The sequence below is a fragment of the Lygodium microphyllum genome, chromosome 10, assembly GCF_053477565.2.
Source record: "Lygodium microphyllum isolate KBCC chromosome 10, Lygodium_microphyllum_v1.1.10, whole genome shotgun sequence".
In the NCBI taxonomy this organism is placed as follows: domain Eukaryota; kingdom Viridiplantae; phylum Streptophyta; class Polypodiopsida; order Schizaeales; family Lygodiaceae; genus Lygodium; species Lygodium microphyllum.
This window is the reverse complement of record NC_141144.1, coordinates 79,775,302-80,063,659: the sequence shown is the minus strand read 5'-3', so window position 1 is coordinate 80,063,659 and position 288,358 is coordinate 79,775,302. Positions and strand designations below refer to the sequence as shown.

General features: G+C 42.9%; 1 protein-coding gene across 2 annotated transcripts; it reads right to left on the bottom strand.

Moving 5' to 3' along the window:
- Positions 1–50,949: 50,949 nt before the first annotated feature.
- SRFR1 (Tetratricopeptide repeat (TPR)-like superfamily protein) lies at positions 50,950–205,946 on the bottom strand. 2 transcript variants are annotated; one of them, XM_087686474.1, is made up of 24 exons: positions 205,660–205,946; positions 164,253–164,362; positions 115,804–116,156; positions 115,679–115,723; positions 114,792–114,893; positions 114,614–114,694; positions 114,252–114,318; positions 114,063–114,163; positions 113,493–113,600; positions 112,934–113,004; positions 112,782–112,838; positions 99,978–100,086; positions 99,740–99,820; positions 99,547–99,633; positions 99,063–99,269; positions 98,200–98,537; positions 95,684–95,773; positions 95,484–95,583; positions 84,130–84,221; positions 83,965–84,003; positions 83,796–83,886; positions 51,745–51,842; positions 51,455–51,569; positions 50,950–51,379 (listed from the first exon to the last, which is right to left on the bottom strand). In XM_087686474.1, exons 1-24 carry the CDS (start codon positions 205,800–205,802, stop codon positions 51,209–51,211), a joined length of 2,856 nt encoding a protein of 951 aa, XP_087542600.1. In that variant the 5' UTR covers positions 205,803–205,946; the 3' UTR covers positions 50,950–51,208. The 2 variants fall into 2 exon arrangements, with proteins under 2 accessions (XP_087542600.1, XP_087542601.1); XM_087686475.1 differs by lacking the exon at positions 205,660–205,946 and adding an exon at positions 142,896–143,107 and having other exon boundaries at positions 164,253–164,337.
- Positions 205,947–288,358: the final 82,412 nt, after the last annotated feature.

The window sequence follows — 288,358 nt, the reverse complement described above, 5'->3', positions numbered from 1 at the left end:
ACAAAGTATCACAAGGGGATTAAGTAGAGAGTGCCAAAACATTGCATGTAATGAATTCATGATTGTAAGTAACATAGCTCAATCAATGAAGACCACCCATTGGGAAGAGAAAGATCTAGAACCCCACCCTGTGGAGCTACCTCTAAATTCTATAGGTTGTACCGAAAGCCCACATTAAGCAACCTCACATCAAGGCACTACTCTTAGATAGGCTTGTGTGCATACATGAAGGAATCCAAATGGGCCCATTTTTGTGCATCCTAGTCAAGATAAATCAAGGGATAAAATGGAGGGTATAAAGTTCTTCAAGGATGGAAAAACAATAGCAAAAAAAAAGAGGATAAATTTTTTTGAACACAACGAAGGAATGGAGCTTTTCTAATTGTCAAGTGAGTCATTTGACTATGCAATCATCTCATCAAGTTGCCAACAACAACATGTATCCTTAATTATACCTAATTTCTATGATGGAGAATCAACTTCATATTAAGCTTTGGCTATGCTGACCTTGTAGCAACAGTTTCCCATATGACTGCCAATAGTACAATAGGTAGCCATTGTTCATGCCATCATTTGCATGTAATTAAGAGATCTACGTCACAATGGTCAATTTGTTCAATAGTTTGTGATCTTACAATTATGCTTCTAGCACCAAAATGTTCTTACCTATTGCTGCATGTATCTACTTTGTATTGGCTAGATGGATGAGGCTTCATAATGTATCCTTGCATATAAAGTGGTCCAGTAGTAGCATGCTCTTGTCCAGTAGCAACACATAAAAAACTATTGCCAACTCATAAAACATCCATACTAGAATCAACTTGATTGGTTTCGATGAAGAAGCAAGTGGCCAACTTCTCTTATCATATGTAAATTGACTTTGAAAACCAACTCCATTGCTCTTCGAAGTAAAGCTTATCCACTTGTAGGTGTCATTCCTACCTTTCCACTAATTGATTTGTTGGCTTGATATGCCATTAGTGTGATTTATCTTCTTATTGTGGGCAACATGCCTATAGCTAGACAATGGTGTAAGCGCTTTGCCCCAAATGCAATTTGATCTAAATTTGTCCAATAATAATAAAATAACAAGGTAGAGGTGATAAATATAACATGCATGCGATCCCGTCTAGAATTATGTATTGCCCTTCTTCTTATGTATGATACATAGGTAAGATTTTTATTCTTACGAATAATAATAAAATCGCAAGATAGAGCGATAAAAATACAATGTCTATGATTTAGTCTAGAGCCTTGTATTTCCCTTCTTCTTACCTATAACACATAGGCTAGATATTTCGTTCATGCTACACATGTAATACTTTCTCAAAACATGGCCACTTTCACACACACACACACACACACACACACACACACACACACACACACACACACACACACACACACACACACACACACACACACACACACACACACACACACACACACACACACACACACACACACACACACACACACACACACACACACACACACACACACACACACACACACACACACACACACACACACACACACACACACACACACACACACACACACACACACACACACACACACATGTGAATCACATCTCATGGAGACAAAGCAAGAGCACCCACAAAATGAAGAAATGGAGAGAGCATCACATATCTATTCTATATATTATTTAGAGATTTGCCCTGGGGATCTTGAAGAACCAACTAGAAGACTCCCAATCCTATGTGACACAAGAAGGAGTTTGGTATTCAAGATATAAAGAGGGCATTTTCTGCAAGGGTTAGGGGGGGTTGTATTTATATCCTCTCTCTCTCTCTCTCTCTCTCTCTCTCTCTCTCTCTCTCTCTCTTCATAGATATGTACTAGGTGCTCAGTGCCTATATTCTCTTGGTGCTCTATGCCTAGATTCTATTGGCACTTCACGCTAGTATTCTCCCTATGCTTTGCATTAGGGTTTGAAAGCAAGTTTCATATATCAAGCAGGTTTGTGGGAGATTGGCATAAGAAACATAATCCGAACTTTGAAAGCTTTGGCAACTTAGACTAATACAATGTTGACTACATGAAAATGCAATATATGGGGATGTGGCACTCACTAATATATATACGAAGTGAAAGACCAACATTGATAGGATCAAGCCTAAACTATATCTCTGAAGAACCCTTATGACCATTTCTCAAAGTTTCTTAAAATACATTTAATGATGATTTCTATTTACATTGAGTCCATCATGGCATGCATATTATCCTCACACATAGAGCTTACAACATCACATAATTCTCATAACCCATAAACTATATTGAGAAGTACTACTATTTGCTACACACACAAAAATAAAATAAAATTTAATAACTAATAATATATGTATATAATTATATATAATATATCAATCAAAGCATAATTATAAACTTAATTAATATATTAATAATTAATAATTCATATCTAATCAATTACATTAAAGTATTAATCATTGTAATATGCATGTTATAATTATCATTAATATAGATATTAGATGAATGATAATTATATGTAATGATAATAACAATAATAATAATATGTTTATCAATATTATAGATTATAGCTGCATATGAATATATATACATAATACATATACACAATCATCTATTTAATAATCTATTATATTAACGTGTGTGTATGTATAATTTATATAATAAATTAATGATATATGCGTCTGCTTATATAAATATGTATGTGTGTGTACATCACACACACACACACACACACACACACACACACACACACACACACACACACACACACACACACACACACACACACACACACACACACACACACACACACACACACACACACACACACACACACACACACACACACACACACACACACACACACACACACACACACACACACACACACACACACACACATGTTGATTACATTTTAATCATTAACTATTTATATTACATAAACACACACAGATAAAATACTTAATGATTAATACATAATATAAATATTAACTATACATATACATATTGATTATATGTTAAGTATAATTTACATAATAACATTAAATAGTTAATGATTAAAATGTAATCAACGTGTGTGTGTGTGTGTGTGTATGATGTACACACACATACATATTTTTTCCTTTTTTTTTTCTATACTTTGTGCATATGTGTGCATATGTGTATACGTATAACGTGTATGTGTAGTCACATAAATGTGTCCTCTCTCTCTTCTCCCTCTCATCATTTTTATTTTCTCTCCTTTCTTTTCTTCCTCTCCTATCTCTCACCTTTCTTCAACTCATATGTGTATGTGTACACTTGTATATATGTGTGCACATACATGTATACATTGCATGTATATATACATGTATATGTTTGTGTGTGGATGTCTATGTTTGTATGTGTGTGCACGTGTGCATCGTTGTAAGTGCATGGCTTTTTAGTGTATATTTATTCTCTATTCTCTCTCTCTCTCTCTCTCTCTCTCCATTTTTTATCACATTCATATGTGTCTACATGTGAAAGAGCATGTGTGCATATATGTGTGTATACATGCACACATGTATGTATGTATGTATATGCACATGTACATGTATATATGTGCATATATTGTTCATGTGTTTTTATAATTTATGTGCATTTATATGTGGTTTTAGAGTATGTATATATTACATGAACATGTTCAACCATTAAAATTATTATCCCATCGCATATGTTCAATAAAAAACAAATACAACTCTTTTTTATACTATATGCATATTCGTAGATATTTTTAGAGTATGTACACATTGCATGCACATGTTCAATCATAGAATATTATTTATATGTCTAATTTTAAGTAAGTAAATAAATAAATGAAATTTTAAAGACTCACATTTTTTCTTTCCATGATTATATCCTATGTTCAATTGAGAGAGAGAGAGAGAGAGAGAGAGAGAGAGAGAGAGAGAGAGAGAGAGAGAGAGAGAGAGAGAGAGAGAGAGAGAGAGAGAGAGAGAGAGAGAGAGAGAGAGAGAGAGAGAGAGAGAGAGAGAGAGAGAGAGAGAGAGAGAGAGAGAGAGAGGATATACACAAACATTCACACATGTACATATATAGACACACATATCCACACACAAATATATACATATACATATACATATTAAAGCAATATAGGCACACTTGTGCATGCACACATATACATGTGTACACATGCATACATATGAGCTAAAGACGGATGAGCGACAATTTAAAAAAAGGAAAGAGAGAAAATAAAAATGATAAGAGGGAGAGAGATGACACACATTTATGAGAACATAGACATACGCACACATGTATTACACACACACACACGCACACGCACACGCACACGCACACGCACACGCACACGCACACACACACACACGAATGCATGCACATGCCCATGCACATGAAGCATAGGAAAAACAAGAAGAGGCAAAAATGAATATATGTATAGCTTGAAAAGGGACACCTTCGAGCAAGTAAAGCTTGGTCTAACACATATTGACTCATTCAAGAACATTATCAATCAGTTTGTTGTTGCATGGTGATGCCATTCCACAAAAGCAATTGGTAACATAGCTTCTTGACACTGTAAAGGATCTTGCTTATGATAATATTATTACCATATTATTTAACAAAGATGGGATCAATTTTGATCAAGCTTGTATATCTTTGACTGGATATTCACAACGACATGAACGATGACACACAAATCAAGAATATATTAATGCATGCACATGCATTGGTTACATATTAATAATTAACTATTGAATGTTACTATGTAAATTATACTTAACCTATAATCAATTTGTATATGTATAATTACTCTTTATATTATGTATTAACATTTAATTGTTATATATAATTAGTATTAATTTATTAATAAAATTAGTTACAATTATAATATATGTATTATAAATAGTAATATGTATATAAAAATAACACACACACACACACACACACACACACACACACAAAATTAACACATATACATATACATATACTTAAATGTTATTATATTTAATATGTATAATTAGAAAAATGATACATATGATATAATTATAAATAAATTAAATAATATATGTATTGATTAATACATTAACATAATTGATTATGCATTAACTATTACCTATTAATAGGGTGATTAATTTTAAATTAAAAATACATATATTATATATCATTAGTACATATTATTATAATTATTATCTACATCTAAATATATAATATTTAACACACACACACACACACATCATTATATCTACATGTATTATAATATTTAATATGTATGATAATAAATAATAAGTATAAGAAAATAATAGCAGATTCATGAAAGACATGAGATGGAATCATGGGTTGCAATGAGCTATGGCTCACTTGATGTCTCACAAGTATGAGAGAGAGAGAGAGAGAGAGAGAGAGAGAGAGAGAGAGAGAGAGAGAGAGAGAGAGAGAGAGAGAGAGAGAGAGAGAGAGAGAGAGAGAGAGAGAGAGAGAGAGAGAGAGTGTGTGTGTGTGTGTTGTGTACACACACACACACACGCGTGCGCGTGCAAAAAGCTTAGTGTGAAGCAAGAACACAAATAACTCAGAACAAAAAGCAAAGATGAAAGGCAAGAGAGAGAGCTAGAGAGTGGAGAATATCAAGTAAACTGTATTGCTAGAATGCCACTTCAATATTCTCTGCTTCTTCTCAAATGAGGAAGCATATTTATAATGTTACAAAGAGTTCCACAAGTGCGTTATGAGCTAACTTCCACTTCTTAGTGGGCATACAACTTTTTATACAATGGCAGGTGCATGCACATTGAATAATGTACATTACAAGATAGTGGCTACAATGGTAGTGGCCACAGTACAAAAGTGTCAAGGTGGTGGATGGGATCCAGATAGTAGGTCCACAAGGACATTGTCTTTTCCAGGCACATGTTCAAAGATGATGTCTAGCTCATCAAAAAAGAGGGACCATTAGAGGAGCCTTTTATTGCCAATCCCCATAGGAGCTTTCTTGGTGAGATAACCACACACATGCTGCAAATCATTGTGTACAGTAAAAGTTTCAAATTCCACAAATAGTCGAAACACTTTGATAGCTTTGATGATAGCCAAGATCTCCTACCAATAGGATGGATAATTTTTTTGGGTGGACGAAAAGATTCCTGATGCATAACGGTAGATTTGGAGATTCTTTGTTGGCCCTTATAATGCTGTTGTTTTGGTGGAGAAGTAGTTTCAAAAAGAATGACTCCCCAACCATTGTCAGATGCATATGTATAGATTACAAGTGGGTTTCCAATAGGTAAATGTAAAGGTGGAAGCTTTTGGATGATAGCCTTGATTTGATGTGTAAAGGTGGGTTTCCAATGAAAAATGGTTTCCATTGGAAACCATTTTTCTACAGTAGAGGATAGAGATCTTGGGTATATAAGGCTAGATTAGGTGTTGAGGAGTTGATCCAATTGAGGCACCCTAAGAGTCGTTGTAACATCTTTACATTTGGAAGCTCATTAAGAAAATTTAATATATTTTTTAATATATGTTCCTAGAGCTCCACCATACCATGATGAATTTTGAGGCCTAGGAAATCAACCTGAGTAACAAACATTACAGATTTGGTAGGGGATAGGACAATGCTAGCCTCTTCTATGGCAAGCATAAATTGTGTGAGATTATCTAAGTGTTCCTAAATGGTTTTAGAAAACACTAAAATATCATCATTATTTGCAAGACAAAAAGGAAAATTGGAAAATATAGAATCAATCTAGCCCTGAAAGTAAGTGGGAGCAGTTTTAATCCCAAAAGGAAGAACCATCCATTGATAATGTCCTTGAGGGACACATAATGTTGTCTTGTGTCGATCGTTTGGCAGCTTGATGGGTAGTTTCTAGAACCTTGATTTAAGATCAAACTTACTGAAATTTTTTACCTTTTTAGTCTATTTTATCAAAATATCCTTAAGAGAGGAATGGGGTGACCATGGTCTAACATATATTTATTTAAGGGTTTGTAGTTGATCACTAGATGTATTTTACCCTTTTTTTTGTTCAGAATGTTTGTTCACATAAAATGCTTGGCATGCCCACTCAGATGTGGTAGGTTCAATTAATTGCTTATGAGGAAGTTCAACAATCTCCATTTTACATAGAGCAAGATCTTCTTCCTTCATACATGTATGCACTGTCTTTGTTGGTACAACATTTTCCTTAAGGAATAATCCAATAGCAAATCCTTGCCTTTTTTCTTTAGACATCAAAGGATCATCGTGCATGAATCTGCACATTTTGCTGGCCAGCTTTTGAATTTATAGTTGATATTTTTTCATCTCTTGTTGAAGCTAGTATTCTGTTTACTGGATCTTGTGTGAAGGAGGAGAAGGAGTTATAGAGTACACACTCCTACCAAATTATTCCAATAGTGCTACTCGGGTCTTTATCCCTTGATAGGAGTTCATTTGGCACATCAACTGAATCTCAATGGGCAATTTAATTTCACCCAAATAATCAAAGCCTTTGATTATTTTGGTTAAAGTTAGTCTCTTGTTGTTAGACAACTCCACTATGATAGGACTACTTTCTTGTATGAGGTCTGGAGCAAAGAGATCATAAGGAGCAATAATCGGACTCAAACCTGTGTCAATTAAGGCATCGAGGAAAAAAATTGAAACTTCTCGGTAGAGCAAAGCTTGATATAGAATGTAGGGATCAGTCCACAACCGTCAAGAAGATTAAGAACGCGAGCTTGAATAGTGTGTCTAGAGTGAGTATCCCGAATGGGGTTAATAGGATTAATAGGTTTGGAAGAGGAATCCAAACTTGGGGAAGAAGGAATTGAAGTAACCAACTCCTTAAACTTATCAGTAGTGGCTTGAGCAATATGTTTTTGTGCTTTGACTATGCGCTTAAGACTTTTGCACAAAGAATGCAATTGCACTTGTATAGCTTGGAAAGCACTTATCATTTCTGCCATCTTACTTGTATTTGAAGTAGTTGATTGAGTAAGTTCATTCATGAATTATTGAACAGTCCTGGGATTGTGGATTTTCTCATGCTTGTGAGGGACAAAAATATTGGCCTTCTTTAGAGTTCTGTACTTAAAGTACCATTGTGAGGGAAATTGTGTGGATTACAGAAAAGCTTTGCTTTGAGTTTATCCTTTCATTTCTTTTTATGCCTTGAAGAAAAAGTTTCAATGTTGTCAGAGGAGGAGGATTGTCTTGGGGTTTTATCTTCTTTAGAGGAAGAAGATTTGTGATGATGCTTACCCTTTCCTTTATGGGACACATGTTTGGATGTTGAGGGTCCCGATTTTTTTTTCTTTGCCTTTTAAAGAAAAGAAAGAGAGAATAGAATGAGTATTCATCGTCTGCACACCTGTGAGATAGAATCCTCAGAGGGAGCAGATTTTGCATGGATTCCGTTGTCATTATCAGAATATGTAGAATAATCTTAAAAGGATGTAGACTGTTTCTAGTCACTTAAAGAAGAGTTAGCTGTTAATAAGGACTCAAAGTTAGTAGAACAAAATCTTTTTTACTACCTAGAGTATAGACTTCTGTAGAGGTATGAGAGTCAGAATCATAGTTAAAATCATATGAATGGTCAATAGAAGTGTCAGATAAATACTGATGCAAATTGGAAACCTTTGGCTTGTCATCTTTTTTGGATTGGTATTTCTCCTTATCTTTTTGTGGATATTTGTTAGCCAAATGATTTGTGATACCATAAATATAGCATTTTAATTCCTTCTTATGTGCAGAAGTTTTGTGTGTAGACCTTCTAGAATGATGAAACTTGTAGGATTTGTAGTTATCTTTGGAGTCATGGCAATATCCATTAGATCTTCTAGAGTGTCTTTTGGAGTGTTGGTGAGAGCTATGGTACCTATGTTTGGAAGAAGAGGTTTAACACCAAGTAGGCTTTGAACTAGTCCAAGGAGAACAACTACATTTGTCATAGCCAAAATCTTTAGCATATTTCCTGTTGTCCCTATATACCTCAAAATGGAATTTCTGTTTAAGACAGATGAGCTTTTGTCGATGATAGACTTCCTTCATCGTTTGTTCAATGGTTTGAATGATTTGTCCCACACTATTGTTGAAATCACACTTTTCTTACTGCATTTTTTGCTTGCAAAAGAAAGGGATAGGTTCAGGGAAAGAACACACCAGATGTTCTTTCATGGAGGCATCATGTGCATCCATGCATTGATATAACAAATCCCTCATATATATCAAATAGCTTTATACTGTTTGGGATCACATAGTTTCGCTTTGAAGAAGGATTCTCGGGCTTCCATCCAAATTATTTCTCACAAGTTCACCAAGCAACAATTCAAAAAATAGAGTAACATGATCATGTTGTTGAGCAATTGCTAATTGTATGTGTGGATGGATTGAGATTCACCATTACCTCAGTCCTCCAACAAAACCATGTACCATAGCATTCAAAACATCAACACGGTTAGCATTTGGTTTATCCACTGACTTTTGGCCCACATATGCATACATCATGTAGATCAAAAGCTTTATTTCTTCAGGTGTTTTGCCATCAATAGACCAGATAAGAAAAATTTTCACCTTTTCAGGTACACCCAATCTCTTAGGTTTTTTATCATTATCCTTGAAGAAGGAATGAACATTGAGGAATTCATGAGTAAGATGCTCACAATGTGGGTTTATAGGTCTAAAGGAATCATCAACTACATCATCATTAATCACATGATAGTGTAAATCCTTTGATTGTAGGCATTGGCATCAATGTAATACTAGGCATGTAGGCTTTCAGTAGCAATGAACTCCAAATATTCATCCATAGTTTTGGAGTCAAGTTTGTTGTTAACATACATGCCTACATCATCCCTGTCAAGATGCTCCCGCCATGCCCCATCTCCTCTATCACTTCCTCTATCACTCCTTGTTCTCTCCCCTTATCCCCTCTTTTTCCACCATTCATGCCCCCATTATCATCCTTCTCCGCACTCTTTTCAAACCCTCCTCCACCCTCTTTGCCATTTAGCACCTTGCACTACAAGAAGAGGAGCTCCATGACACACCAAGCAAGAAGGATAAGAAGCCACTGAGAAGGACAAGGGAGCTACCACAAGCGAATAGAGGTCTTTTGTCTCAAGTAGTCTTGATATAGGTGTGTGATTCCAATTTCAAGGCACCATTGGTCAACTTCACTTTCTTTTGGCTGTTCTTGCCTTTGTGGAGAGCACAAGAACATGTGTCTTGGTTGTTTGTCGTTTTGATAAGATGTTGTTTCCCTAGGCTAGATCATTCCTTGTCCTCTTCATTGTCCTAACATCATAATAGGCACTTGTCTATAATCTAGTAGAATAGGGTAAACCTCTGTCATAACAAACAATGGGGTTAGTGTACTCCTTGTCCTATGCCAATTCCTCGATATAATGGATGGCTACATCACTTGGGGAATGAGTAATTATTAGGCCTGGTGGTCTAGGAATTTTGGAAGGGTTGATTTAAGGTCTTTAACTTGTTTCTCTTTGCTCTTGGGGAGTCGGTAGGGCTAGAGGTTGCAGTTGTCTTGGATAGTTGAAACCTCAGTTATAATGGGGATAATCAAAGTTGGGATTAGGTCTTCAAAGTCTTCATGGAGTTGTACAATATGTGGCTTCATGCCCAAAGTGTCCATAATTAGTGCATGTGTATGTTGGCCTTGAGCACTTCGAGAAGGAAGGTGGTCTTTGCCATAATGAATGTACCGCACCTTCTGATGGGGTAAGGTTGGGACAACTTCAGTAGTTCCTCTACCTTTTTTAAGAGCTTTGGCTACTATTTGTTCACATTTTCCATAAGGTCTTAGGTGCAATTCACCTCAACCTTGTCAAGATATAGCTAAGGGTCATACACTATCAACTAATAGGCAATCTTTACAAAATTCCTTGAGAACATTCTTCATAAGTAGTGAAGACTCTTGTATAATGTTTTCGTTTCGATTCCAACGATCTTTATCAATGTGTCTTAACTTGTTGCAATTTTTGCACCTTGGGTCTCCTTTTCTCTAGCAATCTTGTTCTTTGTGTGCATTCCCCCCACATACCTTGAAAATAACTTTTGAAGAAGGACCTTTCTTATAGAGTGTAATTGCTACTATGAGGCTGAGTCTAGACTCTTTGGTCATTGTGTTGATCTTGCTCTATTGCTTGTACAAAGTAGCTTCCATTGCATTGAGCTTTCTATTGGGTACATTCTTTAGTGTAGCCACAACTTATTCATAACTTTGTCTGGTTATATCAACATTGTTTAATAGTACAACTATTGATTCATCTTCTTCAGTATTTCCCAATGGATGAGAGTTACATCTTTAGGCGTTTGAACTTTTTGATAAGGAATGTTGAGGAATGAAAGCTATTTAAGGCCAGTTTGAAAAGTTCATCAAAGTGTTAATTTTTGGATTTTTCTTCTTGTAGCCCCCTTTTATACCCAAGATGTGGTATATATCATCTAAAAGGTCCATGCAATGATTCCTAGTGCCTTATTATTTTTGGTTCTCCTTGCGGATTGTTAGGATCTTTAACTTCTTCAAATAACTCGCATAAGTTCTTATATATGAGGTGATATGTAGATTTCATCCTCCATATATGAAAACCATGACCATTAAAATTTTCCACTATTTCTATTTTAAATATTATTGCAATGGAGAGATCTTATTGGTGACTAACACAGTGGTATCTAACTCTGGCTACAAGAATAAGAGATTTTAAGGATCTTACATACAAACCACCCCTTCATGCTTGGATTGGGTGTTAGAAGGATACGAGTAGCCCTTTGTAAATAGGTTGGTTTAATATAACTATAGTGTGAATGGAACTTACAAAGTATTTAGTTCAAACCAGTTCAACATAACAAGCAATGTGAAGGGCTGAGGATGATCCAATTTGATACACTTAAGGTGAAAAAAGAATAAGGAAAAACCAATTTTGAAGATGAGGATATATGAAAAGGATTTCATTTCACCTTAGAAATAAGGTTATGAAACTCAAGAAAGAAGAATAAGGAGACAATAGGCTACCATTGACCTGGTGGCAAGAATTTATATAGGCCTACTATGTGCATTTGCTAATGTTGATTAGATCTGAAACATCCTTAAATACAAGGTGATGTAGTTTATAAAGCTTCAAGCTCTATGAATTACTCATCAATCTCCTTTTTATCTTCTCTTCTCCTTCTCTGTCTTTCACATAGAAGTTGCCCCATAACTTGTTGGAAGCAAGCAAGCAATGGGTAAGAAGCTCTCCCATTCTTCCACTCTTTCTCTTGGATAGTGCATGTGGAGGCATTAGTATGTAGGGTAGAGTAAAAATCTCAAATTGCTATGAGATTTGGTGTATGAGTAGAGCATTGTATATTCTATAGATTGAGTCTTTAGGGCTTTTTCATAGATTTTTTTGGCCATCTGATGATGTTTTGGGTCCCATTTTACAGCCATAAGGTTACGAATAATAGTTTTAGAAAATACTACAATTACAATTGTGTTGACCAAAAGTGAATGCATAGGTTACAGATTTCAAATCTGTAAGTTTTGAGGTGTTTGCTAGGATGCAAACATAAGTTTTATCCACAAACAGGTTGCAAATTACATGTATTATTTAGTAAAAAAGGTTGCTTGGTGTATTGCTGTGCAATTGTTGTAAAAGGCTGCAAAAGACTTGCTCGTTGCTTTGTATCCTTTTTGTGATAATGGCAGAGAATAGTGGAAATACCATCATTGAGAAGCTGGATAAAAAAAATTACCCATCATGAAAGTTCTATGTGATGAATTTTCTTATTGGAAAAGGCTTTTATGAGTTCGTTTCAGGTGAAGAAAAGGAGCTAGAGTTGAGTAGCCCTGCAATTGGGGATGAATTAAAGGTGTGGAAAGAATGGAACGCAATGGACAAATAGGTGATGTATTGCTATATGCAGTCATTGATAATACTATGCTGGGACATATTAGAATACAAAAACTTTACGTACAGCTTGGACAATTTTTGAGAACATATTTTCAATGAATACAAAGGCACAAAAGATTTAACTCAAGCAAGAGTTGAATACTTTGTAGAAAGGAAAAACGTCTGTCAATGAGTATGTTTTGAAGGTGAGGAGCATTGCAAATGCTTTGGCAGCAATTGATGCAATGCCTAATAATAATGATTTAGTTTCATCTACTTTGGGTGGCCTCAATAATGAGAAGGCTTGGAAATCATTTGCCACTTTTGTATATATACGAAAGTGATTTCTAGATTTTGATGAGTTGGTCTCTCTCATGATTACCGAAGAGATCAATATACAAGGTGACTCATCTGAAAGAAATGGTGAACATATCTAAGCATTTTACTTAAGTTCAAAAAGAGGAGGTGGTAGATCCTCTTCAAGAGGCCGTGATATAGGACACGCTGATGATAACTAACAAAATAGGTGAAATTAGCAATTCGATGAAATGTAGGTTTCAAGAGGTTGTGGAAACTTTAGAGATAGGGGGAGCTCTAGAGGAAGAGGTGAATGGTAGAGTAGAGACCCTAAAAATTTTGCTATTGTTTGCCATTATTATGGTAAAACATATCATATTACAACCGTTTGTTATGCTAAGAAGGATGACATGCACAATGGTAAATTGCAACAAGGAAACTATGCATAGTCTTCATGACAGAATGAAGACAAAAATGAATGTCTATTTGTTATGCAACATATGATAAATGCTATTAAAAGAAAGAGGATACATGATTGTGGGAGCTTTCGCTCAACCGCCAAGACCCTCGGACCGCTTATTCTTTCAAGCGTTTCAAGGGAGCTCTAATGGCTATCTCTCACCTAGCCGACGCGATGTCGATCCTACGAGTGTAGTGAGCTTACCTTGATGCTCGATTGAGTACCCTCCTCTTTCTTGCACTCCGGTAGCTCCACGATCCTAGATGCTAGCTCAAGTATCCTCAAGCCTCCTCCATCTCCAAGCTCCATCCTCCATAGCCGCGCACGCAAGAGAAGAGAAGGGGAGAAAAGATCTATGCCAATGGCAGTTCTACCTTGACCTGGTTCGATCATGGTGGCCATCAACAGGCAAATGGCTGGATGCCGGCACGTGTGGGTCATTAAAGGGTGCCGTGGTGATTGTCTTCTGCGGGTAGTCATCTCTTGAGAGTCGAACATAGCCTGCAAGAAAAGTTGTGCACTCCCTAAGGGGCGTGCCTACTTGCCATGTAATGTGTGGTGGTTGTGGCAGTGGAACTGGGAGATGGGTCTAACCTTGGGCAGGCCCTTGGTAATGTCCCACACTTGAGGACCCAGTTCGTGCTTCGTTGAAGGTGCGGTGCACTCTTAGGGTGACAGGTCTGGAAGTCCTGCCCTTGAGTGCCGTAAGCGTGAAGTGGGGGAGGGGGCTAAGGAGATCCCTAGGTGCAGTTTTTTTTTTGGGAGATGAGACATAGGCATAAGTATCTTAGTTGGAATGAGGAGGAGAAGGGGGGTGGAGAGACTTGCTCAAAAATTGGCGACTCTGCATGTAATTCTTTAGATTCATGCGGACATGTAGGGAGGTAGTGGAGAGAAAGGGGTGGTTGCATCTAGTGAACTGGATGTCGTTCATGTCCTCTAGGAGGGCTAGGCAAAAAGAGGGAAGGAGAGTGGCCCTCATCATGAGACGAGCCATGGCACAATTATCTATAGCATTAGGGTCGAAGAATAGGGGAGGCATGCCACGCTCTTGTGCAGTCGAGTCTTGCTTAAGAAGTAGCCTAAGTAGCCTAAGATAGTTACAAGTGGTTATAAAAGCGGGGTCAGGACATGAGGAAAAGTCCGCAAGGAAGCGCATCATAGACTCGTCTAGGCTTTCTGCGGTAAAAAGAAGGGCGTTGTCAAAGGATGCTACAGTGGAGTTATAAATTACGAGAAAGTCATATCGCCCGTGGAGGGTGGCATCAAAATCTACGCCTACCCTTCGAGGGTATGCCATATAAGTAGGGTCGTTCCGCTCGAATGGCAGGGTATTACAAAAAGCCATCCAGGCGAGCATGCTTATGTCGCATACTCGCCTCCTCCACAGGGGTTGGTCCCTATAGTTTTGTACAGTGTGGGGGATTTCAAAAATTTTATCTTGCCAGTAGTCGGCCGCTTCGGTGCCCCAAGTGATTGGGGTCTTTTCCCGCTCTTCCAGCCATTTTTTCCCCAGCCGGCCACCGACCGCGATCACCTCGTCCATCACTTTGAGAGGCAGGACCCTCCGCAGACTGTTGGGTAGGAGGAAACTGAAGGAGAATGGCTCCTTTCCTAGTTCTTGCACCTCCCACACCACCATTCTGCGTGGAATCCCGCTGGGAGATCATCTGGGCATGGAAGGAGAGGCGCGGACGGTAGCACAGCTGGTTTGTCTGGCCTCCTCCACCAGCTTTTTTTGCATTTCTTTAGAGATGGCTTTTCTTTCTGCAGCTGGATCTTCTTGTGGCAGGTCTTGGGCCTGTGGCGAGGGGGTTGCGGGACCACATCTTTCCTGAAGCGATTCACATCGATTTCCAGCTTTGCTTCTTCCCCCTGCCATTTTGCGTGTACTGCTTCTTCCTCGAACCCGAGGGCATCTATTTCCTGGGGGGTTAGGCCAGCCCGCGTCAGGTATTTTCGCTGTTCCTCCAGACCCAGCCTAGCCTCCACCGGTAGTGGTGGCATCTGTAGTCCAGCGTGTAGGGCTCTTCTTGCCATGCCGAGCTTCCTCTGCACTGCTTCCAGCGGCTCTCCTTATGCTGTGTGGGTGGCGTCCAAGATGGTATCGAGGAAGGTCTTCTATTGAGATCTGAAGGCCGCTTGGGCTGCCTCCGCCTTGCTCTACGCGATGATTTTCTCTTTTTCTGTTAAAGCAAGGCGGCGCGCCAGTGTCTTCACCCTCCTCTTGTTGTGCGCGGCCCACTCCTCTGCCCTTTTGTTCATCACTTCCAGGCCCTCCCCTTGTCTTAAGGTCATCATCATGATTTTTTGTCCATAATCCTCTAGTTCCCTGACTAGCCTCTCTTGTTCTTGTCGTTCAGAGGTCAACTGATCTATTAGGCGCTTGAGCTCCTCCTCCTACTCCTCCATGCCTTGTTGCCTTTCTTCGTCCCTAGCATTCAGCTCCACCTTGAGTGCATCCACCTTAGCAGCTTTTGCAGCAAGCTCCTGGTACTGCACTATTAGGAGCTTGTGCCCTCTTTGCATGTTTACTGACTCTTGCATCTCATTTTCGAGTAGCTGCCTCCAATGTTCCTCCCTCTCATCCCTAGCCTTCAGTTCCTGTTTCAGATCTGCAATTTCGCACTGCTGCAAGGCTACCATTCTTGTCTTGTCCAACTAGAAGGCGGCCATGGTTTCCTTCTCGACTGTCAACTCAGCCACGGCTATTTTGCGTTCCTCCTTCGCTCTCTCCAACTGGGAGAGAAGCTCGGTGATGTATTCGTCGTAATTAGCCGGTGGCATCATCGTTGCGTAAATAGGCGAGGTGGAGGCTTCGACTTTTTGCTTTTTGGGCTCTTGCCTGGACTCTGCATCCGTGGCTAGCCTTTTCTGTCCTGTGGCCATAGTCTCTGTGCTCTGCCCCTGGCCCATTTCTTTGTTGAAAAAATACAGCATCCACACCACGAAATTTGACACATCTGCGCTAGTGGGGATGCTGGGGGTGAGTAAGTTCCGCGGGAGGTACCAGGAGGGTAGGGATCGGATGGAGCGGGGCCTTGCCTTTGCCTTCGGAGACTGGAGGTGGCATGAACTCTGGCACCTGTGTGCTGGATCCAGGCCCCTCTTCTCTGCATGGGCTCAGGTTCCTTAGTTCGTCTGCTCGGCACTGCTGTTCGATGGACTGTCGTGTGGCCTCCGCCAGGTCCTCCTCCTACTTCCTTCGCAGCTCCTCCTCTTCTTCCTCCGCTTTTCTCTTCCTTTCCTCTTGCCTTTTCTTCTGCTCCTCCTGTTTTTTCCCTTTCTGTTCTTTTTCCCTCCTTTTCTCCGCTTCAGCTTCTTGTTTTGACGCCTCCTTGGCTTTCTGTAACTCATCTCTTTCCCTATGCTCCTCCTACTTTTTCATTCTCTCTCTCTCTCTTTTGCTTCTTTCAGGGATTCCTTCTTCGCCCTTTTCAAGTCTTCCCTTTCTTTCTTCCTGCCTTCATCACCCTTTTTCTTTCCCTGCGCCACCTTCTTCTTCATTGTCCTGATTGCCTTCTTACTAGTTTGTCCCTCCCCTTCTTCTTCTGTTTCTGTTCTGTCGGTGGACCTGTCTTTGTCCTGTCGAGGGGGCGACTTCTCCGGCGTTTCTCCTTCTCCCTCCTCCGGCTCCTGTGCTGCCTTTATTGCCTCCTAAATGAGTACAGTCAAGACTTCTCTGTAGCCGATGAAAGAGGCCTTGGAGGAGGCTTTCTTCCTTTCCGTCACCTTAGAAGCCGGAGATTCTCCTCCTGTTGGTGCACTTCCTAGGGCTAGTGCTTTGGTTGCTTGATCGATAGTCTTGCGCACGTAGCCATTCCAATCCACCTCATCTAGAGTGTGGGCTGCTACATTCTCCAGCATTGGCACACTAATTTGATGCATTAAGGAATTGTAACGTTGGCTGGAGAAGAGCACGTGCACCAACTTGGCCTGCAGCCTGGCGTCAGTGTCAGGGATGTCCTGGATGCTTATGCCGTCGTTCGTGAGTACCTCTTCCTTCTTCATTTTCAGCAAGGCATAAACATCCCTTTTTTGTCACCTTTCTGTCCTAGGTACCAATCCCAGAGCTTTTTCCACCAAGGATGGGTCCAATCGGACGTGTACTTGCTTTGCACCCTCTCCTTGGCCTACTGTTACAATGCCCCCTTCCTGGTCCGAATTGTATGTTCTGAGGAATTCTACGCATTTAAAGTGATCCGGCTCCTGCGAGAATTTTTCAATGTACTTTGTAAGGTTGCACTTTTCCACTACCCTCTTGGCTGCCTCCTCCTTCGCCACCACGACTCCGATGTTGTGGATGGTTCAGAACTTGAGCTTGCCGAAGGCGCGGTTCTCCAATTGGATGCAATATAGCTCCCTTTCCTCATCAGTGAACGGGAGTCGATGGGCGCGGTCTTGTTGCGACATTTTCTGCTCCTGCCATAATTCGTAACTTCCATTAGTATTTTCCAGAGCACTTTGGTGTTTTTAAACTCTTGACTGAATTTTTGGAAGCCATTTTTCTCATACTAATGCTTATGCCTTTCACTACTTTTACTTTACCATACCCCCTTTTTATTCATTTTCTATCTAATTCTTTTCACCACATACTCCACATACATACCCACCCCTCTTCCGGCTAAGAGAAGAATCCTTCCTAGGATTGGGAATTAAAGGGTGGCGTTGGTCCTGTTGGGGTAGGCTTTACGTGTGAAGAAGCCACCTGTAGAATCTTGGGTTGTATTCCAGCTGAGCATGACAATCAAGAGCAGCCGGTTGGATAGAGACCTGGGAGATGTAGGTCAAGACATCATGAAAGAGATCTCTAGTATTAAGGCGGCTGGCGACATGTAATTCCTCTTTGGTGAGGAAGTGGTCAATATAGGGGTGGACGAGCACATGGTCGTCCAATTGCTGATTGCGGGTGATGGCCAAAACCCTAAACGAGATGGGTGCCACATAAGTGGGGTCATATTCAATGGTTTTAACTGCCCTGCGTTGCTCAGCATCATTATTCGGCAACCTTTTTTCTCCCATTGGATTCTCAGAGCAAACCACTGCTGTAAGAACGTGGAGGGCGAGCTTGCCATCTGCATGAGCTCGTGCATCTCATGTTCAGGAATAGAATGGGGAGGCTTTTGATATGAAGTGACTAGGCGTCTGAGGGTCGCTTGCTCCTTTGAGATTTCATTGTTTGCTATTAGTTCGGCAGTGATTTTGGGGGATTTAGTAGTCATAAGTTTGTATTCCTCCCAAGTGCATGGTAATGCACGAACCTCCGAAGCAAGGGTTCTGTCAAGAAGGCCTAGGTCTAGCCTCTCATAGCTTCTAGTGAATGTGGTGAAAGTATCGTCCAACATCCTGATGCAGGTTATTAAGTCATCCCTAGAGGTCGCGGCAAGGTCCTTAGCCAAGGAGAGGAAAGGTCGTATCGCGTATGAAGGTTTAAGACCTGCTGGTGGGGATGGTGCAACTGGACTGGATAGTGGTGACTCCCTCATCGGTGTCACAGGTTGGGCTTTGCACTCCGAAGCACATTGAGGTGCTGCAAGAAGCTCTGGGGGCCTAGGGGTTGTGCTGGGTTCTGAGTGAGCAGTCATAGGGCTTTTTAAGCCCTCTGGATTAAGCAGGTTTAAGACTTGTGGCGTTTGCTTTGGTCGATAGATGAGCTGAGGCTTACTAGCCACAGCTAGCAATGGTGTGCTGATTATGTGCTGGGCACCACGTGTGCAAGCCTTCCGCTCTAGGGTGAGATCACTTGTAGATGAGCTTTTTAGCTGGCCATTTTTAGGCACCCAAATCCAGGGGTTGCCCTCGTAGTATCCTTGTGTCCGCAAGAGATCCTTAGGAATCCATCGCGGCGTGGTTGTTTGTCTATGGCAATAGCATCTATACTGCCTCCTAGGCCGGAACGGCTGATGTTTCTGGCAGTTAGGATCCCGTTTGGGTGGTGTACCCGAATGTGGTTTTTGCCGTTTTGGCACCCACATAAGTCTGGACTCCTTGGCCTTGTGAGCATTCTTGGTGGATTTGGGCGTGGGATCGAGAGCTTGGCACAAAGCCACAGGTTTCTCCAGTTTAGACTGGGGCTAGAGCGTGGTCCTAGGGATTTCTATCGGTGGCATCATGATGGTGGAGGAAGCATGACAGCCCTTGCTGAAGGTCGTCACTATATGGGTGTTGCCGGTAGCAAGATGAATGCAGTTTAGGTTGTAATCCACATTACAGTGCATTAGCTTCTTGAAGGTATGACCCAATAGTGACACATTACCGGCTGCATTAGTGTTAGGCAACACATGGAGGAAGGCTGGTAAACTTTCAGTCTCGATGGAAACGAGTACCTTGCACTTTCCCAGGAGTGAATAGGCAGTACCCCCAAACGGGGTGAGGTTGGCATTAGTGGGCTGTAGCATTGGTTGACCAATGCGTGTCCAATGGTCATGCGTCAAGATGTTGTAGTCGGCCCCTTCATCAATCAAGGCGTCGAAAGAATACACCGCGCCTGCTGTGACTGTGATTCGTAGATACGCCGGTGCCACTGCTTCCTCGTCCTAATCTGTAAGGTTGGTTATAGTTGCCATGCGAACGTTCAGTGGGGCTTCTAGCATGGGTGGCTTATGTAATGGATGGGAAGGAGGATAGTACTTCTTTACGTGGTGCCGTTAAAAAAGCCTACTCCTTCACCATCAAGTGTCTCCAACTCAACATTCTCGGTTCTACCAATCATGCGTACTCTAAAAGGCCCTAGCCCTTGGAACTTCATCTTCTGTTTGTGTCCTTTTACTGAGTATAGCAGAACAAGATCCCCTTGTTCGAAGTCTCGCTGCTTGACATGCTTGTCAAACCACATCTTTTGTCGAGCCTTCTCGCAGATGAGCGCGTGGGTGGCTAGAAGACATAGGCGTTCCAGCTCGGTCAAGCATTGCGTCCATGCTTCATTCCCTTCCCATCGTTCTTGGAGTGCTATTCTCAGGCTAGGGACGAAGAATTCTATTGGTAGAATTGCTTCAGTCCCATAGGTCAGCCTAAAGGGGGTTTGACCGACGGCCGTTTTATAAGCTGTGCGGTAGGCACACAAGGCTGCCATCAACTTGTTGTCCTAGTCGCTTCTTGAGGCTGAGACTACTTTAGTCAGGATGTTAATAATAATTTATGAATGTCTATTTGTTATGCAACATATGATAAATGCTATTAAAAGAAAGAGGATACATGATTGTGGGAGCTTTCGCTCAACCGCCAAGACCCTCGGACCGCTTATTCTTTCAAGCGTTTCAAGCGAGCTCTAATGGCTATCTCTCACCTAGCCGACGCGCCGTCGATCCTACGAGTGTAGTGAGCTTGCGTTGATGCTCGATCGAGTACCCTCCTCTCTCTTGCACTCTGGTAGCTCCACGATCCTAGATGCTAGCTCAAGCATCCTCAAGCCTCCTCCATCTCCAAGCTTCATCCTCCATAGCCGCGCACGCAAGAGAAGAGAAGGGGAGAGAAGAGAAGAAGAGGAGAGAAGATGGTGAAGAGCTTCACCCTCTTGATCCCTCACTCTCGCACACACTCACTCCCTCACACTCTCACACTCCCTCTCTCAAGAGCACACACAAGCAAGAAGGAGAGAAGAAGAGAGGAAGAAGAGGACTCCTTTTGCCACACACCAAAGAATGAGCTTTCCATTCACTTTTCAACTTTATATACAAAGCCCTAAATCCTTTTTGGGCGGTCATCCCCTTTTTTCTCTTTTACATGGCCGGCCATGGCCTGGGCCCTTTTTCCCATTTCCCACCATTTTAATTTATCCTATTCCCAACTAATGCATACACTTTGGACAGGAGCAAGCCTGGCGCTCTTTTACACAGATTCGGGGGCGCTTTCACATTTTAATGGTGCGCCTTTTTTCTCTTTCGTTGCCTTGGCCCGACACCGAAGCTTTCTGAGGGTCGTGCCCGAACATTTGAATTTTTCAGGGATTGGTTGCCGGTCAAGGCGCCTTCTTCTGCTTTTATCCTGCGCCTTATTTGCTATTTCCATTTTTTCCATTTTCTGCTCCTTTGTGCTGCGGAAACACGATAACAATGATGATATATAGTATGTTGATTCATGCGCATCTAACCATATAACTAGTCATGTTGAATGGTTTGGAAAGATGCAGGATTTACAAAATCTAGATTATGTACAAATGGGTGATGATACATGCCACCCAATTTCACATATTGAAAAGGTTCCCTTATCCTTGCATGATGGCCAAACAAAGAGTTTATTAGATGTATTACATGTGCCATTCATCACAAAGAATTTAGTGTATGTTGCCCAAATTGTAGAGCAAGGGTTACAGGTTCGATTTAATACAAAAGATTGTTTTGTAGAAGACTTTAATAATAAGTGCAGATTGGTCACAAAAGGAACTAAAGTTGGCCACATTTTCACTTTAGATGCTAGAATTCTTGCTATGATTACTGCTATGTATCCTAAAGGAAAAGGAGCGGTTGCAAATATTGAAATACGACATAAACATATTGGACATACAAATGTACAATGACTGAAATTAATGCAGTCCAAAGCATTAGTTGCAAGGTTGCGTGCTTTAGAGTTGCAAAATTTTTGTGAAGCATGTTAGTTTGGTAAGTATGCAAAATAACCTTTTTCGTATGATGGAAATGTGAGCAAAAATATACTTGATATTATGCATACAGATGTTTGGGGGCCTACACAGAATGTATCTCTTAGTGGCAGAAAAAACTTTGTCATGTTTATTGATGATTGCTTAAGGAAGTTTTGGGTATATTTCATGAAGGAAAAGAGTGATATATTTGAGTACTTCAAAACTTTCAAGACTGCTGTTGAAATATAAACGGGCTTGAAAGTTAAGTGCTTGAGATCAGGTGGAGGGGAAGAGTACCTCTCTATTGATTTTAGTGGCTTGTTGAGGTCTCATGGGATAAAGAGACAATTTACTTGTAGATATACCCCACAACAAAAAGAAAAAATAGGCATATTGCAGAAGTTGCACATGCATTGATGGCTAAAAAGAAAATGCCAAAATATTTTGGTCTAAAGCTATTCATACTATTATTTATATTATGAACAGAACTTCCATAACTACAGTTTATGAGATGATCCCCGAAGAATGCTTTATAGGCAAGAGGCTCAATGTGTCATACTTGAAAGTGTTTGGCTATATCACATATGTTCATGTGCCAGATGAGTTATGAAAGAAGCTTGATCCAAAGGCTAATATATATATATATATATTTATTGGATACTCTTTGGACCAGAAAGGGTATCATTGTTATATTCCTATCACACAGATGAGTTTAGAGTGAGTAGGGATGTTATTTTGATGAGATAAGTAGTTGGTATGCATCTAGTGGTGATGCATTATATGATGATGATAGTTATATGAAGAAAGAAAAACAATAATCATGGAGCCTTAATGAACCACGAATATCATTTGGTACTACATCTATAGTTAGCCCTTGGTCTAGGAGACATAGTAGCCCTACATCTTTAGGTGGATCTACAAGTATTCTAGGTAAAGACAAAAAAAATAAGAAAGTATTGGATGATAATGATGCATTTAGTAGTCATTTGGGATTTGATGGAGATTCTAGTGGTTCAAAGAATTTTGATGATGAGCTTGGTATTCCTTAAGTCAAGACACCAGTATAAAAAGCACATGGTAATGTAAAGACTCCATTAATTGATACAGTGGTACACAGGTTTAGGAAGGTTAGATACCCTATTAAAAAATTTGGTTTTGAAGGTTATGCAACTCACCATTATGCTTATATGGTAAATGTAGTTAAGGATGGTTAAACCCACTTGTTTTGAGGGTCATGCTCATTGGGATGTAGCAATAAATGAGAAGATAGTTGTATTAGAAGCCAATAAGACTTGGGATTTGGTACCCTTACCTAAGGGCAAGAAAGCTATTTGTTGTAAGTAGATTTACAAAATCAAGCATAATATAGATGGTTCAGCTAGTAGGTATAAGGATAGGTTGGTTGCAAAAGGCTATGCTCAAACATATGGCATAGATAATGAAGAGACATTCAACCTAGTTGCTAGGATGGCAAGTGGGTGATGTGTGATTGTTTTGGTAGCAACCAAAGGTTGGAAATTGTAGCAAATGGATGTCAAGAATGCCTTCTTATATGGTGAATTGAAAGAAGAGTTGTATATGGAGTAGCTAGTAAGTTATGAGGATTTAGAGCATCCCACATATGTATGCAGATTAAAGAAAGTGCTCTATGGGCTAAAGCAAGTATCTAGAGTATGGTTTGAGAAGGTCAGAGAGTATCTTGTCAACATTGGCTTTTATGTTTTTGACACTGGCCACTCACTTTATGTCGCTTCAATGGACCCTCATTACTTAACAATCTCACGTCTTACTCGTGCGTCCTTATGGTTCAATTGGCTGACTTGGATGCACTCATTGAGCTTGCATATAACCCAAATTTTTACAACTGGTGGATGCATAAAACTCTTGTTGTAAATAAATAAAACCATTTTTGATGTACACAATAATTATAGTGAGACCATTGGCTTAAAAAACAACTCAAAAAATCCCCACACACTAGAATGAGTTCATTATCTTGGAAGCTTTCTTATTTTCTATAAGGGGGTAGAGCTTCAAGCTATTCTTCTATGGCCAACTCCTCTTGACAAGGGAATTGACCATCAAGAAACCAAGCTACAGTGAATTTTTGTGGTAAAAAGGTTAATCAAGTTAAAAATCAGTAAGTGAATCATACTTAAATTTTTCGTTTTGAATAATGATAATGAATGTTACTTCTATTTTGTAGATGGTAGCCATTTGCATCCCTGTCCCTCCTATGCTATCCATTCCTTGCCTAATACTAGTCAAAGATCCCCTCAACGAAGACAAATTGGTGTTCACTAATACATAGCAAAGGTTGGATTTTGATATATAAGTAAGCACGTGGGGAGTGGGACCAATATGGTTTCAACTCTTGACCAATATGGAAAGATTGATAAACAAACTTGGTCATTATGTTTGAGGATAAAACTTTAGCTCCACTCATTGTTGTATTGTCCTATAGTACATGAGCTTCTACCCATTTTGCATGGTAGTTCATACAAACAAGATATACCCATTTTAGGTATACTTTGCTATTGGTTTGATTGGCCTTACAAAATTTATATCCCACTTTTGGAATGGTTCCAATTGTAGCACTACTTACTAGCTCCATCTCTAACCCCCTAGCCCACTCTTTTCCCACTACAAAAAATTAGGATACCTCAAGGGAAAGACATTCTCAAGCTAGAGATAGTCAACAGCTTGACTAGCTAGCTCCATCTCTAAACTCTTAGCCCAAATTTTCCCCATTACAAAAATTTAGGGCATCTCAAGGGAAAGACATCTTGGGCTTGTGTAGTAAAACTACCACCCTAGATCTCATGACATCACCCATCCTTCCACAGACTCAAGCCTCAAGTGTGGGAAATATTCTAAACAGCTTTAGTAACTTGGTGTTGGACCCATTTCCTAGTTACAGTTCCACATTTATCACCCCACTTTATGGATTAGACACACCCCTCCTTATAAATTTTTGAACATACTAAAGAAGTTACCAATTTCAAATTAACTTCTTTGGAGATGACCATTGCTTATTTTATTAAAGGGCTAAATAGGAGAATTACTAGTTTTGTTGCCAATATAGAAATTGATTCCTAGATTGTTGATTTTGATGATCTTTTAAAAACTACAACAAGAATGAAAGAGAGGCTTAGATTAAGAAAGAAAAATAAGAAGATAGTTGTAAATATGAGTTTCAAATTCTAAGAATGATTCAAATTTAGAAATAAAGGACAAATATGAGGATTAGAGCTCCAAATCAAAATTGGAGGAGGAATTAAACGACTCAAAAGATGAAGATAACATGAAGAAAAAGCAAGTTAAGAAGAAGAAAAGTATGAGAGATATAGAGTCATCTATAAGGACAAAAAGAGGAGAAAAAGCTTTATTAAAGAAATCTAAAAGCAATCTAGAAAAGAAAATTAAAGAGAAATTAAGATATATGGGAGTAATTGTACAAACTAAAAAGGAGAAGTTTTGCCACATAAGTCAAAAAAATAAACATGAGGCTACAATGTATTGGTACAATCCAAATATTAGTAGTTAGCTAGTACCTATTATATATCCCAGAACCAAGAGAGACAATACAAGAAAATTAGGTGGCACATGATATCCACGAACAACATGATGCACAAAGAGGACCACATCATTATTGTGGGACTCAAGGCCATTACATTTGACCAAGATTTGAATTGTGGGTGAAGCACAAGGTTGAGAGAGGAATGCTATAGTATGTGGTTAGAATAACACAAGGAAGAGTCGAGCACATAACAAAAAAATAAACCAACCCTAGTTTTAGCAGTCTTGGTGGAATTAGCTCCATAGGAGAATAGAAATGGAGATAAGATTATTGTAGTAATCATGGTGGAATTACTTTAAGTAGTGCTAGTGGAATAAACCAATCCTACTTGTAGTAGTCTTAGTGGAATTACCTTCAAAAGAAAATATAAATGGAGGTTAGATGGTTGTAGCTTGTTTGGGAGAGTGGACTACAAATATTGAATGGTTTGCAAGCACTATAATATATTAGTGGACAAAGGATGCCATGCACGAGAGGTGTGATTGCTCTAATTGTATGGTAGCCGAAGATTGCTAGAATAAGGTGGATGCTCTAGCAGTCACAAGATCCAAAGCAGAAGAAAACATGAATTGGAAATATCAAGAATGAGTAATGAATGAGGCCCTTAAGTAGGCCACTAAAATGAAAAAGGAGCAGACCCATGAATTAAGGTTTAATGGGTTGAAGTACAAGGAGTCTGAATATGATGAGATGGGAAGATATGAAAAAGGAGACATATGAGAATCAATCATTTAGGAGAACAATGTATCTTAGGAGTTCTTTCAAGCTTTGGCCACATCCTTATTATAATTAATGTTGGATAAATTGGACTTAATTCAAGGATTTAAGAAGAAGCTGTTGAGAAATATTTGGGCACAATAGTAGAAAATGTTTAATAAAGTAATCAAGTAATGGAGAGCATTAGATTGTCAAACAATCGTAGCAGCTTAGCATGAGGTGGTGGGTTGATTACCAAGTTTCTACTATTCAAGTCAAATATGCTAGGAAAGTATTAAATGATATCACTTTGGATGGAGGATTGGGAGTTAATATTATTCTAGAAAAACTATGCTTGGCCAATGCCATAAATGAGTTATCATTAGATCCATTTTAAGTAAAAATGATAGGCCAAAAAAGTTTATAACATTTAGGAATCTTGAGGAATTAAAAAAACTAAGTAGCAGGTGTGATCTTCAAAGTGAGCTTGTGCGTCTTTTTAGATGACTACTGTGTCTTTGGGAGAAGATAATTTATAGCATCTAAGGTTGTGGTTTGAGAGATGCTCAAGGAGTCCATCTTATAGAACATGTAAGATACCGCGTGAATTCAAAGGAAAGGGTATTTTATTTAGTAAAATTTACAAGATTATATTTACAAAATGGATTTTAATTATAATTTAAAAAACCTGTAAATTTAGTAAAGTAAAAGGGGTCATTTTATAGCCTTATAGCATGTAAAGAAAATGTATTTCTTAATACCCTTTGAATGCACGTTATATAGATGACTTCTTAGAGGTGCACCCCTCGGGGAGAGATGCAAGAAGTTCAGTATATCCTTGAATTCTTTCAAGTTAGTGTTTGCTAGCAAAAGAGGAGTATTTTTGGGGCATATATTATTTGAAGAAAGAATGTCCATAGAAGCAAGAAATATTTAGTAGTTCAAAAGGTTAAAGTGCCAAGAAATATACATGAAGTGGTGACATTTGTGGGAAACAAATTAAATGGCATACATGGTAGAACACAGAGAAGATAGGGGATTAAGGAGGGAAGAACAAGAATAAAACTGAGATCATAATGAAATGGAGAACTTGATGATTCATAGTTGAGAAAGTACATCTATTTATAGCCTTGTAGCTTGGACACACACCTTCTACTTATGGGATTCAGTTACATGTGCCTCTAGCACATGTGCATCTAGCACCATACATACATTTTAATACCCACCCCCTTGGTGCTAGCTCATCCTATAAATGAGTGCATCTAAGGGTAAAGGTCCCTCCCTGAGTGCTTGAAACAAAAGTATAAGCAAATTTTCACTTATTTTAGGACATTTTTCAAAGTTTATTTCTTTTACAAAATTTACTTTATGGCCTTTAACATTCTTTCTCAGTGTGCTTGAAATTGTTTAGTTCTTGCACTTGGGCTTCCATTTGTTCTAGAAATTTTGATCCTTGTGCCCCTCACTTTTTTGCACGTTCTTTACCAATGGAAGATAGTTGTACTTTCAAGCTTTTAAATTTATTTATGAATGAGATCAATGAGCCATAATTGTTTAGATCTAGCTTGAAAAATTCCATTAGAAGAGTTATATTTGAGTTCTTTTCTTATGATCCAAATGTTTTATCGAATTCATCCTAGGCTTCCTTTGCTTTTGTAATCCATGATATGGATGAAGAACATTGTTTGACAAGCCCCATGCTATTATCCCGAGTGATTTATTATTTTTTCTTTTCCAATTTGAATCATCAGGCTCCTCAAATATTTCCCAAAGGTCCTTTCGCATTAGGTGATACATGGTTTTCATTTTCTAGTGTGAAAACCATTGTAAGGAAGTTTTCCACTACTTTGATCTTGGACATTTTGTGAAAGGAGAGTCTAGATGTCTTCAAAGATGGTTTGCAAATGGGTTAAGCATCTCTTCACAACACCCCCTCCCTTGGGACTAAATTGAAAATTTAATTCACCCCATGTGCATGCATGTGCACACCTGCACACAAAAACACATTTTTTGTTATGAAAACAATGTTCTAACTTAGTTGATTTATGAGGGGGGATGCTACCAAGGACACCATCACATGCAAGTGCACATGCACATGCACATGCCAACATTTCATGAACATCAAAGATTATGTTTTTATGTCATCCCACCTTGCAATAACTTAGGTTGTCAAGGTAAGAAGCCATTATCACAATGCAAGATTGTAGTTGTTTTACTATTTCCACAAAAAGAAAACAAGTAAATACATGACTTCATCAAAGACTCTTGTATCTAGAAATACTTTTACAACAAGATATTTTGTGGAAGTTACAAGGATTTTTGGTAGATTTTAATGATTACTTGCATACAATAACACTTTTATGAACTTTCAGGTGCTTATAATTATGAATTGCCTTTAAGAGAAGTTGATTTTTGAAAAGGACTCAAGTGTGAATGTAAGTTGTAATGTGAATGGGTTGCAAATAAACCAGTTTGGTAGAAGTAGTGTGAATGGCTTGTAGATGAACTAGTTTAATAGAAGCAGTGTGTGAGTGTAGCTTATTTTAACTAATTTGAAGGTAGTAAGTGTGAAGAGGCTTTAATGAAAACTAGTTTGAAAGAAGGGAAAGTGTGAAAGGGGATTTTAGCCTTCATGCTTAATCCAAAGGTTTAAGGTAAGAAGGATAAGGAAGAAATAAGTCATGGAGCAGGACGACAGCTCAACAGCCAGTGTGAATATAGTGAGGATTTTAGGATGTTGTGAACTGATTCAATCTTGGCAAGAACATCCTTGGGTAGCAAGTGGCTTGATTTTGAGCTCCAAGCTCAACTAGCCACCACTTCTTCTTTCTCTTCTCTACCTCTTTCTTTGTTGAATGGAGAGCAGGACCCCTGCTTGATAAGTAGGTCCTTTGCTTGTGGCACAAGTAGCTTCTTAGCTTGACCTGGGCCCATGCCTAAGCTGCCCATTACCCCTTGGTTGGAAATTATAGTTAATGGACACCCAAAAATTGACCTTGAACAACCTTCTTATTGTTGTGATCTTTAATGGTAGCCACTTAAAAGAATGAGAATGAATAAATAAGGATGACCTTGCTTGGGCAAACCTCTTCCACACCTCCAATGTACTTGATATACTTGAGAGTCTTGAACCTCAAGCTTTGAGCAACTTTGGGCAGTGGCACCTTCTTCCTTGTCTTAAGCTTCTCCAAGCATGTGCAACTATGCACGCTTCTCTATCTCACAAGCCTCAAGGATGTCACTCTGATACCATGTTAAACATGGGAGAAAATAGAGAAGATAGGGGATTAGGGAGGGAAGAAGAAGAACAAAAATGAGACCATAGTGAAATGGAGAAGAACTTAATGACTCATGGTTGAGCAAGTACATCTATTTACAGCCTTGTAGCTTGGACACACACCTCACACTTTGCTCATGAGATTTAGTTACATGTGCCTCTAGCACTATATGTACATTTTAACAACCATTAATTAAGAGCCAAGCTTGTTCCTGTGTAGATTATAAAATATCCTAGGATTTGCTAGAAAGAATCACAGTCCTAACCAGTTGCAGGCACTACCTTTTATTCACTCGATGGATGGCTTCAAATAACTCAAGGAGTACACATAAACTAGAGAAGCCTAGTTAGGAGCTAAAAAGAGGGAGGGGTGCCCATTATTTATGGGTGGAACCATAAATCCCAAGCCCATGTATAAAAGCCAAAAAGTGAATAGAAGTGCACATTCAAGTGTGTGCAAATTGGAGAGTGAGGGAGAAAGAGTGCGAGAAACAAAATTAGGAGGGTGAAGCTTGCATCCCCTCTTACATTTCTTCTTTTCTCCCTGTTAATGGTGAGAGGGTTAAGAGTGAGGAATTGAGAGAGAGAGAGGAGGAGGAGAAGCTCCTCTCTATCTTCTTCTCCTTCTTTAGCTTCTCCTCTTCATGGAGCATCCAGGGGTGGAGCCATAAAAAAGGAGCAAAGGGAGAGGATCATGGATGTGCTTTCCGAATCATGTAGCTTTTGTTGAGCATTGGCTAGTATATGGAGGTGACAAGATGAGCCTACTACAAGCTTTTCATTGTTGCTTTCTTGCTTACTTGGGAGAGTGAGGAGAGAGTGGATAGCAATGAGATCATTGATTGTGTGAGAGGTGGTTGAGTCCATGGGCATTGAAGCTCCTACAACAATAGGAGTTCTATCCAAGTCAAGCATGTCTTGCATGTAGCTTGGCATTACAGTGCATATATATAGTATAGTAACAAGAACTCTTGAGTTGGTGATATTCAACTTGGTTATCAAATTTTGACGCCAACATTGTAAGCCTTAACATCTAAAACTTTGTGGCATAAGTGCATGATAAACATGTGCTTACACTAACCTTTTTCCTACATTTGGTTTAGATAATCATTTTCAAAGCCTAAAAGTAGAGCACTTAATGTTTTGCCTTTTGTAGCATAAAGGTAAGTGTCATCTCTCATTTGTATACTTACTTTTTACCAAAATGCTTATGCATCACATGGTATTTGTATGATGCTTTTAATTCAACATGCATATATATATATATAGACATATGTTTAAATTGTCTAAACAAATAGGAAACCTCAAAATAACTATATTTTTAGTTGGCCTATAATTTGTATATACACAAATAGACATAAGGATATATATTAGGTATTTTCCCAATGGATTATTTTTCCATAAGCTTGATGTGTGTGTGTGTGTGTGTGTGTGTTGGGGGGGGGGGGGAAGGCATGCTACCACTTTGTGGCACTTGGATAAAATTTGAGAAAATTTTAAAATAACCAGTTTCCTTTGAAATACATACTTTTCTTTTGGAGATGCATCATTGGAGTGTTCCTTATGGGACAAAAAGTGGAGGTGTGGTATTGACTCTTATTGTTATCATTACTTACATGCAAATGAGTCCATTTCATATCTAATTGGATTTGCTCAGGAACTTGAACATTTTTTGTTGGTGTTTCTTGAAATTGCATGCTCAATTTCTAGCTCAAAGATAAAAAAGAAAGAATTGGTTGTTTGGAAGGTTTTCTAGAGGGATCTCAATATTCCCTCTTCTTTCTTCTAGCGAGATCTTGGACCCATGGGAACCATGGTTTTATAGGCAATCAATCATTACAATGTTACACATTTAGACTTTCACTGTGGCAATCCTTGTATAATCATTGCCATGCTAGTGCTCTATATGTTTTTTTAATGGACCATTGTTGGTAATGTTTGTAATAGACTTTATGATGAAATTTATTCTTTTTGGAGATTTTTAGCTTTATGAGTGAATGGACAATGGTTTCATGAGAGAGTTGTTAATATGTAGTGAAAAGAAAGTAGATTATCCCTTATCATTATCCAATAACACTAGAAATGTTGCATCAATTAATTGATGCTTTTAAATCTTTATTGAGTTGTTTACCATTACACACTCCAATTAAAGATTCCTACAATAATAACAATATTTTTATTGTATACAATGGGTGGTTCTTCAATCCAAACGTCATGCACATTTAAAGGGCTTAAATGCTTGGCCTATTTTCAAGACAATGCTCAAAAGTTGGCCAGTGAGTAATGAGATGCAACATGCTTCAATGAATACAACTCATTGCCAACAATTGCAAGATTTGTTTATAGCATCAATATCAATAATATGAGAAACATAAATTGCTTGCTCACATGGATGTTTTGAGATATACCAATAGTTAATCACATGATTTCTTTGTGAGATTTGCTTAAAAAATATGTGCAAGAGAATATTGTACACCTAATACTTTCACTAGTCTTATATGAGATTATGCAACCACAAACAATTCTCAATATATGCATGGATTATTATTCATCTCTTTTGAACTTGATAAAGATTATTTTAGATTCTATCAATACAACTAAGATGTGATATATTTGGCCCATGATTAAGTCACACATAAGTGAGAAATAACTTTGGATGTAGACATTTCAAAGTAGAAAGTGGAGTATATTTAAACCTCCCTCATGGGATGAGTCCACATTGGAAGGCTTGTCAAACTAAACTATTTGGGGGTTACATGCATGATCTTAATGTTCACCTCACTCTTCATTAAGAGATATAAAGGTATGGAGTGATGCCTTTTGATAGGAATTAGCCTTATCATTTGTTGCACCAATGGAGTTAAAGAAATGTATGCCATTTTTGAGATAGAATCATTGCATGAATTCTATATTGAGATAGAATCATTACACATATTCTATATTGAGTTTTTGATAAATAAATTATATACAAACATTTTCACTGATCCACCCTAAAATAGTATAGATCTATTAAGAGTTTAAATTATCATTTGTTGCACCAATGGAGTTAAAGAAATGTATGACATTCTTTGAGATAGAATCATTGCATGAATTCTATATTGAGTTTTTGATAAATAAATTATATAAAATCATTTTCATTGATCCATCCTAAAATAGTATAGATCTATTAAGAGTTTAGATACTTTTGCATAATATTCATAATGTTCAACTAAATATTAGACGTACATAAGCATTTGAAAAAGAAGTGATTATGATTCACCTTTATATAGAAAAAGTTTCAAATCATATCCCTCAATATTTTTACAAGAATTGATGGTTGTTATGGCTATTGGCCTTTAGATGATTAACGTCGTAGATGTTACTAGCCATAGTGGAATTGTATGAATTACACCCAATAAAATGATCTTTAAAGAGATTTTTTTTTTAATTTTTAAAGGCAAGGATACCCTCTCAACCCTTATTGTTTTCTTTGGTTACTCATCCCATGTTTCTTATATAGGCCTATTTTAGATTGTTGACACTATTTGGTGAAAGGTTAAGGTTCAAGAAGGTCAAAGCAAAGTCAAAGTGCAAGTGCTGGCTACTATTTTTTGGAAGGATTATAATTTTGTGAAGCTTCATTGTATTATTTTGAGCACTTGTGTATTGTGCTCATGGACACCAGATTATCATGGATGTATTATTTTGTGAGAGCCGAGCTCACTCATGGATACCAGATTATCATGGATGCATTATTTTGTGAGAGCCATACACATTGTATTTATCACCCACACATCAGTTGTATTTGTCGCACTTGCAACTGTTTCATGAATTGTGCACATGTATTTGTGATTGGATTAGCATAGGCTTGGTCTATTTAGACTAAAGTACAAGGATGCTATGAGGATTGACTGGTCTAGATCCCACAAAGGAGGTAAGATGCCCCAAAGAGGATGTAAGCCCTAATTCATAGTGGTGTAAACACTAAAATGCAAAGTGGGGTGTAAATCCTAACCCTAAAACAGTGCACCGCCCTAGATAAGTGACTTGACCCTAACCCTAATTTATATAAGGGTGGGGGTCTCAGTTGTATTTACCCTTTTGGTGTATCTATGCTGCGGAAGCTCTATGAGTGCAGCTATTGAAGCTTTCTATTCTCTTTTTCTATTCTATTATCTTGCCTCCATTATTGAGAGTGAATGAGAGAGAAAAGAAAGAAAGAAAGAAAGTTATATTAACGTCTTCTAAAGACCAAAACTGGCCTATGAGACAAACTGTGATACAACTGATGAGGTCCAGCTATCTAAAATAAAAGTGCTGAATGAAAAGCTAAAAACTGGAAACTGAAAATACGGTGCTGTGAGTGTGATAGGTGTCGTGTATGTGTATGTGCGTATGTAGCTCTGGTACTCCAGATAATGGCTACAAAAGGGGAACAAATGTCGGCTGTCGGCTGTGATAGGGGAACAACTGTCGGCTGTGATAAAGTGGTGCGATGTGTATATGTAACAGATGCAGGGAGATATACTATCCTGGGATGTAGTAGCAGTCGTCGAAGTCGCTAATAGCAGGTGATCCCTCCTTGATGCAGGATGTGGTACATCGGCGGTGGAGAAAGAGCAAACTGGAGGTCTGAGATCCAATGTGTCGAGTGTCGTCGGATCTCAGTCTGCTGTCGATGTAGATCAAGAATTCTCCAGATCTCCTGTCGGTGTGGTTGTGGGGTCCGAAACCCACGGATCCTCGTGCGGCACCGGGTACGCTGGTCCTCAGCCTGCTGTAGTGTGAGCCCGGAGGTCTGGCTGGAGGCTCGTACAGTAGTTCTCACTCTGTCTGTCTGAAAGAACTGTGTAATAGTCGTCTGGGTGGGCCCCTCTCTGACTGAGACCCGCTGTGTGCTCTGCTCTCTGATGTGCCATGCCTCTCCTAGAAAACGGCCAAATAATCTCTGATCCATATCAGTCATACATCCCTGAAGTGAGCTGCTCAATGTGTATCTAGATCTCAACTCTGAGTATGCCGGGCATCTGAGAACAAAATGCTCCTCATTCTCCACCTCTGATCTGCAAAGGGGGCATATCCTCTCCTCCCGTGGGATGCCACTGGCTCTGCCACTCTCAATCATAAGATGATGTGATGATACCCTGAGCTGTCCAATAAGAACTCTCAATCGATGTGGCATATAGATCTGCATATATCTCGGAATCTCTATGAATCCCTGCTCTGATATGCTCAAGAACTGTGTATAATAATGTGCCATCTTCGATGGCAGTGGCTGTGCAGGGCTGACCCATGTCCTCTGTATATAAATATGCCATATCTCCTGTCTGATGACTCTGTTCCTCTCAGAGAGAGAGAGGGTGTAAGTGGGAGCCTGAGTATCATATAGAAGAGGTGGGAGTCTATCAATGTCCAGCCCATGTCTGTCAAACCAAGCTCTAGTCTGTGCATACCATGATGTGGTATCCCCCGCTCGAGCCATCTCCTGAGATGCCATATATGCTCTGTATGCAATGCGATCTCTGTCCATGTCCTGAAATCTGTGTAGGAAGCAAACTGTCTGAAATAATGCCTCGACTAGCATGGGCGGTGTGGCAAGCTTTGCTCGCACAATGTCATGTGGGACTGAGGCCTTGCTGCGAATCAATCTAGATATCATGATCACCTGAGGTCTCTCCATCAATATCCATACATAATTGGCAAGGCCTGGCCCCCATATAGCTGCTCCATACATCAGTGCTGGAGTGACAAGAGTATCAAAGAGCCACCCCTTGGTGCGGGGCTCCTGGAAATGTGCCTGATGACATTGTCGCTCCATAAGAGCCAATGCTGAGCATCCTCTAGTGAGGCGGTCACGAGCTGCCTGTGTCATCGAGAAAATCCCTGAAGCTGCTGTAAAGGTGACTCCCAAATATACATATGATCCAGTGACCTCAATACTCCCTCTTGCTGCCATGAAAATACTCTGTCTGCGTATCTGAGCTGATGTATGGAATATAAGAACCTTGGTTTTACCAAGGTTCACTGTCATGCCTCTCTGTATGCAAAAATCATCCAATGCTAATAAATGCTGCTGTAATCCCTGAGCTGAATCTGAGACCAACACAATGTCATCTGCATATAATAAGATATGAACTGTGGGTGAGAGGTGTGTTGAGTGAGGGACTAAGGAAAGGTAAGCTCTTCGTTGTCTTCTTGCTTTTCTCTTCTTCTCTACTAGCTTATTGACTTGCATGAAGTGAGTCACAACTTTTGAAAGAATAGAAGTCCGTACAATGTCCCGATTGTTGTGTGTTTGGCTCAACATTTCCATTGCCGAGACCATGGATGGTGTTAGAGGGGTTTTAGTTGAAAAGTCATATCCGCCGCGAGGATCAAAGAGAGAAGAACGTAGAGAATAGGAGATAGAAGGGAACAAGAAGAATAGACAAGAGGTACACAAGATAAAGACAAAGCTCAATGATTCAAAGCACTATGTATTGATAGAATCTGAGAAGATAAATAAAGTCCTTGTCTGGGACTACTTGGAAGCAATCTCCAAGCATTAGATCTCTTGGAGCTCTGTGATACACCAAAAATGCGCACCAAATATTAGCTTCTTCTCTACTGCTCAGACCGCAAATCTAATGGATCAATTGGCTCCAAAACAACCCCAGGACGCCTAGTTAGAATTCTCCCAGATTGCTCCTTCTTCTTCTCCCAGTTCTTCAGAGAGCTGTTTGCTGCCTATAAACTGAGATTGCAGGCTGTCCGATTTCAAAAGCTATTTTTTTTGCATGAGATCTCCAAAACTAGTTGAAAAAGCAACTTGCTTTTTTCATGTCACTCTATTCTAGAAGTTTTCTACAGTTTTTTAGGATATTTACAAGAAATAATATCCAAAAGATAAAAAATAGGCTAAACTTATCCGAAAATCTTGTATTTTTGAACCATCCATACTGTGGACACCAACACTAATGACTAATATGGCATTGACTCCCTAGATTAATAAGAAAGCTGGATGATGATGCACTCTAGAGTTTTTCACACAGTGTCCGTGTAGCGGCACGACATCCACCCCCTCTGAATCTACACATTCTCTAGTATGTGTCAAAGTCCTAGTTGTCACTAGATTTTGAGTCCTCCTCATCCTCTGCATAACCATATCCTTTGCTTCTTCATCTTCTATATCTTCTTGGCTAGCCCTTGTATCATGGCCACTATTTTCTTCCAGTTCTGGCAACTCATAGGTAGTAGATTCCCACCTCTTGAATAATTAGATTCTTTTTCTTGCTACCAGAAGCTTTATGGCTGTCTCACCCAGCTCACTTAATGTATAAGTAGCATTATCAAACACTTGTCTTACCACATAGGGTCCGAACCAACTTTTGGAGACTTTACATATAGCACTATGTTGCTTGCCTAAATTGCTATCATAAACTAGTACCCAATCCCCATCTTGTATAGTTCTTGGTCTCAATCTATGTCTTTTTCCAAACCATTTCTTGTTTTGTATCCTTACTGCCCTTAACTTTGCAACTGTTACCTCTAATACGTAAGGCCAACATCTCCTCTTGATTCAACTTCTCTTTCTAAGGTAGCACACTTTATGTGACTGTCATCTCTTCTATCGGCATAATAGGTTTTTGACCATATATCAATTCAACAGGCATATATCCTATAACAGTACTATGAGTTGTTCTATCAATCCACAAAGTATAAGGGAGCAATCATGGCCAGTCTTTTACCTTCTCTTCACATGCTTTTGCCAATGCCTTCATAATAGGTGGATAACCTCTTTCACTTTTGCCATTTCCTTTAGGGTAATAAGCTAAAGTTAAAGCAAGATTTATCCCCAGGTGTGCAAAGAAATGACGGGCTTCATTTGCATCCAGTTCACCCCTATTTGATGTAATTTTTTCCACATAGGCCTACCGATAAAAGATCTCTTCTAAGAGAAAAGTAAACAGTGCATTTGTTGTCTTAGTACGCAGAGCTCTCCCTTCCACTTGATTAGTCAAGTCTTCACGGGAAAGTATGAAATATCTCATTTTCCAAAGGCATTGTGACTAAATCTGCCACCCACTTAAAATGAAGAGACAAGGGATATGTGGGCTGCAATCCATCCTGATGTCTCACAAATGAATACATTTGACATGTCGTACATGTTTCCATAAAGTGAGCAACATCCTTATACATGCCTTGCCACCAATATCTTTCTTTGATCTTTGCAAAAGTATCCCAAACACCTCTATGGCCAACCCATAAGCTTTCATGAAATTCTTGCATAATGTTTCTTCTTAGCATGTTTCCACAAGTATCCATCTTTTAAGAAAAACCTATAGGCTTTCCTCTTGATCTTCTTAAACTCCTCATCTGATCACTCATCTCTCTTTGTTAATGTATTCAGGTATTGACCAATTCTCAGCCACTCTCCTACATATTTGTCTTCCAAAAACACTTCTACATAAGATACATAACATCTAAAGTGTCTTCTCTTTGCTGTCCAGGTTTCTATTACTGTTGTAGTAACTCCTTGCATTGCTAAATTTACTCTTACAATATCATTTTCAGCTGTAAGAAAGTCATCTTCTTCCTCCTCATCTAGCATCCCATCTTCATTCTCATAGCGTGCCCGAGATAACATGTCTACCACTGGGTTATCTCTTCCTGCAATATGCTGAAATTTAGGGTTTAAAGATTTGATGTATGCAATCCATCAGAGCATAGCAATGTCTGGGGCAACACAACTAGTAATCATACTCGATACTAGCAAACAATCAGTCTCAATGACTACACGAGCATTGATAAAGTACTTCTTATCACATTTAAGGGCTGTCACAATTTCCCATAGTTCTCTTTTTACGTGTTGATACCTTCTCTGTCATTCAGTCAATACATTAGTACCAAATCGAATTGCATATCTTTGCCCTTCCTCATCATCTTGCCCAATTGCCCATCCAATCCCAATTGGGCTCATATCAACATTAATAATGATAGGTTTTCCATGTGAATAATCAGCCTTTCTCAATGTAGGAGTAGATTTCAAGAGCCACTTCAATTTCTTCATTGCTTTCTGATGCTTCCTTTCCCAATGGAGCTTATGATATTTCCTCAAGAGATGATATAGAGCATTAGCTACATGTGCAACATACGGAATCCATATTAAATAGGATACACATGCGCCCAACAATCAAGACTTCTTCAACTCCAAAGAATTTTGTCCAGAAAGAGTTAAATGCACCTCTTCTAGATGCATCAAAACCCTTTCACAATCAACAATATGGTTTGCAACAAACTATCTGTACCCATGAGCATCCATCTCCTCATTCTTCTCATCCACTACACACCCTTTGATTGAAACATCATCCAAGAAGGGCATTATCAATTGTGGTATAAAATCCATGAATACCCTATTCATAGCATTTGTCATGTGTGGCACTGAGTTTGTTGCACCCTGCGAGAGAGTACACATTCGTACTAACCCCAAGGGAGTCTTCATGGTTGTGATATCCTTGCTTTCAACTACAAGCTTAAACTGATCATACCCCGAGTAAAGATCACCCAAAGAATAGATCGCTTTGCCTGCAAAAGCATCTACAAATTCATCAACCACAAGACCTACACCCACATTTCTTATGTCTTGAATAAATCTCAAAGCCCCATTCTTTTTGGGCACAATAAACCAACGATTTGAGTACGGGGCTAAAGAGGGCTTCAAGATTCGCATGAAAAGTCAAAATAACTTTTGTATACCTCCCTTTCCAAAATTCAAAGCAAGAGGCAATCCCATTTCTTGTGCATGGATCTTGCCATCTTTCCAAAGATGAGCTGTTGTGCCAAGGCCTCTTGATAAGCAGTACAATCCTTCCTTTCATGCTACAAACTATCACATCACATACATCTTTTCCCTGGTTTAGGGGTTGTTGCACGTGCCCTTTCCTCTTGTCCTTTCTCATCCAATTTTGTGACCTTCAACTGAAGATCCTGCATGCCTTTGACCAATTCATCTAATACATCTTCCTAATAGTGGGAATAACATGTACATTCATAAGGTTAGCCAGAGAAGTGGGTGGCTTATTGGATACATCAATTGTTTTGCCCATAACAGTGGGCAAGCTAGATACATGCAATCTCTCTCTTCTTCTATGCTTTTTCACCAATGCAGTAATAGCTTCCTTAACATGCCTCCACTTTGTTTTAAGCCCTGTTTCTGTGGTCTGATTCTCTAACAAATCATCAAGCTTCTCTTGAAGCTCAGGATTTGCCACACTTGTAGAAACAATTCAATTATCTGACTTGCAAGAGCTTATTGTTCTGCAAGATCTAACTGTTCAAATCGACTTTGCAATTCTCTTAATAACTTTGTAGCCACAAGATTCTTATTGGCTTGTAGAACCCACTCCTAGAAAGTCTTGTGAGTAATCAAACTGGTGTCTTCAATGTAAAATTCTTCCCCGAGTGTCTCCTTGAAAGCTACCCAGTTAGCATCCTGCATGTACAATTTAGTAACTTGGGCTTTCAATTCATGTACAGTGACCTGTACAAAATACTGGCTCCATACAAGTTGAGCCACCCCCCCAAAGAACTCCATCTTTTGAGTATACGTATGCAAATATGCAGATACATTTTTGCCATTAATCAACTTTATCTCATACTTTACTCTTATAGAGCATTCATCATGATAGTTTCTGTTTGAGCAAAAGCTTGCATTACCTATTGTTGTTGTTGTACTTGCATAAGCATATTCATATTCTATACTAATTGCTGCAAAACATCACTAGAAATTGTGCTTGAAGGTTCTCCCATCTTGTCTTTCCTTTTGATGACCTTTCACGTGGGGTTCACCAATGTCGAAGGGATTTTAATTAAAACGTTGTATTCGCCAAGATTTAAAGAGAGAAGGAAGTAGAGAATATGAGATAGAAGAGAAGAAGAAGAATAGACAAGAGGTACACAAGATAAAGACAAAGCTGAATGATTCAAAGCACTGTGTATTGATAGAACTTAAGAAGATAAATAAAGTCCTTATTTGGGACTACTTAGAAGCAATCTCCAAGCATTAGATCTCTTGGAGCTCCATGGCAGACAAAAAATGAGCACCAAATATTAGCTTCTTCTATGCTACTCAGACCGCAAATTTGATGGTTCGGATGGCTCCGAAAGGGGGTAAAGCCTCAGGACTCCTCCTTAGAATTCTTCGCGATCGCTCCTTCTTTTTCTCCCAGTTCGGAGTGCTGTTTATTGCTTGTAAACTGTGATTGCGCATGGTGTGATTTCGGAAGCTCTTCTTTTTGCAAGAGGTCTCCAAAATTGGTTGAAAAAGCAACTTACTTTTTGCATGTCACCCTATTCTAGAAGTTTTCTATAGCTTTTTAGGATATTTACAAGAAATAGTATTCAAAATATCAAAAATAGGCTAAACTTATCCAAAAATCTCATATTTTTGAACCATTCATACTATTGACACTGACATTAATAACTAATGTGGCATTGACTCTCTAGATTAATAAGAAAGCTAGATGACAATGCAGTCTAGAATTTTTCACACAGTGTCTGCGTAGCGGCATGACAATGGTACAATCACCGAGGTTTTTACACTCCTACCAATGTGGCAGAATAAAAAGCTTGTGCATAGGCATGGATGGGATTGACAGGGTCCAGATTGTCTGCGTTTGTGGCTAGTATTATGAAATACATTCAGTTAGATTAGGAAGGCCGAATTGAAAGGAACCAATTCGGTGGATTAGAATTGAAGCAATAGGAATTATTAGGATAGAAAAAAATACAAAATTCAAAGTAAAAAACACAACAAAACTAAAAAAAAACACAAAAATATAAAACACAAAACTCAAAATGCAAGACTCAAACCTCAAACTTTTCTTGCTTAAATATATAATGTGACATTTTTGTGGATTGAAGATACATCATGTTGATTATGTCTGTTGAGTTGTGTATGTATTGAAGTGAAAGCAATACAAAAACGCAAAATGCAAAATTCAAAGCTCAAAACTCAAACTTTTCTTGCTTAAGCAAACCATGTGATATTTTTGTGGATTGAAGATACGCCATGATTGTTGATTTGTGTGTGTATTGAAGTGAAAGCTACACAAAAGTGCAAAATGCAAAACACAAAACTCAAAACTAAAAAAATTGTTGCTTAAACAAACCATGTGACATTTTTGTGGATTGAGGATACATCATGCTTGTCATGCTTGTTGAGTTGTGTGTGTATTGAAGCAAAAACAACACAAAAAATGTAGAATGCAAAGCTCAAAAATTAAAACTCAATTTATCAACGTTGTAGATGCAACTTTCATATTATGGATGATTAAAAGTGTGAGAATTGAAGGAAGAAGAGTGAGCAAAACTAAAAAAACTCCAAACTCAAAAAACACAAGACATAAAACACAAGGCAAAAAATCAAAACTCAAGCTGCTCTTACATGAATAATTTGTGTCATACTATTGTGGATTGAACGTGCATCGTGCTTATCATCGTTCTTTGGGTATGTGCATTGAAGGAAGAGAAGTGATCAAAACTCAAAAAACTCAAAACACATAATACAAGAATTAAATACATGGCCATTGTTTCATTGTTTGGTTGGTTGTTGCCATTTGATAGTTAAGATCCTTCACACCTAGATTTAGAGTTTCTTTGCACTAAAAGAACATCACCATCATAGTTCATAATCACAGTAAAAGTTTAATCACATTCATAATTCACTCACACTTTTATCACCTAGCACCATCTAGGCTTACACCGCTTACCTACACTTGCCACTTGCACCACTTGCACTACCCTTCCAACTTGCATCACCTAGGATTCACATCATCTCACGACTTGCACTAGCTTACCAAGCACTTGCATCACCTAGCACTTACACTTGCACCAGCTAGGCTTACACTTGCACCACCTGCCCACACTTGTCACTTACACCACCTAGGATTGCACTACCTACCTACACTTGCCACTTGCACTACTAGGTTTGCACCACTTACACTACCCTCATGGCCAGCACCACTCACCTAGGACTTGCACCACCTAGGGTTTGCATCATCTCATGTCTTGCACCACCTCACCTAGCACTTGTATCACCGAGCACTTGCACTTGCACCGCATGTCTACACTTTGTACTTGCACTACCTACCTAGGACTTGCACCATTTGCCACTCCCACATATCAAACCCTACTCCCATACCTCAAACTCACTTGCACACATAATTCCACTCCACATATACATACCTCCACTCCTCTAAGGTCAGCTTAACATGATTGTGATGCTTCAAGGAATTGCTGCACACATCCATATTGTTTGAAAAAAAGAAAGGTTGATTTTACACATCTCACTCTTATATGTTCAAAGTGTCTCAAGTGTCTTGAAGACTATATGTTTTGAAATGAATTTGTTGGAAGAAGTATCTAAATGCCTTATTAATTCACTAAGAAACTTGTACAAACCAAGATTAAGCAACCTAGAGACACTTTGTCACATCATAAGGACTTGGCACACCTAGCACCTAGGCAACATTCATTAAGCTAACATCACCTAGGGACATTTAGGATCATAGTGCAAAACCACAACAATCATTTCACACCTAGGCATAGAATACACAACAAGTCGAGGGGGAAAATCATCCAAGCTACCACCAAGAGCTAAAGTCTAATCATTACAAGAAGGGCCCAATGAGAGAAGTTATTGGCTAAGCTATCAAGAGTACCAAGATGAATTCACATCATTCTAGAGATTTAGAAGAACACAGACACACACAAGAGCTTTAATTTGCAAGAAGAGCATCATCTGGCTTTTTTGAGCGCCTAAGACTTAATTGACATGCCTCATAGTGGACTAGGCCATAAATCTACAAGTCCTAAAATCTTCAGAGTCAACAATAAAGAGAAACCTTTCCATCCATCTATCCATTGACAATATGACTGTGTTAGCAACTCAAGAGCCTAGGCCACAGCTAGCAACTGGATGGGGATAGACACATTCACAAAGATTGACCTTAGATGCATTGAGTGTGGCATCACTTATATGTATCACGACTGTCCAATACACAAGGCATCTAGTATTACCCTTGCGCACAGTCCTAGAGAGCCTGATACTCAAAAGGTCAAAGCTACCAACACTAACCCAGAAGATGAAGAGCTAATACCTCTTGTATATCTTAGGGTCAAACTAACTGCTAAGTGAGAGGTGAGCATTGAAGCTCTCATTGACGAAGGTTCTGATTACAACATCATGACTTATGCTGTATGGATTGTGATTGGTCAACTTGAACTAGTCCCAACAAATGCAATCACCAAACCTTATGGAGGATCATCTTATTCCCTCCTAGGATGATATAAGATTCTTCAAACTATAGAGACCAAGAGCCTACCCATTGTTTTCTATGTGCTTCCAAATCAAGAAGATATGGGCAAGGAAGTTCTACTTGGAAGACCTTTCAAGCATGGAACCAAGTGCAATGTGGACTATGCATCACACTCCATATAGTTGAGCTTACTAAATGTCCAAATTGTCATTGCTTTCAGCAAAGGAAACCTTGTTTCTTCTTCAGAGACATGCAAACAACCTTTCTTAGAGTCAAACCACACACTTAAGGCAAAAGGCCAAAGAGTTCTAAAGAAACTCCTTAAGGCACAAGCGAACTAGAGAGAACCACTTAGTAGGAATCCTCTTGGAATCAAAGGAAAGACCAAAGCTACTGGGAATACTACCACAACTTCTCAAGTTGATGGAAATAGACATGCATCTAAAAGGAACAGAAGACCTAGGGCATATAATCAGAAGTGTCAATGGAGAGCTAGTACAAAGTTGTGATGGGTTCCCAAAATGTTGCTGTGTGCCAAATCCACCCGCAAGGCCACCTCCACTGACCACTGCCCAAGCTCTAGGTTAAGGACCAAGATACTCGCAGAGATATAAATTTTCAAGCTAGTGACCAAGCAGCTAGTTCTTGAGATGCCCATATCCACAATTCTAGAAGTGCAATAGCCTGAAGCAGTTGCTAATCCACAAGAGGAACTAGCAATGAATGACTAGTCACACTGAGTCAAAAAGAGGATACAAAGCAGTCACTACATATATAGTGATGCTACGCATGTTGCTGAAATAGAAAGTTCAAGGAAGGTGAATATAGATCCCTCTAGTATTGACAAGCACCAATCCACGGAAGCTGCTAGCTATTGTCTCCCAACAACCAAGAACCTTTGTCACCCAGGCCAAAACAAAACATCCAATAGTAGCAGCCTAGAGTAGTTACTCACTACACTAAAATAGATTTGCAAGGGATAGCTAAGAAAACATTATTGGATCAACAACCTCACTTTGAGAGTGACCAAATCTAATAACTTGAAAACCAAGACTACCTCCCATGAGTCCAAGGATCCTAGTGTTTCATCATCTTTGACTGACACTATTGACCAATCTACTATCACAAAAGTTACTACTTCCAATTCTAAGGTGGAACCCACGTAGTCCCAACCCTTGGCTATAACCAACAAACCTGTCATTTTAGCCAAGGAACAAGCCCCTATTACTTCAGTCTCACAACAAAATACTAACTCTAGCCTAAAGAGCACAACGAATCCCATGATCCACAAAAGTTACTACTTCAAATTCTAAGGTGGAATCCATGTAGTCCCAACCCTTGGCTATAACCAACAAACCTGTCATTTTAGCCAAGGAACAAGCCCCTAGTACTTCAGTCTCACAACAAAATACTAACTCTAGCCTAAAGAGCACAATGAATCCCATGATCCACAAATCTCATTCTTCTTGGCCAGAAGCTCCAGTGCATTTAAAGCCAATTAAGAGATCTCTCATGGAGGCTTTAGAAAATACGAGGCAATAAAAGGATCAGGCCTTGCTGATGATGATACAATACAAGTTGCTTCCAAATGGTATTCCACTTGGGAAGAGAGTGAACACCTCTACCACAAAAGCCTCTTGGTTGAAGATGAATATGCTAAAACCCTTCCTCAGAAGTGATTGCAACAATGTCAACTTATTCTCTCTAATACTTCTATGACCAAAATCCAAAACCAGTCAGTACTTCATGGACTTGAGTAGAATTGAAAATTCTCAAGTCCATTCGTACACAAATGGTTTTCTCACCAACTTTAGATTACTTGCGATGGCAATCGTCTTATGACAACCACTGAGAAGCATCATATAGTCAGTAAAATTCAATATGATCTAACCTACTATGAGACTGCTTGCTCGGTATCTGGACTTGCCACAAAAGTTGAACTACCACCCATTGCTTGATAAGATTTTGAGTGAAGAGGAGTTGCACATTGCTAGTTGCTTTACAGAACCATCCTTGTTTGACGATGTGATTACTTACATTATTTGTATATATTTTTCTTTTGTTGCACTAACAAGAGGCAAAGACCCTCTGACTTCTAAAACAACACTACATATTCTGTGAGAGCAAGATCAATGTACGATATCATAACTTTTGCTCATGATACACTGGTGAGATGTTAAAAAAAAGTTTTTGATAAATTTTTATGTATTATGACTTTGCATCCACTACATAGTATTCTTAAGGTTTCACAAAGTGAATGTGGACCTAGCAATGCAATGCACTTCATGTTTCAAGCCCACATTATCAATAGTAGACTCTTTCTTTGAAGATTTCAAGATATAACAACATCATGGCAATTGGATCATCTAAGAGACTATCACAAAGACAAACACATATGAGTGCCATCAATGCCAACATCCCAATTTCTTCATCCATCATGTCCCTTGACTACAACATACAATATTCATCAATACTACAAGTCTTCATCATCTACTACTACAAGTCACACTCGCTTCATCAATACTACAAGTCTTCATCATCTACTACTAGTTATTCTTTACTAAGTCTATATTACCAATGAGACAAGGTGCTTTCAAGGCTCGTTCTGCCATTTCCATATGTACACTTTGTGCACAACTCCATTCTTTGAGCCAAGTCTACTATTCTCAATCAGCCTTTTGATTTCTCATACTTTCACTTTAATTTTGTAAGGCTACTAGCCCACTTATCTAACATTGTTTTATCCAAGGAGTATAGATGAAAAACACACAAAAAGAGAGAGATACAAAACGAAAAAAAAGGAAGGAAAAAAAGACAAGCAAGAAAAAAAAGAAAAGGAAAATGATACATGCACTACATTGCACCTAGGGGCCCTCAAGTTGAATGTGCTCAATGGTTTCAATTGGCTAGCTCCATCATTAACCCCTTAACCCCTTCTCAATTTTCTCCCACATTTATTTAGGGCACATAAAGGTTAAGACATATTTAAGAAGTCTCGACTCTCACCTTGGTTAGACTTATCTCCTTGAGTCATTTGCACATTTTCCATTCCATTTTATTCATCCTAGTACTACTCACTCAACTTCCAAGTAAGAAGGAAAAGTTACTTCGTGTAAAAAGGGACTGGTTTCATCCACTCCCCCTTGTGTTGATTCCATGGAAAACCATATATTTTAAGAGCTTATTGGATTGGACACCACCTTTTGTCCATCTCGCTAACGATGTCTTTCCAATAACTTTATTCTCTCATTAACAATGACATTTTCTCCCATCTTTACCAATGTAAGATTCCTTTGTTAGCCCTCATTAAGAGAAGAATCCATGGGGCAGTCTTCTAACTATGTATTAGATTATATATATACATATACTTACATAATATTTATACCAGAACCTATTCACGGTTTTGGATCCTCAAGTGTAAGACAACACTTCAGGCTTACTTGAAGTTACAACCCATCTCCCAATTTCACCTACAAGTGCATAAGTCACCATCCATGTAAGTAGACATACCCCTTAGGTAGAGCACAAGTTGGCTCTTACAAAACTTTTATAGACAAAGGACTAAAGCTTCATCAACATCAATGGCCTCTGTATCCTTATCCTTCCATGTTTCATTCCTCTTCTCCCACTATACCATTAGTGATTCTTCATACAGACATTAGCTTGCAGCAATAACCACATCTTTTAGACATAATCTACAACATTAGTAGAAACATCATTTTCTTCCATACTAGGTCTTTATCATGAAGCACATCATTCTTCATCACCAAAAGTTCATCGACAACCTTTATTTCTCTCCATCCAGAATACTTCATTAAGATTGTTCACAGCATTCCACGTCTACCTTTGACGTGAGTGCCATGGGATTGACACTTGTCTTAGAGAGGACTAATATTAACAATATTTTATGAAAGCTAAGGTCAAAGCAAAGTCAAAGTATAAGTGTCAACTATTATTTTTTAGAAAGATTATAATTTTGTGAACCTTTATTGTATTATTATGAAAACTTCTATATTATTGTTATATTCATGGGCACCAAATTATCATGAATATATTCTTTTGTGAGAGTCAGACTTACTCCCATATTGCACATCGTATTTATCATTCGCAGTTGTATTTGTTGCACCTACAACTGTTGTATGGGTTGCACACATGTATTTGTGATTAGATTAGTGTAGGCTTAGTCTTTTTAGATTAAGGTACAATCATGCTATGAGGATTGACAAGCCTATATCCCATAAAGAAGATAGGACGCCCAAAAGAGAATGCAAATCCTAATTCATAGTGGCACAAATCCTAAAATGCAAAGTAAAATGCAAATCCTAACCTTAAAACGATGCGCCGTCCTATAAATATGATCTAACCCTAATCCTAATTTATGTCTATATAAGGATAGAAGGTCTCAATTATATTTACCCTTTTAGTGTATTCATATTACGAAAGCTTTATCAGTATAACTATTAAAGCTTTTTATTCTCTTTTATTCTATTATTTTTTCTCCATCATTGAGAGAATAAGAGGGAGTGAGTGAGAGATGTGTTGAGTGAGACAATAAGAAAATGTGAAGCTCTTTGTCGTCTTCTTGCTTTGCTCTTCTTCTTTATTAGCTTCTCAACTTGGCGGTGGTGGATGCGAAGGAGCAATAGCATTGGATTGTATTGATTGTGGTTGTGGAACCATCTTTGAGTCTTTAAGCTTTCAGACTACAACACGAGAAGGTAAGTTGGTGAGTTCACTACACCTCAAAGCTGGTCTTGTATATTTGCTTTCTTGATTTGAAGAGGAGGATGCTTGGTTAGTTAGAGGGGAGTGTTGAGAGACAAGGTAAAAGATTGCCACTAAAGTATGTTATAACTTTTGAAAGAATAGAAGTCGATCTAATGTCTCGATTGATGTGTAGTGGCTCAATATAGATTGAGATATCATGAGTCTCTCTTGCTAATAGTATATAAATTGAGATATTGTGGATCTCACTCTTGCTAATAGCATGAAGCTTGTTGACCAATCATTCGTTGATGACTTGTTTTTACTTCCGAGGATCGAGAAAAATAATTTGACATGAGCTATGATTGCTTAGGCTTTTCTACGATTAGCATTGGAATTACAACTTAATATGTAAAAATCAAATTTCATTAGCTATATGAAAAGGAATGGCAAAGATGGATGCTTCTCAAAGGGATGATTACTACACACATGGACTATTCCCTTGGGATGAATGTGACATAAGAATTTACTCAATTGGGTATCTAATCTTTTAAGGAATATATTTGTATAATTTATTCAATTAAACACCTATTCATATAAGGGATACATTTGTATACAAGAAAATTTAATGCCAACCATTGCATATTTATCTCAAATTAATGGTTAATTTTATGTTATGATTATTATATTTTTCATCTTCCTTTGTTATTCTTAAGACTTAAGACTTAGATATTCTAAGATGATTTGATGTAACCAATTCAATTAAAGTGATGAAAAAAATAAATAAATCATTTGGATCAAACGTAAATGCCTTCAAAATCATGTTGTCATTGTCAAGCATAGAGATAGGTCTCCTTTTTTGAATATCAAATTATATATAACTTTGATTAACATTCTTGTAGAGTATTTGTTTAGAGCAACACCCTTGGACTAGATATAAGCAAGCTTTTATTGAGGTGAGTTCTCATAGCAATATAAAGGTATGCAACCCTCTTGGTGGCATGTTTTGAATATTCTACTCAAAGAATTAAAATCCTACACCAATTTTATTATTGCACTTGGTTTTTCCTTAACAAACCTTTGTTGCTTTTTCACAAACAAAAGTCTAAACAAAAGTATATTTTTCTTACAAGTTGAAATGCTACCTTGTATCTAGGATGAGGCATTAACCAAATAAACCATTTTTTAGAGAGCAACTAAATAGAATGGTACAATTGGAAGATTCTATCATTCCTCATAATCTAGACTATTATGTTCGATGTCAATGACAATATTTTTGAAAACCTAGAAATCATAGGCTAGTATGGTCTACATGAAAAGTAGGCAACAAATTCCTCTTTCTTATTTTGAGGACTTTGATCCTTCGTGAGTTTGATATTTCACCTATCCTAATATTTTCTATATCATTAAACAAATGCAATGCACCATAAGATGATAAAGGATAAAATATGGGTTATTGGAAAGCTAAGATGATGTGGTTAGATGGTCATATAAAACAATAGGATAGATTACTATAATTACAAAAGTCAAAGACATTATATTAAGGCAAGGTTTTTGTTTGGAGAGTTCTTATTGGAGGCCTTCCTCCTAATGATATGCTGTAGTGATGTAGGGTTTACTAATGGCATTACATATTTCTTTGAAATTGTCTTATCTTTTTGTAACTAGCCAAGTTCCTACATAAATTTGGGACTTTATTTTGAAGGTTTGGACTTCAATTACATCTCAAAGACTTACTAACCATGCATAACTCATAGGGAGAGTGCCCTAGATTGACCCATTACAACCAAAATATCCTCATTTGTTTCACATTTGATGTGTTAAAAATGCTTTATCTTCAACCCTACCTCTGAAATTCATGGTCATATCAGTCACATTAGAGGCTTATTGTTGTGGCAAGTGACTGTCTAATATTAGCACAAGTGGTCATTCGCGATGTGGCTACTTCATGGTTAGAGTTGATTCACAATACTTTGATCATTGCTCATACATGACCATACCACATATTCTTTGTATTCAAGGGCTTCAACAAGTTCTCTCTTTCTTGCTATCATACCTTTATGAGTTGTATCTTTTTTCCAATGGTAAATATCGCTTTTGCATGCTAGCTTGATGACCCTTGTGCAGACCAACTTTATGGAAAAAAAGAATGAAATTGAATAATTCATTATTTAAAGAAATTAATAACAAAGTTGGCGATTGTCAAAAGAGTTGGTTTTGTAATTGTCATCAATGCATACAATCTTAGAAAAGTTCACAAGAAGATTGCAAGCAAGTATTCTGCACTCTAAACCTAGTCATTCATTAACATTGCAAACTTTTAAGGTGGGGTGCTTTAAGTAGAGCTTGTGATTTATTGGAACGATGCTGAGATGAAAAGAGGACACTGAGCTTGCTGCTTTGTCCTCAGAATTTGATCTCATTCAAGCATAATACAAAAACTTAGATTAACGAACAGTCAATCAAATGTGCTTAATGCAGCTACAACCGAACCTGTTGTGGGAAAAGTAGTGGCTACATCTGGAAGGTTTTGCCAGGTTACATTTAACTTTACAGAAGGGTACAACCACGGTCTAACCGCTTGCATGAAATTATTAAGTTCTGGAGACAGTATAGCTTCCCAGTCCACCTGTGACACTTCCTTTGTTACAAACTTCAAGCAGAAAAAAAGGGTAAGCATACACTGCATGCATGGATGACATACCTGTACACCATTAGGAATATTTCCAGTTACTTCCATTCCAGCTGCAAGAAACAAACCAAGCAGTGTCACATAGCCAACAGCCGCTGTACCACGTGCCAGAGGCATGAAGTTGTACCTGCATAAGTAACATCACAAGTACAAATCATGGAAAGAGAAGTGCTGACATATACAGCCTATTGTCAATATCTAAGAGCAAACAGCCATCTGCTATAAGCAATTAAACTCTAGTATCTAGAGCCACAGGAACCTGTTAGAGGTTTCCTGAAAAAAATGGACATATTAGAGCTCACCAGTAGAAGGTCAATCTCAATATGCAGTCTTGAACTTTTTCTAGCAAGTTCACATCCGTGGAACCAAAAGCCTCCCAGCAAAAGGTGTTGCAAAGAGCCTGCAATCAGTAATAGATAAAAAACCTTGGCTTCATAATAATGTTAATGTTGTAACAACTTGGTTTGTTCCGAATTTGTAGAAAAGGTAACTCAATACATAGAACCTTCTTCTGTGTTTTAAGAAAATCTCCAATTTTTGTTTCATGTGGCATTGACACTTAGCTCTACCTTCTTTCTCCAACTTGCATACTTTCTCCTCTTTATGTACTATAGGCTTTTTCACATGTGGCATAACAGACTTCGTTCTCAGGTCAATCTTACAAATTACAGCCTTCTATCCTGCTTCCTTGGCATGTTACAACAGTCAACCAGTCTACTGCTTACAGCCTATATTGGGTTCTTCCCATGCATTGGTTAAACAATCTATGATTAAAAGAAGAGATTATAATTCCTTGTTTACAGCATGCCCTGCCATTCTGCTTTGTATTTGGACCTCATTCTCAGGTCAACCTTCTTTCCCATTTTTACAAATACCAGCCTTCTCTCTGGTTCTTCATGTTATGATAGTCAACCAGACTCATGCTCACTGCCTATCTATGGGCCCGTGATTGTCAATTTGTAAGGTGGAAGAGAGGTTATAATTAACCTGATCTAGCATTTGTCAATATATTTATCCGTTTTCATTTCCAGCATTACGCTGCTATTGTGCTTGGAACTTTTCTCCACACTCAGATGCATAGGCTTGCCCATACTCCCAAAAACATATGCTCAAACAGTCGTATGATCAGATCTCAGCATTCTTTTCTTTGTTCCACCTCCAAGTATAGTTGGTTGATAACTAAAGAGGCATTCTTAACATTGTACCTTCGGCATCAATGGCTACAATTCAGGCAGTCTCGGAAGTCCAACATCAACATACAAGCACAGGCTATTGCAAATGAGGACCAAAAACACATGAGCAAAAGCTAGTGCAAGTGAGGACCGAGAAAGCATGGATGATCCAGAATACATTTGATCACAAAAGGAAGTTAGAGACAAAGCTTTTCAAGTTGTGTCAAAATAGGAAAGCATGAACTCATTTTGGCAAAGACTAATCCGCTTCAGGTGCAAACCCTCCGGAGTCTGCATAATTGGAAGTTGGAATGGGTGGAGGTGAATTATTATCGCCCACAAATCAAACCAAAATAAGGTGCACTTACCTACCAGTACAATAGTAAGCCATGCCTTTTAAGTCGATTTTTGGCACACTCAAGCCGGAAAAGGGATTTTTGTCCACTATCTACAATGGAACTGTTTGCAACAGATCAAAATCCAACACACCAAAGAAGGAAAAGGCTTCAGAAGCTTATTAGATTCTGCTGCTCCCTACTATTATAGGGGGGAGCCTTTGCAACATGCTCAGTAGGGGTTCTAAGAGGTAGAAGAGGTTTGCTGCCCATGGGAACCAAGAGCCTAGCATGAATCCTAAGGGTGGATGAATTCTAAGTGGGATAGATATAAAGAGACCAATCAAGTGTTTTGGAGGAGAGGAGGTACTTCCAAGCCGCAAACTCATCCACACACTTAATCCACTCTAATTGGGAAGGGGAGAACATAAAATACTAAGGAACCTGCTCTACATGGTTTATTTGAGAAGATACAACTCACCTTGGCCAATTACCTCTCACATAGTTGCTCAACACTTTGATCTAACCTAGGGTTGTCTCCATACATAGTATGGACTGATTCGTATGGCATGATCCGTACCGTACCATACTGTACTGTACATATTTGTACAATTTAGTACAAAAAAACTGGCACTTTTTGGCCACTCTTCCCCAAGGCTACAACTTTCTTTCTTTCTTTTTTTCTCTTTTTTCTTTCTTCTTTCTCTCTCCATGAAGCCTCTCTCTCCCTCTCTCTCGCAAGCCTCTCACACACTCTTTCTCTTTTAAGACTCTCCAGCTCTCTCTCTCTCTCTCTCTCAACCTTCTCTTTCTCAAGCCTGCTCTTATTTGTATGATCCTTCATATATGATATATCCACTACCATCTATGCACCATACCATACATATTTGTATGATTTAGTATGAAAGAACTAGCCCTTTTTGGCCACTCTCTCCCAAGCCTACGTATTTCTTTCTTTCTTTCTCCCTTTTTTTCCCCTTCTCTCTCTCTCTCTCTCTCTCTCTCTCTCTCTCAAACCCTCTTTTTCTTTCAAGCCTTTCCAACTCTCTCACGCCTCTCTCCCTCTCTCTCTCGTCTTTCTCTTTCTCAACCTTCTCTCTCAAGCCTATTTTTATTTGTATGATCCTTCGTGTATGATATATCCACTCCCATCTATGTACTTGTAACTTGTAGGTAACCGTAGCGCATGTTGTGCATGCGGCATGAGATGTTGGCATGTTACCCTTAAATATTCATCTTATATACTCCAATAGCATTGCTATTTAGACTTTAAGCATCTATTCTATTATCTTTAGTCCAAAATAACCAAGTTTTTTTTTGTACTAATATTATACCGTACCTTATAAAATCTTAAGATACCATTTAGTACCATATTTTATCGTACCGTATACTACCTTTTGTATTTGAAAAGTATGATCTAACCAACTATGCATCCTTCTCTCTAATCCGAGAAAGTGAGAACACAAGTCTAGCTTTGAGATATAGTGAATTCAACTATCTTACCTTCCCATATATTGTAGTCCACAAGCTTGAAGACTCAAAGACAGTTTGATGACCCAAATGCTATATTCCAACACTTTCACTACACATCCACCACCAAATGGTTTGATGATCCAAATGCTATGATCCAACACTTTCACTCCACATCCACCACCAAATACGACCAAGCCACACCGAGATAAAAAGATAGAGAGAAAAAAGGGAGAAGAATTCACCTTGCCAGATTCCTCTCTCTCACAATGTCACAACCTCACATAGAACCTTAAACTCGAACCTCTTACTATGAATGGAACAAAGAAGAAAAGCAAGAAGATGCTGAAGAGCCTCACAATTTGCAGTTTCTCACTCAACACAATCACTCACTCATTCACTCACTCTCTTACTCTCAACAATGGTGACGAGAAAATAGAATAGAAGAAGTAAATGAATGCTCAATAGTTGCATTGACAAAGCTTTAGTAGTATGGATGCAAAGAAACAATATGAATTTGCTGACAAAGCTTAGGCAACATGGATGAAGCAACATTGATAATTAGAACTAGGACCTTTCACCCTTATATAGATCAAAATTAGTAGGTTTATGGTGGTTAGGTCCCTTCTGAATTATGATTAGGATTTGTGCCCCACTTTTCATTTTAGGGTTTTCACCATTGTGAAATAGGGTTTGCACAACCTTTTTGGTACCCTACCCACATTGTGGGCTCTTCGCTGATCCTCCCTTCATGCATGCTTTTACCTTAGCCTAATTGAACTTAGCCTAGACTATTTTTATTATGTTTTCATGCACACAACCTAGACGATTAACGATTACGGGTGCATTAAATATAATTGTGGGAAATAATACAACGTGCACGGAAGTGAGTCCACCTCTCACATAATAACACAACAATAAATATGATGTGTTAGTAATAGGAGTGCCCAAAAGTACATACTAAAGCTCCAAAACGATCCCCCTAAAATAAATGCGACACCTATGCTTTGACTTAGTTGTGGAAAAAAATAATGGTTCTAATGGAAAAGTAATGCATGTTATTGATGAAGAAGTTGTTGATGAAGAAGTGGAAATTGTTGTGGGCACTTACAAAGTAGTTGATGTTGTTATTGGTGACATAACTAGTAGAAGGTGGTGATGTTAGCATCTAGACTCTTGACTCTTGATCCTTTCAAGGATAGAACTTGAATGGTCATGGAAAATGAATTTGAGGTCATACATTGTTAATGAAGAAGTGATAACTCATGGGTTTCTACGAATTTTTGTACTTGCAAAGTAAAACCTCACGTGCATTTGCTTTCTAGAAAAATGAGCTAGCCCTTCTTTTCTTGCATAGGACATAATATTGTTAGTTGGAGATGGGTGAACTCCAACCAAGCCTAAATTGTTGTCCCATACTTGAGGACCGTGGATAGGTTATGGTGCAAATACTGTATAAGTATATGTGCTTACGTAGGCTCATACTTAGAAGACTCCTCCATGGATTCTTCAGTTGATGATTGACGAAGTAAGAAATCTTAAATTGATGAAGATGGAAAAAATTGTCATTGCTAAGGGAAAAGGAAGTTAAAGAAAAAGATCACTAAAAACACTAGGATGTGGACAAAAGTTGGGGAGTCCAATCCAATTGACTCCTGAAAACCACAGTTTTTCAATGGATCAAGCAACGTGGTAGTTGATGTAATTGGACTATTTTTGCTTGAAGTACCTTTTCCGTTCTACTTTGAACTTGACTTGCTAGCACTAGGATGAATGAAGTGAAAAGGGAAGATGTATAATTGACTCAAGGAGATAAATCTAACCAAGGTAACCAAGGTGAGTCAAGACTCCCTAAGTATGTCATGACCTTGATAAGTCTTGAGTAAATGCGAGGAAAAATAGGATGGGGGCTAGGGGGTGAGAGATGGAGCCGGTCAAATAGGATTAGCAAATGTACTTGACTTAAGAACCCCTAGGTGGGGTGTAAATGCCCCAAACAACGTAGTATGCTTAACAATTATGATATTCGCTTGTTTTCGAGATTTAATATAAAAGAGAATGAACACTTAAAGCTAAAAATGAAAATTACTCACAAAATTACATCCATGAAAATGTAAAAGTAATGGAGACAAGATTGAGGGTTGAAGATGGGCAACCCCCCCCCAAAGGAATGTATTTCTGCTCAACCCAAGTCCCTTAGGGAAGAGCTCAGTTATAATCAACCTGAGAGTGAGGAGAAGTAATTCTCACTCTCACAAGATCATGCAAAGATGTACAAACACACATGCATTATCTATTATGCAATGATAAGAACTGATTTCTTTACAGTATGAGAGAAGAAAGAGGGAAAATCAGCCTTTCTCCATCGTTGATCAGCAGTACATGGATAGGGCTTGCTTCTTGTTGCTAAAATGGAAGAAAGAGCTCGAGAAGGAGGTGCTGTAATGAATTTACAGGCTTGCTGTCCTGTAAAACAGCAATGATAGAAGAGGGAATATGGAGGAATTTGATAATGGAGAAGTGGGGGATGATGATGGGGATGGATGGGGCCAGTTTCTGGCTATCTGTGGGTGCTGTACATGAGTTTACAGCAAAGAAAAATGATGCTGAATGAAGAAAAACGAGCTCTTATTTATAGGAGGGGGAAGAGCTAGTACAAAAGGGGAAAGTGGAGTAGCACAAGACAAGTGTCCAGCCACATGTCATGAGATGTGACAAGTGGTGGGACACTTGGAAACTTGTGTGACAAGTGTCTTGACACTTGTCTCTTCTCTATGGCCTTCCTTTTTGGGCTGAATACTGTCAAGAATAGAAACAACCAAATTTAGTAAGCACAGTCACAGTACAAAATTTACTATTTTTAGAATGACATCCCTATTTTTTAGGACTAGCATTTTTAGACTAATTCGAGGCTCCTAAAATTTAGGGACCCCCCAATATAGGTGTCATATGAAAGCTTTTTCCGTGTACATCGCAAAAACGGTATCAGAATCTTCATATGACTTTTCTATGCAAAGAAATGTGCAGTTCAAGCTTTCAGCCCACACATGCACATTGTACAAGCATTTCATGATCATGCCATCTTGTTGATTGTAACTGTTTGTTCTAGCAGATCTAGCCCACACTTCAAGGCATCAATCCTTTCTGTGTGCGAGTCTAACCCTGATATGCGTGAGTTCTAGTCACACGCACCCAATCGGGCCATATAGATGGAAGTGTGAACTATCTTTTCTCTAACCCACCGCATGGGTCCACCATAACCTGTGACCACTCATCAGTGGCCAGCTCCAATGCACTTTTCTTTATATCTAATTAGTGCAAAGGAAACAAATTTTTAATAAATCATTATATAGACAAATTAGTGAAAAAGGATACAAATTCTGTTTCTATAGAGTTGTGACAGCTCTCTGGCTTTTATTCAGCTGTCCTCAACTGAAAAGCTTCTTGATATGGCTGAAGAATGTCTGGGTAATCCTTCATGAATTTTTCATCTACCCACTGTGCATCTGTTGTGGGTAGATTCTTGAATTTTAGTAAGAATTTTTGTGTCACAAGGCCACTTCTCGTGGTTCGATCCTTGTGAAACAAAATCTGTTCAGGTTCCAAGAGTTGCTCTGTTTCTTCAACTTCTGGGGGATCTTCAGTAATGGGTTCCTTTGGTTTTGGTCCTATGTAAGGTTTTAGCAAACTTACATGAAAAGCATTGTGTATTTTCCAATGAGCAGGAAGCTCAAGTCGATAAGAAACTTCATTTATTTTCTCAATCACTTTTAAGGGTCCAAAGTATCTACTAGAGAGCTTTGGAAAAGATGAATTTTGACCGGAACCTCGTTTGAGCCTGCTTTTATCAAACTTTAGCAAGACATATTGACATTTTTCAAAAGCCAAAGGTCTTCTTCGTTTATCTGCTTGCTTCTTTTGTCGCTCTTGGGCAACTTTGATAGTGGCTCGAACTTGATCCATTGCTGTTTTTAAATCTGAAGCAAACTCATCAGCAGCAAAAATCTTATCTTTAGTGTGAATAATTGGAGGAGGAATCACTTTACCCTGTACTATTTCATTTGGAGCTTTCCCTGTGGATGAGTACACTGTATTGTTGTAAGCAAACTCCAATAATGGAAGATATTTCTCCCATTGTGACTTATGTTCACTAACATAAGCTTTCAACATATCCAAAAGAGTGAGATTCATCACCTCTGTTTGGCCGTCAGTTTGAGGATGAAAAGCTGAGGAGAACTTTAAAGTGGTTCCCAAATTCCCAAATAAAGCACGCCAAAAGTTACTTGTGAATTTGGAGTCTCTATCTGAAATGATCTCAGAAGGCATACCATGTAATCTGAAGATATGTTGAATGAAAAGTCTTGCACCTTGTGCAGATTTCAATGTTTTATGACATGGAATAAAATGTGATTGCTTGCTGAATCGATCAATTATGACCCAAGTCATATCATGACCTTGAGGTGTTCTTGGAATACCTGAGATGAAATCTATGGTGATAGATTCCCATGGATCTTTGGGCACTGGAAGAGGTTGCAACAATCCTGGAGTCTTCTGCTTATCATACTTGGATTTTTGGTATACTAGACAAGCCTCAATGAAGTTATGTGTATCTCTTCGTAATGTTGGCCAATAAAAGTAGCGCTCAATTGCACTTAAGAGTGGCTGCCCTCCCTCTATGCCCTGCATAAGGGGGTTCATGACTTTCTTTAAGCACCTTTTGTCAAACAGGAAGAGTGACACAAAGGCGATTTTTCATGAGAAGGTAACCGTCTTTGATGGAATAATTTGGATGAGAACCTCCTTGCTGTAAATTTGACCAAATTGCTGCAAAATCAGTATCTTCATCATAAGTATTCTTCATCGTTTGAAAATCTTCATGATGGGCCACTGTAATAGTTGCAATGCGAGGCACTCTAGAAAGTGCATCAGCAACTACATTTTGTTTCCTTGGAGTATACATAATTTGAAAATGAAACATAGACAAGAAATTTTCCCATCTTGCATGTTTCTCCTGCAAATGCTTTTGAGTCTTGAAATACTTCAAGCTCTGATGATCAGTTTCAATAAGGAATTCATTGCCTAAAAGATAATGTTTCCGTATCTTCAAAGCATGAACCACTGCTAAGAGCTCCTTTTCATAAATGTCATACCTTTTCTCCACATCATTTAGACGACGGCTTTCAAAGGCTACGGCATGGCCTTCTTGATTTAGCACTGAACCAATACAATCACCGCAAGCATCTGCTTCCATCACAAATGGTTTTACCAAATCTGGAATGATAAGAACAGGTCCAGAAGTAAGAGCTGTTTTCAGCCTTGTGAAGGCTGCCTTCTCTTTTTCCTTCCATTGGAAAGAGGTCTTCTTCTTTGTAAGGTCATGAAGTGGAGAAGCCATTTGTGCAAAATGCTTGATGAAGCGGCGGTAATAAGAGCATAAGCTAAGAAACGATCGCACCTCATGTACATCATGAAGATGAGGCCATTCTTGGATTATCTTGATCTTTTCAGGATCCATCTGAATCCCTTCAAAAGAGATGACATGCCCAAGGTATTTTATACATGAAAAATTCACTCTTTTTACCATTTACCAAGAGTTGATTTTGTTGAAGTAATTGTAGAACAATCTCCAAGTGTTGATGATGCTTCTCTTCATTCTTGCTAAAGACAAGAATATCATCAAAGAAAGTACCGACATATTGTCGATGCTCTCTAAAGATGCGCTCTATCATTCGATTAAAGGTGGCTGGTGCATTGGTTAATCCGAAAGGAACCACCAAGAATTCATAAAGACCGTATGAAGTGCGGAAAGCAGTTTTGTGTACATCTTGTGGTATTACCTTAATTTGATGATAACCACTCTTTAGATCAATACGGCTGAAAACCTTTGAGCCTCCTAGACGATCCAAAATGTCGTCAATTCTGGGAATGGTTTTCAACATTCATATTATCTTTTACATCAATGACATAAAGCAAACAACATTGAACACAATCCTTAATTGCTCTAGAGACTTGCATATGGCTTACCATAGGTATGGTGTCTCCAGAAACTCCAGCTTGGATCTCGTACTTCTTGCCTTTGTTGGTGAGTTCTACCTTCTTTTTCTGAGAGAAGATGGTTAAATCTACTCTATGATTCCAGGGCATGCCAAGAATCACATCGCAACCATCAAGGTCTCCGATACAGAAGGTATCTTCGTCACTGTAGCCTTGAATTTGAAACTTGAGCTTGCCAATGTAGGGTGTCACAGTCTTCACTGTGTCACCTTCATCGGCATTTAAAGCTTGGCGAACTTCTGCCGGAGTGTCCATCTCTTCATTCTTTAATCCAAGCTCTTTAGCTAATTGCAAGGAAATGACATTTTCATTCGGCCCAAGATCTATCAAGAATAGTGCTTGCTTACCTTGCAACTGTCCCCAAGCTTTTAATAATTTGCGCATCTCTGGAGTGTGAGTTGTGTTTGCAACTACATCACTGATAGCATTGATTTTCACTAGTGACTTAGGCTTGTTGTCAGAAACCTTGCTTTGTCCTTTTTTTGGACATTGCTTCGCTATGTGACCTATTTGTCCACATTTAAAGCACTTCCCTTCTTTCATAAAGTGCTGCTTTTCTTCTTCGGAAAGTTGCTTTGCTTGTGGGTATAGATTGGAGCGAAATTGAGGAGCATTAGGAGGTACATAGGGCTTCATTTTCTTTTGATTTGATGGCTGCTTTTGCCGCTGTTTTTGTCCTTCATTTGGGACTGAATACTTCTCATCATCAGCTACTCTCTTCTTATCATTCTTTTGGAATGATTTATTGCCATTGTGCTCCATTTCCCATGTCTCAGCATGGTCAATGAGTTCCCTGAGACTAGAACAATGATAATGATTAAGAGCAGTACGAAGTTTAAAATGCAAACCTCCTTGAAACTTCCTAAGCTTTTCTGAATTGCTGATCTTCTTGAAATGTTGGACCTTCAAAAGTAACTCCCAAAATCTCTTGGTATAGTTACCAAGTGACTCATTTTTCCTTTGCCAAAGCCGATCCCATTCCATTTTTACATCTATTTTGAAATGAACAGGAAGAAATTGGCTTTGTATCATGCGAACAAAGGACCGCCATGATTTTGGGGCAGCATGATCATATTCTAACCCCGTCCACCAAGTATGGGCTAAGTCAGTCAAATGTAAAGCTGCAAACTTAATCTTTTCTTTTTCTTTATACTTGTCACGACCATACAAAATTTGAAATTGACGAATAAGATCAGGATTTCGGGAACCATCATACATACTGAACTTGATTTTCTTTTCAAGTTGAGATAGTGACTTAGTCTTCTTCTTCTTCTTATGCCTTCGTCCATGCCCGGATCTTGAGGTTGAAGATGATGAAGTGCTTGATGGGCATGAAGATGGAGACGAGGGTGAAGAATGTCGACGCCTTTGACGATGATGAGGTCTTCCACGAGAAGGGTGTGACTCTTCGTCACTAGAAGAGGATCCATCAGAGTAGGCGCCAGATGACTTTGAAGAAGAGGATGAGCTTCGACGCGATCTCTTTCTTTGTCTTGAAGTAGAATGGGACTGCCTCTTTGGACTTCTTGATCGGCTCCTTTCATTGGTATGGCTTTGTCTCCTTGAAGCAGATGGGCTTCTTTCCTTGAATTCTTTGGGATTCTCAACTTTTTCTAGTTTGAGAAGTTGCTCACGAATTTGCTGATTCTCCTCTCTAAGACTTTGAATGGCTTGAAGGATAGCACTCGACTGATCCATTGAGACTCTAAAAATATGCTTAAGCACTCAATGCAAGGGCTAAAAATAAACAAACTTGTAATTGTAAGCACTACCAGTGTTGGGGTGAGGACCGAGCCAAAGCTCTGATACGACTGTAAACGCCCCGAACAACGTAATATGCTTAACAATTATGATATTCGCTTGTTTTCGAGATTTAATATAAAAGAGAATGAATACTTAAAGCTGAAAATGAAAATTACTCATAAAATTACATCCATGAAAATGTAAAAGTAATGGAGACAAGATTGAGGGTTGAAGATGGGCAATCCCCCCCCCCGAAGGAATGTATTTCTGCTCAACCCAAGTCCCTTAGGGAAAAGCTTAGTTATAATCAACCTGAGAGTGAGGAGAAGTAATTCTCACTCTCACAAGATCATGCAAAGATGTATAAATACACATGCATTATCTATTATGCAATGATAAGAACTGATTTCTTTACAGTATGAGAGAAGAAAGAGGGAAAATCAGCCTTTCTCTATCGTTGATCAGCAGTACATGGATAGGGCTTGCTTTTTGTTGCTAAAATGGAAGAAAGAGCTCGAGAAGGAGGTGCTGTAATGAATTTACAGGCTTGCTGTCTTGTAAAACAACAGTGATAGAAGAGGGAATATGGAGGAATTTGATAATGGAGAAGTGGGGGATGATGATGGGGATGGATGGGGCCAGTTTCTGGCTATCTGTGGGTGCTGTACATGAGTTTACAGCAAAGAAAAATGATGCTGAATGAAGAAAAACGAGCTCTTATTTATAGGAGGGGGAAGAGCTAGTACAAAAGGGAAAAGTGGAGTAGCACAAGACAAGTGTCTAGCCACATGTCATGAGATGTGACAAGTGGTGGGACACTTGGAAACTTGTGTGACAAGTATCTTGACACTTGTCTCTTCTCTATGGCCTTCCTTTTTGGGCTGAATACTGTCAAGAATAGAAACAACCAAATTTAGTAAGCACAGTCACAGTACAGAATTTACTATTTTTAGAATGACATCCCTATTTTTTAGGACTAGCATTTTTAGGCTAATTCGAGGCTCCTAAAATTTAGGGACCCCCCAATATAGGTATCATATGAAAGCTTTTTCCGTGTACATCGCAAAAACGGTATCAGAATCTTCATGTGACTTTCCTATGCAAAGAAATGTGCAGTTCAAGCTTTCAGCCCACACATGCACATTGTACAAGCATTTCATGATCATGCCATCTTGTTGATTGTAATTGTTTGTTCTAGCGGATCTAGCCTACACTTCAAGGCATCAATCCTTTCTGTGTGCGAGTCTAACCCTGATATGCGTGAGTTCTGGTCACAGGCGCCCAATCGGGCCATATAGGTGGAAGTGTGAAGTATGTTTTCTCTAACCCACCGCGTGGGTCCACCATAACCTGTGACCACTTATCAATGGCCAGCTCCAATGCACTTTTCTTTATATCTAATTAGTGCAAAGGAAACAAATTTTTAATAAATCATTATATAAACAAATTAGTGAAAAAGGATACAAATTCTGTTTCTATAGAGTTGTGACATGGGGTGTAGTGCTTGTGAGTGTATATTTCCCTTTTTTTTGGAATAATGAGTGTCATGCAACTAGGCTTGCAGTCTGACAAAGTTGGAAATAAAAGTATAAGAGATTAGTAGGCTGATTAAAGATAGTAGTTCTAGCTCACAAAATGAGTGGCACACCGAGATGCATCAATAAAGATTACGCTTGGATAATTGAAACACAATGTCTTGTTGTTGATAAAGAAGTTGTTGAAGAACCGAGCAGTTGATGAAGACGCGTGCTCATTGATGAAGCAAGTGATAAGTTCTCCTAAGGAAGTAGGTGACTATTGGATGTTGAAGTCAAGGTATGTCTTGGTTGAAGAGATTGGGACTTGATATTGGTGGTTTCTTCATGTCTTTGACTCTTATTTGATGCTCTAGAATGGTCTTTTAGCTTGGATGTTTTTGCAACTTAGGATCGTCAAGTAAAACTTCTGCCTGTCTGCTGATGTTGTCTTCAAGCCTTGAGGTCTTACTCCTTTGCCACTCCTTGTTATCTTGCATTCACTTGGTGAAATTTTAAGAGTATCATGCAAAGATTGAAAGAATTGATGACAACTTATGCTATTTTTCACCATTGTACCTATATCGTTGTGTTAAGCTCTTACCTCTTATTTCTTATCTCCCTCCACAAAATGTACCAATGATTCGAAAGTTGGAATGATCATTGCAAAAAGAATCATGTATGTACAAAATTAACTCTAGTTAAGTATGTACAAGAGTTAATTGGACTATGATAACTATATTTTCGACAATGCTCTTAGAGGGAGATTATCAATCTTTTGATGTTTTCTTGCTTGTTCCTTCTAGATCCTTTTCGTCAATTGAGTAGTTGCACTAGGTTGTTGTTAGATTTCCCTTTTCTACTTAAGTGATAAAGGTTCCTTGGGTTTGCAAGACTTCAGACAATTGAATGGATTCATGACTACTTTTGAATTGTTGCTTGTCAACACTTGAGGGCTCTATGGTGTCTATTTTTGGACTTTTCCTTTCAGTTTGGGTAACATCATAGGGACATGCTGCTTTGTTTCCCCCTTTTGAATTGATGGATCTTTACATACCATTGGTTTCTCTTGTGGAGTAGCAACAATATCGTGCTGTTGCACTTTAATGGTTGTAGGCTTAGGTGTCTTTTACCATAGGCAAGAATTGGCTCCTTGAACTCTAGGACTATCTTCGCAATCTCTAATTGTTCTGGTTGTGTCACCTCAAACGTCTTGGTCCTTGACCTAGATTTGCACTTGGGTCTCTTTCTCCTCTTCCTTGATTTTGATGAGCTATGAGCTGTGGTCACTGGAATTGCTTGTGAGGGTGGTTTCAACAACTAGATCCATTGATTTCCTACATAATGTCCTCGAGCATGCAGCTTTGGAAACCAATCTCAATTTTGCCCTAACTCTTCGTTGACTCTTCCAATTGTATGCCCTTGGTCTTCTCTTTCTTTTGGATGAAGTTCTGTTCTTGACAGTCTTGAAGACTATTATATTGTTCTTAGTAGCTTTGGTCTTCCCTCCTATACAAGGAGGACTCCTGCTAGGTGGTTCTCTTTTGTTGGCTTGTGCCTTGAGTAGTTCCTTCAGCACTATCTCGCTTACTAGGGCTATGTTTTGACTCTAAGGCAAGCTTCTTATCCTTTCCTAGAGAAGAGACAAGATTGCCTTTATCGAAAGTAGTGATTATCTTGATGCTTGGTAAGCTCTCAAGTGTATTCGGTGTGCTTCATATTCCACCTAACACTTGGTTGTACCCTTTGAAAGATCTTCAAAGCAAGACTTCCTTCTTTGTATCTTCTCAATTTGGAAGCATATAGAACATGATGGGTATACTTTCAGCATCTATGGTCACGAGAATTCGGCATTTGCTTAAGAGAATATAGTGATCCTTCATATAGTTGATGGTTGCATTTATTGGGATAAGTTTAGGTTGTTTGACTTTGGTCCATATATCCTAAGTCAAGATGTTATAGCCCAAACCTTCATCTATGAAAGCATCAACAACGTGCTCTCTCTTGGGGGTTAGTATGACCCAAAGACATTGTTTGGGTTAGTATTTCTCGCTTTGACCTTTCGGATATTAGGCCTTACAGGCCTGGGTAGTGTACCACTAGATACCTTGTGTGTTGGACAATCATGATACATGTGAGTGATGCCACACTTGATGCATCTTAGATTAGCCTTGGTGACTATGTTGGTCTCCATCCAATCCGCTAGCACAACGCTAAAATCAAGATAATTGCTACATTTTCATTTGTAAGCTTTGCCACAATGAGCTCTAGGATACCCTAAGCATAGACATTCCTATCAATGGAAATCCCAACCCATCCAATGTTGAGGTAGTGCCCCTCCACATTTGACTCCTCCCTCCAACATCACATCCATTCCTAAGCAACCAACAACTTTACATAACTCCTGACTCCTTTCACTCAGAAGTTTCTAAGTCCTCTGTGGGTCCTTCATTCCTTTCATCTATCCATCCTTCTTCCCTTTCCACAACACACCCCCCCTCGCCCCCAAAAAAAACCCACTCACTAGTTAGATTAGGCATAGTAGGCTAAACTTCAACAAACTTAGGGGAAACTTGTTCAAGACAACTTATAAATCAGTTCTACTACTCCAAATCCTCCTCCTAGTCTCAACTCATTACTTCAACGCCAATCTCTCACTAGCATGGTTGCAGAGTTGGCCAGGAAGGACAACTCTCTTGAGACGAAATTGTCACTCCACTTTGATGCTGCATTTAGTAGTTTGCAACAATAAACTTAGGCCTTGCTGACAATGGCATAATCCAATTTGCTTCCAAATGGCACCCTACTTTGAAAGAGCATCTCTTCTACAAAAGCCTTCTGATTCTAGCCGAATTTTCCAAGTCTTTTTTCGCAAAAGCAACTATAGTCATCCCATCTCATTTCTTCTTATGCTTCTTTGACCAAATCAGATGATGAGGTATGAGGTCGAAATTTTGGAACTTGAGGTAAAGGGCACCCTTTCAATCCTTTTTTTCGCCAATGGTATAATCATATACTTCAGATTACTTATGCAAATAGCGGCCTCATGACCACCAACTGAACAACAACGTGCTATTAGTATCTTGCAAATAGACCCTATCTACCATGCTTCAACCTCTCTTCATTCCATAATTTTGCCCAAGAATTTGGACATGTCCTTCAAATTGCAACAACATTCTTTACATAGCAAAACCCTCCTCCAACTTGCAACGCCATTCTTTATATAGCAAAACCCTCACAGAGGAGAAACCATATATTGCTAGTCGCTTTGAGGACCAAATTTACTCACTCACCTCAAGTACTTATCTATGTGGATTGCCATTCACCCATTTGACCTTGATGCTTTTTCTGAATTTAAGTGAAATCCTCAATTCTAGGACTGGTGGTTACCCACAATCTCTTCTTCTCAGCCTCTTGTATAGTTTTCTCTTAGAGTATACATACTTCTTTTAGAATACAAGTCTAGGTTTGAGGTGTAGTGAACACACCTCTACCCACATTGTGGGCTCTTGATTAGTCCTCCCTTGATGCATACTTCTACCTTAGCCTAATTGGACATAGCCTAGACTATTCTAATTATATATTTATGTGTACAACCTACATAACAATTGTGGGTGCATGAATATTGTTGTAGGGAATAATACGATGTGCACGGGAGCGAGCCCACTGGCTCTCACAAAATAATACAATAATAAATAGATGTGTCCATGAAGTAATACGAGTGCCCGAAACTAATATACTCAAGCTCCAAAAATAATGATCCTCAAAAAATAAATAAATCCAACACTTACACTTTGACTATCGTTTAGCTTTGTTGTCAATATATGCCGTTAACACATTTTGATCTGATAGGCAAGATAGAGGTAGGTGACAAAATATGTTAGACAAGGAAAAGATAGGTGAAGAAAACATATGAATTTGACACCTCCATATAGCTAGATAAAATCCACAAAAATGACCAACTACCTAAGAAAGGCCAATCAATCGAACCTTAAAAGTCTCCAAAGGCATTAACAGAGGGAGCTACCCATAAGCTACAATACCAACAAGATGTCGCTAGATCATATGGAAACCAAGAGGAGTAAGAAAAACAGAAGCACATGTTCCCCATGATGAGTACCACCCATACTATGCTTAGGGTCTACTGGTCATGGGAAGAAGGTGTAGGAGGTTAGTTTGGGCCTTTGAATGTCACTTCTCATCCAAATGCCCTACTCTTGCTAGTGAGTATAATATTTATTCTTTTTGGGAATGTTCTACCAAAAATTTTTAGTATCTTTGGTTCCATCTTAAGAAGGACTTGCTGCCTTCAAGTTTTTCCTTCATAGTAATGGAAACTAGAGCCCCCTCTTGGATAGGGAATGAGGTCTTTATGTAGACTTGAGCAGTCGAGCATGTAGCAGTAGTTGGCATTCAAACTCATAGCTCATTAATCAAGGCATTACTAAGATGCCGTGGACGTCCACATTTTTGCCATTTCACCATTTTTATTTCCATTCCTATTTCTATTTCCGCCTTAATTATCCTTGTAGTTATTGGAAATTCCTCGAAACTCCAAAAATTTGCCGTTTCCATTTCCATTCTAGTTTTTGTTTCCATTTCCATTCTAGTTTCTTGTAACTATGATCAAGCTAGCAATAAGATTAGTTGCAAAATACAACTAGTTTAGAAATAAAGTGACTTTATTGTCCTTTGACCTAGGTGAGCCATGCTAGCAAACTCTTGGAGCTCATGATCAAGATTGATGCATCAGGTACAATCTCTAAGATTACTCCAACAACCAAATACTAGGGAAAACTGTTGTAATTGTAGTAACTGCTGAATCAATTGGACATGCCACAAAAAAGCTAAAAGAAAAGAGAGCACTGTCAATATGGCATTACAATCCTTTCATTCATGGACATGACCAATTCGGACAAGTCGAGGGTTGACATAGCCTCTAGACCAATGCCTAGGTCCCAAATACCCCAGGACTTGAGCATTTGTTGTAGAGCGTCGACCAAGTCATGCAGTTTGACCTTCCTCTAAGTGTTATCATTGAAGGCATTCTTGGCCGTAGCAAGTAAAGTATTAGTGGTGAGTGAAGGATAGAGAGAATAGGGATGGGGAATGGAGTATAGTTGGAGATTTGCCCCAAAGTGCCTACCATCCATCAATAAAGTATCCACAATAGATCCAATAGGTGCACTATGGGCACGAGATGGATATCCCTCCTTCGTAGTGGCCCAAGAAGTACAGATAGGCACACCATAACCATGGGATGGGCATCCCTACATCTAAGTGGTTGAGAGTAGTGATCTATGAGGTGTGAGAAGCATACTCAACATAGTCCTATACACCTATCGCCCGTGCCACATCTGGTCGCTCGCTGGGCCTGCATGCCACATGCTGACTGCTCATTGCATATATTCGTTGTTGCTTTGCCCAGCCAGCCTTGCTTGTAGTAGCTTGTTCGAGAATGCGTCTTGTTGTTGCCGCGCTCGTGACAACAACCTGTGCAGGACCATCAACTGCTTCATCAAATGGTTGCACTGCCTCTGCAAGCCTAACAGGAAACCTTACAAGCACAATTCACTGAGCTTAGGGAGGACAGCATCCAAGGGACTGGTGGAGCTGTCTTGCCGAATTGACTGTATGATACTGCGCACCAATATACCAACGTTGCTCCCTCCGTCTACAGCAACATTCCCTCTAGTATCACAACAGCTAGCTTGGTAGGTCCTCACCAGTGACGCGCAATGGAAACCTCTGGTTGAATGCCAGCTGCGAGTGCCCCCCAGTCAAACACCTTGCACATTGTCCTTTCTGAGGAACATCTTTTATCCATCTGTGCCAAAGAGATAGAACTGAAAGAAACAACAATCTTTGGATAGGTGATAGGACACTCTCCATCCACGGCCCAACTTCAGGATTGGCTTCACTCCATGCTACGCATTGGCACTGAACAGATTGCGGAGGCAGTTCTCATGGGTCAGGGGATCTTTATGGTCCGACTTACCTCCACGGATGTAGCTCGTGAGCTAGTGGATAGCTCACCTTATGCCTCCACGAAGGGGGTCATCTATATGGTTCCTTGGTATAGTGGCTTCCCAATGGAGGACTTCACGTCCACAAGTTTCCTAAATACCTGATCATCCTTCTATTCCCCAGACTGGTGGTAGAGTATCGTCAGTTAGTGGAGGACTTTGGGCGGCTTTTCAACACAGTTCTTCCTCCCTCCTCCGTGGATGTAGTGACAGCCGCAGGAGTCCCGAAGGTACAGGTGACTGTGGAAGATACAAAGAGCATACCTAATTTTCTTGAGATCGAGGTAGGTAGACACTCTTTCAGGCAACGGGTTATTGTGACAGGGCAGCCTGGTTAATGCCTCCGATGCCATGACTTTGGGCATCAGGCAGCAGATTGCACGCGTTTCGGAGCCAAGGTGGCTCAGCTGGCAGACCTGTAGGTGGATGTTGACGGTTTTACACAGGTCCAACGATGACAAAGAGGGAGACGGCAGGGGGGGCCTCAGCCAACCCCTCAGACACAGCCACGACAGCAGAGAGTAGGAGGGCAAGCGATGGGCCCATGTTAGAGCACCCTACAGCAGCTCCCTGCCTGTCCCACCTAGCAGGATCACAGGCCTCCATCCCCAACACCCACTCAAGCGTCACAGTCCACCCCACTCCAGATCCCCTAGCCCCCTTGCCCACCCCCACCTCGTGGATAGCTCACCTTATGCCTCCACGAAGGGGGTCATCTATATGGTTCCTTGGTATAGTGGCTTCCCAATGGAGGACTTCACGTCCACAAGTTTCCTAAATACCTGATCATCCTTCTATTCCCCAGACTGGTGGTAGAGTATCGTCAGTTAGTGGAGGACTTTGGGCGGCTTTTCAACACAGTTCTTCCTCCCTCCTCCGTGGATGTAGTGACAGCCGCAGGAGTCCCGAAGGTACAGGTGACTGTGGAAGATACAAAGAGCATACCTAATTTTCTTGAGATCGAGGTAGGTAGACACTCTTTCAGGCAACGGGTTATTGTGACAGGGCAGCCTGGTTAATGCCTCCGATGCCATGACTTTGGGCATCGGGCAGTAGATTGCACGCGTTTCGGAGCCAAGGTGGCTCAGCTGGCAGACCTGTAGGTGGATGTTGACGGTTTTACACAGGTCCAACGATGACAAAGAGGGAGACGGCAGGGGGGGCCTCAGCCAACCCCTCAGACACAGCCACGACAGCAGAGAGTAGGAGGGCGAGCGATGGGCCCATGTTAGAGCACCCTACAGCAGCTCCCTGCCCGTCCCACCTAGCAGGATCACAGGCCTCCATCCCCAACACCCACTCAAGCGTCACAGTCCACCCCACTCCAGATCCCCTAGCCCCCTTGCCCACCCCCACCTCATGGATCGCCCCCCAATCCTACCCCAACCCCCCCCCCCCCCCCTCCCTCCTAGGCCACCTGCCCCCCCACACCCGCCACATACTTCTGATCACCCCACCAACCCTCACTCTTCCTCTTCCCCACCATCTCCCCCGCCGACCAACCCCCCTGATCCTCACCCAATACATGTGTCCCCCCCCCCCCCCCCCCCCCCCACACACACACACACGCGCGCACACACAGCCACTGGATTATTTGGCCCAGCCACTCGTCACACTTTCCCTCAATAGACATAATTGCTTCCACAGGAGTTTTTCCGCAATGGTCCATGCTATTTGAGAGTTGCGGAGTGCGGTGAGTTTCCACTTCCTCTGAAGGTGGGGATCTTCGTGGTCTGCAAGTCAAGGAGCAGCAAGGTTCATTTACTAGCACCACTAGATGGACCAAACTATGCTTTCTTCTTTTAGACCTCTCATTCAGGAGACTAGACAATGACATAGATAGAGGAAGTGAGGGTCTAGGTTGCAGACCACATCTCCTAGTGGATGGGTGAAGGAGGATTTGCACTCTTTTCCAAGCAGTGGCTAGGGTGCATGATGGACATTAACTGGTGGGTTGGAGCCAAGGTCCCACATTTGAGCATTAGCCCCTACCTAGTGGAGCTCACCAATGGATGTGATCGAGTGGCCCCTCCCACAGGCTGCCCGCTTCTACTAGTGCACAGAGTCACACCTCTCAGCCTGGCTGATAGATGCCCTGGTTGTATTGCCTAGAGCATCTATCACCCCCATGGTCTGCCCAAAAGCCACCATGGGGGAATGGAGTTCTCCCTCCAGGCCTACGGCCAAGCACATTCGCATGCCCCATAGCTCTTCTTCATTCGAAAAAATGCCTATTTGGTCAGTCACAGGTTTCCCCATGAGTCTACACATAGCATCCTGGAATGTGAACAGCCTACACTACAGTGGGGCACGTGGTTCCAGGAAATTGATTGTTCGGCAGGAGCTGCACCTTGCCCTTGCCGGACGGATCGACATCATACTTCTTCAAGAGCATAAGCTCACCCCCTCCTACACCCATCGAATGGGGAAGGTACTTCCAAGCAGCTCCCACACCTACTGGGAGTACTCCATTGGTGCCCACGACAGGAGTGGAGGCATATGCACCTCTATTGGCCCGAGCTTTACCGCCTGTGTGCGAGACCATAGGACGATTGGCATGGAGGGTCCTATGGATCAGACTGGATTCAGGAGACTCTGAGTCTTGGAGTCCTGAGTGTTTATGCTCCTACTGAGGTTGGGGCACGCAGCAGGTTTTGGATGGAGGTTGTAGCAAGACTTCGTGAGGTGGACTCTTGGATTGTTGGAGGAGACTTCAACAACCTGGAGTGTAAAATATTATACGGCACAGCGAACAGAATCTGAGAAAGAGATAGAGAGTACACAACAGATAAGAGGAGAATCAGTAAATTCTTTAACTTCAAACAACTGATACAAAGATGGCTCTGTCCACCCGTGCGCTTCCACTGTGTGAAGCTTAGATGGCGATCTAGACAGAATATAGGTGAAGAGCTTAAGGCTAGCTGGAACAATAACTCTGACTGGGTGAAAGATGAGTGAGAGATGGCTGCGAAGGGGTTTAGCTTTTATAGCCCGCGAAGGTCGTTAGATCGGCCTGCTGACCGACCTACCATATGAGCCTCCACTAGTCGGACAGGGAATATTCCCTTTACCATAGACCTCATCTGATATACAAGTCAGGACTCAACCAATGTCCGGGCTCACATTTGGCTTCTCCTCATAATGGGGGCCTTACAACTTTGAGCACCATGGATCATTGGTAGCACCTAATGAGGGTGGGGCATTGATCATATCTAACACCCCCCCTCAATGTCCACCCATAAGTGAACTATCTCCTCGGCCCAATGCCGAGTCTCTGAAGATGAACTTGAAGCAGATCCTTCGTAAGTGCTTTGGTGAAGATATCTGCTCCATTCTCCTCTCTTGGACATTAGACCAGTTCCACTATCCCATCCTCTATCAAATCACGCACATAGTGATACTGGATCTCTATATGTTTGGTGCGTGCATGAAACACTGGATTTTTGGCAATGGCAATGCAACTTTGATTGTCACATCTCAGCACTGTTGGTTCTTCATCCTGCACTCCCATATGCCATAGAATCCTTCTCAACCATACGGCCTCACATGCAGCAAAACAAGCTGCCTTGTACTCTGCTTCGGTAGAAGACAATGTCACTGTTGGTTGCTTCTTACTAATCCAAGAGAAAATTCCTGAACCCAAAGAGAAACAATAACCAGAAACAGAGTTCCTGGAATCAATGTCTCCTGCCCAATCTGAGTCACAATTCCCCACAAGAGAAGTTCCGAAACTGTATGTGATACCATAGTCAAGAGTTTTCTTCAAGTATCTGAGCACCCACATCCCAGCCTTCCAATGACTCTCATGAGGTTTGTTTGAGAACCTGCTCAAAACACCAACAGCAAAACCGATATCTGGTCTGGTGTTACACAAGTAGATCAGACTGCCGACCAACCTCCTATACCTCCCAATGTCTGCTAGTGCTGATGTATCCTCGACGGATAACTTTGATTCACCTCCATAGGTGTAGCTATCTCCTTGCACTCGGTCATGCCAAATGCCTTCAAGATCTCCCATGCATACTTCTTCTGAGAGATGAAGATCTTTCCTAGCTCTTGCCAGACTTCAATCCCCAAACAATAGTGCAGCAAGCCCAAGTCTGTCATTTCAAACTCAGAACTCAAAGACTTTCGAGTTTGGTTGATCATATCTTCATAGTCACCTGTAATAAGAAGGTCGTCCACATATAGGACAATCACTACAGACTTTTTACCATCCCTGTAAACATACAAGTTAGCATCTGAGGCACATCTTTTGAAGTTTAGGTTTAAAAAGAACCTATCTATCCGCTGGTACCATGCTCTGGGGGCTTGTTTCAGCCCATACAATGCCTTCTTCAGTTTACACACTTTGTTCTCAGAATGGGGGGCCTCAAACCCTGGTGGCTGAGCCACGTACACCTCCTCCTTGAGGTCACCATTTAAGAACGCTGACTTAACATCCATTTGGTACACTGGCCACTTCTTGTGGGCAGCCATTGCAAGTACCGTGCGAATAGTGGTCATTCTGGCAGTTGGGGCAAATGACTCTTGAAAATCAAACCTTTCAACTTGTGAAAATCCTTGGGCAACCAGTCTAGCTTTGTACTTTTCTAAGGTATCATCAGCCTTGTACTTTACCTTCCAGATCCACTTGGTGCCAATAACCTTCCGCTTTGCTGGTCGATCCACTAGCTCCCAAGTGTCATTCTTCATTATGCTGTCATACTCCGCCTGCATAGCAGCCTTCCATGATGGATCTGCAAGTGCTTCTTCTAAGTCAGTTGGCTCCTTTACTTCTCTCATAATCTCAACCATCAAGGCCATATTGACTATGTGAGCAGAAGCCCTCCTTTGCTCCTCTATTCTCTGAGACCTCCTTGGTCCGTCTGCCTTCTCCTCAACAAATGCAAACATAGGATTATTGTGGTCATAGAGCTGCTTCACCCAGCGTGGCAATGGCTTTTCCGGTGGGGTGATGTCAGGTTGGTGAACTTTTTCCTCATCATCTGAAGATGATGCTTCCTCCTCCTTAAGGATAGGGAAAGCTCTTGGGACAGGTTCATAGTGGACTACTTCTTCGCTTGATGATAAAGTGGAAGAACTTGCATTCTCCTCCTCCACTGTATGCGGCTCCTCCTTGAACACCACATCACGGCTCGCGATGATCTTCTTTGCCTCTTGGTCATATAATTTGTAAGCCTTCTGCTCATCACTATAACCCAAGAAGATACATTTTCTGCTTTTTGGTTGTAACTTGTTTCTCTTCTCATCTGGAATATGTGCATAACATTCACATCCAAAAATTCTGAAATGTGAGACAGATGGTTTCTTACCAGTGTAAGCCTCATGAGGTGTTTTTCCATTGAGAGCCTTTGTATAGCTCCGATTTAGAATGTAGACTGCAGTATTAACAGCTTCAGCCCAAAAATGGTTAGGCAATCCCTTGCCCTTTAGCATGCATCTTGCCATCTCCATAATGGTGCGATTCCTGCGTTCCACAACACCGTTCTGCTGAGGTGAGTGAGGCGTCGTCAATTGACGCTTGATCCCTTTGCTCTTGCAAAAGCCTTCAAACTCCTTTGAGTTGAACTCACCACCACCATCTGTTCTAAATTTCTTCACACTTTTCCCTGTTTCATTCTCAACAAGTATTAGCCATTCTTTAAACTTACCAAAAGCTTGAGCCTTATCACGAAGGAAGTACATCCACATCTTCCTACTGTAGTCATCGACAATCAACATAAAATAAGAAGATCCCCCCCAAGGCCTGTGTAGGCATCTTACCACACAAGTCAGCATGCACCAACTCTAGAGGAGGCTGTGCTCTATTCTTGCTTTCTTGTGGAAATGCCTTTCTTTGTTGCTTGCCCATCATACAAGCTTCACATGGTTCCTTCAATTCAGTTATTGTAGGTAGATAAGCAACCATACCTTGCTTTTGCATCTCCTTCAATACTGCAAATCCGATGTGTCCAAACCTTTCATGCCAAAGCTTACTTGTGCCCACTCCAGCGGTGGCTATAAGAGCACTTAGCTCATACAGGTTGTTCCTTCTTTCTCCTTTGCCAACAATTGTGCCAGCACTATCAATAATTTCTGCACCTGTCTTCTTGAACCTCACTTCATGACCAAGATCAGTTATGGCAGCAACTGATAAGAGATTTCTCCTGATTTCGGGAACATACAATACATTTAAAAGCTTTTTGACATCACCATTTGCAGCAACAAAAGAAATAGTACCTGTGCCCGCAGCAAGGCATTTAGCATCATTTCCAACTGTCACAGTGATGGATTTTTGTAGAGGCTGCATAGAACTGTATAGACCTTTCTTGTTGGTCATGTAACGGGAGGCCCCACTATCCAATACCCATGAGTCAGTGGTAGATTCTTCTTGCGCCGAGGAGCACACTTCCTCAATGGCCGCCATGAATAATTCCAACTCTGCTTCAGCCGTATTGGCTGTCTCTTTCCCTTTACTTTTAAGGGTACCATTCTTTTCATCTGCCCTCTTGACACGACAATCTGCAATTGCATGTCCTTTCTTCTTGCAGTAGAAGCACTCTCCTTGAAACTTCTTCTTGCCGCCCTTCTTCTTTTTGTCACCATCATTTTTTGTGGAGAAAACACATTTGCCTTTTGCATTGGCAGAGAATGCAGCATCTCCATTGTTGCTTCCTTCTCGGGCTTTCAGCCTCAACTCCTCCTCCATTAATAATGCACAAAACTCCTCAAAAGTCAAAGCTTGAGGTCTCACCTGAGTATTAAGGGCAGTTACTGGTCCATCAAACTTTTGTGGACAAATCCGAAGACACCTCCGAGCTAGCTCTTCGCTAGTCTTTTGTATCCCAGCGCTAGCCATCTGGTCGCGCAGATTCTTAATCCGAGTGATGAATGCTTCAACCGTCTCTCCTTCAGCAAACTTCTCCGCTGCTAGTTGATTCTCCAAGTTTTGAATCCTTGTTTGGTTTCGTGTTTCATATTGACTCCTTAGTACATTCCAAGCCTCTGACGCTTTGGTTGTATGCTGAATCAGAGTCAAAACACTGTTAGAACAGCTTGTAACTAAGGCACACAATGCATCTGCATTCCTTCGTTTCCAAGCTCGTAGAAGATTTGCATTCGGAGGAATCATCACACTAGGATTTGATGGGTCGGGGGTAGGCTGTGGTTTTGCGTCAGTTTCCAGCACAGTCTCCAGAAGCTCATAAAAATCAAGGATAGTTGTAATTTTGAACTTCCATAAGGTGTAGTTTGTACCATCTAACTTGCCTTCGCTGAAGATTGGTGGACGAATCCTCAGTGTTTGAATAGCCGGTATAGCAACACCACCTCTTGCACCGCTTCTGGAAGTCGACATAGTTTCTCTTTGCTGTTGAAGCCTTTGCCTCTTGCACGCTCTCCGATCTCTAGAGCCCCCTGGGCTCTGATACCATGTAAAATATTACACGGCGCAGCGAACAGAATCTGAGAAAGAGATAGAGAGTACACAACAGATAAGAGGAGAATCAGTAAATTCTTTAACTTCAAACAACTGATACAAAGATGGCTCTGTCCACCCGTGTGCTTCCACCGTGTGAAGCTTAGATGGCGATCTAGACAGAAGATAGGTGAAGAGCTTAAGGCTAGCTGGAACAACAACTCTGACTGGGTGAAAGATGAGTGAGAGATGGCTGCGAAGGGGTTTAGCTTTTATAGCCTGCGAAGGTCGTTAGATCGGCCTGCTGACCGACCTACCATATGAGCCTCCACTAGTCGGACAGGGAATATTCCAGGGAATATTCCCTTTACCACACCGCAACTCGATGCAATGCGCCTCGAGTTGCTACCAGCTTAACCACTCTGTCTAACCCAAAGATTAGACCCACAACAGTCACCTTTTTGCCATCCGGTCACATAGACCTCATCTGATATACAAGTCAGGACTCAACCAATGTCCGGGCTCACATTTGGCTTCTCCTCATAATGCGGGCCTTACAACTTTGAGCACCATGGATCATTGGTAGCACCTAATGAGGGTGGGGCATTGATCATATCTAACATGGAGGCCTTAGAGGACCAATAGGGCAGGGGTAGAGATTACCAAGGTATGGCAGGGGAGGAGCAGGAGGCATGGGAGGTCTTCCTCCTCGCAGTAGGAGCATGTGATGCTTGGCAAGACCTAGCTTTTCACAAGAGGGAGAGGTTGTGGACTTCTCTTGGGAATATAGGTGGCTGGGCGGAGCTCTTTTGGAGCGGCTAGACTGGTTCTATGTGGGAGAGTGGTGGTGCTCTTAAGGAGGCCAGGTAGGGCAGTTGGCTGGCACCACTTTGTCTGATCACTGCCCGGTTCTCCTCACACTTGATGCTCCCGCTTCAGCCCTTGACATGTGATCCTATCAAATTCCTGACTCGATCTATAGGAGGGAGGAGGTGAGGAGACAGATTGAGCAAATCTGGACTAGGGAGTGGGCCAAGGTGGACCGGATCGCAGAGGAGGTTGCAAAGGTCTTAGCCGAGTCGAGTAGGATTTGCCAAGAGGCAGCCGTACAGGCTAGGTAGTAGCAGTGTTGGGAAGAGAGGGCACTTTGGCGAGACCTAGCAGCCACTCAAAGACTACTTTAAGCGACACCAAGGGATCCCACTCTCCACACGCAGAAGGTGAGCGCAAGGGCAGCCCTCGCCGATCTTGAGGACAGGTGCCCTGAGTTCTCGTTCTGTACCCTAGCAACCTTCTGGGCGCGGAATGGGGACATGATGTGCAAGGAGTTTTTTTAGGTGCATCTGTCTCGCACCTTAGGAGATCAGATTCGCAGCCTCCGTGATCAGTACAAGAGGATTCGCTCTAGCCCAGATGAGGTGATGGAGATTGCCACTGACTTCTACAGATAGCTTTTTCAGTAGGAGGCAGTCTCAGCCAGAGTATAGCACTATAGACAACAGGTCTAGGATTGCATTCCGTCCCCTGTCATAGAGGAGATGGAACACTCCCTCCTAGACCCCTTCACAGAGAAGGAGCTAGTTGAGGCCTTCCATGCAGAGGATGGGTAAAAATGCTCGAGAGAGGATGGTCTTTCTAAGCCCTTCTTCACTACCTACTGGGAGGTGGTGAAGGACCCCCTACTACTAGCGTTTCAGAAAAGTCTCCCTTCCCAAAGGGGGAAACTAGTTGGAGCAGTCCCAATGGAGACCGATCACCTTGTTGTCAGTGGCCTATAAGGCACTGGCCAAGATGATCGGTAGTCGACTCCGCCCCGTGCTTCCAGACATCATTCATGACACCCAGATAGGTTTTTTCCATGATAAAAGCATTCTAGACAATGTCTTCCCTTTCTTCGAGGTGACCAAGTGGACTCAGCACAGTGGTCACGGATTGGCAGTACTCCTGGATTTTGAGAAGGCCTATGATAGGGTTGATTGGGACTTCTTAGAGGGCACCATGGCGAGGTTCAGGCATGGATCAATGGGGTTTCTGCACTTTATAGATTGGCCACTAGCAGGGTTCTCATTGGTGGCAGGAGGGGGGAGGAGTTTCATCTAGAGAGATCTATCTCCGGCAAGGCTGCCCTCTTGCCCTGTATCTTTTCTTACTCTTTGCAGAGGCGATGTCCTACTTCCTCCGCTCACATGTGAGCGGGCTACGTGGCCTTCAACTTCCGGTGAGGGGGGGGACTGAGTTGTTGGACTCAGAGTATGCAAATGATACCGCTCTTTATGTACAGGATGATGAGCTAATGTTGGAGAGAGTGAGACTAGCTTTGGAGGTTTTTTGAATTGTAGCTGGAACGAAAATCAACTGGCAAAAGTCGGTTGGTTTTCTTATAGGTCCGGACTCTAGCATGGAGTGGGGTGTCCACTTGGGGTTCAGATGGGTGAGCAGGGGACAGACCGTTCGATATCTAGGGTTCCAGGTGGGACTCGACATCACTCCTACCCAACAGTTATTTCCAGTTCTCGACTCTATTAGGCGAAGCTGACCTATTGGAGCACAGTCCACCTTTCCTTAGCGGACCAAGCCTTGGTGGTCAACCAGGTCATCCTAGCGACGGCTTGGTACATTACCTCTTGTTGATGCTTCTCCTCGTCTTGTGTGGTTCAGCTTTGCCGCCTAGTGCGGAATTTTCTCTGGGCTAGCTCAGACAGTTCCAAGGATTCCCGGGCCAAGGTAGCGTGGGCGACCATCAGTCTGAGGGAGGGCTTGGGATCATCGACCCAGAGTTCTAGAGCTTGGCCCTTTTGGGGAAGCTAGTGGTCCATGATCTTGCGCCAGGTGGGCAGACCTAGAAAGTCCTTTTGCACGAGGGTTTCGAGGAGTGCAGACCGAGGCTTGGCGGTGGATGGAGGCCATCCTTGAGATGGATCTTCACGATTGCCCAAATCATGCCACCCAAATCTTCCTTCCTCTGCAACTTACTTCGAGTTTTGCAGGGCCTTTGCAAGGCCCTAGTTCAGAGGCCCTCAGGATGTCAGGAGGAGATAGACCGCCACTCGGTGGTCTGGAACCCCCAGGCTAGAGATAAGGACGGAATACAAATTGGTGAGCGCCCCCACATCCAGTGGGTTGGCTGGGAGGCTGCACATACTATTAGGATGTGGCGGAAGGTGTACAGGATGGCGAATCAAGAGGTGTTGCAGCAAGCATCTAGTTGTCAGCGAGGAGCTAAGGTGAGAAGGAGGGAGATTGACTCAATGATCCCTCAGGAGTGGCTAGACCCCCCATTTCGAGAGCCAATGGAGCCTGGTGAGGTGTGGGCTGCTAGATTCTCACCGGCAGGTATCCCCTTACAAGTGGTAGGTAGAGTGGGTGGTGCCCCCTACGAGACTTTATTCACCGTGCAGGATGGGGGGCAGTTAGTTATTGATAGAGGGAAACAAGATGAGAAGATTGTTGTCCTTCCTTGAAGGAAGATTCGGGTTGGACTCCAAGGGAAGACCTGGCGATTAGACCCTTATGTGCCTTGGGAGGAGTTTCGGGAGTGGCGCCTTTGAATATGGAAGAGCATGCCACTTGATGAGCTGGAGTGGGACCCAAGAGAGTGGCTATGGCTGGCCACTGCAGTCGCCAAGAAGTCCTGAGGTTCTTGGAGTACACAGCCAAGACTGGTAAACACGTACTGATGCAAGAGGACATGGATTGGGCGCCTTTGTGTAGCGGATACTTGGCGGAGCACAACATTACGGATACCTTTTGTCGGACTTTTTGGCGTCGCCTATGGGACAGTTGGAAGCCGAGGGTGTTGTATTTCCTTTGGCTTTTGGCACATGGGGGTCTGGCTGTTGGGATTTGGTTGGCTCAGATGCAACAGGATGGAGGTTGCAAGCACTGCCCACAGCAGCACTTGGAAACTCCAAAGCACTGCATTTCATGTGGAGAGGAGCCTGCTGTATTCTCCGCCGTGTGGCACCTAGCCTTGGATGTATCTCGTGGGGGGCTTTTTGCCGGCAGGCAGTTAGCTAGGGCCGTCACCCTTTTGTATGATTCCGGGATACACGACAGAATTTTTCTCATCAAGGTTGGGCCTTGTGCAATGGTCAGCTTGGAGGCTTTACCTAGCCGCCAAGTATTGGATTCCACAGCAGAGCGCTTAGAGGTATAGGAGATCACAGGGAGTCTTACAGGATGGCACATTTGGAAGGCACACTGTCAGGTGGTTTTTGGCGAGGAGTGCCTTTCAGTATATGCAACTTTGGTAGAGCTTTGGACCTCCATCATCCACTCCAACCACGGCCGTTGGGACCAGGTGCAGGGCGAGTCTCGAGCTCGTCAAGAGCTCCATCTTCACTTTCTGCTCACTTGGGGCGGCTATGGTCTATTCTTCATGATGCAGGCAGGCAGTCCTAGATGGTGATACACCCCCCCTCCATGGCTTCTTGCCCCCATCCCCCCCCAGACCTCCTTGAGAGGCCTGTATACATGATGGATTTGTGATTTGCATCAGCTCCAGCTAGTCTGTTGAGCATATGCACTTCCTTGTAATCAGCCTTTTGAGTAATATAATTAGCCACGTTTTATTTGCAAAAAAATAAATAAATAAAATTAACATAGTCACACCAAGACAAGTATGTGTACTCACTTGCAAACACATTGGATGTACGGTGTGCATAGGTGGCATTCCTGACAACATAAGACTTAAGACCTAGAGAAGATAGATCTAAGATATCCTGCAGGAAGAAGCCTGTATAAGATTGTAAACCTACAGTGCAGGAGTGTAGGTTGATCCCAAGCTTCTAAAAGAACCGAGGAAGAGGACCTAAATGCACATGATGAGGAAGGGGCAGGAGGGATTTGAGAATGAGCATGCCTAAATGAAACAGAACTATCAGGTGTACACATTGTGTTTTTATGCATCTAGATCCTTTATTAAAGTTCATCTATTTGTACTAGCCTAGGCCTTTGGACTAACTTACAACTGGTTTTGGCACAATAGAAGGAGCAACAAAGAAGGGTTTTGGTTCATACACATCAAATGGATTATACAAACCTGCCACTTGGCTTGGCTGTGATGAAGATGATGGACCATGAGTCACCTCGAAAGTGGTTTATCCTCCCCCATCTAAGAGCAGGTCATTCTTAGTAGTTGAATGTATTGATTGGTGTGCAACTCGAGATAATGTGCCTTCATGGAAGTGGAATGAAGACGGAGATATGTTGAGGTATGTAGTCAGGCCACCAACTTTGCATAAGTTCAATATACTCCTCATCCATCATCTGCCCAAAATCTGGTCTAGGTGGAGAAGGGGGAGATGATGTGTCATACTCATTGAGAGAATACTGCTGCCTCATGATCTCTTAAGTAGGAGAAGCCTAAGTGGACACCATGGTCTTCCAAGGAGTGTCTGAGACACTATGAGTTAGTGTGGTGCTTATGCAAACCAAGCTTTTCATGATAATCATGCAGAATACTCTTTATATGAGCACTGCCTTTGATGCCATGTGAAGATAAGCTAGGGTTTGCAGAGTGCACAGTGTATGAACACGACAAACACAAAGTGACCACAAAAAAGAACACAAAAGTAGAAGAACAAATTGATGAATAAATTAATGCTATATGAATGAATGATGAAAGGCGTGAGATACAACTGAAAGGGTGCTCAAGGAAGAGAGCATCCAACAACCATTGCCTCTCGTGGGGGCCAGCTGAGGGAGCGTCAAAGAGTGTTGTCCTCCGAAATATAGATCCCAAGTGCAGCAAACCACTGACGTTGATGAAGAAATCTGATGTAGAAGACGCAACAGGTTGGATGTCAAAATGGCAGCAGTCTCTAGGGATGGAACAACCAAACACAGCGATGTACTGCCTGGCGAAAAGACTCAAGGAGGTGAGGATGAAGATGACTGCTGCCTAGGCACTGCAGGGTGCAGAAATTTGAGAATGCAGGACACCAGCAGCTGGAGTGTGCTAGAGGATAAAACACAGCCACTTGAAGAGAGAGGAAACAGGCCACAGTAGCAGCAAGAGTGGCCTGGCTGCAGCTCACATTTGCACTGGCAGCAGGGGTGGCAGCACCAAGATGGGCGGCATCCTGTTGGATGAGGGGCAGCAGCTGGTGGAGAGGAAGAATGATGGAGATGGAGCGCACACTGAATGTGTGAATGAGGGATCAAAGTCAGATGACCACAGCATGTCCTTATGTAGCCGACTTTAGGCATTTCTACTGTTAAAATTAAAGTCTTTTCATAAATGATTCATTTTGGGGCTGTTTTTGTGGAGCTAAATTAGTATTAATTAAGGCCTTAAATTTCAACAGCTCAACACCCTTCACCTTGCAAAGGGAGGGGGAGACATCAGGTACATAGCTATTGAAGGGAACTTCAAAATGGTATGTACTTCACAAGCCATACCCTCAAGTATTCAGCCTGTTTGAAACTTGTATGCACACCTAAAATGTTCTGTCATTATGTATGTGATACTTGTATATACTTTTATTGAACACAAAATGTTTATAATAAGCTGATTGTGAAGCATATGAGAGTGAAGCTGAGATAGTTTCTGTATCATCCTTCAATTTCTTTTAAAAAATAAGTCACTCCTAATCTATTTGGATGGGAAACAGATGGGAAGCTAGGTTAAGAGGGCAACCTCCCAAGCAACTGACATCTCATGGTCATAATCAGCCCATCGTGGAGGAGTACCAGGTGTCCTTATCGAAAAGTCAAATCCATTCTCCCCCCTGGTAGACAAACACAAAAAGGAGTCAATGCATACTGTAGAAAACATTTGGAATTGTGTTTGATGGGTCACTACATACATCTTTTGCAAGGTGAGCCTGGTACCTTCCAGTATTTTCCTGCATGTATGAATACGCAATCAGCTATTTACAATCTTTTTAAATTTTGTTTTGAGACAGTTTTGCTACTGTTTTTTTTCCTGGGAAGAAGGAAGGGGGACACTGTATTCAAATGCTAAGGTTTACCCATCAGTAGCTACACTATGGCAAGGTGTCACCACCCAGAAATTTTCACCAACAACATTGTATACATCTGAGCACGTTTCAGCAGCTTTGATCTGCAGGTTGTAAAAATGTTTATTATCTATTTAAATATATGCAAACCACCTATGACTTTAGTATTTATGGTACAGAAAATTATATTTAAATCAAAGCAGGTGATTGCCAACCTGACTTAGATGTTTAGAATGAGATCATAAAAACATGAAACTTGTCCATTTGGAAACTTCTTTAATCCTTCAACAAAAGGAATATCTTTTGAATATTTTCTACACATGATCGTGCCTAATTGAAAACCATTTGAATAAAAAAATGATATTATACTTACACAAGCATTTCACTATGGCACAAGATCTGCATCTGGGTGTTTCATGGTGTGCAAAAACCATTCTGAAAAGTGAATAGTTCAAATTGCCAAGCCTGCTTGGACATCAATATAGGAAATAAACATATTCCACAAGTCTCTTTCTTTTAGGTGTTCAGGAATATATACATCCCTCTTAGGGCCATTATGGGGCTGTTTTGACATCTAGTCTGACTGAAAATCTAAGGTACCTAACCTAACAGTCTGCCTCCTGCTCACCCACTTGAATCCTAAGTGGATTCCCCAATCAGTGCTAGTGTTGGGGTCTGTAAGAAAACTGACCGACTTACGCCAATTGATTTTCACACCTACTACCGTGCAGAACACCTCCAACACCAGTCTCTCTCTCTCTAGAACATCACCTCATCATCCTCAACATTGAGTGTTGTGTTGTCTACGTACTCTTGAGTCCAGCAGCTCTGCCTCTATCCGCACTGGCAGCTTGAATCCCTTCAGACCGCTGACTCTCAATTGGAGTAAGTACGACATTGCCTCCATGAAGAGTAAAAAGAGTTAGGGAGCTAGGGCACAGCCCTATAAGACTGATTGTTCCAATTGGAACTCTACAACTCACCCTCCCATATAATCACTTGGCTTCTGGCTGACCTATAAGGCGCAGAGATGCCACTAATCCCTTGCTGGGAAAAGCCAAGCCATGCCATGGTACGCTCCAAGCAGTCCCAACTGACCCTCTCATTGGCCTTCTCGAAGTCCAAGAGGAGCACCACAACCCTCTTAGCTACTATATTGGGCCCACTTTGTAACCTCAAAGAAGTTGAAGATGTTGTCAAGGATACTTCTATCATGCACAAAGCATGTCTGTAGAAGTTAATGGCAAGCCCTATCACCTCCGCAGGGGCAAGATCTCTCTCTTCCTTATTGATCACACAAATTGTAGTTTTGGTCCATCCAGGTGCAATTCTAGTTCAGCTATAAGACCTCTTTGCAGATGATGTCCCCTTTCTGCATCCAAAAAGCGAACTCTGTGCTCCTATCATCTAAGCTCAATAGAGCTACCCATGCGCATAGCTCTTGGGTTTGGAGGGTCTGGTCACTGCATGACGATATGAGGTGTCTCAAGGCAGTCCACTCTACTATGCAATTAGCGCCATTCGCCCTTGGTAGGGGCTGCTAGAGCCTTGGCAATGTGGCAAATATTTATCCCCGTGTTGGAACACATTATTGTGTGTAAAAGTGCGTGTTTAGTTGTGAACACCTTCAACACCGCTTAGCATTTAATAAGGGTCCAAGGTGTAGGTGGATACCTCGACCTATATATTCAGGCCCTATCACTTGTACTTTCATCACAAACTATCACATCAATCTATTTGGCTTGTGCCATCGCCCAAGCGTTGTGCCATTTGCTTGGCTTTTGCACTATGCAGCCTATTCAGTGCCATGACAACTTGGTCGCCAATCTGCGGCCATGCCAGCTATCTCTAAAAGCTGCCCACATGCCATGCCTGCCCGCAAAGGCAATGCACAACTTCATCAAGAATGGCTAGAGAAGAACAGAAGTGTACTCGCCATCATCGAGCTTCGCCTCTCTAACAACGTTCTTCATTACCTTGATCTTACAACAACGGCAAAAGCGGTATGGGATGGCCTTCAAACCACATTTGAGGGAGATATTAACAATTCCAAATTATTTGTAAAGATGTGATTGTTTAGCCTCTCCTCTAATCCTGTGGAGACTCTTAAGCAGCATCCTGATCAATTAATTCTTCTTTACCGACAATTGACCACTCTTAATAGCCCTCTAGATGATGATGATAAAAAGGCTATACTTCTTAATAGCCCAATGAAAGAATCACAATACCACGAAATCGTGACATCTCAAGGTGGCACGAGAGATGAAATATGAAGAAATTGTTGCCATCCTTTTGGACAATAAAAGGCGCAACAAAGATATTGATATAGCATCGGTAGCCTTCTACACCAAGAAACAATTGCCCCAAGTTTCAATACTACCAAGTGTATTGGCCACACTGTTGACCAATGCTACAAGAAGAAAGATAAGCAACATGCCCAATATGCCATTGCTAATACCTTATCAGATAGTGACCCTGATTAGCCACCTAGTTCTAACAAGGCCCTTAATGTATATGTTTAATCATTGTCTCTTGGCAATATTGAATCCTATCAGTATGCTTTTTGAATCAAATCCTAAATAAATAAATAATGTGTTTTGGAATTGGGCACTAACCATGCCAATGCATGTGTTAATTCCTTTCCAAACACTTATTGTGTAGGGTACTCTACCTAAATTTTTATCCAAAAAGATTTGTACTTTCCTTTTACGATTCCATTAGCAGCTATATTCAAGGGGGATTGTAATCACTTATCGTATGATCTCTGAGTTGATTCTGAAAGCTATATCCATGTATTTGACTCTAGTCATGTGCCCAGTACCTTTGAGTCACATTGTCTTTTGATCAACGTCTAAGCCATACACATACACTTTTGAACCATGCCTTATATCGGGTCCTTGAGCTTTTCAGAAGACTATGTCATGATCTTCCTTAGGATACATCTCTCTCACTTATGTATCTCCTTTCCAGAATCATTGTACGGGATTAGACACTACCTCTTAGATGTAAGATCTTTCCTTTTCCGTTTTCCATATGTTTTGTGTCATGAGTTCAGCCACCCATGACCCGAAGGGGGAATTTGTTAGATTTATTCATCCCCATGTGTGAACACACATTATTGCGTGTAAAAGTGCGTATTTACGTGTGAACCACCACTCAGCATTTAATAAGGTTCAAAAGTGTAGGTGGATAGCTCAACCTACATGTTCAAGCCCTATCACTTGTACTTTCATCACAAACTATAATAACTATTCAGCTTGTTGTGTACTTGCAAGAGCTCTGTGTGTGTGTGTAGCATGAGGTAGACATGTTGCAATAAAGTTACAAGGATGAATATGGCCTGATGCGTGTACTGACATGAAGTAGACTTGTCGAATGTACCTAGTGTGAGCAACGCATCTGGCATGAGCAATGTAGTGACGTAAGGCAAGATCGGTCACAATGTATCAGTTGTGAGCAATGTATTGACTCAGGAATGTACTTGTTGTGTGGAGTGTACCTAAAATGAGGAATGTGCCTGTTGTGAGGCAGACTTGCGTGAGGTAGGCTTGAAGTGCATGTACCTTGCTGACTTGGCATCGCACCCCCCCCGCTACCCCCGCCTGTCCCTCCCTGCGGAGTTGTGCCTCTCCCTCCCACTAGACATCCTCTCTATCGCGCTGCCTCCCCCAAGCTGCCCAATGCATGGTTACCCCCCCGCCTTGTTGCTCCCCTCGCTACCAGTCTCCTTTGCGCTGCCCCCCTCGCCCTGGTACCTCCCTTGCGCTGTCCCCCGCCTCCTCCACCTTGCGGCCACCGGCCTCCAGGCCCCCCTACCCACGGGGCACCGGTCACTGACAGAGGTGGACTCCCGGATTGTTGGAGGAGACTTCAACTACTTGGAGGCCTTAAAGGACTAGTAGGGCAGAGGCCTTAAAGGACCAGTAGGGTAGAGGCAGAAACTATTAGGGCATGGCTAGGGAGGATCAGTAGGCATGGGAGGTCTTCCTACTGGTAGTAGGAGCACACGATGCTTGGAGAGACCATGCTTTCCACAGGATGGAGAGGTTGCTAGACTTCTCTTGGGGATACAGGCGGCTAGGTGGAGTTTTGGTGGAGTGGTTGGACAAGTTTTATGTGGGAGAGTGGGGATGCTCTTGCGGAGGGCATGTAGGGCAGTTGGCAGGCACCACTTTGTCACTACCCGATTCTCTTAACACTTGATGCCTCAGCCTCAGCCCTAGACACACGATCCTATCGAATCCCTGACTTGATCTATAGGAGGGAGGAGGTGAAGAGACCGATTGAGCAGATTTGGACTAGGGAGTGGGGTAGGAGGGACCGGATCGTAGAGGAGGTTGAAGAGGTCTTAGCCGAGTCGAGCCGTATCTACCAGGAGGCAACCCCACAGGCCAGGCAGTAGAGCTAGGAGGAGGAGAGAGCACTCCGGCGGGACCTAGCAGCCATGCAGAGACTCCTATAGGAGGCACTAGGGGATCCCATCCTCCACGCACAGGAGGTGTGCATACGGGTAGCTTTTGCTGGCCTAGAGGACAGACGCTCGGAGTTTTCATTCCGCAGCTCAATAGCCTTTTGGGCATGGAAGGCGGACACGATGTGCAAGGAGTTTTTCCAGGTGCATCAGCCCCGCATCTCAAGAGAGTGGATATGCAGCCTTTGGGATCTGTATGGGAGGATTTGCTCTAGCCTAGATGAGGTGATGGAGATTGCCATTGACTACTACAAACGCCTTTTCCAGCAGGAGGCAACCTTAGCCAAAGGACAGTGATGTAGACAACAGGTCTGGGATCACATCCCGTCCCTCGTCACAGAGGAGATGGGATGCTCCCTTCTAGACCCTTCACAGAGAAGGAACTAGAGGAGGCTTTCCATGCACAGGACGGGCAAAAATGCCTGGGAGAGAATGGCCTTTCCAAGGCCTTCTTCACTACCTACTGGGAGGTAGTGAAGGACCCCCTACTACTAGCCTTCCAGGAGATTTTCAGCTCAGGACGCTATCCCAGTGGAGATTGATCACCTCGTTGTCAATGGCCTATAAGGCACTAGCCAAGATGATTGGCAGGCGACTCCGCCCTGTGCTTTTAGACATCATTCATGACACACAGACAAGCTTTGTCCAGGATAGGAGCATCCTAGACAATGTCTTCACCTTCTTTGAGGAGACAGAGTGGGCCCAACACAATGGTCAGGGATCGGTGGTACTACTCTTGGATTTCGAGAAAGCCTATGACAAGGTTGATTGGGACTTCTTAGAGGGCACCATGGTGAGGTTGAGCTTGCCCCAAGCATGGATCCGCGGGGTCTTCGCACTTTACAGATTGGCTACTAGCAGGATTCTCATAGGTGGTAGGCGAGGGGAGGAGTTTCGGTTGGAGAGATCAGTCCGACAGGGTTGCCCTCTAGCCCCGTACCTCTTCCTACTCTTTGTAGAGGCGATGTCTTACTTCCTTACGTCATGTCTGAGCGGGTTGCGTGGCCTCTGACTTTCGGTGAGAGAGGAGACGAAGCTGCTAGACTCAAAGTATGCAAATGATACAACACTCTACATAGAGGATGATGAGCTAATGCTGGAGAGAGTGAGACTAGCTCTTGAGGTGTTTTGCACTGCAACGGGAGCGAAAATCAACCGGCGAAAGTCGGTTGGCTTCCTTACAGCCCTGGACTCTAGCATGGACTGGAGGTGGGACTCGATATCACTCCTGCCCAGCAATTTCTTCCAGCCCTCGACTCTATGTGGCGGAAGCTGATCTACTGGAGTACTACTCGCCTTTCCCTAGCAAGTCGAGCCCTGGTGGTTAACCAGGTCCTCCTAGCGATGGCCTAGTACATTGCCTTGTGTTGGTGCTTTTCCTCGTCTTCTGTAGTTCACCTTCGCCGTCTAGTGCAGAATTTTCTTTGGGCCAGGTCACACGGTTCTAAGGACTCTTGGACCAAGGTGGCATATTTCTTATGGCTGTTGGCACGTAGAGGCCTGGAGGTGGAGAGTTGGTTAGCCCAAACGCAGAAGGATGGAGATTGTAAACACTGCCCACAATTGCCTCTGGAAACTCCAAAGCACTATCTTTGGTCATGTGAGGCGGCACAGTTCATGCGGAGAGGAGCATGCTGCATTCTCCGTCGTATAGCACCCAGCCTTGGATGTATCTCATGGGGAGCTTTCTACTCATAGGCAGTTAGCCAGGGCTGTCACCTTTTGTATGAGACTGGGTTGCAAGACACAATCTTCATCATTGAGGCTGGGTCGTGCGCAACGGTCTGCTTGGAGGCTCTATCCATCCGCCTGGTACTGGAGCCCGCAGCAGACCACTCTGAGGTATGGAAGATCATAGGGAGTCTTACTGGATGGCACATCTGGAAGGCATGGTGTCAAGAGGTTTTTGGCGGGGAGAGACTTTCAGTACAAGCGACTTTGGTAGAGCTTTGGACCTCCATCATCCACTCCCTCCTGGCCGATGGAACCAGGTGCAAGGCAAGTCTCGAGCACATCAGGAGCTCCGTTTTCACTTCATATGCAATTGGGGCGACCGGGACCTATTCTTCATGATGCAAGCAGGCAGCCCTGGATGGCAATACACCCCCCCTCCATGGCTTCTTGCCCCCATCCCCCCTAGACCGCCTTGAGCGGCTTGTATACTCGATATATCTGTGGCTCAGCATCAGATCCAGCTAATCTGTTGAGCATGAACACTTCTTTGTATTCAAGGTTTTTTTTGAAGTAATATAATTAGCCACACTTTATTTGCAAGCAAAAAAAGTGCATGTACCTGCTGTGGGGCACCTGACGTGAATGCACGTGTTGTGCTGCTCTCTTGACATGAATGAATATTGAATGTATGACATAGGAGTACTGTATGCAGTAATGTATTGACACAGCAATGTATGGACAAAGGAGTGCTCTCTCCATTCCATAAATGTACTGACGCAGTAATATTGACCCAGAAGTACTGTATGCTCTCTCTGCAGTGAATGTGATGAATGTGTTGACGTAGGGGATTGAATGAAACACACAGGAGTGACTGTTACGCTGTGCATACTAACATGAATCTGACATGCAGTGATGCAGTGATTGCGGCTGCAACTTGTATTCTGCAGTGACTGTAACAGTGTGAAGGCATTTGGGCTTGTAAAAGATTACTGAGCCTGCAGAATTTAGTGAGGGGGTTAGGGAAAACTTGAAAATTTGCAGGAATCACAGACATTTCTCTGATTTGACGGGTACAAAGTACAAGCTAAGTGGCTCTGCACAGTGTGTGAGGGATGGATAATGCAGAAAAATGTAAGCATCAAACCATGGGAAATGAATATTTGGGAGATGAATCTGATCAAGAACTAACACAACCATCCATGGAAGCAATATTCAACATCCCTTCTAAGAACACACGGTACAAGATGTATGGCTGTCGGGTCTGCCTTCTCCTCAGCATCTGATAGGCATGAAAAGACCTCACACACCATGAATGAAAGGAAATACAAAGAAATTCATCTCATGATTTGCTTTGAACAATGAATTATGAGACATAAGTTGGAAAAAATGCAAGACATGCAGATAAAGTTTAAGGATGAATTGAAGGCACAAATGCTGTCCAAAATGCATGGCTGAAAACTGAAATGCAAAAAATGGTAGATGCTTGTAAAAATGAAATCTTAGAATTGAGGGAAGATTTGAATACATTTAAGAGAAAAGAAGTAAACGTGCAAGAAGAACTACAAAAAGAGAAAAAGGCATTGAAAACACGTGAAAGGGAGGTTCACTCACAGGTAGAAGTGGCGAAGACAACACAGAAGCATATAGAAGGGGCCAACCCATGGATTGAGGTAGTAAAAAAGAATAAGGGAGCATCAATCAACAAGACTAAAGTAATGAATGCTACTTTGGAAGAAGAGGCTAGGAGACGGGCTAGGGTTTTGCATGTATGGATAGCAGGATGGGAGGAGAAGAGCAGCCCACACAAAGATGCTAAGGCACTTGCTCTTGCACTTGCATTTTATAGTTTCCTCCTCTACCTTCACCTCATCTCTATGTGTGTGCACACTCGATTAATTGGGGCTACAAATGCACCTATAGTCAGTGCTTGGAGAGTGGGGAAAGAGGACTTTCAAGTCCAAGGCTTTAATTTTTTGGGGCAGTGATAGACTTTTTCCATGGATCCAACCCTATTGACATTGTTAACCCAGTAGAGATAGAGCCATCTGCCAAACACGTTACATTCCACGCCGTGGAGTCACATTGGATGGAGCAATTTCACTTCGTTGAGCACAATGACCTTGTCTACTAGGACCACGTCCGAGGAGACTACACCATAGCCGGATCAAAGCCATTACCACAAGACACCGAAGAATCACCACTAGACATATTAGTGGAGCAAATTAGGGACCCCATTATAGCTGAGATCATGTGTAGATCTTGAGATCAGCTACAACCTATAGTCTCCACCACATTTTTTGTACACGGTTCTATCAAATTTGTTTTTTCTTTTCTTTTTGCCGATTGGGACAACACTAGACATGGTTCTATAGTCTCCACCACATTTTTTGTGCATGGTTCTATCAGATTTGGTTTTTCTTTTCTTTTGGCTAATGGGACAACACTAGACATGGTTCTACCCTAGCATAGTCCCATCGTATAGTGAAAAAAGACCAAACCATTTTCTTCCTGGTTTCTTCTTCTTCTTCCACACACAATACAATGTATACAAAGTATAGATAAGATACAACATAAAGGAAAGTGGCCTACTAAGTCAAACAGTGCATAAAAAACTATACTAATCGATTGGCACTATATCTATGCCAGCTGTAGGTAGGTGTAATAAACTAAATATAATAAGTAATAAGTTAGTGGCCATGTGAGAATCATAATAACCATCGACGTGCTGAGTGTAGATGTGCGGACCCATTTAGCCGGGCGGTCCATCATCAATGTCCGTGCGTGTTGAGCTTGCCATCTCAACAAGCCAGAAAGGCACAAAGTGTGTAATCATAGCCCACTTATTTTAATGTTATCTTCACCTTACTAATGAGATAACATTAGACATGGAAGTACTATAGATTTTGTCTCATAGGTCACATTGGCCTTATGTAGACATTAGTCTGTGTGTGTGTGTGTGTGTGTGTGTCTCCACCATGGAGCTTCACCCTCCATAGCCTGCTGGTCCATCTTCATTAGCTCCATACACAACAATACTTGAGCATGAGACTTGGGAAGAGGAGGGTGACAAGATATCTGGAGAAAAGGTGGAGAAGCCCGAAGTTTGAGACTATAAACTGCTATACCACAGAACCATGTAAATAACTTCCTTAGTAGATACAACCAAAGACTTGTTGACGAGTTCTTGCACTGTGTCTGCTTAGGTAAGATGCACCATGAATATGCCTTGGCTGATCAGCACCACCTCCACTATCTGCAAGGCACCAATGCATAGGGTCACGAACAAAGCCAATCCAAATGCTGTGCTCTAGAGGTCGGAGGATTGAAGTCTCCCCTAGTTCTTTGTAGCACGAACTGTTTGAAGTTGTTACTTGGAGAGTGCTGCTCCCAAGGCATGTAACTAGGGAGCACCTCTGCGGTGCAGTGGTGTCTAACTAGAGGTTTCTGTTCTGTTTGTTCTCACAAACACCACCCAACTGCTGATCATCCAAGGGGGAATGCTGCTGTAGAGGGAGGGAGCAGCTGCTGTTCAGATGAGAGTGGGTGAGTCTAGGTAGAGCACCGGGAGAGGCATTGGCAGAAGCAGGAGGAGGCAAAGCAGTTGCAGGGCAGCTGCAAATTGGGCAGGCAGTCAGCTGTGATGGTGGCTGTGGAGAGCTACAGTAGACAGGCAAGTCTCAGCAGGAAGCAGTGGCAGGTCAAAGCCAGGAGGTAGTGTGAAAGCAGGGGGACTGTGCGGGTCAGCTAGAGGCAGCACGAGAGTAGGAGGCAGCACAGGCCAGGTAGCAGAGCAATGCAGGGCACATAGTGAAGTGGTGAGAGGACAGGTGGTGGCAGGCAGGTGGAGGACTGGTGTCAGGGTGGTGGGTGTACAGCAGCCGCAGCCGCTCCCACAGATACCAGCAGAGGCGCTGTTCATAAAAGCAACAATATTACTATAGAACTTTAACTCAACAGAATCCTTCCAATGGAACACAAAACACATTGCACGTACCAATATGAAGCTAAGAGCTTAGGTCATGCTCTGAACTTTTATATATCATTGCCAATAATAAATTTTCTCAATGACTGCTGTAACTTGGGACAATGGGGAGTAACTAAACCTTCTTGTCAATAAAAAAGACTTGCTAAGATTGTAAAGTGAGAATTACTGGACAAAATGCTTTTAAAGAGCAAAATAAGCAGGCAGTATACTCCCTATACTCCCCATTCTGGTTCATAGGCTTCCAAGCGTTTAACTAATGGATTGTCCCCACTTATTCATTACAGCTGTCTGATATGTAGGTCTGGTCCACACTCCAAGCCATTGTCCATCTCTGTGTGCAAATTGACCCTTACATTATTGATCCTTCAGGCAACAAGCACACATTGAAACATGTGTGTAGAAGCATCTACTATCTAATTTTCTAATAAAAAACTTGTGGCATACGAATGTTGGCCAATCTTTCTCCAGAAATGTCTTCTTAATCTTCTCCACACTTTTTTCATACAGTGGAGTCATGGATCATTCATTATCATCTAATGCACGATTATAGAAAAGCTGTGAATTTCCAACTAGTTAAGGAAAAAGGATAAAGTTTCCAACTTTTTATGGGTCATGAGAATTCCCTCCTGACTTTTCAAACTTACGAATAAAACCTCATTTCACAAAAAGGGGGACAAAAGCCAAAGCAAGAAAAGGAAGAAGAGTGAACTCTGCCTTTTGGGATAGCTCTGAATTTCCAACTACTTCAGGAAAAAGGATAAAACTTCCAACTTTTGATGGGTCAAGAGAACTCCCTTGTGACTTTTCAAATTTAAGAATAAAATCTCATTTGACAAAAAGGGGGACAAACGTCAAAGCAAGAATAGTAGTGAACCCTGCCTTTTTTGGGTTCAGGAGAGACCGTGACGGGGCGGAGGCACCGGTTTTACAGGTAAAGTGAACAAGAGCCTTGATAACATATCGAATCTATGTCTGGCAGGAAGTAGGTGGTCAGTGGGTCTGGCATGATAGGCCCTCAGGCATGTGCATGTGTGTGAGAGAGGGGAAGATGTAAATAAAGATATAGTAATGTCTGGTAGAGGCCAAATTGGTCGCTCAGACAAACAAGTCCATGTGTTAAGTATATCATGTAAATAATAAAAATAATATAAATCCAGCCAATTGCATTCCATCTTTAGTCCCTATCTAGCATGAGAGACAGATACAAAGATAACTGAAAGAAAAGAGTTTCCTCACAGTTTCCAATTGTTCCACACTTGAAAGATCAACCGGATCATTTGAAGCATTGTACACACACTTTCTAGAAATCATCAGGCTTTTCAATATTGTGAATGCCCTGTACAAAATAATGACGATACCATTTCCAGGGTTCTGTCAGCTCCAGGTAAGTTTACAAACCTGAAGCAACATGCAGTGAGATAGCATAATTGTCCTACCAAGAAAAATTCGGATAGTATCGCACCACTCTAGCTTGCCCTAAGACCATAGGAGTGTGTGACCCAAAACCAGCAGCAAACTCCTTGTCACTGCAAAGATGACCATATGAGCAAAAGTTTTAATTGAATGTAAACAGGGGATCAGAAAGAGAGGCCTAATAGATATTTGATTGGCCATATACTTACAATAGCCTTATTTAAATAGACATGCAATGAGACTATCTTCATGAGCTATGCTGCTATGATATTTCCAACCAGAATAAGTTTTAGATCAAGCACTCATGTGCTTTAATTCACATTGAAATGCAGTTATTGATCCGACAAAAGAGATATGATCCCAAATATTAACAGATAATAAATACTGAAATAACATGATTCTGATCATTCAAGTAAATCAACTCAAAGCATTTGGTAAAAATGAGCCTGATATTCGTAATATCTGTACAAGAGCTCCTTGAAAAACCACTTTTTTTTCTGTTAGAAGGAAAAGATTGACATGGTCTTAACTCTCGTTCTTCCTGAAACTTCCTTCCCTTACTGCACTCTCTATGGCTACCTCCTCTTGCCCATCCACGTTGTTCAAATCAAACCATTTCCATTCTTTGGTATCATGAAATCAAACCATTCCTCTCCTTGAGAGGGGAGTTCCTTCTATCTGAATAACCATCTAGGTTATCTGCTCCTGAAAACTGTCACCTCACCATAAGGGGGACCGGTTCAGTGACAGCTACCGGCCCTCCCCTGAAACATGCTTCCCAGTGCCAAATATGCTTGGACAGCTAGTAATTTCACAAAAAACTGCAGATGTCAGCAATTGAATTTGGAATTCTTTCGAGGCAAAAGGCTTTCTAGTTGCTGGTGAGTGTTTACTAACCTTCATTTGAAATTGTTGTGACAGTGTTGCAAACTTGTTCAATCATGTTTCTAACACAATCCATCCATTTTTGGCTGATATTACCCAAAGATGTTACCTGACATATCACCACATTCCATTGCAGCACATGTATGTGGATTAGGAGTTGGTGTTTAAGTACCGTCACTGAAGCTGACCTAAGCATAAGGGTTTTTGTAAACATAGGATAAGGGGGCCAATAAAGTAACAACCCCCAAAATAGTGGCATTTCCTTGTCACATCCCTCATGTCAATTTAGGAATACCAATATATGTTCTACTGGGGAGAAGAGAAGACGTGTACAGTGATGATTGGAAGGAGAAGGGTTGCAGACTGTCTCTGAACAAGACCATGGCCGCCTTTTTTTTTCAACCGTCCTTACTGCAACAGTTTTGTGGGCATATTTAACAAGTAAAATGACTTTGGCAGCCATCACAAAACCAAAGCCTGACTGACAGCATCCCAATTTTTTTTCTGCTGTGCATTTGAAGCTTGCAAGGCAAGATCAGGAGGCAAAATCCTCACCGTACAAGATTCTCATGAAATTAGAGTAATAGCCAGAGTTGGCTTCAATTTAATGTACTGAACCCGCCATATGTCTGGACCTCTTAATAGAAAGGTGTTTCAACCAATATCAGAGGCCCTTATGCAGTTATTCCAACAATTTACACAAACTCCTTACAATGCCTCCCTCATTTAGGACCTGTATCTATCAAACTATTGCATAGGAGGAGCTCACCAAGTCACACTATGGGATGAGCAATCTATACAGGGTGTCTTGATTGGTCTAAATGACTATAGAATCCTCTTCCAAAACCTCAGAGTGGTGACTTCAGCTTGTCAAATCACTTAAATTTAAGACCCAATCTTTTTTTAAATTTTGTGAAACTTCTATTTTACAGCTTAGTCAAGTTAAGCTTTCCTCTAAATGAACTCTTCAATCATAATAAAAGAATAAGCTATTACAAGGATGCCGAGAATCCATAAGTTGGGCCGTCATAAAACAACACAATATTACCCGGGCTATGCATTGTTTTTGTGGAGGGTCCACTTGTACACATTCAAATGTTGCCTTGTATTCTAGGCTAAAATTGCAGAAAATGTATGAGTTTATCAAATATGTAAAAGGCTAATTTCAAGGAACTCAACTTCACATATTGAACCTGCTATTAATCTGGGATGTTTCTAATTACAACACATCTAAAAAAGAAAGCTTTGGTTAGGTGAATCTCATATCCCTCCTAACTCTTTTTTTACTAATCTGTTTGCTGATGCTTAGCATAGCATTCCTCTTTCAAGCTTAGCCACAATAAAACTTCCACATTTGTCTATCTCATTGGTCCTCCTTCTGTACACCCTACTCTAACACACAATAAAGCAGCAGTTGCCATGATGAACTATCTCCATCTCTGAGCCTCCCTATTTGTAATAACAGTGATCCAAAATCACTCAAACAGCTCTTTAACGGACTAGCGTGGATGATTTACCTCTTTAATCCCTATCCCACCCATAAATTTTACATCAGCATAAAATGCTCAGACAGCAAAAACTTCATGGCAAAAAAATCTGTTTATCAAATCACAACTTTAAAAAGGAATTAACACCTCAATGGTGAATTGCTCACCTTAATTTGTTAACCCAAACAACTGGATCACAAGGTTCAGAAATCTGTCTCCACTTAACAGCAATGGAGTACACGTCCTGCCAATTTAGAGTGAGCCTTCCAGATGACGATTTGTCATCATGGCAGCTGCAGGAAAGTAAATATTCATTACTGCTACTGCTGCTACATACTCCGCCACGGTTATGACTAATCACTCCTGGGTTCTCCCTCTTCCTTACTCTCTTTCCAGTTTTTGCACCAATGGTGTTTTCATTAGGAGACCAAGGCTCCCTCATGGCCTTCCAAGTATTTAGAACCTTTTGTGCAATTTCAAGAGCAGCTAAGCCTGCCATACGGTGCTGCAAACCAGTAGGAAAATTATCACAACTTCATGAAAATGTTTACTGGCTTCATTAACAATATCATGTATCATACCATCTAGAAGACACATCACACATCTCTGCAATCTCTACTTTTCTGACTCTTCTTGTTTCCAGAACAGACAACATGAACGAGTTTGTTTGACTTGTACTCTGATGGTACACCAACCAAAATGTAAGGCAACTATATGACTAGAAAGGTTTTCAGGCAATACGTGAAATCTGTGTTGGACCCATTAACATTCATCTTAATCTACTGTGGTTCTAAAGCAAGCTTACCTACAAAACACATCAGTATAGATTATGTCTTGTAGATCACCAAGAACTTAGTAAAGAAAAGAGCACAAGTGTTATCCAGATTCTCTAACAGTCTTATACAAACCCATGAAAACTTACATTCCCCTTTTGTCAAATGTTAAGCTTTAAACATTCAGATGGCAAATACAATCATGCCATGACAAAGTTTCCAAAAACTACTAAAAGAATCATCAAGTTATGCAGCACCTGACGCTTATTCTTCACAAAGCCTGGACAGCTGTACTGCATTCTACACCCAAGCTGGTCAGCTGTCTCAAGCAGAATTCTTTTGGCTTTGGAAATCACAAAATCCTGTCCTCGTAAACGCCCACTCTTTAATGAATCCTTTACTGGGGGCTGTGAACAATATGATGCAATTGTAACATCTGGGCGCTCCCTTTTGCACCAGGCTTCCTGTCATACAAATACAACACTGCTAATTCCCATAGAGAGCAATACAGTGTGTCATTCTCTTTTCATTAGCAGAAGGTTGCATTACACGGTCCCTTAGACAAGCACACCCCTAATGATGGACTTGCTGAGCTTTGCATATGATAAGAAACAATCTCTGAACACAGAACAGATGTATATTCATGACTCCAAAAATGAGAAAGGGCTTCCTGCTCTCCAAAATTCATTTTGTCTGCATTATAAAAAATTGCAGCAAGTCAACCAAAACATAGTGTATTACCTTTAAAGAAGGATGAAGATCCTGGTCAATGTTAAAACAACTGAATGGGAGGTTGGCTCTAGAGGCTGTGTACAGTGCAACAACACGCTGCAAATTTAAATGCTTGTGAGTTTACATTTATGATTGAAACCATACAAGTACATTAAATACTTCATTTCACCAAACACAGTACTGGTACTAAGAAATTATCTACCTGGTAAAATGCCAATAACTGAAGCAAGCACTTCTCTTTACTATCCACCTCCATGTCTAGAACAAAGTCATAATCTTTGACCTGCAACAATCATGCCAAACCTTGATTAAATTGCTTCATTTTAATTCAATATACAAGCATTCAATAAACACATTACAAGAAACAACAAACTATCCAATCCAACAGCTACTTGCAGTCTGCAAGCATGCCTTATAAAAGTCAAAGGATGGTAGAGTACAGCATCTGTGTACTCCCCGAGCGCATGCCGACAAGATGCTCTCAAGTATCTGCACTCCATATTAGCAGGATCTAACATCAAGCCAGCAGTTAACTCCTTGATAGCGGTTCTGACCAGACAGTACATTTATTGTTAGTATTCAACAGCAAAATAAGGGTTGTATATGGAAAATGTCATGAAAGGGCTACAATAGAACAGTTTCTACAAGCGTCATGGTTCAGAATTGAACTGCTAAATACTGGATAGAAATAGTACATCCTAAAAAATGTACCAAAAATTACAGATAAACCTGGGAAAATTCACCGTCTGGCAGGCCTGCGGCAGTCACCAACCCATAATCAAACAAAAGGTCATTACTCATCATTTGAAGATATAGTGCAGTTTGTAGAATGATTTCTTTTCAAGCTATTGACAAAGGCATATTCTTTTCAAGAACTGCTTCCTGAAATACAAGGCAATTGTCACAACTGCTGGTCTTGGCCAATGACATCTGGTTCTCTCAATCCATCAAGGTAAGTCTCCCCATCTTCTGAATCTTCATCCCCCCACCCAAAGGCACTTTTCTTGTTACTAGAGAGTGTTCATATATTGGTCTCAATCCTTGGGATTTTTGGTTTTGAAAAAAATGGCAGTTCCAGAAATGATTTTGTTTCAAAGAACAAACTTTTGGACTACTAAATTTTGTTAACCAGTTAAGTTGGGGGTGCCTGTGGGCGAGTCTAAGATTTGCCAAAGGCCAGCCTCTGCTTTTGCCCGTGCATTTTACAACTTGATTGCAACTCACTCCTGTGCCTCAAGCTTGTGTCTTCTGCCACCACAAGCTTGCTTTTCTCTCTTTCACCATCTTCGTCTACAGTCCCTTTCTCTTCACTACAGCCAATCATGGTGGAGACTATAGCTGGATTTACAAAAAGCTCTTGGGTAAAGGAAGTGCCAACCTCGACTCTTGTCGGCACTTGGTTGTGTAGTGTAATGGATTATGTGTTAGAAATTTAAGCTGGCTAAAGTTGTATGTCCCAAATGTTATGGCCTACATAGGTTCATAATCATGAGGCTGTGAGCTCAAGCCTTGCTCGGTACATCACTTGGTTGGGCACCTGTACTTGCAGGCTGCATTTGCAATACTCCAGGCTCCTACCCACTTGAACAGTTAGTTGGTACAAGCCCTGTATGGAACAAGAATGCGACATCACAAGGTACAGGATAGTCTAAAGACTAACATAAGAGCTGTGTGAAAAGCCAACCATGTAATTCAGATGTGTTGAAATGAGATTTCAGATGTCTGAAATGGAGTATGAGAAGATACACAGTCGATAACATATGTTTCATACTTCCATATGCATACGGGTATGAAAGTATGACTGAAGTATGATTCAGACACCTGGGCTGAATCATATGTTGCCCTAATTTTTTTCTTAGAATAATAGGAAAATTTAAGGATAATAAGTTTAACCTTAATATGAATTGTAGACATTTCAACAAAGCTTGCACTTTGAAAGACAAGCATATAATACATTGGAATTTGACGAGGGCATTGTATGAATTTTGAGATTATAATCAGCCCATTAAGATCACAAAATGTCATGACTCATAATACATCATAGTACTCTAGACTCTAGACAACCCAAGAGACTGAAGAGACAAGGTTCAAGACTCTTCAAGATCATAGACTTGCTGTGGCATGTGCCATGTGCTGCTCAAGTTGACTCATTTTCATCTCCAGTATCCTCCTCCTCATCCTCATTCTCCTCACCCTCATCCTCCTCATCCTCCAACTCATCTTGTGGCACACTAGAGGTACCAGCACTGGATGCACCTACTGTCACAGGAGCTGAATTTTCATCATCTTCCTCACTCATTTCCTGCAAAGCAAAGCAGCCTTTCCTCATCCTTTTCCTTGTTTAGCATTTCCAAGGTCAACTCTATCTTCTCAAATCCTCTTTATTTCAACTTGTTAATGAGATGCAAATTGGTGTGTATAAAAACAAGCTTCTCCATATTCTTTGGCTTAAGATTGTTCCTTTCTTCATATAAATGAGAGAAAAAGTGCTCCAATTTCTCTCACACGGTGAAGCACAAGTGCCTTAAGACAATATCCTAAGTGCCAAGCACTGCAAATTTGGTGCCTCAGCCCCAAAAGTTTCCCACCATTTTACACCTTGATGCATCCTCTTCTTATCCTTTGCAATAGAACATGCAAATGCACCTTGATGCATCCTCTTCTCGTTCTTCTTGTTCTTGTCTTCCTTCTGCTTTTGCTTCCTCTTCTTTGGAGAAGCTTGACCTATAACAGCTTCATATTTCTTAGAAGTTGTACCTTGTGGTTATTCCTCTTGGTCCAAGACGATAGGAACCAACTCCTCACATTTAAGGGTCTCGATTCATCTTGAAGCAATCAAGACGCGAAAGAATACACCAAGCGGACTTACTTGGGTTTATTGTCCGCATCTGCACCTCCAAATAAACCCTCTTCATTACAATAATCCTATTATAGAGTTGATCTTATTCTAGCCATATATCCTAAACATTGGTAAGATTCTCTATATAGGCTATCACAGCTCGCATGCACGAGAGAAATAGGAAAGAGCACATGCGGTCACTCAGCTTGTCCCAATGTGCCTGTACCTTCGACAACTTTGCTTTGTCCGAAGGAGAAAGTTTGGAAAGATGCTAGGCCGATGGATGATCAATGGCCTCGGTCACAAGCTTTGCCAAATCATAAGACTCCAAAATGACAAGCATCATCACCTGCTAAATGCGTTGGTTCTCCCCATCTAGCCTTTGATCCTATGGAAAAGCCAATAACAGCACAACCTTACGGTCCATAATCGCTTGGAACTCCTCATCAAATTCTGAAGACATGGCTCTTGAATAGCTTGCACAAAACAAAGGGTACACCCCTTTGACTTTGAAAAGGTAGTCTAATAGGGCTTTCTCCACTCCTCCCGAGCTTGACTTAACCCTAGAGGGGGCTAAAAATCAAAACCTGTTGTAAAAGGCTGAAAATGCAAACTTTTCTCCTTTGACAACAAATCCTGCACAAAACAGCAAACGTGGTTCCTTTCTCACATGTCTCCACTTGCTTTAGCCTTGTGTTGATGTGCAGCCCTTCTACTCACCCTTGAACGCTGAATATGCAGCCTTGGTATCATGCTGAAACTTGCTCTTCAGATCTGCCCACGATCAATTGGCTTCAATATTGCTCTGATACCATGTCAAAGTGCAGCAAATGTTGAAGCATATGACTGGAGAAAGAAGTGAATACGAAGAGAAGAGAGATAGAGAAAAAAAAAGGCAGCAAAACATTGAAACCGCAAAGTATGAATGTTGTATATTGAAAGCAAATATCTACAATGGGCTGTCAGAGTATTACCAATCTGAGCTCTCTCTCAACCTGTAGCAAACTAAAGTTAGTGTGACCCCAGGTAGCTATCTCGAATTCTTAACCATTTGAGAGATTTTTAGAGTAGAAGGTTTACAAGCTTCTTTCTCTTGAAAAGTGATATGCGGCATCTAGAATAGGACATGTGTCATTTTGAAGAGACAAGTGTGCCTACACTTGAGACAAGTGTGCCTACACTTGTCATGACAAGTGTCCCTACACTTTTTTTTTGCAAATAAAGTGTGGCTAATTATATTACTTCAGTAAAGATCAAGCTGGAGCTGGTGAAAGTCATAGATACATCATATATGCAAGCCTCTCAAGGCGGTCTGGGGGGGATAGGGGCAAGAAGCCATGGAGGGGGGTGTATTGCCATTTGGGGCTGCCTGCCTGCATCACGAAGAACAGGTCCTGGCCGCCCCAAGTGCGCATGAAATGACCTCGGAGCTCTTGACGAGCCCTGGACTCGCCTTGCATCTGATCCCTTTGGCCTCGAAGGGAGTGGATGACGGAGGTCCAGAGCTCTGCTAAGGGCGCCTATACTGAACGTCTCTCTTCGCCAAAAGCCACCTGATACAGCGCCTTCCAGATATGCCAACCAGTAAGACTCCCTATGATTTCCCATACCTCAGAGCGGTCTGCTGTGGGCTTTGGCATATGGGTAGAGCCTCTAAACCCACCACTGCGCACGACCCTGCCTCGATAATGAATATCGTACCATGTATCCCGACCTCATACAGAAGGTGACGGCCCTGGCTGACAGCCTACCAACAGAAAGCACCCCAAGAGATACATCCAAGACTGGGTGCTATGCGGCGAAGGATGCGGCATACTCCTCTCCACATGAGTTATGCCGCCTCACACAACCAAAGGCAGTGCTTTGGGTTTTCCATAGACTGTTGTGTGCAACACTTACAAACTCCCTCCTTATGCATCTGGGCAAGTGAGCTTCCCACCGCCAAGCCTCCATGTGCCACCAGCCATAAAAAATACGATATCCTCCTCGGCCTCCAGCTGTCCCATAGGCAGCACCAAAAGGTTTGTTGGAACGACTCCATGATGCTGTGCTCCACCCAATGCCTGCTACGTGACGACGCCCAATCCATATCCTCCTGCATCAGTACGTATCTGCCAATCCTGGCGATGTATTCCAGGAACCTCGGTGGCTTCTTGGCGACCACAGTGGCCGCCCAAAGCCGCTCTCCTGGATCCCACTCCAGCTCAACAAGTGGCCTTCCTTCCCAGATCCAGAGGCGCCACTCCCTGAGCTCCTGCCAAAAGACCAAAGGGTCCAACCGCCATGTCTTCCCCTGAAGGCCAACCACCCGGATCCTCTTCCATGCAAGGACAGCTATCCCCTCGTCCTGCTACCCTCTATCAAGAGCCAGACACCCCCCCTCCTGCACTATGAAAAAGGTCCCAAGTGAAGCGCCACCCACTCTTCTTGCCACCTGTAGGGGGATGCCTGTTGGTGAAAACCTAGTAGCCCATACCTTCCCGGGCTCTATCGGCTCTCGGATCACGGAAGCAATCCACTCCTGAGGTATCGTTGCATCTATCTCACTTCTCTTCAGCTCCACTCCTCGCTAGCAGCCTGATACTTGCTGCAACACCTCCTTGTCCGCCATCCTGTACACCTCCCGCCATGTCCTGATGGTACGAGCCGGGCCAGCCTCCCAACCAGCCCACTGGATGTGGGGGCACTCGCCGATCTGTGCCCCTTCCCGGTCCCTGATCTGGGGGTTCCAAATCACTGACTGACGGTCTATCTCCTCTTGGCAGCTTGGGGGGATCTGGATTAGGGCCTTGCGGAGGCCCTGCCACACGCGGAGCAAGCTGCGTAGGAAGGGTGATCTGGGGGGGGGTGATCTCGGTTGACGTGAAGATCCATCTCAAGGACGGCCTCCACTCACTGCCAAGCCTCGGTCTACAGTCCTAAAGACCCTCCTGCAATAGGACCTTCCAAGTCTGCCCTCCCGGTGTGAGGCCGCAGACAACTAGCTTGCCTAGGAGGGCCATACTTTGATACTCTGGGTCTATGATCCCAAGCTCTCCCTCTAACCGATGTCGTATAGTGATCGCCCACGCCACCTTGGCCCTGGAATCCCTGGAGCCGTCTGACCCGGACCAAAGGAAATTCTGCACTAGGCGGCGAAGCTGCATTACGCAGGAGGAGGAGAAGCACCAACACAAGGCGATGTACCAGGCCGTCGCTAGGAGGACCTGGTTAACTACCAGGGCTCGGCCGGCTAGTGAGAGGCGAGCCGTGCTCCAGTAGGTCAGCTTCCTTCGAATAGAATCGAGGACTAGAAGAAACTGCTAGGCGGGAGTGATGTTGAGTCCCGCCTGGAACCCTAGGTATCAGACAGTCTGTCCTCTGCTCACCCATCTAAATCCCAGGTGGACGCCCCACTCTATGCTAGAGTCCGGGTCCGTGAGGAAACCAACCGACTTTCGCCAGTTGATTTTTGCTCCCGCTGTAGAACATAACACCTCAAGAGCCAACCTCACTCACTCCAGCATCAACTCATCGTCCTCTATATAGAGCGTTGTATCATCTACATACTCTGAGTCTAACAACTCGGTCTCCTCTCTTACTGGAAGTCAGAGGCCACCTAAACCGCTCACACATGACCTGAGGAAGTGAGACATCGCCTTCGCAAAGAGAAGGAACAAGTACGGGGCCCAGGGGCAGCCCTGTCAGACCGCTCTCTCCAACCAATACTCCTCCCCTGCCTCCCTTCTATGAGAACCCTGCTGGTGGCCGATCTGTAAAGTGCCGAGACCCCGGAAATCCAAGCCTAGGGGAAACCCAACCTCACCATGGTGCCCTCTGGGAAATCCCAGTCCACCCTCTCATAGGCTTTCTCAAAATCCAACAGTAGTTCGGCCAGTCTTTGCCCACTGTACTGGGCCCACTCTGTCGCCTCAAAGAAGGTGAATACATTGTCCAGGATACTCCTATCTTGGACAAAGTCTGTCTGTGTGTCATGGATGATGTCTGGAAGCAAGGGGCGTAGTCACCTATCAATCATCTTTGCCAATGCCTTATAGGCCACTGACAATAAGGTGATCGGTCTCCACTGGGAAAGCTCCAACCGGTCTCCCCCTTTGGGGAGAAGACTGATAAGGCCTGCCGATAGACTCCCTGGCATCTGTCCTGAAGTGAAAAACTCCTGTAAGGCCATCAGTAGGGGGTCCTTCACCACTTCCCAGAAGGCAGTGAAGAAAGCCTTAGAGAGGCCATCCTCTCCTGAGCATTTCTGCCCGTTCTGTGTGTTAAAAGCCTCCTCTAATTCCTTCTCTGTGAAGGGGGCTAGGAGGGAGCGTCCCATCTCCTCTGTGACGAGGGACGGAATGTTATCCCAAACCTGCTATCTACATCGTTGTCCTCTAGCTGAGGTTGTCTCCTGCTGGAAGAGGCGGCTATAGTAGTCGGTGGCAATCTCCATCACCTCGTTTGGGCTAGAACGGGTCCTCCCATACTGATCTCGGAGGCTGCGTATCTACTCTCCTGAGGTGCGAGACTGGTGCACTTGAAAAAACTGCCTGCACATCGTGTCTCCCTTCCGCGCCCAGAAAGCTACTGAGGTGCAGAAAGAGAACTCAGAGCGCCTGTCCTCTAGGCCAGAAACGGCTGCTTGCGCACGCACCTCCTATGTGTGGAGAGAGGGATCCCCTGGTGCCTCCTGTAATAATCTCTGCATGGCTGCAAGGTTCCGCCGGAGTGCTCTCTCCTCCTGCCAGCTCTGCTGCCTGGCCTGTATAGCTGCCTCTTGGCAAATTCTGCTCGATTCAACTAGGGCCTCTGCAACCTCCTCTGTGATCTGGCCCCTCCTGCCCCCCTCTTTGGTCCAAATCTGCTCTATTTGTCTCGTCACCTCCTCCCTCCTATAGATCGAGTTAGGGATCTGACAAGATCGTGTATCTAGGGCAGATACTGGGGGATCTAGTGTCAGGAGAACCGGGCAATGATCGGACAACGTGGTGCCCGCCAACTGCCCAATCTGGCCTCCCCGAGAGCCTCCCCACTCTCCCACATAAAACCTATCCAACCGCTCCAGCAGGGCTCCACCTAGCCATCTGTATCCCCAAGAGAAGTACAGCGAACTCTCCCTCCTGTGGAAGGCAGGGTCTCTCCAGGCATCGCGTGCTCCTACTGCTAGTAGAAACACCTCCCATGCCTCCTGCTCCTCCCTGGCCATGCCCTGGTAGTTTCTCCTTCTGCCCTGCTGGTCCTCCAAAGCCTCCAGTATGTTGAAGTCTCCTCCAACAATCTAGGAGTCCACCTCTGGGAGTCCTTCCGCGATCTCCACCTAGAGCGTGATGCGTCCCCTAACCTCCGTAGGGGCATAGATATTAAGGACTCCAAGGCACGAGTCCCCAATATCCAATCTGATCCATAGCACCCTCCCTGCCACTATCGTCCCGTGGTCTCGAACACAAGCAGTAAGACTCGGACCAATAGAGGTGCATACGCCTCCACTCCTACCGTCTACACCTATGGCGTGCTCCCAATAAGTGTGCGAGCTGCCTGGGAGTACCTTCCCTACCCGCTGGGTTTGGGTGGGGGTGAGCTTGTGCTCCTATAGAAGTAAGATGTCAATCCGTCCGGCAAGGGCAGGCTGCAACTCCTACCGAACAATCAATTTCCTGGAACCACATGCCCCACTGTAGTGGAGGCTATTCACATTCCAGGATCCAAGGTGTAAGCTCATGGGGAAACCTGTGACTACCCGAATAGGCATCTGTTCGGTGTGGAGGCTGCTGAGGAGGAGCTATGAGGCATGCACATACGCTTTGCCACCGGTCTGGACGGCGAGCTCCATTCCCCCATGGTGGCCCTCGGCTGGACCATAGGGGTGATAGAAGTTCAAGGTGATACTATCAATGCATCTATCAACCATGCTGAGAGTCGAGACTCTGTGCAATAGTAGAAATGGGCCACCTGTGCCAGGGGCCACTCGGTCACATCCCTCGAAGCTCTCCATTGTGGAGGAGCTCAAAAGATAATGCTCAGGTGAGGGACCTCGGCACCAGCCCACCAGTTAATGTCCATCATGCAACTAGGCCACTGCTGTGCAAACAATGCTAGCCCTTCTTCTCCCATCCACTAGAAGGTGTGGTCCGCCACCTGACTCTTCAACTCTTCCTCTATCTGTGTCATCGTCTACTTCCCTCAGTGAGAGGACTGAACAAAAAAAGCGTAGTTTGGTCCATCTGGTGGTGCTAGTAGATGGACCTTGCCCCTCCTTGACTTACGAACCACAAAGATCCCCACCTCTAGAGGTAGTGGAAACTCTCTGCACTCCGCGACTCTCAAGTAGGACCATGGGCCACTGCAGAAGAACTCCTGTGGCAACAGGTGTGCCTGTCCCGGGAAGTCTAACGGGCGGCACACGTGGATGAGCTGGTGGCTGTATGGGAGGGGGAGGACTGTTGGTGCGAAGAGGATGTAAAAGTTTGTGGCTCATCACCTCCTGTGGGAGGAGGGGGGGTGGGTCTGGGGGCGATTGCCTGAACTAGGTGCGGATCGGGAGGGGTGCTCGATACAGTGGGTGGTTGGGGGGAGGATGATCGAGGGATGGCGAGATGGACGGAAGTACATGGTGGGTGGGGGGGGGGGGGGGGCTACGGGCGAGGGTTAGTGGAGGGGGGCATGGGATGTGGAGGAAGGTGGGTGTGGGGGCTCTGGGGACTCAGGAGAGGTAGCCTGTGGCACGGGTGGTGGATGTGGAGGGCTGCGGTCCTGCCGAGTGGGGTGGGCAGGGGAGGGCTATGGAGTGCTCTATCGAGCGGGAATCGCACGCCCACCTGCTCCCTGCTACCGAGGCTGGGTCTGAGACGCTAGCTGCACCTCCCCCTACCGTCTCCCTCTCTATCATCTCTAGACCCGTGTGAAGCCGTCAACATCCACCTGCGGGCCTGTCGGCGGAGCCACCTTGGCTCCAAAACACGTGCAACTTGTTGCCTCATGCCCAAAGTCGTGGTAGCATAGGCACTACCGTGGCTGCCCCATCACAATGACCTGCTGCTTGAAGGAGTGCCCACTCGCCTCAATCTCTAGGAACTATGGGATATTCTTGACCTCTTTCACTGCCACCCGTACATTTGGGACTCCTGCAGCTGTCACTGCATCCGCAAAGGACGCGGGAAGGGTAGTGCCAAAGAGCCATCCAATGTCTCCCACCAACTGGCGATACTCTATCGCCAGGTCGGGGAAAAGAAGGGTGACCGGGTGCCCAAGAAACCTCTTGTGGAGTACAAATGCCTCCACTGTAAAGCCACTATACCAAGGGACCATGTATATGACCCCCTTCGTAGACGCATATAGTGAACTGGCAAGCAACTCGCGAGTTGCGTCAGCCGAGCTGAGCCTGCTAACCATGAAGATCCCTTGGCCCATTAGGACCGCCTCCACAATCTGCGTTGTGCGGATACGTAGCATGGAGCTGAAGCCAATCTCGAAGCTGGGCCCTGGCTGGGAAGTGTCCTACTATCTGACCATAAATTATTGTTTCCTTTAGCTCCAGCTCCTTAGCTTGGACGGCTAAGAGCTGCTCCTCAGAGAGGACGACACGCAAGGTGTTTGACTAGGGGACACTCACTGAGTGCGCTAGCGTCTGACCAAAGGTTTCCATTGCGCATCTCTTCTGAGAGACTACCAATCACGTCGCAGTGCTACCTAAGGGGAGGAAAGTTGCTGTAGATAGAGGGAATAACTAGAGGGTAGGGAGGAATAATGGCGAGGGAGGGGGGGTGGCCGGGGGGGGGGGGGGGGGGAGAATCTGCTGTTTTTTGGCAGGGGGTATTGAACACCGTGAACGGAGGTAGCACGCCGGGGGTGGGGGGGACAGCAGGGAGGAGGGTGGATATGGCAGGGGCAACAGGGCGGGGTTTGGGGGGGGGGATGGGCAAACAGGGCGAGCTGTCGGGGGTGGGGGGGAAAGACGGGCATGTGGGGAGGGCGCGCTCTGACGGGGCGAGGGCGACAAGGCAAGATATGGAGGCGGGGGGAGGGGGAGGCAAATGTCAGGGTGGGGGTGAAAGACGGGCAAGTGGCGGCTAGAAACACGAGGGGCCGGGGCGAAAAGGCAGGAGGGGCGGCCTGTCAGGGCAGGGGCGAAAGATGGGCAGGTGGGGCGGCAGGAAACACGGGGCGGCTGTTGCAAGCCGTCGGGTGGGGAGGAGTCAGCATTTTGTGTGTGTGTGTGTGTGTGTGGGGGGGGGGGGGGGGGCGAGCTCACAAACAACGCTGACGAACGAGCGCGATCGATCTGGGGCGGGCAATCAGACGGAGCGGGGCAGTTGGCGACGTGACGGGCGTGAGCTCCGAAGCATCAGTGTCCCTACACATACTGTGATCAACAAACATTTGTCATTTGTAACCTCTACTTTCCACTTTGGAGCATCCTAGTTCCACACCTATATCTTGGAGGTCTCTCTCTTCATTTGGAATAAGCTCTCATGCTGAAATTTCAGCCACATACTTTGTACTCTCCTATCTATCTCTCATCCAAGAAGCACTTTCTATTTAAATTGATCTCATCCAAGCACTCCAGAAAAAATTAGCGTGCTGCCTAGAGTTTGCAGAAATTAGGGTTTCAAAACCCTAATTTTCAGAATTGCAACAAATTAGGCATTTTGTGTATAGTTAGGCACTAAGTGCCTGTGGTTTATTTCAATAAATTCCTGTAAAGGGTGAGGGGCTGGTTTCCCCTCTCAATGTGGTGTTCTCTCTCTCTCTCTCTCTCTCTCTCTCTCTCTCTCTCTCTCTTCCCCCTAATTTTCATGGCGATAATTGATTTAGTTGATTAAGTTCAAAGTATTGTCATTCTCACGTTCTTCCCTGTGTTGATTGGAGACTCTAGAGACACATGTACATCTTCAAGTATATCTATTACATTATCCTCTACTTGATTTGGATGTTGTTGGTATTAACCAATCACAATTCCCTTCTCTCTCTCCCACTTCTCATCATAACAGATACTATTTTCTTTGCTTTAAGTAGCTTAGAATAAGATTTGACACTTGCATCATCCACATTAGGTAAAATTTCATCAATGTCAAGTATAATAGAATTGCAATCTTTTGTTTCAACTCCAAGTTCATCTTCATTTTCAGCCCACATGTTACTTGTTCAAAGGTGCATGCCACTTTCCACCTTGTAACCTTGTTCTCAAGAATTCCACCGGTACATCACGTACCTTACACATATCCACAAGAAAGCACACCTATCTATCCTGGGATGGTTGTGTTGGGTATCCCCTCACTCCCCTTAGACATCAACCCATGGTCACTCAAATGCAAGGATATCCTTAGCTTGTCATGCACCTATCCATCCACCACAAGCTCCTTGTACAATGACCATGCCTATGCCTGTTCAGCCCAAACACACATACGGATCCACTATGCATACATTATCAATGTAGGGTTTGCACTTTGGGCCACATTCCAAGTGCACTCCAATTACCAACCTAACCAACCTACTCACTACTCAGCACTCACACTCCAAATGCTACATCCAAGAATGCTTTTACACAAGTCTAATTTTAATGGGTCGAACTTCACAACTTGGTCGAACCTCATGCAACAAGTGCTTGAGTCATAGGGTCTTTGGGGCCTAGGCGAACTATGATGGACCCTCAAGTAGCCAACCCTGATAATATCCGTCAATGGAAGGCTCGCAATGCTACAACAAATATCTAGTCGATGCAAGGATTATTGCATGAGTTTCACTCACGATTACAGAACTTTCCTACTTGATGAAAGTCATCCTAGCCCGCATCATCTTTTTCCCAGCATAACATTCCACATGCTTCTCAGGTCCACAAACCTGGTTGACTGCAGCACACAATTCATCTTGTACCTTTCACCACTTAATGCAAATCACCTGCTGTCTTGAGCTCCTCTGCTCAACTCTCAACATGTTACCAGGGGCCACAGCTGTTGGTGGCAATCCCCATCTCATGATGGCTGCAAACGGCATGCTTGGTGCACATGCAGTCACGTTACACCTATGATAATGTCTGCTTTGGCTGGCACACTTGTTACAATAGATACTCAAAATTCCATCTTGCGCCCCATTCATGATCAGAAAGTCACTAATATTTGTCTTTGGGTCACACAAGCTCTGATCTTGACAAAATCACCATGAATCTGACACGTGCAGCTCATGCTTCTATTTGCTGAATTCGGTGTACATATGATGAATGTGCATTCAATAACTGGCAGCCACTACTTGCTAAATTGACTATATGTATGAGAATGTGGCGTATGTATATTCAGGATGTCAACAGAACCCCTATTCCAATTAATCTGGTCTGCAAAGAAAGCAGGAAGTTTGAAGCTATTCAAGAGCTTCCTAACCATTCAATGGTGAATTGAAGAACCACTGAGAGACTTGGGAAGCTGACACTTACTTGTGATCTCCAATGTTGTAATATATGGTACCAAAAAGGGGGTATGCATTGATATATCTGCAGGGTGCAAAGCAGAGAAGAGCATAAGAATGCATAGAGGCCCAATGAATGATGCTCTCTTCAACAAAGAGAAGACAAGATTTGAAGCATACTTCTCATCAATACCAAGTGCTTTTTGCAAGCATTCTATGGCCTTTCCAGTCTCAGCAAGCTCTGAAAAGGACTGCCAGAAAATACTTTTGCTTTAAAAAAGTGAACAGCAGTAATCACTCTGTGACTTCTAGCTATGCAAGCAAACTAGCTATTACAAGAGATGATTGTATTTCTTCAAGATTCAACCAGCCTGTCATGTTCGTACTGCATTTTGATGAAAGATTTTACACTTAGACTTGGCAAACAAGACATGCACACGAGTTACAACACAGTTTCCTTAAGCACCTCCAAAGACATCAGGATATGGCTTACAAAAAGAATGGACACTTTCCTGCATATATTAAATTGAACCAACACAGCTAACATTGCGGTCCATAATGTTAGAGATATATTTAATGCTGGATCTTATTCCGATGCCCCTTATAGGATATAAATAACCAAAGTTTTAACAAGAAAGTGTACAGACAAAAAATTTTGTCTCTTCTCTTCTGCAAAGAGACTGTTTCATCATGCTCATTCTGTCTGAAAATCTGGACAAGTTTCAAGTTAAAAGAAAACCTGGGCCAGCTGGGCCCAACCTTCTTTAAAGGTTGGATCAATCTCCAAGGCTTTGTAAACTTCTTTGATCCCCTCTTCGTGATGTCCAATCGCTATAAGTGAAAGTCCCTGCCAGAGCTAATTCTTTATGTAAGGATTTTAAATTTTCAAAAGAACAAATTAGTCACAGAACCAAAAGCAAACATTTCAAGACGAGAGAATGTCCCTTTGGCAAAAGAAATTAGTTCCCAATCTCCTGATGCCTCATAGAGGATGAATAGCCATCAATCCTTCAATTGGCCAGATAAATTGGGCAAGGTTTCGTTATATGCAAGTATCATTCAACTCGGTGCAGTATAAGTTCATTAATGTCACATAGTTAATACTTTATGCTTAAGAGGTTTCTTGGATCAGGATTGGACGCTATAATCGTCTCAAAAGCTACAATAACATCAGCTCCTCCCTAAACCTCTGGCCTTTACCCACAGAACATGAACTTTAGACATGCTAAAAATACCATTCTAACATTTCATATTGAACAGGAACCACCACTCTCGCAGTGATGCAACAGCGAAAAAATGGGTGAACTACCAGATAGTTATAAGCAAGCTTGTTAGACTCATCAACTGCAACACAAGCTCTCAAGTCCTTCACAGCACATTCATAGTCCTTTGATCGGTATCGCACTGTACCTGCATTCCATTTTTCCATATTGTCATTCATCATCGTGACATTTGCTCAACAAACTCATGCTGAATATGTTGAAATACAAACATATACCTCGTTCATGGAGAATATCAGAAGACATGGGCTCAAACTCTAGTGCTTTCGATAGGTCTGCAATTGCCTGCCATAAGTGCATACAATTGACTTTAGATTGTAAAATTTCAGGGATATACTCTCAATCAACTGAAAATATACCACGAATATCAGAGACAATGACTTGTGAAAATTCCCTACATCAACAACATAAAACGTCTCTAAGATAGACCAGTGCCACAGCACTCATACTATTATGAACTATGAAGATCTACTTAAAAGTGTATCATCAAGTATACACTATCCATACCCAGGAAAATAAAGAACACGCAAAAATGTAGTTTCCAACCACAGCAAAGCATTTAATATAACACAAAAATTACCTCTACACTTGCTCCCATGGCTGCCTTTGCCTGGCCTCGTCGTTTCCAGGCTTCCCCTGTCTGTGGATCTAGTTGTATTGCCTGGACATCAAAGACTCAGTTTTTTGCATAAAAAGAAAGTACATCACTTTTGTTCAATGATCTGAAGATAAGACATACAAGATGGCAAGCTTCACACCTTGGAGAAGTCCGTAATTGCAGCCTCCAAATCCTTTTGGAAAGCATATGCAGTTCCTCGTCCTAAAAGTGCCTCAACAGAGCTTGGATTATCTCTTATAACCTGCCAGAACCAGTCAAACAATAATAATATGTTCTTGCTCACCCTCAAAATTAGGATTTGTGTAGACTTCAAACCAAAAATGCAAATTGCTCCTTTGAGACTAAAAACCTGGCAGGTTCTATAAAATTTCTGAAAAGGTAATACATTTGAAGCAAATTGAACTCTATGCTTCTGCTATTCCCAAACAGGCAAACAGCTGAACAGCTTAATAATATCAGAATATTTACCAAATCTATCCATATGCTCCCAAACCCCCTGAATTGCCCATCTCTGGAAAAACTGGGAGATGCCCCCATATTTGGGAAAACAGGTACTTCCTCTGAAGTTTAGGTATCAATTCCAAATTAAGAAAATCTGAACATGTGCACCCAACATATGAAAAAGTTTAACATTTAGGTTCTTTAACATTTGAGCTTAGACTTTTTTAACCCAGTATGCCCCAAATACGGCCTAAGCCAAAGCCACTTTCAGTGTGTCTGTTACTTTGCTTCTACGATCTGACAAACAACTGTTTAATGGCAATCTAAAGGTTATATGCCTGTAAATGGTACTAATGATGAAACTTTTGCAAAAATCTATATAATTAGAGCTCCATTTGGTGTGATAATAAACAGTTTAGGTATCTGTCCAAACAAAACAGTCATACATGCATAAAAGAGACTTGTAGCTTTTCAAGAATATCAATAACTGTGAATGATTCATCAAAAAACACAAGTAATACAGGTCCTGATATGGCAAAATGTCTTGAGAATGTTCTTTCAATTGGGAAATTCTGGGTCACAAACCTGGTCAAATATGCTGATTGCCTGCTGATAGTTTCCATTGTTGACCTGCATGAATGCATAAGCTGCAAATGAGTTTCTGGACAAACAGCAGTTTTTACGACACATTTGCTATACAACTGACTCACCATTCCTATGCCTCTTGAAAGTCTCAAATCAAGACTTATGAGACGAGATGTCCGTTTGGGCTTGGAACTTGTACATTTTCCCTCCCTTGATGCTTTTGATTGCTGATCTACCTGCATGGATTGCCTTGGCGGTGTCTTGGGAGGTGAGAATGATGTAGATTTGGAGAACTGAACACTTGGAGCTTCTCCATTGGCATTTTTAGATTCTGTGTTTCTGCCTTGAATAGTCATCATCAACATATGAAGTTCCAATAGTTGCTCTATGTGTTGTGGATGACTGACAGCAGTGTCGTATCCTTTTTTCCACACCTGCAATGCTTCTTGAGTCTTTCCTAATCCAACCAGAGCATGACCTGAAAAACCAGTTAAACAAACCCAACCATGTATGAATGTGACCCACAATCAACACCAAAACTAAGCACCATCATAAAACATAAGGACAGAGTCTCTAATGAATGCATTGCGTTCAAGCCTCTTGAGGGCTCTACAATCTCTGCAGCTGCTTCTTTGTGCAGTCATATAACACATAGCACACGCATAATGCGCCCCCCCCAAAAACAAAACCCAGGGGAAAAAAAAAACCACATACACACACAAAGCTCTATTTCAAGTTTCTCCAACCCTAACAACATACACATTGCACAAGTAGTACACTACTACACACAAGCATTTGCCCTTCTTTCTATCCTATGCCACCCACCTATACCCCTCCTCGTAAAGCCATCCATCCATCTGCATCAGCCAAGCATGTGTTCACGGATAAGATTCCTTTTAAAGGGTCTAACTTTACCACTTGGTCTAATTTGATGTGGCATGTCTTGGATTCCCAAGGCTTGCAAGAACTTGTTCAAGGGCAAGAACCCTAGCTTAACGCCTGTTGTTCTCATATAAGGTAGTTTGCTCTTCCAAGAGAGGAAATGCCATTGCCATCATTGAGTTGATGTAGGGCGATGGTACTACTAGGATCAAGACTGAGTGAGCTAGGATCGAGAGTGCAGATTGAGTGCACGGAGAAGCAGAAAAGAGTGAGCAGCAAGAGTGTAAGCACAACACAATGGGTATACGGTACAATGACAAATGTACCACTTTTTATTTTAGATTATATATAAAGTACAAGAGTGTAAGGGTACGTTCACACCCGAATACTATAAAAGGCATGGTGAGCCTTTATTCCCAACAACCTCCCACCTAAAGGCAACGTGCCTGAAGGTAGAGAAAAGAATCAGCTAAGTCTATGTATGTACAAAGCTGAAATACACATATACTATCCGACCCCCATCATCTCGCAACAATGAGCAAACCGCTCTCCTAGAAGTCCCTTCATGAGAAGGTATGCAAGGTTTCCATCTGTATGTACCTTGACTAGCTCAATGCTCTTGCTATCAAGTACATACCTGATAAAGTGATACTTCACCTATATGTGCTTTTTCTTTGCGTGAAAGATAGGATTCCGTGCTAGTATGATAGGACCCTGACTGTCACAGTGGAGAATAGGAATCTCTATAATGCCAAGCTCTCTTACCAGACATGAAAGCCATAAAGCCTCTTTGCATACCTCAGTGGCAGCCACATACTCTACCTCTGTAGTAGAAAATGCAACACACTTTTGCAGTTTGGATATCCAAGAGACTGCTCCACCTATGAACATGAACACATATCCTGAAGTAGACTTTCTACAGTCAGGATGGCTAGCATAGTTTGAATCTGTGAACCCAACAACAGATGACTTATGCTTACCAAAGCAGATACAAAGATCCTTTGTGTCCTTAAAGTATCTCATGATACCCTTCACTACTTCCCAATGCTTTTTGCCAAGATATGCCATGTATTTGCTAACCACTCCCACTGCAAATGCAATGTCAGGACGTGTAGTAACCATAGCATACATCAAGCTACTAACAACTGAAGCATAAGGTATCTTGGCCATTTCAACCTTTCCATCATTAAATGTAGGGTTGTCATCTGCATTAAGTTTCACATATGGAGGCAATGGTACACTAATGGCTTTCCCCCCCTGCATATTGAGATGCTGCAAAACTTTAGTGACATACTTCTGCTGTGACAGGTAAAGAAGACATGTAGATTTGTCTCCACGTATACACATGCCAAGAATGTGATTGGCTTCACCAAGATCCTTCATATCAAAGCTATTGTATAAACTCTACTTCAAGGAGTCCAAGGCATGAACATCCTTGTCTGCAATCAACATGTCATCCATATACAAAACCAAGAGAATAAGGCTGCCATCTGCTGCCTTCTTCGTGTATAAGCAGTGATAAACTTGAGAATAATAAAATCCCTAAGATTGCATAAATATATCAAATTTATGATACCATTCTCGAGGTGTCTACTTCAGCCCATACAAACCCTTGTTGAGTTTACATACCATGTGCTCTTTCCCCGTTGCAGCAAAACCCTCAGGTTGTTGCATATAGATCTCCTCATGCAAATCACCATGTAAGAAAGCGGTTTTTACATCCATCTGTATGAGTTCCATGTCTTCAAATGCAACCAAGCCCAAGATGGTTCACAAAGTAGTCATTTTGACTACAAGAGAAAAGATTTCAACAAAATCAATTCCATGTCCTTGCTTGTACCCTTTAACAACCACCCGTACCTTGTACTCTGGCAAAGAACCAGAAGTGACTTTCATATTGTAAACCCATTTGCATGGTAGCACTTATTGCCCTTTAGGCAAATGCACCAAATCCCAAGTGCCATTTTTCATGAGAGATTACATCTTTGACAACATTGCTTTATGCCATTTCTTACTATCTTTTCTGTCCGTTGCTTCTTGGAAGTATAATGGCTTACCACAATCTGTCAACATGACATAATCAGCCACATAGTTAACACCAGGAACAAACCTATTTGGCTGCCTTTGTACTCTAGTCGACCTACAGACCCAATGGTCAAGATTTGCTGGCTATTCATCCTGCAATTCTACATTAGCAGCTTGTTGTTCTGTAAGTTCAACGTGCTGCACAACTGATTCTGGTTGTTCCAAAGACACATGTTCTTGCTGAATTTGTGGCACATCATGGGCAAGATCTTGCTGATCATTCTCAGCATCATTCCCTGCATTTTCAAGAACATTTACAGCAGGTATTTGCTACTGTCTAACGGGCATTCTTTGCTATCCTATTGGTACATCCTCCCGGAATACAACCCTTCTAACTTCCTCTGTCTTTTTGGGCTGTTTGTGCATGCGATCTTCCCAGAAGATAACATCATTGTTGCATGCTACTTTCTTTTCTCGGGATCCCATAATCGATACCCTATCTCACCTTCATCACCATATCCTAGGAAAATACATTTACAAGACTTTGGCTCAAGTTTGCTACATTCTTCCTCGTAGCCATTGGGTAGTTTCTAAGGTAGCTCTACATACGTACTTCCCATACCTTTCTTCTTTACTGATACCCAAGGGTGGTCAAGATAGCTTGTCTATTTTAGTGGTGTGTCGAATTTGACTATCCCTTTCATTTTCCCCAAGGGCGCAAATATTAAATAGAATTACACTATCTTCCAAAAAAAAACAACAAAAAAAACCCAACACAAACAAAAAGTTCAAAGCAATTCCATCCGCATTTGTAGGTCCTAGTAGGCTACTGAAAGCACCCTTTGTTCCATGCCTTGGACTCTTTGGGATGGCCCTTTGGGCTTCCTTGGTAAAATAACTATCGCCTTTGTAGTATTGGTAGGTCACTAGGCAACCAACACACACGCTTTGCTTGATGTCCTGATAGCTCTACGGCAAGATGCCTTGGAGTCATTATGGGCTTCAGCTATGTTTATAGTCTCGTCCTGGTTCCAATTTTGGACCTGACAGGAGGTGTTGAGCTTAAAAATGCATTATAAACTGATCAGCTCTTTATTACAACCCCAAAACTCAATTATTAACAACCTTGCACTAAAACAAATGTGTTCCTAGAGAGTGTTTGTGTCCTATAAGCCACACCCTAATTTGGGAGAACCCACTCATTATAAATAGACAGGCCCACTCATCCCTATCTCCTTATTGCATGTTCATTATCAACTGGCACACACTATTTTCTACACCCATCCTTGGGAGATACCTCAATTTGGGTTGAGGCCAACTCTTTCCCAACTTGAGTTGCCCCTAACAATTGTTGCCATCACTCTTACTGTATCCAACAGCTATTCTAAATCAGCATTTTTTGCTGCTTACTATCACCTAATCAGCCTAGAGGATTTGTCACAAAGAGCCATCAGATTTCGCAGCCAAAAGGCTGCATTTGCAGCAGTCTACTGCCACCCAACATATTCTCTCTCCTCTAGAGCAGTCACCACTGCACCTTGATCTGCATTTCGCTGCCACACCTACATTTTGGTTGTTGCACTAACTATCTTCACTCCAAGCAGGCCGCCTTGCTGCTGCTGCCTATGATCAGCCTGATCCAGACAAGTATATTACCCTGATCTACATTTGCTGCTGCTGATCAATTAGAGAGACTATCCGCTACATATAACAGGATCTATAAAGATGGCAACACCCTCTCCAGCTCACACTCTTTGCCCCAGTCCTAGAGACATGGGAATTTAAGATTTTGTATCACCCTACATAGTGTGTTTACTACATGAGCATTGTATTTAATCATTATTCATCATTCATCTTTAGTGTTCATTGTATTTGAGTTACCCTAACCCTACTCAATTATTTTATCAATCTATGCTTTGTCATAAAATTGTGTTTATTATCTGTAGATGAGTATTCCTTTACACAACATCCTCATCCCGATTCATGTCCATGTGACTATGCCAAGTTGGGATATCAAAAAGAAGTGCATCCGAATGTGTATATGATCCAAACAGAAAAGGACTCCATTGCCTAGTTCTAGTGCACCTTAGGGATCATTGCAAAGTACTAGTATCCAAGCAGCGTTTCAAAAGCAATGTATTGTGGATGCAACTAGAGAGCTCACTTGTTTGTTCATTCAATGTGTCATTCCTTTCAATGTGGATAGCACTTGACAATGGAAGAAGACAATAAGGGCAATTAGTCGCAAAGGATGTGAGTGGAAAGGTCTAGGATGAAGCATTTATGCACAAAACAGTCAAAGAAAGAAAATGCATCTATCGAGACTCAATTGGAGCCCTTGAAAGAAGCTTGGGCCAAAAATGAATGCATTGTCCTATGAGATGGATAGTCATATATTCAAAAGAAGAATGTGTATGATGTCTTGATGTCTTCATGCAAACGGCCAAAGTTCATTTAGGCCATCGATGCCTCTAGTGCCCACAGGTCTTACTATTACAAGAGCATTTATCTGGAGCCACATACAAGAGGGTCATCATAGACATAGGGATTATAAATGTGGTACAAGTGGTCACAGATAATAGTGGTAGTTATGTGGCTATAGGACATATGCTTGAAGATGGACTTCCTAGCATTACAAGGACTCCCTGGATCTCAAATTGCCTTGGCCTACATATTGAAGATATTGAACATATATTTTGGATGGATAATGTTCTTAAGATAGTAGGAAGTATAATGAGATTTATAAAGAAGAGACCAAAAGTCACTAGCATATTTCAAGCCAATCGCACCCTTAAGGTTCTCACATATTTTGCTACTAGATTTGCATGCATATTCATCGTGTTAGAGAGGCTTGTATAGGTCCGTCCAAATTTGATACGAAATATTGCATATTAGGACTCACTAACATGGAATAAAAGAGTCTCTGAAGGCTCTCGCATTTAGACATCATGTTTTAGATGAGAGGTGGAGACTTGAGATTGAGGCATTGGTGAAGACTTGCACTCCCTTCTACATTGTCATGTCAATCAATGATGTGACGGGGAGTACTATAGGGCTTCTCTATGAGTACATGGATAAATTCAGGAAAGCCTTACTTCAAAATAGCTACCCATCGCAAAATAAGTCACCTTGTGTGTCACTAAATGTTTACTTTATCCATTCTCTAGTGTTAAACTTTTTATCGATGGCTCATTACTCTTTTGTCAAAATTGTTTGTGTGGTCCATGATCCATCACCCTCAAGAATCCATGAGATCTGTGTAGTGTGGAATACACAATAGCAATGGTTTATAAACCAATCCATGTTGTGCATATATTGCATCCACTTTGGTGCAATGAGGAGCAATATAGTAATAGCAACCCTGAGAAGGACTTCACTGAGTATATGCAATGGATCACATATGAAACCATCCTTCTTTCTTGGCAAGGGTGGTAAATTACATGATTTACCACAAATTAGAGCAAGCAATAAATACACAAATCTGAAATTACCAACTTTACCACTTAATCTTGGACAAGTGATACCCAATTGGCCCCAACAATTGGTGCCACTTGCAGTATTTCTTATCTTGTATGGCTAAAAGGTTGAAGTATATTGAGATATGGGCTGACCACCTTTACTTTTCAATACAATCGTTGTCCTTAATGACTAGCACTTCTTTGGCACAATCTGCCTCATGATTGTACTACAATCTCGGCATAGTTGGGGTCTCGATCTCTTGCATGTGGGCTACAACAACTTGAGAATGGAATTACCCTCGGTTTAGCTGCGATTTCTTGCCTTCAGCTGCTATACCAAGTAGTAGATCTTTGGTACTTGGACATGGAGTCCAAGATGGCTGCAAAACACAGCATTGCTAGAAGAATGTTGGAGAATGAGAGAGAAAATCAGCTACAAGGAGTATCTTTTGAACGATAGCTCTAATGGAAATTCCCATGGTGCCAATGGCTTCAAAAGGGGGGGATAAAACCTCTAATGAGCCATCCTCTTCTATCGCCACCTCTCACACAGGGAGAGAAGCAAAACTTCTTGCCCTGTCATGTCATGCTTCGTGACCAACCGTCACTTGTGTCAAAGCTAATCCAACAGCTCCTCCTTCCTCCCTCGGTCTCTAAATGGCTGTCTCCACACTCAGCCACCCCAAAACAACCTTTTTGTCAATTTGCATGGGCAAGTTTGCTAACATACAGCCTTTCAAAAGTAGTTTTCATCATTAATTGATTAATTTTCAAATTTAAAATTTCAAAAAATTAACTAATTATTCCTTTATCACTACCCAAGAATTGGCTAGTGCCCATTCACATTTAATGTGTTGACCCCCATGGAACATTTATTTATCCCAACATTAGTTGGTCTTGGACTAGCATTAATCTATTAATTCATGCCTAGTCCGTAATGTCACCACTCGATATTTTAATTGCCCAATTAATGGCCTAGACTCACCACAACTTGATACAACTTTTACCAATGTCACCTAGCATTGATCATGCAAAGCCTACCTTAGGATCCAACTTGTAGATGAGACACGACTTGAAACCACCCTTCCTTCTTGGAATGGGTGGTGATAACCTGATTTAAGAGTTAATTACAACAATAAATTAATGCAAATAAAATGAAATACACACTTTACCATAACATTCTTGGACAGTAGACACCCTGTTGGCCCCTAAACTGGTGCCCCTTGCGGTATTTCTTTAGCTTTCATCAATTGGAAGGAGTACAACTTGAGATTCTTCAATCTCCTCCTGCTAACCAATTGCTCTTGCTGTCATAAATGACCAGCAAGCCTTTTGGGTCATTTGCCCCTTGATTCACCCAGGACTTCTTCTCCAATTTGACCCTAACTGAAAGGCATCAAGGTAAAGCTGCAACAACTGAGGATCGTCTGCCAAGTCATGCTCTTCCATTCATTTAGCATCCATTGGTGAATAGTTGTGAAACTTCACCCAATAGCTTATGGAAGCTTTATCTTTGACCTTTTCTCTTTATGTGCCAAAATCTGCTCAGATACCAATATCTTATTCAGCACCTCTACATTGGACTGAATTTCAACAGATACATCCTTAGGCACATCACCATAAAAAGGCCTCAATAAGCTCACATGAAAGGCATAGTGTACCCGCTAGTGTAGAGGCAATGTCAACCGATATACCACATCGCTAATCCTCTCTAACACCTGGAAAGGTCCATTGTTCCTCATTTTGAACTTCAGATACATTCCCTTTTGCCCTTTCATCTTGTCAACCTTGCCTTTTCAAAACGCAGCAATATATAATTACCCTTTGGAAAATACAAAACACATCCATGGCGATCAGCTGTCCCTTTTACGTTCCTTAAGTTCTCTGAAATGCATACTTTATCCTTACATAAGCTATAATAAACTGCGGCATCTTTTGCCTACCATGCTTCACTTGCTAACATACAATGCATGTCCGATCTTTCATCACATGCAACCCAGTGTGATATTCCATACATCACCGATTCTCTCATGTGCTATCATCGTTATCAGCTTGTTGTTGATTAGGACAGTTCCTAGCAATGTGTCCCTCCTGTTCACATATGTAACATTTATTAGCAACCCTCAATTCTCTATACTCTGCCACACTTTTCGAAGGTCTTTGCTGCTGTTTTTGCCTCTTTTCAGCCTGATTTTCAGATCTGCCATTTTTCTCAGCCTTCATTTCCTTGACATTTGACTCATCATGGTCTTGAAAGCCGGCATCCTTTCCACACAACAATGTATCAGCTATAGTAGCAGTTTCTATAAGCTAAGACATGCTTGAAACAGTGGATTTAATGCAAAAATCCTTGATTCCTTTAGGCAAACCACATACATACTTCTCCACTTGCTCATGAAGGGGTACGGCACGATAAGAAGTGACGAGCAGCAATGCATCCCAAAACTTCTTATTGTATTGCTCTAAATTCTTGCATTCCTTTGCATCAAGCTTGTTTCAAGCTGTCACAATGTCCACCTCAAAGGTACTAGTCAACCAATTCGATGCAAACATTCGCTTAAATTGTACCCATGTTGACGGTGTTCTACCTTTCATCAAGAGCTTGGACCACCAGTGCAATGCATTTCCCTTCAAGTAAGTGGCTGCCTTTCGAATCTTAGAGGATTCGGTGAAGTTTCCCCCAGAATAGGCTGCATCAAATTGCTGAATGAAAGTCAAAGCTTTCAGCCTCTCTTGTGCACCACTGAACAGTTCAAATTTCACACTTTTACCTCCCTCATCATAGTCCTTTGTTGGACCTATGGGGGTCAAATTGTCATATACGGGCTGCTGCAAAAAGGGTGCATTTGCTGTATTTCCATGATAGCAAGCATTAAACTAAGCATTTGCATGACCAGCACTTATTCCTTGAGCCCCAAAAGCACGACGGGGTACCGATGCTTGCCCATATGCGTGATTTTGCACACCAAGAATCATACCGATGCCGCCATATATCGGATTATGCATTCCATGAGCCATACCCGAGTACATTGGGTTGTGCAAGCCATGCATTGGTTGCTGAAAATTATGGGGAGGTGCACCATACATTCCCACATTCGGTCGTTCACCCACCATAGGATGAAAAATTGTGCTACCACCAAAGTAAGCTGGCTGCCCTAAATTCTCATGCAAACCTTTCTATCCAAAAACCATAAGATTAGCATTTACATCATGAACTTGCATATGCATTTCTTGCCCAACTGGCACAACCTGCTTTTGACCATGAGCATCTTTAGGAGCATCTTGAGAAGGCTTTGGCTTGTTCTTTGGTGCATCTAACTGTCCCGAAGTTCTAGAAGAGGATTTTCTCTTCTTGCCCTTGTTGTCCTTCGTAAGAGTGTTCAAAAACCGAGTAAACTGAGGATCTTTTACCGATTCAGCAAAGATATTGGCTGCTTCCCTCATTCGATTCTTGAATGCATCATCGAATTCCATTTCCCCTTGTTGATCATCATTCTCTTTCTGCATTGAGGGTCCAACATCTTGGCCTTCAGCCACATTTTCAGCATGTTGTCCATGATTCGTGCCTTGTCCAAGATCAGGCATTGCATTTCCTTCTTCCCCATGTGAATGTGTATCATGAGAGGCATCATACTGCTTGATTGCATCCCACTATATGAAGACATCTTGCTGTAATTTCTCAGCTGAGCACAAAGATTAGCACTAGCACAAAGCTTTAGCTTGCAATCAGGTGCCTCGGGCCCACCAAATCAAGAGATTTGATGTATCCCGGCAATGGAACCATGAAACCAACCTTCCTTCTTGGAATGGGTGGTGATAACCTGATTTAAGAGTTAATTACAGCAATAAATTAATGCACATAAAATGAAATATACACTTTATCATAACATTCTTGGACAGTAGACACCTTGTTGGCCCCAAAACCGGCCCCCCTTGCGGTATTTCTTTCGCTTTCATTCAATTGGAAGGAGTACAACTTGAGATTCTTCAATCTCCTCCTACTAACCAATTGCTCTTGCTGTCATAAATGACCAACAAGCCTTTTGGGTCATTTGCCCCTTGATTCACCCAAGCTTCTTCTCCAATTTGACCCTTGGCTGGCCAAATGCTGTCCTGAAATCAATTCGAGATGAGCTGGCTTCTGAAATCCCTTGATAATCTTCAATTATCAGTTGTTGATTTCAGTCCCTTGAGCCTTCAATCTCTGGCACAGATCCCAAGGTGGCTGCTAAACGCTAATTTTTACTGTAAATTAGGGTTTACAGCAGAAATTACAGATGACCCACCAAAAATGGCTGAAATCTTCTCCAAATGGCTGAGAATTGCTGAGAATGATTGAGCATAGACTGAAGGAGATGAGAGAATGCTGTAAAGAGAGAAAATTTTGAGATTTGTCGCGAAGAACTGATCAAAATCAGTTGCTGCCCTGTTATACCAGCCCCAAACGGATGCACCAACAAAATAGGAGCATCAGAGACTGTGATCTTCAGGAGAAAGTGCATCAGCAGCAATTGCCAGCTTCCCAAGGTCAAAAATATGCAATCTCCATCACCAAAATGGTCTCCAATAGCTAGGAAATGGCCCCAAAAGCTGGCAGCAACAGTCCAACACCTCTTCCCAACAACTCCAAAATGAAAAAACGAGATTTCCCTCTCCCTTCAGCCCTATTTAACCTTTCCCCCACTTGCATGGGAAAGTTTCGCCAAGTGGCAGCTTTCTTAATCCATTTTCAGCAATTTCCAGCCATTTAATTAATATTCAGAATTTATTAATTCTGAAAATTAATTCAGCCCTTAATCCATGCCCAGAAAATTGACCTTGCTCATCCAAAAATTAATTGGCTGGGCCATTTGCAACCCAAAGTGGTCCCATGCATTAAGTGACCCTTGGACAAGCATTAATCCATTAATTAATGCCTAGTCCCTAGTGTCACCACCGACACTTAATGGCCAATTAATGGTCCTAGGGGCAAACAGACACCAAAATTCACCTAGAATCTAACAAGTGTAACTTGTTACAACTTTTACCTTTGACACCCATCTTTTTCACAGGGTCGTTCGGCCTTCAACTATGAGAAAGTAGCTTGCACCTCACATGTGTAACACATGTGCATCTTTTAATTGCACATTTGATTAATCCTTTAATCAAATGTCAATTAAACATAAGCAAAGCATCAAATTTTCACGTCCTCGTGACACGGACCAAGCTATATCCATCACGAGGACATGAAATTTTGAGATGTTTTAATCCTACTAGTAACATGACTAATTTAATAATCAAATGTGCAAAGTTGTAAGGCACATGTGATACACATGGTAGTTATTTCATGTTTAGAAGCCAAGGACCCCAAGGAGTCGGTGGATATCAAGGGCAAAAGTTGTGACAAGTTATGGCAATTCGGTTTTGGTTGTTAGTCTAAGGGTCAATTAAGGTTAGGGATCACTTAGGGTTGTAAATGGCCTAGCCAATTTAATTATGGGTGGGCACATTTAATTTTGGGCACAATAAGAAGAGCTGAAATTAATTTTCAAAATTAATTAATTCTGAAAATTATTTAAATGACTGAAAATTGCTGAAAAATGAGATTAAAATGCTGCCATTTGGCAAAAATGCCCGTGCAATAGGGAAGAAGGCAGTTCTAGACTGGTGGAGACTCATTCAGTTCATTGAACCTCAGAGAGAGAGAGAGAGAGAAAGAGAGAGAGAGAGAGAGAGAGAGAGAGAGAGAGATAAGGTTCTCTCCTTTGCCTGCATTACAGCCATTGTCTCCCCGACATGATTGGACGTTTGTGATTCCTGATGGTTTCGAGAAAAGGTCAGCTAACCAGATATATCATCAAATGGTGGAGGCCAAGAGATGGGTCACGGGTAAGGCTAATAAATTATGGCATACTCAGGATAGAAAAAAGAAGTGGCAGGAAAGATTCATCCGGCTCTCGAAGTCTAAGGTTCCGTATCAGGGTAAAGTGTTCATGTGGAGGCTGCTTATTGGGGGTCTTCCAATTGGGGATGTGTTGCGTGCCCACAAAATCTCTGTTGGTCGTTGTGTATTCTATACTACATATGACAAGACAGTGCTTCATCTCTTTGTCTCTTGCCTTGTTGCTAGACAGATTTGGAGTTCTATTTCCCGTGTGTGGTCCTCGATGACTCAGTACCGCATATCAACTCATTCGTGGATTATGGGAAAGATGACCTCTAGGTCCTCTTTGCATTCAGATTATTCATGCCTCTTCCATTTCCTTAGATGGACAGCCCTGTGGCATATTTGGGATACTTGGAATGCCTTCATTTTTATTCATGATCCGCATCCATGGCCATGTGGTCAACTGATCTTGTTCTTCTTGACATTGCTGCTCCCTTGCTGGATAATGTTCGCTCCACACTAGCTGTCCTTTTTGTGTGACATTTCTGTGTTAGAGTCTTGGTAGACTTTCATTTGTGTCTATTTTTCCTTTGCTAACTTGATGGTCTGATGTAAATGTTTACTACTTAATTCAATTATCTTCACGAAAAGAGAGAGAGAGAGAGAGAGAGAGAGACCGGTTGAATTTGGAAAAGGCCTCGGCTAACCAGGTGTATCATCTTCTGATTAAAGATCATCAATGGCTGGTCACTAAAGCCAATACTATATGGGGGTTGCGGAAATCTCAGTCATGGTGGAAGGCAACTGTGATGGAGGGCTGGGTGAACAAGACACCTTTCAAATGCAAGGTCTTTCTTTGGAGGGTAATGATTGGTGGTCTTCCTCTTACCTCGGTCCTTTCCAAGCGTCGAATCTCTAACGGCAATTGTTTCTTCTGCACCTCCACGCTGGAATCGGTCCGTCATCGATTTATCTCTTGCCCTCTCGCTAAGAATATATGGTCGCTTTTGTCAGCAGTTTGGCAAGCGGTGGTTGGTTTCTCGCTAAGCCCTTTCGATTGGGTTTTTGTACGCCCAAAACACCCCACACCGGCGCAGTTGCATATGAAGATCTTGTTCCATTTTCTTAGATACTGGGGATGCTGGCACAATTGGACCACTCGGAATGCCTTTCTTTTTGATTCGGCATCTAATGTTCCGAGACACATTGCCAGGCTTAAAGGCCTTTTGCTTTGGCAAATAGATCTCATTCGGCACTCTGACTTGCTCCCTCGGGAAGACTTACTTCCCTAGCATATGGCAATTTCCATTGTGTCTTTGCCATGACTTGTGTATCTCGGTCCGGGTTTTGTACTGATAGTTGACACACGCTGGCGTACAGCCATCGTGTATCTTGTAATCATGTAAACTTGTACATTTTTTCGTAATTAATACAATTACCTTTTACGAAAAGAGAGAGAGAGAGAGAGCTGTTGATCAGTTTTCAGACCTGGATTCAGCCATTGGAAATAAAGGAAAGCAGCTTGGAGGCCAGAGGAAGCTGCTGTCCTTTGCGACAACATTTCCAACTTCCCCAAGCAAGAGGTGATAGCTTCTCACCTGATCCAAGCAAGGCAGCAACCATTTTTGGAGCTCCCCACAAAGAAATTCTGGAATTTCTCTCTCGAGAGCTCTCTCACACACTCTCTCAACAAATCTCAGCATATTGAAGGTATTCTCAGTCAGATTTCGTGGACAATAGTAAGAATTCTGCTGCAAACCCTAAATTTCTGCAAAAATTAGGGTTTACCAACCACATTGGAAACCGTACCATCAATTAGAGACATTGTACATTTAAATCAGCACCTGAAATTCAAGAAATCATCAAGGATTTCATATGCCAGCTCATCCATTGTGAATTGGGGTAGCATTTGGCCAATTTGTGGTCCCATTTGTACAAGTCCTGGGTGAAAATCAAGGGGCAATTGGCCTGAATTGTTTGTTGATTGGTTCTATAGCAAAGGGCTTTTGGATCGGCAAAGGAGACTGTGAAATCTGAGCTTGTACTCAATCCATTACCAATTACAGTTTAAGAAATACCACAAGGAGCGCCAGTTTTGGGATCAACAGGGTGTCCAATATTCAAGATTATGATAGTAATGTGTGCATTTCAGTTAATGTTCATTTATTAATTGTTGTAATAAGTGCTTGATCAAGTTTTACCACCATATCTAACAAGGAAGGCTGGTTTCAATATCAATGATAATAAAGGGACTGGACATCACACCCACATCCTAGCCATAGAGCCGAACAAGCTAACCCCTGAGCCTAAGCGCCACCAGCACTCAAGGTCACAACCATGTTCCAAGGACTAGCACCACACACCTTTCCAATATACAGACGCATCAGCCAACAAGCCAAGGGTCCAAGAGTGGTGATTACAAAATGATGTGCACAATAGGATCTTCTGTTCTAAAAATAGAACTCCATTGCCCTAGCCCCAAAGTGTCCTTAGTGCCATCACACTAAGTCACTTCATGACCACCATGACCAATGCTACTAGCGCCCCTTTGGACGTCCAAGGATGTAACACTTCCCTCCTGATGAATAATTGCTATCCTCAACAATATCCTCCAAGATGAAGTGGAAAAAACGATGTCACCAAGATGTGAAATTTTATTGCTTTCTTTGGCATTTGATTTGAAACCCATCAAATGTATAAATATGACTTACACATGTGAGGTGCAAATTAATTATTTCATAGTGTGGGAAGTAGGACCCTGAAATATTAGTCAATGACAAAGAAAAGATTTGTAATCAATAATGCCTCATAGACACTAAGTGGTACCTAGGGTCAAATGTTGGTCTAGACCAATTTATTGGCCACTAATGCCAACAGTGGTGACATTAGAGACCATATATTAATTAATGAATTAATTAATACCGGTCTAAGGGCCAATAACTGCTCAAGGATACTTGGAAGAGAGATTGGCCTAGCCAATATAATTGTTGAATTGTGAAACTATTTTTCTAAGCACTAGAAAAATGTTTAAATTAATTTTCAAAATTAATATTTTGAAAATTAATTTAATAAGGTGAATAATACTAGAAAATGGGATTACAAGGCCGCCACTTGGCAAAACCTCGGAAAACGTTTTTGCGAGCTAGTGGAAGACTATTCCAGCCATTGTGAGAGAGAATGAGGCTATTAGAGAGCAGGGAGATGTTGTTGATGTGATTTGAAACCACTATTGACTAGTCCTACATCAGGCAACAACAGTTTGAGGCCTTCTAGGTGTAAGTGACAACAGCCCAAGGTCCTTCTAGTGCAGGTAACAACATACAAGAGAGAGCAGTAGTCTTTCTAGTGATCCTAAGTTGTACATTATAACTTCCATGGTTGTTTGAGTAGGACAGCAACAGCTTTCTAGCCTTTTTCGCAACAAAACTATGAAATTTCTCTCTATAGCATTCTCTCTCATCCTATAGCCATCTCTCAAGTTATCTCAGCAAAATCCAACCATTTGAGTCATTAGAGATGGAGATATTGGAAAATCTTTGCTATGAACCCTACTTTACAATACAAAAATTGGGTTTGAGAGTCACTTCGGGATGTGTGCTCAGAATTGAGAGCCTAGGACCTGAATTCTAATAGTTGAAATTAAGGAATTTGAGGGAGATTCAAGAGGCCAACTAGCCAATATCAGATTTAGGCTGAACTTGTTTCAAGGAGAACAACGAAGGTCTCAAGCAAACTAAGGAGCAAATTTGGGCTGAATTTGTTGTCATTAATGACAAGTAGCACTTGGGTTAGAGGAGGAGATTAGTGAATCTCAATTGTACTCCATCCATTTGTAATAAAAGCTAAAGAAATCCTTCTCAAAAGGGGTAACTGTTAGAGATCATAGCCTGTTTGGTGGGCAGGCAGCTGTACAGTCGGACCAGCAGCAGTCGGACTGTGCAGTCGGACTGCCACGTGGCAGTCCGACTGTCTGCAGCCGACTTATTCAGGCTGCGCCCTATTTTCTGGCGCCCCAGTTCGTGGCAGTTTTCGACTATTTATAGTCGACGTTTCCAGCCGTCTGGCCACTCTTCTCTATCGCAGATTACAGACCGGTGCCGTGCAGATTTCTGTCTCTGTTCACAGATTTCAGACAGCAGACAGTGCAGACTGCAGCAGACTTCGAGGTGGACAGCAGGTCGCATCGTCGAGGTGGAGACACGCAGTCCAGCGCACTGCGCCAGTGTATATCTTTGTATTCAGCATTCTTTATACAGCAGATCTTCATCGTCCACTGTCTCTTTCTCTCCCTTCTCTCTCTGCGTTCTCTCTCTCTCAGTCCTACGCTTCCGCACCGCTGCACTCTGACATGGTATCAGAGCAATGTTTGAGGGCTAACTGAGCGCAGAATCAACCTGAAGAGGAGTTTCCATCGCGACACAAATTTGCGTTTTTTGCGTTTAAGGGCAGACAGGAGGGCTGCGCCTTGGAACAAGGCTGAAACGAGTGTGGGCGCACAGGAAAGGAGTACAGGTGGTGGATTTGCTGCTGTTTTCTGCTATTTGACGCGGAGGAAGTTTGAGTTTTCAACCTAAAAGTGCAGGTTTTGCTTTTTCATCGCCTCCGGCGGGTGAAGAAGCTTCGGGACGCGGAAGAGCCTTAGCAGGCTGAGACTACCCAGTCAGAGGGGGCTGCTTTTGCGTTTGAGAAGGCATTGCAGGTGAAGATGTCTACAGAGATGGACTTGGAGTTCCAGGCAATTATGGATCGGAAGGTGCCTGTCTTACCGGCTCTTCCTACAGATCAGAAGCTCGACGGCGACAATTACCGCATTTGGCGCGTTATGATGTTGGCCATCCTTGAGTCCTATGATTTGGCGGAGTTGGTACAGGAGGATATTGACCGGCCTTCGGTAAGAGATGAGTCCAATCTCTCTTCCGATGCTCGTGCGGAGTTGGCCAAGGCCCAGTCTCATTGGGACAAATTGAATGCCAGGATTCGATCCTTTCTCTTTCTATCATGCACTACAGCCGTAATCACTCACATCGAGCACTTAACAGTGGCTCGTGAGATATGGCTGGAGCTTGATCAAATGTACAATCGGATGACCCTGATGAAGAGGGTTTCTTTGGAGGTACAGATGCGGACCTTGTCCGTCAATAAGTCTTCTTCGCTAAGGGAACACATTAACAAGCTAAGGCAGCTACAGATGCAGGTTCAGAATGCGGGGAAGCCGATTTCCTCCGAAGACATGGCGATTACACTATTGTCCCAGTTGCCGCCACGATTCGGTACATTTTACTCTGCCCTTATTGCTTCAGGGTGAGAGTCTACTCTTCGCTGGGAAGAGTTAGTTCCTATGGTCTTGGACCAAGAGGAACAGTTAAAGGGACAGAATGCTTCGAAGACGGAGGCATTGACAGGTCAAGCCTCTCAGAAGAAGGGGAAGGACCAAAAGAAGAAGACGGGGAATAACAAGTCCAAGAAGGACAAGGAGAAGGACAAGGACAAAGACTCCACATGTCATATTTGTGGAAAGACTGGCCATTGGAAGAAGGATTGCCCTGACAAAGACACGAAGGACACCAAGAAGAAGGATACCAAGGATTCTCGAGCGGTGGCTGCACCCTCATCAGCTGCATTTCTACATCTAGTTGTCATTGAGGACGCTTCACCGAATGCTTCTGATGCTGTGATGACGGCTCTCCAAGCTCGAGAGTGGATTGTTGATAGTGGTGCCTCACGGCACATGACCCCTTCATCAGATGGTGTTGCCCAGCTGCGACCTTCGCGTGGGCAGGTTCTCATTGGGGACAACTCTTCAGTTTCTATTGCAGGTCGGGGTAAGATGCAGCTTATTCCGGATGGACGAGGTGGCACCCATACCTCAGAGGTTTTGCTTGTACCAGGATTAGGGTACCATCTCCTTTCAGTTCATAAGATTTGCTCCCTTGGTCTTTTGGTGGAGTTTGACAATTCTACAGTGCGAGTCCTTGATCGTGAATCGAGGAAGGTTCTATCATCTGGATATGAGGAGAACGGCATTTACAAACTGAAGTCTTCCACTGCCCTCTCTACTCTTCTTCTTACCTCACAGTCACAGTCTGAGTTATGGCATGCTCGGTTTGGTCACCTGAACTATGACTATCTTCGGAGGGCGTCACGTGGACAGCTTGTTCGAGGGTTGCCGGATATAGTGGTGAGCCAACAGCCATGTGTCTCCTGCATACGGGGGAAGCAGCATAGGGATGCCATTCCCCACACAGCTTCGCGGCGGTCTACTTCACCGATGGAGCTCGTATCTACGGATCTATGTGGCCCTATGAGGAATGAGTCCCTGCGTGGGAGCTCGTACTTCATGCTGATCGTGGATGACTACAGCAGGATGACATGGGCCTATTTTTTGGCACTAAAGTCAGAAGCTTTCTCGCACTTCAAGGATTGGCTTCTCTTTGAGGAGAACCGATCAAGCCGGAAGTTGAAGACCTTGCGATCCGACAAGGGAGGTGAATTTGTGTCTAATGAATTTGCTCGGTTTTGTGCAGATAGAGGAATTCACCAGGAGTTTGCCAATACCAATACTCCTCAAGAGAATGGTATTCTAGAACGGAAGAACCGCAGTGTGATCGAGATGGCGCGCACCATGATGGAGCACCGACAGACCCCTCAGGTTCTGTGGGCCGAGACTGTGGCTACTGCAGTTCACATTCTTAATCGATCCCCTACTTCGGCCGTGGAAGGAATGACTCCATTTGAGGCTTATTTTGGATCGAAGCCAGATGTTTCTTACTTTCGCGTCTTTGGGTGTGATGTCTATGTTCACATTCCCAAGGCTCACCGTGATAAATTTGAAGCGGCTTCCCGAAAACAGGTATTTGTTGGCTACAACTCCCAGTCCCAAGGCTACCGACTGTATGATCCCGTCAAGTGGGATGTATATACTAGCCGTGATGTGCGGTTTGTGGAGGTTCCGGCTACTTTAACGGGTGAAGAGCATCCCGTTCTTGGAGATCCCGGGGAGAGTTGGGCTCCTTCTACAGTTCCACTGGAGCCCGTGCCTTTTGATTATGATTCTGTTTCTGACACAGAGTCTACTGTTCCACCGGACCCTTCTGAGAAGTTACCCCCGGTGGACATTCCAGAGTCTTCTGCTGATGGAGAACGACGAGGGGAGGTTCGGCCTCCTCCTCGTTGGGTCCGTGACACACTCCGTGATTCAGGGATCGAGGGGGTTCCTGAGGAGTGGGGACCGCAGGAAGGTCCGCGGCGGTCACGGAGGCACCAGGCGCATTCTTCGGAGCTTGCTTGCTCCAATTATTGTTTGATGTCCCGTGTTATGCAAGATCGAGAGCCCACCTCCGTGAAGGAGGCTTTACAGTCCGCCCCATGGAAGAAAGCTATGGAAGCTGAGTTGGAGGCTATTGAGAGGAATGGCACTTGGTCACTTGTGCCATGCCCCCCGAAGAAGAAGGTGATTGGAGTCAAGTGGGTCTTCAAGACCAAATATCTCAGTGATGGTACTTTGGATAAGCACAAGGCTCGCCTTGTTGCTAAGGGTTTTGCCCAGCGCCCAGGGATTGACTGTCATGACACCTTTGCCCCCACCGCTCGAATGGCAACCATTAGGGCAGTTCTTGCTTTGGCTGGCCATAGGAGATGGCCTGTTTATCAGTTGGATGTGAAGTCGGCCTTCCTGAATGGTGATTTGAAGGAGGAGATCTACGTTGAGCAGCCTCCTGGCTTTGGTTCTTCAGATGGGAAAGTCTACAGGTTGAAGAAGGCCCTGTATGGCCTCAAGCAGGCCCCGCGAGCTTGAAACGAGAAGATTGATTCGTTCCTTCAGTCTCAGTTGGGATATCGGCGGTCCAAGGCCGATCCGCAGCTGTATGTTCACACTTCCGAGGATGGTTGTGTGCTGTTTGTATTATATGTTGATGACTTGATTGTCACAGGTGATGATGCACGGCAGGTCCAGGAGACAAAGTCAGCTTTACATCGGATGTTCGAGATGACGGATTTGGGGCTACTCCATTTCTTTTTAGGCCATGAGATTTATCAGTCTCAGAGGGGGATCTTTCTCTCTCAACAGAGATATGTACAGGAGCTCTTGGTGTCTTTTGAGATGGAAGATTGTCGGGCCCTCTCTACTCCTATGGATCCGAACTGGAAGGCCTCTTCCCATTCAGCTTCTCCTTTGGCGGATGCGTCCCGCTATCGACAGTTGATAGGGTCCTTGATTTGGCTTCTCAACACCAGGGTTGATCTATGTTTTGCTGTTGGGCTCTTGGCAGGGTTCATGAGTGAACCTAAGACCGTGCATTGGCAGGCTGCTGAGAGGATACTTCGGTATCTAAGGGGGACGTCTGATTTGGGGATTCATTACCCCGCAGGGACAGATGGGTCAGATCTTGTACTTGCAGGTTGGAGCGACTCGGATTGGGCCGGGGACGTGGACCACAGGCGGTCTACAACAGGTTACTGCTTTACTTTGGGTGCAGGTGTTATTTCATGGAGTAGCAAGAAGCAGCCCACGGTAGCCCTTTCGTCTACTAAGGCGGAGTATCGGGCCGCGTCTTCCACCACATGCGAGGTTGTGTGGCTTCGGAGATTGTTGGATGAGCTTAGGTGCCCCCAGACTCGTCCTACATTGCTGCGATGTGACAATGAGAGTTGCATTGCCTTGGCGAGGAACCCTGTTTTTCATGCCCGGACGAAGCACATTGAGATTCAGTACCACTTCATCCGAGAAAAGCTTCTGGATGAGACCATCACTGTGGAGTATTGCAAGACGGAGGACAATCTTGCGGATTTGTTTACGAAGGCGCTTCCTCAGGCTCTCCTTCGGCAACATTCCAGATCCCTCACGCTTCTGCCCTGTCCAGGCTCTGAGAGGGGGTGTTAGAGATCATAGCCTGTTTGGTGGGCAGGCAGCTGTACAGTCGGACCAGCAGCAGTCGGACTGCCACGTGGCAGTCCGACTGTCTGCAGCCGACTTATTCAGGCTGCGCCCTATTTTCTGGCGCCCCAGTTCGTGGCAGTTTTCGACTATTTATAGTCGACGTTTCCAGCAGTCTGGCCACTCTTCTCTGTCGCAGATTACAGACCGGTGCCGTGCAGATTTCTGTCTCTGTTCACAGATTTCAGACAGCAGACAGTGCAGACTGCAGCAGACTTCGAGGTGGACAGCAGGTCGCATCGTCGAGGTGGAGACACGCAGTCCAGCGCACTGCGCCAGTGTATATCTTTGTATTCAGCATTCTTTATACAGAAGATCTTCATCGTCCACTGTCTCTTTCTCTCCCTTCTCTCTCTGCGTTCTCTCTCTCTCAGTCCTACCCTTCCGCACCGCTGCACTCTGACAGTAACAAGGAAAGGGCAAACAAAACCAAACCTCCACTCAAAATCAAAAACAAAATCAATCCAAGGAATCCCAAGGAAACTCCCAGTCACAACTTAAACAAGGGTGACAGAATGTACCTAAAAAGAATAGGTATTGTCAACATTGTCAAAAGGCTCGACGAGTATCGCTCAAAGGCCAGAGACAGCACCCAAATCTAAGTCTCAGACCCCCGCCCCTCAGTTGGGCAACCCCCAATAGGGGAGGCAGGGTGATGGCAAGGGGCAGCATAAAGGTCAGACTCATACTACCACCGCTCAGCCATCTCAATCAACAACGTTCTCAACTCCAAAGGGCATGCCTGACTGGTCTACAAAGGCCCACATTGTCTCTATAGAGACATCAGATGCGAGTCTTGTCCACATCTGTGAGTTGCCTCTTGACGAGGTTACCGTAGAGGCCCACTCATCACACCCGAGCTACACATCATATAACTCCTATAGAGGACATTTTCCGTACCCGAGCCCCTGCAGCTGTGCGGGTCCACATAGGAAACAACTCCTCAATCAAGATTCGGGCTAAAGGTAGCATCAGTTTTGCCACTGACAAGGCTCCGGATCTAGCTTTGTTGGACAATGTACACCATGTCCCTCAGCTTGGGATGAACTTGTTATCTATTCAACAGCTTTGCCAGCTAGGGTGAGTAGTTTTCTTTACAGAGACCATAGTCGAGATCTTTAACTCTCATACTAGTTTAGCGATTGCTCGTGGTGAGGCACAACCTAATGACCTTTACCATATTACACACTTTCTGACCGAGCCAATAGCTGAGGGCTCCGTGTTCCACAACTTCCAAGCATTAGCCACATCTCAGGAGCCTAGAAACAATGAGTGTTTTTGGCACTTTCGCTTAGGACATATTGGTTATGACTCTGTTATCCCACCATCAGCTGGTTGAGGGCCTTCCCTGCCTAAAACTAGCTCATGATGTATGTAAAGCATGTCAACTCGAAAAGCAGCACCCTACCCCATTTCCTCAGCACTCCACACATCGTGGTGAGGAACCTCTTAGATTGATTCATGTTGATCTTTGTGGACCGACATCCACTATCGTCTTGAATGGCGTATTGTACTTCTTTTCAATAGTGAATGATCATTCTAGATACATGTGGGTGTACTTTCTCAAGCATAAGTCCGATGCTTTTACCTATTTTTTTGCTTGGGTACTGCTGGTTCATAACCAGACTGGACGTCATGTTGGTTGCATGAGGCGTAATAGTGGTAGTGAGTTTATCTCCCACGAGTTTTCCGAATTTCTACCAAAGCATAGCATCTCTCGCTAGCTCACCTCTACTAACTCCCCCTCTCAGATTAGAGTCGTAAAGCGTAGGAACCGGACATTCATGGAAATGGCATGCTCTATGCTATTTGCAACAGAGCTTCCTAAGCACCTTTGGGTCAAGGTTGTTAACACTTCGATGTACATCCTCAACCGGTGCCCGACTGCAGCTTTTCTTGATCCTACTGTCCACTTGTCGAAGGATACCCTAGGACAGCCCTTCGATACACATATCTATCACTCTGTTGAAGGAAATCTTATTTGGTTAATTCTCACTAGGCCAAATTTAGCTTACTCAATCAGTATTTCACAACACCTAGGATGTCACATTGAATTGCATGTCTTCGTGTGTTGCATTAATTACAGTGTACTTATTCTTATGGCCTGACATACGGTTCTGGTTTCTGTTTGCAAGGGTACACTGGTTCTCATTGGGCAGGAGATCCCAACACCGGACGTTCCCATGGTGGCTATCTCTTTACCTTGGGCACAGCTCCCATTTCTTGGTCAAGCCGTAAGCAAGAGACAGTGGTGGCTTCCACGGCCAAGGCTGAGTATCGTGCTCTCTTCGATGGCACCATTGAGCCCATCTACCTGAGGAGTTTACTAGCAGCACTTCAATACCCATGCAACTCTCCTACCGTTGTCTACTACAACCACCAGAGTGTCATTGCCCTTGCAGGCAATCTGATCATCACACCACGGGCGTGGCATGTGGGAGTCCACTTTTACTTTTCCAAAGAGTAGATTGAGCTAGGCACTATCCGCCTAGATTTTATGCCCACATCTGACAATTTTAGCAGATATTTTGACCAAAGCGGTCAACCGGCCGGTTCTTCAGTACCTGTTACCCAAGATCAGTTTGGGTACACCCTCCCCTACTTCTTCAACTTGACGGGGAGAGGGTGCTTCCCTATTACTTTCCCTTCCAGTTTGAGAGGGGGCAGCTACTTCTCTTGATAGTGATAGTGATAATGCTTACAGTTTTTTAGTCATTTATTCATTTATTCTTCTGTATTGTATTATGGACATTTGTAACGTCATCCGCACTGTCAAGATGATATGATTGTAAAAGGGTGCTTAGGCAAGTAAACAATTCCCCTGTAACGGCACTGTCCAAGTGGCACCATTGCATTGCATCTTTCCTGCGCATGGCATCTTGCATCACCCTTTGCATTACCCCATGCATTGGCATTCTGTTCATGTAAACATGCATGTGTGCGCATTCATCCCTTTTCGGTCTTTTGGAGTGGTCGAGTCTAGATTCACCATATTCGAGGCATTACCCATGGCAATCTCCAACGCAGTTTTTCCTTAGCTTGCTTGCTTGCTTTGCTTATCTTGCTTGCTTCACATATTTGCTATATCCACACCTTAGCCTTATTCTTCTTCATCAAGACCCAGTAATGATAGGGATAGTGTGCTTGTTTTTTAAAGGTCTTGGGTCTAACCATCCTTTATCATTCTCTCGTTTGGGACATGGATACTCAATAGGACGAAAACTTATTTAAACCCACACTTAATGCTAAACCTATCAAATCCAAAAAAAAAAACAAAAACAAAAACAAAAGAGAAAAAGTCCATAGCTGATTCCATCCGCCTTTGTAGGGCTTGATAGGCCACTGGGCAGCCCGATGTGCACCCTTTGTCCGATGCCCTGTCCTCTCTGGGGTGATCACTTGGGCTCCCTTGGTAAGATAACCATCGCCTCTGTAGTCTTAGTAAGCCACTCGGCAGCCGACGCACACCCTTTGACCGATGCTCTAGCTGCTTTGGGGTGGGACGCCTTGGTCCACTACAGAGGATATCTATCAAATATCTCTAAATGAGCCGATAGAGCCGCAAGATAGGATAAGAGATGCGGATGTGATTGAGTTGGACCTTGGCACGCCGAATGATTCGCGGCCAATTAAATTAGGTTCCATGCTCAGTTCAGCGGAAAGGGAGGACTATGTGTCCTTGATTCAAGAATTCCGCGATATCTTTGCTTGGAGTTATGATGAGCTGAGAGGCATCCCTCCTAGCCTAGCTATTCATACTATTCCTATAAAAGAAGGCAGTCGTCCTGTGCGTCAGAAGGTAAGGCGTATGCCTTTCGAACTAAGGGACGGGCTGTTTGAGGAGTTGCAGAAGCTAAGAAAAGCTGGTTTAATCTTCCCTGTTCAACACACAAAATGGTGTTCACCAGTTGTTATCAGGAAGAAGAAAAACAACCAGATCCGATTATGTGTGGATTTTAGAGAGCTGTAGTTAAGGATTACTACCCGTTGCCGTTTATTGACCAGATTTTGGATCAATTAGCGGGTAGAGAGATATATTCGTTTATGGATTGCTTTGCAGGATATAACCAGATGGCAATTGCAGAAGAGGACAAGTTGAAAACAACTTTTATTACTGTCTTTGGTACTTTTGCGTACCATGTGATGGCCTTTGGTTTGTGCAATGCACCTGGATTGTGGCAATGAACAGCAGACAAGACCTTTGCTAACATCTCCCCAGATGAGTTGAAAGTATTTATTGATGACCTGGGGGCAGCCACTGTAAGGGAAAGGATGTTGATTATTTTGAGAAAGTGCTTTGAGCGCTGCAGACAATTTTGTATCACTCTTAACCCACGGAAGTGTGTCTTTGGAGTACCTTATGGGCTATTGCTAGGCCATGTGGTCAGTTCAGTAGGGATAGCTCTTCCTCGTGGCACCGTTGTTGGACCTAAGAGGGGGTGTTGAGCTAAAAATGCATTAACTTTACTAAAACAGCCCCAAAACTTGCTTAATTAATGAAGAAACCTAGTTTATTTAAAAGAAATGCGATCCTAGAGAGTTTTTGTGTCCCATAAGCACAAACCCAGTTGAGAGGACCCAAACTTTCTATAAATATGTATGCTGCCCTCCATTCAGCCCTCAATCTCATTTTTGAGGATTTCAGGTGTTTCAGCTTGCTGCCCACACCCTGTTCGCAAAGGACATCTCAGCCGAAGCTGTCCATTGCTGTCTACATCAATTGGCGCCTAATTTCCTGCCCTCTTCTCACAATTTGGAGCTGATCCCAACCAGACGACTGCTATTCCTGCACAGACCTGCTGCCATACTGCCTGCCACATCATCCGTAGCTTGCGTTTGGCAGTTTCTATCAGCCAAGTCTCTAGGAAGTAGCTAGCGTCGAGCTCCAGATGACCCACTTTGACTAGAAACAACAAAGTCGAAGCAGATTCATGCTGCACTTGGTTCATGGAGAATGGGAAATGAGAGGGATGCGAAGCTCAATCTCTCTACCCATAAGGTATAGTCACATTCCGCTCCCCTAAAACAGCATAAATCGGGATTCTAACTCAACTGATTCTAGGTGTTCACAGTATCGTTATCACGTCTTTTGAGAAAAGTTCCCAGCTAACTGGGACCACCCTTCCATAGGACGGACCCAAGTCATGTCCACCGCACTTTCCTCGGGTTGCTTAGTTATCTAATTATCTACCACATTATGTTTGACATGCAAAAGCAGCTTCCTTAATTACTCAATTTAAACACAGGTTCCTTCATGCAACGCTCTCCTGTAGGCTGTCCCGCCTGCATTTTTAGTCTGTCTCTCTCATCACTGTCGCCTGCATCAGATCCAGCTTCTCACTACTATGTTTGCTGGTGTTCGACATCTAGAGGCTGCCTTGCTAGGATTTGGGATCCGTTCAGAGTACGACCTCTCCAGCTCATTACCCCTGCCCTGATCCTTGAGATACAAGAGTTCGAGGTTCAGTATTCATTCACTGCATAGTGTGCTTGCTACATAAGCATTGTATATTCAGCAATTATATCACTTCAATTATTTTCTGTGTTCATTGTCTCTGAGTTACCCTAACCCTAACTGAGTTCTTTTGTCAGTTTGTGCTTTGTCGTACAATTGTTATTTGTGTTTCTATGTCAGAGTATTTCTTTACATGGCCCACCACAAAACAATCGTCAAGAAGGAGAATAAGAATAAGAAAGAGAGAAGAAAATGTGCAAGCATCAAATCGACCCACATGGTCCCAAACCAAAACATTGTGCCATCTCGCAATTAAGACCACCCTACAGCATCTCACAAGATGAACATCTTCATCAAGCCCATAGCCAAGCGCAAAAATCCTACGATCCTTCTCTCCCCTGTAGCATTTCTCTCAACACATCTCTCTCTCTCCTTCCACAAATCCAAGTAGCCAGCATAATTCTTTATCCATAACAAAGATCCTCTCTCTCTCTCTCTCTCTCTCTCTCTCTTTGTGATATGGTGGTAAATAATGTAATTAAGCACTAATTACAACAAGCATAAAATTTACGTAAAACTGAAAATGCACACTTTACCACTTTAATCTTGCACAATGGGCAGCAAGTTGGTCCCAAAGTTGGCGCCCCTTGCGGTATTTCTTTATTTTATATTGCAAATTGAAGAAGAACAACTGAGATTCTCTGATTTCCTCCACTAATCCAAGTGTCTCTTGCCGTCAAAAGTCACCAACAAGCCTCCAAACTAATTTTCCCCTTGCTTTGCTCAAGGATTGGCCTTCATCTTGCTCCTTAAAAAACAAATTCAGTCCCAAATCTAAGATTGGCTCGCTAGCCTCTTAAATCTCCCTGAAATTCCTCAATTTAAGCTACTCGAATTTAAGTCCTAGGACCTCAATTCTAAGCATGCATTTCGAGGTGCCTATCAAACACTATTTTCTATTATACATTAGGGTTTGCAACAAAGATTGATTGAAATCTCTTCCTTTGATGGCTCAAACTACCAAAAAATGCTGCGATAACTTGAGACATGACGGATGAGAGAGAATGCTCTAGAGAGCGAAATTTTAGAATTTCATCATGAGAAACACTGAAAAGCAATTGTTACCCTACTCAAACTGCGAAGGAACCTGTCACATACAACTTCTACCAAAAAGACACCTACCCCCTGACAGACTGATCCCTTGTAGCTGAGAATCACATTAGCAGCCTCTTCTTGCTCTCTAACAACCTTCTTCTCTCTCACAGTGCTAGAATACACTTCCAACGGCCCCTAAAAATGTTTTTTTCACTTACATGGCCAAGTTTTGTCAAGTAGCAACCTTCTAATCCCATTTTTCAACATTATCCAGCTTACTAACTTAATTTTCAAAATAATAATTTTAAAAATTAATTAATAATTATTCTAGTGCTCAAAAAATTAATTCCACCAGCCAATAATTAAATTGGCTAGACCAATTTGTCTTCCAAGTAACCTTGAGTAATTATTGACCCCCTGGACTAGCATTAAATAAATAAATAATGCCTAGTCTCTAATGTCATCACTGATATTAGTGGCCAATGACTTGGTCTAGACCCAGATCTAACATCGAGTACCACCTAGTACCTATCAGGCATGACTTATTACAACTTTTGCCTTTGACACCCACTACATCCTCGAGGTCCTTAGCTTGTTACCATGAAATAATTGCAACATGAATCACGTGTACTAAAGAACCTTACACATTTGATTAATATCTTAACCAAATGCTATCACCAAGATTAGAGCACCTCAAAATTTCACATCCTCATGACAAACCTCCCCCTTGAAATTCCTGCAATTGTCCTCAATTACACTGCATTGTGCCAAACAAAAGACATACTACACTCCAATGTCCATAAGGCATCACAGTCACAACATTGGCCACTATTGTTCAACCATATCATATGTGCCAAACTTGCTAAAATTCTCCAGCCAACATATACATAACATAAAATTCAAAATCCATCTACAACTGTTGCTAGAAACCCATTGGATGGATCCATAGCTTCTGTTTCTCAATTGTTCTTACTATCAACCATAGAAAAGCATTAATTCGGCATGAACCATGGCTGAAATTGTCAATGGCATTTACTAACACGTTGCTGTCCATGGAACCAGCTGTAAACCATTGAAAACTGAGCATAATTTGACCATAAACTGATTACTTGCTGATCTAAAAACTGATCACAAATCGGTGTAAATGTGATCCCAAAGTGATCACAAACTGATTGCCAAAACTGATCAATAACTAATGCAAAAATTGATACAGAATTGATCCCAAAAGCGACCATCAACAATTTTCAAACTAATCAAAAACTGACTTGAAACTTATCAAAACTTTACTCTCAAAACTGAGGAAAGAACTCATGCCAAACTGATCATAAACTAATGCAAATGTGTAGTTTCAGTGCTCGGGTGAAACTCATACTCATTTGCATACATCTCGCAATGATTAGTACACTGAGTAGTGACCTCATGGCAAACATGCTATCAACATAGTACCTTGGATGCATGTTGAATACATTTGAGATCCACTACATATGAGAGTTGTCCACAGCTAGTGGAGTGGAAGTGCTACCTCCCCCTTGAGCATCGGGCAATGCTCCGTACCATTGCTCTATTGATCATGACTAAGACAATCGCTCTAACTGAAAAGCATCTCAATAAAGTTGCAACAACTAAAGATGGTCTGCCAAGTCATCCTCTTCCATCCACTTTGCATCTATTGGTGAGATAATATTGAAGCTTCACCAAGAAGCATATGGAAACTTTACCTCTAACTTTATTGGCCTCGAAACCTCCACTAGGTTGTAGATCTTTCTTTCCCACCCTTAAGCACTGCAATCCTTGCCTTTGCAGTGGGAGTGGTTAGTAGATACATAGCAAACCTTGGCAAGAAGCATTGGGATGCATTAAAAGGTATTATGAGATACCTCAAAGGCACAAAGGATTTGTGCATCGGCTTTGGAAAGTAGAAGGTATCTCTTGTTGGCTTTACGAATGCAGACTATGCTAGTGATGCGGATTGCAGAAAATCCACTTCTGGGTATGTGTTTACTTTCACAGGAGAAGCAGTCTCTTGGATCTCCAGGCTACAAAAGTGTGTTGCATTATCTACTACAAAGGCAGAGTATGTGGCTGCTACTAAGGCATGCAAGGAGTTTTCTCCTCTCAAGGCACATTGCCTTTAGGTGGGAAGTTGTTGGAAATAAAGGCCCTCATGCCTTTAAATGTGCTCAGGTGTGAACACACCCTTAGCACTTGTACTTACATATATACATATCTATTTAAAAACCTAAAGGTACGCACTCGTCATTGTATCAAAAACCGTGCACACTCTTTGCTCTACTCTCTCTCACTCACTCTATCTCTCCGCACCTAAGAAACGACTATCTCGATCTTCGTGCCTGACCCATCACTATAGTTTAGGGCCTTGGGGTCCAAGGGAAAAGAGAGAATCGAGATAGATGTTAGAGAGAAATTAGAATAGGGAGATAGATAGTTATGCATAAATCAATTATCATAATGAAAGAAAGTGAAACAAATTTAAAAGGCAATGTATACCTCAATGATAGCATGTCGAATGTGGCAGTAGATAAATGTGTCCATCATTTTTCTCCCCCTCTTGCCGATATCTACGGCCCCCAAAAAAGTAAGTGCCGAGTGGACATGAGACAAGTATGTTGATGATGCCCCGTTTCTTACGATCACTCCATCCATCGGTGAGAATGGAGCAACCATATTTTATCCATGCGACCCGAATAGGATCAAGGGCTCTATCAGTCCTCTCCTTCTCTTCATCAATCTTTTTCGTCCTCATGTCGTTGTATGTGACACCAATCCATCCTTCACATAGACCCACATTGGCAATGGCTTTTACCATCTTCTTCCATTGCTCTTGCTTTAGAACATTGAATGCAAGATTGCACTCAATCACCGTGTATGCAATTTCAATGTTCGCAAGTCATTGCCTTTCTCTAAGAAAGGCAACCGATCCATACACGACCAAGAGCTTCAGAGAGAGAGGATTATCTCTCCGACACCGCATGAGCCTCCACTCTTGTCTTTTACTAGAGCCGGATGTGGTTGTGGAGCCACCACCACCACCAATGGTAGAGGCCTCTCCCGAATCGGTTGAAGATACGCCCACATTCGATGTTCCTCGTTAGTAGGCATAGGAATTGGTGCCGATAAGCCACTTCCTCCTCCTCTTATAGATCCCCCTCTCATCTTGGCAAGAATCTTCTCTGTGATGTTTTGAGGCATCTCCTTGCATGGAGCAACTTGCCCCCCCGTCTTGGAAAGATGTTGAAGAAGCTAAGTTGCACCACTTGTATAGCGCTTCCCGCAATACTTACATGTCCAATGGTGGGAGTTGGACTTCTTCGTATCCCTCTCCATATGGATCGCGTGCAAATTGAAGGCCTCATGCTTCTCACAAGTCATGATGCCGATGACGGATAAAGAGGCCCGAGGGAGAGTGAGGGAGAGTGAGGGAGAGTGAGAGAGAGAGAGTGAGATGCTTAAGTCTCGACTCTTGAAACTTGGGTCTTGAAAGTTGAAAGGGAGGGAGACTCCACAGGCCCAAGGGTTGGGGTAAAGTTGAAAGAGTAAGAGTGAGAGAGAGGGGATGGGAGATGAAAATGGCAAATGCTTTGATAGGGTGCAGGATAGAGGGGATGGGAGATGAGATTTAAGAATGGCAAATGCTTTGATAGGGTGCGGGAAAGAGGGGATGGGAGATGAGAATGACAAATCACAAGTCCATTCAAGATCTAAGAGAGGAAGATGAGAATGGTAAATGCTTACTGAATTGGTGTGGAAGCATGGAGGAGAGGAGCACCTTTTGTAGATGAGAGAATGGTCAAAGTTCAAACAGTCAAAGAAGGATCAGCAGTCAAAGAGAGGACTGCCAACTGGATGGGGGTTGGGATGAGGTATCCAAGGCTTCCCACACACCCCCCCCCCAAAAAGTGCCACGCACGCAGGTAGAACACGCAGGAGTAAAGGCAGGGTCGCAAAAAATGCGGGATTTGAGACACAGGATGCATAGGCGAGGTGGTTAGAAAGGGCCCAAAATAACGTACGGTACGAACAGTACCGTACGTCGTACGGAGTCAACTATGCCTGAAGATGCCTTTAACTCCCTCCTTTAAGGGGTTCGAAAAGTACATGAACTAAGGATCATTTGCCAATTGCATAAACATTTCAGTTGCTATCCTCAGTTGATCTTGAAACTAGACACCAAACCATAGCATAGCATAACCAAGCATAAACCATGGCCAAAACATCAGTGGCATCATAACATATGCTATTGTCCATGAAACTAGATGTAAACATTGAAAAATGAGCATAATCTGATCATAAACTGATCACTTGCTGATCTGAGAATTGATCACAAACTGCTGCAAATGTGACCCCAAATTGATCACAAACTCATTGCAAAAACTAACCAGCAATCAATGCAAAAACTAATGCAAAACTGATCCAAAAAGTGACCATAAACGGTTCTCAAGATGATCAAAAATTGAGCTGAATACCACTGAATATTAATGATTATACGCTGAAAACCAACATTCGATAATCAGCCCCTGATGATCATTAAGTGATGCTACACCAAGCATAACCGATGTCATACCAAGCATAACTGATTACACACCGAGCATAAATCTTATATTGCAAAGGAAAGGACTACAGATCATCTGCCAGTTGCATAAACATTTCAGTTTGTTGTCCTCAACTAATCTTTAAATTGGTCATCAAATTCCTCTTCCGCTTGGCTGATCATCAGCTTCTAAAGGCCTAAAAGGACCCACATTTTGGTCTAAACCAACATTATCAGCTTGTTGTCCATGCTGCATGTCTTCTCCAAGATCAGGCATTGCATTTTTCCCAACACTTTGTGAATTTTCAGGTTGAGAGACATCATCCATGCTTCATCCCATCTCACTATCTGAAAACATTCTCGCTATAATGCTTAGCTGAATACAATTTCAGCACTAGAGCAAAGCTTCTAACCTTGAATTAGGTGCCTCAAGCCCCACCAAGTTAAGGGAATTGATGGTATCCCGCAAATGAAACCATGAAACCAACCTTCCTCTTTTGATAGGGTGGTAAATAAACTCATTAAGTACTAATTACAACAAGCATAAAATTCACATAAGCTAAAAATGCACTCTCTACCACTTTAATCTTAGACATTGGATATCCTGTTGGCCCCAAAATTGGCACTCCTTACCGTATTTCTTCATCTTATATTACAAATGGAAGGAGTACAATTGAGATCCTCTAATCTGCTCTGCTAATCCAAGGGCCTCTTGCTATCAAAACTGACCAGCAAGCCTACAAACCAATTTTCTCCTTGGTTTGCTTGAGGATTGGCCTTCAAACTGCTCCTTGAAAGACAAATTTGCAGCAGAAATTGACTAAAATAAGGATTTGCAGCAGAAATTGACTAAAATCGCTTCCTCGAAGGGCTCAAATTGTTGGAAAATATTGCGATAACTTGAGAGATAGCTGGGAGATGAGAAAGAATGCTATAAAGAGAGAAATTTCAAAGTCTCATAATGAGAAATGCTAAAAATCTATTACTACCTTGCTCACCCAAACAGCCAAGAAACTTGCCCCCTATAGCTTAGGGCCACTAGAAAAACTATTGGCCCCTCTTGTATAGTATTATTTACACCAGATGGACTTGGGCTACTCTCACCTACTCCTGGAAGGCTCCAAACTTATATTACATACTATAGGATTGATCCTTGGTGGCTGCAGATTACATCAACAACCTCTCCTTGCTCTGTAATGACCTTCTCTCTCACAATGCTAGAATAGACTTCCACCATCCCCTAAAAACGTTTTTCCCACTTAGACAAGTTTTGCCAAGTGGAAGCCTTCTAATCGCATTTTTCAACATTATCCAACATAATAAATTAATTTTTAAAACATTATTTTTGAAAATAATTTAATAATTATTCTAGTGTTTTAAAAATTAATTTCACCAACCAATAATTAAATTGGCTAGGTCAATTTGTCTTCCAAGTATCCCTAAGCAATTATTGACCCTTACATTGACATTAATTAATTAATTTAATGTCTAGTCTCTAATGTCACCACACTTAGATTAGTGGCCAATAAATTGATTTAGGCCCAAATCTGACACCGAATACCACTTAGTACTTATTAGGCATAATTTATTATAGCTTTTGCCTTTGACACCCATTGCATCCTCGAGGTCCTTGGCCTGTTACCATGAAATAACTGCCATGTGAATCACATATGCTAAACAACCTTACATATTATTTGATTAATATCTTAATCAAATGTTATCAATAAGATTAGAGCATCTCAAAATTCCATGTCCCCATGACATTCTCTCCTCCCAACACATGTTCATTTAGCTAAATAAATTAATATTAATAAATATTAACTTTAATAATAACATTAATATTGTGATAATATTAATATTAATATTAAATATCAATACCAACATCAGATGTTAATGAAACAATTGTTATTAAATGTGACATTAACATTAAATTCAATGATCAAAGCTACAAAAGTTCGACTACCAATGATGGTTTTTTCATAGCCCTTGAGTGGTAGCTCCCCAAATATTGGGATAAAGGTCCTTTATTTACCTCCGTGTATTGTACACATATATTATTTAGTTGTACATGTGAATGCACCCTTACATGCCCTAAGTATAAATACATTTTATTCTTTGTGTACCAACACATTGTTGGTACACCCAAATCATATCGTACTCCCCCTCTCTCTCTCTCTCTCTCTCTCTCTCTCTCTCTCTCTCCAACTGCAGCACACTCAAGAACTGGTAACAAAGCTCAAGGTTCCATACGCTTTCCGAGATCAAGGTGCAGCCAACTGACGCGTGGTAGCGCTAACGTCCAATGAGCAGGCTTAGGGGGAAGCTGTGACTAGCGGACGACCAACAAGTGACAGGAGACAAGTAGTGGGTAGGCAAAAGGCCTATACAGCACGCGACAGTCCAGCGAGTGACCTAGCGACAAGCTGACGTGGAGACCAGTCACCAGCATAACCAATCGTCGTGACGGCTGGAGTTCGTAGCGACCAGCATGACGGGCAACGGGCTAGCAATGACCACGCGTGAGAAACCAACGACAGGCAGGTAGGGTCAACGAACCCTCCCCCCAGGTCTTTTTTTTAAATCAGAAATCTCTTTAATTTTTCTCATCATGCCCTTCCTTTGACGGGGGTTCGCAAGAGGAAGCATCGATCTCAGACTTGTGCAAATTTGAGGCTTTTCCCAGATTGAAGTTGTTTATGCTTGACAATGACATTTGTGTTAGAAATTGCAAACATTGTGTGTTGTGTTGACCTCAGTTAAATTGGGGATTTTGCCAAATTTGTCAGAATTTTGCTCATCTAAGTAAAGTTTCCTGACATTGGATCTGGAAAAATTGGGGCTTTTCATGTATTGATGAAATTTTACTCAGCTGGGTCACATTGGCTAACATTTATGCATTGTTGGACATAGAAATTTGGGATTTTGTGCAGAATTTGGTAAGTTTCTGCAATATTTATCTATGTGGTGACTGGTTTATGTAAAAATAGCAGAGGTTTATTTTTGTTTTGGCAAGAACAGTAGTGTATTTGCTGGTTCAGCTTGTGCTCTTGCAGTTCAGCGCATTTACTCTTGTATTCGTGATAAAAATGTTTTCAACTTCTTCCAGTTCTGACATTAAGAGTTTGATGGAAATCAAACGGTTCCATGGACAGGGCTTTGACCTTTGGAAAGACCGTATGCAAGGCATATTGTTCTTAAAGGATTGTGAGGATGCTTTGCAGGAAGATAACCTGGACAAATGTCTGATGCAGATTTTGCCAGAGTCGAAAAAAAGGTTGTGGCTTATATAAAGATGGGTGTCACTGATGACATTTGGGCAGACATTAAGGGCTTAGATATAGGTTGTACAATATGGGAGAAGTTGAAAGCTACCTATGAGATCACCACACCTATTAATCAGGTGCATTTAATGCGCAAGTTGGTGAATATGAAACTGGATGAGTCCAAGCTTGCAACTGAGCACTTGAGTGCATTTACTGGTATTTTAAATCAGCTCAAGGATGCCAATTTGGATTTTCATGATAAGTTGAGGACGATCTTTTTGATCATGACACTGCCTGATTCTTGGAAGACCTTGGTAGTTTCTCTCAGTAATAATCCTAATCTCAGCTTATAATGTTAGAGGCAAGGCTGAAAAGGAAAATGCAAATACTGGACACAGAAACAGAAGCAAGAGCAAAGAAAGGAAAAGAGTGATATTACTTGCTATCAGTGTGGTTGGAGGGCCACAAGAAGCCTGATTGCAGGTACTACAAGAAGGAACAAGAGAGAAAGAAGAATGCAGGAGACAAAAAGAAGAAAGAGAATAAGATAGATGTATCTGAGGCAGCCAAAGGCAAGGAAAAGGCCAATGTGGCCTCTAGTGTAGTCATAGAGGAGCTCTCAGATGCAGAGGCTGATGTATTATGTTTATGTGCAGTTGATTATGATGCCCTTGTATGTCACATGCAGGACATGCAGATTACCAAGGCTGATGTGATTGATGCACTTTTGTCAAATGATGATGGTGTCACTCAGACTTGGATTGTAGACTATGGTGCCTCTTTCCATGTAACTCCTTGCTTGGAGTGTTTTGCTATGTTCAATGCAAGCAGTTATAGAAAAGTATATCTTGGAAATAACCATGCTTGTAGCATTGATGGGATAGGCACTGTACACTTGTCTTTGGATAATGGGCAAGAGCTTCTATTGAAAGATGTTAGATATGTGTCTGGTATCAAGAAGAATTTACTATCTGTTGGTCTGCTTGACTTCCATGGTTACACTACACTGTTTGGTCGTGGTTTGTGGAATTTGAAAAAGGGATCCATGCTGATTGCAAAAGGAACCAAGAAGGGCACTTTGTATTGTTTGCATTGTAAAGCTTTGAATAGCAAGTTTCTTGTAGTTGCTGAAATTGGCTGTCATTTGGAGTTGTGGCATAAGAGATTAGGCCATATGAGCCAAAAAGGACTTGATCTCCTTACCTCTTTGAAGAGGGTTGCTAGAAAAGGCTCTAAACTTGATTTTTGTAATGATTGTCAGTTTGGAAAACAAATGTAAAATTCATTTTACTCTAGTGTCTCTCGTAAGTCCAATGTCTTGGACTTAGTGCATTCTGATGTATGTAGTATGCCGGTGAAATCGTTGGGTAGTGCTACATATTTTATCTCTTTTATTGATGATTTTTCCAAGAAGATTTGGGTTTATCTGTTGAAAAAGAAAAGTGAAGTGTTTGCTCTTTTTAAAACTTCAAACGATGAGCCTCGTTATACTGTACCACAGGCTGAAATTGATGATCAGCCAGTTATTTTTGAGCCAGATGATGATGGACAGCAAATAGAAGCACAAGGAGGTCATGGACAACATGATAGGCTTGCTGATTATGAAAATGCAGGTGCTGGCAATGAAAATGAAGGTGCTGTACAGCATGAACAGCATGCTGAAAATGGCTCACAGCAGCCAATAAATGCTGAAAATAACATACCTCCTAATGTAGACCTAATTCTTGAAAATGTAGATCATTGGGTACACAAGTCTACATGCTTAAGAAGGCAACCACATAGATATGACCCCTCTTTGCACACTGTGATGCTTACAGATGAGGGTGAGCCTCTTACATATAAAGAGGCCAAGTCATGCAAATTGAGCAATTAATGGGAGCTAGCTATGCAGGAAGAGATTAAATCTCTATATGCTAATGATACTTGGGATCTTGTGTCGTTGCCCTCTTACATATAAAGAGGCCAAGTCATGCAAATTCAGCAGTTAATGGAAGCTAGCTATGCAGGAAGAGATTAAATCTCTATATGCTAATGATACTTGGGATCTTGTGTCGTTGCCCAAAGGAAAAAACGCTCTTCCAAACAAATGGGTTTACAAAGTAAAGACAGTTGATGGAAAACCCAAGTACAAGGCAAGAGTGGTTGCCAAAGGGTATGCACAAAAGGAAGGGATTGACTTCCAAGAGGTCTTCTCACCTATTGTGAAGATGACCACTCTACGTGTGCTTTTTGCTCTCACTGCTGTATTGGACTTAGAGCTGTACCAAATGGATGTGAAAACAGCTTTTGTGCATGGTGACATTGATGAGGAAATCTACATGAAACAGCCGGAGGGCTTTGTAGTTCTTAGAAAATAGCAGTTGGTGTGTAAACTAAAACACAACTTGTATGGGCTGAAGCAAGCACCACGGCAGTGGTACAAAAAGTTTGACACTTTTATGCTCTCTCATGGGTTTACACGCAGCCATGCAGATCATTGTTTGTACATGAAAAATGATGAAAATGGCAAACCCATCATACTTGTTTTGTATATGGATGACATGTTGCTAGCTGGGAAAAGAAAGACTAGCTTGGATGCTCTCAAAGATCAACTAAAATCAGCTTTCTTCATGAAAGATTCGGGGAATGCAAAGCATATATTGGGCACGAGGATTCGTAGGGATAGAACACAAAAATTGTTGTTCTTATCTCAAGAGAAGTACATTGAAAAGGTACTGAACAGATTTAACATGGCTGAAGCTAAGCCTCTTGGGGTGCCCTTACCTTCATATCTTAAGCTTAGTAAAGCAAACAGCCCAAAAGATGACATGGAAACCAATGCTATGAAGGGAGTCCCTTATGCATCAGCTTGTGGCTCTCTTATGTATGCTATGGTTGCTACTCGTCCAGACATTGCTCATGCAGTGGGAGTTGTCAAAAACACGTTTATGTTAAATATTGGCAAAACACATTGGGAGGCTATCAAGTGTATTCTTCGATATCTAAAAGGTACACAAAGAAAGTGTATTTGCTATGGACAGGGTGCACTTAGTTTGCAGGGTTATTGTGATGCAGACGTGGCAGGTGATTTGGACACTAGCAGGTTTACTAGCAGGTATGTCTTTACAGTTGCTAGTGGGGCTGTTTCTTGGTGCTCCAGGTTGCAAAACATTGTAGCACTGAGTACTACTGAAGCTAAACACATATCAGCTACTAAAGCTTCTAAGGAAGCTATATGGTTGAGCAAACTTATAGAGGATCTCGACATGTCTATGAGTACTCCAGTCCTGGGATGTGATAGCCAGAGTGTTGTGTATCTGGCTAAGAATGCCATGTACCATTTATGCACAAAGCATATAGATGTGTGATATCACTTTATCAGAAAAATTCTGGAAGATGGTCTAATCACCTTGATTAAGATCAAAACACAAGACAACCCTGCAGATGTTCTCACTAAAAGTCTAAGCAAGGCCCAACATGAGCATTGCATACGACTTATGGGAGTTATTTAGAGGTTCACTTCAGACGTTTAAATGGGAGGTTGTTGAGATAAAGATCCTTTAGTTACCTCCATGTATTGTACACATGTATTATTTAGTTGTGCATGTGAATGCACCCTTACAGTGCCCTAAGTATAAATACATTTTATTCTGTGTATACCAACACATTGTTGGTACACCCAAATCATATTGTACTCTCTCTCTCTCTCTCTCTCTCTCTCTCTCTCTCTCTCTCTCACCTGCTCACTCCTCCACTGCAACACTCTCAACATCCAAACTCCAATCACCAATACCATTGAAAACCATTGAGCACAAGCATCTCCTCAAGGCAAAACTCAAATACGAGTACTGACAAGAAATATACCTTGTCGTACCCACCACCCACAACATGTGCGCCCCCTGTACACTCCTCTTGCTAGCAATATCTCATACCACCCTAAATGAGATGCAAGCATACTTGTTACGCTTAAATAATTACATTATGTGAGTAACAGTGGTTTTGTGCAGGTCATTGAATCTCGTGCCACATAGCAAGTTGACACTCTGATAACAATGCAATGCCCACCTTGTATCTCACAGCCATAGAGCCAAAGGGGCTTGCCCCAGAGCCTAAGAGTTAGCAACACTTCGAGTCATGACCACATCCCAAGGATCTGCGTCCCATACCACCAACCCACATCATCCCAATAAACGGATGTGTCGGCCAACAAGCTAAGCGTCCAAGAGTAGTAACCACACAATAAAGCGCACAATAGGGTTTTTGAGTCAAATAAATAGGACTCGGCTACCCTAATCCGGAAGTGTCCTTATTGCATTCGTACTAAGTCAATTCATGACCACTGTGACCGATGCTACTAGCATCCAGCCAAATGTCCAAGGATGTAGCATATCACTTGGGATACTTAGGTCATCAACGTGACTTAACTAACTTGCCTCTTCACATGTACCAACTTAATAATGCTAAAGCTAAGCATTAAAAATACTCATCCCCGTAACAACATGTAGCAACTTGAATATGAACAAGATAGAGAATGATTTGTTAGTATTTTTCAATCATTCCCTTCCATTTGGTGAACCCACTACCAGGTTTCCACATAGACGCATCTTCAGCCCATCTCTTTGTGGGCGAAATATGGCAATTGTGCACCTATTTTGGGATGAGACAATTTAACAACATCGTGCAACCTAGTTGTTTATCCATATCTAGTCTAGATCTTGAGAGTTGAATGTTGAATGCCCAATCTCATCCTCTTGAATTTGAACACAAATGCATTGCCATTTGTCCTCTTACGAGAGAAACTCGATGCATGGCCTCCCTTCCATACAAAGAAGAGAAACAAGCTCAAGATGGCATAATTGGAACCCTTAGTGTTTTGTAAATGTAAACATCAGCTTCAATAGTAACTTTGGATTAGATCTCTCCTTTGAAATGATCAATATTGAGTGGCCCTACAAGATCAAAATATACAATCTATACATGCCTCACTTGTTTTGCTCAAATTAAATCTATTTCTAACCTATAAATATTTTTGTGGTAGCTTGGAGTCTCTAAGAATTATGCGTATTTTGTTCAAAATCTTAATCCCTTGAGCCTTCACAAGTGAATATGAATTGCTTTTGTATCGACTCCAACCTCAATATTTTAATTTGCGCATCATGCACTTTATTCTTTGAGCATGTCCTTTTATTTGGCACATAGAATCTATTATCTAATAGTTGTTTTGGAGATGATTATTAATTTAGTACTCAATTGTTAATGTTTTTTGTAATTTCTCGTAACTTGATAAAATTTGTTAGACAGCTCTAAGGTCGGAGCATGTTAATAGACATGTTATTTTGTGTCTTGTATTGTGTAAATCTTTTGCTTGCCAACCTTCATCTAAGTGAAGCAAGGACAATGGGAGCTCTATCACTATCATAGCCTATCAATTTATATTGTGTGTCCAATTCCTCCTTTTCAGGCACATCGGGTGGAGATTAGGATTCCTAGGCCTTCATCATTTCATCCACTACTTTGTTGAGCCTGTTCACACTGCCCCAATCAGTTTAGGGGACTACAGTTCTCATTTAGCCACATGGGCAGACGAACAGCACCTCCCTTCATCTAAGCGGCCAGTTTTGGTTGGTGCTATCATTCTTTATTAGCAGCCCAGCCCATACCTCCACACATCCATCAGATAATCATCCAATCATCATGCCATGTTAGTCCTTAACTGAAATACAAAACCCAGCATGTAAATACAAGAAAACACCAAAACCTGCAAGCAAACTAGTGCTTCAATTTGAGATGCTTTAGTGCTAAGTAAAGAAAAACAAAGCAAAATTGATGTAACAGTAAGATGCAGCCAAAGATTAAAACTGAGTGAGCAATTAAGTATATGAATGTGTGGAGTGCAAGATAAATGAAAAGCCTAAAGGTAAGTAGCGCAAAAAACGGACACTTTCTGGGTCTTTTGTAGCAGGTTTTCAATTTGCTGCTTTTCTTTGTCTTCATTAACAGGCTCAGGTCATTAGCTTTCAGCATGAATGATCTTGCTAATACTGAACTTCAGCATGTTTAGCCACTTATCTCGCCTTCCAACATCAGTGGTACTTAAGTGTAAAAGAGCTGTAGACAAAATCGCTCCCGACCAACGTGCCGCTCCCCTCGCCCCCATGCCCCGTGAACTGTGCCGCCTCCTCGCTATCGCGCTGCCCACCCCCCTGCTCGTCATCAACACTGCGCCACCCATCACACTTCCCCTGCCTCGCCATCGCATCACGCTGCCCTGTGATCCCCGCCATCACGCTACACTTGCGGCCCCCCTGCCCTGCGCCCCCGCCACCACGCTGTGCCTGCGCACCCCCCCCCCCCCCCGCCCCCCAGTCAAACACCTTGCGCATTATCCTCTCTGAGGAACAGCTCTTGGATGTCCGTGCCACTGAGCTAGAGCTTAAAGAAACAGCGATTTTTGGCCAGGTAGTAGGACACTCTCCAGCCAGGGCCCAGCTTCGGGACTGGCTCCACTCCACACTGCGCATTGGCACAACGCAGATCGTGGAGGTGGTCCTCATGGGCTGTGGGATCTTCATGGTTCGTCTCACCTCTGCGGACGTAGTTTGGAAATTAGTGGAGAGCTCGCCCTATGCCTCCACGAAGGGGGTCATTCACATGGTCCCCTGGTACAGTGGCTTCACAGTGGAGTCATTTGAGCTCCACAACAGTTTTCTCCGACACCCAGTCACTTTCCTTTTTCTCGGACTGGCAGTAGAGTACCGCCAGTTAGTGGAGGACTTTGGTCAGCTCTTCAGCACAGTTCTCCCTACCTCCTTCGTGGATGCTATGACAGCTCCAAGAGTCCCCAAGGTACAGATGGCCATGAAAGACACAAAGAGTATACCCAAGCTCTTGGAGATAGAGGCTGGAGGTCACTCTTTTAGGCAGCAAGTCATTGTGACCGGGCAACCAAGGCAGTGCCTACGCTGCCATGACCTTGGGCATCAAACAGTTGACTGTACGTGCTTCAAAGCCAAGGCAGCTTCGTTGACAAGCCCACAGGTGGATGCTGACGGCTTCACACGGGTCCAGAGACGACAGAGAGGGAGACGGCAAGAGGGGCTGTAGCCAGCTCCGCAGACAGAGCCTCGTCAGCAGGGAGCATGAGGGTGAGCGATGCCCCCTCTGCAAAGCACTCCGCAGCCCCTCCCCCTTCCCGTCCCACCCGACAGGGCCGCAGCCCCCCACATCCACCACCCGCGCCACAAACTATCGCACCGAAGAGCCCACACCCCCCATACCCACCCTCCTCCACCTCCCATGCCCCCCCCCACTAACCCGAGCCCACATCCCCCCCTTCCAGGGCCACCAGCCCCTTCCCCCACCCGCCATGCACCTCGGACCATCCCACCATCCCTCGATCTTCTCCCCCCCCACCACCTCCCCTGTCGAGCACCCCCCCGATCCGACCCCAGTTCTGGTGATCCCCCCCCAGAACAACCCTCCCCCCTCCCACAGCAGGTGATGAGCCCCACACGCCTACATCCTCCTCGCACCAACAAGTCTTCCCCTCCCATACAGCCACCAGCTCATCTGCCCCTCACACTTTCCCGAGACAGGCACAACTGTTGCCACAAGAGTTCTTCCGCAGTGGCCCATGGTCCTACCTGAGAGTTGCAAAGCGCGGAGAGTTCCCACTACCTCTAGAGGTGGGGATCTTCGTGGTTCGCAAGTCAAGGAGGGGCAAGGTCCATCTACTAGCACCACTGGATGGACCAAACTATGCCTTCTTCTTTCAGTCCTCCCACTCGGGGGTTTGGACGACGACACAAATAGAGGAGTTAGAGTCAGGTGGAGGACCACATCTCCCAGCGGATGGGAGATGAAGGACTAGCATTGTTCGCGCAGCAGTGGTTGGGCTGCATGATGGACATTAACTGGTGGGCTGGTGCTAAGGTCCCGCACTTGAGCATCATTTTTTGAGCCCCTCCACAGTGGAAAGCTCCGCGGGATGCGATCGAGTGGCCCTTGGCACAGGCGGCCCGTTTTTACCAATGCACAGAGTCACAACTCTCAACATTGCTAATTGACGCATTGATAGTACCACCTGGAGCATCTATCACCCCTATGGTCCAGCCAAGGGCCACCATGGGGGATTGGAGTTCTCCATCCACACCTGTGGCAAAGCGCACTTGCATGCCTCATAGTTTCTCCTCCTCATTAGCAGCTTCCACACCGAATAGATGCCTATTCGGTTAGTCACAAGTTCCCCCATGAGCTTACACCTTGCATCATGGAATGTGAACAGTCTCCACTACAGTGGGGTACGTGGTTCCAAGAAGTTGATTGTTTGGCAAGAGCTGTAGCCTGCCCTTGCCAGACGGATTGACATCCTACTTCTACAAGAGCACAAACTCACGCCCACCCAGGCCCAACAGATAGGAAAGGTACTCCCGTGCAACTCCCGCACTTACTCGCAACACGCCATAGACGCCCACGGCAGGAGTGGAGGCATATGTACCTCTATCAGCCTAAGTCTCACCACGGGACGATAGTGGCAGGGAGGGTTTTATGGATCAGAATGGACACTGGGGGCTCGTGTCTGGGAGTTCTCAATGTCTATGCCCCTACAGAGGTTAGGACACGCAGCAGGTTCTGGGTGGATGCGGAGGGACTCCCAGAGGTGGACTCCTAGATCGTTGGAGGAGACGTTAACAACCTAGAGGTGTTGGAGGATCAATAAGGCAGAGGCAAAAACTACCAACACATGGATAGGGAGGAGCAGGAGGCATGGGAGGTATTTCTAGTGGCAATAGGTGCACGCAATGCCTGGAGAGACCCTGCCTTCCACAAGAGGGAGAGATCGTTGGACTTCTTATGGGGGATACAGGCGGCTAGGTGAAGTCTTGCTAGAGCGGTTGGAAAGATTTTATGTGGGAGAGTGGGGAGGCTCTCGTAGAGGCCGAATAGGACAGTTGGCGGGCACCACATTGTCCGATCGCTACCCGGTTCTCCTAACACTAGACCCCCCAGCATCTGCCCTAGACACACGATCCTGTCGGATCCCTGACTCGATCTATAGGAGAGAGGAGGTGACGAGACAAATAGAGCAGTTTTGGACTAGGGAATGGGGCAGGAGGGATCGGATCGCAGAGGAGGTTGTAGAGGTCCTAGCTGAATCGAGCAGAATCTGCCAAGAGGCAACCATACAGGCCAGGTAACAGAGATAGAAAGAGGAGAGCACTCCAGCGGGACGTTGCAGCCACGCAGAGATTACTATAGGAGGCACCCGGGGATCCCCCCCTCCATGCACAGGAGGTGCGAGTATGAGCAGCCATAGCGGGCCTAGAGGACAGGCGCTCAGAGTTCTCCTTCCCCACCTCAGCAGTTTTCTGGGCGCGAAAGGGGGATACGATGTGCAGAGAGTTCTTCCAAGTGCACCAACCTCGCACCTCAGGAGAGCATATACGCAGCCTCCAAGATCAGTATGGGAGGGCTCGCTCTAGCCGAAACGAGGTAATGGAGATTGCCACCGATTACTACAGTCACCTTTTGCAGCAAGAGACAGCCTCAGCTAGAGGATAGCGATGTAGACAGCAAGTCTGGGATCACATCGCGTCCCTCGTCACAGAGGAGATGGGACGCTCCCTCCTAGCCCCCTTCACAGAGAAGGAACTTGAAGAGCCTTTCCATACACAGGACGGGTAGAAATGCCCGAGAGAGGATGGCCTCTCCAAGGCCTTCTTTAATACCTACTAGGAAGTGGTGAAGGACCCCCTCCTGATGGCCTTCTAGGAGATTTTCACTTCAGGACAGATACCAGGAAGCCTTTCGGCAGGCCTCATTAGTCTTCTCCCCAAAGGGGGAGATCCATTGGAGCTTTCCCAGTGGAGAGACCGATCACCTTATTGTCAGTGGCCTATAAGGCATTGGCAAAGATGATTGGTAAGCAACTACACCCCGTGCTGCCAAACATTATCCATGACACACAAACACGCTTTGTCCAGGATAGGAGCATCCTGGACAATGTAATTACCTTCTTTGAGGCGACAAAGTGGGCTCAGCACAGTGGGCAGAGACTAGCCGTACTTCTCTTCGATTTCGAGAAAGCTTATGATAGGGTGGACTGGGATTTTCTAGAGGGCACCATGGTGAGGTTGGGTTTCCCACAGGCTTGGATTCATGGGGTCGCTGCACTTTACAGATCGACCACCAGCAAGGTCCTCATAGGTGGTAGGCGTGGGGAGGAGTTTCGGCCGAAGAGATCGGCCCGGCAAGGTTGCCCCCTAGCCCCATACCTGTTCCTACTCTTTGTAGAGGCAATGTCTCACTTCCTCAGGTCCCGTGTGAGCAGTTTATGCGGTCTTCGACTTCCAGTGAGAGAAGAGACGGAGTTGCTAGACTCAGAGTATACAGACGATACAGCACTCTATATAGAGGACGATGAGTTGATGTTGGAGAGAGTGAGACTGGCCCTTGAGGTTTTATGTTCAACAGCAAGAGCGAAAATCAACTGGTGAAAGTCGGTTGGTTTTCTCACAGACCCGGACTCTTGCGCAGAGTGGGACGTCCATCTTGGATTTAGATGGATGAGTAGAGGGGAGACCGTCCGGTACCTAGGATTCCAAGTGGGACTCGACATCACTCCCCCCCAGCAGTTTCTTCCAGTTCTCGATTCTATTCGGAGGAAGCTGACCTACTGGAGCACGGCTCGTCTCTCCCCCCAAATCACCTTTCCTACGCAGCTTACTTTGCGTGTGGTAGGGCCTCTGTAAGGCCCTAATCTAGAGCCCCCTAAGTTGCCAGGAGGAGATAGACCGTCAGCCAATGATCTGGAACCCCCAGGTCAAAGATCAGGAAGGGGCACAGATTTGCGAGCGCTCCCACATCCAGTGGATTGGTTGGGAGGCCGGCCCGGCTCGTACCATCAGGACATGGCGGGAGGTGTACAGGATGGCGGACGAGGAGGTGTTGCAAGGAGTATCAAGCTGCTAGAGAGGAGTGCAGTTGAGGCGAAGGGAGATAGACGTAGCAATACCTCTGGAGTGGCTTGCTCCCCCGAGACGAGTGCCGATAGAGCCCGGGGAGATATGGACAGCTAGATTCTCACCAGCAGGCATCCCCCTACAAGTGACAGGTAGAGTGGGCGGCGCCCCGCAAGGGACTTTCTTCACTATTCAAGAGGGGGGGGCGTCTAGCCCTTGACAAAGGGCAGCAAGATGAGGGATTAGTTGCCCTTTCATGGAGGAGGATTCGGGTGGTGGGCCTTCAGGGGAAGACATGGCAACCTGACCCCTATGTTTTTTGGAAGGAGCTCAGGGAGTGGCGCCTCTCGATCTGGGAGGGCAGACCACTTGATGAGCTGGAGTGGGATCCAGAAGAGTGGCTATCGCCGGCCACGACAGTCGCCGAGAAGCCACCGAGATTCCTGGAATACACTACCAGGATTGGCAAACACGTACTGATGCGGAAGGACATGGATTGGGCGCCGTCACATAGCAAGCACTAGGCGGAGCACAGCATCACAGAGCCGTTCCAATGGACCTTTTGGCACCGCCTATGGGATAGCTGGAGGCCGAGGAGGGTATCGTACTTCTTATGGTTGGTGGCACATGGAGGCTTGGCGGTGGGAAGTTGGCTTGCCCAGATGCAGAAGGAGGGAGGCTGTAAGCGCTGCACACAGCAGCCTCTAGAAACCCCCAAGCATTGCCTTTGGTCATGTGAGGAGACGCAGCTCGTGTGGAGAGGAGCATGCCGCATCCTTCACCGTATAGCACCCAACCTTGGATATATCTCATGGGGAGCTTTCTGTTGGCAAGCAGTCAGCCAGAGCCAGCACCTTCTGTATGAGGCCGAGATGCAGGACACGATATTCATCATCAAGGCAGGGTCATGCGCAATGGTCGGCTTGGAGGCGCTACCCATTCGTCAGGTATTGGAGCCCACAGTAGACCACTCCGAGGTATGGGAGATCATAGGGAGTCTTACTGGATGGCATATTTGGAAGGCGGGGTGTCAGGAGACTTTTGGCAGAGAGAGACTTTCAGCACAAGTGACCTTAGCTGAGCTCTGGACCTCCATCATCCACTCCCTCCGCGACCGTTGGGATCATGTGTAGGGCAAGTCCAGGGCTCGTCAGGAACTCCGTAGTCATTTCATGCATACCTGGGGGGGCCAGGACCTTTTTTTTGTGATGCATACAAGCAGCCCGAGATGGCGATACACCCCCCTACATGGCTTCTTGCCCCCATCCCCCCCAGACCGCCTTGAGAGGCTTGTATTCATGATGTATTTGTAACTTTGCATCAGATCCAACTAGTCTGTTAAGCATGAGCACTCCGTTGTAATCAGTTTTTTTGAGTAATATAATCAGCCACATTTTATTTGCAAAAAAAAAAAGGTAGCACAAAAAACAATTAGTCTATGGCCTAACTCAATAGCCTGTGAAGCTCAGAGTGACAATGAATGCTCAATAAGCCCTATTTCCAGCTTTTTAGCAGGCCTCTGCAGGTCTAAAATGTCATCAGTCTGTAACTTATTTCAGTCAACTTATTCTGTGGACAACTGCAAGACATCCAATATCCTGAAGTCCTGACTACACATCCAATTTCCTGAAAGTCCTGACTATTTCCAGGGCCAAGCAAGCATTTTGTGGTTGGGGGGGGTTGCAGGGAAACAATCAATGTTTAGACACTTTCCTGTCAAACCACAAGCATCCTTTTGCTTGTCCTATGTTTCAAAAGAAGTAACGCTGGCATTGTGATCTAATGATTATGGCTAAGATACCAGAACTATGGACAATCAGGCTAAACAGAAAGAGTTCTACAACTGCATAGGATTCAAAAGGAAAGTTTCAACAAAGAAAGTTGTAGAAGGTACAATCCAAAAGTCAGCACAATCCACTCTCAGAGAAAGGTTTTGACATACAGATTTTCACACTGTCTCCCATTTCTATTCACAAATTGATAGATATCTATCTTGTCTTTCAGAAAAGAGTTTTGGTTTGGTTGGTTGGAATTTGAGGGGCACATCAGTTATTGTATCCAAGTCAGAAAATTAACATCCACATATTAGGACACGAGCAAGCTTACCTTTCTGGATAAATGCTCGAAAAGCTGTAGGAGAAAGCTTTAATGCTTTGTCACAATCCTTTATCGCATGCTTGTGCAAGTCCAGCTTATTGTGACAAAATGCTCGATTGCTGCACCACACCAACATGTCATTCAAAGCATGCAAACCATAGCACTTTTTCTTTTTGGTGTAAAAAACCATCATTAGCAACTCTCACCACATCAACATGTCATCCATAACATGCAAAACATAGGAATTCCTGTTAACAAACCACAAAAATCACTACTTGGAGACTTCAGCAAACACACTTTACAAAGCCCTGCCATGGAATTGGACAGCACATGAACTTCTTTATTTCTAGCTTTCGCTATGACTCTCTCGTGTTGAAATAGTGTCCATATCCACTTGGAGCATGTTAAACTTTTTATTTGAGCAGTCCACAGTTCACCCACTTTTGGCACATTGCCGCCCTAGAGTGGCATCCTATCATGTACATAAACCACCCAAATATTGTTCCCTCCAACTGTAAAGCAGCCTCAATCCAGAAAATGAAAGATGGCCATGCCTCTAATTCCAAAGCATGGGAATGTTGAGTGTCATGGGGACATGAACTTTTAACTTATTGCTTTGGCAGCATGTTGATAGCTAGTCCCTCACCTCATAGACCAAGATTGTCCCTCACCCATGCCCCCCGTGTTATGTCCCTGGATATTTGGATGGGAGCTAGTAGCATTGGTCATGGTGGTTAGGGTTTAGGGCAATGAAGTCATATTTATAGGACTCAAGGCCCTATTGAGCATATTCATTGTGTGATCACCACTCTTGGACTTTTTGCCCGTTGGCCAACGCACCCGTACACCAAGATGTGGTGGGCTGGTGGTATGGGACGCCAACCCTTGGGATGTGATCATGACCCGGAGTACTGCTAGCTCTCATGCTCTAGGGTGAGCCCATTTGGCTCTGTGGCTAGGAGGGGAGTTTGATGTCCAATCCCTTTTATTGTGAGTTTGGCTTGCTTCGAGTCTCATGTGCAAGTTGGACCCTAGGGGGACAATACATTGGTATTAGGGCGTCAACCTGCAATTGGGTGCGAGATCCAATGATGTACATAAAACCACTTTTGCTCACGCAACCCTAATGGTTCATGCCTAACAAGTACGCCTTTATCTCATTAAGGGTGGTATGGGACACTATTGGCGAGAGGGGCATACACGAGGGACACGTGTTGCATGTGGTGGGTATGAAAGCAACGCACGTTTCTTGCTTTATACTCGTCCTCGAGTTTTTTGTTGCAGCGATGCTTGTATGCAAGGATTTTCAATGGTTTTGACAATCCTCGTCGCCCGAATAAGTATCAAATTTTTAATCGACACTGTAGTGTTAGCATTAATTTTGATGCTAATATTAAGATTATTGTTACTGTAAACATAACTGTCAAAAGTTGATGTTGAGTCGTGGAAAGAGAGAGACTACTCAGTTTTTGGCCAATCCAAGAAAGAGAAAGACTTACTAGCCAGTCGAGGAGAATGAAAGAGGCACAATAGAGAGACAAAGGTGGAGAGAAATGATTATTTCCCCTCCCATCTGAGCATTGGAGTCATCTCATTGATTGCTATGCAGCTTGAGATTGCACTCGACATATCAATCTTAATTTTGAGCTTCAAGAGTTTTCCATTAAGGAAAGGGGGATCTAATGGTCAAGTTAGCCGAATATCCGTGGTTACTTGCCGAGTTTTCCATTATTGGCTCCCCGAAGTCAGGTCACGTTCTTCTTGAACAAGTTGCCCGGCAAATACTTCCATTTTATCCACACATTATCTTACTCCCTAGATTGCCAACCTTCTACAAGTTTGAGTATTAGTTCTTGCATTACACGAGGCTGCATGATCAAGTCCACAAGAAGTCCTCCACACACACCCATTCAGAGGGGCGAGGGTTAGTTGTCTCTTCTTTGAGAGGAAAACCACCAATGGCAAGATCTCGCAAGATGTGAAGGCAAGCCAAAACAAGCACGACCCCACTTCCTCAAAGGAAACCAAAGAAACACAACCCTATTGGCAATAACTACCTAAGAAAAATAGGTTTTGCACACACTCCCAAAGATCGGGCCATGTGGACGAGGAGTGTCGTGCCAAGGCCCAAGGTCTTCCTCCTAGAAAGCCACCATAGACTGTTGCGACTACCTCCACTCCAACTAGCAAGTCCAAATGCGGCTACACCTCCCGTTACTACACCATCTGTCCCAACGGCTACTAGATATGTGGCACGCGGACAATCTCAACAATCTATCTCCTTCACTACTCCTGAAGGATTGGCTAATTGGCATGCTAGATACTCACCTATTACAGTTTACGCATCCATTCCTAGGGCATCCGCTACACCTAGAATCACTTCCCTACCTCGCCGTACACAATGATGACCACATACTTAACCTTTCCCTTTTTAGACTTCCGCTACATAGTTACATCTCATTGCATTACACTAGCTTTAATTTCTTTTATTTTCATATTTGTTTTTTTAAGTATCTCACAACTCACCTTTGTGCTTGTAGATTTTCTTTAATCTCTTTTACAAGGTTTTGTATTTCAGTGTAGGGCTAACGTACAAGCCTGCACCAGCCCTTTTTGAGCTGTTGTGACAGAAGATGTGTATCGTTCCTTTCATGGTTCCATCTACTTGGAGTTTTACTCTTCTACAAACATGGAGGCTTTCCCTCCCTCGGCGGATCATGCAACATCTCTCTTGATGCTATCATGGCAGTGCTTTCTATCCTCGCTCTTCCAGTAGAGATGCTTCATCATCTTCATCCACATGGTTCTCGAGACTACATCTTCAGGCTCCTCTTCCTTCTGACATCAACATCCAAGTTGAGAGGAGGTTCCTATCCTTCTTGGTATTCTACAAGTTTCAGCACTTATCTTTGACATCGGCCTTTTCCCCTGTTGTACCTTCCCCTATGCGTTGCATACTTACATACTCATTGCATTACACTAGCTTTGCTTTCTTTTATTTTCATATTTGTTTTTTGGAGTAATTCACTACTCACCTCACTCTAATGGGCTGTTAATGAACCCTTCCCTAAGTAAAAAAGTATCAATTTTGACATATCAAGCTTGTGGAGCTTGTTTCAAACCATGCATACCCACTGTTCGGATCCTTTACCTGCAAAAAACATGGGCTATTCAACACACACTTCTTCCTAAAGTTCCCCATGTAAAAATGCAGTTTAAATATCAAGCTGGTACACAATCAAACCATAATGGGTAGCCAATGCAACCGTCCACCTCATAGTGGTTATACAGGATGTAGGAGCAAATGTCTCCTCATAATCAACGCCTTTCTTTTGCACATAGCCTTTTGCCACAAGCTTGGCCTTGTATTTATCAGTGGATCCATCCACTTTTCGTTTCAGCTTATAGACCCATTTAGTATCAATGGCTTTCTTTCCAACAGGCAATGTAACTAAATCCCATGTTTGATTCTTTATGATAGAATCATATTCAGCTTGCATTGCTGCCATCCAATGCATACTCTGTTGTGCATCCTCAAAAGAATCCTTATCATCATCACATGTGTTTGCTGCCATAACAAACTCCATAGCATTAGCATGATCATGCAAACCTGTTTGTCTTCGAGTACGACCAACAAGAGGAGCATCCAAATGACTATCTTGTAGAGTTTGCAAGTACCATTTAGGTATATATCTAGCCTCCTGATTATGTACATATTCTTTATGAACCTCATGTTCAACATCTTGCTGCTGAATTTCTGCATTATTTAATGGAGCAGCTAGCTGAACATTTTGTTCATTTAATGAAGCTCCAACTATATCATCAAAAGAAATAGACAACAAACCTTCAAACACATCTTTTGCAGCCTGATATATGTCATAACAAGCAAGAGATAATTCTGATTTTTCATCAAAAATCACATCTCTATTGACAAAAACTTTCGTGGAAACAAGATTGTACAATCTGTACCCTTTGCTTTCACTACTGCACCCCACAAATATGCACTTGGCATCCTTATTGTGCAACTTCTCTCTCAATACTTTGGGAATATGAGCATAAGCAAGACACCCAAAAGTACCAAAGTGACCAACTGAAGGTTTACAATTGTTCCAAGCTGCAAAATGCATTATATCTTTCAATGCCTTAGTAGGGCACCTATTCAAAACATAACAAGCACACATAGCTGCTTCCATCCAAAATCCATGTGGCAATTTTTTAGCTTTCAGCATACATTTGGCCATCTCTATGAGTGACCCATTCTTCATTTCTGCAACCCCATTTCTGCAACCCCATTCTTCCTTTCTACAATGCCTTTTCGCTTCAAAAAATTATTCAACAAGAAAGACATATATTCCCCTTCTCGGTCCAAGAACGAAGAGCCTTAACCCCGACAGCCAGATTGATTTTTCACTAAGTGTAGTAAATGCCAAAAATGCATCATACACTTTTGACTTTTTAACCAATGAATAAACCCAACAAAAACGTGTAAAGTCATCAATGGAGGTGATGAAGGTATAACATCCACCCAATGACTTTGCCTGCATGGGCCCACATACATCTGAATGCACAATTTGCAACCTCATTGTAGCTTTAAAAGCAACATTACGAGAAAAAGAAAATTATTTTCAAAATGCATCCCTTACAAATGTGCTCAAGAGGTCTCTCCAAAAGAGGTAAGCCTTCCAACATCTAAGGACACTGCATAAGCATCAAACTGCCATAGTTCGCATGTCCCATGCGAGCATGCCATAACTTTGCATATGACATAGCAAGAGTAATAGTAGATACCAAATAAACTGACTCGTCAACCGAATGAGCATCCAACTCATAAAGTCCATGACATAATGTGCTAGTGAGTACCAAAGTCAAGAATTCCTTATCCCTAACCATGCATTTATCATCATCAAAAGTGCCTTGTATTTCACATTTTGCTAAACAAAAAATGAAGAGCAATCTCTTCTTTATCCCTAGAACATATAAAGCATCTACAAATGAAGAGTAGAGCCATCAATGGTTTTCAAGGCAATCTTTCCAATACCTCTAACAAGATAAGATGCATTGTTGGCACATTCAATTGATTTGCCAACATGGGCTGCAACAACAAAGGTAAACACATCCTTGCGAGCTATAATGTGCTTAGAAGCACCACTATCAAAGAGCCAAGTGCTAGCATCCTCTTTAGAGCTGAATGCTCTATCTGCCCAAGAAGAATCATAACTGCAAGTACAAAAACAGTAGTCACAGTCAATGATGCACAACACGAACTTTGTGGTAGTAGTAGTAGAAGGTGCATCTGAAACTAACATCCTAGTCTTCTCCTTTTCTCCTTGGCAATACGTTTCTTGCATTCTATGATATAATGACCTCACTTTTTACAATAATGACACTTGCCCTTTTTGGCTTGTGTATCCCCCTGCTTCTTGTTTTTCTGTGAAGTTCTTGAACTCGCTATATGGAGGTTCAAGTGAGGCTCTTGCAGCTTTAGAGAGGGGTTCGAAGACAAAGAAGTCGAAAGCCCAGTGTTACCACTGTGGCAAGAAATGTCATTTAAGGAAGGATTGCAAAGAGTTAGCGGCTTCTAGGAAGAAAAAGGAGCCGAAGACGACATGGGATGTGGACTCCTCTGACAAGTCATTATCTGCCTTAGATTTCGACTCAGCTCCTCCGACCCCAGTGAAGTACCAAGCGTGGAAGGAATCTTCTTCTTCGGATCGTAGGGAGGGCTTAGTGGCCCCTTCCTCAGCTGCTTTCTAGTGGTGGTGATGAGATCATCCCTCACGACTCTCTAATGCCAGAGAGGGAGTTTGAGGGAGTGGTGAGATGGGGCAACCGTGCCTCATCTTTATTTCTATACAGATGCACAGGATCGAGAGAGGGACATCCCTGACGCATCGACCAAAGTCTGGCAGGTACAAATCTTGGAGCTAGGATTGACATCCAGGTTCATGATGGGCTGGTTACTTGACAGAGAGCGGGTAGCTTTCGTCTGGAGCTCATATGAGGAGACACTTGGGCAGTCTGGCCAAAGAAGGAGAATCCACGGTCATTTCTGCCCTGCGGCATTGGTGACAGGTTGGTCACGTATGCTACATCAGAGGCATTGTTGGCAGACATTGAGAGCTGCTATGATCTTCTCTATCTTCAGGAGCTGATACACTTGACATCGACATCAGGTTCTCTTCGAGGCACCTTGGTGGTGGCTTGCGTACCCACTACTTGGATATCCATGGTTCTACTCTGGTGGACATTGCTGTATATACTATGATGCGACATTATCATTGTATATTGTATTGTATCAGATCACCCATGATCTGAGAGAGGGTGTTAGCAGATTAGTCAGCTCATGGTTGAGTCTATACTTGTGGTACAGTAGACTGGGCTCAGAGATTATTTAGGCATTTTATTTGCCATTGTTTATTGTGGTTTAGGCATTATTTGCAACCAGTCGGCCAGCATTGAATGATGGCCGACCAGTCATATTTTAGGCATTTATTTGGCCTATTTATTGTCAGTCTCCCTCCTCCACATTCATTCATCACTTGATAGTTTCTAGGGAGAGGGAGCAGGTGCCAGTGCCTCCACAACTGGTGACTCACATTGTATCAGTACTATCTCATGTCTTGGTATATGGATTCCATTTCCCGAGCATACATCTGAGTTCTCATCTGTATTGTGTTATCTCTTTCTTTTCTTTTATCTTGTGTTCAGCAATTTATTTCAGCACATGTTTATGCTTCCATTGTTGCACCACTTCTGACACAAGCACATTCTTCATCATGAAGGACCACAAAGAATAGTTGTTGCCATCCAACCTATCCTCTTTTGATACACAAGTAAAGACATCACTCTATCCTTGATTTCCCATGATAAATGTCACTCTTCCAAATGCACAAGAGTGATAACAAATGCTGGCCTGACCTAGAAATCTGCAAATTTCCAGAAATTACAGAAAATGCCAAGCTATAATCAACTAAATCGTGTCACACTTGACCACTATTGCCTCAATGTGCTGAAATTTTTCGGATTTCAGCAAGCAACGCGCTTCCCAATGCAATAAGAGTGCTCAGCAGCACTAAAAACACAAAAGCCCCAAAATTTGATTGTCCCAAATGTCTGCAAATTTTTGCAATCTATGCACTGAAGCACTTGCTGCAGCAGAAATTGACCTTTCCTTGCAAAAAGCCCTTTGCTTTGGCTCTGATATTCTAAATGAAATAATAAAATATACCTATGGCAGTTGAAGACGAGCCAGAAGGATGCTTACATGGTTGTCGACTGTAGACTTACTCTGCAAGAACCAAGGTGAGTGACATGGCAGGGCAGAGGCGTCGTAGACAGCTGGCGGAGCTGCCCACTTGCGCGTTGAGCTGCTAATGGCAGGTGGAGCCTCTGTGGTGGGCGGAGCTACTAGAGGAGGGCGGACTGCAAGCAACGCAGTCTACAAAAACTAGCTGGCATCATCAAGTAGAGGCTGGTGCAGCTGCCTGTGGAGCTGGCAGCTGGCAAAGATACACAGCTAGGAGCTGCGGGCTGCAGCGTGCCAACCTCGCTGAGCTTAGGCTAAGCTGCAGGGTGGCCAAGGTGGCTCTCTGCTCTAATACCACTTGTTGGAGAATAGCAACAGCTCATCTTGGGAGAATATGCACCATAGTAGTAAGGGAGTGTGGTCACTACTCAACACTCGATTGATTGCAAGTGAGATACCAAAGTACAAAGTACAACCCATAGACTTTAGGATTGTGTAAGTGACTTAAAGTGCATTCACACACAAATGTGTGTAATGTGCAGTAAGTGAGCAAAATGTGTGACACAAATACACAGATGAGGAATAATGTTACTACGGGAAAAAACCTCTCTTACAGAGAGTAAAAAGTGCCCCAATGTCCTACGTGCGGATCAACGGCACTCCTATGTGAGCATAGGCGTGAGTAAAACCCAACACATCCACCTTTGTAAAGCCTGGTAGGCCACTGGGCAACCAACCTACACCCTTTTTCCAATGCCCTGTCATCTTTAGGGTTGTTAACTTTTTTGCAAGAGAGCTACAAAGGCAGAAAGCAATAAGCAACAAGCATACACAAAAAGAAGCAACATGTGTCAAAAGAAGTGAAAAACGAAATACGTACAAGGATCAAGGAGAGCCCCAAAGTAATGGGCTGAAGATACACTGACCGTGTCCAACTGGCAGAATTCGAAGCGTGGAGTAAAAAGTGCTCATTAAGAGAGAAAAAAGACAAAAATAACATAAAGGCGTTGGATAAAAAGCGCTCGTCAAGAGATAAAAAAGAAAAAAATAACATGAAGGCGTCGGGCGCTCCAAAAAAATCAAGAATTAAAATCAATATCGAGAACACGCGAGTGGAATGAGTTAGGATGTGTAGACAGGTCACAAGACTCTACAAGCAGGCATGAAGAGACCACGAGCGGTGGGCATCCTTGAAACGTAGACCCAACGACGGAGACCGACTCTTTGTGTGAGAAAGATAACACAGCAAGAACTGCAAAACTTATGGTAGCATGCATCGACGGAATCGTCAGAGCTTGGGAGCTCTCAACAAACATCTAGACTACATGCAGTAAGTTCCCTTGCATCGACTATTCTTGGGTTATCTTCTTACTTGACAGGTTGTGAATTCTCATCGGCGACAAGTTAAGTGAGGGAGACGAGATGGTAAGAAACCTCATGGGGTGAGAGTGTCAAAGTGCAACAATGCGGAAGCATAGGACTAAGACTGTGAGAGAGTGAACACAGAGAGAAAAGAGAGAGAGACAAGAAGACAGTGAAATGAAGAAAATCTGCAGTGTAGTATGCTGTACAGAAGTGCAGAAATGTACACGGGTGTAGAGAAAATATCTGTGTGTGTATCCGCCTTGCGGACCTCGATCTCCGTTAGCCCGTGTGCTGTCAGTCACAGCAGACTATCTCTGCCAGATCTCAAGATCCAAGATAATCAAAGTGCTGGACTGGAATTGCTATAAATAGCAGAAAATAATACAAGAAAATAGGCAGAATCAGGTCGGCTGCATTTAATGCAGCCGACTGTACAGAAAACCTGGCCAACTGCTCAAAAATCCTGTTTGATCGCTGTTGTGCCACGCGGCACCTCTTGCCTTGTCTGTACTGCCTGCCGTCCAAGGAATGACTCTCTAACGCCCCCTCTGAGATCTTGGACAGGGCAGAAGACTGAGGGATCTGGTATGTCGCCGAAGAAGAGCCTGGGGAAGCGCCTTCGTAAACAAATCTACAAGATTATCCTCCATCTTGCAGTACTCCACATCAATGGTCCCATCCAGAAGCTTCTCCCGAATGAAGTAATACTAGATCTCAATATGCTTCGTCCGGGCATATAATATAGGATTCTGTATCAAGGCAACGCAACTCTCATTGTCGCGCCGCAAAAGAGTAGAATGAGTCTAGGGGCAACCAAGCTCGCCAACAATCTCCGAAGCCACACAACCTCACATGTGGTGGAAGACGCGGCCCGATACTCCGCCTCAGTAGAAGAAAGGGCTATCGTGGGCTACTTCTTGCTACTCCAAGAGATAACACCTGTACCCAAGGTAAAACTGTAGGCTGTAGTAGACCGCCAGTGGTCCACATCACTAGCCCAATCCGAGTCGCTCCAACCTACAAGAACAAGATCTGAAGCATCTGTACCTACTGGATACGAAATCCCTAAGTCAGAGGTCCCCCTCAAATACCGAAGAATCCTCAGGGCAGCCTACCAATGCACCTATTTGAGTTCACTCATGAATCCCGCCAAAAGACCCATAGCAAAACAAAGATCAACACGAGTGTTGATTAACCAAATCAAGGATCCAATCAACTGGCGGTAGCGGAAGGATCCGTCAAGGGAGAATCTGAATGTGAAGTGGCCTTCCAGTTCAGATCCATAGGAGTGGAAATGGTTGACAAGTCTCCATCGCAAAAGTCACCAAGATCTCCTGAATGTATCTCTGCTAAGAGATGAAAATCCCCCTCTGAGATTGATAAATCTCGTGACCCAAGAAGAAATGAAGCAGCCCCAAATCCGTCATCTTGAACATCTAATGTAAAGCTGTCTTGGTCTCTTGGACCTTCTGTGCATGATCCCCTACAACATACAATACAAACAACACACGACCAGCCTTGACAGTGTGCACATAAAGTTGCGGATCGGCCTTGGAGCGCCGATATCCCAACTTTGACTGAAGAAACGAGTTAATCTTCTCATTCCATGCACGTGGAGCCTGCTGAGGCCATACAAGGCCTTCTTCAACCTGTAAACTTTCCCATCCGAGGATCCGAAGCCAAGAGGCGGCTCTACATAGATCTCCTCCTACAAGTCATCATTGAGAAAGGCCGACTTCACATCCAACTGATAGACAGGCCAGCCAAGGCAAGAACAGCTCGAATAGTCGCCATACAAGCAGTGGGGGCAAAAGCAGCACGGAAGTCAAGGCCTAGGCGTTGAGCAAAACCTTTAGGAACAAGGCGAGCCTTGTGCTTGTCCAAAGAACCACCACTAAGGTACTTGGTCTTGAAGACCCACTTGATGCCAATCACCTTCTTGTGACAAGGACGAGGCAGAAGGTACCAAGTGCCATTCCTCTCAATAGCCTCCAACTCGACTTCCATAGCCTTCCACCAAGGATCAAACTACAAAGCCTTCTTCACCGAAGTGGACTCACAATCCTGCATAACACGGGTCATCAAACAATAGTTAGAGCAAACAAGCTCTGTAGAATGTGCATGATTCCTCTGTGACCTCCACGGTCCATCCCGCAGTTTCCACTTCTCAGGGGCCCCCTCGATCCCTGAATCTCGGAGTGTGTCACGGGTCCAACGAGGAGGAGACCGGATCTCTCCCCGTCGCTCTCCATCTGCTGAAAACTCGGGTACATCCACCGGCAGAAGCTCCACTAGGGTGGCCGATGGAAGAGACGACTCTAAATCAGAAAAAGAATCTCCATCAAGGGGCTCTGGCTCCAAAGGAACTATCTCAGGAGCCCAACTCTCCTAGGTCTCCAAGGGTGGGATGCTCCTCACCCCCCTCTATGATCGGAACTTCCACGAACTGCACATCGCGGCTCGTATAGACATCCCGCTTAACGGGATCAAACAAATGATAATCTTGGGACTGGGAGTTGTAGCCAACAAAAACCTGTCATCAGAAAGCCGCCTCAAACTTGTCACACTACGTCTTTGGGATGTGCACATACACATCACACCCAAAGATCCTGAAATAAGAGACATCACGCTTAGTCCCAAAGTAAGCCTCAAAAGGTGTCATCCTATCAACAGCTGAAGTGGGGGATCGATTGAGGATGTGAACTGTGGTAGCCACTGCCTCGGCCCACAAAAACTGAGGTGTCTGTCAGTGCTCCATTATGGTGCACGCCTTCTCGATCACACTTTGGTTCTTCCACTCCAAAATGCCATTCTCTTGAGGAGTGTCGGTGTTAGCAAACTCTTGGAGAATGCCCCTATTTGCACAAAAATGAGCAAACTCATTAGCCACAAATTCACCACCCTTGTCTGAGCGCAAGGTCTTCAATCGCCGGCCCAAACGGTTCTCCTCAAAGAGAAGCCAATCCTTGAAGTGGAAGAAAGCCTTCGACTTTAATGTCAAGAAATAGACCCATGTCATCCTGCTGTAGTCATCTACGATCAACATGAAATACAAGCTCCCCTTCAGGGAGTCGGTCCTCATCGGGCCACAAAGATCCGTAGATACAAGCTCCATAGGTAAAGTAGACCGCCTTGAAGCTTTGTTGGGAATCGCATCTTGATGCAATTTCCCACGAATGCAGGAGACACATGGCTAATGGCTCACCACTATGTCTGGACAAACGATCCTTGCAACGCCTTCCGAAGGTACTCATAGTTCAAGTGGCCAAACCCAGCATGCCATAGCTTGGATTGTGTCTGAGAGGTAAGAAGAAGAGAGGTAAGAGCTGTAGAAGACTTCAATTTGTAGATGTCATTCTCCTCATACCCTGCAAAGAGAAACTTCCCCGATCCACGATCAAGGACTTGAACAGCATCACTATCAAACTCCACCAAGAGGCCAAGAGAACAAATCTTATGGACCAAAAGCAAATGATACCCCAAGCATGGCACATGCAACACCTCCGAAGTATGGGTATCACCACGTCCATTTGGAATCAGCTGCATCTCACCCCGCGCAGCAATAGACATAGAAGAGCTGTCTCCAATGAGAATCTGACCACGCGTCGCAAATGGGCAACACCAACAGGAGGAGTAGTCGTGCTGTGAGGCACCACTGTCCACGATCCACTCTCGAGCCTGGGGAGCTGTCATCGCAGCATCAAAAGTCTTCAATGCTTGGTACATGCAACACCTCGGATGTATGGATACCACCACGTCCATCTAGAATCAGCTGCATCTCACCCTACGCAGCAATAGACACAAAAGAGCTGTCTCCAATGAGAATCTTCCCACGCGAAGGCCGCAAATGGGTAACACCAATGGGAGAAGGAGTCATGTGCCGTGAGGCACCACTGTCCACGATCCACTCTCAAGCCTAGGGAGATGTCATTGCAACATCAGAAGTCTTCGGTATGGAGTCCTCAATGACCACTAAATGTAGAAAAGCAGCAGATGAGGGTGCAGCCATCGCTCCAGAATCCTTCAGGTCCTTCTTAGTGTCCTTGTCTTTGTCGGGGCAGTCCTTCTCCCAATGACCGGTCTTACCACAAAAATGACAAGTTGATTCCTTCTCCTTGACCTTCTTGGATTTGTTGTCCTCCTTCTTCTTCTTTTGGTCCTTCCCCTTCTTCTGAGAGGCTTGACCAACCAAAGCCTCCGACTTGGAAGCATTCTGTCCCTTCAACTTTTCCTCTTAGTCCAAGACCATAGGAACCAACTCTTCCCACCAAAGTGTCGACTCCCACCCTAATGCAATAAGAGCGGAATAAAAGATACCAAATCGTGGCGGCAACTGGGACAATAAAGTGATCACCATGTCTTTGAAGGAAATAGACTTCCCCACATTTTGAACCTGCATCTGAAGCTGTCGAAGCTTGTTGATGTGTTTCCGAAGCGAAGAAGACTTATTCACGGACAAGGTCTGCATCTGCACCTCCAAAGAAACCCTCTTTATCAGGATTATCCAGTTATACATCTGGTCGATCTCCAACCATATCTCTTGAGCCATCATCAAGTGCTCAATGTGAGCTATCATGGCTGTAGTACAAGATAGAAAAAAAAAAAACAAAACCTAGCATTCAATTTGTCCCAATGAGATTGGGCCTTGGTCAACTCCGCACGAGCATTGGAAGAGAGTTTGGACTCATCTCTTACCGAGGGCCTGTTAATCTCCTCTATCTCAAGCTCTGCCAAATCATAAGACTCCAGAATGGCCAACATCATCACCCGCTAAATGCGGTAATTGTCACCATCAAGCTTCTGATCTGATGGAAGAGCCGGTAGGACAGGCACCTTCCTGTCCATGATCGCCTGGAACTCCAAATCAGTCTCTGTAGACATATTCACCTGCAATGCCTACACAAACACAAAATCAGCCCCCTCTGACTGTGTAAACACAGCCTGTTAGGGCTCTTTCCTCCGCTTCCCGAACCTTCTTTAGCTACCGGAGGAAATGAAAAGATAAAATCTGCAGTGGAAGGCCTCAAACACAACCTTCCTCCCCTTCAAACAGCAATAACCTACAGCAACTTCACCAGTTGGACTCCTTTCCCACACGCCAACACTCGCTTCAGCCTTGTTCCGATGCGTGGCGCTCCCGCTCGCCCTCGAATGCTGAAAACGCAGCCTTGTATCACGCTGAAATCTCCTCTTTAGGTAGGTTCTTCAATCAATTAGTCCGATTTCACCGCTTTGATACCATATCAAAGTGCAGCGATGCGGAAGTGTAGGACTAAGACTGAGAGAGAGTGAACACAGAGAGAAGGAGACAGTGAAACGTAGAAAATCTGCAGTGTAGTATGTTGTATAGGAGTGCAAAAATATACACGGGTGCAAAGAAAATATCTGCGTGTGTCTCTGCCTTGAGGACCTCAATCTCCGTCAACCCGCGTGCCATCAGTCACAGAAGGCTATCTCTGTCAGATCTCAAGATCCAAGATAATCAAAGTGCTCAACTAGAACTACTATAAATAGCAGAAAATAACACGAGAAAATAGGCAGAATCAGGTTGGCTGCATTTAAAGCAATCGACTGCACAGAAAACCTGACTGACTGCTCAAAAATCCTGTGCGACTGTTGTTGTGCCACGTGGCACCTACACCTGCTGATGTGGCACCTACACTGTCCATACTACTTGTTGTCCAGGGAATGACTCTGTAACAGAGATATCGTGAGTAGACTTGGCTTGAGGAAGCACATGACTCATGTGCGTCTTTCCGTCTAGATCCAGCACAGGCAAAGCAACCCTACATTTTGGTTCCATTGCCAAGACACAATGGAATCCCTCTTGACGAGTCTCCAACCATAGACAACGAGCGGAATAAGCCCAATCCAAGCAAAATGGGCTTTCTCGCCATGACTAGTTCGATGTGAAAATCTCGTGCGTCGTAGTTAGGATGGCCGGGTTGGAAGGGAATCAATCCGTGGAATGCGCATGTGTTTTTGTTATCATAAGATAGGCTTGGATTACTCAAATTTTGTTGGATTAGGGCAAAACCATTTTTATTCAAAAAAAAATTAGAAAAAACCAAAAACACAAACTATTCTCACTTGTCTGTAGCCACCATATCCTGCATTCTTGGCAACAACAAGTGATCCATCACTTGAATGTGCTTCATGGGCTAAAAAGCCACAAAAATTGCAGGTTTCCACTCTGACTTACTAATCTCCATCAATTTTTACCATAGGGAGAACAAGAAGTGCCTACTTAGCCACTAAGAGCATCAAGGGGAGAGAGGGCACCTGTTTTTTCGTCGCTCCATTTTTTAATTAAAAGATGGATTGTGGCACTTGTTGGCATTACCAAGGGGGAGGCAAGAGGGCAGCAAGATGAACAATTTTGATGCCTTCCATCACTTCAATCCACACAGAAAATGATGCAGTAATGAAGAGATCAAATTCTAGTATTTCTCTCTCCTCTCTCCTCTTGTTTTTCCATGGTTGATTCTATGAGAGAAGGGGGTGGGGGGGAAGGCAACTAAGCTTAAGCACTTGCAAGTGCTAACATTACACCACATTGACTCAAGACAAAGAATATCTTAATCCTACAAGGAACACCCAATAGGAACCCTTAGTACTTTGTCAAGACTCATTAGCCTCATTGAGACGCTTATCACCCAAGAGTATCCTGAAAACATGGCAGAAACGAGTTTAAATACCAACTCTTCTAGAGTTCGATGCAATGGAATTTCCTATGGATATCTAGAAGCTAATATCACTCTACGATCAACACACATGAGTTGAACATAGAGCAAGAGATGTGGAAGAGATCATGGCTGATGTAGAAGCCAAGAGGAAGCTTGGAAGGGATCTCATTAGGCAAGTTGCAAGGTTCATACAAAATCAAAGACTAGACAAGCAAAGAAAGGAGACAAAGTTAGGCCAAATCCAACGTATCTTGGATCTAGCAAGAGAAACCACTATAGGAGAGAAGATGGGCGAGACAAAAACACCTAATATAGACCTTAGCCCATCCAAACTCCTACTCAAAATACTGCTAGACCGAACTTCAATAGAAAAGGGTAGTGCTGCACTAGCTGCAACACTTTTGACCAGCTTAGAGGCAACACTTGAAAAATAACACCCAAACGAAGATACTGATTGTCACAAAGCAAGTTGACAAGTACAAGGCAGGGAATGACCCTTATAGCTTCATTGAACATTTCAAACAAGTCTGCGAGGCAAACAACCTCACCGATGCCAACAAGCAAGCTCAAGCTTTCGCATTGTGTCTTGGGGGAAAAAGGCCAGACTTGGTTCACAAGCCTCGATGACACACAAAAGAACTTCTTCGATACTCTCAAGAATTTGTTCATCAAGAGCTTCTCAAAGGCAGGGTACTCTAATAACCTAATCATCAAGCTCATGAATGTGAACCAGAAAGACAGAGGAAATCCAAGACTACGTCCTCATGTAAGAAGTCTCTATAAGAGCATCCCAAAACCTAAGAGACCCACGGCTAGGGCGGTGTCAACAGTATTTATCAATGGGATAAAAAATAACGAATTGTATAAGGCGTTGGCTAGCAACTCAAGTTAGCAACGAGATATTTTGGCTAATGCATTCGATGAAACCATAAGGATGGACAATCTACTAAAGGAAAAAAGCAGCAAAGCTACACAATCAACAAGAATTATCACTATCCATAGTGAAAGGTCCAACATTCGTAGCGAGCAAGCAACATCTAAAGCACAAGAAAAAGGCAAGAGTGTGGATTTCTCTTAGGAGATGTCTAACCTCAAGCTAGAGATATCAAGCTTCAAGACACCTTGTGAAGACCTACTAAAACAAACATTTAGTGTGTGCACTGCGGTGGCAATCATTTGCTAGTAAAGTGTCCTGAACCAAGACTTAGGACTTGTGCTAATTGTGGCACGTATGGGCATGAAGCTATCCATTGCAGGTTGTCTCGACACCTACCATACCAGCAACCTTATCAACCACAGTATCCAACAAATTGCCCATTCCAATTTGATCGAGGAGCTCCATTAGCTCTCCTAGCGCCCAATGAGCAAAGGCCAGTTGCACCAAGGGCAGCAGCCATTATTCCAACGCATACCTAGACCTCTAGCACCAAGCATCACTTTGCCATAAAACAATGCTCCGGTGCATTATGTAGAAGAACCACTCGAAGAGGAGCCTTATGTGAACCCCTATATCTCATATGATGAAGAGGGAAACTTGGTCCTTATGGACTACAGGCCCATCCCGATGATGAAATTGGGTGGAGGAAGAGAACAAGGGTCTAGAGGAATGCAATCACAAGAACTAGTGACATGTTGGCATTGCAGTCATCCTAGATACATTTCCTCCCGATGCCCTCAGAAAGAACAGACTAACAAAGACAAAGCCAAGTTGCGGTGCCTTGAGTGCAGCATAATACACTTGTATGCGGATTATTCTAGAAGAAAAGCATCAACAAGTGGCTTGAACATGCCATTAGTTCCCTTAAGACTATTTGGAATAGAGACTCTTGATGATGGCACAACGTCCATACCACTCAACGTGACGACTAGGGCACAAGCCAAATAAGCTGGAGTGTCAGTGCTTGGGCCTAACAATATGGATGTTTCATCTATTGGCAAAAAGAATAAAAAGAAAAGGAAGAAGAGAGCGGAAGGGAAGATTAATTTGAAGAGAAATAGCGCTACAACCTTAACATTAGGAAGGCAAGTACCTAATGCAAAACCCGAAACATCTGCACCAAAAACAGAAAAGAAGGAGAGTGCTAAGATAGGGGAGTATCCTGACCCGAGATATCAAATGGAGATCACAGAGAAAGTGAAGGGATGGGTCGAAGAGGCTCAAGCATACATTGGAAAATCTTTAACGGATCATGAAGACTATGAGATATCTAATATGGAGCCGCCCTCCTCACCAACCTACATACCACCAGCAACTAGCCAAGGGCAAGAACCTCATTTCTAGCCATATGAAACCACCTTGCCGCAGCTGACCTAGGGATGGAAACCCAACCACCCATACAATATGCCACCAATAAGATTGATGCAGGACTGTTGGCATTTCTTATGTCAACGCAAGTATCGTTGCCTTTAGGGCAATTAATGAGATAGAATGGGGGTTGTGGAATACTTTTAAGGCATGAGTTGAGAGACAAGAGAGAACTGTGGCAACCAAACAAAGCAAATAATGACACTCACATACCTAGTATGACACCATCTCCAATGGCAGGGTCACTGCAGATCAATGCTTTTTGGGAAGGGACCAAGATGCACATTGTCCTACCTATGATAGCGTTGTGGGAGACACGACATAAAAGGGCATTGTAGACACTGAGGCAGGAGTGAGTATTCTTAGTCATACAATACTACAAGCAACGAGAAGTCCACTTGTTGAAACTGCTAGATTTAATGTGACCTTGGCCAACAATACAAAGATTCGTCCGTTTGAAGTACTAAAGGATTAGCCAATCAAGATAGCCATAGTACAGTTTTCAATTAATTTCATTGTGATGACAAAAGTGGACTACGATATCTTATTAGAAAGACCATGGATGCAAAGTGCCCGTGTAATAGAGGACTTAGGTAACAAACTAATATTCTTTGGAAACATAAAGAAAGTAGTTTGAGTAGAGGCGGACACTTGGAAGACATCACCAGTTGACCTAGATGACATCTTAGCCATGCTCAAGGGAGAATCAAAGAGTAGCCCCAACTACGGTCCATTAACCAAATATATTCATTGTCCAGAAGATGAGCGGAATTGGATGCATGTGCTTGAAACCATCGACTTGCCGTTCTCACGATGAGGATGATTACAAGAGGGCTGTGGACAAGGCAAGCACCTTCAATGAGGGGGCTAAAGTCCATGCACTAAGGGATGCCTTGCCTACAATACCTCTATGCATGATGGCACGAAGCTCAAACACAAAACTATTGCCTATGACCTATCATATTTGAACAAAAAAATTAGAGCTACACAAGGTCCTTGAGTAGCTAACGAGAAAACTAGCCTGCAACCCTACAACCAACTTGAAACCTCTTAGAAATCTCATGGAAGAGACAAGGTGGAAATGGACTAGAATGCAGGATCTAAACCTACTATATAATTGGGCTGTCCTAAGGGGCAATGGGAACTTGCGAGACAATGAACTACTGGTAGAAGACAAGTCTTCTAAACGAGAGGATTCTGATGATGAATACATGGATTGTGACTCTGAGAATGATGATAGTGAGGGAGAAGTGAAAACCATAAACTATGACATTGACGGGCGAACAATCAAGCAAATAATGATGCACTCTAAGCCCAAAGACACTAATGCTTTCAGGATAGAAAAGGGGGTTATGAAAGTGGAATGTGACTGGACCTAGCTTGAGCATCTAGATGTGGTTGATTATGAGCAAGCAAGGTTAGCCCGACCTACATCCACAACCATATATGAAATAGGATCAGCATCTAGGCTCCAACTGGTGAGACTCCTTCCAACGAAGACTATGAATTCAACTCCGATTCTAAAATAAGCTCTAATATTGATCCTGAGGTTCCAAAACCCCCAGGACCCAACACACCAAGGGCAACCTCCCAATCCACCTAAGGTGCAGACGGTTGAAGGAGGAAGCAAGGAGGAAAACTAAGGATTCAGATGCCAAAAAGCAAAGAAAACTATAAGGCCTACCGAAACAATTCACGAAATTCAAAAAGGACAATACAATAGTGGTGTTACTAGGAGCGAAATGACAAGGCCAAACTAGTGAGCCCATCGAAGGACCTACCGAGGTTAAGGAAGTCAACTTGGCTAGTGAAGGTAAAAAACCCCGACCAGTATTCATAGCAAACGACTTTACCAAGGACGAGGAGACTAACCTCGTTAGTCTCTTAAAGGAATTCTTCGATGTGTTTGCATGGTCCATAGCCCGTGAGTAAACTTGGCTTGAGGGAGTGTATGACTAATATGCGTTTTTCCATCTAGATCCGGCACATAGGCGAAGTGACCCTATAGGCTTGACTACTTGGACTCCCTCGGTAGCTTTGACTAAGAACTTTAGGGTGTTGTGCTTAGATTTGTGGGGATCAACTAGGTTGCTCAGTTGGTACTCCTTATTTAGCATTGGACCGAAGACTTCTTCAATGACCATGATACAGAGCATTTATGGACCAAGGTCGCAATGGCTGGATAGGCACAACTTTTCTTGCACATGGATTTGTGACCCTAAACGTGGATTGTGGAGCCTAAGAGAATCTGCTATAGGATAGACTAGGTGTCACAGTGAACTAGGGTCGTATATGTCTTGTATTACATTACACTAAACACATTATCACTTTAAATTTTTTCACTTTCATATACATGACATATGCATAAATATCCTCACTATATAAAATACATAGTGCTTGTTTACACACATGACTATATGCCTAAGGAATTAAATCCAAAGTAGATGGACATGTTGCATTAATTAAACATACCCTTACAAAAAGGCAAGAGAAAGAAAAAATTGATACCATGAGTGCTATCACCATGAGACCCTCCCACAACCATTTCAACAGTAAAATTACAACACCATTTCAACAATAAAATTACATCACAATCTACACCATGGGTCAAGGTAGAGGGCATGGATATCTTTCTTAAGTGAGTTGAGTAGGGCATGCAACTACATTGTATGCCACCTATGTATAACTAGTCCATTAATAAGATTACATTCTACCTAACCATAATCTACACTCAATGGGATGTGAGAATGGAAAGAAATCAAAGTCTCAAAGTGCATTTCTATACAAAAGGAACACAAATAGCTATATTGATGAGACATTTTAGGACTTGTCCTTTTATACAAGTAGAAATGTTTGTCTTGTATTGTATGTCTTCCCTTTTAGGCTCACTTTCGGGTCTAAGAGGGGGTGTTGAGCTAAAACACGCTTTACAATTGATTAGCATTTTTTAAACAGTCCCAAAACACGCTTAATTAATGAGAAACACCAATAAAGTGCGCGTTTCGAGAGAGTTTCAATGGTCCCCAAAACTCTAATTTTTTGGGACACCCTTCAACATCTATAAATAGGCAAGCTTTCCACCATTCAACCTCATCCTTTTGTGCAGGTTTCTCACTCTACCATGCAGATTTCAGCAATCAGCCACCTATCCTTTGCTGTCCAACTATCATCAACAACTTCCATGGTTGTTTTAGCAAAGCAACAAAAGCTTTTCAGTGTTCCTTCAACCTTGTGATGAAACTCTAAAATTTCTCTCTCTACAACATTCTCTCTCATCCCCCAACCATCTCTCAAGTTATCTCACCATTTTCCAGCAATTTGAGCCATCAAAGAAAGAGATTTCAGTCAATCTATGCTATAAACCCTAATTTACATTAGAAATTAGGATTTGACAGTCACTTTACGATATGTACTCCGAATTGAGGGTCTAGGACTCAAAGTCCAATAGTTGAAATTGAGGAATTTCAAGGAGATTCAAGAGACGAGCCAACCAATATCAGATTTAGGGCTGAATTTGACTTTCAAGGAGCAAGGTGAAGGCTAATCCCCAAGCAAACCAAGGGGCGAATTGGTTTGAAGGCTTGCCAATCAGTTTTGACAAGAGACACTTGGATTAGCAAAGAAGATCAGAGGATCTCAGTTGTACTCCTTCCATTTGCAATAAGATTAAAAAATACCACAAGGGACACCAACTTTGGGACCAACTCGCTATCCATTGTCCAAGATTAAAGTGGTAATATTTGTTTTTTCAATTTATGTGAATTTCATACTTCTTGTAATTACTATTAAATCAAGTTAGTACCACCCTCTCTAGGAAAGATGGCTAGTTTCACCGTAAGTTTCAACCTGTTGACACAAATTCACGTTATATCCACCCCCTCTAAACCTACGCATCCTTTTGTTTTGTTTTTTGTTTTTGTTTTTTGAGCAGGGTGCCTAAGCAGACTCAAAGGCGGAACCCTGTGCCACTAGCTTATGATTTCGCTACTTCCTTCAAAGCCAAAGTTCTTGGAAGACTCCTCTCAATGAGTGGAGCGTGGGTAGGCACCTAGCACCCCAGTGCAGGGGTCCAGGTAGTGCTGGACTCTCACCAGCTAAAACCGCCGATCCCGGTGGGTTCCCTCAAAGGGATGCCATACCCCAAGGTTGGGCGTCGGCTCAAAGGTGGTGTCCCGTCGCACTCAAGCAAACACTGCCTCCCGACAGCATTCGCTTGCTTGAGCGAGGCGGTGCCATCATTGGTACGAGTACGAGCTTGCGCACAAGATCGCAAAGGGAGGATATCGTCATCTCCCTACCCGCGCAAGGTAGGAATCACGAATATAATGCTCCCAAGTACCTCAGCATCGCCTCGCCGAGGAATGATGCCACGAGGCGATACCCCAGGACCACATTCCTCGAGTGCGGACTATCAGAGTGCAACGATGCGGAAGCGTAAGACTGAAAGAGAGAGAACGCAAAGAGAGGAGAGAGAGAGAGACAGTGGAAGATGAAGATCTGCTGTATAACTGTGCTGTATACAAAGATATGCAGATATATACGTGGGCGCAGTGCGCTGGACTGCGTGTCTCCACCTCGACGATGCAACCTGCTGTTCACCTCAAAGTCCGCTGCAGTCTACACGATCTCCTGTCTGAAATCTGCGAACAGAGACAGAATCTACACGAGCCTCCAGCCTGTTATCTGCGTACAGAAGTGTGTGTGAGACTGCTGGAAATCCCGGCTATAAATAGCCAAAAACTGGGCACAAAATAACTACAGGTCGGCTGCATTAAACGCAGCCGACTGTACTAAAGCAGGTCGGACTGCCACGTGGCAGTCCGACTGTACAGTCCGACTGTGGCTCGACCAGTCTCTGATCCGCTAACACCCCCTCTCAGAGCCTGGGCGGGGCAGAAGCCTGAGGGATCTGGAATGTCTCCGAAGTAGAGCCTGGGGAAGTGCCATCGTAAACAAATCTGCAAGATTGTCCTGTCTTGCAGTACTCCACAGTGATGGTCTCATCCAAAAGCTTCTCTCTGATAAAATGGTACTGGATCTCTATGTGCTTCGTCCGGGCATGGAAAACAGGATTCCGTGTCAAGGCAATGAAACTCTCATTGTCGCATTGCAGCAAAGTAGGACGAGTCTGGGGGCAGCCAAGCTCCTCCAACAATCTCCGAAGCCACACAGCCTCACATGTGGTGGAAGACGCGGCCCGATACTCCGCCTCAGTAGATGAAAGGGCTACCGTGGGCTACTTCTTGCTACTCCATGAGATAACACCTGCACCCAAGGTAAAACAGTAACCTGTTGTAGACCGCCTGTGGTCCACATCACCAGCCCAATCCGAGTCGCTCTAACTTGCAAGTACAAGATCTGAACCACCTGTGCCTGGCTGGATAATGAATCCCTAAATCAGATGTCCCCCTCAAATACCGAAGTATCCTCTGGGCAGCCTGCCAATGCACCGTCTGAGGTTCACTCATGAACCCGGCCAAGAGCCCAACAGCAAAACAAAGATCAACACGAGTGTTGAGGAGCCAAATCAATGATCCAATCAACTGACGATACCGGGAAGCATCCGCCATGGAAGAAGCTGAATGGGAAGTGGCCTTCCAGTTCAGATCCATAGGAGTAGAAAGGGTCCGACAATCCTCCATCACAAAAGAAACCAAGAACTCCTGTACATATCTCTACTGAGAGATGAAGAGCCCCATCTGAGACTGATAAATCTCATGGCCCAAGAAGAAATGGAGTAGACCCAAGTCCATCATCTCGAATGTCCGATGTAAAGCTGCCTTCGTCTCTTTGACCTTCTGTGCATGATCACCTGTGACAATCAAATCATCAACATACAACACAAAAAGCACACAACCAGCCTTGGAAGTGTGTACATAAAGCTGCAGATCGGCCTTGGAACACCGATATCCCAACTGTGACTGAAGGAACGAATCAATCTTCTCGTTCCATGCACGCAGAGCCTGCTTAAGGCCATACAAAGCCTTCTTCAACCTATAAACTTTCCCATCTGAAGATCCAAAGCCAGGAGCCTGCTCTACATAGATCTCCTCCTTCAAATCACCATTGAGAAAGGCCGACTTCACATCCAATTGGTAGACAGGCCATCTTCTATGGCCGGCCAAGGCAAGAACAGCTCGAATAGTCGCCATACGAGCAGTGGGGGCAAAAGTATCATGACAATCAATCCCTGGGTGCTGTGCAAAACCTTTAGCAACAAGGCGAGCCTTGTGCTTGTCCAAAGAACCATCGCTAAGATACTTGGTCTTGAAGACCCATTTGACGCCAATCACCTTCTTATTCGGGGGGCGAGGCACGAGATACCAAGTGCCATTCCTCTCAATAGCCTCCAACTCGGCTTCCATAGCTTTCTTCCATGGTGCAGACTGTAAAGCCTCCTTCACGGAGGTGGGCTCTCGATCCTGCACAACACGGGTCATCAAACAATAGTTAGAGCAAACAAGCTCCGTAGAATGTGCCTGGTGCCTCCGTGACCGCCGCGGACCATCCTGCGGTCCCCACTCCTCAGGGACCCCCTCGATCCCTGAATCACGAAGTGTGTCACGGGCCCAACGAGGAGAAGGCCGGACCTCTCCTCGTCTCTCTCCATCAGCGGAAGATTCTGGGATATCCACCGGTAGTAACTCCTCGGGGGTGACCGATGAAACAGTAGACTCTGTATCAGAAACAGAATCAGAATCAAAAGGCGCGGGCTCCAAAGGAACGGTCGCGGGAGCCCAACTCTCCCCTGGATCTCCAGGAACGCGATGCTCCTTACCCGTTGCTATGGCCGGAACCTCCACGAACCGCACATCTCGACTGGTGTAAACATCCCGCTTGACGGGATCATACAAACAATAGTCTTGGGACTGAGAGCTGTAGCCAACAAACACCTCTCTTCGGAAAGCTGCTTCAAATTTATCACGTTGAGTCTTGGGAATGTGAACATAGGCATCACACCCAAAGACCCTAAAATAAGAAACATCGGGCTTAGTCCCAAAGTGAGCCTTAAAAAGTGTCATCCCATCAACGGCCGAAGTGGAGGATCGGTTAAGGATGTGGACTGCAATAGCCACAGCCTCGGCCCATAGAAACTGAGGTGTTTGCCGGTGCTCCATCATGGTGCGCGCCATCTCGATCACACTTCGGTTCTTCCGTTCAAGAATGCCATTTTCTTGAGGAGTATTGGTATTAGCAAACTCCTGGTGAATACCTTTATCTGCACAAAAACGAGCAAACTCATTAGAAACAAATTCACCACCCTTGTCGGATCGCAAGGCCTTCAATCTCCGGCCTGATCGGTTCTCCTCAAAGAGAAGCCAATCCTTGAAGTGGGAGAAAGCTTCTGACTTCAATGCTAAGAAATAGGCCCATGTCATCCTGCTGTAGTCATCTACGATCAACATGAAGTACGAACTTCCTCTCAAGGACTCGTTGCTCATAGGGCCACAAAGATCCGTAGATACAAGCTCCATCGGTGAAGTAGACCGCCGCGAAGCTTTGTTGGGAATCGCATCCCTATGCTGTTTCCCACGAATGCAGGAGACGCATGGCTGCTGGCTCACCACTATGTCCGGCAACCCTCGAACAAGCTGTCCACGTGACGCCCTCCGAAGATAATCATAGTTGAGGTGACCAAACCGAGCATGCCATAGCTCTGACTGTGTCTGAGAGGTAAGAAGAAGAGTAGAGAGGGCGGTAGAAGACTTCAATTTGTAGATGCAGTTCTCCTCATATCCTGATGAGAGAACCCTCCTTGACCCACGATCAAGAACTCGCACCGAATCACTGTCAAACTCCACCAGAAGTCCAAGGGAACAAATCTTATGAACTGACAATAGATGATACCCTAAACCTGGTACATGCAAGACCTCTGAGGTATGGATACCACCACGTCCATCTGGAATAAGCTGCATCTCACCCCGTTTTGCAATAGACACCGAAGAGCTATCTCCAATGTGAATCTGCCACGCGAAGGTCGCAACTGGGCAACACCATCTGATGAAGGAGTCATGTGCCGGGAGGCACCACTGTCTATGATTCACTCTCGAGCCTGGGGAGCTGTCATCGCAGCATCAGAAGCATTCGGTGTAGAGTCCTCAATGACAGCTAGATGAAGAAACGCAGTTGATGAGGGTATAGCCACCGCTCCAGAATCCTTCGTGTCCTTGTTGGTATCCTTCTTGTCTTTGTCAGGGCAATCCTTCTTCCAATGGCCAGTCTTTCCACAAATATGGCATGTGGATTATTTGTCCTTGTCCTTGTCCTTCTTTGACTTGTTATCTCCCTTCTTCTTTTGGTCCTTCCCCTTCTTCTGAGAGGCTTGACCTGTCAGTGCCTCCAACTTGGAAGCATTCTGTCCCTTCAGCTGTTCCTCTTGGTCCAAGACCATAGGAACCAACTCTTCCCACCGAAGAGTGGACTCTCGCCCCGAAGCAATAAGGGCGGAGTAGAAAGCACCGAATCGTGGCGGCAACTAGGACAAGAGTGTGATCGCCATGTCTTCGGAGGAAATCGGCTTCCCCGCATTCTGAACATACATCTGAAGCTGTCTAAGCTTGTTGATGTGCTCCCGCAACGAAGAAGACTTGTTCACGGACAAGGTCCGCATCTGTACCTACAAAGAAACCCGCTTCATAAGGGTCATCCGGTTATACATCTGATCAAGCTCCAGCCATATCTCCCGAGCCACCGTCAAGTGCTCGATGTGGGCTATCACGGCTGTAGTACAAGATAGAAAAAGAAAGGAACAAATCCTAGGATTCAATTTGTCCCAGTGAGACTGTGCCTTGGCCAACTCCGCACAAGCATCAGAAGAGAGTTTGGACTCATCTCTCACCGAGAGCCGATCGATCTCCTCCTGTACAAGCTCCGCCAAATAGTAGGACTCAAGGATGGCCAACATCATCACGCGCCAAATGTGGTAATTGTCGCCGTCAAGCTTCTGATCTGCCAGAAGAGCTGGTAAGACAGGCACCTTCCGGTCCATGATCGTTTGGAACTCCAAGTCAATCTCTGTAGACATCTTCACCTGTAATGCCTTTACAAACGCAAAAGCAACCCCCTCTGACTGTGAATATGCAGCTTGCTAGGGCTCTTCCGCGTCCCGAAACTTCGTCACCCGCCGGAGGCGATGAAAAAGCAAAACCTGCACTTGAAAGCTGAAAACTCAAACTTCCTCCTCGTCAAACAGCAGTAAACAGCAGCAAATCCACCACCTGGACTCCTTTCCCGCGCGCCCACACTCGCTTCAGTCTTGTTCCGAGGCGCAGCACTCCTGCTCACCGTCGAACGCTGGAAACGCAGCCTTGTGTCGCGATGGAAACTCCTCTTCAGGTTGGTTCTTCACTCAGTCAGCCCTTCTACACTGCTCGAATACCATGTCAGAGTGCAGCGATGCGGAAGCGTAAGACTGAAAGAGAGAGAACGCAGAGAGAGGAGAGAGAAAGAGACAGTGGAAGATGAAGATCTACTGAATAAGTGTGCTGTATACAAAGATATGCAGATATATACACGGGCGCAGTGCACTGGACTGCGTGTCTCCACCTCGACGATGCAACCTACTGTTCACCTCGAAGTCCGCTGCAGTCTGCACGATCTCCTGTCTGAAATCTGCGAACAGAGACAGAATCTGCATGAGCCTCCAGCCTGTAATCTGCATACAGAAGTGTGTGTGAGACTGCTGGAAATCCCGGCTATAAATAGCCAAAAACTGGGCGCAAAATAACTGCAGGTCGGCTGCATTAAATGCAGCCGACTGTACTGAAGCAGGTCGGACTGCCACGTGGCAGTCCGACTGTACAGTCCGACTGGACTGCAGTCCAACTGGCTGCAACCAATCTCTGATCCGTTAACACGGACGAGTGCTCACCCAGTTGGGCAAACACACCCCGCCAATCTCCCCACCAAGAAGTAGCGTAGCTTCATCCTCTAAGGTACACCCTCGGGACAAAAGGTCGCGAGTCTCACTTATAATACCCGAAATGTGCCTGTCACGTTCGTCGGTCAACGTAGGACAAGAAAGCAGGATGTGTGCATAAGGGGTTCCTGCTTCACGAGAGCTGCATAGAGGGCAGGTTTGCTGACGGGAATGTCGATAGCTATCCGCCATCTTCACCCCTCCAACCCGTGCTAGACACAGAAACCTTTCCTCCGAGGCCTTGACGTTCTCCGAAAGGTTAGTGCGAAAAAGGTAATTCCTTGAGCATTCGAACTTGTTCTCATTATAAGAGGCGAGTCTCACACACTCGTGTTGCCGTTCCCATTTCTTCCAGACATGATATCTTACAGCGAGTAGAGGTGCTTCAGGGACGTACTTCTCTAGCCAACGCACGGTCCTAGAAGCCCAGGTCCATTTGTGGACTCTTTTAGTACATGACAGAGGTTTCGAGAGCTCTCGGATCCACGTCCTAACCCCTGGGTACTTTTTAAAGGCACGTCCTAACCCCTGGGTCCTAACCCCACGCATCCTTTGGCATGTGACATATATCTTACTCTTCTACAGATTCCAGGTCTTCTTCTTCATCAACAATATCATCTTCTTTAATATTTTCATGTGTAGTTCCAATCTCTTGCTCTTCCTCTTCATAAGTGTCAGACTCTCTTCTCTTGAAGAGTTTGATTCTTTTACTTACAATGGGTATTTTCAGCTATGTTCCATCCAACTCAAAAAGAGAATATGTAGCATTATCATATGCACACATCACAATATATGGACCAAATCATCTCTTGGAGACTTTCTTGACAGTACTATGCTGATTATCCAAACTGCTATCATACACAAATACCTAGTCTCCTTCTATGGCTCTCGATCTGACTTTGTGCCTTTATTCAAATCTATCTTTATTTCGCAATATGGCTTCCTTCAATCTTTTCATTACAAGCTCTATGTCTTCTGACCTCCTTTCTAACTAAAGAATCCTGAGAGCTAGTAATTCTTCCCTACTCATCCCTTCTTCCCATGGCAACGCATTCCATATGGTAGCCACTTCTTTTGTTAGCATCATTGGCTTCTACCCATACATTAACTCTATTGGCATGTACCGTGTCATAGCACTATGAGTAGTGCAATCAGCCCATAATGCATATGGAAGCAATCATGGCCACTCTCAATTTTTTTCCCTATATGCCTTTACTAAGACCTTGACATGCCAACATAAGTGTAAGCTTGATCCCTAATATAGAGAAGAAGTCTCTAGCCTCATTAGCATCAAGTTCTTCTATGTCAACACCTTGCCCATACATCCATACGGCAAAACACATCTTCCAATAGAAACCTACATACAACACTTGTAGCTTTAGTCCTCAAAGCCTAGTCTTCAACCTAATTTCTAAGGTCCTCACTTGCGAGCACAATATATCTAATCTGCCATAGTCCCATTAGGCACGGTCACTAGATCTACAACCCATTTGTAATGCATCGAGAGAGGATACGTAAGATGCAAACCATCTCTGTCTCATAGAAGAATATATCTAACGTGATACAAGTCTCTACAAATTGCATAACATCCTTATACATGGCTTTCCACCAATATTTCTCTTTGATCTTCTCAAAGGTAGCCCATACTCCCCTGTAGCCAGCCCATAAGCTCTCATGAAATTCTTGCATGATCTACGACTCAATATCCTTGTCACATACCACTCGCAGTGGGCACCTCTTTTGTGCTTCAAGTGTTTCCAAAAAAAAACGTTCTTCAAAAACTAGCCATATGCCTTTCTCCTTGTTCTCTTGAATTCATCATCTATCCATCCATCCCTTCTTGCTCAAATAATATCCAATTTGCAACCACTCTCCATCATAAAGCTCCTCTGAAAAAGTTTCCACTAAAGAAACATGACAATCATGAACAAGTGTAGCAACTGCAATTTCAGCTTCACTATCATCAACTATCATATCCTCCTCATCAAAACACCTTGCTCTTGACAACATATCAAACACTAGGTCATCCTTTCCTATGATGTGTCAAAATTTAGGATTCATAGACTTAATGTAGACAATCCATCTCAATATAGCAATCTTAGGAGTAGAACAACTTGTAATCATCCCCAGAAGAGGAAACAATCAATCTCCACAATCATTAGTCCTCCAATAAAGTATTCTTTGTCGCATTTCAAAGACACAACTCCTCCCCACAATTCTCTCTCAACTTGTGGATACCTCCTCTATCTCTCATTTAGCACTTTTGACCCAAATCTAACTGCATACATATTTCCTTCATCATCCTCCTTTCCATAGCCTAATAAAGTATTCCTTGTCACATTTCAGAGCCACAACTCCTCTCCACAATTCTCTCTTAACCTGTGGATACCTCCTCTATCTCTCATTTAGCACTTTTGACCCAAATCTAACTGCATACCTATTTCCTTCATCATCATCCTTTCCAATAGCCCAACCAACAAGTCTTCCACTTGTATAATCAACTTGCCTCAAAGTAGGTGCAGTCTTCAATAATTTTTTAACTTTCTCATAGCCTTTGTGTGCATTCTATCCCATTGGAATTTCTACCCTTTTCACAATAACTGATAAAGAACATCTATCATATGCCCAAAGTGATGTGTCCAAAAAGGATAAAACACACAAGCTTTCAAAAACCTCCTCACCTCGAATACTGAAGAGCAAGTCTCTTTCATCCTATCAATAACATCCACTTTTACTGGGGATGGCCTTTTGCCATATAGACCACACATGTCCTACAATTAGAACCTCATTCATCCCAAAGATTGACTTTTGACCTAAAAGAGTATGGAGCAGAGTCCCTTGCTCCTTGTGGTAGAGTGCACATACGCACTAATCCCGATAGTGACTTCATGATAGTAAGATCACTACTTTCAATTGCTAACTGGAACTAATCATACCCAGAGTATAAATCTTCCAATAAGTATATCGCTCTCCAAGCAAAAGCCTCTACAAACTCATCAACAGCAAGACCTACTCCTACATTCCTAATGGTCACTTTATTGACCAGCTGCATATCCTGAATGAATCTCAAAAGTCCCATTTTTCTTGGGCATTGTGAACCACTTGTTTGAGTAAGATGTTGAAAAAGGCTCCAAAATCCCCATCGTGATCTTTTCATTTAGGAGATCAATCAACTTATGCAAATGAGCCTTTGGCACTAGAATTAACCGCAAGTTCCATGGCATGTGAAATAGTAAAAATGACCATAGGTGCAACAATACCTAGATCCATGTAGCCAATCTCATATGGCTGAAATGCAAAAGCCCTTCTATGCCTAGACAACATCTCCTCAAAAAATTGCTTCTCTACGAGTAAAAGAAACTCATCACATCCAATTTTCAGCTCTTTGAGAGAATCTACAATAAATCTAGACCAATCTTTTTTAGATTCCTCAAATTTGGCTGATGAGAAGCCAACTAAATCAGCTCCTTGAGTCCTCACTATCCGGAGGTAATGGCAATGCAACTTGTTTTACTATCTTATCCACAATCTTATACTTTGTATCAACCTATCCTAAAAACATTTTACTTTGTAGCTCTATTCATAGTATTAACCCTCTAAAAACATATGGAACTCCCTGCTGAGAATCCAATAAATCCTATAAAAAACAGTGCCTAAGCTTCCTATATGAGACAAGGGCTTTTTCCATGTATCAATATCATAGTTCTACTTTATAATGGTACTCATTGAAAACCCAGCTCTCTTAATTCTTTTTCATCTGTATAGCGCATTTTTCACATTCCCTTTGATGGGTTGTTGCAAACCACTACTTTTTCAGCCATAACAATTGGTTCTTTACAACAATTGGTTCTTTACCATCAACAATGCTGTTTTCAGCATCAAAAAATTCAATTACAATATCTGCATCACCATCATGGACTACCTAGACACCCTACAATCCTGGTTCCCCTTCACCTTTGCAACACAGCCCCTTAGGCTGCTGCATATAGATCTTCTCATGCAGATCACCATGTAAGAAAGCTATTTTTACATCTATCTGTATGAGTTCCATATCTTTAGATGCAACCAAGCCCAAAATGGTTCGCAAAGTAGTCATTTTGACTATAGAGGAAAAAATTTCATCAAAATCAATTTCATGTTCTTGCTTGTATCCTTTAACCACCAGCCATGCCTTGTACCTTGGCAAAGAACCAGAAGTGACCTTCATTTCATAAACCCATGTGCATAGTAGCACTTTGGGGTGGATTATGAGAGGCGGTGAGCTCCCTTTTAATCCCTTTGTGTAGTGATTGTGGCACTCATCAAGTGAGGTGTATTTTCCCACTTTCTATTTGATATTCTTTTCTTTCCTTGCTCTTGTCTTTCTTTTTTCTTTCTTTTGCTTGTTTCCTTTTTCTTTCTTTTATTGCTTTTTCTCTCTTTTGTACTTTTTTTTTTGTGCACGAGGAACTAATTCTCGGATTTCAAGTTGTGAGGGGAGAAGGCTTGGGGCTTAAGTGATTTACTAAGGAAGTTCCTACCCTACATATAGTCCTTGAGGCTCATGCATACATTCAGAGGAGTTGTTGACAAAAATGGATGACTACACCTAGTGAATTGGCTGTCATTCATGTCCTTTAGTAAGGCCCCTCATAGCATGTATCAGTTCTCCAATAAACTACTACTCTTTTGATAATATCAATAATTTCCTCATGGAACTCTCTCTTGGCAATGCCAAAAATCTCTCCCAAAGTGAATTCCACTTTGCTATTCAAGATGCTTTCCTCAAGAACCTTTTTCAAATCAATGGTTGTCTCATTGTTTTGACTGCAATTTATATCTTTGTAACCATACTTCTTTTTCAATAATTCAAATGCAAAAAAAAAAGTTATGTGTAACCATAAGCTCATTGGTCGTTTCTATTTTAGCTTTGTATGTTCCTACTTTTTCTCTTTTGAAACATCGTCCATGGTATGCTCAAGTATAGTCCTAGCAAGAGGTGGTGGCTGATCCTAGTCGCATCTACCGCTCCCTCTAGTAACCCTCTTAGACGTCTTGAGATTTCCATCATCCCTGTCTCTTTTCTTCCACAATAACATCTGTATTCTACGACCTAGCAAAATACGCATAAACCAAAAAAGAATTGACAGGATCACCTATACAATTCAGCTCTAGGGGTCTTTCTCTTCTCTGCAGTATGGTCATCAACCAACTTCTACATTCCACTCTTTCCAAAATTTGGATTGAGTGGTAGGCCTATCTCATGTAGGTGAATCTTGCCATTATTAAAGAAAATCAAATTATCTTTCAATGCATCCATGTACATCTCACAGCCCTACACTCATGCTCAGTGCTGTCACACCAAATACATCGTCTTACAAAGCCTTCCCGAATCAAGGCTCTTCGTATAACGGATGAACCTTTATCCTCCATCTTTGCAAGCTTTAACTGTAGGTTGTGCATACCCTCAACTAGTTCATCCATCATATCCTACTTTACAAAAACAACTATAGAAACAGACTACTTTTCTACATACTACTCTATGACCTTGCTAGAGGCCAAGGGCATAGGCCCAATATGCATCCTGGCTTGACTCAATCTCTTGACAAGCATAGAGACAATATCCTTGGCCTCCTGCCACTATGTTTTCAAACTTTGTTCCGTGGTTTCATTCTCAAGGAGCTCTTTCAAGCTCAGTTATAAAGCACAATCTATACCCTATAAAAACAATTCTATCTTTTTAGATTCTAAAGCATGCTTCTCTGTAATATCCAATTGGTCAAATTCGAGCTCAAACTCGCACAAAAACTCTAGAGCAGCAAGACCTTTATTGGGTTTTATAAACTACTCTATGAAAGTTCTTCTAGTGATCAAATCTGTATTTTCAATGAAAAACTATTTCTTCAATGCTTTCTTAAATTCTTCCCATGCAGCATCTTTTGCATAAATCTCGCTTATATGTGGTTTCAACTCATAGACCGCAAGCCACACAAAATACTAGCTGACCCTATGCAAAGGATGTGAGAGTGCGCAGCGAAAGAAGAACACGAACACAGAGGAGAGGAGAGAGGAAGCAGAGAATGAAGGAAGAAAGTCTGCACTGACTGAGATGAATGCTGAATACACTGGAATGGACAGAACAGTCCCTGCACGCAGCCCGGAGCGTCAGTGAGGGAACCAGGACAGACTGGAAGCAGAGGCAGCACCAATGCCGGAGACGGAGATGGAGGAAGCAGTGCTGTACCTGCAGCGAATAGATGCTGGACTGACTGGGGGGGCTGCTATAAATAGCCCCCAGCCAGAAAACTGGCCGACCAGCTAAACTGGCCGACCTGGCCAGATCTGGCCGACTATGGCCAGATCTGGTCCAACTCACCAGAACTGGTCCGACTGCCCAAAATAATGGACAGTCAGCCCAAAAACAGCCCAGATCTGGGCTGTAAAATGCCCAAGGCTGCATGCTGACTAAAGCAGCCTAAAAACACACTGACAGAGCTCCTCTGTCTCCTGTCAGACTCTGACAGGAGCTCACAACCAGGAGATGACAGACTGAGACTGAATAAGAGCAGGCTAACACCCCCTCTCAACTCCTGGGAGAGTCTGAAGACCCAAGAACCGCATGTGATGAAGCAAAGAAGCCTGAGGCAACGGCTTCGTAAAGAGATCAGCTGCATTGGCCGCCGTAGGACAATAGACCACCACCAGCTCCGAATCCACGATCCGCTCTCGAACATAGTGATACTGAACCTCAATGTGCTTCGTACGAGCATGAAACACCGGGTTCTTGGCCAGAGCAAGAGCACTCTGGTTATCCACGCGCAGCTCTGTAGGTCCGGTCTGGGAAAAGCCAATCTCCGCGAGTAAGCGACGGAGCCAAACTGCCTCCATAGCGGTCGAACATAGGGCCCGATACTCAGCCTCTGTAGAAGAAAGTGCCACAGTAGGCTGCTTCTTGCTGCTCCAAGAGACAACACCAGAGCCAAGGGTGAAAGCATAACCTGTAGTGGATCGTCGAGAATCCACATCACCTGCCCAATCAGAATTACTCCATCCAGAAAGGGTAAGCCCATCTCCATACATGATCCCAAAGGATCGAGTCCCCTGCAAATAGCGAAGAACCCGCAAGGCCGCCTGCCAGTGATCCTGGGTAGGAGTCTGCATAAAGGAAGACAATAAAGCCACCACAAAGGAGATATCCGACCGAGTGTGAAGCAGCCAGATAAGAGAGCCGACAAGGCACCTGTAACGGGTGGGATCGGTAAGAGGAACTCCAGCTATCAAAAGCTTGGACTCAGGGTCCATAGGGCATGAGATAGGCCGACAATCAGCCATATCAAACTCCGAAAGAAGTTCGGAGATGTACCTGTGCTGCGAGATAAAAATGCCCTGTGCCATCAAATAGATCTCCAGACCAAGAAAGAAGTGAAGGATCCCTAGATCCGCCATGTCAAACTCCTGCTGTAAAATGGACCGTGTATGCTCCACCTGCTGAGTGTCGCTCCCTGTAATGATAAGATCATCCACATACAAGATGAGGAACACCGAAAGAGAATCCACAACCCGTAAGTAAAGGTTGGGATCATAAGCGGAGCGCGCAAAGCCACTCTGTAGAAAGAAGCGGTCAATCCGCTGGTACCAAGCACGAGGAGCCTGCTTTAGGCCATAAAGAGCCTTCCGCAGCCTGTAGACATGATCCTCCTTCCCCTGCACAAGAAAACCAGGAGGCTGTGAAACATAAATCTCCTCCTCAAGAACGCCATTCAAAAAAGCAGACTTGACGTCCATCTGATAGACAGGCCAACGGTGGTGAGCAGCAAGAGCCAAAAGCACTCGGATGGTGGACATCCTAGCTGTAGGAGCAAAAGTCTCAAAGTAATCCAACCCTGCACGTTGGGCAAAACCCTTGGCAACAAGCCTAGCTTTATGCTTGTCCAAGGAGCCATCTGCAAGATATTTGGTCTTAAAGACCCATTTCACACCAATCACCTTCCGTTTCGCGGGATGCGGTACAAGCTCCCACGTATGGTTTCGCTCGATGGAGTCGAGCTCGGCCTGCAAAGCCTGTCTCCAAATATCCTGTGCAAGAGCCTCCTCCACAGTGGAAGGCTCAGAATCCTGAAGAATCTGTGACATAAGAGCATAGTTCACACAGAGTGAACTGTCCCGCTGGGCCTGTAAACGTGCTGATCGACGAGGACCTGTAGAAGAAGCAGGAAAGTGAGTAACACCTGAATCCTGCATGAGCCGGCGATACCACAAAGGAATCCTAAGAGACTCCGTCAGCTGTGAGGGAGACCGGGGGGTCTCCGGAACCTGTAAAGCACCCAAATCGGAGAGGGACTCCCCCTCACCGAGAGAAGGTAGATCCTCCGCATCTGAGGAAGACTCTATATCCGGTGAAGATCCCGAAGTGGCGGAAGAAGAGCTCGTAGAAGACGAAGGCACATCCACCAAGGGGGAAAGGGAAGCCAAGGGAGGAGGAACTAGGGGGGTGCTAAGAGGCATCCTGGAAGGAAGTGAAGGGAGAGAGGGTGGGGGGAGGTCCGTCGATGATGAAGAAACATCGGTAAGAGAACCATCAATCGGATCCTCAGAGGCAGAAGCCTCATCAAAGATCACATCCCTGCTCACCTCAACCGTCCGTGTCGTCGGGTCATAGAGCCGATATCAATTCGTGGTCGTGCTATAACCAATGAAGATAAGCTTTCGCGACTTAGAGTCGAACTTCGTCTTCCTCTTCTTCTTGTCCACATGGACAAAAGCATCGCACCCAAAGATGCGAAAATGGGACACGGAAGGCTTCTTGCCAAAGAAAGCCTCATACGGAGTCATGTCCTGTAACGCCGAAGTCGGAGAGCGGTTGCGGATATACACCGCTGTTGCCACCGCCTCACCCCAAAGGAAATGAGGAAGACTCCTATGCTCCAGCATAGATCGGGCCATCTCAAGCATGGTCCGATTCGCACGCTCCACCACACCATTCTCTGATGGTGTGTTCGGATGGGAATACTCCACCCGAATACCATGATCCCTGCAAAACTGAGAGAAAAGATGAGAAGTAAACTCTCCACCGTGATCAGCTCGAACACCACGAACCTTGGAAGTGGTTTGGGTCTCCACAAACACCTGCCACTCACAGAAACGGGAGTACGCCTCGCTCTTGTACTCCAAAAAATAAGGCCACACATAACGACTAAAGTCGTCCACAATCAGCATCAAATACTTGGCCTTTCCAAGGGAGGCCGTGCCCATAGGTCCGCAAAGGTCGATATGAACCAACTCAAGCGGAGAAGTAGCCCGCCTAGAAGCAACCTGCGGGTGAGACTGCCGGTGCTGCTTGCCCCTCAAGCAGCTAGGGCACAAAGTGTGAAGAGGAGGGAAAGCAGGAAGTGCCTCCACCATCTTCCTCCTAGAAGCCTGGCGAAGTGAATCAAGGTTCAAATGACCATACCGAGCATGCCAAAGCAGCCCAAGCTCATGGGAAGTCCGCGCAGCCAAGGCTGTGAGCGTATAAAGCCCACCCTCCTGTGTACCTGTCCAAAGAGCAGCACCTGTAGAAGCATCCTCCACTGTGACTGCATCCTGAGTAAAAATGACCCGGGTACCCAACTGAGTAAGACCATGCACAGATAATAGGTTAAAACCCAGATCAGGGACATAGAGAACTTTGGCGGAGGAAGACCGCCTGTCAGAAAACATAGGTAAAGTCCCCACTCCGCGAACAGGAACTGTAGAATTGTCACCAATGGTGACTGTACCCCCTCTGGAACGAAGATCCTGAAGCCAATCCTATCGGAAGGTCATATGTGAAGATGCTCCACTGTCGACGAGCCAAGGCTTCTCCTGTGTGGTAGAAGCAAGGGCAGTGTCTTCCTCAACAAAGAGATGCACAAACGCAGATTCTATTGTGGTTGGGGCCGCCTTCGAGTCCTTCTCCTTAGGCTTCAAATGAGGATACTTCTGCCAACACTTCTCCCCGGGATGAGTGCCCTTCCCACAATGAGGACACTTGGGCTTATTCTCCTTCGCATCCTTCTTGTCCTCCTCCTTCTTGTCCTTGGCCTTCTCCTTCTTTTGTTTCTTCTTCTTGCCGCTACCTGTGCCAGCCGTAAATGCCTTGGTGGAGCCACTGGCTCCCACCTCTTTGAGTCGCTCGTCATGCTCCAAGACAAGCGGGGAAAGCTCCTCCCAAAGGAGAGTCTCACGGGTCCTCGAAGTGATGAGGCTGGTGTAGAAGACATCATAACGGGGTGATGGCAGCTGAGTCAACAGAATCATCGCCATATCCTCAGACGATATCAGACGACCAAGAGAGGCAAGCTCGCCTCGCATATCCTCCATCTTCGTGATGTGCTCCTTCATGGAAGAAGAACCATCAAGACTGAGCATCCGCAACTTCTTCTCCAGGGAAATCTTGTGGGCAAATGTCTTGTGCTGATACAAAGACGCAAGCTTTGTCCATACTTCCGCCGCGGTCTTTAACCTGTGAACATGGACAAGAACAGAATCATGGAGACTCATAAAAAGAAAGGAACGGGCTCGGGAGTTGAGCCTATCCCATAAGGCTGCACGGTCCATAGAGGTGCCATCGGACGAATCCACGGGGGGTCGGTCGATGGGCAAAGAAACAAGATCCCAAAGGTCAAAGGTATCAAGGATGCAAGCCACCTTGCATGACCATAGGGAGTAGTTGGAACCATCCAACTTGTCTTCCTTCGGAAAGGAAGGGAGAATCGGCACCTGTATAGAGGGAATCAAGGAAGGCATCCGCACATCTGATGCAGTCTTCACGGAAGAAACCTTCGCAGTAGAGGGAACCCTCTGAGATGCATGGACTGAAGAAGGACGAGTGCGAGGAGGGTCTTCCCGATGTCGAACTTCACGATAGTCCCGCCTCCGCTCAGAGGAATGATGAGAAAGAAGCTCATCCTCTGAGTCTTCAAAGCCTGAAAACTGGTAAGACATCTTCCAATCTGCAAAATACCAAAGAAAGTTGTGCTGCTGACGAAATAGGACCAGCAATGTGGTCACCAACCACCAAACACCGGGAACAAGCCCAGACAGAGGTCGCCTGCAGGAGAGGAGCAGCCGGGGGTAGAAGCGACCTGCAAAACAGCAAAACGCAGGCTGTAGGAAGGTCGCCCTGCAGCAGAGGAGGTCGCCTGGCAGCAAACGCAGGGTTGCTGCGTCACTGGATGATGTGGCAGCCCCTGTGTACAGCAAACGCAAGCTGTACAGCCTCCTGATGCAGTCGCCTGGCTGGGATGGACCTGTTGGCAGCTGCCTGAAGCAATCGCCTGGCTGTTGTGGAACTGTGGGCAGCAGCAGTAAGGTATTTCTCTCGTCCTCCGTGCTCTCAATCAAGCGATAATACCATGTGAGAGTGCGCAGCGAAAGAAGAACACGAACACAGAGGAGAGGAGAGAGGAAGCAAAGAATGAAGGAAGAAAGTCTGCACTGACTGAGATGAATGCTGAATACACTGGAATGGACAGAACAGTCCCTGCACGCAGCCCGGAGCGTCAGTGAGGGAACCAGGACAGACTGGAAGCAGAGGCAGCACCAATGCCGGAGACGGAGACGGAGGAAGCAGTGCTGTACCTGCAGCGAATAGATGCTGGACTGACTCGGGGGGCTGCTATAAATAGCCCCCAGCCAGAAAACTGGCCGACCAGCTAAACTGGCCGACCTGGCCAGATCTGGACTATAGCCAGATCTGGTCCGACTGACCAGAACTGGTCCAACTGACCAGAACTGGTCCGACTGCCCAAAATAATGGACAGTCAGCCCAAAAACAGCCCAGATCTGGGCTATAAAATGCCAAGGCTGCATGCTGACTAAAGCAGCCTAAAAACACACTGACAGAGCTCCTCTGTCTCCTGTCAGACTCTGACAGGAGCTCACAACCAGGAGATGACAGACTGAGACTGAATAAGAGCAGGCTAACAAAGGAATCCCAAAGAAACCATCTTCTCTACATAGATCTTCAAGTAGTTGGAAACATTCTGACTATCAAACAATTTAATCTAGCTTTCCATATCCTACAATGCTTGGGTTACAATAGATTCATGCTTTGTGAAAGGTTGTAGCTCTGTTGCTACTACAAATACATAGTGGAAGTCTACAATAACTTCCTTATATCATCCAAAGGACCTATAAATCTCCCATCCTACAAAACTCTTATGTCGGTCTTTCACGTCAAATTCACCAAAGATATCAAGGAATTTTGCGAGTGTGGCCAAGAAGACACCGGGTCTCTAGCTATGAGAATTCGGCAAGAGAGAGAGAGAGAGAGAGAGAGAAAATATATATATATATATATATATATATATATATATATATATATATATATATATATATGAAGATGAATATGCATGTAATTTGTATTTATAGTTTTTATTGATTTAGGGACATATTTCATCATGAAACTTGAACCATAATTCCATAACCTAATATCCATCACACATTAGCTTCAAAATGGTTTCTCCCTTGCATCTCTGCTTCATACTATCTCTATCCTTGCTAAATAAAAAGCTTGCATTTGCCTTCCTTGCCTTGCTTTTTGCTTTTCCCGTTTTTGTTTTTATACAGGCCCTGATCCTAGCTACAACTTGTTTCAGCCATAACTTTGTTATATGAACTCCAAATAGGGCCATCCACGTACTCAAAATGAAATGCACAAACTTAATCAACAAGCTAGCATAGGTAGATTTGTGAAAGTCTTCCTACAATAGTCGTAAATGCTACCTTTCTATAAACGCATCACTTTTTCATATTTTTAGGCTTGGACAGCTTATCTCACTCAAGACAAGTCCTTGCATATATTTAGATCCACCCAAGGTTCTCATTAAGTCATTAGAACTTAATATTGAATACTCAGACTATTTTAGAGTATGTTCTATTCCTAGACTGCCCTATAAAGATTCCCTACCATGTGTCCATATTGCTTATAACTTCACAAGGCATTGACAAATATTATCTTATATGTATATAGTTGAATTCTTTATATAGATAGTCTTTCCTATGGTTTTCCTTCAGTGAACCTATAGCCACATGATAGCATGACCATCCAAACCAAAGGATCATGGAGCTTTGCTCTAGCCCCCCTAGTAGGAGAGTCCAAGAGTATCAAGACCATAGTCACTTTACAAAATTTTCATCAAGATTTGACATAATATACAACTATTGCCAACTATGAAATAATTAAGTTCATCGTTCACTTGATCATGATCTAAAAAACCCTGACTTTTGTGTTTGGGTTCCTATGGATCAGCATCCAAAACCAAGTGACGATAGTCCCTTCAAAATAGTATAATTCGTTTTGGTTTCACAATAGTTTTGTTCGTGACAAGCCCTAGAGTAGCTGCTATAATCCTACTTCTCTCTTCTAGGTGATATGATCCGTGATGAATGACAAAGTGGAAAAACTACTGACAATTGAGTCCAAAGTATGAGGTGTTCTGTACTTTGCAACATTGCTACTCGAAAATTAAGCATCTTCCAATAATGTAGCATCGAAGAGGTGATTCCACCTATCATTGGGATAGTCCATCAAGAAATGGATAAATTATAACCCACAGCTGTGCCATTCCATTGCTGAAGAGCTTGAATTGATATTTTACGTATTATGATTTCTTTCAGTGTCTCAAAGGCTGAGGCGGGTGGCACTTCACAAATTAAACTAAAAGGCAAATGAGCAGCAAACTTAAAAAAGGAAAACGAAAGCTGTTAGAGTGAAGCTTAAAGAAGAATGGCAACCATACTATAGTAGGAGAACTTTTACACAGTATGAATTGCAGTATCTCAGAGACAAAATACAAGATTGTACCATTAAACTTGAAAGGCAAAACGAACACTAAACTTGAAGACAAAAACGAAAGCTACCAGTGAAGCTTGAAGAAGAATGACAACCGTACCATAGCAGGTCGACAGAATCGGGCTGCTGAGAGAGTAAAGTTGTGAGGATTTTGATGGCCTTCGACCACTCCTTTGCGATGCAAGCCCGCGCGAGCTGCTGCTGCGGGGAATCGGAAGAAGGCGACGTCGAAGAAGAAACCATGGCGGGAGACAAAGCAAGCGTATTATGCGTGCTTGTGTAAAGGCTCTCGTCTCTCCACTGATATTTCAAGGGAAGGCCTTCCCATGGCCCGAGCTTATTGGTTCCTGTGCTTTGCTTCCGGTGGACGAGATGCTCCAGACTCCTCTTCGTTTTCACTATTTATTTTTTATTGTTTATTATTTGGTTTGATAATATTTGTATATTCTCTATTTATTATTTATTATTCAGTTTGTACTAGCTAATGTTAGGTTATTTTGCGAAGCTGCAAGGCCGTGCTATCGTTCGGCAATCCATTTCTCCTCTTTCTTTCTTCTTTTTTTCCTCTATTTCTAACTCTCTCTCTTTCTCACCCCTTTTCTTCTCCCCCCTCTCTCCTCTCTTTCTCTCTCTCTCTCTTTAAATTTTTTTCATCACTCTCTCTCTTTTCTTTTTTCTCTCTCTTAAATTTTATCCTCTCTCTCTCTCTCTCTCAAAGTATGAGAAAAACTGTCAAAAAATCTTTAAATTAAAAAATATTTAATCAAAATAAATAATTATTAAAATACTTTAAATTATTATATTTTTAACAAAGGAAAGTTTAACTTAAAAAGCTTAATATAACTAAAAGAGAGAGAGAGAGAAACTTTTGATTTAAAAAGGGGAAGAAAGAGATCTCTCTTTTTTCCTTCTCTATCTCGCTCCTCTCGTTTCCCTTCCTCTCTCTCTCTCTCTCTCTCTCTCTCTCTCTCTCTTTAAATTTTGTTCTTTTCTCTCTAAATTTTATATTTCCTCTTTATATAATTCTCTCTTTCTTTTCCCTTTTCTTCTTTCCCCCCTCTCCTCTCTTTTCCTTCTCTCTATCCCCTCTTTTTTCCTTTTTTATTTTCTCTCTCTCTTTCTCTCTCTCTCTCTCTCTCTCTCTCTCTCAAATTTAATTTTTCCTCTATAATTATTTCTCTCTCTAATCTCCCTTGCTCTCTTTTTCTTTTTCTTCTCTCTCTCTCTCCCTTCCTCCTCTCTCTTTTTACCTTTTATTTTAGTTTATCTTCTCTCTCCCTCTCTCTCTCTCCTTTTTCCTTTTTTTCTTATTCTCTCTCCCACTCTTCATTCTCCCATTAATTTTTTTATTTTCACACACGCACACACTCTCTCTCTCTCCTGTAACGTGCCCACTCCTCAAATCGCGGGACACGTCTTAGCAATCCATCGAGAGATATATCTAGAAGACGCCGCCCGGCACTCCCAAGGAATGACACGGGGTTTGCCAACTAGGGTCTCTCGAGTCTGCCCTACAATAAAACTTATACGGCCGTTCCCACTAGGATTGACTTGAAGTCCGGGTTCCTAACCAACATTGTCTAAGGTCATAGACCAACTTTTTCCTAACATTTCTCGTTAGCATTTCCTTTGAGGAAAGCTCTCGGCTAACTGAGACTACCCTTCCGTAGTGTTAGAAGACAGGCATAGGAACCCACTATAAGCAAGGGAGTATAAGGGCAGATGAGTGTGAATAGCCCTAGGGGTAAGGGAAACCCTAACCCTAGCATGGCAAAGGCTATATAAACAGCCTATGGGTCACTATCAAGAGTGGAGAGTGTACCCAAGTTGTACTCTAAGCAACTTGGTAAGCAAGATTTTGTTCTTGTACTTTGAGCTCTCTTCTCCCTCTTGTGCATACATTCCAATGCTGCAACTCTGGTTTTCAACATGGTATCAGAGCCATCTCTGATCTCCTCAGCTTCCCTCAGCCTCAGCTATCACTAAGTGCACATGAGCTTTATCTTTTTTCATCTTATCATTCTTTTCTCCATAGATGCCTGCAACCTACCTCCATTGGAGGACTTGGGGAGGACAAAGGAGGCCATATCAGCTTGTGCTTTCTTCTGGAGATCTCTTCCCCACATCAAGGCACAACTCCTCGTCAGAACTACCCCCAACATTGTACACGTCTGAGCCTAGTGTTCAAGTTATGACGAATCCAAAGATTTGACCATGCGTTCCAAACTTATGAAAAATTTCCATATTTTCCAATACGGTGTTTAAGATGGAAATTAACCCTACAGGCATACCTTGGCTACCTAGAAATTTTGTAATCCACCATGCAAGCGATGCTTCAGTCCACTACGTGGAGGAGCCACATGACAAAGAGTCATATCTGAACCCTTATGTCTCGTATGACGAAGAGGGAAATACGATCCTTAAGGACTATCGATCAATTTACATAGAAAATCATAGGTAGGATTTCACTCTCAATAGAGACCACTATTTTGTACTTCCCCAGAAATGTAAGTAGGACTATCCCCTAAATGGGTTGAGTTTTGCATTGGTGGACTACATTTGGGCTACCCAATTAGAGTCCAATTCTCATGGGCAAGGATGTTGAAGTCAGCTTTGTCATTGATAAGCTCATCAAAGGTGTGTGTTTTTTGAGCAGTGGTTGTGATTCACAAATAAGCAAGTTCCACTACTGCTTTTCCTTGTCTATATCCTTGATTTCTATGATGGTGGTTACTCTCACATTGATAGTGGTTGTAGCATTAGGGCGGCTCATGCAATGGATGGGTTGGAGGATAGTACTTCTTGAGGTGACTACCATTAAGAAGCCTATGCCTGCTCCCTCCAAGGTCTTGAGCTTTATGTTGCCAGTTCAACTAATGTTGTGGACTTTGAAAGGCCCTAATCCTCTAAATTTCATCTTCCACTTTTGACCCTTCATTAAGTATAGCAACACTAGGTTGCCTTGCTTGAAGTCACATTGTTTGACATGCTTGTCAAACCAACTCTTGCGTCTTGCCTTCTCACACATTAGCACATGAGTAGCTAGCATTGCATGGTTCCCAGAAACAGGCGCAGTTTTTTGACAGTGCGAAATCCGCACTGTTGTGCACGCAGCAGGCGACGCGATCCCAGTAGCTATCTTGGGGCTTTGATAGCCCCCCTAGTGGGCTATCCTCGTCTACAAGGGTTCCTAGAAATTCCTCCCACAGAGAGAGATCTCTGCCAAACCCTAACTGTGTATTTTGTGGCAGCCATAGCCAACAAGCTCTAAGCTTGACATCTTGTCATTTATTCACTCTGAGCTTCATTAACAGTGATTCTAATCACTGAAGCATAGTCTCTGAAGCCTATTCCAGATTCAAAAACTCTTGGGCATGCTCAATGGACATCACTAAGTGCATTGGGAAGCCGACTTCCAACCAGTTTCCATTCAAGCACTTCACTAAGCTTGACAATAGTGTTTCTAAACACTAATCATGAATCATCTAATCATTTGCTTACTGGACATTCACTAAAATCTAGTGAGTTTTTTATTCCTCTTCGTATATTGTTGTAAGGTTATGTGTACAATTAACACATAGACCATCATACACTAGAAGTGTATTGCATACCGTGAGTGACTTTGTTTCAAGTACACTCGTCAATGAAATCAAAAGCATGAGTATCATTGTACTCTCCTCGGAATCATCAGCAACAAGCATTGAGATCATAGACCAACCTTGTCCAACACAAGCTTCATCCACTAAGCCATACCACAAGGAGGAGCCTGAAATCCAGTCTAGGTTTACTTCATTAAAACCTAAAAAGACTATTAAACCTCGAAAGAAGTTTGTACATAAGAAAGGACCACCACAGTCATACTTTGAAATATTACATTTGTATGATTTTCAGTCTTTCTCTTCATTGCAACTTTGATTTCAAATTGTCTGATTTGCTTCCGCATTCAGTGGAAAGTTTGTAAGGGACTAGACACTGCCCTTGTCCTAACAAGTGGTAAGACCTTCCCAATGACCACAACATATACTGATGTCCATCCTCAAATTCGAAAGTTTGATGGCAAAGATTTCCACCCATGGCACGTACTTATAAAATACAAAATGATGGAGAGAGGGTATTGGCCTCTCATTTAAGGCAGTAGAGCTGTAAACTCTGCAAATCTGGTTGATATAGAGGATGACCAACGTGCTCAAGCAATCATACTGTTACACTTAGATGAATCCCTGATTCATCATGTTGATCAACTAAACACTACTAAAGAAAAATGGGATGAGCTTGAAAAGCTCTGTGGAGCCACTGGCAAAAATACTAAAATCTTCCTTAAAATTGAATTCTTTAGCTTGGAATATCGATCAAGAGAAGATTTGGGAAAATTCGTCTCTCATATGAAGGGACTTATGGCACAGCTTGCCTCTGTACAAGCTCCAATACATGAAGAAGATGCTATTGCTATTCTCCTAAAAGCTATAAAACAGGTGTTTCCTACTCTTGTAACCACTCTCACCAACATTCCAAATCCTACATTGGCAAGTACCATTCAATCCTGTTTGGATGAAGAAAAGAGAAACCACAAAGAAAGCAGCAACAATCAGGCAACTTCAAATTCCCGTGATCAAGTATTGGTTCATACAGCTCTCACTAGATGTTCTTTCTGTAAGAAAAAATGACATATTGTAAACAACTGCTGGAAGAAGTATCCCGAGAAGATGAAATGTAACAAATGCAAGAAGACAGGGCATATCACTAGTAAATGCCCCAACACTCCTGATATACCCAAAGAATTGGTGGCCAACTATGCCTCCAATCCATTTGAAGATCGATTGTTTTGACTCTTTAAATCATCTATCTAAAACAACCTTGTAAGCCTGATTTATAAAGGCATCCCAGGAAGGGGGGGAACCTCTTACATGCTTTGTAATCCAATGCCACCCAGGCATTGAGGGGGGTGTTAGAAGACAGGCATAGGAACCCACTATAAGCAAGGGAGTATAAGGGTAGATGAGTGTGAATAGCCCTAGGGGCAGGGGAAAACCTAACCCTAGCATGGCAAAGGCTATATAAACAGCCTATGGTCACTATCAAGAGTGGAGAGTATACCCAAGTTGTACTCTAAGCAACTTAGTAAGCAAGATTTTTTTCTTGTACTTTGAGCTCTCTTCTCCCTCTTGTGCATACATTCCAATGCTACAACTTTGGTTTTCAACAAGATAGACCCATTGGTCACATCCACCACGCTTCCCTCGGGGGTTGTTTTAGTTATCTAATTACCTACCACGTTATGTTTGACACATAAAAGCAGCTTCCTTAATTAATCTCGTTAGTCACACGTTCCTTTATGTAATTTAGGGCACAAACACGAAGACAAGATAAAACAAGATCAAACACTTCCTTAACTTATCTTCAGATTAATGTGTGTCTCCTGCCCATACAAGAGAATTAAGTGTTCCTTTCTGCCTCCGCAGAAAAATCCTTCCGTCTTCCGGCAATAAAACCCGAAGGTTTATCCTTCCAAGATTCCGCCTTGTAACTAGTATCAAGGCCTCGAGATCCCATCTCGAGTCACGTAGAACACGTGTAGGGCCCGGAGGCATTGGGATTTACGGCCAAAGCCCCCACTAGTACCCAAGAGTCCTCTTACGCCAAGTAATTTCCACAGAGAGACCTATCACGGCAGGTTTGGTCCACATTCCTGGCGCGGATTCCCAACCTCCTTGGTTAGGGTTTGGCAATTCGCGGGGGGTAGCTAGTGCCATCCTTCCTTAATTATCCCTTTAGGAAATCAACCACAGCTGAAGCAACTAGCTTAATAACAATTACTAGGAAAAACATCCCTTTTATTTCCATGGCAATCAGTCATCTCAGACCCGGCCATGCAATCATCAATCATAAACAACTTGGATTAGCATCCAAAACCACATCAACAAACAGTTGAATGCACAACCTCTTACTTCAAGGCATCATAATCCCATTGCATGCACAACCAGAATTTAACTTGGATGTATCAAAACACTTTTACAACCTTTCCAAACAACCAAGCATAACTTGGGTCAATAATCCATCTTTAACAAGACCAACCTTCGTTAAAACCATTTCAACAGTTCCGAGCAACATGCTTAGCATGAATCAACTACCCTAAAGTTTGCTCTCCCCCTTGGGTTAGGGCTTCGTAGGGTCGATTTAACAAGTTCCTTCTAGGTCCTTTTGTCTTGCGTGGCCCTCGACGGTTGCGACTTACTTGACAATCTGTCTAGTTCATTGAGTTTCACAACCATAGAGCCTTTGATGAACAACCCTTTGTTGGAAAAGAAATGATTAAGTCCTTGGAGTTGGGTTCTTAAGTTTTCAAGGTATGGCAATAAACCCTCCTCGTTGGTCATCAACTTTAAGTAAATGCAACATCTTCTAACCTTCTATCTTTAAGTGTGATACTATGTAGAATTTTTACTCCTTATCTTTTACTTTCCTTCCGCCTAACTCGTGAAGGCAATAAACATTCGTATGCAGTGTATGTTAATCGAAGGCCTATGATTCATTTAACTCTCAATGAAATGTAAATTATGATTGCCTTATATCTTCCTAATGCAATTGTGATACCTTCCTTTTTTGTCATTGCAACCCCTAGTGCACCCTTATCTTCCCATTCCCAATGTATGCAATGTAACTTGAATATCCCAAGAAATAATATGGCTTCGTCAGTTCATGTAGTTCTGTACAATAGCATCGCGTGCAAAATTTCAACACAAAATCTATCATCTTTCGTTCAAAGAAAAGTATCTTTTCATTCAAGCCTATATGTCCTTTTCCTTTTCTATGTACTTTTATCATGCACATCTTCCTTTCCCCATGACTACATGATATGGGATTATTTTCAATTTCAAAGATCTGTTTACATGTGCTACTATATGATCGAGAGCAAGGAACCTGGGCCTGAGCGGTCGGGGGGGGTGACATGTTATTCGTGTTTCCGCTGGTGTTCCTAACCGCCTCTCCGTCAACTCATGATGGACCTGCAGCTCCAATCGCTTCCACGTCTCTCAAGCTCTGCCTTTAGGGGGGCCCATGGCTCCAAGTGTACCTCTATCTCCAAGCCCTCTACTCTATCTCTCCCTATCTCCTTCTCTTCTTCTCTTCCTCTCCTCTTCGTCTCCTTCTTCTTCCCTTCTTCACCTCTCTCTCCCTCTTCTTCCTCTCCTCTCTCTCTCCCTCTTCTTCTCTTCTCTTCTCCCTCTTCTCCTCTTCCTCTTCTACTACTTTTTCTCCTCCTCTCCTTCTCCTCCTCTTCTTCTTCTTCTCCCTTCTCTCTCTCCTTCTCTTCTTCTCTCCCTCTTCCTTTTCTTCTCCTTCTCTTCTCCCTCACAACGATCACACGGGGGGAAAGGCTGTTGATTGGACGCCAGGGGGGTGCGCTGTACCCCAGGCAGAGGGCGTTGTTGCTCACGGCCAGCAGGGGAAGGGCCGTCTACACAAAAGTTGGGGGGGGGGGGGGGGGGGCGTTCTGCAGTAGGGGGGGAAGAGCTCCCTCCCCTCGTTGTAGCCTGGGGGTGGCTTTATAGTGGAGGAGGTATGGGGGGGAGATGGCGCTCCCGCCGTCTCGGGCTGCATGCCCCCCATCTCCAGCTCACTCCCCCTCTCTCTCTCTCCCCGCCGCCATGCTCACGGCAAGGAGAGAGAGGGAGGGAAAAAAAATTTCATAAAATTTTTGAAAAATCAAAAAGGGGGGGGAGTTTCTATGGGGGAGGCATGGGGGCACACAGGGGGGAATGTTACACCTTCTCTCTCCCTATTCTTTTTTTATTCTCCTCTTTCTCTCTCTCTCTCTCTCTCTCTTCATTCTCTTAAAAAAATTTCATCTTCTCTCTCTTTTAAATTCTATCTCTATAATTCTCTCTTTCGTTCAAGTCTCTATCTTCTTCTTCTTCTCCTCCTCCTCCCTCTCTCTCTCTCCTTTTCTTCTCTTTCTCCCCTTTTCTTTTCCCCCCTCTTTGCTCTTTTCCTTCTCACTTTTTCTCCTCTTTTTTCATTTTTTAATTCTCTCTCTCCCTCTCTTTCTTTTCTTTTTCTTCTTCTTCTCTCTCTCCCTCTTTATTCTCTTTTTATATTTTTTTCTATTTTTTAAATTTTATGTTTTCTCTCTCTATAATTCACTCTCTTGTTCTTCTCTCTCTCCTTTTCTTCTCTTTGTGCTTCTCTTTCTCTCTTTCTCTCTCTCTTCTTTTGCCCCCTTCTCTCTCTCTCACCTCTTTTTTCCTTTTTTAATTCTCTATTCATTTTGTAAAATTTATCTTTTCTCTCTCTTCCCCCTCTCACTTCTTCTTCTTCTCTCTCTCAAAGTATGGCTTTTAAAAATGATTAATTAAAAGGGAAAGAATTTCTCTCTCTCTTCTTCTTCTTCTTCTTCTCTCTCTCTCTCTCTTTTGTCTCCCCACTTTTCTTCTCTCTCCTCTTTTTTCCTCCCCTCTCTCTACTCTTTTTCTTCTCTTTCTCTTTCTCTCCTCTTTTTTCATTTTTTTCTCTCTCTCTTTTCTTCTCCCCTCTTTTTCTTCTCTTTCTCTCCTCTTTTTTCCTTTTTTTCTCTCTCTCTTTTCTTCTCCCCCTTCTCTCCTCTCTTTTTCTTCTCTCTCTCCTCCTTTTTTCTGTTTTATTCTCTCTCTTCTAAATTTTATCTTTTTCTCTCTCTCTATGTCTATTCTCTCCCCTCTCTCTCTCAAAGTATGTGAAAGACTGTCAAATAAATAAATACTTTTAAAATATCTGATTAAAAGAAAAAAACATTTTAAGAAACATTTTAAAAATATTTACTTAAAATGAAAAAAAATGCATGAAAGTTTAACTTTAAAAGTTCAATCTAATTAAAAGAGGGGAAGAAGAGAGAGAGAGAGAGAGAGAGAATTTTGGTTTCAAAAGGGGAAGAAAGAGACCTCTCTCTCTCTCATCCTCTCTCCCCCTCTCTCCTCTCTTTTCCTTCTCTCTCTCTCTCCCCCTTTTTCCTTTTTTCTTCTCTCTTCATTCTCTTTAATTTTTTTCTTTTCTCTCTATTTTTTAAATTTAATATTTGCCCTCTCTCTCTCTATAATTTTCTCTCTCCTCTCTTTTCCTTCGCTCTCTCTCTCTCTCTCTCTCCACTTTTCTTTTGCCTCCTCTCTCCCTCTTCTTCCTCTCCTCTCTCTCTCCCTCTTCTTCTCTTCTCTTCTCCCTCTTCTCCTCTTCCTCTTCTACTACTTTTTCTCCTCCTCTCCTTCTCCTCCTCTTCTTCTTCTTCTCCCTTCTCTCTCTCCTTCTCTTCTTCTCTCCCTCTTCCTTTTCTTCTCCTTCTCTTCTCCCTCACAACGATCACACGGGGGGAAAGGCTGTTGATTGGACGCCAGGGGGGTGTGTTGTACCCCAGGCAGAGGGCGTTGTTGCTCACGGCCAGCAGGGGAAGGGCCGTCTACACAAAAGTTGGGGGGGGGGGGGGGCGTTCTGCAGTAGGGGGGGAAGAGCTCCCTCCCCTCGTTGTAGCCTGGGGGTGGCTTTATAGTGGAGGAGGTATGGGGGGGAGATGGCGCTCCCGCCGTCTGGGGCTGCATGCCCCCTATCTCCAGCTCACTCCCCCTCTCTCTCTCTCCCCGCCGCCATGCTCACGGCAAGGAGAGAGAGGGAGGGAAAAAAAAATTCATAAAATTTTTGAAAAATCAAAAAGGGGGGGGAGTTTCTATGGGGGAGGCATGGGGGCACACAGGGGGGAATGTTACACCTTCTCTCTCCCTATTCTTTTTTTATTCTCCTCTTTCTCTCTCTCTCTCTCTCTCTCTCTTCATTCTCTTAAAAAAATTTCATCTTCTCTCTCTTTTAAATTCTATCTCTATAATTCTCTCTTTCGTTCAAGTCTCTATCTTCTTCTTCTTCTCCTCCTCCTCCCTCTCTCTCTCTCCTTTTCTTCTCTCTCTCCCCTTTTCTTTTCCCCCCTCTTTGCTCTTTTCCTTCTCACTTTTTCTCCTCTTTTTTCATTTTTTAATTCTCTCTCTCCCTCTCTTTCTTTTCTTTTTCTTCTTCTTCTCTCTCTCCCTCTTTATTCTCTTTTTATATTTTTTTCTATTTTTTAAATTTTATGTTTTCTCTCTCTATAATTCACTCTCTTGTTCTTCTCTCTCTCCTTTTCTTCTCTTTGTGCTTCTCTTTCTCTCTTTCTCTCTCTCTTCTTTTGCCCCCTTCTCTCTCTCTCACCTCTTTTTTCCTTTTTTAATTCTCTATTCATTTTGTAAAATTTATCTTTTCTCTCTCTTCCCCCTCTCACTTCTTCTTCTTCTCTCTCTCAAAGTATGGCTTTTAAAAATGATTAATTAAAAGGGAAAGAATTTCTCTCTCTCTTCTTCTTCTTCTTCTTCTCTCTCTCTCTCTCTTTTGTCTCCCCACTTTTCTTCTCTCTCCTCTTTTTTCCTCCCCTCTCTCTACTCTTTTTCTTCTCTTTCTCTTTCTCTCCTCTTTTTTCATTTTTTTCTCTCTCTCTCTTTTCTTCTCCCCTCTTTTTCTTCTCTTTCTCTCCTCTTTTTTCCTTTTTTTCTCTCTCTCTTTTCTTCTCCCCCTTCTCTCCTCTCTTTTTCTTCTCTCTCTCCTCCTTTTTTCTGTTTTATTCTCTCTCTTCTAAATTTTATCTTTTTCTCTCTCTCTCTATGTCTATTCTCTCCCCTCTCTCTCTCAAAGTATGTGAAAGACTGTCAAATAAATAAATACTTTTAAAATATCTGATTAAAAGAAAAAAATATTTTAAGAAACATTTTAAAAATATTTACTTAAAATGAAAAAAAACGCATGAAAGTTTAACTTTAAAAGTTCAATCTAATTAAAAGAGGGGAAGAAGAGAGAGAGAGAGAGAGAGAGAGAATTTTGGTTTCAAAAGGGGAAGAAAGAGACCTCTCTCTCTCTCATCCTCTCTCCCCCTCTCTCCTCTCTTTTCCTTCTCTCTCTCTCTCCCCCTTTTTCCTTTTTTCTTCTCTCTTCATTCTCTTTAATTTTTTTCTTTTCTCTCTATTTTTTAAATTTAATATTTGCCCTCTCTCTCTATAATTTTCTCTCTCCTCTCTTTTCCTTCGCTCTCTCTCTCTCTCTCTCTCCACTTTTCTTTTGCCTCCTCTCTCCTCTCTCTCTTTTTTCCTTTTTATTCTCTCTCTCTCTTTTAAATTATATCATTTCTTTCTCTATAATTCTCTCTTCCCCCCCCTCTCTCTCTCTCTCTCTCTCTCCTTCTTCTTCTCCCTCTCTCCCTTTCCCCCTTCTCTCAAAGTGTGGCTTTTAAAAATGTTTAATTAAAAAAGAAAGAATTTCTCTCTCCTTTTATTCTGCCTCTCTCCGCTCTTTTCCTTCTCTCTCTCTCTCTTTCTTTGTCTCTTCTTTTTTCTTTATCTTCTCTCTTCTTCTTCATCCTCTTTTTAATTTTTTTTCTTTTTTCTATGTTTTAAATTTAATATTTGCTCTCTTCTTTTTCTTCTCTCTCTCTCTTCTTTTCTTCTCTATGTGCTTTCTCTCTCTCCCCCCTCTCCTCTCTTTTCCTTCTCTTTCTCTCTCTCTCTTATTTTCTTCTCTCCGTGCTTTCTCTCTCCCCCCTCTCCTCTCTTTTTTTTCTCTTTCTCTCTCTCTCTCTCTCTCTCTCTCTCTCACTTTTCTTCTCCCTCTCTCTCCGCTCTTTTTCTTCAATGGCTCCTCTTTTTTCCTTTTTTCTTCTCTTTGTGTTCCCTCCTCTCTCTTCTTCTTCTTCTTCTCTCTCTCTCTCTCTCTCCCCCCTTTTCTTTTTTCCCTTTCTCTCCTCTCCTCTCTTTTCCCTCTCTCTCTCTCTCTCCTCTTTTTTTCCCTTTTTTATTCTCTCTCTTATAAATTTTATATTTTCTCTCTCTTAATTCTCAGTCTCTCTTTCCACCCCCCTCTCTCTCTCTTCTTCTCTCTTCCTTCCTCCCTTCTCTCTCTCTCAAAGCATAGCTTTTAAAAATGTTTAATTAAAAAGAAAATACTTTAAAAAGCTTTTAAACATATTTAATTAAAAAATAAAAAAGTTTAAATTAAAAGTTTAACCTAACTAAAAGAGGGGGAGAAGAGAGAGAAACTTTTGATTTAAAACGTGGGAGAAACAGATGTTTGCAAAAAGTTTGATTTGATTAAAGAGAGAGAGAGAGAGAGAGAGAGAGAGAGAGAGAGAGAGAGAGAGAGAGAGAGAGAGAGAGAGAGAGAGAGAGAGAGAGAGATTGAGCCTACACATGAGAGAGAGGGGGGTTATTATTCAATCTCTTTCTCTCTGCTTTTCTTCTCTCCCCTCTCTCCGCTCTTTTCCTTCTCTCTCTCTTTCTTTTCTCATTTTTCACTACAAGATACAGGTCACATGCCAACATTTAAAGCGATTCATAAATTTTTTTTGCCCCTATCATCACTAAAAGCGTCAGTATAGATGTCTCTAGAGTTCTGTAACAATTAGCAATGCAATAGCAGCGCTTTTTGACGCATATATTGACACAAATAGCGACACGTGCATGTAAATTAGCAACGCAAATAGCAATGGTTGTAGATGAAAAAAATTTGGTGATAGGGCAGCTTGCCACCCCCGAGCACCATGTGCTAAATAATATTCTTTAAAGCAATTACATATTGAAAACACAATCATTATTATGACAGGTGCATCATGAGATACTAGAAAAGTAGTATCGTTGATTCACTATTTATATAAGTACAAGACTGATGATGATAACTCATAAAACTATATGGAACCATGAAGAGGAGAGTCCAAAACAAATATGAAAATATATCTATAAATATCACAAAATGTGATTTTATACAAAGGATGAGAAATATATCTAAGGAAGGCTACATGGAAGAAGCATGCATGGACCATCGGGCCAAAAAAGAAAATGATGTGCGCTCCACAAATCCAAGTGCATGCTATAGCTCCTCGCCATCCAAAAGCTTATTGTGATGCAATGGAGCATTGAACAGACTTTGCAATATAAACAATCATACATTAATCCACAATACATAATGCATCACAAAAAAACTAATGATTACAAACAAGAAAGACGGTTGACTTACTAGGTTTCCACGTGCATATAATTTATCGATAAGTGCAATGAGACCATGTCTCTTTGCATATCGAGTCTCCAAACTTGTAGGATTGTGCTTTGTGATGGAGTGCTGCAAAGAAAACATAGCAACATTATTAGAATTAAGGTTGCTAGTACAAGTGATATTCCAAATAAGAAAGCAAGAAGAACCAAAATAAAACTTACAAAGTCCTCCGAATAAGTCCTATGGCCAGCACTCCCTAGATGATACATGACCCCTACCTCTAATCATTCCCTTTTTGCTGCCTTCCACTACTGTCGCCATCGTCATGGAGAGTCCATAGCCTCCTCCTTGAGTCTTTGCCAATCCTCTGCATCCAACCACTCAGACTTTGAGGCGATACTCTTGATTACCTTGCGTGTGGCTTATCATCTATGTGACATGTATGCATGCATACAATCCATTATTCACCTAGTGGAAAACCTCTCTGCCGTTGTAGGTACCAGAAACTCCTCGTATAAAGACACCACTACATAATCCTTGCTCCCCTTCGATATATTCTTCCAATGGTCTAAAACATTGTGCCTAAATACTTGTTGGCATAACTATGTCATGCGAGCCATCACCCTTCTCTTGAATGTGCACACGATCCAACAAATGGTTGATTCTTAATTGGGTCCAATATGACAAGTCATAGAAAATTGAGAATTGTTGCATTCTACTTGGACGTGACTCCTAGTTGACCATTTTCAACTCGTACCAACTTTGGGCATTCATTTGTGCCGGAGGCCGTTCAAAAAAACCTTCCCTCTGTTCATGAACCTTCAGTAAGAAAGTGGAGTGTTCTTAATATACCATCTTCTTCATGGTCCATGACCTTTGGGAGTCTAATACATTGGACATGCATGATAACTTGAGGTAACCAAACTTGTCACAATATCCCTATCTACTCAACCCAAACTTGATTAAACTATGTTAGATATCAACAACGAGAACGGAAGCTCACTTACCTAAGTACTCCCCAAATCCTGAAAAGTCATCATGCATGGTCCACATAAGAATGGCTCGTATATTAGTGGACCACCAACCAACGGAAGAAGTAGGAAGGGAAACGGTCGAAAGTGCAAGGGTGGCCTCAAAAGCTAAGTCAAAGGGCGGAAGCGCATTCTTAAACGCAAGGCACCCCTAAAACTTTTTGTAAAAGAGCGCTAGGCTCCCTCTCGTGCAAATTGTAAAGGTAGATGGGCAGAAGTTAGGAAGATAGGAGGACAATGGGAAAGAGGGCCTAGCCGGCCATGTAAAAAAGGGGATAAGGGTGTGTTGGGGGTAAAGGCGCCTCCGCCTAGCTACTCGTGTATTACTACACTGATAGTACCCGCCACTACACATTGCAGGGGGCAGGCACTCGTCACTATCACTTTATTCTTTATTATTTTAGTGACAGTTTGAAAAAAGGAAGGCCTGATCACACATTGTGACTGCTGGAGTTTCCATTTGGTCTCTTTCTCTTTCTTGCTCTTGCTCTCCGACCATAGCTCTTCCAAGCAAGCTTCGATCCTTCTCAACTTTTAACTGGTATCGGAGCATGGTTGCTTGAGCATTCCGACTTGATTCATGACTCCTTCAACTTCCTATTAATTACCTACACTCATTGGGTCTCCTTCTCGATAGCCATAGCCAACTCTCCTAAGCTCTCGTCAGGGTTTCACTGAAGTTTACAGGTAAAGCAAGGTTTGCAAGATTAGGGGCAGCCATAGCTCCCACCATTAGAGCTTATTCACATCATATCTTGACTGAAGCCTTTTATTGGGCTTGCACTAGGTCTTCATTGGCTCAAGGTTGAGCCCTCTTCCACTTGGTATAGCCTCAGCAAGAATAGTAGAAGCCATCAACAAATCAGCGTGAATTTGCACCTGTTTCCTACAGCCCTTGGACATCTGCTCTTCTACTTGCTGATGACCATGGCATACCTCTACTAAGTGTGGCACCCCTTGGTAATGATGCTTGACATGTTTTGAAGATTCTTGAGCCTTGAACACTGATTTGAGGTCTTGTAGCACTGTTTTGAACCAGTTTACAGTAGCTTAAAGACATTAAATGTCAATGCTACACTAGCAATTGATGCCTATGCTTGTTTGGTGCTTCCTAGTTAAGCAGTTTGATACCTATTGATGACCGATTGATTTGAGGTCATGTAGCACTATTTTGAACCAGTTTATAGTATCTTAAAAACATTAAATGTCAATGCTACACTAGCAGTTGATACCTATGCTTGTTTGGTGCTTTCTAGTTAAGCGGTTTTATACCTATTGATGACCGATTGTTGGGGGATGCAAGGCATATGTATTGCCATGAACTTGGATTGATTTTTGGGCTGAAAAATCTCAGTTTTGAAAAGTAAATCACTACTATACAACAGTGGGATGAAGCCTATTACTTCATGTTTGCCTATGCCTCTTGGAATCGAGACATGCTTTAAAGATGTACTTTGATGTATTGATCGTCATAGATTGACTTTGAGCTTGATATTGCTTCAAATCATTGGTTGAGATTGAGCTTGAGCTTGCTTCGCATAGCATTGGATCTCTATCTTTGATGTACTTATGGCATGTAGTTCACTTATGTCTGACCGATCTTGACATGCTTGGCCTATGCCACTACTACATGCCCGTTACATTGTCTAGAGTTGGATGCTACTCAGCCTTGCTTTGGCTTGACATTTGATTGTGTGGAGCTTACTTTGGCTATTTTTTGGCTTGCCAAAGCTACAGTTTGCATGTACTTGATGCCTTAGTAGTAGTTGGCACACATGGCCAGGGTGTTGGACACAAGCAACAGAGTTTGCCATGAGACGGCCACTAGAGATAGAGGTCCACTTGATAGATTTGAGCCTTCGATGCATTATGTCTTGGTTACAGATGCAGGAGAGCCTCTCACCTATGATGAGGCTATGCATAGGGGTGACAGTCACTCCTAGGAGAGGGCTATGCAGTCTGAGATAGACTCCTTGCATAAGAATATGACTTGGAATTTGGTTTCCTTGTCTGCTTGCAGGAAGGCTCTGCCATACAAGTGGGTGTATAAGTTGAAAAGTATCCCTGGACACCCCAAACCAGCTTATAAGGTAAGTCTTTTTGCTAAGGGTTTTAAGTAGGAGCATGGAGTTGACTTTGATGAAGTCTTTTCTCATGTGGTACGCTTAGTTGCGTAGCTTGACTTGGACATGTATCAGATGGATGTCAAGACTGCATTCTTGAATGGGGATTTGCATGATGAGATTTACATGGACTAGCCTAAGGGCTTTGCAGAACTTGGCAGGGAGCACCTAGTGTGCGAGTTGAAGAAAAGTCTTTACGGCTTAAAGTAGGCACCTAGGGAGTGGTATCATAAGTTTAATCCCTTTATGTAGTCACAGGGCTACATCAGGAGTGCAATGGATCTATGTCGTTACACGAAGAAAGCTTGTGATGGCTCATTGCTTATTTTGGTACTGCAGAGGGAAAGTTCATGATGAGTTGGATGCTTTTAAATCTCAACTGAAGAAGAGTTTTGAGATGAAGGATTTGGGACAGGCCTCTCACATTCTTGATATGCGCATTAAGCGTGACAGGCATCAGGGACTACTCTATCTCTCACAGAGGGAGTACATTCATAAAGTCCTTGAGTGTTTCCGCATGCAAGATGTGAAGTCTATTGGCTGTCCATTACCTTCTTATGTGAAGGTTTCACAGGCCAATTGTCCGCAGACAGTTGAGCAGAGGGCCGAGATGGCCAAGATCCCTTATGCATTAGTCATGGGTAGTTTGATATATGCCATGATAGCCACTTGTCCAAATATTGCCTTTGCAGTTGGTGTTGTCGCATACTATATGGCTACACCTGGCAAGAAGCATTGGGATGCTGTGAAGGGTATCATGAGATACTTGAAGGGCACAACATATATATGTATTTGCTATCGCAGTTAAGATATAAGTGTTGTGGGGTACACAAACTCTGATTATGCAGGACATGCAGATAGTAGGAAGTCCACTTCTGGCTATGTATTCACCTATGCTGGAGGTGCTATCTCTTGGATGTCCCAGGTTTAGAAGTGTATGGCTCTCTCTACCACTGAGGCCGAGTATGTTGCAGCCATGAGGTTTGCAAGGAGGCCATATGGTTAGGTCATTTGGTTCATGACCTTGGGATTGATGCTATACCTACATTGCATTCGGATTCTATGAGTGCTATTCAGCTAGCCAAGAATTTGGTCTTCCATGTGAAGAGGAAACACATTGAGGTGAGGTATCACTTCATACACGGGGTCGTGGAGGACATGTCTTTTGACATTTTCAAGATCTCCACCGATGAAAATCCTACAGATTTGCTTACGAAAAGCCTCACTATTGAGTGCTTTGCCTTCCTCAGGAGATTGATGGGCGTTGGATGAGATGACGTTTTTCCTCATCTTGTTGTACATGTGTATATGTGTACATTGTACTGCCTTTTTATTTTTCTTTTCACTCCTCACTAGGGCAGATTTGTTTTTAAGTGGGAGGTTGTTGGGGGGTAAAGGCATCTTTGCCTAGCCACTTGTGTATTACTATATTGACAATACCCACCATTGCACATTGCAGGTGGTGGGCGCCCATCATCATTACTTATTCTTTATTCTTTTAGTGAAAGTTTGAAAAAAGGAAGGCCCGGTCACACATTGTAATTGTTGGAGTTCCCATTTGGTCTCTCTCTCTTTCTTACTCTTGCTCTTCCGCCATAGCTCTTCCAAGCAAGCTTCGATCCTTCTCATCTTTCAAGGGGATGACCGCCCAAAAGTGATTTAGGGTTTGTATATAAAGTTAAAAAGTGAATGAAGAGCTCATTCTTTGGTGTGTGGCAAAAGTGGACTCATCTTCTTCTCTTCTTCTCTTCTCTTACTTTCTTGTGAGTGCTTGAGGGAGGGAGTGTGAGTGAGTGAGGGAGCGAGTGTGTGAGGGTGAGGGATCTCCATAATCTCCTCTCTTCTTCTTCTCTTCTCTTCTCTTCTTTATCTCACGTGTGGCTATGGAGGATGGAGCTTGGAGAAGGAGGCTTGAGGATGCTTGAGCTTGCATCATGAATTGTGGAGCTACCAGAGTGCTTGAGGGAGGAGGCAACTCATTTGGGCATCAAGGTAAGCTCACTACACCCCGGTAGGATTGAAGGCGTGTCGGCTAGGTGAGAGATAGCCATAGGTGCTTGTTTGAAACACTTGAAGGAATAAGTGATCCATGGGTCTTGGCGGTTGAGCATGAGCTCCCACTACACTTAGTGTTGATCGATAAGAAGATGGATCCTAAGTTTGTACATTGCATCTTTATTAGTTATGGAGATAAAGGTGAGATGGGCTATCACCTATGGGATCCATAGGCTCACAAGGTTATCCGCAACCATGATGTTGTTTTCCATGAGGAAAAGATGTATAAGTATCTTGAGCAAGTAGTTCAGATATGCAGCACGGTGATATTTTAGGAGCAGCCTCTAGCTCTCACATAACTAGCTAGAAAGCTTGAGCGGTTGATGCTCCTGTAGCCTAAGATTTGCATGTTGTGCAAGATTAGCCTGTTTTGAGATGCTCTACTAGAGTTGAGTGCTTTAGACCCTCTATGGATTATGTTATGGTAATAGATATAGGTGAGCCTCTCTCTTATGATGAGGCCATGCACACACAGTCTTTCAACGGAGTACTTTGCCTTCCTTAGGAAGTTGATGAGTGTTGGATGAGATGAGGTCTTTCCTCATCCTATTGTTGTACTTGGGTCACTTTTTTCTTGCTCTCTCCTCACTAAGAGCACATTCACCTTTAAGTGGGAGGTTGTTGGGGGTATAGATATTAGTTACACTAATATCACCAGCATACATGTACACTATAGGTGGCCAATGCCCATCCATGCCAATTCATTCTTTATTCTTTTAGCGAATTTTGAATAAGGGAAGGTTGATCACACATTGTGATTATTGGAATTCCCACATCCTCTCTCTCTCTCTCTCTCTCTCTCTCTCTCTCTCTCTCTCTCTCTCTCTCTCTCTCTCTCTCCACCATAGCTTTTGCTTCTACTCGTGTGCTTCCACTGTGGGAGCTTTCGCTCAACCGCCAAGATTCACGGACTGCTTATTGTTTCAAGCGTTCCAAGCCGAGCACTAATGGCTACCTCTCACATAGCCGACGCGCCATTCATATCTACGGGTGTAGTGAGCTTACCTCCATGTCGATCGAGTTATCTCCTCCCGCGTACTCCGGTAGCTCCACGATCCAAGTACAAGCTTCAAGCAAGCTCCATCCTCAAGATCCACGCTCCAAGCTCCATTGTCGTGAGCAAGAGAAGAGAAGAGAAGAGAAGAGAAGAAGAGAGGAGAAGATGGAGAGCGTCTCCTCCCCGGTCCCTCACCCTCACACCCTCACTCCCTCACACCCTCACACACTCACTCCCTCACACTCTTACACTTCCTCTCTCAAGCACAAGCTCAAGCAAGCAAGCAAGAAGAAGAATAAGAAGAAGATGAGAACTACTTTTGGCTACACACGAGAATGAGCTTCTCATTCACTTTTCAACTTTATATACAAAACCTTAAATCTCTTTTGGGTTGTCATCCCCTTATCCCCTTTTTTACATGGCCAGCCGTGGCGGCCTAGGCCATTTTTCCCATTGTCCTCCTATCTTCCTAGCTTCCTTCCTACCGCCCATCTACCTTTACAAATTGCACGGGTGAGAGCCCATCGCTCTTTGAATTAAATCATGATGCACTTGCGCTCTTTTACAAAAGTATCGACTTGTGCTTTTTCTTGTGTATATTTTTCCTTTATTTAGGACTTTTCTGTACTTCTTGTGTTTCCATATTTTTCATGTCGCACCTTCGTATTCCGTTTCACTTTGCCTTGGCCTTTGTCTTCTGCTTTAGCTTTTCCAGATTTTCCACCTTGTTCATCTGATGGTTAACATTACCCCCCCTTAGACGAGTGCCAGTCCCATGGCACTCACCGTCGTAGGTAGTAGGCTTTGGCATGCACTAAAGACGTGGATGGAAGGGGCATCAGTGGTTGCTGTGGAGGAGTGTTAGTGGTGGTGTGGAGGAAGGTCATTGGGGGCATGTTGGTGGCCTAGGTGGCTGGTGGTAGGGTTGTTCTTTGTTGGGGATTGCACTGCTGGCCAGAACAAGTGTTGGTTTGTTGGGGATTCTGCACATGACGATTCTTGGCGGGCTTGCAGGATGATAAAGAATAAGAATTTAGAGTTGGGTGTCTATGAAGAGCAAATGACACTTTAGTTGGAGTCTTCAATACCCGCAATTGAAAACCTCTCATAGGTGGTCTCTCCCTAGGGATAGTGCTAGTCTTCTTTATCGTGCACAAGACATAGTTCAATTAGTTTGGGAGACAGGTCGAACTCTAAGCAAGGTGAGAGTATTGTCCTACACTTGAGGACCAAACTGTATATATATTTCAGTGCAAATATTATGTGAGTGCTCCTGCATACTTAGATATTACATAGTTAGAAGACTGCGGGCTAGTTTCTCATAACAATGTGTGGATGAAGCAAAGTTGTCCATGTTGAGAAGAAGTACACGTGAAGGTGTATGAAACATCCTTTGCATTGTGACTGCACGACTAGCATAATTGAACACAGGGACACCGCACTTTTGATAGTTGGGAGCTATTGGACTTGCTTGATGAGGACGGTGTACTTTTCATGGCCATTTGGCAGTTCTTACCACAATTGATTGCAATGGTATTAAGGCAGAGTGTAAGAGGGAATCGTGCGAATGGGTCAGGGGGACAGGTCTAACCATAGGCGAGACAAGCTCCCTAGGTATGTCCTGCCCTTGATGTGCCCTGAACAATTGTGGGTGATGCTAAAGGGCTAGGAGACTAGGGATGGAGCCAGTCGATCAAGGTCACTGGATGTACCTAATTTGAGGACCCCTAGGTGCTGTGCTGTGATCTGGGTGCTTCGTATCTTTTCGTTCTTTTCTTTTCTTTTTTCTTTTTTCCTTTTTCATTTTCATTTTTGTTTAATTTTCTTGTTCTTTTTTCTTTCTTTTTGGACTTGCCTGAGTACAACCATGGCAATATGTTGAGGCTATCAGCCTTTCAATGGGTTGGGAAATGTCAAGCTTCGAAGGCTCGGGAAATGGATATTACAGTGATGATTGTGCCCTAGCCTCGTTGTTAGAGAAGCAGTCGTTGAGATGGGGAGATACACTTGAGATACTGCAACCCTCTTTGGAATGTGCAATGTTGGTACAATTGGGGTAACAACTGCCGTGAATGCCCGGCGTAGAGTGTAACCCAGAAAGAGGAAGTGGTTAAGATCATGTTTTGGGCCATGTGACGTGGGCACTCGCAAGGGTTACTTTCTTCTTGTTCTTTTTTCTCCTTTTTTTTTTTTTTTTTTTTTTTTGGACTTGCCTGAGTACAACCATTGCAATATGTTGAGCCTATCAGCCTTTCTGATGGACCTAAAAAACGGGCCGGCACTGGCTCATGCACTAGCCGGGCCTCGTCACTACGCACAAGACAACCCCTCGGCCTCGCGGCCAGGAGCGTCTATCAAAATCTCTGCCTTCCTAAACATTGCGTTTGTAATACGTTGTAGCCCAACTGATCCTAACCCAATATTACTCCTCAGAGGGAGTCCCTTTTACATAGCCAAAAGGCTCGAATCACATACACATGGGGTTCCTCCTACGGCTGAATGCCGTCAACCCTCTGCGACTCTCCTACACCTTGGGGATTGGCCCCTCAATGTGTCGCTCAACATTTAGACATTTCGCACAAACGTCGCTCAAGGTACCAAATAAGCGTGTCCAGGAATGTAGCATTGTTCTTACTTCTCTTTCCCCTAGACCTCACGACTAGCCTACAACATGGGTACCTCACTGCCTCTCATCGTAGGTCATGTTCTAATAAACCAATTGCAATGCATATCCAGGAGCTGGTCACTGATATTTTCTAAATTCTTTTTATGCTCTATGCATTTGGTGGATGCCTAGTGCTCAAACATTTAGCAAAAAAGTATCGTGCACAAGTGCAAAAACATTCTTTTAATGGTTTCCAACTACCGTTCGTGCTTCGTTGCATGGGCCTAGCACCGAGGTGATCCTCGTGCTACTAAGCTCTTAATTTTAATTATCATCCGTCCTAAAATGCTATGCATAGAAATCAACAGCTTTCCCATCATTTCACACGGCATTTAGACATATTTTAACTCCTCTACCCTTCCCCGTTTAAGTATTGCATCGTTGGATAGATTTATGAGGCATTTTACCATCATTTTATGTGGAAAAAATGGAAAAAGACACACTAGAACAAGAAGGTGGGGTTGAACTGAGGCAAATCCTCATGCTTCAATCCCCACAAACATTCACAAACATTGCTCTTATTTATCCTTATTTTTCGAAACCCAAAATGTATTTTTCCCCTATTTTTAAGGGTTTTTTCACAATTTTCTTGTATTTTTCCTTATTTTTCTACATTATTTAATTACTGAAAATTAAGAACAGGTTATGGGCTGTGGCCCTTAGTTCCTTCTTGCAGAAAAATGAAAGTTTAGTTGATGTTCCTATTTACTTTCCTATTTTTATGCCAAAAAACCATCATTTTTCCTTGATTTTTCATGTTTTATGTGTTTTAATGTATTATTTTGAACCACAAGATGCATATTTTTCTGATTTTTTGAATATAACCAGCAAGAACTCATAGAAAACAGCAACATGAACAATATTTAGCCCACATGAACAACATTTCATCAATCAAAAGCTATAAAATCTCAAATTTCCTTTGAAAATTTTAAATTACCGCTTATTTGCGTGTTTCGGGTTTCATGTCCATGGCTGCAAATCTGGAAATCAGCAGCACTTCATGTCCAGCACAATCACCAATCACCATTTCTAGCCCGTGGAGCAATCCGATCCATGCCGGACAAGCCTCCATCATTCTTTCTTCTTCCTTCTTCTTCCCACATGAACTTGCCTTTAGAAGAGAGTGAGGGAGGAGAGAGAAAGACTGAAATCAGAGATCTTCAAAGAGGGCATCATTGCGCGAGCGAAGGGCGGCGATAGAGTCAGGGTTCAGAGGGGAATCAATGCCCAATGTCGATTGGGGGGGTTGCTCACAGGCAGGAGATGGCTCCTCCATCATCATGGCGCAAAAATCGGGCGCAGTATGGCGCCTTCTTCTCCACGATTTTTCCTTCATCAAGTGCATGAAACTTTCATGCTACATTAAAAATTGGGCTCCCAAGGGTCATGCCCATTTTGGCCAAACTTTGGTCCACCTTTTCAAATCTTACCCACTTTGTGGCCATTTCCCCGTCCGGACTCGGAATCGAGCTCTGAAAAATCCTGGGCGTCCGGCTTAGCATCCCGCATTGGCCACTAGCTCGTGGCAACCCGCACAACTGTCTGAAAAATTATGAAAAATCAACAAGTGTCGCTCGGGCGCCTTTAAAGCACTTTGACGCTTAAAATCGTCCTAGATCGAGCCGCCGCCTTTGACATTGAATATTTTTCCCTTGATATTCATAATTTTTAGCTATTTTTAAGCACTTTTCGGCACCTAAATTCCGCTCTCATTGGCGACCACGGGATAGGGCGACTCAGCCCGTCAAATCCACGAACATATCTGCACATAAACAACCAAAGAAGCATCAAACTGATACAAAATAATTATATAATAAAACTCAGCACAATGCTCCCCCTACCCCTGGACAGAACCAAGGCATGACATCCACAAGGAGTAGGCCTAGCATCATCTAATAGAAGATCCGAAGTGAGTCACGAACCAGTTACTCCAACATAGCCAAACTAAAAAAAACCTATCAAAGAGGTTGCCCTAAGTGGTAGTCTGCACTACTTACCAACTAAAGACAACACAACTAGGAGCTCCTACAAGGCGAGGACTCCTATAGCCTGATCAAAGAGTATTTTCTTTCAGTACATGTCTTCTTTTAGGGTTTTTATTTGATCAATATACTTGGGCATGTAAAAAGGAGGGAGCTGAGCGTAGTGACCCAAGGAGAACAGGGCATCGGCCTCAGGACCTGTCTCGGCACCCAAGAACCTACCAAGCCCTCGCAAGGCGACACTTAATCATTTTCTAATGCTCACTTTTATTTTCGCTCCAACCTTCCTTGTTTGGGTATTATATTTGGCAAGAAGCCACCCCTAGGAAGACAAGGTATCGGCCCCGGGTCTGACTTGTCCCCAGGAACCTACCAGGCCTTCGCAAGGCAATGAGCAACTGCTTATATATTTTCATTTCATTTCTTTTCTTTGAGAGGGGTTAGAACCCCTTTTTACACACCTTCGTATTTATATTCATCTTTTAGGATGTACAGAGTTTCTGGGCATCATCATTATTATCTTCTGGCAGGCTTCTCTAACTGCCTCACTACTAACAAGAACTCCTAGAACGGCTGCCTAGCAGGTTAGCAGAACAGGGCCACTAGGACGTCCTTCTAAAACAGGTCTTTCGATGTCGGACAATGTCTTTACAGGAGGCAATGACTACTCCGACCTCCCTCAAACATACTTAGCCTAAACCTGGGACTTCATGCCTTGGTCGCCGGTCACCAACAAAATGTATCCCCTCGACAAGTACAAATACACATATAACAGGAAAGAAAGGTACTCGTAAAGGAGAGATATTACCTGGATTGGCCACAAGAAGCTTCTATTGCAGCAAAGGCTCCTCCAGGCTCCACCAAATTCCACTAAACCTCGGAATCTGTCCAGCACAACACTTAAAACAAAAACCCGATTAAACGCACCTGCACTAGACAGGGAAATGGCCTTCTTGGCCTAATGAAATCAGACTTGACTTTGCTCCAAAACTGAATCGGCCCTCTTGGCCTAACGAAATCAAACAATACTATGCATAACATCCTCCTGGAAACAACTATGATAGACATCAAAGCATACTATTCCCAGGGGAATAAAGGCTCGTAGCCCTAAACTAGATGCATTAAATTATGACCCATCCCTCCTGCGTATATCGCAAGAGGTGTTCGCATCACATGTCGTCTAATCAGTCTATGGGTCCAAGATAATAAAGGCAGATGAGTCTCGCTTACCCTCTGCATCACCCAGATCAACCATCGTCTGCCAAAGAGGGCATGTTCGGAAAGCATACCCCACAAACGACCAGGTCCTGTCTCACCATCAATAGATATATTGGGACAAGGGCCACAATTAAAGAAGAGGTCTTCTTCATACGCAAAATTAGCCAATGAATCGGCAAACTGATTCCAATTCCGTGGAATCAGCTGAAAAGACACTCTATCGAATTCGTCTAGCAGGGCTATGGCAGTATGATGGTACATGCAAAGGATGGGGTTTCGGACCATGTACGTCCCATTGAGTTGATTTAAAACCAACTGAGAGTCCCCTTTCACCAATAACTGACGGATACCACCCTTCTTTGCAATATTCAAACCCATAATCAGGGCTTTGTATCCAGCCATATTATTGGTAAAATTCGCCCCGAGATAAGCAGCTAACTTCATGACAATGCGTCGTCGGGGGTCTCGGATGACAACTCCTACACTTCCTTTTTTGCATGGACCCCTGGACGCCCCATCAAAGTACAAGGTGTACGTCCATAAAGGGTTTACATATCCCGCCATCCCGAACTCTACTCGTAATTATGGTAATCGAAATTCAGCATATTCAATGGGTGGACTGTAGGTTCCATCCCTCCATCGTCATTGAATTCAACAGGGATGCTCGTCAAAATTTGCAGGCAGTGATGGCAGAAGACCTTGATCTCCCAAATAAATGTCCCGCCTTCTTGCTCAGTCACCTTATATCCTTTGCTCCACCAAATGAGCTTTCCCTGATGATACCTCTGTTCTAAATATGGGTGTTCTAAATAAGGGATCAGACGACCCATCAACCTCTATCACGATTTCCTTGCAGATGTTTGATCAATCTCGCCTAGACCTGCAAGGCAATCATAGCTTTAGTGCAATTAGAAATAATAAGGTTTAATCTTATTAAGATTAACTTTATTTTTAAATTCTACCCCCTCAAGGTCAGCTAACAAAACTGTGGATTTATTCTTTCCTATTCTAACGATCCTATAGGGCCCATCCCATTTGGGCTCTAGCTTGCCTGGAAATAATTCACGTCGTGCATCATAATACAGAACAAGCTGTCCTTTCTTGAAGGTGTATTTCTTGGCTTTGAGGTCGTGTAGCTGCTTCATTCGGCGCTTCGCCACTTCTTGGTGCAATAAGCTCTGCAGCTTAAGCTCATCTAAATGTGCCAGTGTCGTCAAGCGCTCAAAAAGTGCGTCTTCATCGCTCAAAGAATGATTGATGGCAAACCGAATAGTCGGCAGCTCAATCTCTAAAGGCAAGACACACTCCTCCCCATATACTAACTTGAACGGGGTATGGCCAGTGGCTCGTTTGAAAGTCGTATTGTAGGCCCACACTGCCACGTATAACTTTTTATCCCAATCCCGTTTCTTTTCCGACACAATTTTAGACAGGATGCCCACAAGCTGCTTGTTGGTGCTTTCAACTTGCCCATTGGCTTGCGGATTATATGGGGTTGTCTTATTATGCTTGATTTGCCACAACTCTGTCAAACCTTTGATCACCTTATTCAGGAAATGGGTTCCGCGGTCCGACACCAATTCTTTCGGCGGACCAAACCGGCATATTATCTGCTCTAAAAGGAAACTAGTAGTTTCTTTAGCATCATCTTTCCTCGTTGCACGTGCTTCTGACCACTTCGTGAAGTAGTCAGTTGCTACAATGATATACCTCTTTTGCGCAGTCGACGATGGAGTAATAGGACCCATAAAGTCTATTCCCCACTTCTCAAATGGAAGTATCGCCATAATAGGGGTGAGTGGTCGTTTCCTATTCTCTCGACTATCATGTCGTTGGCAAATATTGCATCGCTTAACATACGCAAACACATCCTGGAAGATGGCAGGCCACCAATAACCTGCTCTTAAAGCCTTTTGTGCTGTAAGCCGTCCAGCAAAATGGCCACCACAAGCAGAATCATGGCACTCTTCCAAAATGAATGGCACCTCATCAGGCATCACACATCGGCGATAGATGTCATCAACCCCTTGCCGATATAAGGTACCTGCGATCAAAGCAAACTTTAACGCTTGCTGCTTAATTTTCCTTCTCTCAGCTTTAGATAATTCGGATCCCGCCTCTCCCGTTGATAAATAATGCGTTATTGCAGCATACCAGGAGGGAATAGATGCCTATTTATTTTAAATAACAACTCCATGTCACTACCTTCAGCCATAGATTCTTTCGGCTCCCCAAAGTCCACAAGACATTCCACGATGCCTTGCAACCTTGGTGGCTTACTCTTGATTTCATAATCAAATTTCTGCAAAGTGATCAACCACTTTGCTAAACGATCAGGCGGCTGTAGCTTATTCATCAATAATCGAAGCCCCTTCCGCCTTCGTATAGAGCACGACTTTCTCATAGAGAATGTAATGCCTGAATTTCTTGGTCCCAAAGACCATCGCTAGACACAGCTTCTCCATGTAAGTATAATTGATTTCGGATACCCCTAGCTTCCGACTAGCAAAAGCAATCGGGTGGTACCACTTCTCTTCCCAAATTTGGGCTAAACAGCAGTTGATACTATACATTGTGGCTGCTGAAAATATATAAAACACCTCACCTCTTTTAGGTGCTTTTAAAACGGGCGCTCTTGCTAGCTCCTGTTTCACATCCTCGAATGCTACCTTACAAGGGTCACCCCATACAAACGAACAGCTAAAGGACAATAAATTTGTAAGCGGCAACGTTCTTTCTGCTAAGGCGTTGATGAATCTACGGTAGTAACCAACCGAAGACAGAAAGCTATGAACTTCTTTCAGAGTGCGTGGTGGACCCATGGCAACTATAACTTTGATCTTCTCGGGGTCTGTCGCAATTCCTACCGAACTGACCACATGACCCAACAATAGCCCATAAGGCACTCCAAAAACACACTTCCGTGGGTTTAAGGCGATGCAGAATTGTCTACAGCGCTCAAAGCATTTTCTTAGAATGCTCAACTGCCTCTCTCTCACGGTGGCGGCCCCTAAGTCATCAATAAACACCTTCAACTCTTCAGGGGATATGTCACCGAATGTTTTATCTGCTGTTCGTTGCCACGAACCAGGCGCATTGCATAAACCAAAGGCCATCACATGGTACGCAAAAGTACCAAATACAGTGATAAAAGTTATTTTCAACTTATCCTCTTCTGCAATTGCCATTTGGTTATATCCTGCAAAGCAATCCATGAACGAATATATCTCCCTACCCGCTAATTGATCCAAAACCTGGTCAATAAATGGCAACGGGTAGTAGTCCTTAACTGTCTGCTTATTCAGCTCCCTAAAATCTATACATAAACGGATTTGATTATTATTATTCTTTCTTATCACAACTGACGAACACCATTCCGTGTGTTGCACAGGAAAAATCAAACCCGCTTTTCGAAGCTTCTGTAACTCTTCAAACAGCCCGTCCCTCAATTCGAAAGGCATACGCCTTACTTTCTGCCGTACAGGACGACTGCCCTCTTTCAACGGAATTGTATGCACAGCAAGACTAGGAGGGATGCCTCTCAACTCATCATAACTCCAGGCAAAGATATCACGGAATTCCTGGATCAAGGCCACATAGTCCTCCCTTTCTGCTGAGCTGAGCATAGAACCTAATTTGTTTGGCCGCGAATCATCAGGCGTACCAAGATCTAGCTCAATAACATATGCATCTCTTATACAATCTTGGCCCTCTATCGGCTCATTCAAAGTGATCTGATAGATGTCTTCCGTGGTGGATCCCTCTTTAGACTCATCACTCGATGATGTCTCACTGGCAGATAAATCTTCTAGTGTCTCCAATTCTGTGGAAGATAGAGGAGCTCTCTCACTTTGCGGGGACTCAGGATAAGCATCAACCACCACACGCTGGGCACCTCTGCCGAATATTAGCCGATCGGTGGGTATATCTACTTGGCAATCCGCTTGCAAGATCCAAGGTCGTCCGAGTAATACTTGGTAACTTGGCCGGCCTGCAAACCGAATCACCCTAAAGTCCAACAGGCATTCTACATTTGCAACAGTGACATGGACCTTAGTAATGCAGCCTTCTGGTTGTCTCAAACTATCATCTGCCATTCTGAGAATTGTGGATGTATATTTCTGGATCGCAAGACCCAACCTTTCCATCAGTTCAGAACTCATAATATTAACAGATGATCCCGTGTCGACAATGGCATAATCTACTAATATCCCATCGACATAGGCTGCAACCCTTGGGCAATGCTTCTCAGCATGCTCGAACCAGTCATCACCAACTCGCGCAATACCCAAAGGTTCTACGATATACCCAGTGCGTAGGATCTTTCTAAATTCCTTGCGTACTCCTGGGGAAAGCTTAATAAGATGTAAGAGATTCACATCCGGCTTGACTTCGCAAAGAGAGCTTGTCAAATCGAATTCATGATAGTTTGATAGAGCTCGCTTTTCACGCCAAACCATCCGCTCTTTAAGTCACTGAACCGACTTTATTGCCTCTTTCTTAACTTTCACCTTCTTCTTTGGTGGTTCCTTATTAGCTTTACTCTCTACGGGCTTCAAAGGTCCCCCTTCCATGGAAGGATCCAAAACTTGCGTTTCTTTGTCGCCTTGTTTAGGGTTTCCGTCGACAGGCTTATCCTTGTCGGCTTCTCTACCCTTTTGACCTCTTGTAAGTACAGCTCGCAAATTAGAGGTTTCAGCATCGTTAACGCGTACAGCCTCAATCAAACTAACCCCACTACCACTAGGTAGCTCCTCCACTGTAGTCTTTGGTCGTTGAAGTATTTGTTTAGGCCCATCTTCTCGCTGGGAATCACTTCCTTGGGCACGATGATTAACAGGCCCTGGTTGCCGACTACCTCGCTGGAGGGAACTGATCTTACTCCAGCAAGTAGCTGCTAAATGGCCAGATTTTCCACAAATGTCGCACTTAACATTTGGGCAATTTCTTGGATAGTGCTGCCCACCACACCATTTGCAACTAAACCTCGACGGTGCACCCTTCTCTGGGTATCTACTTCCTATCAAATTTTGTTGTTTTTTAAGGAAGTTGACATCAACGGCTATTTGCCAATACTGCTCCGTAATCATGTCGGTATAATGCTTCATCATGTCCTTAACCTCGCCAAGAACATTGGAAGAACTCGACTCATAGCCTTGGTCATTACCATGTCGTTCCATCGGCCTAACAATTCGATTAGGCATTGGTTGTTGAGCCACAGGCATGGTGTTAGAATTGACCGCCTGGCTTCCCCCATTTGGAGCCATTTGACTGCCCGTAGGCATCGACATGCTAGGGGGAGCTGGTAATAAAGGCACATTCTGCATCATGTTCCCTCTCCCATTAGGGTTAGCCATCGTTATCCCTTGACCACTACTGCCATTGGCCATTGCCATATTGTTTCCCAATACTAAACCCATATTCGAATTGCCTCGAGAAGCATAGGCTGCTTGTAGTCGGGATTCCACCTCTTGTGCTCGTGTAATGGCAGTATCTATATCCCCCAAGGGGACACTACTCAACTGCAATTGGATATTAAAGTCCAAACCATGTAGGAAATATTGCAATTGAGCAGCTGCGGGGATAGGAATAGAGGTGTCCAACTTACGGAAAACCTCTTTTATCTTCTTCGCATAAGCACGAATATCCTCGTGTGGTTCTTGGCGAGTCATGTTGAGTACACGCAACCAATATTGCCCACCCCTTTCAGGGGCAAACTCCCTTCGAAAAGCTCCATAAAATGAATCAATATTCAATATGGTTCCGGCTTCTAAACCATGATACCATATAGCAGCTCTTCCTTTGAGAGTCATATTGAAGAACATTTAAAAAAAAAAACCTTCTTCTTGAATGCGACAATTAAACATCAGCTTTTGAAACTCCCTAATGTGGAGTTCCGCATCTTCCTCAACTAACCCATTAAAAATAGGTAGCGGGTAACCTAGAGCCGGCAAATCCGTCGTTCCTGCTGGAATTGCAATAGGCTGCGCCATGACAAGGATTGGATTTGCACTAGGAATAGGGGACGGTGGGGTTACACCTCCCGTACTTGACGTGGACTGGCTTATGGAAGGAAGGGGAGCACTAGAGCTTCCACCTTCTCCTAACTTACTGCTTGTGGCCCCAAGACCACTAGATCCACTCCCTCGTAAGGGTTCAGCACCGCTACGCTTAGGAGAATATCTCCTAAAAATTTCAGCATGTCGCCTAGCTCTTTCGTCTCTTTCTTGCTTTTGGATTTCTGCTAGACGATGCTTATCAATAAATAACGGATCAATCTCAGTATCCTTTGGCATAAACTGCTAGTTGGTCCCTAAACAACCAGGATTCGAGAACCACCACTTTTAAGCGGCTCCCGGCAGACGCACCACTGATGGACCTAAAAAACAGGCCGGCACTGGCTCATGCACTAGTCGGGCCTCGTCACTACGCACAACACAACCCCTCGGCCTCGCGGCCAGGAGCGTCTATCAAAATCTCTGCCTTCCTAAACATTGCGTTTGTAATACGTTGTAGCCCAACTGATCCTAACCCAATATTACTCCTCAGAGGGAGTCCCTTTTACATAGCCAAAAGGCTCGAATCACATACACATGGGGTTCCTCCTACGACTGAATGCCGTCAACCCTCTGCGACTCTCCTACACCTTGGGGATTGGCCCCTCGATGCGTCGCTCAACATTTAGACATTTCGCACAAACGTCGCTCAAGGTACCAAATAAGCGTGTCCAGGAATGTACCATTGTCCTTACTTCTCTTTCCCCTAGACCCCACGACTAGCTTACAACATGGGTACCTCACTGCCTCTCATCGTAGGTCATGTTCTAATAAACCAATTGCAATGCATGTCCAGGAGCTGGTCACTGATATTTTCTAAATTCTTTTTATGCTCTATGCATTTGGTGGATGCCTAGTGCTCAAACATTTAGCAAAACAGTATCGTGCACAAGTGCAAAAACATTCTTTTAATGGTTTCCAACTACCGTTCGTGCTTCCTTGCATGGGCCTAGCACCGAGGTGATCCTCGTGCTACTAAGCTCTTAATTTTAATTATCATCCGTCCTAAAATGCTATGCATAGAAATTAGCAGCTTTCCCATCATTTCACATGGCATTTAGACATATTTCAACTCCTCTACCCTTCCCCGTTTAAGTATTGCATCGTTGGATAGATTTATGAGGCATTTTACCATCATTTTATGTGGAAAAAATGGAAAAAGACACACTAGAACAAGAAGGTGGGGTTGAACTGAGGCAAATCCTTATGCTTCAGTCCCCACAAACATTCACAAACATTGCTCTTATTTATCCTTATTTTTCGAAACCCAAAATGTATTTTTCCCCTATTTTTTAGGGTTTTTTCACCCTTTTATTGTATTTTCCCTTATTTTCCTACATTATTTAATTACTAAAAATTAAGAACAGGTTATGGACTGTGGCCCTTAGTTCCTTCTTGCAGAAAAATGAAAGTTTAGTTGATGTTCCTATTTACTTTCCCATTTTTATGCCAAAAAACCATCATTTTTCCTTGATTTTTCATGTTTTACGTGTTTTAATGTATTATTTTGAACCACAAGATGCATATTTTTATGATTTTTTGAATATAACCAGCAAGAACTCATAGAAAACAGCAACATGAACAATTTTTAGCCCACATGAACAACATTTCATCAATCAAAAGCTATAAAATCTCAAATTTCCTTTGAAAATTTTAAATTACCGCTTATTTGCGTGTTTCGGGTTTCATGTCCATGGCTGCAAATCTGGAAATTAGCAGCACTTCATGTCGAGCACAATCACCAATCACCATTTCCAGCCCGTGGAGCAATCCGATCCATGCCGGACAAGCCTCCATCATTCTTTCTTCTTCCTTTTTCTTCCCACATGAACTTGCCTTTAGAAGAGAGAGAGGGAGGAGAGAGAAAGACTGAAATCACAGATCTTCAAAGAGGGCATCATTGCGCGAGCGAAGGGTGGCGATAGAGTCAGGGTTCAGAGGGAAATCAATGCCCAATGTCGATTGGGGGGGTTGCTCATAGGCAGGAGATGGCTCCTCCATCATCATGGCCATGAGTGCCCGACGTAGAGTGTAACCTAGAAAGAGGAAGTGGTTAAGATCATGCTTTGGGCCATGCGACATGGGCACTCGCAAGGGTTATTTTCACTTTCGGCAGCATGGCTTTGTCGCTGTTCTTTGTGAGGTTGGTGGTCTTGCGGTGACTTGGGCATTGAACACGTTTGCACGAAGACCTGCGTCGTCCTGCATCCACTTGTCACTTCATGAGAGTATATGCAAGTTGCATGCATCAAGTACAATGAGCAGATGTAATCATATCAAGATATTACTTTATCAAAATCCTATGATGCTGATTGCAATGCATATTTCGGTGCTTGTTAAAGACGTGACATATATTAGCAATAGGTAAGGAAAGTGTATAAGGTGGGGAGCTTGCCCCTTTAACCATTTAAAGACAAAAAGTTATAGCAGGATAGCCTTTGTTAAGTTGCTTATATATCATAGGGGCTACTCTATTTGCATGAGGCGGGGCGAATCCGGGCGGTTGAGCGACTAAAGCTGTGCTGGTGAGGGGCTCCTATGAGGCTGGGCGGGGAAGATGTCGGCTGGGACCCGGATGGTGTAGTCCCTAGCCGCAACTGTTTCCAGAATGCTTTTAAATAATGCATCAAATTCCTGCTTGTCTCGAGCCGCCCTCTCCTCTTTTGAGCACCTAGTGCCCAAGCGTCTAGTGGGAGCCTGCACGGTTGGTGTTGCCACACCCCGTTTGCTCCCTTGAGCCCTCGTCCCCTTGGCTTGGGGGATTTTTGGTGTGTATCCTGGGCGGTGTCGTTTGGGGCCTCTTTTCAGTGTATACCTCTTTAGAGTAGGCACATAGCGTTCTGGTGGGGGCACTAGTGCCTTATGCTATTTTCGATGGCGGAGAGCTTCCTTGCATGCCAGTTGCATTATGTGGTCCATAACTGCAACTGTAGGGGAACCTGCAAAATGGAACCAAGGATTAGGCCTGAGGCAGGATAAAACTATTCGCATGGAAGGGATTATATAGTGGGTTATCAAGCGCATATGACGAGGAGGGGAGAGGTGAGGCATGTAGTGTTTGTTGTAGAGGGATGGCTCCCATGATGATGTTCATTTTGCCTCCAGCCATTAGAAGATCTTGGCTTATGCTAAGTTGTGTGGAATGGTTGTCATGGAGTGGGGTAGGGCTCATCCTCGGAAGGATAGATCGGAAAGGGGGAAAGGTGTATAGAAAGGGACGGTACCCTATCTACACCATCAGAGATGTTGGTCAGGGCTTCCTATGGCGATAATGAGGGTTGCATGCCCTCCACCTGGAGGCGGGAATGGTCACCCAACTTCTAAATGTGTGGTGAGAGAAGGACATGAGGAGCTTAGCTTGTCAAATCCAACTCTTCTCCCTGCGCTTTGACTATCATTGCTTGTGTATGTTGATATTGTCTATACAGGGTCACAAAATTCATTGTTTATTTATATACATATTTATGAATCCATGTCACTTCACGAGGATAAAAGCCAATTGTAGAACTCCGGATTGTACTGGAGTGTGGCACACACATCTAGTACTCGTGGTAGCTTACTCAATAACAATAGATATTTTGCAACATCGAGTAGCATGGAACCTTGTCCAAGTCTACTGGCAACATGTAACTCCTCCTCAGCGAGAACCTTATCAAACAGAGAATTCTCTTGGCTAGTTTCAGCTAAGCCCATACCCCAAATGGCAGTCAGCACTCGAAAGGAAGTTGGTGCCACATAGGTTGGGTCTCTTTGAGACCGCCATTTGGCCAATCGCTTCTCTGAGACTGTCATAATCTGGGCTCCTAGTTTGGCCATTGCAACGCGGTTTTCAAACCAACATTTTTCAAATTGACTTCAACCCTCTGATTGTCGCTTTAGTTGCTCTATCTCTAAGAGATTTGGTTGGCAAAGCACATCATTGAATGTTACAGTTAAGCGTAGTTTGTCAGCTTCCTCATCAAAGGTGAGTCGCATGCATTCACATAGGAGCCTGTCATAGTGCTCATCAATATGTTCTTGCTCTTCCCAGGATAGGGGAAATGGCAAGTATTCTTCAAGCTGCTCCTTAGGGAATGTGCCCATGTCTGCCAGGACATAGACAAGTGCGAATACTTTGAGCTTAGCATCCAACTCACTTAAGCATTCTGCGACACTTCTATGTTGCTATCTCATGCAAGGTTCTAGGAGTTTCCCTAGGCTTTAGCATATCTGGGGGCTCAGGCCTAGATGAGCAAGATTGATCAACGCTAGGATTGCTTATGCTCTCAGGGTTTGTGCATATTTCCTAAGGTTCTGCTGCTATTTTGTCATGGTTCTCCTCGGATGTGACTAGTATAGATTTGTCACTCTGTCGTGACAGTGTTGTATCCACTCTTAATTGGTCAATGCGAGTTCTGTTTGCTAGTGGATTGAGTATTGCATGCAACCATTGATGGTAATGGCTGCTTTGATTTTTGAGAGCACACGGATGTGTCTGAGGTTTCACCGCTATTAGGAGAGACATCAATGGGTTCATTGGTGGACGGACTCGATGCTTTATTCCTCAGCTCTCCAGCACTCTCTTGGTCTCAATGTTCTTGGGGTCCACAACCACCTGTAACTGCTGTTGTTTTTGTAGTTTTCTCCTCTTTTTCTTGGTCAGTGAAGGTGTATAACTTAATGACTCAGGACCCTGAACTAGGTTAGCCATTGATGTGCTTGGTTGGGCCTTAGCTTTCCCCTTCTCTGGTGTGCCCTCATGGGACGTAGCTGCACCCTGCTACTGGATAGCCTTGCTAGGTTGATTGGTCAGATGCACCATCTCATTGGCCACATCTTTGAGAAGTTTCTCATCAAGCCTAGGCTTTAGATGCTTTTGGAAGTGCTGGAGTTGTCAAGGATACTGGTTGCAGCACCTCCTCCCCAGGTGAACTGCTATGGACACATTCTGTAAGAAGGGGCATTGTCACGGCCAAGGGCTGTGACTGCTGTGATCCTTGATTGGAAGTAGTAGCAGCTAGTCCAGTGGGCTGGCTACTCTTGTTGGATTGCGGTGTCAAGTCCCTAGGGCGATCGGAAGTGGTTGTGACTTTTGTTGGCATTTGAGCATTCACTTGTGTAGATCGAGCATGAGTTGATCTAGTCACATTAGGTTGCACAGGCATATCCTTGGGCCGAGGGCTATGGATGGTGTCATGTCCCACCTCTTGGACATTTGGAAGCTTAGATGGAGATAGAGATTGGGATTGAGCAGCCGCCCTTGATGACTGCTGTTGTGCTTCCTGTGTCTGTTTGGGAAAAGAGGGTGTAGGAGATCTAGGACTCTTAGGTGGACTTGGCACTGGCTGAATGATTTGCTCGAGACTATTAGACGATTGTGCCATTTGCTTTGTTGAGCAATCAGCCTTCTCACAAGCAACCTTGTGCCTCTGGTGCCTATTATCCTCTTGGGAAGTCAAAAGCTCTTGGAGCACTAGTGGTCTTTGTGCACGCTCAATGGTTACATATGACATCTGCTTATTAAGCATGCTAGGCTACTGAGGCTTTTTCTTTCCAACACTCATGTTTGGTTTCTTGCCTCAAGACCTAGAGTTTCTCTTAGCTTTTCTCGTGTGCTTCATTGTTTTTGATGCAATCTAGCCTTCAGCTTCTCATAGAGGTAGTTTAGCAGGGGGTTTTGGTATCCAAATCCATCGGTTACCTGCATAATACCCTTGAGCACGTAGCAACGCTTTGGATATCCATCTTAGCGTTGTATTGGCTCTCCATTGATGCCTTCGTCTATAAGACTTGGGCTTCTTTTGGGGTCTTCTACGATATTTATAAGTCCAACGCTTGTCCTTGGCATTGGCTCCTGACCTTCTTGTTTTAGGCATGGCCTCACTTACTAGTTCTCGTTGTTCGACCTGTGCTTCTATTAACTCTTCCAACAAGTCCTTGCTCTCATTAGTAGGCTTGAATGTTATGTCAATACCTTCCTTGCCTTTCCCTCGAGGTTCGATGAGGTCACCCTTGCTAAAGGTTGTGACTATCCTCACACCTGGTAGTGTCAGGTGTATCCTCTGTGCTACATAGTTGGCCTCATACTTGGTCGCCCTTTTGAAGGGTCTTCTTAGGAGGGTTTCCTTTTCGCAGTTAGCATTATTTGGAGGAACATGAAACAGGATAGGCAAGCTCTCAATTTTAATTATCGTGAGGATTTTGCAGTTCCCTATAAGTGCTTGTGGGTGTCCCCTATAAGGACTAAGAGTTGCATTAGTCGGTGTGAGCCTTGGTTGGCTTAGTAGGGTCCATGCCTCATAGGTCAAGATATTAAAATCTGCCCCTTCATCAACAAGAGCATCGATAGTGTGCTCTCTTTTCGCGATGAGTTTGACCCTAAGATAAGCATGTGGTACTATGTCTTTGTCTTTCGGGTCTTGGCTTGTAAATTTAAGCCTTCTGACAAATTCCCTTGGGTCCCCAACTGCACGACCAGATGTGGATTCTCCATTGATGTCTTGGATCCTCTGTGCAATGCTATTCAAGGTGCATCTATCGTTAGGACTATCATATCTAGTCACCCTCACAGTTATAGCTTGATGTTGTTGCTTTCCGCTTTGACTAGATGTAGTCCGAATGCAATACATACATGTTTTTGCTATATGGCCTTTTCCCCCTTGTAGGCTAGATTGGTCCATTGAGGTTTTAGGGTCTCTGTTTGTCTCTGTTCGGGTATGGGCTTTTGGTTGCTCTTTTGCAAGTGAGAATCCATGATCGTGTAGAGCCATTACTACACTAGGGTCCAATTTAGGGGACCTGTCATGGCATGCGTTTTCTCTCCAACCTACTACTCGGGGGAGGTGCGGAGGGGGCAGAGCCCCCTCTGCGGGGGTCCGAGGGGGGGGGGGGGGGCAGTCCCCCTCGGTCCATAGTAGGGCCATTACGGTAAACAGCATGCACGATTTGAAGAACTGTTTTTGACCAAGTTTTGAACTACTTGCTCTAGATTTCAGCCCAGTGATAGATCTATGATGTGGTTTCGGCTCTATATGGTCTCTCGATTAGTTTTAGGTCTATGGGTTAAAATTTGAAACAATCCAAATTCGGCCCAACAAGTCCGAGTTGCAAGGGTTGAATCCTCGATTCGGCCCGTCCGAGGGCCGAGTAGAAAGGGCCGAATGTCAAATTTGGCCAATCTGAGTTTAGTTGTCCGAGGGCCGAGTGGGCCGAGAGCCGAGTCAAGGGGGCGGAGTCAAGTGGGCCGAGTCGGCAGGGCCAAGGGCTGAATTTCAAAGTTGGTTCGAATGCTTCACTCTGACGGGCCGAGTGAAAGGTGTTCGAGTGTAGTGGGCCGAATGGCCGAATGGGCCGAGGGCCGAGTGGACCGAGGGCCGATTCTAGGACTCGGCCCAGAATAGTCATGACTCGGACTGACCGAATGTGGTGCGACTTTGGCCGACGCAACGATAAATCGCTAGAATCACACGATTCAGGTCACGGCCTATCACACACACCTCCAGATCAAAGCTATGGATGGAGGGGAATAGTTTTATACACCTGGAATAGCCAATAAACTCCAAAATGCAAATCGACAACCTAATCAAACCCTCATGCCTTATTATGACAGTAAAAACCCTGGTGCTTGTTTTTATTCTCTTTCTTTGTTTTTTCCTACCCTAATGCATCCAAATCACAAAGCAAATACCTATACTACTCCAACATGCTTTTCCGAATCCAAAAAACCAAAAACCTATTTGCTAAGGAGATCGAATACCTCTTCAAACTTTCTCGCTTCCTACCTATCTATCTCAAGCACGGGTTCAGGAAAAACCCTACTTCCATGCTCGATTCGAAGCGCGCAAGCGCTCAAGGCTTGAATTTGTAGGTCTCGGCAATGGAACCAAAATGTGGGAGCTTTCGCTCAACTGCTAAGACCCATGGACCACTTATTATTTCAAGCGTTCCAAGCTGATCACTAACGGCTACCTCTCACATAGTTGACACACCATTCATATCTACGGATGTAGTGAGCTTACCTCCATGCCAATCGAGTTACCTCCTCTCCTGCGCACTCCGATAGCTCCATGATCCAAGTGCAAGCTTCAAGCAAGCTCCATCCTCAAGCTCCACACTCCAAGCTCCATCGTCGTGAGCAAGACAATGGAAGAGAAGAGAAGAGAAGAAGAGAGGAGAAGATGGAGAGCTTCTTCTCCCCGGTCCCTCACCCTCACACACTCACTCCCTCACACTCTCACACACTCTCTCTCAAGCACAAGCTCAAGCAAGCAAGCAAGAAGAAGAAGAAGAAGAAGAAGAAGAAGAAGAAGAAGAAGAGAACCACTTTTAGCCACACATGAGAATGAGCTTCTCATTCACTTTTCAACTTTATATACAAAACCCTAAATCCCTTTTGGGCGGTTATCCCCTTATCCCCTTTTTTACATGGTCGATCGTGGCCCAGGTCCTTTTTCCCATTGCTTCCTTGCCCTCCCATCTCTCCTGGACTAGTATTCTCAAGCTCGGAATAGGGAACTCTACTAATAGAATCACTTCGGTTTCATAGATAAATTTGAATGGGGTCTGTCCTAAGGCTATTTTGTAGGCCATCCTATATGCCCATAAAGCTACCATGTGCTTGTTGTCCCAGTCACTGCGTGATGCAGCAACTACCTTTGTTAGGACATTCACCAAGATTTTATTTGTAATTTGGCTTGAGGATAATATGGTGAGAACTTCTTGTGGTGGATTATCAAAAAGGTGGATAACAAGTGAGCAATCACTTCATTGATGAAGTGTGTGCCTTGGTCACCATTGACCAACTCTATGGGACAAATAAACCATGACGTTACTTGCTCCTAAAGGAACTTGGATGTGGTCCTGGCATAATTTTTGTGAGTTTCTTGAGCTTCTACCCACTTGTTGAGATAGTCTGTGTGGCAACAATGATATAATTGTCTTGTGAGTACCGTGTCACATGGTTGATTGGACCAAAGAAGTCAACTCCCCATTTCTCTAATGGTTGGCATACAATCATTGGGTTCAACTCCATTTTGTTCTTACAAATAGGGACTTTGGTCTACTGGCACTCATCATAGTGCTTCACAAACTTAGTTGTGCCATGGAATAGCGTTGGCCACCACAATTGAGAGTGGAGTACCTTGTATGTTGTGGTGTCCCCATTGAAATGTTCTCCAACAATCCTACCATATGCTTCCATGAGCACATCGTGTATTTCATATTTGCAGACACATCCTATCCTAACCAATACAATTGACTGGCAATAATCAACTGATAGGGTTGGATATTCAAGATTAGTCTCCTTAACCTAGCCTTTTTTATGGGTCGTTCACACAATCCATTCCCTAGGATGTCAACTATATCATCTTCCCAAGATTAGTCTCCTTAACCTAGCCTTTTTTATGGGTTGTTCACACAATCCATTCCCTAGGATGCCAACTATATCATCTTCCCAATATGATGTGATGTTTGGTCTAAACAAATCTTGTTTGCTAGAAATTCTAAAAAGATGTGCATATGGTAGGTCATCAATGATGCCATGTCTAGCTGCTTCACCTCTAGGTATGGGGGGCATGTGATCTGCCATATAGTACTATTTATGTTTTCACACTACCATAGAGAAGTCAAATTCCAAAAGTAAAAGTAACCATCGAGCAATGCATCCTATTGTGTATGGTTTGTTCACAAGATAGAGCAATGCTGTGATGATCCACAAAAAAGGTGAAGGGTGTCACTAGAAGATAGTGTCTAAACTTCTTTACAATGAACACCATGGCTAACTCTTCCCTCTCTATTGTGGAATAATTCATTTTTGTATTAATGAGTTATGTGTTAGCAAAGCTCACTAGATAATCAAGTTTATGCCCACCAAGTTGGCACAACACTATCCCCATGATAAACTTTGATGCATTAATGTGCACATGGAAGGTAATGGACCAATCTAGGACTCTTAAGATAGGGAATGAAGTTAGAGCCTATTTAAGCCTTTCATATGCTTGCAAACATTCTTCAATCCACTTGAAACTATCAATAAATTGTACAAAGGTCTTGCAATTAATGCATAATTCAGCATAAACCATTGATAGTATCCTTTGTGGCCTAAGAAGCATTGAACTCCCTTGAAGTTGGTCGGAGGGGAAAGGTCTACAACTACTCTAACTTTCAAGGAGTCTATGGCTATCCCATTCCTTGACACAACATGCCCTAAAATACACCCATGCTTCACCCAAAACTAGCACTTTAAGGGGTTCAGTGAGAGATCATATTGCCAACACTATCAAAGACTATTCATAGCTCTTCCAAGGGCTCTTCCTAGTTGGTGTGGATGTACAAGTCATCGACAAATACTTCCAACCATTTTCTGAGCATGTCCTTGAAGATGGCACACATGAGGCGCTGGAAGGTAGCAGGGGTGTTAGTCAGCCCAAATGGCATGACTATGCAGGCAAATACCCCCATTCAGTGGTGATGCCATCCAATAAAGTGCATTATATGTGAAATTTCCATGAATAAAACATGTCCTTCCGCTTAAAATGGTTGGGAATTAAGTATGCTTTTGGAGCCTACAAACTTTAATCATAACTTCTTTTTTTCTCAAGGGGTTATACAGAGTAGAGTAACTTACAAACTCATCAAGCTCATGATTTGAAGGCTATTGGTTTAAATCCAACCCCTATTTTCTTTATTGGAATCGTATTTGTGTTTTTAAGAAATTTCATTTATTTGCCTTTTAAGCACAATATCATTACATATGGAGAAATAAAACAATGAAAGAAAGTTCTAGTTCTACAATCCTATTTTGAACTTTCTTTAAATGGCAAGAAGGTGTATGAGTTTCAAGTTGATTCTTAGTGTTTATTTGTGACTCCCCTTGTGCTTGCATCCACGGCTCGTAGGAAGTATGTGCCAAGTGGGCAAGAGACGAGGATGTTGACGATCCCCCTTTTTTTCGGTCACTTCATCCATCGGATAGGATAAAGCATCCATACTTTGCCCAACCGGCACGCATGGACTCAAGGGACTTATGAATCCTCTCTCTCAAGTTTCTTGGTATGCATGTCATTGTATGTGACACCGTACCATCCCTCGTATGGACCAATAGCGGCAATGACTTTCACCATCCTCTTCTATCGATCCACTTTGAGAATATGAAAAGAAGGAGTTGCCTTTGTTTCCAAAAACGTCTATATGAAAGAAATTTTAATACTTATCATTTTTTCAAAAGAGTTTTTTCCCATTCTTATCAATTTAACCACTTTAACAATATCTAAATATTTTGACGATGTTAAAATTTAATGAGTTTCCATCTATCTTTTCTATACTAAACTCTACAAATTTTTAATAGTAAGCTTATAGTCAAATGTCTCTCTTACTTTGAAAACCACTAGGGTGCGAGGCACCCAAATAACTACCTTTAGTACTTTGACATTCCTTTGTGTATCTCCAAATTCTATTTCTACATACAACATTTCACTCTTCTCTATCTCACTTGAATGAAATCTACCAAAATGCTTTGGTTGATTGAATCATGAAGGATGGAAAAAAATCATTGGCTCATTAGATTCTTCATCGCACTATGAGACAAATTAGGTGAGAGAAAAAAGGAATCCCCCAATTTCAATTTGGTAGAAGGTTTGGGAAGTAAGAATCTTAGCAAGAATACGTATGGAAAGATGACAAATAGGATTCGTCACCATTCAACTTACTTCCCCTACATTATTGATAGCTCATACTTGTCTCCATAGAGCCTTTCAATGGCATATCCTAGTTCTCTCTATCTCATTTGCAATAAAGGGCTTTGCAAAGACTCCAAATCGCTAACTTGTTCCTAATCCTTATAACCATTTATTCATTGAAAAAAGGTTGGTTTTAAGCATCCATTACCTTACGATGCTAAACATATCTATAAGTGACCAACAACAGAGTAGCATCGTGAGGGGTGAAGTGAGAAGCCTTGAGTGGAAGCATGCAAGCAAGCGAAAGCAATGGAGAAGTGAGCTATGGTGGATGGCACAAGAGAGCAAGAGAGAGAGACACAAGATGTGGGAACTCGAACAATCAAAATGTGTGAGTGGCCTTCCTTATTCAAATGTCATTGAAAGAATAAAGAACGAAGTGACAGTGATGGGTACTCACCACCTATAGTGTATATGTGTGCGGATACTACCACTGTAGTAATACACATGCAATATAGGCAAAATTGCCTTTACCCTTAATAATCTCACACTTAGAGGTGAATGGGCTCCTAGTGAGGAGAGAATAAAAGTGATAAAGTACAAATGTACATAAAGTACAATAGGATGAGGAAAGATGTCATCTCATGCAACGCCCATTAGCTACTTAAGGAAGGCAAAATACTCTATTGAGAGACTTTTAGTGAGCAGATATGCAAGATTGTGGTCAGTTGAGATCTTGACAAGCTCAATGAATTTGTCCTCAATGACCTCTCTAATAAAGTGGTAACACACCTCAATGTGTTTTGTCTTTACATGGAAAATTGTATCCTTGGCCAACTAAATAGCACTCATAGAATCCAAATATGGTGAAAAGGTCACATGAACAGCTTCATGACCCTTGTTGTTATATAAAAGTCAAGTAAATAAATCCACGGAACTACTTTGTCACTTTCTTGATGGGATATTGAAGAACATAATAGACAATATATTTAAGGCATTTGATCTTCTTTAGTTTGACATGCAAATCACTTAATTAGAAATCCCAAATACTACATTTTATTTTCAATTTTGGAAAATTTCTTCTAACCAAGGCCCAAGCAATTCCACCAATGGTGCATCATGAGATTCATGGAGGATCCTCAATTTAAGTTATGTTACATGCAGTTGAGAAAAAATATGGATGGTTAAGAGGTTCAATTTAGCAAAAAAGTGAGTAACATTACAATACTTTTTTACTAATGCTTTAACAATGCTTGTATAATGCTTTGGTAGTGCTTGTACAATGCTTTTACAATACTTAATAGCACTCTCACAGTATTAAAAAGTACTATTGGCACAATAAATTATTTAGTAAAAAGTGGTAGTACAAGTGATGCTCTAATTCCCAAACCAAACTAGTGGTAAGGACCTCATGAAAGGTGAGAAGGATCAAAGCTTACACTCGAGAGCTATGGCGGGAGAGCAAGAGTAAGAAAAAGAGAGACAAGAAATGGAAACTCCAATAGTCATAATGTGTGACCGGGCCTTCCTTTATTCAAATTGTCACTAAAAGAATAAATAATAAAGTGATAGTGATGGGTGCCCACCACCTGCAGTGTGCAATGGTGGTGACTGTTAGTGTAGTAATACACGGGCGGCTAGGTGGAGGCGCCTTTACCCCCAACAACCTCCCACTTAAAGGCGAATTTGCCCTAGTGAGGAATGAAAAGAAAAAGAAAAAGACAGTACAACATGTACACATGTACAACAGGATGAGGAAAGACGTCATCTCATCCCACGCCCATCAACCTCCTGAGGAAGGCAAAGCGCTCTGTAGAGAGGCTTTTCGTGAGCACATCTACAGGATTTTGGTCAGTCGAGATCTTGACAAGATCAATAGACTTGTCCTCAATGACCCCACGGACGAAGTGATACCTCACCTCAATGTGTTTCATATTTGCATGGAAGACCGGATTCTTGGCTAATTGAATATCACTCATAGAATCCGAATGCAATGTAGGGATAGCATCAATACCAATGTCAGTAACCAAATGACCCAACCAAATGGCCTCCTTGCAAGCCTCAATGGCTGCAACATACTCGGCCTCTGTAGTAGAAAGGGCCGTGCATTTTTGCACCTTGGACATCCAAGAAACATCACCTCCAGCATAGGTGAATACATAGCCGGAAGTGGACTTCCTACTATCTGCATGTCCTGCATAATCAGAGTCAGTGTACCCCACGACTCCTGTATCCTGGCTGCAATAGCATATGCACATATCTGCAGTGCTCTTCAGGTACCTTATGATACCCTTCACGGCATCCCAATGCTTCTTGCTAGGTGTAGCCATATAGCGTGCCACAACGCCAACTGCAAGGGCAATATCTGGATGAGTGGCTATCATGGCATACATAAGACAGCCTATTGCGGATGCATAGGGAATCTTGGCCATCTCGGCCCTTTGCTCATCTATCTGTAGACAATCAGTCTGTGATACCTTCACATAAGAAGGCAATGGATAGCCAATAGGCTTTATGTCCTCCATGCGGAAGCGCTCAAGGACTTTATGAATGTACTCCCTTTGTGACAAGTAGAGGAGTCCCTGATGCCTGTCGCATCTAATGCGCATACCAAGTATGTGAGCGGCCTGTCCCAGATCTTTCATCTCAAAGCTCTTCTTGAGCTGAGCCTTAAGAGCATCTAGCTCATCATGAGCTTTCCCTTTCCCTACTATCAGCATATCATCCACATAGAGTACTAAAATCAATAAAGAACCATCACGGGCTTTCTTCACGTAAAGACACGGATCCATATAGCACTCCTGCTGTAGCCCTGTGACTGCACAAAGGCATCAAACTTATGATACCACTCCCTAGGTTCCTGCTTCAATCCATAAATACTTTTTTTCAATTTGCACACTAGGTGCTTCCTGCCAGGTTCTGCAAAGCCCTTAGGCTGCTCCATATAAATCTCATCATGCAAGTCCCCATGTAAGAAATCCGTCTTGACATCCATTTGGCATAAATCCAAGTCAAGCTGAGCAACCAAAGCCAAGACTAAGCATAGGGTGGTCATCTTAACCATAGGAGAAAAGACCTCATCAAAGTCCACACCATGCTCTTGCTTAAAACCCTTTGCTACTAGTCTAGCATTGTATGCCGGCTTGGGGTGTCCAAGGGTACTTTTCAACTTGTACACCCACTTGCGTGGCAAAGCCTTCTTGCCTGTAGGCAAGCAAACCAAATCCCAAGTGTCATTCTTATGCAAGGAGTGGACGTTTGTCTCTAGTAGACCGTCTCACGGCAGGCTCTGCTGCCTTCCCAACTACCTGTCCAACACCCTGACCATGAGCATCTGCTGCAGCTGTAGGCTGTTCAACTAGCTATGCGAGAGCTCTTGGCTCCTCCTGAAATATGACCCTGTAGATCTCAACAACTCTCTCAGGCTGTCGATGCATCTTGTCTTCATAGAAGACTACATCATGACTGCGGATGACTTTCCCGCCTGCGGATCCCAAAGACGGTAACCTATCTCGCCTGCATCCCCATAACCAAGGAAAATGCATTTGACACTCTTAGGATCTAACTTACTTCTCTTGTCCTTGGGTATATGGCAAAACGCCTCACATCCAAAGACACAGAGATGCGCATAAGAGGGAGGTTTTCCAGTCCATACCTCCTCTGCAACCTGGAAATCCAAACCACTAGAAGGTGATGTGTTTATGATATGCACAGCTGTACTAACTGCCTTAGCCCAAAAGCTCTATGGTAGGCCTGCATGGCTAAGCATACTGCGTACACGCTCCTGGATGGTTCGATTCATCTGCTCAGCCAAACCATTTTGGCGGGGGGTGTAGGGGGTGGTCAATTGACGCTTAATACCCCTCTCATCACATAACTGCTCAAAAGCACGTGAGACATACTCACCCCCATTATCTGTCCTTAGGCATTTTAGCCGATACCCATACTGATTCTCAACCAATGCAAGCCATTCTGAAACTTAGCCAAGACATCAGATTTCAGCTTAATGGGATAAGCCCAAACTTTCTGTGAAAAATCATCTATGAACGTAACAAAATACTTTGCACCACCCATAGATTGACAAGGCATGGGGCCACAGACATTCGAATGTACTAATGCCAAGGGCTCACTCATGCATGGCCTACCAGACTTCTTATGTGTAGACCTAGTCTGCATGCCATAAAGACAATGTTCACATGAATCAAAACATGCATAATCAAGGGGTGGTAAGTACTACAAACTAGAAAGCATTTTCATTCCCTTCAAAGACATATGGCCCAAATGGGCATGCCAAAGAGATACATGTGGGATAGAACCCGCAGACAAAACATGATCAAGGGAAGAAGCGGATACAATCAAGGGATAGAGGCTGCCCGCCTTGGCACCTCTCGTAATCACAAGTCTGCCACGAGTGATCTTCCATGCAGAGTCTCCAAAAGATACATGATAACCTGCGTTATCAAGCTATCCAGCTGACATGAGACTGTGGGAGATTTCTCTCAACCGCCAAGACCCACGGACCACTTATTGTTTCAAGTGTTCCAAGCCGAGCACTAATGGCTACCTCTCACATAGCCGACGTGCCATCCATATCTATGGGTGTAGTGAGCTTACCTCCATGCTGATCGAGTTACCTCCTCTCCCGCACACTCCAGTAGCTCCACGATCCAAGTGCAAGCTTCAAGCACGCTCCAAGCTCCATTGCCACGAGCAAGAGATGAGAAGAGAAGAGAAGAGAAGAAGAGAGGAGAAGATGGAGAGCTTCTCCTCCTTGGTCCCTCACCCTCATACACTTACTCCCTCACACTCTCACACTCCCTCTCTCAAGCACAAGCACAAGCAAGCAAGAAGAAGAGGAGAGCCACTTTTGGCTACACCCAAGAATGAGATTCTTATTCACTTTTCAACTTTATATACAAAACCCTAAATCCCTTTTGGGCGGTCACCCCCTTATCCCCTTTTTTACATGACCGGCTGTGGCCTAGGCCATTTTTCCCATTGTCATTCTATCTTCCTAGCTTCCTTTCCACTGCCCGTCTACATTTACAAATTGCATGGGTGAGAGTCCGGCGCTCCTTGAATTAAACTATGATGCGCTTGCGCTCTTTTACTAAAGTATTGACTTGCGCTTTTCCTTGCGCGCCTTTCTCCCTTATTTAGGACTTTTCTCCTTGTGCGTCTTTGTTTTCTGTTTCTCTTTGCCTTGGCCTTTGTCTTTGCCTTCTGGTTTAGCTTTTCTGGATTTTATACCTTTGTTCATTTTAGGGTTAACAGAGACTACGTGTCAAAGTAGGTACATGACGTATATCCTGCATAACAAAACTTGTGCTAGAAGGAAACTGCAGGCTAACATCACTAATGCCCATAATATCAAGAGAGCTGTCATCACCCAAGCGCACAGAACCCAAAATAGTATGGTATCAATGAAACCACTCTCGGCAAGGTGTCACACGAAAGGACGCACCTGAGTCCAAGAGCCAACACTGTGCATACATAGAGTGTATCTCTGTCATCTGCGAAGCACTAGAAGAAGCTGCAAGGATATAATCATCATCAACATCCTCGGGTAGCATAACATTGATCTCTTCAATTTTAACACTGGACTTTGCAAGCACTATGCTGCGATCAGAAGACTTATTCTGCACTTTGTCTTTTCCCTTATCTTTGCGCCTTTCATTGCGCAGTTCATGGCATTGTGGCCTTATATGGCCCTTTTTTCCACAATGGTGACAAGTAACATTTGCATTCCTGCCACGGGATTTGCTACGTGACTTCCCATGAGGCTTGGACCGATATTTTTGAGAATCCCATCCACGGCCACGGCCACTACCACTGCCATGCTTTCCATATCCATCATTCTTGCCTCTAACTGTCATAGCATGCGACACACAAGAGGCATCCAAATTCTTACGGTTAACCTCTTCTTGCAGAAGAGCACTCTCAACATCAGATAATTTCAAGGTAGCAGTAGAGGCACATAATGTAGTGCGAAATACATCCCATGACTCATTAAGAGTACCAAGTAAGAAAAGAGAAGTGACATCCTCTGCAAAAGTGATGTCCTACGAAGTCAAGTTCTTGAGTATAGCATGGAACTGGCTCAAGTGAGCAGACATGGTCACATTCTCCTTCATGCGCAAATCTGTAAGCTGCTTTAGCCAATACATCTGACTCGCTGGACTTTTCTTGTCATAAAGATTCTTGATTTTATCCCACAATTGCCATGCACTCTATTCTTCCTCAAATACATTGTAATGAACCTGTTCTGTGAGAGATAATACAATAGTGGACTTGCAGAACTCATCAAGCTCAAGCCATTCCTCATCTGACATAGTTGCAGGCGGAACCTCAATGGTTTGATATGCGATTTCTGCACCAACACCTGCCAAATCTGTCTCTTGCAATAAGAGTAATTTGTACCATCAAGCTTAGTGATATTGAAAATAGCATGATTAGTGGACGAACTCGCCATAATGCAGGCTGGAAGACTGTAGACAGTTCAAAACTGCTTGATGTTTACTGTAAAAAATGACAAAAAAATCACCAAAATTGAGAGAAAATGGCGAGAAAAGTGTAATCAAAGCTGCTGCCCACCAAGTATTAGTGAAAGTACATCATCTCAGAATATTTCAGCATGAAAAATCCATGTCAGTCCGGAGTTATATGCTTGTTGTAATAAATGACAACAGGGTACTATGAGAGGCAATTGCAGACCAAATCACTGCACCAAGTCAAGAAATGACAGCCAAGACATGACTAGCCATAAACGGGCATAAATCAACACCAAACAGTCATCAAGACATTGAGCAAACACCCAAACATGTCACCAAGACATTGAGCAAACACCCAAACATGTCACCAAAGCATCCGTCAGTGAGTAGAAATACCCCCTGGACAATAGGGAAAAGTATACATAACACTGGCAAGACTTGACACTAGTAGGCGTATGCTCACAAGAGTGCAAAGCCCAAGTTCAAGTCAAAAGCAACTCCAATATATTAGTGCATGAATCATGCATCATTTAAGTGTAAGAGATTCCAAAGTCTCAAGTATCTGCAAAATGCTCAAAATAGCATAAACCTCCTGCTCAATGTCGGTCAAGCATACAAGATGCTCCCATTGGCACAAAAGGCGGATAAACAAGCTCAACAACTCAATCAAACCAAGTCAGAGTACCAAAGACATATAACCAAGACAATGCCTCAATAGCATCCAAGGTCGTAATGGAAAAATCCAAGTCAATGTCCAACTGCTCAAGGGAATACTCAAATGAATGCCGAGATGAGCTCAAACAACTGCCATCCACAACCAAAGCATAAAGCATTCACCAAGACATCATAACCCGTATTGGATAGCCTAGGCATAAACCATGTCATAGATGAAAAGCCAGTTGCAAAGAAGTGACAGTCAAACCCAAATCGAGCTCTAATCTCAGCTCAAAAGCATTCTGGAGCATAAACAAGACATGTGGCATAGTCCAAATACATCATGACATCATACCGAGTAGCCGGGAGCACCCCATGACCAATAGGCATAACCCAATTGTAGCATAAATAGCTTCAGCCATGAAGTTTCTAGTAGCATATAACATCTGTAAATTGAGTAAATCAGTGCTCAATCCAAGCTCAAATCCATAGGCAAACCATACGCATATATTCATGTATGTATAGGCATCAATCGAGCATAATCGGGCATCAAATGCCAAGACCTGTAAGCATAAAATTGAAGTAATAGGTGGCTGCCCTATTTTGGACAGATCTGGGATTGTTCAAAATAGTCAAGACTGAGCTAAATCAGCTCCAAATGCATCTCACATAAAAGGCATAACATCCACAAGTGATCCGGTATAAATAGACATCAGTAGAAGCATCACATAAGCCATAGGCATACAAATACATGCTATCTCAGACCTGAAATCTATTGGAAAATATTTTGTCATTAGAATTTGGTAAATCCAACATCACCATCGCGTCTGGAGTGTGCCAAAATCCCAACTTAGACTCTTACCTTGCCTGAATCGGGTTTTGAATGCTCGAGATATGACAAAAAGAGCGATTTTTGGGCCAGATTTTGAAACAGGCGCAAAAAAAACGTGAGCTGGCTGGGGGGGTCTGCTATCCCACGTATCAACAATGGGGCCCAAAGGGGGCACAAATGGGGGCCAAAGAAGGCCTATACCAAGCCTCAGCAAGCCTTGATAGGCTAGAAGCAAGATCCAGGTGAAGGAAGCTCCAAGAGGTGTGAGCTATGGTTGCCCACAACATGTGAAAACCCTGTTTACCTAGACCTGTGGACTGAAGTAAAACTCTGAAATAATGAAGCAATACCTCAATGTCAATGCCCTGATGGTGCCTCAATAGGCCGAAAAGAAGCTCGAGAAGCCGGGGAGTGACGGGAGCTCAAGAGAATGAGCTATGGTTGCTGGGAAGGAGACCCAATGCGAGTGGGGAGTCAATGGGAAGTTGAGAATGCCACGAGCCAAGCTCAAGAGTCGGGAAGCCATGCTCTGATACCAATTGAAAGGTGAGAAGGATCGAAGCTTGCACTCGAGAGCTATGGCGGGAGAGCAAGAGCAAGAAAGAGAGATACAAGAAATGGAAACTCCAACAGTCACAATGTGTGACCGAGCCTTCCTTTATTCAAATTGTCACTAAAAGAATAAAGAATAAAGTGACGGTGACGGGTGCTCGCCATCTGCAGTGTGCAGTGGCGGTGACTGTCAGTGTAGTAATACATGGGCGGCTAGGCGGAGGTGCCTTTACCCCCAACACCTCAATCAACTCTAATACATAATAGGAACAATGTTGAGAGTGTGGCCTACACTCGGTACCAATCTTTCTCTTAGTAATACACCTCTAAGATGTCTATTGTCTCATATCACTCTCATAGTTTGGGATGGGTTGAACAATGTTGGGGTTGCAATCTAGCTACTTAGAACATTAGATATAACTTTCTACTATGAGTGAATCTCAAGCAGCCCTTTGCTAGATGGATGGATGCTTTGTTAAGTGAAGAAAAACTCTTTTTTAAACATGAGCATGAGATAATGCCTATATCTCTAGATATTCAACACCTTAGGTAGATAGATAGCTGTAGTCTGGATTCTTGTTAGTAGGTAACTAGCTAACTTTGTGGCTATATATAGATCTAGAAAATACCAAAAGTCAGTTGTGATACACCAAAATATGAATATTTCATCTTTTCACTCCAAAATAATGGTTGGATCTAGAGATATCAACTCTAAATAACTACTCAACAAAAGTGGTAGCTAGAATTATCTCCGTGGATGAAGAGGACTTTTCCATTATCCATACCCATATGATGTATACTATCAAAGTGTACTCATGGCTGGCTTCTATAACCTTACACACATACTTCTACAAAGAATTTTCTATCATAACATCATCATTGACCTTTGCTAAACCAAAAGCATTCTTCATACCTTAATGAAGAGATGGTGTGAGCTTGCATACTGAGTTAAGTAATGGCAGAAAGACTTTTGAGCCCTATGTTGGCTCTTTCTCTTTCTCTTGCTAAAAATAGGTGTAATGTCCCCATTACTTAGTTTATTTTACTAAACAATGTGCGTATACATTCCAAAAATTGATTTATGTTGAAAACAAAATTGCACATTTGAAGATAATTGAGGAGGTATTATATGCCAGTTCATGGAAGGAAGGCTTGGGAAACCCTCCCAAGACAAGCTTATTAAAACTATATTTGTCGTATAGAATAACAAAAAGAACTAGCCTAGTGGATAGTCACTTGGTAGTTAAGTGTACTTGTGTGACGACACTGTCGAGATGGGTGACCTCCTGTCGGGAAACTTTTCCTACAACACGTGCAGCCAATAGCGCCAATGAAGCCTTCGTAGCCCGTTGCTAAGTATAGCAAGGCTAAGATGCCAAGGTCTATGCCTTGGTCATTGCCTTGGAGTGATGCCCACCTGAGGATGTGATGCGCAGTGGTCGCCTGTATATTCGTAAATTTTTATCTTCATGCTACAAAAATCGAGCCCCCTCTCTAATATAATCGATGATGTTATCGAAAACACTAAAAACAAGCATTCATGATGGATAGCCGAATGGAGATAATCAGGTTTAGAAAATGATTACTTTTAAGCTATTAACTCTATAACTTCCTAATTTTTGTATTATTGCTTTTTTGCATCTTAGATAAAATGAGGGATAAGTTAGTAATGTTAGAAAAGCCCATAGGATAAGTCTATTACATAGATTACGATTAGTTAGAACGTACTTAAACTTACAAAAACATGTTAGTACTATCAATTGCATTTTAGGAAAGAACACAGGAATTGATGAGGGGGATAGATTCTATGCATTGCATACATTGACAAGTGTGTTAATTTTTTTTTACGGTTATGTTTGCTTTTGGATTTGTGAATGATGAAATTATGTCTCTTAGGATTCCGTGCATGTAAGTCAGATGAGTTGTGGATTGTGGTGGTTCAGGACGTTGGGGTCCCCAACCCAATGCTCCCTAACACTCTGTGAAGTGTGGAAAAACTCACCTTCGTGTGGGGGTCCTATGCTCTCGAGGGAGGTAGGTGTTTTTGGTTTTTGAACACTCGAGCACCTCAGAGGGCAAAGGGCTGAGTGATAAGTGCCCTTGCTATGTAGGACGGCTCCTGAGGCTCAGGGAAGCTTAGAGGGGCTTTGAGCCAGTAAATTCCTTGTTGACTGTGGATGGATTGTGATCACATACATCCCAATCCTATGAGATTGGAAGGTTCCATCCTAGGCTGGACAATGTCTTTTTGTAGAAAGACATAGTTTTGTACCACTCTACGGAGTGATGGTTTTGCTTGTTATTATGAAATAAAGTATTCTATTTCTAAATTGTTTGTTATGTGCTAAAGATTGAGTTTAACGAACTAGTTTAATTGAGTAATAAAAGGAAGCTATTTTTTTATATGTCCAAATAGCATGGTAGTATGCTTTGCAAACTATTTAGAAATCTAAAGCAAACCCAATCGAGAAAAGTGGGAGGCTTCGATATCCTGACGATCGAATGGCTATGGTTCGGTGGACCCAATAAGTCAGGTAACTTTCCAACACTGGATAAAGCTGATTAAATCGTGACCCTCCCAATATCGGTAGGATTAGTTACCAAGTTTAACACTGTTTTAGGGGGCCAAAGTTGAGATTTTACCTTATGGTAGGGGGATCGAGTTACACTCTCCTCCGTCTCTCACTCTCTTTGATGTAAACGCCCCGAACAACGTAGTATGCTTAATAATTATGATATTTGCTTGTTTTCGAGATTTAATATAAAAGAGAATGAACACGTAAAGCTGAAAATGAAAATTACTCACAAAATTACAGCCATGAAAATGTAAAAGTAATGGAGACAAGATTGAGGGTTGAAGATGGGCAACCCCCCCCGAAGGAATGTATTTCTGCTCAACCCAAGTCCCTTAGGGAAGAGCTCAGTTACAATCAACCTGAGAGTGAGAAGAAGTAATTCTCACTCTCACAAGATCATGCAAAGATGTACAAACACACATGCATTATCTATTATGCAATGATAAGAACTGATTTCTTTACAGTATGAGAGAAGAAAAAGGGAAATTCAGCCTTTCTCCATCGTGGATCAGCAGTACATGGATAGGGCTTGCTTCTTGTAGCTAAAATGGAAGAAAGAGCTCAAGAAGGAGGTGCTGTAATGAATTTACAGGCTTGTTGTCTTGTAAAACAGCAGTGATAGAAGAGGGAATATGGAGGAATTTGATAATGGAGAAGGGGGGGATGATGATGGGGATGGATGGGGCCAGTTTCTGGCTATCTATGGGTGCTGTTCATGAGTTTACAGCAAAGAAAAATGATGATCAATGAAGAAAAACGAGCTCTTATTTATAGGAGAGGGGAGAGCTAGTACAAAAGGGGAAAGTGGAGTAGCACAAGACAAGTGTCCAGCCACATGTCATGAGATGTGACAAGTGGTGGGACACTTGGAAACTTGTGTGACAAGTGTCTTGACACTTGTCTCTTCTCTATGGCCTTCCTTTTTGGGTTGAATACTGTCAAGAATAGAAACAACCAAATTTAGTAAGCACAGTCAGAGTACAGAATTTACTATTTTTAGAATGACATCCCTATTTTTTAGGACTAGCATTTTTAGGTTAATTCGAGGCTCCTAAAATTTAGGGACCTCCTAAAATTTAGGGATCTCCTAAAATTTAGGGACCCCCCCAATATGGGTATCATATGAAAGCTTTTTCCGTGTACATCGCAAAAATGGTATCTGAATCTTCATGTGACTTTCCTATGCAAAGAAATGTGCATTTCAAGCTTTCAGCCCACACATGCACATTATACAAGCATTTCATGATCATGCCATCTTGTTGATTGTAACTGTCTGTTCTGGTGGATCTAGCCCACACTTCAAGGCATCAATCCTTTCTGTGTGCGAGTCTAACCCTGATATGCGTGAGTTCTAGTCACAGGCGCCCAATCGGGTCATATAGGTGGAAGTGTGAACTATCTTTTCTCTAACCCACCGTGTGGGTCCACCATAACCTGTGACCACTCATCAGTGGCCAGCTCCAATGCACTTTTCTTTATATCTAATTAGTGCAAAGGAAATAAATTTAATAAATCATTATATAGACAAATTAATGAAAAAGGATACAAATTCTGTTTCTATAGAGTTGTGACATTTGAACTAAGTGCGGTGTTAACCTCACTACTTCTTACCTTTGATTGATTACAAAGTGGTCTTTCTTAGGTGGGCATTAGATTGTTATTAGGGGTGACTTGTCCACGCTTCCCATGTGAAGTAGAACTGAGATTCCCATGTTCAACTAAGTCCTAGGTTTCCCATGGGGAGGTTGGATGGTGATGTGCATGGATATAAATTTCGGTTGAGTACTAAGAGGACTCCTCTAGGTCTATTAGAGAAGGCACCTCATACGTGGTATCAGAGTCTAGGTTTCAAAAGAGCTTTTAGTGTAAGGTTAAGTAGTCAACGTATAAAAGGAACTAATAAAATAACCACACTTGTTTGAAGAAAACTGTTGTTGATTATCTTGCATTAACACTAGCATACACATTATGCCCACAAGAACTTAGCGATGAGGAATCTACACGTTTGCGGGATATTTTTCCCATCATGGATCAAGTAGCCTTAGGGTCAAATAATTTCTCATACCGCAAGGCTATATTTGAGATAATGGAAATGGCTTTTATTCCTCCAGTTTATTTCAACCTTATCCTAAGACATGGTATATGAGAGATTTCTGGCCAAGGAATAGGTTACATATGGGAATATATTGTGAGTGTAACATCCTTCTTCATTACGAGCTATGGAGGATTTGATGGGCTAAACAACTAAGGATAGTTAAGGTATACATTTTGTTTAGTGTCTTTGTTGAATGGTTACTAGACATTGGGAATGAGCCTATACTTGAAACCTTGTGGGTATATTGGAAAGTGCTACAAATAGTACCACCCGGGAGAGTTATTGTAGTGCCAAGAAGGCCTTATTTTGGCATGGGATGTTTTGCTTACCCCCAAGAGCCACCATATTATATTGTTTGCCATGTACATGAGAATCCACCAAGATATGAGAGTATAGACCCTGATAGTTTTCATGAGGAAAGGATCCATGAGATGGTGTGTTGGTAGATCATAGTATGATCAATATATCTTTGTAAGTACTTTTCATAAATATAAAGACTCGTTATTATTTTTGAAGAGCATGAGTCATGATCTTATGATGATAGTTGAGTTGCTTTGACAGGTTAATGATGAAGTACACTTTATGCGATTGATTTTTGAGACAATGACCCTACATCATTGGGTGTATGAACAAGTCATCCAAATATACCTGCTGACCGTATAGTAGTCCACGGGAGACATGCCCGAAATGGCTACTCTGTCACAGAGGATACCCTCCTTTACCCTTAGTTTATAGAGCCTTAGAGACAAATAAGAAACCCCCTTACTTTGTAAATGTACCATTACATGAAGTCCATGACTGATCTCCATTGTATTTCTTCTTTTGATAAATAAAAATTACCTTGTTTTCTAAAGTTAACTAAGAGAGAGTAGATTCTTCAACTCTTGGAAAATCAAATCTAACATTGAGCTTGTGTGGTAATCAGAATCGCCAACTAGTGCGAATTGATGAAACATACAAGGAACTCAAAGAGAAGAAGTTTCTTCTCAAGTAAACACCACTACCTAGGTTTAGCAGTGAAGGACCCAAGGTGGAGCAAGATGCAAAAGATTGGATTGAGGCTATGGATGACTATTTCCTAGCTGTTGAAATAACTGTTGCAAATCACTCCATGACTGCTCGTCTTTATCTTACTAGCAAAGCTAAGTTTTGGTGGAATTAATTTTGCAGAGATAAAGGGGTAACAGAAGCTTCCCAAACTTGGGAGCAGATCAAAGAAGCTGTGAAAGGATATTATCTTTCCCCATCTTTTGAATCAATCAAGATGAATGAGTTCTACAACTTACGACAATTAAACCTAACCTTGGAAGGATACTATTCTAAGTTTGTGAGTTTGCATAAATATGCACTCCCAATGACAACGTCTCAACAGATTGCAAGATTTTGCCAACAAGGACTAAATCCACCCTTGGACACTCGCCTTGAATCAATGAGACCAACGAATCTCGAAGATGCTCTTATGCGAGCAAAGCCTATGGCCAAGGAAATAACTCGAAATGGCCAAAGAAATAGTCCAATAAACAACTATGGAAGGGGCTACCCAAATTGTAGTGTCGACATGGCCAATGCCAAAGGGAATGGTAGGGCTAATGCAATCACCCAAGGACCAAATGGGATAGACAACATGCAATGCTACCACTGCGGAAGGATTGGACACCTAAGAAAAAATTGTCCTAACTATCCTCAAAATTCTAACCTAAACTAGGTTGGTGAAAGAGGTCAAGGGAACAACAACAACAACCCAAGCCGTGGATGTGGAAGAGCAGTTGGTGCTTGGGTAAATACCGTGATTGGACAACCTGAGGAATGCACATTAGGTGAAGAAATTGAAAGAGGATCCATTTATGCTACCATGGAAAGGAAAGGAGTGGACCACCAATGTTTAATAATTCAATCTCTAGCTACTTATAAGGGTATGTTGTTTATAATCTTGATTGATTGTGGTAGCACTCATTCATTTCTTGCATCCAAAGCAGTTAAAAGATTGCATCTAGAATTTAGGGGGATAAGGAAAATGATATTAGAATTGGGTAGCTGGAAGGAAATTGCCTCAAGTGAAATTGTAGGGAAACTTCAATTTGAGTTAGATGGCCATATAATTGAACTAGAGTTTCGAATCCTACCACTAGGATGCTACAATTGCATTCTGGAAATGGATTGGCTCAAGAAAAAAAAAGCCCAGATTCTGTGTTGAAGAGGAAATAATCTTTCAGGACTTGGAAGGAGAAACCCTAAAGGAATATGGGAAAGCTAGAAGAACTAGAGTCCAACTAGCCAAGGCAAGCTGACTCAGGAAAGGATTGAAGAAAGGTCAACTAATCTACATGATCTGGTTGAATAAGGTCAAAAAGACTAATGAAGGCACTTTACCTTCCTGGATCAATGACTTCGAGGATGCCCTTCTAGAAGAACTGACTCAAGTGCCTCCAAATCATGAGGTTGATCATGAAATAGAATTGGTTCCTGGAACTAGTATCAAAATGACTGTACAAAATGTATATTCCTAAAGCTATTGAGCTTAAGGAGCGACTGAGGTGAGTGATAGAGTAAGGATTCACCTGCCCAAGTAACTCACCTTGGGGAGCACCTGTCCTCTTCCAGAAAAAGAAGGATGGAGTACTTAGACTCTGCATAGACTTCCGAGGACTAAACCAAGTTATAGCCAAGAACAAGTACCCCATACCCAGGATAGATGAACTTTTAAATCACCTACATGGAGCCAAGGTTTTTTCCAAGATTGATCTTAGGTCCAGATACTATCAAATTCGAATCAATGAATAGATATCCCAAATATTGCCTTCAGCACTAGGTATGGTCGTTATGAATTTTTGGTCATGCCACTGGGATTGACTAATGCCCTAGCCACATTCAATCGTCTAATGCAAGACATCTTTCAACCATATCTAGATGATTTTGTGCTAGTATTCTTTGACGATATACTAGTGTACTCCAAATCAATAGAGGAACATGAAGGCCACTTAAAGATTACCCTAGTAACACTTCGTGAAAATCAGCTCTATGCCAAGATGAGTAAGTGCATATTTCTCACTGATAGAATTGAATATATTGGATACATTGTTTCTGCTAATGGAATCTTAGTAGACCGTACCAAAGTAAAAGATATCCTAGAATGGTCAATACCTAAGATAGTGAAAGAAATTCGAGGATTTTTGGGATTGACAGGATGATACCGAATCTTCATCAAAGATTATTCCCTCATTGCTACACCCTTGACAAATCTTTTGAAGAAAAATACAGTAATCATTTGGATCATTGAGCATTAATAAAGCTTTGATAAGCTTAAAAAAGTTGTAACCAATGCACCTGTACTAAAACTCCCTGACTTCAGTCAATCATTTGAGGTGATCATTGATGCAAGTGGGCTTGCAATTAGTGGGGTGCTAGTACAAGAAAACTATGGAGACACTATCAGTGGGCTTGCAATCAGTGGGGTGCTAGTACAAGGAAATTCACTTTAGTGAGACAGATCATAAAAGTCTTAAGTGGATCTTCACCCAAGTTGACCTAAACACGAGGCAAAGAAGATGGATAGAGATACTGCAAGAGTTTGATTTTGAAATCGTCCAGGGAAGGACAACGCTGTTGCAAATTCCTTAAGCCGAAAAGCCTTTCTTAATAGCATTGTCAAAGTTTGAAGCTTAAGAATCGTATCCATGCCTGATAACCTTGTACTTGAGCTTGTACACCAAGCTACTTCTCAGGATAAGGAATATGAAGGGCTCATGGCTAAGGTACTTCAAGGAGAAATCTCTAACAAAGAAAGGTCTAAGATTAAGGATTATTTCGCTAGCAATGGTTGTCTACATTACCATGATTGCCTTTGTGTCCCAAACGGACCAAAAGTGAAGGCCAAGATCTTATGGGAAGCACATGACGCCCCCATTGAAGGACATCTGGGATATGCCAAGACACTTAATACAGTTTGTAAGAGCTATCACTAGCCAAGATTGAAAAGGGATGCATTAAAGTATGTAACTTAGTGCTTGACTTGTCAAAGAGTCAATGCAGAAAGGATCAAGATGCTTGGAGAGTTACAACCCTTGGACATTCCACAAATGAAATAGGAGTAAATAAGTATGGAATTTGTTGTTGGATTACCTAATGTTGTTGATGGATATGATTCCATCATGGTATTGGTTGATAGATTGACAAAATTTGCACACTTTGATCCCAATCAAAACAACCTATAAGTCATTTGATATTGCTCGAGTCTTTATCAAAGAAGTATTTAGTTACATGGATTGCCAAAGAGCATAATCAGTGACAGAGACTCTAGGTTCACCTCTAAGTTTTGGACTTGCCTATTCCAAGCAATTGGAATGTAGCTATGCTTCAGTACTGCTTATCATCCTCAAACTGATGGCTGAATTGAGAGGGTGAACTAGACCATTGAAGATATTCCAAGGTCTTATTGTGGCAAAGAACCAAGCCGGTGGATTGAACATCTACCTTTGGTGGAGTTTGCCTATAACACTATCTTTCAACAAACAATCAAGATGTGACCATTTCAAGTCTTATATGGGCAAGAATGTTGTACACCTCTAAACTTCTCAGATCCCACTCTCAAGGTAGAGGCTTCTAAGGCTATGCTTGAAGAGATGGACCAATAAAACCAATTGATCCGACATGACATTCAAGCTACTCAAGATTGGTAAAAGTCCTATGCAGATCTTGAAAGATCCATAAGAACATTTAAGGAAGGTGACATGGTGTTTCTAAGGGTAAGGCCTGAAAAGAGCTCATTATCCTCCTTGGGGAAATACAAAAAGCTTAGTCCAAGGTACTGTGGACCATATGAAGTAATCAAAGTAATGGAAAGGTAAGCCCACAAACTTAAATTATCACCCCATCTCAAGATTCACAATGTACTTCATGTAAGCCTACTGAAACCTTATGTACCAAATCCCGATCATGTGCTTAATGATGAATAAATAGTCATGCTTGCCGAAAGAGTTCTAGAAATGCAATCCAAGATGATTCTAGATACAAGGGAGAAACCTCTAAGAAGCTGAATCCTAAGAGAACACCTAGTACAATGGAAGGATTATCCTGAAGAGGATGTCAGTTGGATCAATGAGGCAACCCTTATGAAATAATACCCTCAGTTTCTCTCGATGAGATGAGGACATCTCGATTTCTCTAAGGAGGGAAATATGTACTGTCCCCATTACTTAGCTTATTTTAATAAACAATGTGCGTATACATTCCAAAAATTGATTTATGTTGAAAATAAAATTGCACATTTGAAGATAATTGAGGAGGTATTATACGCCAATTCATGGAAGGAAGGCTTGGGAAACCCTCCTAAGACAAGCTTATTAAAACTATGTTTATAGTATAGAACAACTAAAAGAACTAGCCTAATGGATAGTCACTTGGTAGTTAAGTACACTTGGGTGATGACATTGCTGGGATGGGTGACCTCTCGAGAAGCTTTTCCTACAACTAGTGGGAGCTTCTCACGCACAGCCAACAGCACCAATGAAGCCTTCAGAGTTCGTTGCCAAGCATGCCAAGGCCAAGATGCCAAGGTCTTGGTCGCCGCCTTTGCTTGCCCATATATTCATAAATTTTTATCTTCACGCTACAAAAATGGAGCCCCCTCTTTGACATCATCAATGATATCATTGAAAATGCTCAAAGCAAGCATTCATCGATGATGTTATCGAAAATGCTAAAAGCAAGTGTTCTCCCTTTATTCCCTCCCCTCTTGTTTACTATATAAATAGGAGTAGAGCATCACTTCAAAATAACAACAAGTCTCTCTATTGGTTGACACGACGAAGCTCTGTTGCAATCAGCTGAGCCTCTCTCTCTCTACACCTATGCGAAAGCGCTGCTCAAATCCATCAAGCTTCTTCTATGGCTCCCAAGAGACGTCGAGATGTTGAGGGAGGTCATGCTAAGTGGAGAGCTCCCCAATGCGAGGAAGTAGCCACTGTTGAGGGAACTCAACACGAAGCTGAAGTACAAGAAAAAGTTATCCCTAAATCTATTCAACCTGAAGGACCGGTTATTCCACAATAAATTGAAGTTGCAATCATACCCTGTAATCACAATGGATGGTGAAATAGAGATAATCAGGTTTAGAAAAGGTTTCCTTTACGGTTATTAACTCTACAACTTCCTAATTTTGGTATTATTACTTTTTTGCATCTTATGATAAATTGAGGGATAAGTTAGTAATGTTAGAAAAGCACATAGGGTAAGTTTGTTACATAGATTACAATTAGTTAGAACGTACTTAAACTTACAAAAACATGTTAGTATTATCAATTGCTTTTTAGGAAAGAACATATGAATTGATGAGGGGGATAGATTCTATGCATCACATACATTGACAAGTGTGTTAAAAATGTTTTATGGTTATGCCTGCTTTTGGATTTGTGACTGATAAAACTATGTCTCTTATGATTTTGTGCTTGTAAGAGCCAGACGAGTTGTGAATTGTGGTGGTTCAGGACGTTAGGGTCCCCAACCCAATGCTCCCTAACACTCTGCGGACTGTGGAAAAACTCACATGCGAGTGGGGGTCCTATGCTCTCGAGGGAGGTAGGTGTTTTTAGTTTTTGATCACTCGAGCACCTGAGAGGGCAAAGGGCCAAGTGATAAGTGCCCTTGCTATGTAGGACAGCTCCTGAGGCTCAGGGAAGCTTAGAGGAGCTCTAAGCCAGTAAATACCTTGTTGACTGTGGACGAAGTGTGATCACATACATCCCAACCTTATGAGATTGGAAGGTTCCATCCTAGGCTAGACAATGTCTTTTTGTAGAAAGACAAAGTTTTCTACCACTCTACGGAGTGATGGTTCTGCTTGGTATTACGAAATAAAGTATCCGATTTCCGAATTGTTTGTTATGTGCTAAAGATTGAGTTTAACAAACTAGTTTAATTGAGTAATAAAAGAAAGCTATTTTTTTATATGTCCAAACAACGTGGTAGTATGCTTTGCTAATTAGAAAACTAAATCAAATCCAATCGAGGAAAGTGGGAGGCTTCGATCCTAACGATCGAACGCCTATGGCTAGGTGGACACGATAAGTCGGGTAACTTTCCAAACACTAGATAGAGCTGATTAAATCGTGACCCTCCTAATACTGGTAAGATTAATTACCTGGTTTAACACCATTTTAGGGGGTTAGAGCTGAGATTTTACCTTATGGATAGGGGGAATTGGAGTTATACTCTCCCCCATCTCTCACTCTCTTTGAACCAAGTGTGGTGTTAACCTCACTCTTGCCTTTGATTGATTACAAAGTGGTCTCTCTTAGGTGGGCGTTAGGTTGCTATTAGGGGTGACTTGTCCATGCTTCCCCTGTGAAGTAGAACTGAGATTCCCATGTTCAACTAAGTCCTAGGTTTCCCATGAGGAGACTGGATGGTGATGTGCATGGATATGAATTTCGATCAACTATTAAGAGGACTCCTCCGGGTCTATTGGAGAAGGCACCTCGTAATAGGGCTTTGTTAGTTGTGCTTGTAGAGGTACTTGTAGAGCTACTCTCATGAATGTTCTTCATATAGTTGCTTGCCTTTAATCTTCATCTCAAAGAATTTTTTCCATCTCCTCATGTTAATAGTATTTTGTGAAGGCTAAAATTGAAGACAATCAAAGAAGGTTAAAGTAAAGTCAAAGCATAAGTGCTCTGATTATTTTTAAAAAGTTATTATTTTTGGAGATTCAATATATTATTTTTGGATACTTGTATTATTCTTGTACTTGATGGATATGACACTATCATTGCTATATTATTTTACGAGAGTTGGGATCATGATATCGATAAACATTGTATAATGTAGTGCAGTTGTACTTGTCAGATCTGCAATTGTTGTATGGGTTGCATACATGGAAATGTAATTGCAATAGTGTAGGCTAGGCCATTGGATAAGTGTATAAGCATGCTTCAACAAAGGACAAGCATAGATCTGAATTTATTGTATTGATTATGCACATGGAAATGTAATTGCAATACTATAGGCTATGTCCAATTAGATAAGTGTACAAGCATGCTTCATGGAGCAATATAGATCCCACAAAGTGGGTAGAATGCAAAAAAAAGAGGTGCAAACCATAAAATAATAAAGGGGCACAAATCCTAAAGTGCAAATGGAGTACCACCCTAGAGAAGGAGTCTAACCCTAAACCTAATCTTGGTCTGTATAAGGGTGGGAGATCTTTGTTGTATTTACCCTTTTGGTATATCCATGCTATGAATGCTCTATTAGTCTAACTATTGTAGCCTATCACTTCTTCTATCCTATCATTTTGTCTCCATTATTGAGAGTAATGGAGTGAGAGTTTGAGAGATATGTTGAACGAGAGATTGAGAGAAAGTAAAGCTCTACATTTTGTCATTGCTTCTTTTCTTCTTTTTCCCATCGTGGTAAGAGGGTCAAGTTTGGACTTGTATATGAGGTTGTGAGATTGCAAGAGAGTTAGGGATTTGGTGTGGTAAAGCTCTTCACCATCTTATTTCTCTTCTTCTTCTCCATATTCTTCTGTTGATGTTTATTACACGAATCAGATGGTGGGAGGACTTGCTTGAACTAATGTGTCACAAACAAATAATACACACAAAAGGAAGCTCACTTAAGAGCACAAGAAGAGAGATGGATGCCAAAATGTTTTCTTGTTGGTTTTTCTTCCTTTTTTCTCACACAATACAACGTACACAAAGTTATAGATGAGATACAACATAAAGGAAAGTGGTCTACTAAGTCAAATAATGCATAATAGACTATACTAATCGACTAACACTATAACTATGATGGCTATAGGTATGTCTAACTAACCAAATATAATAAGTGATAAGTCAATGGTCATGTGAGGATCCTAATGACCACCAACGTGCTAAGTGTAGACATGCATACCTATCTAACCACATGGTCCATCATTAATGTTTGCATATGTTAAGCTTGCTATCTCAAGACTCCCCTCAAGCTCAACTAGATCTTTGTAACTCTAAGTAGGCTTCGAAATCTTTGAAGCTTCTTTGTATGCAATGCCTTTGTGAAAATGTCAGTTATTTGATCCTATGTACTGACATATACCAAGTCGATCTCTCTTACAACTACCTTCTCTCTAACAAAATAGTAGTGTACCTTAATGTGTTTTATACTAGTATGGAACATTGGGTTCCTGCTAATAGTATATTGCTCATGTTGTCACAATGAATGACAAATAGACTATCTCCCTATACATCCAAGTCACCTAATAACTTTTATAGCCATACCACCTCACATGTTGCCATAACAACACCTCTATACTCAGCCTTTGTACTAGATAAAGCAACCATTGGTTGCTTTTTATTGCTCTATTTAACTACTACACTACCAAGGAAAAACATGAATCTGCTAATAGATTTTCTACTAAACTTGCTACTAGTCTAATCAACATTTGTGTATCTAAACACTTGTACATCTAAAGCAATTAAACATCTAATGATTTCTATCCTAGTAACTAGACTGAATGTTTGTTCGTAATCTATACCAGATGTCTATGCTTAACTTTTTGTAACTAGCTTGGCCTTATACTTGCTGATAGAGCTATCTAGATTTTGCTTTATTTTATAGATCCACTTACAACCAATAGCTTTCTTGCCTTTGGGCAATGGTTCTAGATCCCAAGTCATATTATAGCCATATTCTCATCTGTTGCTGCATCCCAATGAGCATGACCAACAAGCATCTCAAAATAAGTGGGCTTAATATTCTCAACTACCTTTACCTTAAAAGCATTATGGCAAGCTACATAACCCTCAAAATCAAATCTTCTAGTAGGGTATCTCACCTTGCTACACATGCATAGCACTAGATCACTCAATGGAGCCTTTACATTACTATGTACTCATTGTCATCTGGTGTCTTGATTGAAGGAATACCAAGCTCATTATCCAAACTCTTTGAACCACTAGGCTCTCCATCAAGAACCACATGATAAGTAGATGCATTATTACCATCTGACACTTTCTTCTTCCCTTTGTCATGGATTGCCACACTATTAGATGTGTCCGAAGATGATTGACTATAGATCTACTACAAGATGATATCTCTAGTCCACTAAGAGTTTATGATTCTAGCTTTTCTATTTGCACATGACTATCATGTTTATCAACATCATCCAATGCATCTTCACAGTATGCATATCAACTATTCATTTCATAAAAAATAATATCCTTGCTCACTCAAAGCTCACCACTAACATGGTTATAACAATGATACCCTTTTTACTTAATAGAGTATCCAGTGAAAATATATTTTTTAGTCTTTGGCTCCAATTTCTTCCTCAACTCATTAGGCACATGAATGTATGCAATACAACCAAACACTTTCAAGTGTGATACATTAGGTTTCTTGCTTGTACAACATTCTTTAGGAATCATACCGTGAATTGCAATTGTAGGAGACCTGTTTATCCCTCTAGAATTACCACAGCCTCCTAAAATTTGCATGTCACCAAATTGTTGATTTAACTTGTTTTGTTGGTTACCACTAGCATGATTCATACCACAACCTCTTAAAGAGGATTTGCTATATCCCCTTCCTAAACTTGAGTAAAATACTTGGAATAGTTTACCATTTTTTCCAGATAATTCACCCTACATGTTGATCTTTTTAATGATCATGAGAGAGATCAACTTGTTAAAATCTAGAAATGTTTTTCTTACATACACAGAAGTAATAAAAAATTTCACGGCCTTCTCATTATTAAGGCCACCCAAAATACATGAGACCAAATCATCATCATTAGGTATTTCAAATAGCTATTAAGATATTTGCAATGCTTTTCACCTTTAAAACATACTCATTTACAAACATCTTCCCTTTTTTTAAGATATTCAACTCTTACTTGAGTTGAATCTTCTGTGTCTTTGTATATGTTGAAAACACATTCTCAAAGATTGGCCATGCTGCTACATGTGAAGTTTATGCATTATTCATATATCCTAGCATAGTATTATCAATGATTATTGCTTTTAATTTTTTTACAATTGCATGATTACTTAGCGTTGGTTTCTTTTCTTCATCTTAAATGAGCTCATAGAGGCATTTTTCAATCAGGAAGTTCATCACACAGAACTTTCATGATAGGTAATTGTTCTTATCTAGCTTATTGATGATAGGATTTTCAATGCTCTCAACCATTGTAACGTGCCCGCCCCTCAAATCGCGCGACACATCTTAGCAGCCCATCGAGAGATCAATCTAGAAGACGCCACTCGACACTCCCAAGGAATGACACGGGGTTTGCCAACTAGGGTCTCTCAAGTCTGCCTCACAACGGAACTTATCCGGCCGTTTCCACGAGGATCAATCTGAAGTCCAGGTTCCTAGCAGTCGAGTCTTTCTAACAGCCTTCTAGCGTCGGTCTTTAGCCGCTCCACTTTGCGTAGATACAACTGGACCCAAGCAAACTCATACCGCACTTGGTTCAAAGAGAATGGGAAACGAGAGGGATGCATCGCTTGACCTCTCTGCCCGTAGGGCATAGTCCCATTCCGGTCCCCTAAAATGGTATGAATCAGAATTCTAACCAACATTGTCTAAGGTCATTGCTCGTCCTTCCCTAACATTACTCGTTAACATTTCCTTTTGAGGAAAGCTCTCGGCTAACTGAGACCACCCTTTCGTAGGATAGACCCATTGGTCACATCCACCACGCTTCCCTCGGGGGTTGTTTTAGTTATCTAATTACCTACCACATTATGCTTGACACATAAAAATAGTTTTTTTAATTAACCCTGTTAATCATAGGTTCCTTTACGTAATTTAGGGCACTGACATGAAAACAAGATAAAACAAGATCAAACACTTCCTTAACTTATCTTCAGATTAATGTTTGTCTTTTGCCTATACAGGAGAATTAAGTGTTCCTTTCTGCCTCCGTAGAAAAATCTTTCCGTCTTCCAGTAATTAAACCCTAAGGTTTATCCTCCCAAGATTCCGCCTTGTAACTAGTATCAAGGCCTCGAGATCCCATCTCGAGTCACGTAGAACACTTGTGTAGGGCCTGGAGGTATTGGGATTTACGGCCAGAGCCCCCACTGGCACCCAAGCGTCCTCCTACACTAAGTACTTTCCACAGAGAGACCTCTCGCGGCGGGTTCGGTCCACATTCTCGGCGCGGATTCATAACCCCCTTGGTTAGGGTTTGGCAGCTTGCAGGGGGTATTTAGCGCCATCCTTCCTTAATTATTCCTTTAGGGAATCAATCACAGCTGAAGCACCCAGCTTACAAACAATTTCTAAGGAAAACATCCCTTTCATTTCCAATCAAGAAAATATCATTTTCTACATCAAGCAATCACTTTGCTTATAAACCACTTGTTCTTAGTAGGATCTCCTCTTACCAAGGCAACTAGCCAATTCACTTAGAAATATCCATTTCAAAACAACCAAGCATAAGCCTTGATCAACATTCCATTTGGAGTCAGCTTACTAGCCTAGCTTAAGCCTGGAGGATATCCACTTCCAATAATCTAAGACAAGATCCTTAAAAACAACTCACAAGCATGTGTGTTTAATCACTCAACTTCTTTTGAATCCCTCTTTCCCTTGGGTTTTTCTCTAGGGTTCCAAGTTGTGAATCCTCGACGATTTTCTTGCACGTCTTTTAACATACTTGGTAATGTTTAAATCACATTAAATATATCGCATGACTTGTCATACATTCTTTCTATCCTCTCTTAGTGCGATGCTATGCATAATTTTCTAATCAAACTTATCTCGCATGCACATGGTGCGTTTAATATATTAGTACAGCCTAAACAATCTTTAACTCTCTTCATATCTGGCAATGAGTACTTGCTCCTAAAGTGCAGGGACTCATGTGACTTGAGTATATAAAAGTTTAATCTCAATTCACTTATCATTTCTATGCTCTAACATTCGGTAAAAGATAATCATATAATGCAAAAAAAATCTTTCCTTGTAAGCGATCCATGAAAGTCTAAGAACTTGTTAGTATTCTAAATGCAAATTTTCCCTAATATTTCATGTAGTCTCCAAGCATAAACATTGGCTATCATGTGATAAGACAACCTATTCGTGGTATGCAAGATCAAGACCTATCTTCCGCGTGGAATGCAAGATAGATGACAAGTTCTCTATGCTTCTGCGTAGTTGCATCCTATGAATGGAAACTAACATTTCATGTATTTATTTTAATCACAGAAGTAAACCATGAATTATAGTTAACAAATCATGCACTAAACTAAGTGAAAGTCTATCATTTTATATGACATATTATGAAAACCTTATCATTTCATGTGGCGGAATGAAATCAATAGTTCTTCTCTAGGCCAAGGAGAACCTGGTTCCGCGAGACGGGGTCTGGAGTTGTGCTAATTCCCGCGTTGGCTATATCCAGTGCTCCATTAATGGCCGCAATTCCAATGGCTCCAATTGCACCAGGAATCCATCTATACTTGTCCCTTGAGCTTCTAGGGTAGCTCCTGCGGTCTTCACTCCTTCTTTGCGCTTGGGGGCCATGGTAAGTAGCTAGCCAAAACTCTCACCTTCTCCCTTTATTTCTGTCTATTTGTTTTTCCTAACGTTTCTCTCCTATTTATCTTCCCTGGACTCTCCTTCTCTTCCTTCTCTTCTCCTCCTCTTCTCTCTCTTCTCTCTCACCCTTCTTCTTCTCGTTCTCTTCCTTCTCCTTCTTCTTCTTCCTCTTATTCTCCTTCTCTTATTCTCCTTCTCTCACTCTTCCTCCCTTCTCTTCCTTCTCTTCTCCTCCTCTTCTCTCTCTTCTCTTTCTCCCTTCCTCTTCCCTTCTCTTCCTTCTCTTCTCCTCCTCTTCTCTCTCTTCTCTCTCTTCTCTCTCTCCCTTCCTCTTCCCTTCTCCTTCCTTCTCTTCTCCTCCTCTTCTCTCTCTTCTCTTTCTCCCTTCCTCTTCCCTTCTCTTCCTTCTCTTCTCCTCCTCTTCTCTCTCTTCTCTCTCTCCCTTCCTCTTCCCTTCTCCTTCCTTCTCTTCTCCTCCTCTTCTCTCTCTTCTCTCTCACCCTTGTTCTTCTCCTTCTCTTCTCCCTTATTTCTCTTCTCTTCCCCTTAATTCTCTTCTCTTCCCCTTAATTCTCTTCTCTTCCCCTTAATTCTCTTATTTTTCCCTTAATTCTCTTCTTTCTCCTCCTTCACGTGGATCACCGAGGGGGGGGGGGGGCACTAATATCGCTAGCAAGGGGGTTCGTTGTAGTCGATGATAAAAGGGGAGGGAGGGCTTCTTTCTACCGACGGGGGAGGAGGGCTCTGACAGTCTGCCGTAAACGCAGAGGGGGGGTGCGACTGCACCAGCACGGGGGGGATTCATTTTGCAGCGATATAGAGGGGAGGGGCACTGCTACCCAGTCGGAGGAGGCCCGAGGCTTGCAAGGGAGGGGGGGAGGGAAGGCTTATAGGTGGAGGGGGGGAAGATGGCACGCCGGTGCCACCCGCCAAAGCTGGGGGGTTGCATGCCCCCCACTGCTTACTACTTCCACTCTCTCTCTCTCTCTCCCTGCCATGCAATCGACAGGGGGAGAGAGAGGGGGTAAATTTTTTTGAAAATTTTTGTCCTAGGGGGGGGGGGTCCTATGGGGAATGCGGGACATTACAACCATTATGACAAAATTGAGTGCTAGACAACAAGCAAGTCTTTTATAACCTTTCACAACAAGTATACAACAACAAATTAGATAGCCTTTTTCATTGACTGCATTGCATGCAATCCACAACCAATTTATAGATAAAAATTGTGTTTGATTCTTGAAAAACACCTTTGAACTTACATATTTGGAATGTATAACCTATATACCAAAGAAGGGTCAACATAGCTGAACTTGTAGTATGCCCTGAAATTGTTGTCCACAACCATGCAGAGCTAAGACAGGGCCTGAAATGACCTCAGATGGACAAAAGCATAGTGGAAAAGCCCTTAAGAATGTATTTATACAATATACAATATTCTACTTTCTCACTAAATCTTAGTGTGATTGGAGATTTTTACTCCATGTTGCTTTTGGTGCCTCTATAGGCACTATCCAAGGGAAAGGGAGAAAGAATGGGAGAGCTTATTATTGCTTGCCTCCTTGCTTGAATCCTTGCTCCTTCTTCTTCACTCCAACCTTTAAAACCAGTCTCTCTTAGTGGCATTGCCTTGATACCATATCATGAACCACGTGGTGAGGAGACTTTCTTGAGCTACTATGCCAAACACACACAATACATACAAGAGCGAGCTCACTCAAGAACATAAGGAGAGATGGAGGCCAAAATGTTTTCTTGCTCGTTTTTTTTTCCTTCTTTCTCACACAAGACAATGTATATAAAGTATAAACAAGATACAACATAAAGGAAAGTGGTCTACTAAGTTAAACAATGTATAAATGACTATACTAATGGATTGGCCCTGTAACTATATGCTAGCTATAGGTAGGTGTAACTAACCAAATATAATAAGTAATAAGTTAGTGTCCATGTGAGGATCATTGTGACTATCAACGTGCTAAGTGTAGATGTGAGGACCTATCTGATCAGGTGGTCCATCATCAATATCCACACATATTGAGTTTACCATCTTAACAATATTGGCATAATTGGTAGTAAAATGTGAAGGAGTGATGACATCAGATTTTGTTTCTTAGGTTGTGGAACCATCTTCAAATCTTCAAGATTTTGGACTACAACTCATGAAGGTAAGTTGGCGAGTTCACTATACCTCAAAGCTGGTCTTATATTCTTGATTTTTTGAGTTGGAGGGAAGGATGTATGGTTAGAGTAGTGTCGAGAAGACAAGGTGAGAGATTGTTGCCAAAGTGAGTTATAGCTTTTTAAACAATAGAAGTTTATCTAATGTCCTAAATGTTGTGTGTTTAGCCCAACAATTACTGAGGTTCTTATGCTTTTAGTGTGTGGTAGACTAAGAGACTAGATGCTAGATTGTGAACTAGATTGATGGGAAGATTGGTCATCCACACGCGTCTTGCATGCTTTCAAGCACATGTGACTTACTGTCTTGTGCTAGGGTTGAATCACAAGTTGAAATCATGAAAGACTAGGTTAGAAAAAGGATTGGCTTGTAAAGAAGAAGAAAGAGAAACCTTGAAGACTTAGAGAGAAGAAATCTAAAACATAATAGCATTAAAAAACTCTGAGAACTCAAAAGAAGCACACAAAAACACCAAAAAAGAAAACACACAAAAAGGGAAAAGGCAAACACAATACATGAATTTCAAAGCTCTTCTTACCAAAACAATATTTGTGACATCATTGAGACTCGTTGATATATCATGCTCATCATGAATGGTCGCATATGTGTGCATGGAAGGAAAAAAGATTGCCCCAAGCTCAAAAGGAAAACCTAGAAACATAAGAAAATGTAAAACACTCAATAAACAAAAGAAACTCAAATGCAAACTCCTAGTTGTTGCCATTTGTGCACACGATGTTAAGAGATTTGCTCTTGTGTGTACCATGTTATCTCATGGTGATTGTGTTGGGAAAAGGACTACTAGGTAAAACATGGTTGCTTTTGAAGGTTGATTGTATTGATTCATTTCTTGCGTGTTTCAACTATTTTTCATTAACAAGTGCAATACCAAGCTAGAATACCCAACATCAAATGAACCTATTGCTACTTAGATGTGATGTGACTTATGTTTTGTTAACAAAAGTTTATACATTTGGTGCTTGTGAAGTCACCATGGCATTGTAGATGCACAAGTAATTGACTTGATAGGTATAATTATGAGTGCTTGAATAGGTGGCTCCCTATTGTGTCCTTATCTTGACAACTTAGGGCTACAACTTGAAGGGTGGTGACCTCTTGTCATCTCACGCAGTAGAGCCCTCGTCCTTAGTGATGCCTCATCTTGCCATCATTTGCATAACACTGAATACTATTGCCCCAACTTAAAATCTTGCTAAGAAGATATCCTTCACTGCCTCTCCTATGTCTACCACTAGTAAGGCATTAAACAATCAAAGATGCATGGGTTAAGATTTATCCACATGGCCAAATCTTTACCCCTCATTTGAAAGTGGGACTTGGGAGATTCTCAAATTCTCTAATATGGTGTTAGGGGCTCATATTATGTAACATCAGTCTTGCTGATTCCCAAATTGATCATACTATAAAGGTGTTATGAAAAACCATGATTAGAAGAGGTTATGATCAACTTATGTACTACTAATCAAGCCAATATCCTTAGGAAGAACATCATGAGATTAGTAACCTTAGTCTCTTTTTTTTATAACAATATGTAGTCATCAAGGTTAGTATTCAAAAAAATGGGATAAAAATACAAGGGTTTTGGTGACCCCTAGGTTGAAGATAGGAATAGGGATACATGTCTCATGATACAATAAAAGAGTAATCATGCGTGGCAAAGTATTGTAAGTCCTAATGGAAAGCTTATGACCTTGGAAAAATATGAAAGGGATGTGAGAACTATCACCCTATAAGAACATTCTTAGGGAGACTGTCATGTATCACTTTATGATTGCACTCCAGGAAGAGCAAGTTGTTATGGATTGCATCCTTCTTTGCAAAAAGTAAAAGGACATTGTTTTGGTTTGTTAAATTTGTTTTCTAAAGGAAAGGTTGATCATTTTGGGAAAGAGATGGCTTACTTATCCAAAGATAAATCAACTTGACTCATATGCAATAGTTAAAGCGATTATTTGGTTGAAATTATGGGAAAATGATGTTTTCCCAGCCATTGATGATAGGTTGATTGCCTTGGTCTTGTATTTGAACAAAAGTTCTTGGTGCCCTCATGGGTGGATTTTTGGTCATGTACTAAATGTGGGAGCTTTCGCTCAACCGCCAAGACCCACGGACCGCTTATTGTTCAAGCATTCCAAGCGAGCTCTAATGGCTATTTCTCACCTAGTCGATGCGCTGTCGATCCTACGAGTGTAGTGAGCTTACCTTGATGCTCGACCGAGTATCCTCCTCTCTCTTGCACTCCGGTAGCTCCACGATTCTTGATGCTAGATCAAGCATCCTCAAGCCTCCTCCATCTCCAAGCTCCATCCTCCATAGCCGTGCGCGCAAGAGAAGAGAAGAGAAGAGAAGAAGAGAAGAGGAGATGGTGAAGAGCTTCATCCTCTTGATCCCTCACTCCCACACACACTCACTCCCTCACACTCTCACACTCCCTCTCTCAAGAGCACACACAAGCAAGAAGGAGAGAAGAAGAGAGGAAGAAGGAGACTCTTTTTGCCACACACCAAAGAATGGGCTTCTCATTCACTTTTCAACTTTATATACAAAGCCCTAAATCCTTTTTGGGCGGTCATCCCCTTTTCCCTTTTTTACATGGCTGGCCATAGCCTAGGCCCTTTTTCCCATTTCCCACCATTCTAATTTATCATATTCCCGACTAATGCGTACACTTTGCACAGGAGTGAGCCTGGCACTCTTTTACAAAGATTTGGGGGCGCTCCCACATTTAAATGGTGCGCTAAATCCTTTTGTTGTCTCGGAGTGACACCGAGGCTTTCCGAGGGTCGTGCCCGAACATTTAAATTTTTCAGGGTCTGGTTACCAGTCAAGGCACCTTTTTTTGCTTTTATCGTGTTTTTTCCATTTTCCGCTCCTTTGTGCTGTGAGAAACATGGTAACATTACCCCCCTCCTAGCCAAGTGCTAGTCCCATGGCACTGTGGTGGGACATAGTGGCTAATTAGGTCGGCTGCGAGGTAGAACATGTAGGTGGATGACACTGCTTTCAAGATGGTTGGGTGAATGACAGGTGATGGAGTGGAAGGACGATGACCAGGGGAGATTCCGGCATGCTTTAGGCTCCATGAAGATACTCGGCATCTTTCACACTGTTGTCGCGCCCTTTATGTAGCCGGTCATCCTTCGAGTATCAGAAATGCTTGAAGCAATAAGCAATCCCTTACGAGGATGATATTGGAGGGATTTATTCTGGAGAAACCCCCGAACACTGTTTGCCTTGAAAATCCGTGGCTTTGATTGAAGATCCTTGTCTTTGAGTTGAAGGTCTTCATCTTTGAGTTGAAGGTCTTCAGGCTTGTGGAATCAATAAGCGTTTCGTGGATCTTGAGGCGTTGGACATGCATCTTTGGAAGATGAGGTTCCAAGATTTATGCCAATGGCAGATCTATCCTGGCTTGGTTCAATCATGGCAACGATCAGCAGGCAGATGGCTGGACACCAGTACGGGGAAAAATTTTTGGTCATTAAAGGATGCCGTGGATGATCCTCTTCAGTGGAGTAGCCAGTTCTTGAGACTTGATCATAACCTGCAAGAAAAGTTGTGCACTCCCTAGGGGTGCGTCTGCCTCGCTGTGGAGTGCGTGGTGTCCGTGGTAGTGGAGCTGGGAGATGGGTCTAACCTTGGGCAAGCCCTTGGTAATGTCCCACACTTGAGAACCCAGTTAGTGTGTCGTTGGAGGTGTGGTGCAGGTCTGAAAGTCCTGCCATTGATGTGCTCTAAGCGTGAAGTGGGGAAGGGGCTAGGTAGAACCCTAGGTGTAGTGCCGACGGTGCACGCCGAGGCGAAGGGGGGTTGCAAGCAGATCTTGCGAAGGTTTCACCGCTCATCTTTGCTTAATGGTAGATGCATCCCTTGGCTTTGCTATGCTTTGTGTCGTCTCTTCTTTCCAGCTCACCCCTTCTTCTCTTTTTTTTTTCTTTTTAATAATAATAATAATAATAATAAGAAATATAAAGAGGCTTATACATGGATACACATGATACAAGGGCATGACGGGAGTTTAATCCTCGTCATCCGAGTGGCGGGTAGGGGATGGCGGAGGGCGAGGGCCTTGTTAAGGAATCTACGACTCAACAAGTAGCCCTTGAGGTTGAGGTGGGTTTTGAGAGTGGTGGTGGAAAGGAAGGGGTGGTTGCACTGGGTGAATTTGCTATCGCTCATATCTTCGAGCAGTGCAACACAGAAGAATGGCAAAAGAGAAGCGTGCATCATGAGCCGAGTCATGGTGCTGCTATCTATGGTGTTTGGGTCGAAGTAGAGGGGTGGGAGGTGGCATTCTTGAGGTGCAGGCTCTTGGTGGTCTAGGATCCTAATTAGTCTAAGATAATTACAAGTGGTAATGAAGGCAGGGTCAGGACAGGAGGTGAACTCGCTAAGAAATCTATCTATAGAGCTGTACAAATCAGGGAGGGTAAAGAGAAAGGCATCCCTATGGGAGGTGCTATTGGCATTATAGATAATGGAAAAGTCGAACCTGCCGTGGACGGATGGATTAAAGTCGACCCCTACCCTTCGAGGATACGGCATGAAAGTGGGGTCGTTTCTCTCAGAAGGGAGGGTGTTACAAAATGCCATCCATGCATCAAGGTTGATGTCAAAAATGCGTCTTCTCCAGGTGGGTTGGCAATTATAGCCTTCCACTAATCTAGGCACTTGGAGGACTTTATCCTGCCGAAATTCACGATCCTCAGCCCCCCAAGCAGTTGGGTTGGCCTCTCACTCCGCTAACCACTTGGCCTTGAGCCTTGCACCCATATCGATGACGTCATTTACAAGTTGAATGGGCATTACTCTGTTCAAGGTAGCGGAAAACTCAAAGCTCAAGTCGAAGGGGTCGCGGTTACATTTATGCTGTTCCCAGATAATCAACTCGGCATGGAATTCAACAGGGGGATCTTGAGGGTGCGGTAGGAGCGGGGCAGGATGTCTTGGAACAGGTCTAACATTCAGCTTTTTCCTCGCCTTCTCTACTATTTCTTTCCTGCGGTTGGCCTGGGCTGCTTTTCTCTCGGCAGACGTATCAGGGGACTACACTTTCTCTTGTTGTGGCTGAGGGGGTGGTGGGACGTATTCCTCCTCCTGAGGTCCTAGATCAAACTCCGGTTCACCCCCTTCTGCTTGCATGTCTTCTTGTGCCTTCGCCTCTGTGAAATCGAGTTCATCTATTTTCTGCGCCGTCAGGCCTACCTGTGCGAGATATCTTCTTTGCTCCTCTAGGCTCTGTGGCGGGCCTCCTAGCTGCAGTGGCATGTGCAGGCCTACTGTTAGAGCTCTGCGTGCAATGGTTAGCTTCTTCTACAGCTGATCATTGGCTTTGTGTCCTTCCGGTTTGGTGGAGTGGAGCAGAGTATTGAGGAAGGTGTGCTGCTGGGCTATCATGGAGAGCTGGGCCGCCTCTGCCTGATTCTCAGCCAGCACCCTATCTCCTTCGGCTTTGGCTTGCCGGCATGCCAAGTCCCATATTCTCCCCTCATTGTGATCAGCCCATTCTTTTGCTCTTTTTTCCATATCTTCCAGGCTCTCCCCTTGATGGAGGGTCATGGCCATGAGTTGTTGCTGCTGGGCCTCGAGCTCACGGTGCAGGCGGGACTGCTCCTGGCATTCATCGACGATCTGTGCATTGAGCTGGTCTAGCTTCACCTGCATCCTTTGCACCTGCTCTTCCCTTAGCTGGTCCAGCTCTGCAGCCTCCTGTCTGATCTTGTCAAGCTGGCTTTGTGCTTCCAGGTTGATTGCAGATAGCTGATCGTTCTTGCACTGCAGGTGAGCATTGGTCTCCCTTTCCCCGTTGAGATGCTCCATCAAGATTTTTCTCCTTCCTTCCCAAGCAGTGTCATGTTCCTTCAGGGCCTTTAATTCCTCTGCATCCTTATTGCTGGCTTCCTCCCTGAGCGCAACGATCTCCCTTTGGTATTCTGTTATCTACTTTGTTCTCTCCAGCTGGAGAGCGGCTCGTAATTCTCGTTCTGTTGCCAGATCCTCCACGGCTGTTCTCCTTTCTTCCCTGGCCTTTTCTAACTGCGGGAGTAGCTCCTTAACATATTCGTCGTATTGGCCTACTGGAGGTGGGGGGTGGGGCATGGTGGTGGTGGTGACAGCGTCTTCTGTTTTCTGCCTCTTCAGTTTCGGCTTTGGCTCTAGATCAGCCATGGCTGCCCTTTTGACTCGTGATGCTGGGGTGGCTATGGCCGCTTCTCTTGCCAGCTCCCATTCCACCAGGAATTGTAGCCAAGTAACCACGTTGCTCTCATCGACTTTTGGGGTGGGACCTTGGGTGGCGGTGGCAGTGGGTGTCATCATGATAGGAGTGGCTGGCATGGAAGGTATGAAGAGGGGGAGAGTTGGCATCATCAGATCTTTTCCTTTTCCTTCTACTGGGGGCAAGGGTGTGATTTCCGGCACACTGTACTGGAACTAGGTGCCTTTGTTCGGTGCAGGCTCTCTGCGCCTTCCTCGTCACTTTTGTGCTGCTCCTCGATGGAGTGATGGGTGGCCGGCTCTATTTTTTCCTCTTCCCTCCTTCTCAGCTCCTCTTTGGTCTTCTTTTTTCTCTCCTCCTCATCCTTGACTGACTCCCTTTGAGCCCTCTCTAGATCTTCCTTTTCTTTCTTCTTTTGCTCCTCTTCCCTTTTTCCATGCAGGGCTTTGGTTCGTTGTTCTGCATGCCTCTGTGGGGTGTGCTTTGGGACTCTCCCTCTTCGTCTGCGTCCGTCTCCGTTTCATCTGACGACCTTCGTGATCTTCTGTGTGAGGTGGGGATTGTGCGGTGACTCGTCACTTCTTTCATCGCCTCCCTTCTTGTCTTCTCCTTCTTGTCCTTGCCCTAGTGCCTCTTGGATGATGGTCGTAAGGACACCTCCAATCCCTATGGTTGCGGCTTTGGAGGATAATGCCTTGCGGGTTGATCGGGACGACGGGCACTCCCCTCCAATGGCTCTTCCTCCTGTTGCTAGGGCCTTAGCCGAAGCCTTGATTGTTTTCCTCACAAACCCATTAAGGTTCACCTCGTCCAGTGATTGTGCCGCAATGCTGTCGAGCAGAGGTACGTTGATTCGGCTCATTATGCTGTTGTACCTCTGGCTTGAGAACAAGGCATGCACCATCTTTGCCTGTAGCTGGATTTCTCGGTTTGGGATGTCGGCCAGGCTAATCCCATCATTGGTATGGACCTTCACCTTGTCCATTCCCAACATGGCGTAGATGTCTCTTTTCGGCTTTCTTTCCACCTTATTCGGCAGTCCTAGTGCCCTTTCCACCAACTCGAGGGTCAGCTCGATCTGCGCCTGTCTGATGGCTTCATTGTCGTGCACCGTGATGGTGCCTCTGTTCCTATTGAAGGTGCGCAAGAAGTCAGCGCATTGGGTGTAGTCCACCCTTCGGCCCACTGCGTCCAGGTACTTCTGCAGGTGGCACTGATCTATGATTTGGCCCATTGCCGGCTCTTTGATGGCCACGTCTTCAAGGTTGAAGACGTGACGGAACTTCAACTAGTTGAAGGCTCTCGTCTCCATCGTGAGGCCGTACTTCGCTTGTTCCTCCTCCGAGAAGGGGAGCTTGCCTGCTTTGTCCTGGCTTGCCATGATTGCTACCTGCAAGTTCAGCCATTTCCACTTTTAGTGCTTTTTGACAACTAATTTGCTGGAAGAATAAAAGCGTAGCAGATTTTATTGAACATAGCCTTAACTTTGCTTTTCAGACTTTTACCATTACATCTTATCCTTGCATTTCAAATTTAACTGACGTTTCACACTTGGTTTACTTTTAGATTTTCCTTGTTTATTTTTTACGTTCCACCTTATTACCCCCTTTCCCCTTTGGAATGAGAAGAATCCGTCCCAGGATTGGAGGTTGAGAGGCCAAGGGCGTTCAGCATAAAGGGCGTCGGTCTATTTGTGCAGGAGCTAGGCGTAGAAGTTGGGTTTATGCTCTAGCCGAGCTTCCCTGTCTAATTTGAATGGGCGGATACCGACATGCATGATGTATGTCTAAACATCAGTTAGGAGATTTCCAGAATCGACCCTACTTGCAATGTGGAGCTCTTCCTCTGTTAGGAGGCGGTCAAGGTAGGGGTGCCCCTTGATGTGCTCGTCCATGGGTTGGCCACGGAGAGTGGTTAACACTCTGTATGAGGTAGGCGCGATGTAACTGGGATCATATTCGGCCGTTTTGATGGCTCGGCGTTGCTCGGCGTAGGTCATTATGTGACATCCGTCAACCTCCCATTGCAACCTAAGAGCGTACCATTGCCTCAAGAAAGGTGATTCAGTATCAGCAAGGTGGGATAACCTTGCGATCTCTTGGTCAGTGATAGCAGAAGTGGTCCGTGGATTGTATGACATGATGAGACGTTGCTTAATGGCTTGCTCTTTGGAGACCTCGCTACCAAGCCAGCAGAGTGAGAAGCTTTTGCAAATGCAAATTCAAAAGTCTCCCACAAGCAAGGCATATTGTGCACTTCCGTTGCAAAGGGTTCTTCTAATAGACCCAAGTCCAAATGGTCATAGCTGAGGGCAAGCGACACGAAGGTGGCATCGAGTCATTTAATGCAGTCTACCACATCATTGCCGGTGTCCTGGGCAAGATCAACGGCTAGTGCTAGAAATGATTTTCGTTCATAGGAGGGCGTAAGGCCGACGGGCGGTCGAGGTTTGCTAGAACTAGAGGCCTTGACAATACATAGTTGTGGTTAGGAGTTTCCTTGAGCCTGCAGTTGGGATTTTTGGAAGATGGACGGGTTAGGGTCAGTCACAACAACTGGGCTACTGCAGTCAGCTTTGTTGCGGAGGGTCGGATTGACTGGGTCAGATGATGCCACCTGTGACGGTGGCTGTTGCTTGGGCCGATAGGCTTGTGTGACTCTCTTGGGCCGAAGCGTAGATGAGTCAGATGGCTGGGGCTCTGGAGAGCACTGTGGCCTATGGCTTTGAGGTGTTGGGGGACGTGGGCTGATGAAACTTGAGGGTGGCGCATGATTAATGCCTTTGGCCGTGGGGGCCTTAGGGATCCACAGTGAGGCATTTCCCTCATAGTAGCCTTGCGCATGCAAGAGGGATTTAGGGACCCATCTTTGCTTAATCACACGGCTCTTCCTGTGTTTGCATCTTGGCCTCCTCGGTTTAGAGTTTTGGGTCTTATGCGGATAGGTGCATCGGCTCCTAGGTGGTTGTTGCGGCTGTTTAGGCACCCATTGAAAGTGAGGCAATTGGGCCCTTGCTTTGGTTGCTGCGGGCTGCGGTTTATGGAAGTCAGGGAGCGGCGGTCGCGCACTACCCCCTCCTTAATCTTGCCTACGGATGTTTCTACTGGTGGCTTTGCGGACGGTGATGGTGTCGTGCAGCCCTTGCTGAAGGCTGTGACGATGTGCATGTTGCCTATTGCTAGGTGGATACGCTGCGACTCATAATCAACATTGCAGTGAGTTTGCTTTTTGAAGGTTCGCCCTAGTAGTGACTCCATGCCTGCGTCTATAGCACTCAACAACACGTAAAAAAGCATTGGAACACTCTCAGACTCGATAGAAACGTTGACTCTGCACTTGCCGAGAAGTGCGTATGTTTGAGCCCCATATGGGCTTAATTGGGCAGTTGTGGGTTGAAGTGGTGGTTTGCTAAGTTGGATCCAATGCTTGTGGGTTAGGACATTGAAGTGTGCTCCCTCATCGATCAAGGCATTGAAAGCGCATGTGTGCTTGGCAGTGACTGTGACACGGAGGTAAGCGGGTTCTACAGCTTCCTTATCATCTTCGTTGATTTCAGGATTGTGGCTGCTCGTATTTTGACCGGCGGTTTTAACATTGGTGGCTCATGCAAAGGATGAGTGGGAGGGAAGTACTTCTTGACACAACTGCCATTGAAGAAGCCTATTCCTTCACCGTCCAGGTTCTCAAGCTCGACATTGCTAGTTCGGCTGATTGCCTAAACCTTGAAGGGTCCGAGACCTCTGAATTTCATCTTTTGCTTATGTCCTTTAACTGAGTAGAGGAGCACTAAGTCACCCTGTTCAAACAGGTGCTGCTTGACATGCTTGTCAAACCAGCTCTTGCGTCGGGCTTCCTCGTAGATAAGCGCGTGGGTGGCTAGAAGGCAAGTCTCTAATAGGCGTTCCAGCTCGACCTGGCATTGCGTCCATGCTTCCTTCCCTTCCCATCGTTCTTGAAGTGCCACTCTTAGGCTAGGAACGAAGAATTCTAATGGTAGAATTGCCTCCGTCCCATAGGTCAGCCTAAAGGGGGTTTGACCGATAGCCGTTTTATAAGCTGTGCGGTAGGCCCACAAGGCTGCCATCAACTTGTTGTCCCAGTCGCTTCGTGAGGCTGAGACTACTTTAGTCAGGACGTTGATAAGAATCTTGTTAGTCGATTCTGCCTGGCCATTAGCCTGAGGGTAGTATGGTGAGGATTTGCGATGGATGATGAGAAAGGTGAATAGGAGATGTGCTATCACTTCGTTGATGAAGTGTGTGCCTTGATCGCTAACCAGTTCGATGGGACAACCGAAGCGTGAGATCACTTGCTCCCATAAGAACTTGGCAGTTGTCCTAGCATCGTTTTTTCGTGTGGCTCTTGCCTCTGCCCAATTTGTGAGGTAATCCATGGCCACCACGATGTACTTGGCTTGTGAGTACTGCGCTGCAGGGCTGATGGGTCCTATGAAGTTAACTTTCCATTTTTCAAAGGGTTGGCGAGCAATAATTGGTGTTAGCTTCATTTGATCTTTACGAATCGGGAATTTTGTCCGTTGGCACTCGTCACAATGCTTGATGAATCGCTTGGCGTTGTGGAAAAGTGTGGGCCACCATAGTTGAGACTGCAGCACCTTCCGTGCTGTCGTATCTCCACTAAAGTGTCCTCCTGCAATGCCGCTGTGCGCCTCCGAGAGCACATCGTGCATCTCATGTTCACACATGCACCTACGCAGCAATCCGTCTTGCCCCAGTCTACAGAGTTGGCCTACAATCAGCTGGTAGGGCTGGATCTTCAGGATCAAGCATCTAAGTCGTGCCTTTTCTATCGGTCGCTCAGGTAGTCCGTGCTCGAGCACTTGGACTATGT

Coding starts and splice junctions, on each gene's coding strand:
- SRFR1 (XM_087686474.1), bottom strand. CDS start 205,802: ATGGTTTCTTCTTCGACGTCGCCTTCTTCCGATTCCCCGCAGCAGCAG. Junction 112,839..112,933: donor GCACTTGGTATTGATGAGAA/GTATGCTTCAAA, acceptor TGCACCCTGCAG/ATATATCAATGCATACCCCC. Junction 83,887..83,964: donor AGGCTCACCTTGCAAAAGAT/GTATGTAGTGAC, acceptor TTTGTCTACCAG/GGGGGAGAATGGATTTGACT.